This window comes from Corvus hawaiiensis, chromosome 31, assembly GCF_020740725.1.
Source record: "Corvus hawaiiensis isolate bCorHaw1 chromosome 31, bCorHaw1.pri.cur, whole genome shotgun sequence".
Classification (NCBI taxonomy): Eukaryota; Metazoa; Chordata; class Aves; order Passeriformes; family Corvidae; genus Corvus; species Corvus hawaiiensis.
In genome coordinates, this window is record NC_063243.1 from 970,628 (window position 1) to 1,249,128 (window position 278,501).

The 278,501-nt window shown below is 56.2% G+C and overlaps 6 protein-coding genes and 3 pseudogenes across 6 annotated transcripts in view; 4 read left to right on the top strand and 5 right to left on the bottom strand.

Annotated features, from left to right (window-relative positions):
* The first annotated feature begins 4,751 nt into the window (after positions 1 to 4,751).
* Positions 4,752 to 28,260, top strand: LOC125318710 (annotated as a pseudogene).
* A 13,232-nt stretch (positions 28,261 to 41,492) lies between these two features.
* LOC125318711 (zinc finger protein ZFP2-like) lies at positions 41,493 to 43,422 on the top strand. Its single transcript, XM_048289650.1, has 4 exons — positions 41,493 to 41,597; positions 42,333 to 42,419; positions 42,605 to 42,971; positions 43,056 to 43,422. Exons 2-4 carry the CDS (start codon positions 42,365 to 42,367, stop codon positions 43,420 to 43,422), a joined length of 789 nt encoding a protein of 262 aa, XP_048145607.1. The 5' UTR covers positions 41,493 to 41,597; positions 42,333 to 42,364.
* Positions 43,423 to 121,703: 78,281 nt separating this feature from the next.
* LOC125318712 (serine/threonine-protein kinase pim-1-like) lies at positions 121,704 to 130,169 on the bottom strand. Its single transcript, XM_048289651.1, has 9 exons — positions 130,049 to 130,169; positions 126,326 to 126,489; positions 124,743 to 124,903; positions 123,886 to 124,315; positions 123,718 to 123,768; positions 123,146 to 123,512; positions 122,306 to 122,482; positions 121,908 to 122,057; positions 121,704 to 121,725 (listed from the first exon to the last, which is right to left on the bottom strand). Exons 1-8 carry the CDS (start codon positions 130,167 to 130,169, stop codon positions 121,951 to 121,953), a joined length of 1,578 nt encoding a protein of 525 aa, XP_048145608.1. The 3' UTR covers positions 121,704 to 121,725; positions 121,908 to 121,950.
* Positions 130,170 to 134,154: 3,985 nt separating this feature from the next.
* On the bottom strand, positions 134,155 to 135,367 carry LOC125318714 (annotated as a pseudogene).
* Positions 135,368 to 143,315: 7,948 nt separating this feature from the next.
* Positions 143,316 to 242,741, top strand: LOC125318715 (zinc finger protein 91-like). Its single transcript, XM_048289652.1, is given in 11 exon segments — positions 143,316 to 143,433; positions 144,997 to 145,075; positions 145,514 to 146,257; positions 146,260 to 146,329; positions 176,290 to 176,801; positions 185,712 to 186,207; positions 218,359 to 218,371; positions 228,394 to 228,765; positions 237,683 to 237,690; positions 242,047 to 242,594; positions 242,597 to 242,741. Coding segments are annotated over 11 exon segments (2,925 nt in total). The 5' UTR covers positions 143,316 to 143,424; the 3' UTR covers positions 242,671 to 242,741.
* On the bottom strand, positions 187,995 to 189,762 carry LOC125318809 (zinc finger protein 239-like). Its single transcript, XM_048289742.1, has 3 exons — positions 189,660 to 189,762; positions 189,199 to 189,285; positions 187,995 to 189,013 (listed from the first exon to the last, which is right to left on the bottom strand). The coding sequence occupies exons 2-3, from the start codon at positions 189,251 to 189,253 to the stop codon at positions 188,280 to 188,282; spliced, it is 789 nt and encodes a 262-aa protein (XP_048145699.1). The 5' UTR covers positions 189,254 to 189,285; positions 189,660 to 189,762; the 3' UTR covers positions 187,995 to 188,279.
* Positions 218,377 to 226,508, bottom strand: LOC125318692 (serine/threonine-protein kinase pim-2-like). Its single transcript, XM_048289635.1, has 8 exons — positions 226,388 to 226,508; positions 222,706 to 222,869; positions 221,122 to 221,282; positions 220,265 to 220,694; positions 220,097 to 220,147; positions 219,525 to 219,891; positions 218,585 to 218,861; positions 218,377 to 218,434 (listed from the first exon to the last, which is right to left on the bottom strand). The coding sequence occupies exons 1-8, from the start codon at positions 226,506 to 226,508 to the stop codon at positions 218,377 to 218,379; spliced, it is 1,629 nt and encodes a 542-aa protein (XP_048145592.1).
* LOC125318693 lies at positions 230,497 to 233,723 on the bottom strand (annotated as a pseudogene).
* A 30,715-nt stretch (positions 242,742 to 273,456) lies between the features above and the next one.
* The window catches only part of LOC125318819 (zinc finger and SCAN domain-containing protein 2-like), a gene marked incomplete at its 5' end in the record, with an annotated part of 9,987 nt that continues 4,942 nt past the window's right edge, over positions 273,457 to 278,501 (top strand). Inside the window, 1 exon segment of the mRNA XM_048289752.1 lies at positions 273,457 to 273,996. Coding sequence (XP_048145709.1) covers positions 273,457 to 273,996 — 540 coding nt within the window.

Genomic DNA, 278,501 nt, shown 5'->3' on the forward strand with positions numbered 1-278,501 from the left:
TTTGAGATCAATGATTACAAGTGGCCAATCTCTCGGAATCATTGAGAGAGATGGAAGTCCAAATTGAAGTGGTCCCATTTCTTCAATGACCTCATTAATCTTTCTGAGGTCATGAAGCAATCTCCATGAACCGGAGATTTTCTTATGAATGACGAATACTGGAGAATTCCAGGGACTATTAGTTGGTTTTATGTGGCCTTTTTGCAATTGTTCTTTAACAAGACTCTTGAGAGCACTCAGTTTCTTCTCTTCCAGGGGCCACTGGTCCACCCATACCAGTTCATCTGTTTTCCAGGTTAATTTCAAGGTGGTGAGTGCTGCAGCCACCCCTATTAAAAATCCACTTCTATTTTTGTTCCCTCTTGTGATGTCTCTTCCCCATACTGTGATGGGCTTCTGCACAATGAAGGGACGAATGATTGCTGTTTTTCCTCCGGGTCCTGGAACAACAATTGCATGCTCACTCTGCAGGCATAGGATATTTCCTCCGATACCTGAAAGCAAGTTCAGAGGTGCTTTCAAGCGCCATTCTTTGGGCCAAAAGAGGTAAGAGATGACTGTAACATCCGCACCAGTGTCCAACATTCCCTTGATTGAGATTGTCTTATCTCCACATGTTAAATTGCAAACGAGCACAGGTCGATCACGGCCTATCTGCTTCATCCAACTGGCATGAATGTCCATGTCTTCAATGTCAACGGAAGCTTGTTGATCAGTCACTGGCATGATCTGCTCTGTTGCGTGAGATGGTAAAGCAATAGCTTTGGCTACTGGAGTATTTTCTGCAATAACTAGTGGAGGACGTAAAGGTTGAGCCTTGTTAGCTCTTCATTTTGATCTGCTGAAACAATTGATGGAAAAACAATGAGCCCTATGATACTAGATCTCTCCTTGCCTACTATTAAAAAGTCTTGTCTCTTCCAAGATGTGCCAGTGGCCCCTGTGGATATCACTGCATGATTTTCGTTCATAAAACATACTAATTTGGAAGCTGCCAATTTGCATTGTGCCCCTGGTGGCAGCAATTCTGGGTCACTGGGAAATCTACAGATGGTCTGGCTGACGGAGTTTGAGTGACCTTCTCCGATAACTGTGTTCCTTGTGGGATTGCGGATGGAGCCGTCGCCATCACTTGTGTCATAGCGCGTTGGCGTCCCGCGCTCCTTTTCAAGTTTCCCGGAAGTGGTAAAACATTCCCATCCACATCTGTTCTGGCGGGACATTGATTGGCATGATGCCTTCCTCTTCTACATCTTGGACAGAGGCCTGATATTTTCACCTTTTTTTCAGGTCCTGGACAATACTTTTTCATGTGTTCATATCTTCCGCATTTCAGACACGGTCTCCCAATGAATTCTGCTGCCATCACTTGTGTAGAGTTACTCCGTTGCAGATCTGAGCGAAGCGCTGATATTTGCTCTTTAAGAAGTCTTCCAAGCTCTTGTCCAAAAGCATTTGCTTGGGATGTTGCAACATGCTGAGGTGTGCCCACCTTACTGCAAGCTTCTATCATTTCAGTTATGGTTGCCTGACCAGGTATAGCACTGATTATACATTTGCACTCTGCATTAGCATTTGCAAAAGCAAGACTTTGTAGCAGATATGGTTTTGCCGCTTTGTCACTGATTTGTCTGTCCAAGGCTTGCTTTAGATGATCAATGAATGAGGTAAAACTCTCAGCAAAACCTTGCTTTACTTCTGTGTAGATGCCTTCTGGGGTTCCTGTAGGTGGAATTTGTAAGATTGCTGTTTGTGCCACTTCTTTGATATCTATAAGCACATTTTGAGGCAAAACCACTGCCTGATCTTCAGGTCTAGCATGAGGTCCATCACCAGCCAATTGCTCTAATGTGAGGGCTGCATGTGGTCCTCCTGCATATTTTTCTCTTAGCTCACCAAGTGCTTTTCTCCATCTTGCATCCCATAGCAGGATTTGTGCATCTGTAAGTATTGTCGAGGCAATACTTCTACAATCAAAAGGTACTAAATCATAATTGTTAAATGTGCCTCTCAAAAGCTGTTTGAAGTACGGACTTCCCAGTCCATGATTCTTCACTGCATCCATTAAATCTTTGATAACTTGATGATCCAAAGGTTGCCATGTAGGAGGATTTTGATTATGTCTGGTATACGCAACCGGCATTACAATACTATCTATTTCAGCCATAGTAAAATTTCTGTCTTGAAGACCTTTTTTTCTAATACGTGACCAATCTGTTGTAGCAGCCATATCTTTTGAAACATATTTATGAGGCGAAACCATATCCATACCAGCATCTCGTAAACTTGCAGCTTGATTGGACTGCAAGGATGCAGGTTCTTCTTCACCGAAGAATCCATGCATTCCATCTTCTTCTCCCCCTCCTGGATGAGGAATAGGGGGCGGTATTTGCGGCTGTGCACTGTAGGGTAATAAACGAGGAGTGGCAGAACCTGCCATTTCAGGTGGCTTTCATCTGGATGCTGAAGGAAAGGGTACAGTGGATCTGAATAGGGTAGTGCCACCATGGGGGATGGGTGAGGGGTGGGGACCCAGTGCAGCAGCCTCTTGAGGTAGATAATCTGCACATTCTCTCATTAGGAAGCAAAGATGACGAATAAATTCATCTGAAAGCCGAAAGCGACCTTGGAGAAATGAGGGATCTGATGTCTGTTGTTGTGAAATTCGAAGTTTTGAAGAAGGCAGATGGGAAGTTGGAGTTCCAGCACTCGTAAAAAAACAAGGTGAAGCTCGAGAAGATAGAGGAATGCCTTCTGAAGCTGTGATGGTTACCATATCCTCTCCACTTAGTCCTGAATAGGCACTTGAGAATGACAAAGTCCCTGAGAAGCTCAAGAAGAATGTGCATGAAGTGGAATGTCTCGATGTGAGACGTCACTTTGAATATGAATAACACGTGCTTGGTCCTGTTGTGATGGAGCAGGTGACAGTATAGAACTGAGAAAGGTCGCTGCCTCTTCTGGAGATAAAATCTTCTTCATTTCATCGAAATTGTATGGGAGATGTGATTCAACATCGTGCGATTGTAGTGCTAATTGTCCGAGTGGCGTTGCCAGGGGGATGAGAGGTGGTAAATGCAATGATGAGACGGTAGTTGCTGACATGCTTTTGCTGTAAATTCTCGGCTGTGGCTGCAGTGCTGTATTGGGTTGACCCTGAGTTGATGGACAGTCTTTAAGACCAATTACGCTTCTCACAATTTACATATTTAAACCGCACAGAAAGGCGGGACTTCCCCTTTTTTGTCGGCGCTCGCCTGCTAGAAGGTGGGGGGCTCCGAGCCTCCGGGCCCCACCGGGCCGGGCCGGGGCCACTGCCCCTTCCCCTCCTTTCCCAACGCCGCGGCACAGACCCTGTGTCACTGCTGGGGGGGAACTGTCCCAGAGCCGCAGGCAGCTAAAACCAGCCATGGACTGCTCACAGCTAAACCCATCCGGCGCGGCTTCTGGGGACAGGCGGGTCCCTCTCCTCTCCATGCGGAGCCGGCGGAGCCAACGGGAGCCGGCGGAGCCTCCTGTCTGCAGCCAGCACACTTCGTGCTGAACTGAAGAGGACACCACACAGCCAGCAGCACAAAGGGAGCGAGGCTTTCCCCACCGTAAAGCCCGAACAAGAACACCCTTCAACATGGTGGCTTTAGAGTCAGAGAGAAAGAGAAGTGAGTCACGTGGGACGGAGCTGAGCATGGCGACGGGAGAAAAGAGGGCGGTGCCACGATTCTGGCGCGCAGCTTAAAAAAAACCTTCTTGCGTGCCGTGGTAAGAAACTGTAATACCACAAACTGTTTGTCTCTTTAATCCATTTGAAGAACATGGGGGGATGGAGAATCGTCGTGTGGCCTATGAAGATTATGAAGAGTGCCTATGCCAGGCTATATAGAAGTAGTAAGAGGCTGTTAGAGACTTGTGGAGAAGAAAAGCCTTTGTGTGCAGGCCAAAATAACTTATCCTTAAAATGATTAATAACCCCATGTGATGGCCCATGTTTTGTAGTGTGAAGGAACTGTGAGATTTTTCATGGGAGACATGTTCTACACACAGCAGATTGATTGTTTCCAGGCGGGTCTGCTGTTAGTGGCAGTTTGGGAACCACGTGCAACTGAAGGAAAACCCTTTTTTCCTTAAGCATAAGAGAGAGACTTTTTTCAAGAACTGCAACACTGACTAACATCCCATGTTCTGTTATCCCTTGTGTGAGCTGGGTAAAAGGAGAGAAGTGCTGGAAAGGGGGGGGGGGGATTTGCTTTAATTTTGTTTTGTTATTTTCTCTTTACTTTTAATTCTATTAGTAATAAAACTCTTTCATTGTACTGCAACTGTTTAAGGTTTGTGCCTGCTTTGCTTTTCTCCTAATCCTTATCTCACAGAAGGAAAATAAGTAAGTAATGAATATTTTGAACCAAAACCACTACAAGTGCAGATGGGGGCTGTGTTGAGACAGAGCCCGTAGGAGGTGGAGGTGCTGCAAGCTTGTACGATGGAGCTGCTGTTGCCGATGGAATTGCAGTGCTGGCTGGAGGTGTCGTGCGTACCGACTGTGCCGGCGTACTAGCTGAGGCGTCCGTGCCTAGCTGCCATGGGGTGGGGCCGGGCTGGCCTGAGAAGCACTGGTGCCGGGGAGCGGTGGCGTGGCTTGGCTGGAACTGGGGGCGTGGCTAATGCCCCGGCCAGGGCTGGGGCCCGGGCTAGGAGCGGCTCAAGTTGCAAGTGGCGTTGCCGGGGTAACCGCGGTATCTGTAGATGGGTGGCTAATGCCATGCCACACAGGCGTGGAAGCGAGGTTTCCCAAAGGTGGAAGTAAATCAGGGTTCAGCAACAGCTCCAAGCTGATGGAACACCAGAGCACTCGCACTGGGGAATGGCCCCACAAGTGCTTGGAATGTGGGAAGGACTTCAGCTACAAATCCCAGCTGAAGGAACACCAGAGGATCCACACTGGGGAACGGCCCTACAAGTGTGGGGAATGTGGGAAGAGCTTCATGCAGAGGCCCCACCTGATTCAACACCAGGTGATCCACACCGGGGAGAGGCCCTACTAGTGTTATGAGTGTAGGAAGAGGTTTCAGACCAGCTCCACTCTCCTTGTGCACCAGCGGCTTCGTACAGAGGAGAGGCCCTTCCGCGGCCCCAACTGCGGGAAGGGCTTCAAACATAACTCGAACCTCATCAGGCACTGGCACATCCACACAAGGAAGAGGCCCTACGAGTGACCCGAGTGTGGGAAGAGCTTCTCCAGCAGCTCTCACTTGACCCAACACCAAAGGAGGCACCATAAAGGGAAGTTTTTTGTGCTGCTCCAGCTCCATTCCCTGTGGGAGGATCGGCATTGGATGATCCCCAGTGAGCCCTGTTTGGCAGAGCCCTGCTGATCCATGTTGGGAAGACACCTGGCTTGGGTCTCCACATCGTCCTGGCTCCCCATGGTGTTGGGGTTTTAGTTCTCCTCTAGTTTTTCTTTTTCTCTTAAAGGAATTTTCCCCATAGATGTTGCCAGGGGGACTAATTACTGGGTCCTTAAGGAAAACAAAGGACCTGGCCACAGAAGTTGGGTGCATCTCTTTCACCTAGGTTTGTGGGCAGTCAGTCCCCAGTGTTTTGGACAGAGAGAGAGGCTGCTTCTTCAGCTGCCTTCCTTCTACCAGAGAAACCCCAGGATCCCAAGCCCACCTTCCCTGCCCCACTGGGAGCCAGGCTGTGGCCGCCCTGCCCCCGCCGTTGCTTCGAGCTTTCGCTACTCTGTAGCCCTGCACACCCTGACTGCCCAGACCTCAGGGGGTTCCCGCCGCAGCTTCAGAGTTCGATACATCTCGTCTGCCACCTGGGATTTGTGCTCGTCCCTGCTGTTCCAGCCTGCTGCTCCCGATGGTCCGGCTGGGATCGGCTGCCCAGCGGTTTGTGAGGCCTTTGTTCCATCCCTTCCCAGGATCCCAAGCTGCCAGTGCCGCGTGCTCCCCGAGCTCGCTCCGGAGCGCCCCCTGCAGCCGCGGGGGAACCATCGCACCTGCCCTGCTCACCGGGAGCCGCCAGCGCCCCTGCCGGCTGCGAGCGGAACTGCACCCGAGGGGAAAGGGCCTGACAGCCGAGAAGGCTGGGACTGGGTTTGTGATTGTTTGCTGTTACTGCCAGAGTTATTGCCGTTTGTTTGCCTTGTTATACACATATAGATATGTAATAGTAAAGAACTGTTATTCCTATTTCCCATATCTTTGCCTGAAAGCCCCTTAATTTCAACATTATAGTAATTCGGAGGGAAGGGGTGTTGCATCTGCCATTCCGAGGGAGGTTCCTACCTTCCTTAGCAGACACCTGTCTTTCAAACCAAGGTCTTTCAACCAGATCTTGGTGCCCAACTGTGGGGCCTGAGGGCATTAAGAGAAAGGGGTGAAAAAGGAATAACAGTTCCTGGATAACTTAATTTTGTGTGCTGGATATAGGAACCTTGTTAGGCAGTAATATGTGGTCTACTTTACCCTGGTTCAGGTGGCATGTGGCCGTGGCTATATTCTTCCCCTTTGCAGCTCCTTACCTAAACATAGGTCCTCTGACTAAGGCTACCATTGCTGTTATCCACTTTGCACTATGGGTCGAGAAGGTGAGGAATTCATGGGTTTTTAACTTCCTCCGGAATGTGGGCACGTGGATAAATGGCTATCACACACTGAGCACATGTTTTTGGGGTTATGTTAACAATGGTACCTTCTGTGAGGAAATGACACCAGGGGAAGTTTTCCCTCAACCCCTCAACCAGTTCTTTGGGCCCACCTCACCAATTTTCGAAGGGTTTAGATTTCCTCTGGGTACTAACCAACTGGTGCTGGTAGGCCTACTCTATCTAGCCCTCAGGGATAAGCTGAGATTGGCCTGGATAACTACCCAGATACCAGCCCCAGACACTAGAGATGCTACCCCAGAGCCTGATCCAGCCCCAGAACCTGACACGGCCCCAGACACTAGAGATCCAGCCCCAGAGCCTGACACAGCCCCAGACACTAGAGATCCTGCCCCACAGCCTGACCCTTCCCCACAGCCTGATACCGCCCAACAGCCCACCCCAGAAATGGACTACCCAAACTGGGTGAGGGTACTGGTGAAGGAGATGTAGGAGATGTGCCAGGAGATATGCCAGATGCTAACGGAATACACCTCCTCAGCCAGTGAAAAACCCTCTCCCTGCCCCAAAGAGGGTGAGTCTGATGGTGCAGCAGTGGAACCCATGGATGTTACAACCGTCCAGGCTCCAGCTGAATCACAAGGACAATCACAGCCAGCAGCAGTCGCCCCTGTGCAGAGGAGGAAGTATAAGACCAAGTATAAGACCCAGTACGACCAGTTAATGATGATGGGGAACCAGGGCCCTCACAACCAGCAGGAGAGTCAAAGCCGGAAATAATCACTGAGTTCCTGTCATACGATAGTCTCTGTAATATGTGAAAAGACATTGTGCGAAGGGGGCGTGAGCCTTATACAACCTGGCTGCTTTGGGTTTGGGACCTTACGGGCACAGGTGTGCAACTGGATAGTGGTGAGGCAAGGTATCTGGGATCATTGACCCAGGACCCAGGCGTGGACCAGATATTTGTGAGGGAGCCAGGGCCCCTTTCTCTCTGGGAGTGGCTCTTAATGAGTGTGAGAAAAGGTTCATTCACAAAGAAAGAATGCAGGAGTACCATCATAGAATGCAGTGGAAGATACTCGAGGAAGGGATCCAGCAGCTAAGAGAGGTGGCAGTATTAGAGGTACTCTTTGGGAGGGATGGACAGCATGATAATGACCCCGATAAGGTCAGGTGCACAGGACAGATGATGTGGAACCTGACAAAGCTAGGGCGACCGCAATACACCACCTTCATTGCAACGACTGATGCTGACAATAATTGAGAAACAGTGGGCTCTGTTGCCAACAAGCTCAGGAATTATGACAGTATGGTCAATGGTCCGCTGAAAGCTCATGTCTCTGCTGTGGTTAAGGACCTCAAAGAGGAGATGAAGGAGATGAGGGAGGAGATGAGGAAGGTAAGTGTTGCACCTGTGCAAGTCACAGGCCCCCAAGTCAGAGCCTGTCGTCCCCCTGCTAGAGAGAGAGGGTACGCCCCACGAGCTGAGCTGTGGTTTTTCCTGTGTGAGCATGGGGAAGACATGAGAAGGTGGGATGGGAAACCCACCTCTGTCCTGGCAGCGCAGGTGCGTGAACTCAAGGAGGGCGGCACTAACTGAGGGGGTTCCGCTAAGGTGAAGGTAGCCTCAGCCTCCCGTGACCGAGCTGCCCGGTATTACAGAAGGGAGGATGATATGTCAGATCCCCTTGAAGGGACATCTGGCATGTATGCCCAGGGAAAGAATGATAACCAGGGCTAGAAGGGCCCTGCCTCTAGCCAGGAAGAGGCACGGGAGAACTGAGTATTCTGGACGGTGTGGATCCGATGGCCTGGCACATCAGAGCCACAACAATATGATGCATTGGTTGATACTGGGGCACAGTGTACTTTAATGCCATTGGGACATGTGGGGGCAGAACCTGTCTCCATCACTGGGGTGACCGGAGGATCACACAATTTGACGCTGTTGGAAGCTGAGGTGAGCCTGACTGGGAAGGAGTGGCAAAAGCATCCAATTGTGACTGGCCCAGAGGTCCTGTGTATTCTGGGCATAGACTTCCTCCGGAACGGCTGTTACAAAGACCCGAAAGGACTCAGGTGGACATTTGGGATTGCTGCTGTGGAGGCAGAGGGCATTAGGCAATTGAACACCCTGCCTGGACTATCAGAAGATCCTTCTGCAGTTGGGCTCCTGAAAGTGGAAGAGCAACGAGTGCCAATTGCCACCTCGACAGCGCACCGTCGGCAGTATCGGACAAATCGAGATGCTGTGATTCCCATCCACAAGATGATCCGCGAGCTGGAGAGCCAAGGGGTGGTCAGCAAGACCCACTCACCCTTCAACAGCCCCATCTGGCCTGTGTGCAAGTCTGACAGGGAATGCAGATTGACTGTGGACTATCGTGCCTTGAATGAAGTGACTCCACCATTGAGTGCTGCTGTGCTGGACATGTTGGAGCTCCAGTACGAGCTGGAGTCCAAAGCAGCAAAGTGGTACGCCACTATTGACATTGCTAATGCTTTTTTCTCCATTCCTCTGGCAGCAGAGTGCAGGCCTCAGTTTGCCTTCACCTGGAGGGGTGTGCAGTACACCTGGAACCGACTGCCCCAGGGGTGGAAGCACAGTCCCACCATCTGCCATGGACTGATCCAGGCTGCACTGGAAGAGGGTGAGGCCCCAGAACATCTGCAGTACATTGATGACATCATTGTGTGGGGGAAAACGGCATTGGAGGTATTTGAGAAAGGAGAGAGAATCATCCAGATTCTCCTGGAAGCTGGATTCACCATCAAGAAGAGCAAAGTCAAGGGACCTCCCCAAGACATTCAGTTCCTGGGAGTAAAGTGGCAAGATGGATGACATCAGATTCCTACCGAGGTCATCAATAAGATCACAGCAATGTCTCCACTGACCAACAAGAAGGAAACACAAGCTTTCCTAGGTGCCATAGGTTTTTGGAGAATGCACATTCCCGAGTACGGTCAGATCATGAGCCCTCTCTACCTGGTTACCTGAAAGAAGAACGATTTCAACTGGGGCCCTGAACAGCAGCAAGCCTTCACCCAGATCAAGCAGGAAATCGCTCACGCCGTAGCCCTTGGCCCAGTCAGGACAGGACCAGAGGTGAAAAACGTGCTCTATTCTGCAGCTGGGAACAATGGTCTGTCCTGGAGCCTCTGACAGAAGGTGCCTGGTGAAACTCAGGGCTGACCACTGGGATTCTGGAGCCGAAGCTATAGAGGGTCCAAAGCCAACTACACCCCAACAGAGAAGGAAATCCTGGCAGCTTATGAAGGATTCCAGGCTGCCTCAGAAGTAATCGGCACAGAGGCACAACTCCTCCTGGCACCCCGACTACCGGTGCTGGGGTGGATGTTCAAAGGAAAGGTTCCCTCCATGTATCAAGCCACCGACGCTACTTGGAGCAAATGGATTGCCCTCATCACGCAGCGCGCCCGAATTGGAAACCCAAGTCGCCCTGGGATCTTGGAAATAATTTCGAACTTGCCAGAAGGTGAGACTTTTGGGTTATCTTCTGAAGAAGAAGCGGAGCAGGTGACACGTGCCCAAGAAGCTGCACTATATAACAAGCTACCAGAGAGTGAAAGACAATACGCCCTCTTCACTGATGCTTCCTGACGAATTGTAGGTGCTGGCTGGAAATGGAAAGCTGCTGTATGTAGCCCCACACGACAAGTTGCACAAGCTACCAAAGGAGAAGGTGGATCAAGCCAATTTGCTGAATTCAAAGCTGTCCAATTAGGTCCTGACATTGCTGAAAGAGAGAAGTGGCCAAAGCTCTACCTCTACACTGATTCATGGATGGTAGCCAATGCTCTGTGGGGTTGGCTGGAAAGGTGGAATAAGGCAAACTGGCAGCTCAGAGGAAAACCAATCTGGGCTGCTGAGGAGTGGAAAGACATTGCCACTCAGGTAGAGAAGCTATCTGTGAAGGTCTGTCATGTAGATGCTCACATTCCCAAGAGCCGGGCTAATGAAGAACATCACAACAACAAACAGGTAGATCAAGCTGCGAAAATAGAGGTGTCCCAGATAGACTTGGATTGGCAACATAAAGGAGAGTTGTTCCTAGCTCGATGGGCCCATGATGCCTCAGGTCATCAGGGCAGAGATGCCACCTATAAGTGGGCACGAGGTCAATGGGTGGATCTAACCATGGACAGTATCTCCCAGGTGATCCATGATTGTGAGACATGCGCTGCAGTCACGCAGGCCAAGCGGGTGAAGCCCCTGTGGTATGGTGGGCGATGGTCCAAATACAAGTATGGGGAGGCCTGGCAGATTGATTACATCACACTGCCTCAAACCCGCCAAGGCAAGTGCTATGTGCTCACAATGGTAGAAGCCACCACAGGATGGCTGGAGACCTACCCTGTGCCTCACGCTACTGCCTGGAACACCATCCTGGGCCTTGAAAAGCAAGTCCTTTGGAGGCATGGCACCCCTGAGGGAATCGAGTCTGATAATGGGACTCATTTCAAGAGCAGCCTTATAAACACCTGGGCTAGAGAACATGGCATAGAGTGGGTGTACCACATCCCTTACCATGCACCAGCAGCTGGGAAGGTTGAGTGGTGTAATGGACTGCTTAAAACCACCTTGAAGGCACTGGGTGGGGGGACTTTCAAAAACTGGGAGGTGCATTTAGCAAGAGCCACCTGGTTAGTTAACACTCGAGGTTCCACCAGCCGAGCAGGCCCTGCCCAATCCGAACCCCTACAAACAACAGACAGGGATAAGGTTCCAGTGGTGCACATGAGAGGTATGGTTGGAAAAACTGTTTGGGTACAGTCTGCCTTAAGCAAAGACAAACCGATCCGTGGGGTTGTCTTCGCTCAGGGACCAGGCTGCTCCTGGTGGGTGATGCAAAGGGATGGAGACACCCGATGCATACCTCAAGGGGACCTTGTTTTAGGGTGAACTACCCATGGCTCTGTACTTGTATCAGTATCAGCGTGTATATATGTATATAATTCGGGTGATGCATGTATTTATATGGTTAAAAAGGTTCAGTTTCATGTAACATGTTAGTATGGGAAAAAATTCGGGGTGGATAATGTTGGGGTTTTAGTTTAGTCCTAGGTTTTTTTTCTGTTAAAGGAATTTTTTCCCATATGCATGTTGCTAGGGGACAAATGGCTGTACTTAAGAAAGACAAAAAGAGCTGCCACTTGTGGGTGGGGGGGGCCTGGCTACTCCTTTGTTTTCACCTGGGTGTGGGATCAGTTGGCTCTTAGAGTTCGGAGAGAGAAGCTGCAGAGAAAGGAGCTGCTGGTTCTTTTTCTTCAGCCGTTTTTTTTTTTTCTTTTCTGCTGGAAACAACGCCAGGATCCCAAAGCTGTTTTTCCCTGCCCCGCTGCTGCTTTGAGCTTTCACTACGCTGTAGCCATGCTTGCCTTGCCTGCCCGACCTCCGTGGGGGGGTTCCCTGTTTGGAGACATCTCATCTGTCCTCTGGGATCTGTGCTCGTCCCTGCCGCTCCAGCCCGCTGCTCCCGAGAGTCCGGCCGGACACCAAAGCCAGCCATCTGGGGTTTGTGAAGCCTTTGTTCCATCCCTTCCCGGGATCCCAGGCCGCCAGTGCTGCGTGCTCCCTGAGCTCGCTCCGGAGCGCCCCCTGCAGCCGCGGGGGAACCATCGCACCTGCCCTGCTCACCGGGAGCCGCCAGCGCCCCTGCCGGCTGCGAGTGGAACTGCACCCGAGGGGAAAGGGCCTGACAGCCGAGAAGGCTGGCACTGGGTTTGTGATTGTTTGCTGTTACTGCATAGTTATTGTTGTTTTGTTGGACTGGTTATATACATATATATATATATAAAGAACTGTTATTCCTATTTCCCACATCTTTGCCTAAAGGCCCTTAATTTCAGAATTATAACTCGGAGGAAAAGGGGCTATATCTGCCACTTCAAGGGAGGCTTCTGCCTTCCTTAGCAGACACCTGTCTTTCAAACCAAGACAAAAGGCTTCACAAACCCCCTGGGGAGCCGATCCCAGCCGGACCCTCGGGAACAGCAGGGACGAGCACAAATCCCAGGCGGCAGACGAGATGTATCGAACTCTGCAGCTGTGGTGTGAAACCCCGGAGGTCTCTACAGGCAGGGCGTGCAGGGCTACAGAGCAGCGAAGGCTCGAAGCAACGGCGGGGGCAGGATGGCCATGGCCCAGCTCCCAGCGGGGCAGGGAAGGTGGGCTTGGGAATCCCAGGGCTTCTCAGGTAGAAGGGAGGCAGCTGAAAAAGCAGAAGTCTCCAGTGCTGATGAATTCCTTCCAGCCTCTCTCTCTGTCAGAACACAGAGAACTAACAGCCCACAAGCCCAGGTGAAAGAGAGTAGCCAGATGGACCCCTCCTCCTGTGGCCGGGTCTTTTGTTTTTCTTAAGCACCCAGTAATTTTTCCCCCTGGCAACATGTATGGGGAAAATTCTTTAAGAGAAAAAGAAAACAGAAGAACTCCTAAAACCCCAACACCCAGTATGAGCCCAGTAACTTCCAGACACTCCCAATATGGGTCCAGTTTGATCACAGTCACCCCCAGTATGATCGCAGTCATTCCCAGTATTATTACAGTCCCTCTAAATTACTACGGATCTGGTCACTCCCAGTATTGTTCCAGTCAGTCCCAGGATGATCAAAACCACTCCCAGTCTCTCCCAGTACATCTCAGTTGTCCCAATCATGCCCCCAGTTGTCCCCAGCATGCTCCCAGTTGCTCCCAGTAGCCCTCAGTGTGGTCCCAGTATATCCCAGTATGATCCCTGGTGCCCCAGTTCTGCTCCCAGTGGATTCTGGTCCCAGTCCTAGTGTATCCCAGTGTCCCAGTCTGTCCCAGCCCATCCCAGCCTGTCCCTCTCTGTCGTGGTCCCTGCCCAGCAGCTGCCACCATTTCCCAGATCCTGCTCCCCCCTGCCCCATTCCTGGGCACTGGGACCCCCCTGCATCTCCTTCCCCAGCTCCGGGACCCCCCGGCACCCCCTGAACCCGCACCAACACCCCCCTGACCCCCCTTTCCGGGTATCCACCTTTCCCAGCCCCTGGATCCCCCTTTTCCCTGACCCTGGGGACCCCTGGACCCCCCATTCCCGGCTATCCCAGGGCACCTCAGCCCCAGGCCTCTCTTTGCTGGGAAACCCGAACTGGGCACGGGGCTCTGCAGCCACTCTGGGATTTGTGATCACCCAAAGGAAAGGGAGAGGAGAGGGAGAGGGAGAGGGAGAGGGAGATTCGGAATAAGGGATTGGAGTCACAGTGCCCAGTCCTGCTCCCTCGGGGGTGGGGCCCCACAGCCACAGGACAAAATGGATCTGCGGGTCCTGGAGCTTGCCCCGCTTTGGGCCGAACCCAGCAGGTTCCAGGCAGAGTTTGGCCGCAGGGCCCGGGAGTTCAGCCCAGCCCGGCACAGGGGTCCCACAGGGCGTGGGTGTGGAGGGTCCTCGGGGGGGGGGGGGTCAAGGAGGATCCAGGGGGGTTCCAGGAGGGGATCCAGGTGAATTCCCTGCTTCCAATGAGGGATCTGTATTTTAAGAGAGGTGGTTGATGGTGCTGTAAAGGAGCAAACTGCAGAAGAAGTCACAGAGAAGTCATTTAAGCAGGGACTACCCGTGGTTAATTCCTAAAACCAAAATAAGTCAGTATTTATCTTGAGGGAAAATGATTTCTAATGGCATTTTGAGGGAAATCAGGATCAATACACAGAAATAAATACAAAGAAATACAAAGAAAATACAAAGAGGTGAGACAGGAGTGGAGCTCACTGGACTGATCCTGGGCAGAGCCCGGCCAGACCCTGCATGAATTTGGCTGCCTGAATGCAGCTCTTGCCCGGGCCCCAGGGCTGGCCCCCTCTGGGTGTCTCTCCCAGCCCCACAGGGATGCTCCTGCCCCTTCCCTGGTGCCCCAGGGTCCTTCTGGGGCCACCCAGACACCTCCCTGGGCCTCTGGAGGCCCCGTGGCACGGTGCAGACAGGGGTCAAATCAAAGCTTCCTTGGAAGATGGAGGCAGGAGAATATTGCCCACGATCTTCTTTCCAGCTGCCCTCCACACTCCTGCAATTCCTGCTGGGACACTCAGGCTCTCCATTCCGGGGCTCTGCAGCTCCCGTGCAAACCCATCCATCACCGTGTCCCCTCTCGCATGGATATCAAGGAAATGACACAGCAGTATCTAGAAAATGTGAACTTGATTAACTTGACTGCTGGGGGATGACTGGAAGATTACGGGGTGAGAACCTTATGCCTCCAAAAAGGGTCAACAGTTTGGAACTGGAACAGTCATGGAAACTTCAGCTTCTGGGGGAAAAGGTGGCTGGGAGCTCTGTGGCTGAGGATGGGGGGCTTCACTGACCCCTAAGCTGGGGGATGTCACAGTGCCCGGGCTGAGCACTGGTCATGCATCCCCCGCGATGTCCTGCAAGCTGAGCGCCGAGCTGGAGCTGGAGAGTCAGCACTGAGGGGAGCCTCGGGGTCTCCTCCTCCTGCAGCTGCCCCCTTTTGCTGGTGTCTTGGCTCTGGGCCTCTGCAGAGAGCGGTGGCGCCGGCACAGCCGCATCCGGGCGCGGTTGTGCCTCAGCAGCCGCAGCAGCTCCTTGGGGCAGCCACGTCTCTGCAGCGCGTCCTGCACAGCCCCAGGGGCTCCGGCGCTTCTCCTGCACGGCCCGGCCCAGGGAGCCCGATGGAAGGGGCAGAGGGGCCGAGCGGGGCTGAGCCCTCTGGCGCTGCCCTTGGCCTCTCCGTGAGAGACTCGGGCCTGGCTGGGCTGCCCCGGGCAGAGGCTGCAGCAAGAAGAGCTCCGGCCGCCTCTGCCTGGTGTCCCTGGGGCTCAGGCTGGGCCCGATTCCCGCCCAGGGGCTCAGCCCCCACTGCTGAGGGGCCGTGGCCAAAGGGCTGCCCGGGAGGCCCAGCACCCTCTGATCCAACCCGGCTTTGCTCCGCCACGGGGGCTCTCAGGCCTCGCCCGACACTGGCTTGGCCCAAGGCTTTGGTGGCTGCCGGCCCGGGCACTGTCCCGCCTGCCTGACCCCCCTCCCTCACCTCTCCCCAGCGTCTCCAGAACCATCCCAGGACAAGGCCCATGATCAGCAGCTCCAGGGCCGAGCGTGTCCAAGAAACCAGCACCACGTCCACCAAGGGGGTCATCCCAGGCCCCACAGAGTCCTGCCGCTCCAGCTCCTCGCAAAGCAGAGCCGAGGTGCCCATGTCCCACTCAGGATGGCTGGAAGGGTCGAGAGGATGGGCCAGCATCAGCAGCACACAGAACTGCAGCAGCCAGGAGAAGCCCTGGCTGGCCATGGTGCTCTGTGGGATGAGCCGCCACCTCCACGCTGGCTCTGGCCGTGGCTCCGTGCCGAGTGCTGCCTGGGCTCTGGGCACGGCGACGGGCTGGGGACAGCTGACAGCCACCACGCTGTCCCCAGAGCCTGTGATGTCACAGAATCACCAAATGCATTGGCTTGGAAGAGCCCTGGGAGATCATCGAGTCCAACCTGTGCCCCATCCCCACCACGGCAACCAGGCCCTGAGTGCCACACCCAGGCTTTCCTTGAGCACCTCCCCAATGGTGGCTCCACCCCCACCTGGCCAGCCCATTCCAATATCTAATGCCCCTTTCTGGGAAAAAGTTCTTCCTAATGCCCAACCCAAACGTCCCTTGGTGCAGCACAAAGCCCCTGTTGGCATCTGCTCTCTCCTGTCCTTGCCCAGCTCTGACAAGGCTGGTGCTGCCTTGTCGGTCCCTTGCCTGAGGGCAGGAGAAGAGGCTGTGCCAGTGAGTGCTGCTCCACTTTGAGGCCATTCCAAGGGGCTGCTCTCCTTCTGCTTTGCAGATTTGCATTGAAGAAGAAATCATCGGTTCAGCAAAGAAGGACTTACTGGGACAGACAATTTGTACAAGAATAAAGGTCAGTAAATAGGCCAGGAAAAAGACAAAGAATGGAAAAGAGAATGTGGACACAAAAATGCTGCTAGCAAGAATTTTCTTGCTATTTTCTAAGTCCGTGAGAGACTTTTCTCTCGCACAGAAGATAGCAGCAGAGTTCTATAAACAATGAAACACAGGCAACCTTGAGAAGCCTTGTTTATAGTACAGTAGAAAAATATTTTGACAATGGATGTTCTAGGATTTTAGCCAATCACACCAAGGGGTGGCTGATCCTTTATCCAGTTAGACTATGAAGAAAAAAGGCTATAAAAGAGTTTGTAAAATAATTCAATCAATCAATCTTGCTGCATATTTATGCCTGCTGGCTCTTCTCTCCTCCTCCCTACGGCTGCAGGAAACGGTAATATTTTACGGCATTTAATAAGAGAAGAGGATTCCTAAGTGTCTGAAGTACAGGGTTCTGGAAGAGCTTTTCAGTCAGCAGCACCTCGAGTTTTAAGATGGAGTTGGAGCAGTGCCCGAAGCTCTTCCCACACTCGGGGCACTCGCAGGGATTCCCTTACTGGTGCCTCTGCTGGTGTTTCCTCAAGGACGAGCTCCAGGAGAAGCTCTTCCCACACTCGGGACACTCTAAGGCCTCTCCCTGGTGTGGATGCGCTGGTGGCTGGTGAGTTGGGAGCTCCACTTGAAGCTCTTCCCGCAGTCTGTGCAGCGGAAGGGCCTCTCCCCTGTGTGTGTTTGCTGATGTACAATGAGATAGGAGATCCACTGAAACATCTTCCCACACTCAGGACACTCAAAGGGCCCTCCCCTGGCGTGCATCTCCTGGTGGCAGGTGAGGCTGGAGCTCTGGCAGAAGCTCTTCCCACATTCCGAGCACTTGTAGGGCCGTTCCCCAGTGTGGATCCTCTAGTGGCGGATCAGGCTGGAGCTGTGGCTGAAGCTCTTCCCACATTCCAAGCACTTGTAGGGCCAACCCCCTGTGTGTATCTGGTGGTGGATGAAGAGGTGGGAAGTGTGGCTGAAGCTCTTCCCACATTCCAAGCACTTGTAGGGCTTCTCCCCAGTGTGAAGCTGCTCATGGACCACCAGGTTGGACCTCTGGATGAAGCAGAGGGGGGGCCGCTTCTCCTCAGAGCACCCTGGGCTGGCTTTGGAGCCCCTCCTTGTGGGGGATCCCTCTGGCTTTTCCTCTCCGTGTGATTCCTGTGCCATTGAGCCACTCAAAGCAGCCTCTTCCATGAGGTTCTGCCACAGGGATTTGTCCTCCCTGGTCTCCATCTGCAGCTCAGTGCCTGGGGGAGCAAGGACAAGGAGAGGAGGGGACAGGAAGAGGAAGGAATAAGGAAGGAGAAAGGAAAGAACAAGGAGAGGAAGAAGGGTAGAGAAGGAAGAAGGAGAGGAAGGGACAAGAAGAAAAAAGGGAGAATGAAGATGAAGGAACAAGGAAAAGGAAGGAAAAAGAAGAAAAAGAAACAAGAAGTAGAAGGAAAAGGTAGAGAGAGGGGAAGGAAGGAAGGAAGGAAGCAAGGAAAAGGAACGAGAAGAAAGACAAGGAGAGGATGGGATTTTCCTCCGTGCCACAGGGAAGGGGAAGGAGATCCCCCCAGTCCGTCCCCGGCAGGACGGCGTCGGCAGCGGGGTTGTCCTGCAGCCGGGGGCGATGCTGGGCTGGGAGATGGAGCAGGAGAGAAGGGAAAGGGGCACTGACTTCCTCCTCACCTGCCTGGGGCTCCTGGGGCATCTTCCTCACTGCCTCCGCCTCCTCCATTTGGCCAAGGCTTGGGAATGAGAAGTCCTGTTTTGGGGGGAAAACCAAGGGGTGAGCGCATTGGCTTGGGGGTTTCTCCTGCCCAAGTCCATCTCTAGGAGTCACCACATATCTTGTGTCCATGAAAACCTCCAAAACATCAAGACTCAGAGGAAAATATCCCTCACTGAGGTTCCCCCTCTCTGGTCTCTCCACTACGGGGTTCTGGGGGTCCCCCTTCTCCTGGATGCTGCGGGCCCTGCATATATTGGAGGTCCCTCCTCTGCAGGGTCTCTGCCCGCTCCAGACTTCCAGGGAATCCCAGGGGTGCCCCCTCTTTGGTCTCCCCACTCTGGGGTTCAGGGAGTCCCCCTTCTCTGGGGCTGCACTAAGGGATGCCGAGGGTTTTGGGGTCCCAGGGGTCCCTCCTCCCCTGGCTCTCTGCTTCGGGGTGCCGGGGATCCCCCCTCTCTGGGGTTCCCTCTTTGGTGTCCCACGGGTTCCCCCTCTCCAGGCTCATCCCTTCTCGGGGTTCCCCCTTCTCCAAGCTCACCCCACTCCCGGCTGCCGGGGTCCCCCCTCTCCAGGCCCCCATTTCAGGGTCCGGGACTCCCGGGGCTCCCCGCTTTTCTCTCTCCCCCCTCTCAAGGCTCCTCCCCTCCTCCCCCGCCGGTACCGGGCGATCGCCACGTGGCTCCCGGGACCCCGCACCCGCCACCCACCGCCGGCGCTCTGCCGGCAGCCGCCACCGCGACATCCCCAAAAAACACCTCCCGGGGACCCCGCAGTATCCACCCAAAGGGCATTTCGGGTCAGCTTTGGAGTCCTGCAAGATCCAAACCGCGCTCCACCCGAAGAAAAGAATCAGGGAGCCCCAAGGTACTTCGGCTGAACTCCAAATATCCCTCCCCCCTTCAAAAGAAACCCTCCCCGGACCACCCACGATACCCGGAGCGAGGTCCCCCCTCCCGGTCACCTGCGGCATGCGGGGGCAGCGATGCTCCCGGCGCGAAGGGGCTGCAGATCCAGAGAGCGCTGGACGCACGCGGCGCCTCCTCTCGCTGCTCCCCTTCCTGCTCCCGCTCCTCCTCTGCCCCTCCTCTTCCTCCCGCTCCTCCTCCTCCTCCGTCCCCCCGGCTGCTGGCGAGGAGCTCTCGGGTGAGCGGGGCGGGGACGGGACACGGTGGGAAAGGGGTGGGTCCCCCCCAAACCGAGCTGGGGGGAGCTGGGGTTCGGGGGACGGTGGGAAAGGGGCGGGAGAGGGCGGATGAGGGGAGGTGGGACAGCGGGAAGGGGGTTCCCAGTGAGGGTCTCCCAGTGAACCCCAGGACCCCCAAATGCCGTCCCTGTCCTCCCAGCCCCTCCCGGCGCTGTGGGGGCCGGGCCGTGCCCCAGTGCCGGCTCCAGGGAGCCCGAGCGAGCCGCCTGCCCGGCATCGAAGCTCTGGGCGCGGAGCCGAACGGGCGCCGTGCAGGGAGTGTCTCTGCGCTGCGGGCTCTGTGCCTGAGCGCTGCCCCGCGCCGAGCCCCAGAGGCGCGGCTGCTCCGCTTCCTGCGCCGCTGCTCCCTGCGCAGGGGAGGCCGCGGAGCGCCGCGAGAGGGAGCGGCTGATGGAAGGGCTGCAAAGGCTGAGAAGGCTTTGGAGCGACTGGGGAGGCTGTGGGGGTGCTGAGGCTCTGGCGGGGCTGAGGGCACGCTGGAAGCGACTCAGGGTTGCCTTTGCTTCCTAGATCTCCGTCTGCTCGACGTTTCCAGTGAATGATTAAAAAGCCGGTATTCACGGACAGAAACTCTCTAACTAATTAAAGTTAGAAAGTGGTGTGTTGATTACCCCGGCGGGCGGCACGGGAGTCGCCTCCTAGGGACGTGCCAGCCACTTACCCGATTATTTGCCCTCTATTGATTTCACAAAGTGTTAGATATTAATCCTATACATATCTCCAGCACCTCCCATTCCCCGCTTCCTATTAAAATGCGGTTATTAGTCCTTTGCGCGTGCGCAATTCTTTTCTTGATTTGGGTCGGTGGTCTTGATTTGAGTCAGTGGTCTTGAAAGATGAAGTCGGGGATCTCTTCATCACCATGAACTTTCTACCTTCTATTGTGGGCAAGCCTCGGGAAGCCTTCTGGAGACGGTCCGTACCTCCTGCCTGTATTTGATCATGCAATCTAGGTGCTGGCTATAATTCTGCTTCTTTTGTCCTTATGGCAGTTCATTTACTATAAGCAAAGTTGCAGACAGGTGCATAATGGTGAATAGCACTGAACTTCTTGGCTAAATTTCTAACTCTTCGTTGACTTGTCTTTTGGTTCAATCAGTACAAATTGCTTCTAACTCCCAGCTAAAGTTTAACTTCATAATCTTGACTCACTGATGGTCTTGCTTTTGTCTTCGTTATGATTTTATCTTTTGCATGAAATGCTTGTGAAGTGCCCCCGCTGTCCCTTGTGTCCCCTGGGCACCGACAGCCCCGGGCCTTGCCCTGCTCCCCCTCCCACGTTCCATCCCGGCTGGCGGAGCCTTGGAGCTGCCGTGGGGCCGTGGGGCTGCCCCGGGGGCTGCGCCCCGAGCCGGGGCCCCTTCCCAGTGCTCCCAGTCTGCCCATCCAGCCTGGAGCAGCCAGCGAGGGCTTCAGCTGGGGCGGCAGAGAGGCGCTGCTGGGGGGTCCCAGCTCCGCTTGGCTTGGGCTGTTCTTCCCAAGCTGGGCATAAACGACTTTGGGAGTTTTCTGCCACAAATCTCTCCCCCCGTGCACTCAGCCAAAGGGGTTTGGGGCGGTTTTCCCTTTTTCGGGGAAAACAAAGCGAGGCACTGATGCTCCCTCGGGCCGGGAGCAGCGGAGAGCTTTGTTTCTCTTCTCAGCTGAATGGCGGCTCGGGGGGATGCATGTCCCCCTTAATGTGCACCCCCACTTTGTATAATATCTGATATTCATGGCTCTGTGAAGTCTTTGTTCTTCTGGAAGTTCAGGAATTTAGCAGGACTTTGGCTGAGCAGCAGTTCGTGTCAATTAGTAACATTTTCTGAAATATGTGGTTTCTCCCATTACTTCCTTATCTCCAAGTCCCTGGCCCTATCTCCAATGGGATTCACAGCATCTGTTTGTAAAGACACGTTCATTTTTTTCATTTTAATCCTCCTCTTCTTCTTTTCTGAGTACTTCTCTTTGCAAACTTTAAAAATGCCTTAATCTGTACTTCCTGGGCCTTCTTTAGTTTTGGGATTATTCTCAGTGACCTCATTCTGTGTCTTTTTGCAGCCGTTTCTGGGTCAGGAGGCCTGGCTGCCACCTGCATGCCCTTGATCCCCTGCTGAATGAGCTGCACTGAGCAAGGTGTGGTGCATGGTAAAAAGATGAGAGTTGCTGCAGCACCTGAGAGGAGAAACAGCATTGGTTTAACCCATGGTCTGCCAGGGAACCACGAAAACGTGTCCCATTCCCATCCTTTCCACGTTTGGACTGGTACATGAGCTGCTTTCTTATTTTGTTTGTTCTCTGTTTCACCACTTTGCCATCTCTTTGCCAAGAGCAGTTTGAGTCATTTAATTTTCCACAACCTCCTGGTCCTTCTGCTGGAAGAGAATCTGATGCCATCCCAGGGTGAAATGTGGCGCTGCTCATGGGAGTGGATTGGTGGGTGAGAAGGTCAGGAGCTGGAGCTGTGTGCTTGGTTATGATTTGGAGGACAGCTTGTAATCTAATGATGCATTGAAATGATCAGTGGGTTCTCTGGCACCTGGTATGAATTTGTTTGGGTTCCCAGGGGCTGCTCCATGGTGTTGTAGGATTTGTTCTGGTGGCCGTTCATCTTTTCCCCATTTTTGGGCGCTGCCAAAAATGCCAGGGAAGCATCAATTGACCGCTCTTCTCTGATTAAATCATCACATCCTTGGATTCCCAAGTGATTTCACTGACCTTGTGGCAGCAAAAGCAGCCCAGTGGTCAAACCCACCCTGTATAACACAGAGAGTGCCAGCAGATGTTGGAGTGGGGAGAGGGATGATTCCCCCCCGCTTTTGTGAGTGAAGTTCTCCCAACATTCTCCGTTTGCTGTTTTCCTTTTCAGCTTCGGGGATTTCTGTGTCAAGAGTCAGAGATGCTCAGTGTGGGCTCTGCCTTTAGCGATGCAAATTCCGTCAGTGCAGGGAGGCAGAGCTTGGGGTGATGGGCAGAGGGAATCAGCCCAATTCCTGTGGCAGGCAAGGAGAGCCTGGGACATTGTGCACACTTCCCGCAGCAGAGTTAATTTGCATTTCTAAAGCTCCTCTGCTGGCTGCCTGGAAGGAAGCTTCTCTTGCAGGGCAGCCATCGGGTGACTCACAAGTGGCCCCCAACAAGCAGCTTTCTTTTTTTTTTTTAATGGTTTTTTTTAACAGTTTATGAGTTAAAGGGTCTCCTTTAAAGCTCTTCCAGTTTTGCAAAATGCAACCTACAGGTGAACATTGAATAACCCATTCCAAAATTCTGCCATCACTAACAGACACCCACATGCATACACAAAAAACCCCCAAAGCAATAAAGATTTTTGCTGCTTCTTGTCCTAAGACTAAAAATTGACTCTCACACCCTGGCCCAGACCCATCTGACAATATCAAAGTAGGATTATTAAGAAAAAGCCTTCTAATGTTGTAATCTTATCAAAACTGTGGGAAGGACAAAAACTCCCCAACAACCTTTTTAGTGTTAGAGGATTAAGGCTGAAGAAAAAGAATACAAAAGCTAAATTTTTAGCAATATAATATTGAACATTTATTAGTAGAACAAAGGCAAATCACAGCTCTGGGGCGCTTGGCAATATTGCCAGAGGCGCCCTCCATTCATTTTACTGTGGACTGAAGTACTCTCCTGAACTGTTACATATTCATTAACCCAGAAAGGAATTTACACTTCACTCCCCTTTCCCCCTCTCCGGTTTCTGCCCCTTCCCCCAGCAGGACACCGCCTCAGTCCTCTGGATCGCTTCAGAACTGCAGACGACAGGCCCCCTCTCTCCGGTGCCTCCGCAGTCTCCAGCCTCACTGGCAGCTGCCAGTTCCCTTGGGCGGTGTGAGTTCTGATGAGGTAACAATCTTCCTGGGAGGCATGCGGTTTATCTTCTTTATTTCTCTAAGATGTCTTGGTTCCTGGCTCTGTAGTTTCTCAGCTCAAAAGACATTTATTACCCTGTGTTTATTAATACATTTCTTAACATATTACAACTATTTTGAAGTTACAATTTACCTTAATCTCGTTTCCACTTAACTACATTTTACCTTAACACTATTTCTACACAATCCATCATCACTTCTAAATGTTTGAATCATATATGTGAAAGACAACATTTATCATTCACTCATTTATCACACCAGGGTAAGGAATTGCAGACATGGATTCCAGGGGAGATAATTGAATATCTGCCCTGGGTCTGGCTCTTCTTCTTGCCAAAGCCAATGGCAGCAGCCGTACCCGTGGCATCTTGGTTTCTCTCAGCAGCTTCAGAAGGTGTTTCTTTATTTCCCCATTCATTCTTTCTACCCGACCTGAGCTCTGGGGGTGCTGGGGCACTTGGAGGTGCCACTGTGTTCCTAAAGCAGCCAGAACGGCCTGAAGGATCTTTCCTGTAAAATGAGTTCCCCTGTCTGTGTCTGTTGCTTCCACAATCCATATCTTGGAATTGTTTGTTCCAAACATGCCTTAAGAACTGATGCAGGGATTGCTGAAGCAGTCGGAAATGCTTCTGCCCCGCTGTGAGCTGCCATGCTGTTAGCAGAAGATATTGAAGCCTTCCTGCTCAGGGCATTTCAGTGCCAGGCTCTTCCAAGCACCCCCAGCTCGGCCCTTTGAGCTGAGCATGCGGGCGCTGAGCTGCGCTTTGTCTCATTCCCTTTCCTTCAGAGCAGCGTGTCTTGCCACTCTTTTCCCTTCTGCTGCCCTTGCAGAGCCATCCCTAAACACCTTTTCTCCCTCAGGCCAGGGAATGTCTGGTAAATCTCTGCTAGCCCGGGTCTGGAGCTCTGTCACTTGGCTGCAGCCATGGGTTTCTTGCCAGCCCCGTGTCCAGGGCCGTTCAAACAGGAGGCTGGGTTCAACCCTTGCCCTGTGCTCAACTCTGAATCCTCCTGTTCCATCCAACAAGTTTCATTCTGTAAGAACCGAGCGCTGCTCATCCATTTAGAGGCTCCTTTGGTTAACAAAGCTTTACCTTGATGCCAGGCTGGAACAATCAGAGATTGTGCTGCTGTCAGTTTTCAGGCCTCAGTTCCCATTAAATCCCGGGCTGCACAATTCTGCAGACAATGAGGCCACTCTCTGGCCACTGGGTTAAACATTTGAGCCCAGGAATTCCTTTGGCATGGCCCTGATTAACATCCCCATGCAATTCAAATGGTTTTTCCCTGTCTGGGAGGGCCAGGGCAGGAGGCTCAGTTAATCTGCTTTTGAAGCCTTGAAAATTGTGCTTTCCTTCTGGTGTCCATGATGGGGTTTCTTGGCTGGCAGGAGAGGAGTGTTGTAGGGAGAGATGCCTGGCTCCAGAAGCGCTGCCTTTAGCAGGGCCTCAGTAAGAGGCTGTAACCCCTTCCTTGCCTCCCTTGGAACAGGGTATTGCTTTTAGACACCACTTGTCCTGGATGCTTCAGAGGAATTTGGAGAGGCTCCATATCTAGTTTTCCCTATTTCCCTGGGGCTGCCCACACTTCTGGGTTCCCTTCAGCAGAGGCCTTGGCAGACATTTGACACCAAGGTCCAGCAGCATTAGCCTCTGTATCTCCTTTGACAATATGAATTTGCATTCCCACTTCAGCCACCAAATCCCTTCCCAGTAAATCACAAAATAGGAACAAACAGAAATTGATGCATTTCAAACCCATCCCCCACAGCTACTGATAGTGGTTGAATAAAACACCCCTGCTCCTCTTTCCCACTTATTGCCTGAATGATGAAAGAACTTCTTGACAATTTCCCCCCTTAGATCTCAGATTCGGAGTGGATCGAGAGGCCCCTGTGTCCATCAGGAGCGGCCTCGTCTCGATGCAGAGGCGCCCTGAATGTTCTCAAGGGCTCTGGTGCGGTGGGTCCCTGGTGTGCTGGGAGCTCTGAGAGCCCTGACAATCCATGTCCATCAGGGGTGGACTTGCTGGTGCTGAGGGTGCTGCTGTCTGTGCTTGCAGTGTCCTTGTGGCCTGCAGCTGGAGCCCTGATTCCTTGGCAGGGGCTGTTTGGGTGGGCTCTGCCGTGCCGAGGAGGGCAATGCCTGTGCCAGGTGCTTGTGGCCGCCGCCGTCCCCTGGGTGCTGGGGCCCCCTTGGGCCCTGCGGTTCATCCCTGGGGGGCTGTAGAAACTCTGCCATGGCCTTTGCCTTCACCTTGGCCTTTTGCTCATCCCTTCTTGCATTCCCCTGCTGAGCCTTTCTGGCCAAGTGCTGCAGGGGCTTCTTGTGCCTCTCCTGCAGCCCCCTCAGTGCCTGTGGGTGCTCATCCTCTGACGGCTGCTGAGCTTTCTGCACAATCATTCGTTTCTCCAGTGACCCAAACAAGATCGATGAAAGAAAATCCTGATCCTTCCACATCCCGCAGCCTCCTGGGGGCCGGGGGCCAGTGCCGGCCCTGCCCGGGGGGTGTTGGGGTCAGGCAGTGCCCGGCGCTGAGCCCCGGCTGCCCCACAGCCCCGGCCCGGCCCCGCAGCTCCCCACAGGCCCCCAGCCCGTGCTGCCCTGTCCTGCTGCTCCCCACCACAGAGAAACACCCTGAAATCCTGAACTTCTTTGTTTTCCTGTCCTGGAGACCAGGGATACAAAAGATCTGGATCAGCTGGCAAATTCTGAGGATAAGATGGTGCTGAAAAGCATCCCAGTCCTCACTTTTTTCTCTTCCTCCTCTTTTCCATCTTCCTTTTCCTTTCTTCCCACATAGATTCCTCCTGCTGCTGTTTGCCTTAACCATATTGCTGCACCCTCCCTTCAACCAATCCCTTCCCAGCACACCAACACCATCCATCCCCTGTTGCTGAGACCCCTTCTCGACTTCCCTTTTTACCCCCGCTGGGTGTCCATGTCCTTAATTAGCTCTGGGAGAATGTGCAAACTGCCTCAACATTGTCCCCTTTTGTATAGGAAACGATGTCCATGGTTGTGTTGAGGCTTTGTTGTTGTTCTGGAAGTTGAGGAATTGAGCAGGAGCTTGGCTGAGCAGCAGTGTGTGTCAATCAGTACCATTTTGTGGAGCTGATGGTTTGTGCTGTCACTTGCTTGTGTCCAAGTCGGTGTGGCTGTGTCCGAGCAGATTGAGAGCATGTGTTTGTAGGGAGGCGTTGCTGTTGTTCCTTGGCTGGGGGTGCCCGGTTTTCGGGCCATCCCCCCTGGAGCAGGGTGTCCCCCCTTGGTGCAGGCGCGGCCCTCAGGCAGCGCTCAGCCAATCAGAAGGCGCGGCGCTGGTGAGTCAGCAGTTGCCAGGCAGAGCCGCAGCGCCCGGCGCTCCCCAGCTGGAGCCCCCGTGTGGCCCGGCCTTGGCGCCCCCCGCGAGGGGAATTTGGGGAGGTGGGAGGGGGGGAGCGCCAAGGCCGGGCCGGCCCGTGCTGTGCTGGCAGAAGTGGCTGCGGCGGGGGCCGAGTGCGGGCAGGAGCGGCCGAGAGCCCAGCGCTGCCGCAGCCCGAGCTGCCGCAGCTGCATCCCTGCTGGTGCTGTGGGATGCGAGAGCTCTGGGGGGCAGAGCGAGCCAGGGGTGGGTGCTGGGCCTGGGGGGAGGAGGAGAAAGGCTGGAGGAGCAGGGCTGGAGAGCAGAATGGTGAAAGGATGGACGTGGGAGCAGCAGGTGGGATTCAGCAGGAGAAGGAGTAGTGTGAGGAAGAGGAGTGTGGGGAAGAGTAGGGATACAGGAGGAGGAGGAGGAGGAGGAGCAGGAAGAGGAGGCACTGCAAGGTTCCAGCACTCGCTGTATCTGCAGCCTCCCCCCAGCCCCAGGAGCGTTGCCCCCCCCATCCAGCAGGTGATCAGGGAGGGGGATCCACGATTTTCCCGTGGGTGAATCTTGGTATTTCTGAGGTTTCTTGGTCTCCATGTTGGTGGTTTGGTTTTTTTGTAGGGGCTGAATGTTTATATTTTGGAGGGGGTTTTGTCTGAATCTTGATGTTTTGGAAGTTTTGGGTCTGTGTCTTGATGTTTGTGGTACTTTTGGGCTGAATCTTGGTGTTTTGGAGTTTTTAACAGACACAAGATGCCTGGTGATGGCCTTGGGCAGGAGAAACCACAAGCCGAAGGCGCTCACCCCTTGTTTCTCCCCCCAAACCAGGATTTGTCATTCCCAAGGCATGGCCGGATGGAGGAGGAGGAAAAGCCCCGGAGATGCCGCACGAGGAGGGGCTGCAAACACAGCCCAGAGAGATCCAAGGAGGAAAGAGCCCCCCTGTGCCGGGAAGGCGGCCGGAGATCCAGGGGGAGCTCGGAGCTGGGGGAGAAGCCTCAGGGTGGGGAGAAGCCCCACAAGTGCCTGGAATGTGGGAAGGGCTTCAGGTGGAACTCCAGCCTGATTAAACACCAGAGGATCCACCCTGGGGAGAGGCCCTATGAGTGTGGGGAATGTGGGAAGGGCTTCTCCAGCATCTCCCACCTGATCCGGCACCAGGTGGTCCACACCAGGGAACGGCCCTATGAGTGCTTGGATTGTTGGAAGAGCTTCGGCCAGAGCTCCGAACTGAAGGTACACCAGCGCACCCACACTGGGGAGAGGCCCTACGAGTGTTCTGAGTGTGGGAAGAGATTTCAGAGGAGCTCCCACCTCCTCGTACATCAGCGCATTCACACGGATGAGAGGCCCTTCCGCTGCCCCGACTGCGGGAAGGGCTTCAAATGCAACTCCAGCCTTACCAAGCACCAGCGCATCCACACCGGGGAGAGGCCCTACGAGTGTCCCCAGTGTGGGAAGAGCTTCTCCAGCAGCTCTCACTTGACCCGACACCAACGGAGGCACCACTAAGGGAAGCCCTGCGAGTGCCCCGAGTGCGGGAAGAGCTTCGTGCGCTGCTCCAGCTCCATCCCCCGTGGGAGGATCGGCATTGGATGATCCCCAGTGACCCCCGTTGGGCAGAGCCCTGGTGACCCCCGTTCCGGGTGATCCGTGCTGGGTGGGGGGAAGGTGTTGGAGAGATTTCTTTGCCTTCTCCTTGTGCTGCTGGGATTTGGTTGGGAATAAATTCCCTCCCAGTGCCAAGGCTGGCTCTGTTGTGCCGGTGCTCGGGGCGGGATCTCTCCCGCTCCTTCTCTCAGCTCCTGGGCCTTTCCTGTGCAGCTGCAGAGGGCAGGGACAGAGCGGTTTTGGTGTCTGCCGGCATCCAGGCAGGGCCAGCCCAGCCCCGGGGGTTGTGAGGGGCTTGTGGGGGTCCCCTGTTTTTGGGATATCCCCGCTGGAGGAGGGTGTCCCCCCTTGCTGCAGCCCCAGCCCTCAGGCAGCGCTCAGCCAAGCAGAGAGCACCCTCAGCTGGGGCCTCGTTTTTGGGCACAACTGAGGCCCTGGACATCTCCATCCCCATTTTGGGGTGCAGCTGAGCTCCTGGATACCTTCCAGGAGCTCAGTTTTGGGGCTGTATTTGGCTTGCACAGCCTGGTTTTGGTAGCGGGGTTGGTTCAGAGGTGGCTTCTGAGAGAAGGATCTGGAAGCTTCCTCCATGTCTGGCAGAGCCAATCCCTGGCGGCTCCAAAGATGGAGGTGCCGGATGCAGAGATGCCCCCACAGCCCCTGGGAAGGAGGGAGGGGTGGGGGGAGGGTGTTTTTAAGGGTCTTCTTTTCCTTCTCATTCTCCTGCTCTTATTTTTTCGGTGTCATCAATTTAATTAATATCTCTAATTAGAGCCTGATGTGCCTGTTCCGGTGTTTGCTGAGGGATCTCTCCCAGTCCTTATCCCCACCCGGGAAGCCTCGGTTCCATTTTCTCTCCCCTGTGCGGCTGCGGGGGGCAGGGACAGAGTGGCTTTGGTGGGTGCCTGGCACCGGGCCAGCGTCACCCCAGGCCATGGGCACCCTTGAGATCCCGCGTCCCTGGGGACACATTTCTGGGCACAACTGAGCTCCCACCTGCCCAGCACCCCGAGGTTCCCCCTCCAAAAATCCCCACTGCAGGGCCCTCAGCCAATCAAAATCATGGCCAGCGCTGGCCATGGGGCGAGTGGTGGCAGCTGGGGCCGTACTGGTAGCACTGGTGGTGGGAAAGGGGGGGAGAAGGGGAAGAAGGGGTGATGGGACCCCTAAAATGAGTGAGAGGTGGAGGGGACCCTCAGAGGAAGAGCAGGAGGGGGCTGAAGAGTGGGGGAGAAATGGGTGGGAAAGTGGGGAGAAGTGGAGGATGGGACCCTAAAAGTGAGTGGGAGTGGGCTGGGAATTGGGGGATTGTGGGGAAAAGGGTGGAAAGGGTGAAAAGGGGGCAATGGGACTCCAAAACTCCTCTGGGGAGCGGCTGGAAATGGCGGGGGAGGGGATGTGAAATAGGGAGAAGGGTGGAAAAGAGGAAGTGGGAGCACGGGCAGGAGGGTCCCATGGCGGCCGTGGGGCACAGGGGGTGCGGAGCGGGGATCCGGGGTGGCTCCCGGAGCTCTGGGCGTGCTGGGGGCTGCAGGGGGGCACCCCCTGAGCTGTGTCCCGCACACACAGGGGTGTTCCAGGGGATGATGAAGTCCGAGTGTCACTTCATGAAGGGCAGCGAGCGGGTGAGGTTGGTGCAGAGGAGCATCTGACACCGGGAGCAGCAACTGCACTCGCCAGCGATGTGGGGCTGTTGGTGGGGGACACCCCGTGTGGGGAGAAACAGGCGCAGTGCTGGAACAGCCATGCAGCAAGAGTGGGGTACAAAGGGGCTCTGGCGGACAGGCTCTGCCGGCACAACCGCGAGATCGTTGCCCCGTTGCTGGCGGAGCGCAGAGGTGCAGAACGTCGGGCAGAGCGAGTCCCCTCGGGCCCTGCCCTGGGGATGAGCCTGGAGCCCCTCAGCCCCCCTGGAGCCCATCCCCGGGGCCTCTTGTCCTCCCAGGTTCCCCTGAGCTCTCCCAGTCTCTCCCAGTCCATCCCAGTCCATCCCAGTGTCTCCCAGTGCCCCCGCGCGTGTCCATCCCAGCCGTGCGTGGCGCTGGCGCCCCTCAGCCAATCAGAGCGCGTCTCTCTGATGACTCATCAGTTGCCAGGCAGACCCGCAGCGCCGACTGCCCCGTGCTGGACTCGGCCTCCCAGTGCCGCGCGCTCCGTTCCCAGTCGCTCCCAGTGCCCTCCCAGTGCCTCCCCAGTGCCCTCAATCCACTCCCCTCTCACGAGGGCAGCTCGCTTCTCTCAGAACACTGCAACCCCAAGCTGTCTATGCTTCTAGGCCGATCTCTTGTCCTGTTTTTCGGTGTTGGTCATTCCATCAAGAGCCACCCTTCTTTTTAGCCTTGGCAAAGGGGCTGAGAGAGGGTTGGGGGCATCCTCGGAAGGCAGGGAGCAACTGGGATGGGGCTTGTGGAGTCCTGGAGGAGATGAGAGTGGGTTTGGCATGTGCTGAAAGGTTTAACGGTGTTCTGGACAGATTTGGGACAAAAAAAAGAGGGGTTTAGGGGGTCCTGATGGCTCTCTGGGGGGTTTTATTACGCGGTCCTGACCCCTGCGGACCCCCCAGAGATGCCAGCGGACACAGCCTGCAGCAAGATTCTGACGGGGATCGGGGACGTCGTGTTGGGCTTCATCTTCCTGGCGCTGGGGCTCGGCTTTCACTTGCTCGAGGAGGTGACCGGGGGTCCCGGGGATCGCATCCCCCCTCCCCCGGAGCTCTGTGCCCCCCCGGGCCCCCAGCCCGGTGTCACCCCCTTTGCTCTGCCCACAGAGCTCCTGAGCCGCCGGCGGCCGCAGCCCCTCCCCCGTGGCCTCGGGCCCGGCCGGGACCCCCGGTCCATCCCCGCGCTGATTTTGGGGGGGTCGTGTGTCCCCCCAGCCCCGCTGTCACTCTGCCCCCACCCGGCTGCTCCCAGCGTTCCCAGTAAGGCTTCCCAGTTCACCCCAGTCCCGTTTACTGGGGGCAGTGGGAGCGACTCTGGGGAACCCCGCGGGGGGGCGAGATTGGGGGGGCAAAACCGGCCCTGGGATGGATCAGGAATGGGGACCCCCGTGTGTCCCCCCCGTGTCACCCCGCTCTGGCTGCTGGGAGCCCCCGGCTGCGGGTGAGGAGCTCTTGGGTGAGTGGGGAGGGGCGCGGGGACGATGGGAAAGGTGTCTGAGAGGGGGATAAGGGCCGGGGGGACAGCGGGAAAGGATTTCTCATGGGAGTCCCTTCGTGTCCCCATCACTTGATCTCTTGAGCTGTTCCCTGGGGCTCTCGGGGGGGGCAGAACCTCACGGGGGGATCCCCAAACCCCTGTTCCTCCCTGGGGGTCTCATGGGGGGTTCCTCCCCACCCAGCAGCTGGTGCTGAGGTGGCTGTGGGGCAGAGAGGGGTGGGAAAGGGGTGTCCAGGGGGGTCCCTTGAGCTCCCAACCTGCTGTGGGGTGCTGGGGGCTGCTGGAGGGGGGCACCCCCTGACCTGTCTCCCACACAGGTGTGTTCCATTCCTGGGGAAAAGCCCACTGGCACTTCCTTGATGACAGCAACTGGGTGAAGTTCATGGACAGGAACATCTACAACTGGGAGCAGTTTGGGCACAGGGGATACCCCAAAATTCGGAGGTGGGATGGAGTTGTTTTGAGGTGGAATTGAGCCGTTTGCAGTGGGATGGAGTCGCTTTGAGGCGCCTTTGATCCCTCTCGGCTTTTGGGGTGCAGAGCTGTGAGGGACTGAAATGTTCCGGGTTAATGGCTCAAACCATTGGCCACCGGCAACAGCAGCGGGGCCTTTGCTGGCCGTGGGCACAGGGAGCGCCCGGGGGCACAGGGGGGAGCACCCAGCCCGGAGGGGACGAGCCGGGCCTGGAGCCAGGGAAGGGCAGAGGCCGATGGGAAGCAGATCCGGCCAGGTGGGACAGGGCTTTGGAGCAGGGCAGCGCCCTCCCTTACACAGCTGGCCCAGCTCTGGGAACCCGCCCGGGGCAGGCCCGGGACATGCACACAGAGGGCTGGAGGTTTCCATCCCTTCGCATGGGCCATGCCCGGCTCAGCTGCGCTGCCGGGAGGGGCAGGGCCATGTCTTAGAAGGGGCCATAAACCATCAGAGCCCCCAAAGTGCCCCGGCATCCACAGTGTGACATCGGACACTGCAAAACTCCCCCGGGGGAGGTGCCCGGGTGTTCACCCAAACCTGAACCTGTATTAACCCACGGAACTTGGAGTTTCCTGCGCTTCCCCAGCCCCCACGGGATCCAGCCTGGGACCATCACTTACACCAAGGACAGGGACATTGGAACAACCCAAACCAAAAGTTTTGTTGCTGATCCAGGGCTGCTGACTCTGTATCCTTCTACTCTCATACTTCCTTTGCCCTTATACATTTCCTAGGTGTTACTTTTATGCTTTTAAAATTACTGGAGATGGTAACCAAAAGGGCTCCAAACCCCCCCCCAAACACAGCAACCAAACTGTTCTGAAATAAACCCTACAGAGATATATTTATAAACACAGATCTTTCACTGTTGTTTCACTCTAATCTGCCCCACGGGAGCCATGAATCAGACCCTGGGTTACCCTCGCCTTCAGGGGCGGGGCGGAACAGGAGCTGGACACGGGGAAACTTCTGGAAGTTGCTGATGGAAGCCACCCCTGGAGGCCCCCTATTTCCAAAGCCTGGCCATGCAAACCCAGGACACTGGATCCAAACATGGATCACTCAGACGGGGGGCACCAGGGCTCTGCCTGTCGTGGTTTGACGCAGCTGAGCGTCAAGCACACGAAATCTGTTATTTTTCATAAGGGGAAAATAAGAAAATATTGAGGAAAACTAGAGAGCTGCGAGGCAAAACAGGTTCAAACTTAAACAGTTGCTTTACAAAGAAAAAGTTTATTACCAACAGAATTAAAAGTAAAAAGAAATAACAAGAAATTCAAGCAAACCTCCCCTCTCTTCCAGCACTTCCCTCCTTTTACCCAACTCGCACAAAGGAAGCAGAACATGGGATTTCGGTCAGTGTTGCAGTTCTTGAAAAGTCTCTTTGTTATGCTTAAGGAAAAAAGGGTTTTCTTCTGCATCACGTGGTTCCCAAAGTGCCACCAACAGCAGACCCGCCCAGAAAGAAACAATCTGCTGTGGTGTAAAACATCTCTCCCCTGAATATTCTCACAGTTCCTTCACACTGCCAGACAGGGGCCATCACATGGGGTTATTAATCTTTTTAAGGATGAGTTACTCTGGCCTGAACACAAAGGCTTTCTTCACCACAAGTCTCTAAAAGCCTCTCACTTCTGGCATGGCCCCTCTTCACGATTTTCACGGGCCACGCGTGAATTCTCCATCCCGCCATGTACTCCAAATGGATCAAAGAGACAAACAGTTTGTGATATTACAGTTTCTTACCACGGCCTGCAGGAAGGTTTTTAAGATATGCACGAGAATTGTGGCACCGCCCTCTTTTCTCCCATCTCCATTTCCAGCTCCGTCCCACAGGACTCGCTTTCTCTTCTCTCTGAGTCCGAAGCCGCCACGTTGAAGAGTGTTCTTGTTCGGGCTTTACGGTGGAGAAAGCCTCGCTCCCTTTGTGCTGCTGGCTGCGTGGTGTCCTCTTCAGTTCAGCGCGGAGTGTGCTGGCTGCAGACAGGAGGCTCCGCCGGCTCCCGCTGGCTCCGCCGGCTCCGCGTGGAGAGGAGAGGGACCCGCCGGTCCCAGGGAGCCGCGCCGGATGGGTTTAGCTGTGAGCAGTCCATGGCTGGCTTTAGCTGCCTGTGGCTCTGGGACAGTTCCCCCCAGCAGTGACACAGGCTCTGTGCCGCGGCGTTGGGAAAGGAGGGGGTGCAGGGGCCCTGGCCCGGCGGGGCCCGGAGGCTCCAAGGCCGCCCCACCTTCCGGCAGGAGAGCTGGAACGAAAGGAATTCCTGCCTTTCCGTGTGGTTTAAATGTGTAAACTGTGAGAAGCATCATTAGTCTAAAAGACTGTCCATCAACTCAGGGTCAACCCACTCCACCAGCTCTGCTGGAAGTGGGCAAGGGCACCAGAAACCCCAAGGCCCAGCCAGTGCTGCTTCTGGAGGTGCTGGGAGCGGCCAGGGAGGCAGCCCCAAACTGAGGGATAGGAAGGTCTCTTCCGGCCTGGATGAATCCGGGACTCGGGGATCACCCCGGGCCAGGTGCAGCACCTGGCACTTGGCCTTGTGAGGCCTCGTAAGGTTCTCGTTGTGCCACTTCTCAACCTTGCCCAGGTCCCTGTGCACAGCCAAATCCTGCCATGGTGCCCCTGCCACGCTCAGCTGCCCGTCCCCTGCAAACGTGCTGAGGGGGAGCTCGAGCCCCTGCCTGTGTCATTGGGGACGCCACTAAAGAGCCCCAGGGCCAAGGCAGAGCCCTGAGGGACACCCCTCGTCCCCGGCCTGCAGCTGCACATGGAGCCAATGCCCCCAAGTCCCTGGCTGCGGCCATCTGGCCAATGGCTTGTGCCCTGAGTAGCCCACCCGCCAAAGCCAGTGTGTGGAGATTGGGCTGTTGAGTGGGACTGTGGCCAAAGCCTCACAGAGGCCAAGGGCTACAAGTGCCCAAGTCCAGGGCCTGCTCAGTGCTACTTCCAGCAGGCTCGGCTGCTGAAGGGGCACCGGCTACGGCCCTTTGTGACACAGGCGCGTGGTGTCAGGGCCCTTGGCCATGTGGGACCTGGGGGTGCCCAGAGACCCTTGTGACATCAGAGAGCCCCACCCTGGCCGAGGGTATCTAAGGGGTGCAGGACCTTGGAGTGCCCAGTCCGCTGAGAGCCACTGTCGCAGAAGGAAGCAGCTCCCGCAATCCTTCTGTGCTACAGGACCTCAGAGATGGAAGAGGACAAGGCAAACCCCAGCTCCTCCCAGCCACCCACCCCTGTGCCCAGCGAGCTGCAAGACCAGACCCTCAGCTGGCACTTGGTGGGGGCAGAGAGTGCCTCAGTCAGGCCACAGACAGACACTGAAGAGGAGCAGGGGCCCTTTGTCATCAAGGAGGCAGAGAGGAAACCTGGCATGGATGAGGAGCCTTGCCAGGGGAGAGACACTCGGCCCCAAGAGATTCGCCTGTGGGAAGAGGCAACAGGCCGTGAGTTGTCCCAGTGGGTACCAGCAGTGCCAGTGCAGGAAGTGTCCCTGTGCGGAGTGTGGAGTCACCAAGGGCTGAACCCGTGGAAGATGGGTGTGAGTGTGCAGTGGGGAGATGGGGCACAGCAACAGCTCTACCAGAGGGAACAAAGAGTGAAAGTCCAGGAGCTGCCCCAAGGGGAAGAAGAGGGGAATGACCCAAAGCTGTCCCAGCAGGGCGAAGGAAGGGTGAGGGGCCAGGAGGCAGACAGGGGGTCACTCCTGGCAGAGAAAGGGAGCGAGGAGGGCACCTCAGCTGGAGACAATGAAGACTGCCAATACCACACCCAGCTTGAGCTGTCCCAAGAGTGCCAAGGTGCGGCAAAGCCAGAGCTGTCCCAAGGAGAGGTCAGCAGCTCCCAAGACCCCTCTGACGGGGATAACGGCATCGAGCCAGAGCCGTGCCACGCAGAGCTCAATGAGTGGGAAGAGTACATCTACCGAGAGGTTTGCATAGAGGAAGATGGCAGCGACAGAGACCTCACACAGAGCACCTGGCAATACACGTGCATCTTCAGCTTCGGGGTCCCGCCCTCGCTGCCGAAGGACGCCGCCTGGGACGGACTCAGCGTCCTCGAGCTGCGCGAAGAAGGCGGGCGCCGAAGCCTGGCAGCTCTTGCGGCAGACGGGCTCCCGGCGCCCGTCCCTCGGGAGGCCTGGGCCGAGCGCCCGGCACGGGAGCCGCTCTGGGCCTCGCTTCCCCCCGTGCGAGGCCGAGCCGCCACGGGACCCGCAGCTTCTCCTGTGCTGGCCTGGCAGGAGCCGGGGCCTGCCCCGCACAGCCCCCGCGGCCCCTCGGCTGCCCAGCCGGCTGCCCCCAGCAAGCGGCCCGGCCGCCTCAGGCGGGCGCTGCGGGCGCTGCGGGCGCTGTTCCGCTGCCGCTGCCTGGCGCCGCGGACGCGGGAGTAGCGCCCGCCCGGCCCGGGGCTGCCGATGGCGGCCGGGCCGGGGCCTGCGCGGGCCCCCGGGAGCCGCACGGGCGGCCTCGGCCTGGCCGGGCCCCGCAGCCTGAGCTGCCCCGGCTGCTTTGGGCCGTGCCGGGGGCGTCTCCCCGACGCCCAAAGTCACCGGCGTGGCCGGCCCCAAACAGCGCCCGTGGAGCGCGCTCGGTGCCGGCGCGCTCGGCGGGGAAGCCCAGAGAGTCACCGAGGTGCCCAGAGACCCTGCCGGGCACCCGGTGCCACTGGCACCCGGGCAGCGCCAGCGTCGCCCCGAAACCACGTCCCCAAGGGCCACATCTGCACAGCTCCTGAACGCTGCAGAGACAAGGACTCCACCACTGCCCTGGGCAACTTCTTCCAGTGCCTCACGCCTCTGCCAAGGAAAAACTGCTTCAGATCTTGAATCTGAACCTCCCCTGGTGGCATCAAAGGCCACGGACATGACTGCAGGACTTTGATTCAACAAGTGGAAGCTGACTTTAAGAAATAGTAATAGTTAAAAAAAAAAACCCCAGAAATTAAAACAACCTCCTCATACAGGAAAAAAGAATAGGAATAGGAGTAGGAATAGGAATATTGTGATGATGAAGAAATAGCAGTAGTAAATAGGAGGAAGAAGAAAAAGGAATAGAATATTAATAAAAATAGTAAGTTGAATAATAAGAGCATAGGAATAAGAAGAAGAAGAGGAAGAAGAAATAGTAGTAAGCAATAAGAATATGAAAAAGAAAAGAATAAGCATAACAAGTGAATAAGATTAATTAGAATAAGAAGAATATGATAAAGAAGAAAAAACAGTAGTAGTAAATAAGAAGAAAAATTAAAATAGGAATACGAAGAATAAGAGTAAGACGAAGAAGAAGAAGCAGGAGTAGTAGAAGTAATTAAAAAGAAGAAGGCAAAGAAGACTTAGATGAAGAAGAAGAAATAGGAAATAGTAATAATAAGAAGAATATCAAATTAAAATACACATCCACACATCCTCTAGAATCCCATCCCTCCCATTTGTTGTTACAATAAAATGCAATAAAATCCGTTTGTTGTCCTCATATGGTCTCACTTGCACCTTCCCTGGGGCACAGGCGTCTCTCCCTCTTGGCATCCTAACCCATGGGCAGGGTCCCTTCCCGCCACAAGCATGCCAGGATTCTGTCAGGGACTCCCTTCCCTTCTTCCCTCTGCTTCCAGCTGGAAAATGTGCAGCAAAGCAGCCTTTGCTGTCTGCTCTGAGAGCCCTCCCAGCTGCTGGACCTTGTCCCCTGGCCCTGCACAGCTCCCTTGGGAGGCACGGCAGGAGCAGCAGCGTGGGAGCCTCGGGAATGCCCCTCTGGGATCCATGGCACACACTGCAATGAGCTGGAATTCCAGTTCCCAGTGAGGAAAAGATGTTCCTGCCCTTCAAGGCAAAGCTCTGAAGGGGCTGAAACCCAAGTGGAGCAAGATCTTACAGTGACATTTCACTGCCAGCCTCCATAACTTCATCCAGGGCTGCTTTAGCTCCTGGATTGGGGAAAAAAAACCATCAGGGGAGGGTCTTTGGCTGGGAGCTGCCCTGGGCAAAGGGAGACACTGGGAGGGAAAAGAGCAGGCAAAGGAAGGCAGGAGAGAAAGGAGGACCCGGCCAAGAGCATCACTCCGTATCTCTGAGGGAAGGGGAAACTTTTTGTTGTATGGAAACCAACAAAAACTCAGAGTATCTCTGCCAGGCCACTGAAGGCCTCTCCTGCCCCACTCCCCTCAAGCAAAGTGCCCCTCCTTGCCCATCCTCGCAGCACTGTCCTCATGCCCTTCTGCTCGTTGTGGATGATGGGGCAGAGGGTTTGTTCCAGGGCATCCTGCAAGCACCAGGCAGGACAGTTCCACCAGGATGGGAACCCAGCTCAGGGCTGAGGGACTCAGAAAATCTAAACACCAACACAACACAAACAGGGCACATTTGTCACTTTTGCTACAAAAGGCAGCACTGAAAATGATGGGTAATGAGAGCCTCCTAATCACCCCAATTCCTTCTCCATTTTAAACTTTCTCTGAAATAACCAGAATAGCTCTTCAAATTCCTTCATCTTTGTCAGTCCCAGATCTTTGGAAAGCAGACTGGGGAAGAGAGCACAACATCAGCATGTTGGTAATCAGACATGGCTTGTTGTCCGTTTCTCCTTACTCAGTTACAGCAGTAGATATTGGGAATAACCAGCTGTCCTGAGGAATTTTTCCTGCAGCAAGTTATTTTCCTGTCATGGTCCATCTGTAATTTTATTACTTTATTACTTATTAAATGACTTATTACTTATTAAAACACCAACATACATACAGTACAGCACCTTGCAATTACTCCCCCTTATATTTATAAACCTCAAAGTCTTCCAGGTCTTAACAACATCTTTCTTCTATTCTTACTCTTTGGGTGCATCAAAAGACTCCTACTCACAGCAGTAGAGAAAACCTTCTCGTTAAAGAGTACCAGTGGTACAAGATCTACCCAGGTAGCCGTAGCCGTGGCTACCAGAGAAACATCTTGCTGGGATGATACCCAAAGCACCCCAGTTTAAGGTTTAATTTTCCTTTATTTTTTTAAACAAAAACGGGGGAGATGTTGCTGTGCACCTTCCCCCCCGTACTTGGTCTGTCCCAGTTCATTTAATTTTCAATCAGTTTGTAGTTTCCCCTCCCCTTGCTTCATTGTATACGCCTCGCCTTAGCTGCCAATCCTTGATGTACACCACCCCTTTCCCCTCCCCCTTCTAGAAAGTTCTTCCCCCCCTCGATACCCCCTTGATCCCTTTGAATTTCTCCCCTCCCCTTGTTTTCCCTCATTGGCTAATTGTATGTCACTCCACCTGTGAACCCTCCCCTTCTCCTTCCCGACTGGTCCTGAGATTGTTGCCGCCCTTTGTCCAACCCCCTTTAAAAAGCTGTGCAACCCCTTTTCTGGGGTCTTCGGTCCCTGCTCCCCCTGAGGACAATAAAGCCCTGGATACTCTACTGGAGTCCCCTCCTTCCTTCTTGCCTCTGCCTGCGAGTGCAAACCATTCAGCACCCTGAGAGCTTTGCCTCTTGCGGCGAGACCAGCTTCATCTTGGTCTTAAGAGCGCATCAGACCCGTCACTGCGAGTGACCGGGCAGCTCCAGCAGCGACAGTTATGTACTTGGAATCGCCGTGCTTATGCTCAGTGGCAAAAGCACAAACCCAGAAGCAAGGCAGAAAAGGGTACTTACTTTCAAGACATGCGAGATTTGTAAAGAATTACAAATGACCAAAGAAAAAGGGGGGATTGAGAAACGGGTGATCAATACTTAACTCATGTAAGCACAGTTAACTATTGGGAGACAGCAAATGTTAATCACAAAAGCGGAGAAGCAGGATTCGCCCTAATCTTGTCAAGATAAGAGGAACAAGAATCTGTTTGAAACCAGCACAGAAACTGCTGAGTCACCCCACAAAGGACTGCCCGTGCTCCAGAAACAAAGGTGAAAAGGGCATTGTGATGAAGAGTACAGATCTTCATTGGAAAGACCCGCGAGGAAGAAGAGGAGCCTTCCTCAGTGCGACCACCAGCACACACCACTCATGTGTGACACATATGCTAATGATATTAATGACGTCCAAGAACTGATTTGTATAACCACCCCTATCCCAAAGAATGTGATGAATATTCATGAATTTTACTCATAATATTGTGTTGTAGGAAGTGCCGTGTGTGTGTGTGTGTGTGTGTGTGTGTGTGTGTTTTTGGAGGAGAGACCCCCCACGTATGCGGCGCTGAATAAAGCAAATACCCACTTATCTGGCTGTCTCTGAAGTGCCTCTTGGTCCAGTTTGGGCGATTCAGGATCCCAAAAAGCTGCCAGGGGTCCCAAAATCTCCAAAATCCTGTCAGGGATCCCAAAAACCCCATCAGGAACACCCCCAAACCTGCTGGGACAGGTCCCGCATGGTGGCCAGGACTGCAGACCCCAAAATCCCGAAAGGGATCCTAAAAACCCCATCAGGGATCCCCTGGCACAGGTCCCGCATGCAACCGCAAAACCCCCCAAAAATTCATCAGGGGGTCCCATAAAGCCCTCAGGAACACCCCAGGAACCCCAAAACCTGGCTGCGACAGGTTCTGCGTGGTGGCCAGAACTGCGGACCCCAAAATCCCATCAGGGACACCCCAAAATCCTGTCGGGGACCCCCTCCCATGTTGGGGACAGTCCTGGGGTGTCCCCCCATCCCCTCCCGGTTTGTCCCTTGTCCCCCTCCCGTGTTGGGGACAATCCGGGGGTGTCCCCCCGATCCCCTCCCGGTGCATCCCGTGTCCCCTCCCGCCTTGGGGACATTTGGGGACACCCCCGTCACCCAGGTAGCCGCACGGCCACGTCCCGGCCGATGCCCGAGGAGCAGCGGTGACAGGGACAGTGCGCGCCGGGAGGCGGCCATGGCTGTCACCCCCCCACCCCGGCAAAGGCTCTTAACGGGATCAGCGCTCACGTGGCACCGGGACCAGGATCAGGATCGGGATCGGGGTCAGGATCAGGGTCAGCCACCCCCGGGATCGGGGTCAGCCACCCCCGGGATCGGGATTGGGGTCAGGATTGGGGTCCGAACCGTGGTCAGGATCGGGATCAGCCGCCCCCGGAATCGGGGTCAGCCACTCCCAGGATCGGAATCGGGATCGGGACCGGGATTAGGATGGGGGTCCGCGCCCCCGGGACAGGGGGAGATCTGGGGACATTCTTGGAGACAGCACAAAGTGTGGGGGGAGCTCGGGGGGCGGCCCCCTCTCCTGGGGACCCTAAATCCCCCCCTCCCCACCCCAGGGGACTCTGGGGACCCCAAAACTTCCCCTCCTCGAGTGGCCAGAGCGAGCTCTGCGCACCGGGACCGGACACCGGACACCCCCCGAACCGGGCTCCGCGCTCCGGGACCGGACACCGGACACCACGTCCAACACCTAAATGCGGACCGGCCTTCTTATTTGCATAACCCCGCCCACAAGGCCGACAAACCACTGGGCAATACCAGCGTAATTTGCATGGCCACGCCCACAAGCCCACACGCCACACCGAGCAGGGCCCACCTATTTTACATAACCACGCCCACCGCCTGCAAACGCACGGCGGGAAACGTTCCGCTATTTCCATAACCACGCCCACCCACGCCCACCAATCACACCGCGGTATTCCCCTTGCATTTTGCATAACCCCGCCCTCATCCTGGCCACGCCCAGCACCGGCTGCAGCCGCCGCCAGTCGCTGTTGCCTCCCAGTGCTCCCAGTAAGTGCCGTACTGGGAGGGATCGTGCTCCCAATTCCTTTCCGGTGCTCTCAGTATCGGTCCCAGTGCCGCGCGGGGCGGGGCCGCTTTGGGAACCCCCCCAGGGCACAGCGCGGCTGCTTTGGGGTGTCGGAACCTGCCCGGGCCGGGGCGGGAGCGGAGGAGCAGCGGGAGGAAGAGGAAGGAGAGAGGAGGAGGAGGAGGAGGAGGAGGAGCAGGAAAAGGAGGAGGAGGAAGAGGAGGAGCAGGAAAAGGAGGAGGAGGAAGAGGAGGAGCAGCAGCAGAAGCGCGCGGTTCCCCCGCCCGCCCGCTGAGGCCGCAGCTCCCCCGGCTCCGGCAGCATCGCTCCCCCGCATCCCGAGGTGAGCGGGGAGGGGGAGCTCGCCTCAAATCCATCGGGGGTCTCCGGGAGGGTTTTTTGCGGGGCAGGCGATGTTCGGAGCTTGCAGGAGCCCAAAGCTGAGCCGCAAATGGCCCTTGGGGGGCGGGTGTGGGGGCGATATCGGTTTTGGGGATCCCCGGGAGAGCCGGGGGGAACGCGGGAGCCCCGGAGTGGGGAGAGCGGAGGGGGGCGATTCCGGAGCCGGGGGACCCCCTGCAGCCTGGAGGGGTGGGGGAGGCTGGAGATGAGTGGGGTCCGGGCCCCTCGACACTGAAAGGAGCGGCGACTTCTCGAGCTGGGCTCGGGCAGCGGAACCACCAAACCCAAGGCGCTCAGGCCTTGTTTTCCCCCAGAGCAGGATTTCCCATTGCCAAGCCGTGGCCGGATGGAGGAGGAGGAGGCCGCGAAGAAGAGGAAGATGCCCCGGGAGCCCCAGGCAGGTGAGGAGGAAGTCAGTGCCCCTTTCCCTTCTCTCCTGCTCCATCTCCCAGCCCAGCATCGCCCCCGGCTGCAGGACAACCCTGCTGCCGACGCCGTCCTGCCGGGGACGGACTGGGGGGATCTCCTTCCCCTTCCCTGTGGCACGGAGGCAAATCCCATCCTCTCCTTGTCCTTCCTCCACCAGACAGGGAGCTGAGCACGGAGCGCAGAGAGAACAAATCCCCGTGGCAGAAGCTGGTGGGAGAGGCCGTTTTGAGTGGCTCCACGGGCCAGGAATCTAAGGGGGAGGAAAAGCCCCAGAGATGCTGCACAAGGAGGGGCTGCAAACACAGCCCAAGGAGGTCCAAGGAGGAAGGCGGCCGGAGATCCAGCCAGAGCTTGGAGCTGGGGGTCCATGAACAGCTTCACAATGGGGAGAAGCCCCACAAGTGCTCAAAATGTGGGAAGGGCTTCAGGTGGAAGTCCAGACTGATTGTCCACCAGAGAATCCACACCGGAGAGAGGCCCTACGAGTGTGGGGAGTGTGAGAAGAGCTTCAGAGACAGCTCCAGTCTGATCTGCCACTGGAAAATCCACACAGGGGAGAGGCCCTACAAGTGTGGAGAGTGTGGGCAGAGCTTCAGCCAGAGCTCCAACCTGATTGTCCACCAGAGAAGCCACACAGGGGAGAGGCCCTACGAGTGTGGGGAGTGTGGGAAGAGCTTTGGCCGGAGATCCAGCCTGTGGGCACACCAGCGGACGCACACAGGGGAGAGGACCTACGAGTGTGGGGAGTGTGGGAAGAGGTTTCCAAGGAGCTGCAGTCTCCTCAAACATGAGCAGAGTCACACGGATGAGAGGCCCTTCCGCTGCCCCGACTGCGGGAAGGGCTTCCAGTGCAACTACACCCTCATCATCCACCGGCGCATCCACACCGGGGAGAGGCCCTACGAGTGTCCCCAGTGTGGGAAGAGCTTCTCCAGCAGCTCTCACTTGACCCGACACCAACGGAGGCACCGCTAAGGGAAGCCCTGCGAGTGCCCCGAGTGCGGGAAGAGCTTCGTGCGCTGCTCCAGCTCCATCCCCCGTGGGAGGATCGGCGTTGGATGATCCCCAGTGACCCCCGTTGGGCAGAGCCCCAGAGCTCCGTGGTGCTGGTGATCTGTGTGGGAAGACACCAGGCTGGGAGGCTCCGCCTCTTCCTGGCTCCCAGTGGCCTTGATTTTCTTTTCATTTCTCTTTGTCCTTTCAAAACACCCAAACCCAGGGTAAAAATAAAGATGTTGAACTAAGACATGGATGGGGACGTGGGGGGGATCTTCCAGGGGATACGGGAGATGCTGGCTTCAAGGGAGTTGAGGGTTCCTGGTGATTCATTAAATCTCGATATCCATGGACAAAGACCCTCTAACTAATTAAAGTTAGAAAGTGGTATGTTTATTCAGGCACCAGTGGAGGGGCATGGGAGTAGCCTCCTAAAGACATGCCAGCCAAGTACAAGGTTTCTCGTTCTCTATTTATTACTCAAAGTTTTACATCTTCTGCATATGTATGACCCCAGCACCTCCCATCCTCCGCTTTGTATTAAAATGAGATCATTGGTCTTTCACGCATGCGCAGTTTCTCTCTTGAATTGGGTCAGTGGTCCTGAAAGAGGAAGTCAGGAATGTCTTCCTCACAGTGACCTTTTTACCTCCTTGCTGTAGCAGGCCTTCGTGACCTCTTGGCGCAGCCCAAGATCTCCTACTTTTGATTAATTATTACGAAACCCAGGTGCTGTTCTTGGTTCTATTAGTTTCAATTTCTTTTGATGACAGTTCATTCATTTTGGTTCCTTCTATAAACAAAACTTAAAAATATAATGGCAAATAATACATCACTTAGCTCTAGCTTAGGCATCTACTAAGCATTAACTTATCTTTTGTTTTTCTACTTTGTGTCTTAATACAAATTTCTTCTAACTCTTAGCTAAAATTTTAACTTTTCAGAACCTTGAATCACTTAAACACCTAAGAAAGCAGCATTTCTCTCAGGTTTGCTATAGCATATGCACAGGGGCATGCACACAGACAGAAACAATGAGGCAAGGAAGGTTCCTGTGAAAAATTGCCCTCAGAGGTCAGTGAAATCCTCACTTTGGAAGCTTTTTCCTCTCCTGCTGGGCACAGGATCAGGCCTCGAGCAGTGAGAATATTGGCCCAGGACACATCGTGGTTTGGTGATCTCCAGGTATAGCAAACCTGAAGGTTTGCTGGCTCTGAGAGGCCCCCTCAGAGGGAGATTGCTGGTCACAGCCCGCGGTGGCCCAGGAGAGCTCAAAGGGTCTCCTTTTGGGCCGCTGTTGAGAGGGTCACAAGAGAGTGGGCTTCAGTCATAATGATGTTTCATCCTGGCCACAGTTTGGGTCGGCACTTTCTCTGAAAGTGGGAGAGCAGGAATGCTATGCCATTCAGGCAAGAGGAACCTTTTCCAGGGCTGGTCATAAGGAAAGCAGGAGCTCCTCAGCAGTTCCTGGGAGCAGACAGTATTTCTGACAAGCTCGGAAAGAGCTGAGCCCAGGTGCTGTTTTCAAAGCCAAGGCCTAACAAGCATTTCTCAGATCACAGTGCAGCCTGGAAAGGAGGAGAGGGGAATGCCCCAGCACACTGGGATCCCAGGGATGTCCAAGGCCTGGGGTGATGCTGGAACAATGCCAGGCACCCACCAAAGCCACTCTGTCCCTGCCCCCCGGCAGCCGCACAGGGGAGAGAAAATGGAACCGAGTGTTCTTGGGATGGGATAAGACTGGGAGAGATCCCTCAGCAAACACCAGCACAGGCACAACAGACTCAGCCTGGGAACTTATTACCCGGGAGGGAATTTATTACCAACCAAATCCCAGCAGCACAAGGAGAAGGCAAAGAAATCTCTCCAACACCTTCCCCCCACCCAGCACGGATCACCCGGAACGGGGGTCACCAGGGCTCTGCCCAACGGGGGTCACTGGGGATCATCCAACGCCGATCCTCCCACGGGGGATGGAGCTGGAGCAGCGCACGAAGCTCTTCCCACACTCGGGGCACTCGCAGGGCTTCCCTTAGTGGTGCCTCTATCGGTGTTGGATCAAGTGAGAGCTGCTGGAGAAGCTCTTCCCACACTGGGGACACTCGTAGGGCCTCTCCCCGGTGTAGATGCACTGGTGGGTGATGAGGGTGCAATTTTGCTTGGAGCCCTTCCCGCAGTCGGGGCAGCAGAAGGGCCTCTCTTTTGTGTGAATCCACTGATGTACGAGGAGATTGAAGGTGGTCTGAAACCTCTTCCCACACTCCCCACACTCATAGGGCCTCTCCCCGGTGTGGGTTCACTGGTGCTTTCTCAGGGCAGAGCTCCAGCCGAAGCTCTTCCCACATTCCAAGCAGTCATAGGGCCGTTCCCTGGTGTGGATCACCTGGTGCCGGATCAGGTGGGAGCTCTGCCCAAAGCTCTTCCCACATTCCCCACACTCATAGGGCTTTTCCTCAGTGTGGATCCTCTGGTGTTCCCTCAGGCTGGAGTTCCATCTGAAGCCCTTCCCACATTCCAAGCACTTGTGGGGCTTCTCCTGTCTTGGTTTTGAAAGACAGGTGTCTGCTAAGGTAGGCGGAAGCCTCCCTTGAAATGGCAGATGTAACCCTTTTCCCTCCGAGTTATTATAATTTTGAAAATCAAGGGCCTTTAGGCAAAGGTGTGGGAAATAGGAATAACAGTTCTTTACTATTATGTATATAACCAGTCAAACAAAACAGCAATAACTCTGGCAGTAACAGCAAACAATCACAAACCCAGTGCCAGCCTTCTCGGCTGTCAGGCCCTTTCCCCTCGGGTGCAGTTCCGCTCGCAGCCGGCAGGGGCGCTGGCGGCTCCCGGTGAGCAGGGCAGGTGCGATGGTTCCCCCGCGGCTGCAGGGGGCGCTCCGGAGCGAGCTCGGGGAGCACGCGGCACTGGCGGCCTGGGATCCCGGGAAGGGATGGGACAAAGGCTTCACAAACCCCTGGGCAGCCGATCCCGGACTCTCAGGGACAGCAGGCTGGAACGACAGGCTGGAGCGGCAGGCTGGAGTAGCAGGCACGAGCACAAATCCCGGGTGGCAGACGAGATGTATCCAGATGGGGAACCCCCCGGAGGTGCAGGCAGGCAGGGCAAGCACGGCTACAACGCAGCGAAAGCTCGAAGCAGCAGTGGGGCAGGGCGGCCACAGCCCGGCCTCCAGCAGGGCAGGGAAAGAGGCTTTGGGATCCCGGCGTTGTTTCCAGCAGAAAAGAAAAACGGCCGAAAAGAGGAACCAGCACCTCCTTTCTCTGCAGCTTCTCTCTCCAGACACTGAGAGCAAACTGCCCCCACACCCAGGTGAAAACAAAAGAGTAGCCAGGTCTTTTGTCTTCTCTTAAGTATGGCCATTTGTCCCCTCGCAACATGCATATGGGAAAAAAATTCCTTTAACAGGAGAAAAAAAAAAGACTAAACTAAAACCCCAACAGCTTGGCATGAAGACAGGGCTTCCTGGACTTTGGTGATGGTATCTCAGGCTTCAGGTGTGAGGGCGCGTGGAGAGTCCAAGTCTCCGCTGCCACAGAGGAGGTTGAAGAGGGGGGTGAGATCTTCTGTTGTGACTCCCAGTAGGGGACGTATCCAATTTATGGATCCGCACAGGCTGTGTAAGTCCCTTAGGGTTTTGGGATCCTCTTTGATGGCGAGTTGCTGGGGTACGATGGTTTTCTCATGGATCTGGAGGCCGAGGTAAGTCCATGGGCTGGAGTGATGCAGTTTGTCCTCATGAATCTCGAACCCTGCTTCTTCTATGGCTTCAATTGTCTTTTTAAGAGTTCTGTCCAAATAAGTTTTTTCTGATGCACAGATTAGGATGTCATCCATATAGTGGTAAATGATTGCTTCTGGGAATAGGCTCCTGATGGGGGATAGAACGTGAGCGACTTACCACTGGCAGATGGTCGGGCTGTTCTTCATGCCTTGTGGGAGGACGAGCCAATGGTATCTTCTGAGTGGGGCTTCATCGTTAAGAGAGGGGACAGAGAAGGCAAACCATGGTGTGTCTTGAGGATGGAGCGGGATGTTAAAGAAACAGTCTTTAATGTCAATGATGGCAAGCATCCAGTCTCGGGGCAGCATTGATGGTGATGGCAGGCTGGGGTTGGAGGGGGCCCATATCTTCAATGACCTCATTGATCTTTCATAGGTCATGGAGTAGTCTCCATTTGTCTGTGCCGGGCTTTTTCAGCACAAAGACAGGGGAATTCCAAGGGCTTGTGGTCTCGGTGATATGACCTTTGGCAAGTTGCTCTTCCACCAGGGCTTCCAGCACGCTGAGTTTTTCTTCTTCAAGGGGCCACTGCCTTGTCCACTTTGGGTTGTCAGTCTTCCAGGTGAGCGGGGGAGTAGATGGCAGCGCACGTTTCTCAGTGGCCCCAGTCAGAAATCCTGGCTGGGAATGGTAAGGGTGGCACCCCACTGGGATAGAAGGTCTCTGCCCCATAGGGTGATGGGGGCTCTTACCAGGAATGGTCGGGTGGTCGCTATCTTGCCCTTGGGTCCTTCGATGACAACATTTTGTTTGCTCCTCATGGATACTGCAACTCTACCAATCCCGGAGATCGTACCTGCCACTGGCTCCAGTTCCCAATTCCCTGGCCACTCGGAGCGGGCGATGATGGTCACGTCTGCTCCGGTGTCCAGCATCCCTGGGCAGTAGATCCTCTCTCCTGTACAGAACAAGCTGCACTCGATGGTCGGTTTGTTTGAGCCCACAATCTCTATCCACATTGCTGTAGGATTGAGAGGAAGCTGTTCTGGGCAGTTCTGTGGAAGTAAAAAAGCTTGAGCAGTTGGTGTTCCCTGTGGGAGAAAGAAAGGTGTGTCTGTGCAGCAAAGCTGGACAAGAATCTCTTGTCCAGGGTGCACTGTTTGCATCTCAGGTAGTACAAAGAGTTGTTCTGGACCATGGATGGTGTCACTTAGGATAAGAATGTCCCATGGGCCGTCATGCGGTCCATACTTTCCTGTGGGAATACGATAAAAACGCTTGTCAACAAAGTTAAGTGGCAGTGATGTTACCAGTTGGCGTCTGGTTCCGATCAGTAGCGCTCTGTGTGTTGGATCCTTCTCACGTGTTCTGGGATCGCCTGGGATGATGGTGCCGGGTGAGGTCCAGTTGTCTGCTCTCGGTGGTCCGATGTGGAGTTCGCAGCCGGGGCGGGGTAGTATGGCCTTTGATTTGTTGTCTGAGCGCGGGGCCTTGACACCGCGCTCCGATAGAAGTTTTCTGGATGCTGCTGGTGCTGTTGCTGTCTCTGGTGCCTTTGGTAGGTGGCACGATGGTCCTGGGTGGGTGACCTTTGTGGGCAGTCCTTTATAAAGTGTCCAAGTTCGCCACAGTAGAAACAGCGGGCATTCTCCTTGGAGACTGCTGCAGCAAATGCACCGGAAACTCCCTCTGTGATGCCCTTTACAACTGCTTGGGTCATTGTGTTTTCTGCAGATGTGTGTCGTGTACAGCTATCATTTGTTCTATTGTGGGTTCTGTGTCCATGGGTAGGGCCCTCAAGATATTCTTACATTTTTCATTAGCATTTACCATGGCAAGTTTGCCCAAAAGTTCTTTTCGTCCATCTGGACTTTCTATCTGTTTCTCTAAGCTAGCTTTTAAACAATCAACAAACTGAATGAAGCTTTCATTTGCTGACTGTTTGATGTTAGAGAAATACTGTGTGGGAACAGAATCATCAGGAGTAAGGAGCAGCGATGTTTTAGCTGCAATGGCTATGTCTTGTAATGCTATTCAGGTAAGGTTGTAGCTTGATCTGAGGGTTTTTGGAGGTCACCTTCTCCAGCCAGTTGTCCTATTGTCCAATCTGTCTGATTTGCATCTTTAGCATAAGTGTCAGACAGTGTTTTTAAATGTCTTTTCCAATGCCTTTCCCATAACATATATTCGGCAGGGGAAAGGACGCAATTAATAATGTTTTTAATATCATGTGGTACTAACGTATAGGCAGAGAAAGTGGCTTCCAATAAGTTTCTAAAGAAATGTGACCCTCTCCCTGTCGCGATGGAGGGAGAGCCCGGACGCTCAATATGAGTGATCAACAAGCTTCCGTTTATTGATCAGTCGTGGATTACAGATGTAGTGTGACTAATGAGGCTTATGCATATTCCAAAAGGCGCAAGCTGAGTGGTTTACGGCACTGCCGCCGACCCCTCCCTCTAGTTCTACCTTTGTGGTCAGCAAGTTCCTCTTTCCCATGCCTAAGTCCCTCTTTTTCCCATGCCCCGACCATAAGCTGTCTATTGTTAACTGTACTGCTCACCAAGGCCAGCATGTCCCCGCTGTATCAGCATAAGGCCTTGGTCAGCTGCAGAGTCCATGCATCCTTTCTCACGTAGCTCAGCTATTATACAAGATGAGTGCGATATTCTGCTAAATCATGCTCTGTAAGCTGCAAAGGGTCTACGTGTCCTCGGTCACATAGCCAATTCTCTATAACTCCCCTGTTTCTATTAATTTGAGCGAGCAAAATGCCGTGTGTCACTTGCTCTATGCGCTTAACTAGGCAAGAGAATATTATGCGAGCAGCAAGTAAGAGCAGGAGTATAATGCATAGCCATCTAAACCCTTCTTTTATAAGTCCAAAGGCCCAGCCTCTTAAGTTCCCAAAAATTCCCTGTAACCAGCTGTCTCTTACACTATCTGTACGGTGAGCTTCTTAGTATGTTCATTAAGCCATTGCAACTGGGAATGTGTTGATGAGCTGTGATCTGACAAGTTAAAGCAACACATTCCTTCAAATTCTTGGCAGCCATGGCCCTGAGCTAAGAGCAAGAAGTCGATGGCTGCACGATCTTGCAGCAAAGCGTGACGCAGACTATCTACATCTGTAGCGAGTTCGCCTAATACAATAGAAGTGGCATTTGCTTGTTTGCCTACCCAGCATGCAAGCTTTTTAAGTTGGGCGAGGGCATGTGCTGGTGTGGTTCCTGGGGCTAGGAGGGAAGCAAAAAAGACAGCAGGGCGTTCCCATAATTTTACATTGTCTTTGCAATCAGGGCCTAACTGACGAATACTTCGTTGTGATCGTCTGTGATGTTTGTGCGTGATGTTTAGGAGCTGTTGGATGCTAGGGGCAAACAACGTTAGCTTCCCAAAATAGCAGGGCCCTCCCAGTGGTTTAGACGGTACCCCTGGCCATGCCCGGTCACCACAGATAAGAAAGATACCTACAGGGAGTGCTCTAGGTTTGATATGGCTTTCCTCAGGCCATATGGAATCATTACAGTAGGCTGTGCTGTTGGAATACCATGAAGTGCTCGGGCGTAGCCATGTGCTTTCGTTGATTGGCCGCCAGGGCCGCCAGGACATCCACGTATTGTTGCCTGGGTGTAGGTTATGGGGTTCTGGGTCCAGTCGGGACGGCCGGACGTAGACGGTGACGGATGGAGACGAGAGATCTCTATAGGCAGGTCTTGGGACACAGTCGGTTTATTGTAAAGGGCGTGGGTATTGGGGCACTGCTCAGAGCTGGTAGACTCAGCTCTGAGCAGGCCCAAGAGAGCAAGAGAGTGAACGGGTGAGAGAGAGAGTGTAAGAGCAAGAGTAAGAGCAAGAGTAGAAGTGGAAGTAAGGAATGTAAGAGAGAATGAATGAAGTCCTGGTTACAATACAATAAATCATCTTCTGCACTGAATATTCTAATTGTCACTAACCAATCTAATACAAGATACAAATCCTATAGCATTTACATACAGCCTATAAGAGTTCTTATATTACCATAGAGTGTTACATCTTAACTTCTAAAAACTACTCTTTGGACCCCTTCTGCTGAGCTAGTAGGGTCTGCTCTGACCCTTGGACCTGTTTGCAAGCAGAGGGTATTGTTCCATCAAGAGGGGATTACTTCAGTGGCCATACCATTGTTTTCTAGTTGTTCAGTAACTAAGACTTGGTATTTCAAAAGTGGCTTTCATTTCGATGTTGCCTGTAGTTTTCATATTCCCAAAATCTTTTGTCAGGCAATCATATTTACCAGGCTTTCCTGTTTCATCTTCCCCAACATCTCCCCCTTTCCGATGGACAATTAAGATATTAGACATAGTCTTATTCGTCATTTTTTGCACACACTGAAGTATACAAGGTACTGCTACTAAAACTATAATTATTACTACTAGAATAATCAAGCCTATTTTACAGAGTTCCCTTAGCCAAGGTGCAAAGCTCCAACCATCAAACAAACTGTCTAGCCAAGACGGGTTATCTGTTGTAATTTGGTTAGCTAGGTCCCTTAGGTTTTGTAACTGTTTGTGAATGGAAACAGAATGATCGGATAAGTTCATACAGCATAATCCTTCAAAATCTTCATAGCCATGCCCATGTGCTAATAAAAGATAATCAATATAAGTTTGGTGTCTATGGCTGGGAGTTGGAGAAATGTGATCATTATCATATGGCCAATATTTATCAAAAGTAACATTACCAAAACCTTCTGGAAAAGGCATTCCAACTAAACAGGTTGAAAAAGGTTTGTGTCAGATAGACAGATGGTATCGGAGCCTGCAGATTTGGCTAAAGCAACCCAGACATTTGTCTTTGGTTGATTTACAGGTAAAGCTTCGCTACAAAAACTAAAACATAAGAATAAAAGCAACATGCACGTGCGCAGATGAGAAAACTCCATTATTTTCTTGAGCTGTTTTTGGCAGATCGCTTTCTTCTGGTGATTCTGCGTACTTCAGGTTTGGGTGCTTGCTTCTTGGCTTCCACTTGCAGGGTCACTGGCTGAAGTGGAACCGACAGCGGGCTTTGATGCGTGGTACAGCTTCACGTTCTTTGCTGGAATCCACTTGGTTCCTTCACCTGTGGAGAGACATGCAAATCCCTTTCCCCACATTATAAGATCATAAGGTCTTTCTATTTTTCCTGATGCTAAATTCTTAATTAGAACTGGGGGGTGCTCTTTTAGTTTTGCTTTTTTGTTGTTTAAGAAATGTCTATAAATGGGGGAATCAGGCTCTTCTGCAGAGCTGTTCAAGAAATTAAAAACATACAAGGTTTTATTCAACCTTCTTTGAGGTGTATCCTGGGCTTCTCCCCTTTTCTGTTGATTTAAAATGCGTTTTAAAGTTTGATGTGTTCCTTTTAGGGTACTTTTTGGCAGTTGTTTAAGGTACGGTGAGCAAATACTACTGTATCTTACAGCACTTTTTAGTTCTTTAATTTTGAGAGTGTGGATGAGAGCCCACGTTTTATGACTGTCAGGCTGTTGGCTAGCTATCACAGGCTTAGTTAATAGACTAAGACTTTCATCTTTATAGATTTGGGGTCTTATTTCATGGCAATCTGTTAATTTAGAATAATCTGAGCACTTTGGAGGATTTTTTGATTCAGAAGGTAGCGCTGACAAACTCTCAGAACTCGTTTTCTCTTTCTGGGTTGCAAGATTCCCATCGCTCACTGGCGGGACTCTGGGGCTTATTGCAAACAAATCTGGCTGCTTTTCAGAGTTTACTTGTGTTAGATTTAAAGCATCAGCTCCGGCAGAGGGGCTCTCCGTCTCCCCTGCCACTGGAGCTGCATCATTCCCATCCGTTCCCCCCCTGCTCGCGGCTTCTGAGGCGAGGCTGCGCTGCGCGGAGGGATACGGCTGGGCGGAGGAGGGATACGGCTGTACGGTGTCGGGGGACCCCGGCGGGGGCGGCTGTGGCGCGGGGATGGGACCCGGCGGGGGTGATGATGGCACGGGAGAGCTCGGGAGTGGTGCAGCCGATCTCGGTGGCGGCGGGCGAGGAGGCAGGGCGGAGCTGCGCGGCGGAGTCGCGGGAAGATGCGCAGCTGGTCCCGGGAGCGGTGCTGAGGTTGGAGAAGTTCGAGCGGAGTGACACCGGTGATCTGGGAGTTGCAGCGATTGCGCATGCGCGTGCTGCAGCGATTGCGCATGCGCGTGTTGCATCATCAGGTCCGCGCGGTAGGCTGTAATGGCGGCAGTCTGTGTGGCAGATGGTTTGGGCAAAGCGGGAGATGGCAGGACTGCAGAACCAGGGGCTGGGGCTGCGGTCGCGGGAGGCAGGAGGGCTGGTGGCTGGATCGCGGCGTGCTGCTGCTGGGAGCTTGTAGGCTGGGCTGGGGTGGGTGGTGGCGGGGCGGCGGTGCCGGGAGGCGGGGCTGGAGCAGCGGCAGGAACGGAGGAGACTGCAGACATCCGTGCAGGCAGTGCGGTACCGGGACCAAGTGGCTCGCGGAGCTGGGGCGCTCCCAGCGCAAGCGATGGTGTGCCGGGATCGGGGAACCGCACAGAAACGGCAGCAGGGACAGGAGTAGACACAGGCGGCTGCTGTGCCGAGGGGCCGGGGGACCGCTTGGGGCGTGCTGTGGGCGCTTGAACGGCAAGGTGGGGGGGTAGGGTTCCTGCGGTAACGTGCACAGGGGGTGCCGGAGACAGCAGGACGGCCGTGGCCGGCGCTGTGGGCACCAGTGTTTCGGGAGCGGCAGGGGACTGTGAAGACGCAGCAGCGGCGGACGCGGATGGAACAATGGCTATCATCGGCGCCGTGTCGGGGGGGGGACCTGGGGGGCTGGAAGAAGGGTCGCGACTTGGCTTTTGGGGGGGCCGGCTATAATGGCAGCCATGGCCATAACAGGCACGGCTGGGGGAAGGGTAACACCCGTAGGTAGCAGGGGGGTAGGCGCTGGTTCCGCAGGGGTACCGCCGGGGGGTGGGGCCAGCATGATGTCAGCAGCGGGGGGTGGGGTAGCAATGACGGCAGCAGGGGGGGGTGGAGCCGCGGTGACGGAACCGGGGGGGGGGCACGGGGGGGCAGGGGCAAGGGGCGGGGCCGCGGAGACGCTGGCACTGAGGGCGGGGGCCGCGGGGGATGGGGCAGCGGGGACGCGCAGGATGGCGGGGATGGCGGGAGGGGCCGTAGGGTCCGGTGGGGTGGCTGGGGCCGGGGTAAGGGGTGCGGGGGCCGCGAGCGCGGGGGGCGGGGCGGTGCGAGTCAGGCGGACCGCGGGTATCGGAGCCGCGGGGTCCGGCGGAGGGGCGGGGGCCGTGCTCCGCTGCGGGCTCGCGACGGCAAGGGGCGGACTCGCGGCCGGAGCTGGGTTCGGCGGGGTGACTGCTGCGGGCGGCGCCACCGCAGCAAACAGCTCTACCAGCGCTCTGCAAGCTGGGAGCAGCTGCGCGGCTGCCATATCCCGGTAGGAGATATTATTAAAGAGCTTAACTCCAACTGTGTCCCAAAAGTCTCTTGTAAAGACGGCTGAACGGTCAGCATTTGGGAAATTAAGTCGGGTCCATTCTAAAAGATTTTTTAGCTCGTGTTTAGGCAACTGACTTGGACCAGAGCTTATAAGTAAATGCTTAAGTTGCTTATAGAGATCTCTGTCATGGGCAGAGTGGGTTTGTCCCATTTTTTAGACCAGTATGATACTCACTTAGGTGATGTCGCAGGAGCAGCGTCCTTACTCAGATGTCTGTCGTGCGGGGCTGGTCAGGCACTCCACTCGGCAGTCAGGACGCCGCTTTTCGGTCCTTTCCCAGAGCTCCGGTTTCAGTCGTCGCTTGGCAACGGCTTTCCGTGCTCAGGACCTCACGGGTGGGTCCGCACTGAGCTGCAGTGCAGGCGGTGCTCAGCACTACTCGCCTGTGCTCGGGGCGTGCGGCAGATTTCCCTCCGCAGAGCTCTAGTCAGCACTGCTTGGCAGCGTGTCCGTGCTCGAGGGGTGATACGGCAGACCTCCTCAAAGAGCTCCAGGGGGCCACTGCGCAGCAGTGGCAGCCCGTGCTCGAGGACTGCCTCAGCAGAATTACAGAGCTCCAGCTATTACGATGCGCAGCATCGGTATGCCATGCTCACGACAAGTTCTAGGTGGCTATAACTGGTCTTTTAGTTACCGTCCATGGAGAAAAGTCCTACAGATGGAGAAAGCTGAACCGGGCGTTCAATCACGTTGTGCGCCAGGCTGCAGGTGCTGGGTGTGGGCTCGGCAATCACGGTGGGCGCCAGACTGTAGGTTATGGGGTTCTGGGTCCAGTCGGGACGGCCGGACGTAGATGGTGACGGATGGAGACGAGAGATCTCTATAGGCAGGTCTTGGGACACAGTCGGTTTATTGTAAAGGGCGTGGGTATTGGGGCACTGCTCAGAGCTGGTAGACTCAGCTCTGAGCAGGCCCAAGAGAGCAAGAGAGTGAACGGGTGAGAGAGAGAGTGTAAGAGCAAGAGTAAGAGCAAGAGTAGAAGTGGAAGTAAGGAATGTAAGAGAGAATGAATGAAGTCCTGGTTACAATACAATAAATCATCTTCTGCACTGAATATTCTAATTGTCACTAACCAATCTAATACAAGATACAAATCCTATAGCATTTACATACAGCCTATAAGAGTTCTTATATTACCATAGAGTGTTACATCTTAACTTCTAAAAACTACTCTTTGGACCCCTTCTGCTGAGCTAGTAGGGTCTGCTCTGACCCTTGGACCTGTTTGCAAGCAGAGGGTATTGTTCCATCAAGAGGGGATTACTTCAGTGGCCATACCATTGTTTTCTAGTTGTTCAGTAACTAAGACTTGGTATTTCAAAAGTGGCTTTCATTTCGATGTTGCCTGTAGTTTTCATATTCCCAAAATCTTTTGTCAGGCAATCATATTTACCAGGCTTTCCTGTTTCATCTTCCCCAACACCTGGGAACCCACCGTGCCCAAACATAAGGCAATAGGGACCAGGCTGGGAGCCTAAGAGATCTAGCTCTTGCGGCTCGAGCACAGATGTATTAAGGCCTCAGGCGATCCTTTGCGCTTGGGCAGCTAAAGGATTCTGTTTGATTTGAAGGGTTTCGCAGATTTTAAGCACTACATGACCAGTTATCACAGTACAGAAAGCCGAGAGTGCAGCTTCTGGCTCCTGATATTCTGAGGTGTAGTTTTTAAGGCTACTGGCATCTGCTAATGGAACCCCAATAAGGCAGGTACGGAAAGGATCAGAAGGTGTAGCCAGCGACAAGCAAAAGGACTCTTGGCCTATCTGATTAGCCCACGTGACCCACATGTTCTTGCGATGATCTATTGTGATGTGAGCGTAAGCATCTACTGGCAATACTGCAAGCCCTAAAGCGATTACACATATATTCCCAATCAGAGGTTCGCACCATCCACTGTCGTGGTATTTTGATGCCATCTCGGCAGGCTTTTGGTTCCGCTCACTGCGGATTGGAACTGCAGGTGGATGCGGTGCACTTCGTGGCTAACCCGCCAACGAAACTCTGCTATAACCTGTTGCTCTGCTGACTCATATAAGGTTAAGCCTTGAAAGCCAGGCAGGCCTGTCTCTTCTTGCAATGCCCTTTGCAGAGTATGTCGATTCCACTCGGCATCACATGTGAGACATCATAGGCCTCCTGTTAACTGTGCTTGGTGAACCCACCAGCTCTTGCTACACCCAGCGCACCAAATCAGTACCCACGCCCTATGTCCCACCCTCCCGCACCAACAACAGCTCTGGTTTTGGAGTCCCCCCGGGTAGTACTGCCACAGTCCGTCTAGAAGGTGAGTAGCATCCTCAATAGACTGGAACTGAGCGAGTCTACTCGGCGGGATCCCTCTCAAAGGTGCGAGGAGGGGGTCAATGGCTAGATGCAGGCGTAGTAGAACCTGGTCGGATGGTCTGATTCGTTGAAGCTCCAGCTTTGCCTGGTACCGGTTTCACCCAACAGCTGGGTATCCACTGAGGACCTGTGGGGGCAAGCACACAGACATGACCAAAATACAGAATTTCAGCAGGGCCTTGCCACAAACCCGTGGCCGTATCCCTGTAAGTAACAAAACTCCCGGTTCCCCTTTTTTCTGCCGTGGCCCCCTCCCGATGTTTTATTGCAGGAGGCTCCTTTTCATCTCCAAATATACACAAGTGATTGAGCACAAAGAGGGCTTTTGCTACTCTTTCCTTTGGGTCAGCTATGTCTTTGAATTTGGCAAGGTATCTCTTAATAGTCCCGTTAGCTCTTTCAACGACAGCTTGGCCCGTAGGAGAATGTGGGATGCCCGTCGGGTGAGTGATGTTCCATGTCTGCAGAAATGTCTGGAGTGTCTTGCTGACATATGCGGGTCCATTATCTGTTTTGATCGTTTTGGGGACTCCCATGACGGCAAAACAGCTGGTTAGGTGTCTACGCACGTCTCTGGCCTTTTCTCCAGGTTGTGGTGTGGCCCAAATAAAGTGGCTATATGTGTCAATCGACACATGGAGGTATTTAAGCCTGCCGAGCTCTGGAACGTGAGTCACGTCCATTTGCCAGATCTCGTTGGCTTTCAAACCTCTGGGATTGATCCCGCACCCCACTCCCACTCCGTTGTTGTGGAAGCTGCATGTGGGGCAGGCCTTAACGATGGCCTGCACCTCTGCCACTGAAATTCCATAGCTTCGCGCGAGTCCTTTAGCATTTTGGTGGAACGTGGCATGAGCTTCTCTTGCTTGCTGGTGGAGCGATAGTGGGGGCTGAGCGATTCCTGCAACGAGTTGGTCAGCTCAATCATTTCCTTCTCCAAGGCCATCTGTTCCCATGTGGCTTCTGATGTGCAGCACTGCATATTTCTCAGTCCGTTTTGAGATTGCGATTTGCATGCTTATTAGCAGCGCCATCAGTCTTTTGTTACGAATATCACGCAGTGCTGCGTCTTCTATGTGATTCGCTATCCCTACGACGTAAAGAGAGTCTGAAACCACATTGAGCCGTGTATTCGGCCAATGGCCTAAGGCCCATGCAACGGCATACAGTTCCAAGGTTTGTAGCGAATCCTCAGGTGTTGCTTCTAAGAGTTGATGCTTCCAACTCTTGGCATCTCTCCAGGTAATTGCTGCTCTCCGTGATTTCTTTCCAGCATCGGTGAAGACCGTGAGGGCGTCTTCCAAGGGGTCTTGTACTCTCTTTGGCTGTATTAGCCACCCTTGGTTGGACATCCATGCTAATGCAGGCACTGGCAGTGGCTTTACCATCAGGGCGGGTGCTCCGGTAAGGAGGGCTTGTTGCAACTCAGGTGAGTTGAACAGGAACCATTCTAAGTCCATGGGTGGTATGGGTATCCAAATGATCCTCGGGACCGTCCCGTCAATCTGCAGGATCCTGATGCGTGCCTTGCGGATCAAATCTGCTAGTGTTGCCACCTTTTCTTGTATAGTTCTGCGGGGTTGTAATGGTGGAGCGATCCATTCTAATACCTTAAAGTCCTTGGGTGGCTCCCCCGTTTTTATTAATTTGCATTGGGTGATAGCAGCGAGTAAATGCTGTGGGCCACATAGGATGGTGACATCCAGCGGTAGGGCTGGGTTGCGGCGTGATGTGGCTCCTGTGGTGATGTTGTCTGCAATAGCTTGCAGGGTAGCCTTTTGTTTGGTAGACAGTGTGACAGATTGTGCAGCGTTGGTTCCCCGGAGAGGAGGCCGAAGTTCATTAAGCCATTCATTAGGGAAGCCGACCACGGGGCGAAGCCATTGTAGGTCTCCCATGAGCTTCTGTGCATTGTGCAGAGTACGGATGTCTGTGTGGATGGTCAGCTTCTGTGGGTGTATGGAGCTTTCTGTGATTCGCCACCCTGAATAGGTCCATGGGGCCGTGGACTGAATTTTTTCAGGTGCTATTTGCAGGCCCCGATCACTCAAGGCCTTATGCAGCATGTCTTTTTGTTGCATGGAGAATGGGGTGTCCTGGGCTAGCAGGATGTCGTCCATGTAGTGATAGATGACCATCTTGGGGAATGCCCTCCGGATAGGTTGTAGAGCAGAATCCACATAGAGTTGGCACAGCGTTGGTGAATTACGCATGCCCTGAGGAAGCACTGTCCATTCAAACCGCTGGGCAGGTGCCTCCCTGTTGATAGCTGGTAGCGTGAAGGCAAACCTTTGCTTATCGTTGTCATGCAGGGCAATAGTGAAGAAACAGTCTTTGAGGTCGACTATCAATAGCGACCATTCAACAGGTAGCATGGATGGGTTGGGCAGGCCTGGTTGCAGTGCCCCCGTGTCATGCATCTGCTGGTTCACTGCTCGGAGGTCATGCAATAATCGATATTTACCAGATTTCTTTTTGATAACAAAGATTAGGGTATTCCATGGGCTTGTTGAAAGCCTTAAATGTCCTTGGTTGAACTGTTCCTGCACCAGGGCATGTGCTTGTTCCAGACTTTCCCTTTTTAAGGGCCACTGCTCCACCTTTACCGGCTTGTCTGTCTTCCACCGGATCGGGATTGGGAAAGTCCAAGCAATGGCCACTCCTAAAAATGTGCATCGGTTGTGAGCACCATGCCCATCTGGGCTAGAATGTCCCGTCCCACCAGGGCTGCGACACCGATTGGCAGTGGGATGATAGATACACAGCAACTGATCACTTGCTCAGCTATAGTCCATTGCAGGAGAGGGGATTTGCGAGCAGTGGTGAGTCCCCCGACTCCTGTCACTGTAGCTCCGGAGTCAAAGGTGGGCCAGTGCTGAGGCCAGTGGTGGCTGCTGATGATGGAGACGTCAGCACCTGTATCCAGCAATGCTGTGATAGAAATGCTCTGTCCCTGGTATGATACTGCCACCGTGCAGCGTGGTCTGTGTTGCAGGCTGACTGTGAGCATTGCTGCAGGCCCTGTGGAACCGAAACCTCCCTCCCCCCTCGGGGTGGAGCTTTTTGGTTCTAGTTCTCTGGTAAGCGCAGGCAATGGGATTAATTGTGCAAATCGGGTGCCCTTTTCAATGAACATTGGTGGGAAAAGGGTCTGCACCATCATGTGTATTTCTCCGGTATAGTCCGCATCGGTAACTCCGGTAAGTATTTGTAATCCGTTCATAGTGGCAGATGAACATCCAATCAAGAGTGCTCCAACTGCCTTCCCCTTTATAGTCAAAGGTCCTTTAATTCCTGTGGGGAGGCGTTGTGGCCGATTGTCTATAAGGGTACAGTCTATTGTGGTTGCCAGGTCCAAGCCGAGGCTCCCTCGGGTTGCAGGCTGGAGAAGAAAGGGTTGTTCAGCGGAGCGGGTGGCGAGTGGGCGTGGCTCCCCTGTGCTGCTGGATATGCTGCCGCTTTTGGTGTCATCGCGGGGCGGGCTTTCCCGCTCGGTTTCCCGTTTCCCGACTTTGCAGCGCGGCAGGCAGCAGTGGCATGGGTATCAGAGCGGCAATTCTGGCACCAGACTTTGCCAGAGTTACAGTCTCTTCTCATGTGGCCAGAAACGCCACAACGAAAGCACCGTAGCCGGGTGGCTTGTCGCAGGAGCCGCTGGCTTTGCAAAGGGGCAAGAGCAGCTAGAACCTGATTCTGGGACGCTTCAGCCTGCTTCTGGGATGCCTCAGCCTGCTTTTGAATCCCTGTCCCTAGTTCTTTTATGGCATTGACAAGCATTGCTTGTGGGCCTGCAGGGACTTGTGACATTCTCTCTAGGGCTTCTTCGATAGTCCAAGTCCCAGGTAAAGTGACTAGTACGCTACGCGCGGAGGAGTTGCAGTTTTGGATGGCACATTGTTTTAGCAAGGCACCATGCAGAGCTTCTGGAACCCCAGCTGCGATAATAGCGCTTGCTACTCGATCGATAAAGGTACCAAATGGTTCTTCCCGCCCTTGTCTAATGCCCATATATGATGGTATTCCCCCTGGTGGCTTTATCTGGTCTAACGCTAGCCGAGCTAGTCGCATTGCTTCCCGTACCTTGTCGGGTCCCATGCAAGCTTGTGCCTTTGTACGAGTATACGCTCCCAGCCCCATTAGCTCATCTAAAGTAACTCCATGCAGTGGGTCTCCTGCTCCTCGCTGAACTGCTACCGATTGTTGGCAAGCAGCCTGCCAATATGTTCCAAACAACATACACTGATGTTGCGTTAGTATCAGCTTGGTGATACTGCGAATATCGTTTGGCAACAGCAGCGTGGAGCCCCACATAAAGTCTAGCATTTGGCGAGTTGGTTCCCCCTTTATTCCCGACTCATTAACAGTGGCACGAAGTTGCGTGAGCAGTTTCCAACCTAAGGGTTGAACTGTAACAGTAACTTGACCTTGGGCAATAGGGGCTGAGTATGTAACTGGGAAGGCTTGTGCAAGCTCTCTAGCGGTATCTGGGTCTCCCTCAGTGGCAATATTTTTTGCAACTTCTCGCCAGAAGTCATCTCGCTCTTTTGCAAATCTTTGACCCTTCTGCAAAAACGGATTAGTCTCTGCACGGAGCTCAGCATTAGAATGCTCCATTTGGGGTACAGGCAGCCAGCCTTCCTCCTGAGACGGTTGCTCTGATTGCTCTGGGGGGGCAGATGGCACTGGGTCAGGCTCTGGTGATGGAGGTCGCGCACGAACCACACTGGGGGAGGGGGGATGGTGTGCGGTTTCCAGTGGGGTAAAGCTTGATGTGGAGTTTCCTGTTTGCATTGTAAACGAGGTCACGGAAGGGGGCAGCGGGCAGCTGCTCTCTTCCCTGTCCCGTTCCCTATCCCGTGGCGCACCCAAACGCTATGAAGCTGCAACGGCAGCTTTTTGCTCTGCTTCATGCTGTGCTAAGGCATTTATGACCGCTCACCACGGTTTCATTAGCTTTTTGGCTGTTTTATCATCTTGGACAACTGCGTCAAAAAGCTTATCCCCAAATGCTCTCCACTTCTCCTTCTCAAAGACTTCATTAGCATCAATGAAGCAACTCTTAGCAACTGCATATGTTAATAGTCCAGGGAGATCCTTTTTGCAATCTATCCCTGGCGTGCTCCGCTTTTCTAAAAAGCATTTGAGCAAATCATACACCGCTTGTCTATTAGCCATGCCTAAACGTCAGCGCTGTTGCAGCCTTTGCAAGACCTCGGCGGTGCGTGACCAGCAGGACCCTCTGTAGGTGCTCCTGGGCTCGGAGGAACAGCCTCTTTCAGCCTCCCAAGCTGCTCTGGGACCAACGCGGGATCCGTCGCGCCGTGGCCGCAGGATTTCCCTCTTTAGGGTCCCTGTTGTTCAGGCGCCATTATGTCGCGACCGAGGGAAGGCCCGGACGCTCAATATGAGTGATCAACAAGCTTCCGTTTATTGATCAGTCGTGGATTACAGATGTAGTGTGACTAATGAGGCTTATGCATATTCCAAAAGGCGCAAGCTGAGTGGTTTACGGCACTGCCGCCGACCCCTCCCTCTAGTTCTACCTTTGTGGTCAGCAAGTTCCTCTTTCCCATGCCTAAGTCCCTCTTTTTCCCATGCCCCGACCATAAGCTGTCTATTGTTAACTGTACTGCTCACCAAGGCCAGCATGTCCTCGCTGTATCAGCATAAGGCCTTGGTCAGCTGCAGAGGGTCTATGCATCCTTTCTCACGTAGCTCAGCTATTATACAAGATGAGTGCGATATTCTGCTAAATCATGCTCTGTAAGCTGCAAAGGGTCTACGTGTCCTCGGTCACGTAGCCAATTCTCCACATCCTCTGTCCTCGTCCCACACTGGGAGATGTCTGTCCTCCTTGTCCCGTGCTGCTGGAGCCTCGCTGTCCTCGTCCCACACCGGGTGATGTCCACCATCCTCGCCCCACACCACAGGAGCTTCACTGTTGTATTCCCAAACCGTGGGATGTTTGCCCTCATCTCCCGGGACAGAGGGAAGTTCACCATCATCCCCCAGAAGAGCGGAATTTCACTGCTGTCTTCCTCCTCTTTGGCCTCCTCTTTGGAAGCAGAGGGAGCCAGAGGAGGAGCTGATGCTGCTTTTGTGCCCTGTGGACAGATGGTAGCGTGAGGGACGGGAAGTTCTCTCTCAGTTATTGCCTTATTTATCCTCAGCTACACATCCAGCTGCACTAAGCAGGAATGGGATTCGGAGCTGTTCAAACTAGGAATGGGCTAAAGTCGACATTGCCACTTATTGCTGGGCATTCCATAATCCACCATGGCTAAAGCCAGCAAGCAATCTTCTGCCTGCAAAACCAGACCTGCAGCTCTTCAAAAGCTCTTCAGCAGAGAAGGAGAAAAGTGCCAGGGATCCCTTTGCTGCTGCTGCTGCTGCAAAGACACTGGCAGGAACTTTCCTTCAGCCTCCCAGGCTGGCGCTCGACTGCCACACGCCAAGCTCACAACTCTCTGCACAATTCCGACCACCAAAGGTTCCTTTCCCACTCACTGAAGGAGGAGCTGCTCGGGATCCACGCGTGAGGTGCCCTGCAACGGGACAGGGAACACGAACCAGATGCTGTTAGGAAAAACCTGCCCGTGGTGGGAACTCCCACGGAGCAAGGCAACCCCGAGAGAGCATTTTGCTTCCACAACATCCCTCCAGGAGCCACAGTCCCTTCGCACAGCAAGCAAGAGAACAGCACAGAATCCTGGGCTGTGTCAGCTCTTGGCTGGAGCAGCCACCGGAGGGAGTTGCAGGCTCCGCTGGCACAGACTCTGCGCTTGAGGGAACAGAACCCCCCCGGCTCCATTGCAAATGCTGTGCACGCCCCGCTGGCTGCAGACACCCCCTTTTTCAGCTGCAGCTGCTGGCAGGAGCTCTCCCAAACCAACGGTGTCTTAATGGCAATTTGGTTACAAAGGCAGCTCAGTTCCAGTGGCAGAACAGAAAGCAGCCAGCAAGCCCGAAGGCACCGATGCTGCACCCAGGGAAAACCTCGACTTACGTGCCAAGTGGGCTAAAAAATAGCCCGAATAAGCCACAGAGTACAGAGTGCAAACTGCAGCAACCGCTTGCTGTATCATTTTGGCCGTGCTGCACATGTCGCAGACTGTACCCCTGCAAGCACAGAAGGACACCCGTCAGGGGCTGGGCTGGCTGCTGAGAATGCCTCGGGCAGGAGGATCCTCCGGCAACCAGCGGGCGCCCAGAGCCGCTCTGGACACTGAGGGCTCCGTGCCCCGCAGCAACGGGAACACGGCGAGGACGCGGCAGCGTTCCCGTGACATCACAGCAGCAGCTCACGCAAGAACCGCCTGGAAGGTTCTCCTCTGTCCCAAAGGAGCACAAAGGATCCTCCCGGGGCACAGCCTGTTGCTCAAAGGATGATCCAAGAGGAGCCCAGAAAATCCAGCACACAAGGACAGCCCATAGCCAAGCCTGAACACTGAGGAGGAACGAGGACAGGACCAAACCAAAGGAATCACGGCCTTTAGTCACTGATGCTGCTGACTAAAACCAGCAAGGATTGTTCCGTCTGGGATCTCTGTTCTAGTTCTAGAAACAAGCAAAGTTCTCCACTCTAAATATACAGAAAGCAGGAACTGGGGAGGAGGTGGGATGAGGAAGGAGGAGAACAGCAGGAGGTGGAGGAGAGAGGAAAAGGAGGAGCAGGAGGAGGAGGAGCAGGAACAGCAATAGAAGGAGAAGCAGGAGGTTCCAGTGCCCGCTGTGTCCGCAGCACTCCCGGCCCCGGGAGCGTCCCCCCACGGCATCCTGCAGGTGGCTGGGGAGGGGGAGCTCGTCCCGAATCTATCAGGGGGTCCCTGAGAGGGTTTTTTTACTGGGGAGTGTTTGGAGCTGGCAGATTCCAGAACCCAAATATCTTTTAGTGTCCTGGGAGAGTTTTTTTGTGTGTGTGTGTATGTTTGGATCTTTCAGGACCCCAAAGCTGAGCCCCTTGGGGGGATCATGTCCCCTTACATCAGCCAATACACACAGAGGAGAGGCCCTTCCACTGCCCTGAGTGTGGGAAGGGTTTCAACCACAGCTCAACACCACCGGAGGCACCGCTAAGGGAAGCCCTGCGAGTGCCCCGAGTGCGGGAAGAGCTTCGTGCGCTGCTCCAGCTCCATCCCCCGTGGGAGGATCGGCGTTGGATGATCCCCAGTGACCCCCGTGGGGCAGAGCCCTGGTGACCCCTGTTCCGGGTGATCCCCGCTGGGTGGGGGGAAGGTGTTGGAGAGATTTCTTTGCCTTCTCCTTGTGCTGCTGGGATTTGGTTGGTAATAAATTCCCTCCCTGTGCCCAGGCTGGGTCTGTTGTGCCCGTGCCGGTGCTCGGGGCGGGATCTCTCCCGGTCCTTCTCTCAGCTCCTGGGCCTTTCCTTGTATTTCCTGTCCCTGTGCAGTAGCAGAGGGCAGGGACAGAGCGGTTTTGGTGTCTCCCGGCATCCAGGCAGGGCCAGCCCAGCCCCGGGGGTTGGGAGGAGCTTGTGGTGGTCCCCCGTTTTTGGGACATTCCCGCTCGAGGAGGTAGAACTGGGAGGAGGGAGGCCTGGAGGGAAGTTGTTTTTAAGGGTCTTCTTTTACTTCCCATTTTTCTGCTCGGAGTTTGTTAGCAATAAATTCAATTCATACCTCCAGTTTCGAGCCTGTTTTGCCTGTAACTGTGTTTGATGAGGGATCTCTCCCGGTCCTCATCTCAGCTCATGAGCCCTTGGTTAAATTTTCTGTCCCCTGTCCGGCTGTGGAGGGCAGGGAGAGAGCGGCTGTGGTGGGTACCTGACATCGGGCCAGCATCACCCCACTCCAATGGGACATGTTCCTGTGTGGCCCTGGGCTATGGTGCCACTGTTGCTGTTGCTTTTGTCTTCCTTATGATTTTATCTTTTGCATGAAATGCTTGTGAAGTGCCCTCGCTGTCCCTTGTGTCCCCTGGGCACCGACAGCCCCGGCCCTTGCCCTGCTCCCCCTCCCACGTTCCATCCCGGCTGGCGGAGCCCTGGAGCTGCCGTGGGGCCGTGGGGCTGCCCCGGGGGCTGCGCCCCGAGCCGGGGCCCCTTCCCAGTGCTCCCAGTCTGCCCATCCAGCCTGGAGCAGCCAGCGAGGGCTTCAGCTGGGGCGGCAGAGAGGCGCTGCTGGGGGGTCCCAGCTCCGCTTGGCTTGGGCTGTTCTTCCCAAGCTGGGCATAAACGACTTTGGGAGTTTTCTGCCACAAATCTCTCCCCTCGTGCACTCAGCCAAAGGGGTTTGGGGCGGTTTTCCCTTTCTCGGGGAAATCAAAGCCATGCACTGACGCTCCGAATTAGGGGCGGGAGTAGCGAGGCTGCAGGGCTTCCCAAGGAGCCGGAGGCACCCGACACGCAGGGCTGGGCAGGTCGGGCCGGGAGCAGCGGAGAGCTTTGTTTCTCTTCTCAGCTGAATGGCGGCTCGGGCCGGGCCCGTTCCAGGGCTGCTCCTCAGCTGCGGCTTTCCCCTCACGCAGCCCGGGGGGCGCTGGGAGCGCGGGGCGGGGCTGGGCCGTGTGCAGAGCCCGCCCCTCTCTCCGATTGGGCGGCGCTGCCGTCAGTCGTGGTTCTGGCGCGCTGATTGGTCGGAGCGGGGAGCAGCCCGGGCCCGGAGCCGCCGGCAGGGCGGCCGTGGCGCAGCAGAGGCGCCATTGGCGGAGCGTCTGTGCGGGCCCGGGAGCGGCGGCGGCGGCCGGAGCCCGGTGAGGCGGCGGCGGAGCTCGGAGGCGGCCCCAGCGCAGGTGGGAGCCGCGCTCGGTTCTGGCGGGGCTCGGGGCTGGCTGCGGGCGGAGGGGGCGGCAGGGGGCTGTGGCGGGTTCGTTGTGCCGTGTGGGCGCCGTGTTCGCCCTGGCGTGAGGGCGCTGCGGGAGCGGCTGCCCGCGGTCTCCTTCCCGCTGCTGCCTCGGCAGGAGCCGGTGCCGGAGCAGCGCTGGCTCGTCCCGGCTGCTGTGGGTAGGACAGAGGTGGCTGCCCCGTGGCCGGCAGTGTGCGGGAAAGTTCCCGTGGCCAGAGGTTTGTGTCCCCAGAGGAGCCGGAGGAGTCGTGTAAAAGTAACTTTATTCGTGGACAAAGGGAGAGGCCACGGGGCATTTCCCGTGGGGTCTGTCCAAGTGTTGGAGGACGCAGCCTCCTTTTTATGCCGATTTGCCCGGCCGCATCTCCGTGTCCCTTTCCGCAGTGGCTGAGGTCCTTGGAAGGTACAGACTTCCCGATCCGCCTGCTGCATGTGCCCCTTAATGTGCACCCCCACTTTGTATAACATCCGATATTCATGGCTCTGTGAAGTCTTTGTTCTTCTTCGGGAAGTTCAGGAATTTAGCAGGAGCTTGGCTGTTGCAGTGGGGATCCTGCAACACGCATATATCAAACCAGGAGTCCCGTGGAAAGGAAATATATATATACAGACAGATTCTTGCTAGATGTTTCAGAGAGATGTTTATTTCTCCAGCCGCATGGCCGGAGCTCTGCCCAGGAACTGTTCCAGTCACGGGACCAAGGGTCCTTCTGCCCGCGCAGGGAACACAAACCAACCAATGGGAACGAGGCTGAGCAGGGACAGGGAAGCCCCGTGTCTGTGCCCTCAGGGCCCCTCTCCCAGGGCTACACGGCAGGGGAGGGACCCCAACACCTCACCCGTTTTATTTTAATAAAAGGAGAATGAAAACAACTGGATAAACATAACAAGAACAGTTTCAAGACAAAACAAGCCACCCTCCTGAGTCTTTAAATGTCCAAACAGATTCTGTGGAACATCTTAGGGCTGACAGAAGGGAGACAGAACTCTGAGCATGCTTTGTGGGGAAACTGAGGCAGGAGAGGGTTTAACTTCTTCCCTCCCCCTTTTCATCCCCCACTCGGCATTGGAAAGGGATTTTTGGGGAAACAATTGGCAAAAGCATGGTTTTGTGAGGGAAACCATGGGTGAAAAAACGGATTGGGAATACACTGGGGGTAATAGGACATAGGGTAAAAGGGAAAGGTGGGATTAGGAAAGGGAAACTGTAGGGGGGGCTGACAATGGAGATACTGTCTAACATGACTACGATTTTTTGCATATATACTGCCTTTTACAGGAACACCATCAGGCCCAGTGACCTGCGATGCTTGTAACCCTTTTCTCCCTAGTACAATATTAAATTCCACCACCTCTCCATCTCCCAAGCTTGGGATGCATTTTTCAGGGTTATTCTTTTTAATAGCAGTTCTATGCACGAATATGTCTTGCTGGTTGTCACACCTTGTTATAAAACCATAATTTTGCTTAACATTATACCATTTTACTATCCCTAAGGTCTTAGTTGCTATGATCTTTTCCTTTTTCCGAGTGGCTGCTGTTTTCTGTCTCGCTGCGTCTTTGCTCTCTCTTTCGGTCGCTCCCGCGTTGGAATTGTCGGGGCTGCTCGTGCCTGCGCGCTCTTCCCGGGGTCGCGTTCGGGGCTGCGCGGGCCGGGCCGGGCCGTGCCGCTCAGTTCTCCGTGCGTCGCCTCCTCTGGTCGCAGCTTCGCTGCCGATGCCGGGCGCTGCACCCACGTCTCGGCCGGGCCCCCGAGCGACGATCCCCCCGCGCCCCGCTCCAGCGCGCGTCTCGGCTGGGCGCGGCTCCGTTCCACCGCCACCGCCTCCAGCCGCCGCCCGCGTGCCGCCCCTCTCGGCCGGGCGTTCACGGGGCTCGCTCCACCACGCGCTGCACGGGGCCATTCGGGCACCGCCGGGTCCCGCTGCTCCCGCCGCGCCTCGCTCCGCCACCGACACTGCGGCTCGCCTGGCTCCGCCCGCGCGCGGGAACTGCCTCGCTGCTGCTCGCAGGGCGCTCGGTGCACGTGGCCTGGGCCGCACGGTCCCTGCGCCACGCTTCCCTTCACCAGGACACAGCTGACATTGCTCAACAGTCTCGGTAACTAAATAATATTCACGAAAATATTCTTCCATCGGCATATATTTTGACTCCAGTATTAACTGTGTCCAAACGGTTTTCCAAAAGCCCTTGGTAATAATTAAATCCCAAGAAACATAGAAAAAGTTCTTAAACAACCATGCCAGGAAGTGTTTCAGTTCTTTTTGAGCTTGAATCAAGCTAAAATTTACAAATCGTTGTTCAAGAATCATTTTAAGTTTAAGATAAATGTCCATATGCGGCTCTGAGAGCCAAGAGTCTTCCCACGGTTCCTCCATAGTTTAGATATGGAATAGCAAAGCAAAACCAAGAAGAGGAATCCAAAGTTTCCAGGGTTTACTCACACAAATCAGTCGCTTAGGGATCGGGGATCGTTCTGCTCACAAATCTCCACCATTTGTTGCAGTGGGGATACTGCAACACGCATATATCAAACCAGGAGTCCCGTGGAAAGGAAATATATATGGACAGACAGATTCTTGCTAGCTGTTTCAGAGATGTTTATTTCTCCAGCCGCATGGCCGGGGCTCTGCCCAGGAACTGCTCCAGTCACGGGACCAAGGGTCCTTCTGCCCGCGCAGGGAACACAAACCAACCAATGGGAACGAGGCTGAGCAGGGGCAGGGAAGCCCCGTGTCTGTGCCCTCAGGGCCCATCTCCCAGGGCTACACGGCAGGGGAGGGACCCCAACACTTGGCTGAGCAGCAGTTCGTGTTAATTAGTAACATTTTCTAAAACTGATGGTTTTCTGTTTTCTTTCGTTACTTCCTTATCTCCAAGTTCCTTTCCCTATCTCCAATGGGATTCACACCATCTGTTTGTAAAGACTCGTTCATTTTTTTCCTTTTAATCCCCCCTTTTCTTATTTTTTCAGTACTTCTCTTTAGAATCTTTAAAAATGCCTTCATCTATTCTTCCTGGGCCTTCTTTGGTTTTGGGGTTATTCTCAGTGACCTCATTCTGTGTCCTTTTGTAGCCGTTTCTGGGTCAGGAGGCCTGGCTGCCACCTGCATGCCCTTGATCCCCTGCTGAATGAGCTGCACTCAGCAAGGTGTGGTGCATGGTAAAAAGATGAGAGTTGCTGCAGCACCTGAGAGGAGAAACAGCATTGGTTTAACCCATGGTCTGCCAGGGAACCATGAAAACGTGTCCCATTCCCATCCTTTCCACATTTGGACCGGTACATGAGCTGCTTTCTTATTTCCTTTGTTCTCTGTTTCACCACTTTGCCATCTCTTTGCCAAGAGCAGTTTGAGTCATTTAATTTTCCACAACCTGCTGGTCCTTCTGCTGGAAGAGAATCTGATGCCATCCCAGGGTGAAATGTGGCGTTGCTCATGGGAGTGGATTGGTGGGTGAGAAGGTCAGGAGCTGGAGCTGTGTGCTTGGTTATGATTTGGAGGACAGCTTGTAATCTAATGATGCATTGAAATGATCAGTGGGTTCTCTGGCACCTGGTATGAATTTGTTTGGGTTCCCAGGGGCTGCTCCATGGTGTTGTAGGATTTGTTCTGGTGGCCGTTCATCTTGTCCCCATTTTTGGGCGCTCCCAAAAAGGCCAGGGATGCATCACTTGGCCGCTTTTCTCTGATTAAATCATCACATCCTTGCATTCCCAAGTGATTTCGCTGACCTTGTGTCAGCAAAAGCAGCCCAGTGGTCAAACCCACCCTGTATAACACAGAGAGTGCCAGCAGATGTTGGAGTGGGGAGAGGGATGATTCCCCCCCCGCTTTTGTGAGTGAAGTTCTCCCAACATTCTCCGTTTGCTGTTTTCCTTTGCAGCTTCAGGGATTTCTGTTGCAGAGTCAGAGATGCTCAGTGTGGGCTCTGCCTTTAGCGATGCAAATTCCGTCAGTGCAGGGAGGCAGAGCTTGGGGTGAGGGGCAGAGGGAATCAGCCCAATTCCTGTGGCAGGCAAGGAGAGCCTGGGACATTGTGCACACTTCCCCCAGCAGAGTTAATTTGCATTTCTAAAGCTCCTCTGCTGGCTGCCTGGAAGGAAGCTTCTCTTGCAGGGCAGCCATCCCAGGAGGTGCATGTGCCCCTCCCCCCTCCGCTCCCTTTTTTTTTCCCCCTTTTTTAAAATGGTGTTTCATTAACTCTTTGAGTTAAAGGGTCACCTTTAAAGCTCTTCCAGTTTTGCAAAACGCAACCTAAATGTGAACCTCGAAAAACCCATTCTAAAATTCTGCCATCATTAACAGCCACGCACACACACACACACAAAAATCCAAACCAATAAAGATTTTTCTACTTCTTCCCCTATGACAAAAAATATATTCTCACACCCCTGGCCCAAACCCAGCTGACAGTGTCACAGTAGGATTATGAAAAAAACATTTTAATTGTGTAGTCTTGTCACTGAAACTGTGGGAAGAACAAAAACTCTCCAGTGAGCTTTTTAGTGTTAAGGGTCAAGGCATTACTTTATTCTGGCCAGGATGTGCAACAGAAATCATTTCATGCACACAGAGCCCGGGTGTGCAGAGAAAATCATTCCATGGCACACGAGTTGTACCAGATTTTTCCTCAACTTTATACAGTCTAAACCCATAGAAATCCGTCGGTTTAATGTTCATTGGTTCCAAGTTGGGTAGTTCTTAGTATTTGGTTTCCTATTGGCCCCGGATTGTTTGGCCTCTGATGTTAATTAGGTGCACACTCCTTGATTTCCTTCTCAGCCTTTTCCAGAGCAGGGGTCTCCAGCTGTGCCAGGGGCAGTGTCTGGGGTAGCTGTTCCTTGGTGTTTGCTGATGGGCGTTGATGTTTTGTTGATGGGCGTTATCTTTTGGGTATCTTTTGGGCTGTTCCCAGTCTGTTGAGATGTTAAGCTCATCTCTGTTGAGTGGTGTAACATCCCTTAACAAACACTTTCAAATTCCTTTCCCCAAGGCAGAGGCAAACCAAGCCTGAGTAGAGAAATAAAATTTTAAAGCAATTCTGAACTTGGTATATTTTCCATCAATCAAATCCCGCCCAGCCCAGAGTGTGAGTGTAACTGAGAGCCAGAGTGGAATTCTCCCGCTGTCTCGCGCAGCAGCTGTGGCGAGTGCAGGCACAGAAAGCTCTGAAGGTCGCCCGGTGCCAGCGAGGATTGGCCCCCAGTGCCTGGAGATGCCAGAGGAGGTGCCCAGCCAGACTATTTCAGCAGAGGATCTGTGGGCAGCCCCCGGGGCTTCCCCCGCTGTGGAGCCCTGGCTGCTGCTGCGGCCCCTTCTGTGCAGGGTCAGTGGCGGCCTCGCATGGTCCTCCTGCAGCCGGGGAGTGCAAATCCGCGGGGCTTCAGAGAGCTTGAGGCGAGGGTGAGGGGTCCCCCCGTGTTCAGCTGTGCTGGCGGCTGTTTCTGTGCTCGGGGACACTTGGAATGGGCCACGCCCTTGGCCACCAGTGGTGCTTCTTTGCGCTCCTCAGGCAGGACCCGATGTCCTGGTTGGATGTTGTGGGCAGCAAAGTGCCAAGGCAGGGTCTGTGCCAGCCGAGCTTCCTGTGGAAGAGATTTCACAAGAGACAGGATTGTGGCCACAGACTGCTTGAAACAGACATCCCTGATCTCCACCCCCCACTAGGTCGGGAACTCCCAGTTTGAGGAATTGAAAACCTCAATTCCAGGGGAGGTAATTGAATATCTGCCCTGGGTCTGGCTCTTCTTCTTGCCAAAGCCAATGGCAGCAGCCGTAGCCGTGGCATCTTGGTTTCTCTCAGCAGCTTCAGAAGGTGTTTCTTTAATTCCCCATTCATTCTTTCTACCCGACCTGAGCTCTGGGGTTGCCAGGGTGTTTGGAGGTGCCACTGTGTTCCTAAAGCAGCCAGAACGGCCTGAAGGATCTTTCCTGTAAAATGAGTTCCCCTGTCTGAGTCTATTTTCTGAGAGGGCCAGGACAGGAGGCTCAGTTAATCTGCTTTTGAAGCCTTGAAAATTGTGCTTTCCTTCTGGTGTCCATGATGGGGTTTCTTGGCTGGCAGGAGAGGAGTGTTGTAGGGAGAGATGCCTGGCTCCAGAAGCGCTGCCTTTAGCAGGGCCTCAGTAAGAGGCTGTAACCCCTTCCTTGCCTCCCTTGGAACAGGGTATTGCTTTTAGACACCACTTGTCCTGGATGCTTCAAAGGAATTTGGAGAGGCTCCATATCTAATTTTGCCTATTTCCCTGGGGCTGCCCACACTTCTGGGTTCCCCTCAGCAGAGGCCTTGGCAGACATTTGACACCAAGGTACAGCAGCATTAGCCTGTGTATCTCCTTTTACAATATGAATTTGCATTCCCACTTCAGCCACCAAATCCCTTCCCAGTAAATTACAATCACAATTAGGAACAAACTGAAATTGATGGGTTTCAAACCGATCTCCCACAGCTACTGATAGTGGTTGAATAAAACACCCCTGCTCCTCTTTCCCACTTATTGCCTGAATAATGAAAGAACTTCTTGACAATTTCCCCCCTTAGGTCTCAGATTCGGAGTGGATCGAGAGGTCCCTGTGTCCATCAGGAGCGGCCTCGTCTCGATGCAGAGGCGCCCTGAATGTTCTCAAGGGCTCTGGTGCGGTGGGTCCCTGGTGTGCTGGGAGCTCTGAGAGCCCTGACAATCCATGTCCATCAGGGGTGGACTTGCTGGTGCTGAGGGTGCTGCTGTCTGTGCTTGCAGTGTCCTTGTGGCCTGCAGCTGGAGCCCTGATTCCTTGGCAGGGGCTGTTTGGGTGGGCTCTGCCGTGCCGAGGAGGGCAATGCCTGTGCCAGGTGCTTGTGGCCGCCGCCGTCCCCTGGGTGCTGGGGCCCCCTTGGGCCCTGCGGTTCATCCCTGGGGGGCTGTAGAAACTCTGCCATGGCCTTTGCCTTCACCTTGGCCTTTTGCTCATCCCTTCTTGCATTCCCCTGCTGAGCCCTTCTGGCCAAGTGCTGCAGGGGCTTCTTGTGCCTCTCCTGCAGCCCCCTCAGTGCCTGTGGGTGCTCATCCTCTGACAGCTGCTGAGCTTTCTGCACAATCATTCGTTTCTCCAGTGACCCAAACAAGATCGATGAAAGAAAATCCTGATCCTTCCACATCCCTCAGCCTCCTGGGGGCCGGGGGCCAGTGCCGGCCCTGCCCGGGGGGTGTTGAGGTCAGGCAGTGCCCGGCGCTGAGCCCCGGCTGCCCCACAGCCCCGGCCCGGCCCCGCAGCTCCCCACAGGCCCCCAGCCCGTGCTGCCCTGTCCTGCTGCTCCCCACCACAGAGAAACCCCCTGAAATCCTGACCTCCTTGTTTTCCTGTCCTGGAAAGCAGGGATACAAAGGAGGTGGAGCTGGCCGTAAGGATAAGAGGGTTTTGGCCCCTTTTGAGGATAAGATTGTGGAAGGTGCTGGGAAACATAGCAATTCTCACTATTTTTCTCTTCCTGCTCTTTTCCATCTTCCTTTTCCTTTCTTCCCACATAGATTCCTCCTGCTGCTGTTTGCCTTAACCATATTCCTGCACACTCCCTTCAACCAATCCTTTCCCAGCACACCAACACCATCCATCCCCTGTTGCTGAGACCCCTTCTCGACTTCCCTTTTTACCCCTGCTGGGTGTCCATGTCCTTAATTAGCTCTGGGAGAATGTGCAAACTGCCTCAAGATTGTCCCCTTTTGTATAGGACACGATGTCCATGGTTGTGTTGAGGCTTTGTTGTTGTTCTGGAAGTTGAGGAATTGAGCAGGAGCTTGGCTGAGCAGCAGTGTGTGTCAGTCAGTACCATTTTGTGGAGCTGATGGTTTGTGGTGTCACTTGCTTGTGTCCAAGTCGGTGTGGCTGTGTCCGAGCAGATTGAGAGCATGTGTTTGTAGGGAGGCGTTGCTGTTGTTCCTTGGCTGGGGGTGCCCGGTTTTCGGGCCATCCCCCCTGGAGCAGGGTGTCCCCCCTTGGTGCAGGCGCGGCCCTCAGGCAGCGCTCAGCCAATCAGAAGGCGCGGCGCTGGTGAGTCAGCAGTTGCCAGGCAGAGCCGCAGCGCCCGGCGCTCCCCAGCTGGAGCCCCCGTGTGGCCCGGCCTTGGCGCCCCCCGCGAGGGGAATTTGGGGAGGTGGGAGGGGGGGAGCGCCAAGGCCGGGCCGGCCCGTGCTGTGCTGGCAGAAGTGGCTGCGGCGGGGGCCGAGTGCGGGCAGGAGCGGCCGAGAGCCCAGCGCTGCCACAGCCCGAGCTGCCGCAGCTGCATCCCTGCTGGTGCTGTGGGATGCGAGAGCTCTGGGGGGCAGAGCGAGCCAGGGGTGGGTGCTGGGCCTGGGGGGAGGAGGAGAAAGGCTGGAGGAGCACGGCTGGAGAGCAGAATGGTGAAAGGATGGACGTGGGAGCAGCAGGTGGGATTCTGCAGGAGAAGGAGTAGTGTGAGGAAGAGGAGTGTGAGGAAGAGTAGGGATACAGGAGGAGGAGGAACAGGAAGAGGAGGCACCGCAAGGTTCCAGCACTCGCTGTATCTGCAGCCTCCCCCCAGCCCCAGGAGCGTTGCCCCCCACTCCAGCAGGTGATCAGGGAGGGGGATCCACGATTTTCCTGGGGGTGAATCTTGGTGTTTCTGAGGTTTCTTGGGCTCCATGTTGGTGCTTTGGGGTTTTTTTGTGGGGTTTTTGTGGTTTTTTTGTGGGGGCTGAATGTTTATATTTTGGAGCGGGTTTTTTTCTGAATCTTGGTGTTTTTGAGGTTTTTACAGACACAAGATGTCTGGTGATAGACTCGGTCAGGAGGAACCCCCAGCCCATGGTGCTCACCCCTTATTTCTCCCCCCAATCCAGGATTTGTCATTCCCAAGGCGTGGCCGGATGGAGGAGGAGGAAAAGCCCCGGAGATGCCGCACGAGGAGGGGCTGCAAACGCAGCCCAGAGAGATCCAAGGAGGAAAGAGCCCCCCTGTGCCGGGAAGGCGGCCGGAGATCCAGGGGGAGCTCGGAGCTGGGGGAGAAGCCTCAGGGTGGGGAGAAGCCCCACAAGTGCTTGGAATGTGGGATGGGCTTCAGGTGGAGCTCCAGCCTGATCCGGCACCAGAGGATCCACACTGGGGAGAGGCCCTATGAGTGTGGGGAATGTGGGAAGGGCTTCTCCAGCATCTCCCACCTGATCCGGCACCAGGTGGTCCACACCGGGGAACGGCCCTATGAGTGCTTGGATTGTTGGAAGAGCTTCAGGCACAGCTCCACCCTGAGAGTACACCAGCTCACCCACACTGGGGAGAGGCCCTACGAGTGTTCTGAGTGTGGGAAGAGGTTTCTGACCAGCTCCCAGCTCCTCGAACATCAGCGCATTCACACGGATGAGAGGCCCTTCCGCTGCCCCGACTGCGGGAAGGGCTTCAAACGCAACTCCAACCTCATCAGCCACCAGCGCATCCACACCGGGGAGAGGCCCTACAAGTGTCCTGAATGTGGGAAGAGCTTCTCACAGAGCTCTAACTTGACCAAACACCAACGGAAGCACCGCTAAGGGAAGCCCTGCGAGTGCCCCGAGTGCGGGAAGAGCTTCGTGCGCTGCTCCAGCTCCATCCCCCGTGGGAGGATCGGCGCTGGATGATCCCCAGTGACCCCCGTGGGGCAGAGCCCTGGTGACCCCCGTTCCGGGTGATCCGTGCTGGGTGGGGGGAAGGTGTTGGAGAGATTTCTTTGCCTTCTCCTTGTGCTGCTGGGATTTGGTTGGGAATAAATTCCCTCCGTGTGCCCAGGCTGGGTCTGGTGTGCCATTGTACCTGTGCAAATATAAGATACAGGGTAAAAGTTAGCAAATATTGGCCACAAGCTTAAGGCACAGAATGTAACTTGGCAAGAAATGGGGAACAAAAGTTGCAGAAATGAGAAACAAACTTGCTGAGACCTGAGTGAGAAACTGCTGAAGCAGCCAACAAGAGACTGCGCCTGCCTAGGAAAGAAAGGTGCAAAGTGCAAAGCGAGGAAGACTGTGGCACCTGGGGAGGTGATGGGGGTCAGGAGGAATTTTTATTGCCTCCCCGAGTAGGAACCCATTTCCACTCCCCTTCATCCCCCAGGTCTCCTCCCTCAGCCTGATGCTGAGAGGCCCGGGAGTGCTCTGACTGCTGGGGGGCTTCTCTCAGGGCTGGAAGCGTGAAACTCCACCAGTCTATTTCCCTTTCCCTTTCTCTAATGCTCCTTAGTCTTTCCACTTCCTCCTTAAGCTCGGCCACCAGGGAAAGGAGTTCGTTCACTGCTCACACCTCAGGCAGACTCTTTGACAGTGTCCCCCGGTGCTACTGCCAGGCTCAAACACTCCTCACAGGAAGGGGGCTGGACAGACGCGTCCTTCTGGGAGGGTTCTGTTTGCCTGGGTACACTTTTACTGGCTGGAGCTTTTGATCGTGTGAGGACCATTGCTGAAAAAACCCAACCAACCAAATCTCAACACAAAAACAAACTCAAAACTCCACGGGCAGGAGAACACCCGCAGCCGTGCCCTCGGAGACTGCCACAGCTCCTGTTCCCCGCGCTCCCCAGAGCCCTTTTTGAATCCGAGCGCCGCTGGCCGGAGGAAACCCCGCCCTACTCGGGGGTGTCACCCCCTTTTCTCTGCTCACAGAGCTCCTGAGCCGCCGGCGGCCGCAGCCCCTCCCCGTGGCCTCGGGCCCGGCCGGGACCCCCCGCTCCATCCCCGCGCTGATTTTGGGGGGGTCGTGTGTCCCCCCAGCCCCGCTGTCACTCTGCCCCCACCTGGCTGCTTCCAGTGTTCCCAGTAAAGCTTCCCAGTTCGCCCCGGTCCCGTTTATTGGGGAGCAGTGGGGAGGGACCTGGGGGGCTGAGATTGGTGGGGGCAGAACCTGGGGATGGATTGGGAATGGGGACCCCCGTGTGTCCCCCCCCGTGTGTCCCCCCCATATCACACCACTCTGGGGGGGCTTTGGGAGGCAACTGAACCCCACCACGGCACCCAGCAAACCCCAAAAGGCTGCTGGTGGAGAGCTGCAGAGGAAGGAAGGCTGAGCAGGGAGCAGGACCTGGCTCCCCCAGCACGCTGCCCACCGAGATAGATCCACCTGCACGCGGCCCCAGGGTGGATTCTGACATAAAGCGGGAGGTCAGACCCCTCCCCTCAGCCCTCCCCTCATCCCAGCTCACCCCAAGCTTTGGCCTGAGCAGCTCGTGAGGGGCGAGAACTGGCCTCGGGCTCCCAACCCAGAGCAGACCCCAGCCCGTCTCCTTCTGGGGGCCGGGCTCTGCACCCCTGAGCTGCCCCAGCGCCCGGAGCTGCCCCCCCGCCCTCCACTGCAGCTTCACGCTGCTGACAGGATGTGGCCCCTCCGAGGTGTCACCGTATCTCAGGTGACATCGCAGCGGGAGCCCAGAGAGCGCCGGAGCCTCTGCTCCCCCTCCGGCACCCCGAGCTGTGCCCCCCGAGCTGTGCGGCCCAGAGGGGCCCGGCCCCAGGCTGAGGGGCTGCTCAGCACCCCCTGCCCACCACGGGGACAGTCGCAGCAGTTTATTTGGGGGGATTTTCCCCCAGCTCTGCCCCTCTAAGGGGTCTCCCCAAGATCCAGCAGACATTGGAGTCTCCCTCCCGCCTGCCCGGGTGGTTTGGGGGTGCTGGGGGTGCCAGCACTGGGCACGGGGCTCGTTTTATCGGGGCTCTGGGTGGCCCCGAGCTCGGCCCGGGCCTCCCAAACCCTGTCCGTGCCACAGCTGGGAGATTGTTCCCCCGCACGAGTCCCCCCACAGCTGTCGGGGCTGTCCCTGTGTCCCCATGGCCGCACTCACACGAGCAGCCCCAGCGCCACCGCGGCCTCTCCGAGCAGGAGATTCCCGGTCCAGCCGGCCCCGAGCGCCACGCGGTGCCACCGAGGACAGCCCGGAGCTGCAGGGGACAGAGGTGACCGGAGATCGCCCAGCCCCGCACCCAGCGGGCCGGAACTCTGCAGATTTGGGCTGTTTGTCCCCAAAAGCAGCTCCGAGCCCGGCAGCCCCCAGGGTTCAAACGTTGGTGGATTTTCCCAGCCGCAGGAATCCAATATTTTAGTCAGTGGCTGGACTTTGTGATCTTCGAGGTCTTTTCCAACCTCAACAGTTCTGATTCTCCCACTGGATTTTCTCCATAAGGAAACCGAAACTGGAGCCAGCAGGAAGAAGCACGAGGCACAAGGAGCGGTGGAAGGAAACAAAGCAGGAACCCCCACAAGCGCAGGGAAGATGGACCAGGAGCATCGAGACTCGGATCAGGGTGTCTGAAGGCACCAACAGCCCTTCAGCATCCCAGCTCTCCTTCGAACAGCGGAATTGGGGCAGATTTGGGGCTTTTGCTCCGAGCACGGACCCTTTGGAAGAACCAGCCCCTGGAAATCACGTTTGGTGTGGAGCTCAGTTTTCCCAGTTCAGCCTCTCCACGCAGGGATGAGGCTCAAAGGGCCGCGCTGGGCGATGCCAGGGCTTAAAAGTCTTCCTGCAAAGCCGAGCTTTGATCCCGGCAGGGCTGGGCCGAAGCGGCCGCACGGGGAGGAGGAGGAGGGAGGTGGGAGAGTAGCCGGTGTTTAACCCCGCGGCAGCGAGTGCGAACGTGAGCACACCCGGTTCCCAGGGCGGGGAATCCCGGGGGAGAATTCCCGAGGGAGGAATCATGGGGGAGGAATGCCGGGGGAGGAATCCCGAGGGAAGGGATCCTGGGGGAGGAATCCCGGGGGAAGGAATGCCGGGGGAGGAATCCCGAGGGAAGTATCCCACGGGGAGGAATCCCGGGGGAGGAATCCCGAGGGAAGTATCCCACGGGGAGGAATCCTGCGCGGGGGAATGCTGGGGGGCATTAATTGAGGAATTCATCCCGTTCAATTGAGCCGCAGTGAAGCGGTGCCCGGCGCACCAAGGAAACTCAAACACAAAAGCCCCGCCGGGATCCCAGCCCCGCACCCACCCCCCGCCAGTTCCTGTCCCCCACCAATCGGGGGGGTCCAGCGGACACGACCCCCAGTGCCTGCACCCTGCAGGGGTGGGGGGCTCCCCGCAGCCCCCGCTCGCCCCTCGGGCTAAGACCGTGTAGCCCTCCTCGCCCTCCATGGCTCGGCGGAGCCGGGGGCACAGGCTGGGGACGCGGGGTGGGGACGCGGGGTGGGGACACACAGGAGGGGACACGAAGCCACAGCACCTCTGAGCGCTGGCCCGGGGTGGGGGGTGAGTGGCAGCGGGACCGGAGCTTCCTGCCCCCACCGCAGCCCTGACACCCCGGGGAGGGACACCGAGGGGCTGGGGGGTGGTGGGATTTTGTCTCCAGAGGAAGGAAAATCGGGATATGGGGCAGCTCCCCACAGGGGAAAGGAGAAGGAGCTGTGGCAGGAGCTACTGCAAGAGAAAAACCCCTCCTCACCCCGTAAAATGCTGAAAAGATCAGGAGGTTGGTCCTGATCTCTGAGAGGTGAGAATCAATAAAATGTCATTGAAGGAGAAATAAAACGTTGAGAGTTGATCAACGAAAAGCCAGAGGTATCCAAAAATAGACACAAATTGTTCTGTGGAGCTCCCAGCCCAGGCTTTCCCAGCCCTGGGTGTGGAGTGGCACCGGCTCAGCGGGAAGCCCTGGGACCTCATTTCTCCTACCCCCTAATTCAGAGCAATTTATTTGGCTAAGTAATTATTACTTAATCACTGTTTAATTATCCCTGAGCTGCTTTGCTCCTCTACTATGCACAGGCCAGCACAGGCTCAGGGGCTGCAGGGCTGCCCTGTCCTGCCAGGGCTCTGTGCATTGCTTTGATTTCCTCCAAAAAGGGAAAATGGCCCCAAACCCCTTGGGCAGAGTGCAGGAGGAGAGGAGATTTTTGGTAGAAAACTCCCAAAGTCGTTTTTCCCCAGCTTAGGAAGGACAACCCAAACCAAGCAGAGGTGGGACCCCCCAGCAGCGCCTCTCTGCCGCCCCAGCTGAAGCCCTCGCTGGCTGCTCCAGGCTGGATGGGCAGACTGGGAGCACTGGGAAGGGGCCCCGGCTCGGGCCGCAGCCCCCGGGGCAGCCCCACGGCCCCACGGCAGCTCCAAGGCTCCGCCAGCCGGGATGGAACGTGGGAGGGGGAGCAGGGCAAGGGCCGGGGCTGTCGGTGCCCAGGGGACACAAGGGACAGCGGGGGCACTGCACAAGCATTTCATGCAAAAGATAAAATCATAAGGAAGACAAAAGCAACAGCAACAGTGGCACCATAGCCCAGGGCCACACAGGAACATGTCCCATTGGAGTGGGGTGATGCTGGCCCGATGTCAGGTACCCACCACAGCCGCTCTCTCCCTGCCCTCCACAGCCGGACAGGGGACAGAAAATTTAACCAAGGGCTCATGAGCTGAGATGAGGACCGGGAGAGATCCCTCATCAAACACAGTTACAGGCAAAACAGGCTCGAAACTGGAGATATGAATTGAATTTATTGCTAACAAACTCCGAGCAGAAAAATGGGAAGTAAAAGAAGACCCTTAAAAACAACTTCCCTCCAGGCCTCCCTCCTCCCAGTTCTACCTCCTCGAGCGGGAATGTCCCAAAAACGGGGGACCCCCACAAGCTCCTCCCAACCCCCGGGGCTGGGCTGGCCCTGCCTGGATGCCGGGAGACACCAAAACCGCTCTGTCCCTGCCCTCTGCTACTGCACAGGGACAGGAAATACAAGGAAAGGCCCAGGAGCTGAGAGAAGGACCGAGAGAGATCCCGCCCCGAGCACCGGCACGGGCACAACAGACCCAGCCTGGGCACAGGGAGGGAATTTATTACCAACCAAATCCCAGCAGCACAAGGAGAAGGCAAAGAAATCTCTCCAACACCTTCCCTCCACCCAGCGGGGATCACCCGGAACGGGGGTCACCAGGGCTCTGCCCCACGGGGGTCACTGGGGATCATCCAACACCGATCCTCCCACGGGGGATGGAGCTGGAGCAGCGCACGAAGCTCTTCCCGCACTCGGGGCACTCGCAGGGCTTCCCTTAGCGGTGCCTCCGGTGGTGTTGAGCTGTGGTTGAAACCCTTCCCACACTCAGGGCAGCGGAAGGGCCTCTCCTCTGTGTGTATTGGCTGATGTAAGGGGACATGATCCCCCCAAGGGGCTCAGCTTTGGGGTCCTGAAAGATCCAAACATACACACACACACAAAAAAACTCTCCCAGGACACTAAAAGATATTTGGGTTCTGGAATCTGCCAGCTCCAAACACTCCCCAGTAAAAAAACCCTCTCAGGGACCCCCTGATAGATTCGGGACGAGCTCCCCCTCCCCAGCCACCTGCAGGATGCCGTGGGGGGACGCTCCCGGGGCCGGGAGTGCTGCGGACACAGCGGGCACTGGAACCTCCTGCTTCTCCTTCTATTGCTGTTCCTGCTCCTCCTCCTCCTGCTCCTCCTTTTCCTCTCTCCTCCACCTCCTGCTGTTCTCCTCCTTCCTCATCCCGCCTCCTCCCCAGTTCCTGCTTTCTGTATATTTAGAGTGGAGAACTTTGCTTGTTTCTAGAACTAGAACAGAGATCCCAGACGGAACAATCCTTGCTGGTTTTAGTCAGCAGCATCAGTGACTAAAGGCCGTGATTCCTTTGGTTTGGTCCTGTCCTCGTTCCTCCTCAGTGTTCAGGCTTGGCTATGGGCTGTCCTTGTGTGCTGGATTTTCTGGGCTCCTCTTGGATCATCCTTTGAGCAACAGGCTGTGCCCCGGGAGGATCCTTTGTGCTCCTTTGGGACAGAGGAGAACCTTCCAGGCGGTTCTTGCGCGAGCTGCTGCTGTGATGTCACGGGAACGCTGCCGCGTCCTCGCCGTGTTCCCGTTGCTGCGGGGCACGGAGCCCTCAGTGTCCAGAGCGGCTCTGGGCGCCCGCTGGTTGCCGGAGGATCTTCCTGCCCGAGGCATTCTCAGCAGCCAGCCCAGCCCCTGACGGGTGTCCTTCTGTGCTTGCAGGGGTACAGTCTGCGACGTGTGCAGCACGGCCAAAATGATCCAGCAAGCGGTTGCTGCAGTTTGCACTCTGTACTCTGTGGCTTATTCGGGCTATTTTTTAGCCCACTTGGCACGTAAGTCGAGGTTTTCCCTGGGTGCAGCATCGGTGCCTTCGGGCTTGCTGGGTGCTTTCCGTTCTCCCACTGGAACTGAGCTGCCTTTGTAACCAAATTGCCATTAAGACACCGTTGGTTTGGGAGAGCTCCTGCCAGCAGCTGCAGCTGAAAAAGGGGGTGTCTGCAGCCAGCGGGGCGTGCACAGCATTTGCAATGGAGCCGGGGGGGTTCTGTTCCCTCAAGCGCAGAGTCTGTGCCAGCGGAGCCTGCAACTCCCTCCGGTGGCTGCTCCAGCCAAGAGCTGACACAGCCCAGGATTCTGTGCTGTTCTCTTGCTTGCTGTGCAAAGGGACTGTGGCTCCTGGAGGGATGTTGTGGAAGCAAAATGCTCTCTCGGGGTTGCCTTGCTCCGTGGGAGTTCCCACCACGGGCAGGTTTTTCCTAACAGCATCTGGTTCGTGTTCCCTGTCCCGTTGCAGGGCACCTCACGCGTGGATCCCGAGCAGCTCCTCCTTCGGTGAGTGGGAAAGGAACCTTTGGTGGTCGGAATTGTGCAGAGAGTTGTGAGCTTGGCGTGTGGCAGTCGAGCGCCAGCCTGGGAGGCTGAAGGAAAGTTCCTGCCAGTGTCTTTGCAGCAGCAGCAGCAGCAGCAAAGGGATCCCTGGCACTTTTCTCCTTCTCTGCTGAAGAGCTTGTGAAGAGCTGCAGGTCTGGTTTTGCAGGCAGAAGATTGCTTGCTGGCTTTAGCCATGGTGGATTATGGAATGCCCAGCAATAAGTGGCAATGTCGACTTTAGCCCATTCCTAGTTTGAACAGCTCCGAATCCCATTCCTGCTTAGTGCAGCTGGATGTGTAGCTGAGGATAAATAAGGCAATAACTGAGAGAGAACTTCCCGTCTCTCACGTTACCATCTGTCCACAGGGCACAAAAGCAGCATCAGCTCCTCCTCTGGCTCCCTCTGCTTCCAAAGAGGAGGCCAAAGAGGAGGAAGACAGCAGTGAAATTCCGCTCTTCTGGGGGATGATGGTGAACTTCCCTCTGTCCCGGGAGATGAGGGCAATCATCCCACGGTTTGGGAATACAACAGTGAAGCTCCTGTGGTGTGGGGCGAGGATGGTGGACATCACCCGGTGTGGGACGAGGACAGCGAGGCTCCAGCAGCACAGGACAAGGAGGACAGACATCTCCCAGTGTGGGACGAGGACAGAGGATGTGGAGAATTGGCTACGTGACCGAGGACACGTAGACCCTTTGCAGCTTACAGAGCATGATTTAGCAGAATATCGCACTCATCTTGTATAATAGCTGAGCTACGTGAGAAAGGATGCATGGACTCTGCAGCTGACCAAGGCCTTATGCTGATACAGCGGGGACATGCTGGCCTTGGTGAGCAGTACAGTTAACAATAGACAGCTTATGGTCGGGGCATGGGAAAAAGAGGGACTTAGGCATGGGAAAGAGGAACTTGCTGACCACAAAGGTAGAACTAGAGGGAGGGGTCGGCGGCAGTGCCGTAAACCACTCAGCTTGCGCCTTTTGGAATATGCATAAGCCTCATTAGTCACACTACATCTGTAATCCACGACTGATCAATAAACGGAAGCTTGTTGATCACTCATATTGAGCGTCCGGGCTCTCCCTCCATCGCGACAGGGAGAGGGTCACATTTCTTTAGAAACTTATTGGAAGCCACTTTCTCTGCCTATACGTTAGTACCACATGATATTAAAAACATTATTAATTGCGTCCTTTCCCCTGCCGAATATATGTTATGGGAAAGGCATTGGAAAAGACATTTAAAAACACTGTCTGACACTTATGCTAAAGATGCAAATCAGACAGATTGGACAATAGGACAACTGGCTGGAGAAGGTGACCTCCAAAAACCCTCAGATCAAGCTACAACCTTACCTGAATAGCATTACAAGACATAGCCATTGCAGCTAAAACATCGCTGCTCCTTACTCCTGATGATTCTGTTCCCACACAGTATTTCTCTAACATCAAACAGTCAGCAAATGAAAGCTTCATTCAGTTTGTTGATTGTTTAAAAGCTAGCTTAGAGAAACAGATAGAAAGTCCAGATGGACGAAAAGAACTTTTGGGCAAACTTGCCATGGTAAATGCTAATGAAAAATGTAAGAATATCTTGAGGGCCCTACCCATGGACACAGAACCCACAATAGAACAAATGATAGCTGTACACGACACACATCTGCAGAAAACACAATGACCCAAGCAGTTGTAAAGGGCATCACAGAGGGAGTTTCCGGTGCATTTGCTGCAGCAGTCTCCAAGGAGAATGCCCGCTGTTTCTACTGTGGCGAACTTGGACACTTTATAAAGGACTGCCCACAAAGGTCACCCACCCAGGACCATCGTGCCACCTACCAAAGGCACCAGAGACAGCAACAGCACCAGCAGCATCCAGAAAACTTCTATCGGAGCGCGGTGTCAAGGCCCCGCGCTCAGACAACAAATCAAAGGCCATACTACCCCGCCCCGGCTGCGAACTCCACATCGGACCACCGAGAGCAGACAACTGGACCTCACCCGGCACCATCATCCCAGGCGATCCCAGAACACGTGAGAAGGATCCAACACACAGAGCGCTACTGATCGGAACCAGACGCCAACTGGTAACATCACTGCCACTTAACTTTGTTGACAAGCGTTTTTATCCTATTCCCACAGGAAAGTATGGACCGCATGACGGCCCATGGGACATTCTTATCCTAAGTGACACCATCCATGGTCCAGAACAACTCTTTGTACTACCTGAGATGCAAACAGTGCACCCTGGACAAGAGATTCTTGTCCAGCTTTGCTGCACGGACACACCTTTCTTTCTCCCACAGGGAACACCAACTGCTCAAGCTTTTTTACTTCCACAGAACTGCCCAGAACAGCTTCCTCTCAATCCTACAGCAATGTGGATAGAGATTGTGGGCTCAAACAAACCGACCATCGAGTGCAGCTTGTTCTGTACAGGAGAGAGGATCTACTGCCCAGGGATGCTGGACACCGGAGCAGACGTGACCATCATCGCCCGCTCCGAGTGGCCAGGGAATTGGGAACTGGAGCCAGTGGCAGGTACGATCTCCGGGATTGGTAGAGTTGCAGTATCCATGAGGAGCAAACAAAATGTTGTCATCGAAGGACCCAAGGGCAAGATAGCGACCACCCGACCATTCCTGGTAAGAGCCCCCATCACCCTATGGGGCAGAGACCTTCTATCCCAGTGGGGTGCCACCCTTACCATTCCCAGCCAGGATTTCTGACTGGGGCCACTGAGAAACGCGCGCTGCCATCTACTCCCCCGCTCACCTGGAAGACTGACAACCCAAAGTGGACAAGGCAGTGGCCCCTTGAAGAAGAAAAACTCAGTGTGCTGGAAGCCCTGGTGGAAGAGCAACTTGCCAAAGGTCATATCACCGAGACCACAAGCCCTTGGAATTCCCCTGTCTTTGTGCTGAAAAAGCCTGGCACAGACAAATGGAGACTACTCCATGACCTATGAAAGATCAATGAGGTCATTGAAGATATGGGCCCCCTCCAACCCCGGCCTGCCATCACCATCAATGCTGCCCCGAGACTGGATGCTTGCCATCATTGACATTAAAGACTGTTTCTTTAACATCCCGCTCCATCCTCAAGACACACCATGGTTTGCCTTCTCTGTCCCCTCTCTTAACGATGAAGCCCCACTCAGAAGATACCATTGGCTCATCCTCCCACAAGGCATGAAGAACAGCCCGACCATCTGCCAGTGGTAAGTCGCTCACCTTCTATCCCCCATCAGGAGCCTATTCCCAGAAGCAATCATTTACCACTATATGGATGACATCCTAATCTGTGCATCAGAAAAAACTTATTTGGACAGAACTCTTAAAAAGACAATTGAAGCCATAGAAGAAGCAGGGTTCGAGATTCATGAGGACAAACTGCATCACTCCAGCCCATGGACTTACCTCGGCCTCCAGATCCATGAGAAAACCATCGTACCCCAGCAACTCGCCATCAAAGAGGATCCCAAAACCCTAAGGGACTTACACAGCCTGTGCGGATCCATAAATTGGATACGTCCTCTACTGGGAGTCACAACAGAAGATCTCACCCCCCTCTTCAACCTCCTCCGCAGCAGCGGAGACTTGGACTCTCCACGCGCCCTCACACCTGAAGCCCGAGATACCATCACCAAAGTCCAGGAAGCCCTGTCTTCACGCCAAGCTGTTGGGGTTTTAGTTTAGTCTTTTTTTTTTTCTCCTGTTAAAGGAATTTTTTTCCCATATGCATGTTGCGAGGGGACAAATGGCCATACTTAAGAGAAGACAAAAGACCTGGCTACTCTTTTGTTTTCACCTGGGTGTGGGGGCAGTTTGCTCTCAGTGTCTGGAGAGAGAAGCTGCAGAGAAAGGAGGTGCTGGTTCCTCTTTTCGGCCGTTTTTCTTTTCTGCTGGAAACAACGCCGGGATCTCAAAGCCTCTTTCCCTGCCCTGCTGGAGGCCGGGCTGTGGCCGCCCTGCCCCACTGCTGCTTCGAGCTTTCGCTGCGTTGTAGCCGTGCTTGCCCTGCCTGCCTGCACCTCCGGGGGGTTCCCCATCTGGATACATCTCGTCTGCCATCCGGGATTTGTGCTCGTGCCTGCTGCTCCAGCCTGCCGCTCCAGCCTGTCGTTCCAGCCTGCTGTTCCTGAGAGTCCGGGATCGGCTGCCCAGGGGTTTGTGAAGCCTTTGTTCCATCCCTTCCCGGGATCCCAGGCCGCCAGTGCCGCGTGCTCCCCGAGCTCGCTCCGGAGCGCCCCCTGCAGCCGCGGGGGAACCATCGCACCTGCCCTGCTCACCGGGAGCCGCCAGCGCCCCTGCCGGCTGCGAGCGGAACTGCACCCGAGGGGAAAGGGCCTGACAGCCGAGAAGGCTGGCACTGGGTTTGTGATTGTTTGCTGTTACTGCCAGAGTTGTTGTTGTTTTGTTTGACTGGTTATATACATAATAGTAAAGAACTGTTATTCCTATTTCCCACACCTTTGCCTAAAGGCCCTTGATTTTCAAAATTATAATAACTCGGAGGGAAAAGGGTTACATCTGCCATTTCAAGGGAGGCTTCCGCCTACCTTAGCAGACACCTGTCTTTCAAAACCAAGACAGGAGAAGCCCCACAAGTGCTTGGAATGTGGGAAGGGCTTCAGATGGAACTCCAGCCTGAGGGAACACCAGAAGATCCACACTGAGGAAAAGCCCTATGAGTGTGGGGAATGTGGGAAGAGCTTTGGGCAGAGCTCCCACCTGATCCAGCACCAGGTGATCCACACCAGGGAACGGCCCTATGACTGCTTGGAATGTGGGAAGAGCTTCGGCTGGAGCTCTGCCCTGAGAAAGCACCAGCGAACCCACACCGGGGAGAGGCCCTATGAGTGTGGGGAGTGTGGGAAGAGGTTTCAGACCACCTTCAATCTCCTTGTACATCAGTGGATTCACACAAAAGAGAGGCCCTTTGTAGGTTTCGGGGGTTCTGGGGTCCAGTCGGGACGGCCGGACGTAGACGGTGACGGATGGAGACGAGAGATCTCTATAGGCAGGTCTTGGGACACAGCCGGTTTATTGTAAAGGGCGTGGGTATTGGGGCACTGCTCAGAGCTGGTAGACTCAGCTCTGAGCAGGCCCAAGAGAGCAAGAGAGTGAACGGGTGAGAGAGAGAGAGAGAGAGAGTAGGAGCAAGAGTAGAAGTGGAAGAGAGGAATGAATAGAAGAGAGAATGAATAGAAGTGAGAATGAGAATGAGAATGAGAATGAGAATGAGAATGTCTGAAGTCCTGGTTACAATACAATAAATCATCTTCTGCACTGAATATTCTAATTGTCACTAACCAATCTAATACAAGATACAAATCCTATAGCATTTACATACAGCCTATAAGAGTTCTTATATTACCATAGAGTGTTACATCTTAACTTCTAAAAACTACTCTTTGGACCCCTTCTGCTGAGCTAGTAGGGTCTGCTCTGACCCTTGGACCTGTTTGCAAGCAGAGGGTATTGGTCCATCAAGAGGGGATTACTTCAGTCGGCCATACCATTGTTTTCCAGTTGTTCAGTAACTAAGACCTGGTATTTCAAAAGTGGCTTTCATTTCGATGTTGCCTGTAGTTTTCATATTCCCAAAATCTTTTGTCAGGCAATCATATTTCCAAGGCTTTCCTGTTTCATCTTCCCCAACAGCCCTTCTGCTGCCCCGACTGCGGGAAGGGCTCCAAGCAAAATTGCACCCTCGTCACCCACCGGTGCATCCACACCGGGGAGAGGCCCTACGAGTGTCCCCAGTGTGGGAAGAGCTTCTCCAGCAGCTCTAACTTGACCCAACACCGATAGAGGCACCACTAAGGGAAGCCCTGCAAGTGCCCCGAGTGCTGCTCCAGCTCCATCCCCCGTGGGAGGATCGGCGTTGGATGATCCCCAGTGACCCCCGTGGGGCAGAGCCCTGGTGACCCCCGTTCCGGGTGATCCCCGCTGGGTGGGGGGAAGGTGTTGGAGAGATTTCTTTGCCTTCTCCTTGTGCTGCTGGGATTTGGTTGGGAATAAATTCCCAGGCTGAGTCTGTTGTGCCTGTGCTGGTGTTTGCTGAGGGATCTCTCCCAGTCTTATCCCATCCCAAGAACACTCGGTTCCATTTTCTCTCCCCTGTGCGGCTGCGGGGGGCAGGGACAGAGTGGCTTTGGTGGGTACCTGGCATTGTTCCAGCATCACCCCAGGCCATGGACATCCCTGGGATCCCAGTGTGCTGATGCATTCCCCTCTCCTCCTTTCCAGGCTGCACTGTGATCTGAGAAATGCTTGTTAGGCCTTGGCTTTGAAAACAGCACCTGGGCTCAGCTCTTTCCGAGCTTGTCAGAAATACTGTCTGCTCCCAGGAACTGCTGAGGAGCTCCTGCTTTCCTTATGACCAGCCCTGGAAAAGGTTCCTCTTGCCTGAATGGCATAGCATTCCTGTTCTCCCACTTTCAGAGAAAGTGCCGACCCAAACTGTGGCTGGGATGAAACATCATTATGACTGAAGCCCACTCTCTTGTGACCCTCTCAACAGTGGCCCAAAAGGAGACCCTTTGAGCTCTCCTGGGCCGCCGTGGGCTGTGACCAGCAATCTCCCTCTGAGGAGGCCTCTCAGAGCCAGCAAACCTTCAGGTTTGCTATACCTGGAGATCGCCAAACCACGATGTGTCCTGGGCCGATACCCTCACTCCTCGAGGCCTGATCCTGTGCCCAGCAGGAGAGGAAAAAGCTTCCAAAGTGAGGATTTCACTGACCTCTGAGGGGAATTTTTCACAGAAACCTTCCTTGCCTCATTGTTTCTGTCTGTGTGCGTGCCCCTGCGCATATGCTATAGCAAACCTGAGAGAAATACTGCTTTCTTAGGTGTTCAAGTGAGTCAAGGTTCTGAAAAGTTAAAATTTTAGCTAAGAGTTAGAAGAAATTTGTATTAAGACACAAAGTAGAAAAACAAAAGATAAGTTAATGCTTAGTAGATGCCTAAGCTAGAGCTAAGTGATGTATTATTTGCCATTATATTTTTAAGTTTTGTTTATAGAAGGAACCAAAATGAATGAACTGTCATCAAAAGAAATTGAAACTAATAGAACCAAGAACAGCACCTGGGTTTCGTAATAATTAATCAAAAGTAGGAGATCTTGGGCTGCGCCAAGAGGTCACGAAGGCCTGCCAACAGCAAGGAGGTAAAAAGGTCACTGTGAGGAAGACATTCCTGACTTCCTCTTTCAGGACCACTGACCCAATTCAAGAGAGAAACTGCGCATGCGTGAAAGACCAATGATCTCATTTTAATACAAAGCGGAGGATGGGAGGTGCTGGGGTCATACATATGCAGAAGATGTAAAACTTTGAGTAATAAATAGAGAACGAGAAACCTTGTACTTGGCTGGCATGTCTTTAGGAGGCTACTCCCATGCCCCCCCACTGGTGCCTGAATAAACATACCACTTTCTAACTTTAATTAGTTAGAGGGTCTTTGTCCATGGATATCGAGATTTAATGAATCACCAGGAACCCTCAACTCCCTTGAAGCCAGCATCCCCCATATCCCCTGGAAGATCCCCCCACGTCCCCATCCATGTCTTAGTTCAACATCTTTATTTTTACCGCGGGTTTGGGTGTTTTGAAATGACAAAGAGAAATAAAAAGAAAATCAAGGCCACGGGGAGCCAGGAAGAGGCGGAGCCGCCCAGCCTGGTGTCTTCCCACACAGATCACCAGCACCACAGAGCTCTGGGGCTCTGCCCAACGGGGGTCACTGGGGATCATCCAACGCCGATCCTCCCACGGGGGATGGAGCTGGAGCAGCGCACGAAGCTCTTCCCGCACTCGGGGCACTCGCAGGGCTTCCCTTAGCGGTGCTTCCGTTGGTGTTGGGTCAAGTTAGAGCTGCTGGAGAAGCTCTTCCCACACTCGGGACACTCGTAGGGCCTCTCCCCGGTATGGATGCGCCGGTGGGTGATGAGGGTGTAGTTATGCTGGAAGCCCTTCCCGCAGTCGGGGCAGCGGAAGGGCCTCTCATCCGTGTGACTCTGCTCATGTTTGAGGAGACTGCAGCTCCTTGGAAACCTCTTCCCACACTCCCCACACTCGTAGGGCCTCTTCCCTGTGTGCGTCCGCTGGTGTGCTCACAGGCTGGATCTCCGGCCAAAGCTCTTCCCACACTCCCCACACTCGTAGGGCCTCTCCCCTGTGTGGCTTCTCTGGTGGACAATCAGGTTGGAGCTCTGGCTGAAGCTCTGCCCACACTCTCCACACTCGTAGGGCCTCTCCCCTGTGTGGATTTTCCAGTGGCAGATCAGACTGGAGCTGTCTCTGAAGCCCTTCCCACACTCCCCACACTCGTAAGGCCTCTCTCCGGTGTGGATTCTCTGGTGGACAATCAGTCTGGACTTCCACCTGAAGCCCTTCCCACATTTTGAGCACTTGTGGGGCTTCTCCCCATTGTGAAGCTGTTCATGGACCCCCAGCTCCAAGCTCTGGCTGGATCTCTGGCCGCCTTCCTACTTGGACCTCCTTGGGCTGTGTTTGCAGCCCCTCCTTGTGCAGCATCTCTGGGGCTTTTCCTCCCCCTTAGATTCCTGGCCCGTGGAGCCACTCAAAACGGCCTCTCCCACCAGCTTCTGCCACGGGGATTTGTTCTCTCTGCGCTCCGTGCTCAGCTCCCTGTCTGGGGAGGAAGGACAAGGAGAGGATGGGATTTGCCTCTGTGCCACAGGGAAGGGGAAAGAGATCCCCCCAGTCCGTCCCCGGCAGGACGGCGTCGGCAGCGGGGTTGTCCTGCAGCCGGGGGCGATGCTGGGCTGGGAGATGGAGCAGGAGAGAAGGGAAAGGGGCACTGACTTCCTCCTCACCTGCCTGGGGCTCCCGGGGCATCTTCCTCTTCTTCGCGGCCTCCTCCTCCTCCATCCGGCCACGGCTTGGCAATGGGAAATCCTGCTCTGGGGGAAAACAAGGCCTGAGCGCCTTGGGTTTGGTGGTTCCGCTGCCCGAGCCCAGCTCGAGAAGTCGCCGCTCCTTTCAGTGTCGAGGGGCCCGGACCCCACTCATCTCCAGCCTCCCCCACCCCTCCAGGCTGCAGGGGGTCCCCCGGCTCCGGAATCGCCCCCCTCCGCTCTCCCTACTCCGGGGCTCCCGCGTTCCCCCCCGGCTCTCCCAGGGATCCCCAAAACCGATATCGCCCCCACACCCCCCCCAAGGGCCATTTGCGGCTCAGCTTTGGGCTCCTGCAAGCTCCGAACATCGCCTGCCCCGCAAAAAACCCTCCCGGAGACCCCCGATGGATTTGGGGCGAGCTCCCCCTCCCCGCTCACCTCGGGATGCGGGGGAGCGATGCTGCCGGAGCCGGGGGAGCTGCGGCCTCAGCGGGCGGGCGGCGGAACCGCGCGCTTCTGCGGCTGCTCCTCCTCTTCCTCCTCCTCCTTTTCCTGCTCCTCCTCTTCCTCCTCCTCTCTCCTTCCTCTTCCTCCCGCTGCTCCTCCGCTCCCGCCCCGGCCCGGGCAGGTTCCGACACCCCAAAGCAGCCGCGCTGTGCCCTGGGGGGGTTCCCAAAGCGGCCCCGCCCCGCGCGGCACTGGGACCGATACTGAGAGCACCGGGAAGGAATTGGGAGCACGATCCCTCCCAGTACGGCACTTACTGGGAGCACTGGGAGGCAACAGCGACTGGCGGCGGCTGCAGCCGGTGCTGGGCGTGGCCATGATGAGGGCGGGGTTATGCAAAATGCAAGGAGAATACCGCGGTGTGATTGGTGGGCGTGGGTGGGCGTGGTTATGGAAATCGCGGAACGTTTCCCGCCGTGCGTTTGCAGGCGGTGGGCGTGGTTATGTAAAATAGGTGGGCCCTGCTCGGTGTGGCGTGTGGGCTTGTGGGCGTGGCCATGCAAATTACGCTGGTATTGCCCAGTGGTTTGTCGTTCTGGTGGGCGGGGTTATGCAAATAAGAAGGCCGGTCCGCATTTAGGTGTTGGACGTGGTGTCCGGTGTCCGGTCCCGGAGCGCGGAGCCCGGTCCAGGGGGTGTCCGGTGTCCGGTCCCGGAGCGCAGAGCTCGCTCTGGCCACTCGAGGAGGGGAAGTTTTGGGGTCCCCAGCGTCCCCTGGGGTGGGGAGGGGGGGATTTAGGGTCCCCAGGAGAGGGGGCCGCCCCCCGAGCTCCCCCCACACTTTGTGCTGTCTCCAAGAATGTCCCCAAATCTCCCCCCATCCCGGGGGCGCGGACCCCCATCCTAATCCCGGTCCCGATTCCGATCCCGGGAGTGGCTGACCCCAATCCCGATTCCGGGGGCGGCTGATCCCGATCCCGATCCCGGGGGTGGCTGATCCCGATCTCGATCCCAGGGGCGGCTGATCCCGATCCTGACCCCGATCCTGACTAAGGTTCGGACCCCAATCCCGATCCCGGGGGGGGCTGACCCCGATCCCGGGGGTGGCTGACCCTGATCCTGACCCCGATCCCGATCCTGATCCCGGTCCCGGTGCCACGTGAGCGCTGATCCCGTTAAGAGCCTTTGCCCGGGGTGGGGGGGTGACAGCCATGGCCGCCCCCCGGCGCGCACTGTCCCTGTCACCGCTGCTCCTCGGGCATCGGCCGGGACGTGGCCGTGCGGCTACCTGGGTGACGGGGGTGTCCCCAAATGTCCCCAAGGCGGGAGGGGACACGAGATGCACCGGGAGGGGATGGGGGGGACACCCCAGGACTGTCCCCAACACGGGAGGGGGTCCCCGACAGGATTTTGGGGTGTCCCTGATGGGATTTTGGGGTCCGCAGTTCTGGCCACCACGCAGAACCTGTCGCAGCCAGGTTTTGGGGTTCCTGGGGTGTTCCTGAGGGCTTTTTGGGACCCCCTGATGAATTTTTGGGGGTTTTTGGGGTTGCATGCGGGACCTGTGCCGCAGGGGATCCCTGATGGGGTTTTTAGGATCCCTTTCAGGATTTTGGGGTCTGCAGTCCTGGCCGCCATGCGAGACATGTCCCAGCAGGTTTGGGGGTGTTCCTGATGGGGTTTTTGGGATCCCTGACAGGATTTTGGAAATTTTGGGATCCCTGACAGGATTTTGGAGATTTTGGGATCCCTGGCAGCTTTTTGGGATCCCGAATCGCCCAAACTGGGCCAAGAGGCACTTCAGAGACAGTCAGAGAAGTGGGTATTTGCTTTATTCAGTGCCGGATACGTGGGGGGTCTCTCTTCCAAAAACACACACACACACACACACACACACACGGCACTTCCTACAACACAATATTATGAGTAAAATTCATGAATATTCATCACATTCTTTGGGATAGGGGTGGTTATACAAATCAGTTCTTGGACGTCATTAATATCATTAGCATATGTGTCACACATGAGTGGTGTGTCCTGGTGGTCGCACTGAGGAAGGCTCCTCTTCTTCCTCGCGGGTCTTTCCAATGAAGATCCGTACTCTTCATCACAATGCACTTTTCACCTTTCTTTCTGGAGCACGGGCAGTCCTTTGTGGGGTGACTCAGCAGTTTCTGTGCTGGTTTCAAACAGATTCTTGTTCCTCTTATCTTGACAAGATTAGGGCGAATCCTGCTTCTCCGCTTTTGTGATTAACATTTGCTGTCTCCCAATAGTTAACTGTGCTTACACGAATTAAGTACTGATCACCCGTTTCTCAATCCCCCCTTTTTCTTTGGTCATTTGTAATTCTTTACAAATCTCGCATGTCTTGAAAGTAAGTACCCTTTTCTGCCTTGCTTCTGGGTTTGTGCTTTTGCCACTGAGCATAAGCACGGCGATTCCAAGTACATAACTGTCGCTGCTGGAGCTGCCCGGTCACTCGCAGTGACGGGTCTGATGCGCTCCGAAGACCAAGATGAAGCTGGTCTCGCCGCAAGAGGCAAAGCTCTCAGGGTGCTGAATGGTTTGCACTCGCAGGCAGAGGCAAGAAGGAAGGAGGGGACTCCAGTAGAGTATCCATGGCTTTGTTGTCCTCAGGGGGACCAGGGACCGAAGACCCCAGAAAAGGGGTTGCACAGCTTTTTAAAGGGGGGTTGGACAAAGGGCAGCAACAATCTCAGGACCAGTGGGGAAGGAGAAGGGGAGGGTTCACAGGTGGAGTGACATACAATTAGCCAATGAGGGAAAACAAGGGGAGGGGAGAAATTCAAAGGGACCAAGGGGGTATTGAGGGGAGAAGAACTTTCTAGCAGGGCGAGGGGAAAGGGGTGGTGTACATCAAGGATTGGCAGCTAAGGCAAGGTGTATACAATGCAGCAAGGGGAGGGGAAACTACAAACTGACTGACAATGAAATGAACAGGGACAGACCAAGTATGGGGGGAAAGGTTCACAGCAACATCTCCCCCGTTTTTGTTTAAAAAAATAAAGGAAAATTAAACCTTAAACTGGGGGGCTTTGGGTATGATCCCAGCAAGATGTTTCTCTGGTAGCCACGGCTACGGCTGCCTGGGTAGATCTTGTACCACTGGTACTCTTCAACGAGAAGGTTTTCTCTACTGCTGTGAGTAGGAGTCTTTTGATGCACCCAAAGAGTAAGAATAGAAGAAAGATGTTGTTAAGACCTTGAGGTTTATAAATATAAGGGGGAGTAATTGCAAGGCGCTGTACTGTATGTATGTTGGTGTTTTAATAAGTAATAACTCATTTAATAAGTAATAAAGTAATAAAATTACAGATGGACCATGACAGGAAAATAATTTGCTGCAGGAAAAATTCCTCAGGACAGCTGGTTATTCCCAATATCTACCGCTGTAACTGAGTAAGGAGAAATGGACAACAAGCCATGTCTGATTACCAACATGCTGATGTTGTGCTCTCTTCCCCAGTCTGCTCTCCAAAGATCTGGGACTGACAAAGATGAAGGAATTTGAAGAGCTATTCTGGTTATTTCAGAGAAAGTTTAAAATGGAGAAGGGATTGGGGTGATTAGGAGGCTCTCATTACCCATCATTTTCAGTGCTGCCTTTTGTAGCAAAAGTGACAAATGTGCCCTGTTGGTGTTGTGTTGGTGTTTAGATTTTCTGAGTCCCTCAGCCCTGAGCTGGGTTCCCATCCTGGTGGAACTGTCCTGCCTGGTGCTTGCAGGATGCCCTGGAACAAACCCTCTGCCCCATCATCCACAACGAGCAGAAGGGCATGAGGACAGTGCTGCGAGGATGGGCAAGGAGGGGCACTTTGCTTGGGGAGAGTGGGGCAGGAGAGGCCTTCAGTGGCCTGGCAGAGATACTCTGAGTTTTTGTTGGTTTCCATACAACAAAAGGTTTCCCCTTCCCTCAGAGATCCGGAGTGATGCTCTTTGCCGGGTCCTCCTTTCTCTCCTGCCTTCCTTTGCCTGCTCTTTTTCCCTCCCAGTGTCTCCCTTTGCCCAGGGCAGCTCCCAGCCAAAGACCCTCCCCTGATGGTTTTTTTTCCCCAATCCAGGAGCTAAAGCAGCCCTGGATGAAGTTATGGAGGCTGGCAGTGAAATGTCACTGTAAGATCTTGCTCCACTTGGGTTTCAGCCCCTTCAGAGCTTTGCCTTGAAGGGCAGGAACATCTTTTCCTCACTGGGAACTGGAATTCCAGCTCATTGCAGTGTGTGCCATGGATCCCAGAGGGGCATTCCCGAGGCTCCCACGCTGCTGCTCCTGCCGTGCCTCCCAAGGGAGCTGTGCAGGGCCAGGGGACAAGGTCCAGCAGCTGGGAGGGCTCTCAGAGCAGACAGCAAAGGCTGCTTTGCTGCACATTTTCCAGCTGGAAGCAGAGGGAAGAAGGGAAGGGAGTCCCTGACAGAATCCTGGCATGCTTGTGGCGGGAAGGGACCCTGCCCATGGGTTAGGATGCCAAGAGGGAGAGACGCCTGTGCCCCAGGGAAGGTGCAAGTGAGACCATATGAGGACAACAAACGGATTTTATTGCATTTTATTGTAACAACAAATGGGAGGGATGGGATTCTAGAGGATGTGTGGATGTGTATTTTAATTTGATATTCTTCTTATTATTACTATTTCCTATTTATTCTTCTTCATCTAAGTCTTCTTTGCCTTCTTCTTTTTAATTACTTCTACTACTCCTGCTTCTTCTTCTTTGTCTTACTCTTATTCTTCGTATTCCTATTTTAATTTTTCTTCTTATTTACTACTACTGTTTTTTCTTCTTTATCATATTCTTCTTATTCTAATTAATCTTATTCACTTGTTATGCTTATTCTTTTCTTTTTCATATTCTTATTGCTTACTACTATTTCTTCTTCCTCTTCTTCTTCTTATTCCTATGCTCTTATTATTCAACTTACTATTTTTATTAATATTCTATTCCTTTTTCTTCTTCCTCCTATTTACTACTGCTATTTCTTCATCATCACAATATTCCTATTCCTACTCCTATTCCTATTCTTTTTTCCTGTATGAGGAGGTTGTTTTAATTTCTGGGGGGTTTTTTTTAAACTATTACTATTTCTTAAAGTCAGCTTCCACTTGTTGAGTCAAAGTCCTGCAGTCATGTCCGTGGCCTTTGATGCCACCAGGGGAGGTTCAGATTCAAGATCTGAAGCAGTTTTTCCTTGGCAGAGGCATGAGGCACTGGAAGAAGCTGCCCAGGGCAGTGGTGGAGTCCTTGTCTCTGCAGCGTTCAGGAGCTGTGCAGATGTGGCCCTTGGGGACGTGGTTTCGGGGCGACGCTGGCGCTGCCCGGGTGCCAGTGGCACCGGGTGCCCGGCAGGGTCTCTGGGCACCTCGGTGACTCTCTGGGCTTCCCCGCCGAGCGCGCCGGCACCGAGCGCGCTCCACGGGCGCTGTTTGGGGCCGGCCACGCCGGTGACTTTGGGCGTCGGGGAGACGCCCCCGGCACGGCCCAAAGCAGCCGGGGCAGCTCAGGCTGCGGGGCCCGGCCAGGCCGAGGCCGCCCGTGCGGCTCCCGGGGGCCCGCGCAGGCCCCGGCCCGGCCGCCATCGGCAGCCCCGGGCCGGGCGGGCGCTACTCCCGCGTCCGCGGCGCCAGGCAGCGGCAGCGGAACAGCGCCCGCAGCGCCCGCAGCGCCCGCCTGAGGCGGCCGGGCCGCTTGCTGGGGGCAGCCGGCTGGGCAGCCGAGGGGCCGCGGGGGCTGTGCGGGGCAGGCCCCGGCTCCTGCCAGGCCAGCACAGGAGAAGCTGCGGGTCCCGTGGCGGCTCGGCCTCGCACGGGGGGAAGCGAGGCCCAGAGCGGCTCCCGTGCCGGGCGCTCGGCCCAGGCCTCCCGAGGGACGGGCGCCGGGAGCCCGTCTGCCGCAAGAGCTGCCAGGCTTCGGCGCCCGCCTTCTTCGCGCAGCTCGAGGACGCTGAGTCCGTCCCAGGCGGCGTCCTTCGGCAGCGAGGGCGGGACCCCGAAGCTGAAGATGCACGTGTATTGCCAGGTGCTCTGTGTGAGGTCTCTGTCGCTGCCATCTTCCTCTATGCAAACCTCTCGGTAGATGTACTCTTCCCACTCATTGAGCTCTGCGTGGCACGGCTCTGGCTCGATGCCGTTATCCCCGTCAGAGGGGTCTTGGGAGCTGCTGACCTCTCCTTGGGACAGCTCTGGCTTTGCCGCACCTTGGCACTCTTGGGACAGCTCAAGCTGGGTGTGGTATTGGCAGTCTTCATTGTCTCCAGCTGAGGTGCCCTCCTCGCTCCCTTTCTCTGCCAGGAGTGACCCCCTGTCTGCCTCCTGGCCCCTCACCCTTCCTTCGCCCTGCTGGGACAGCTTTGGGTCATTCCCCTCTTCTTCCCCTTGGGGCAGCTCCTGGACTTTCACTCTTTGTTCCCTCTGGTAGAGCTGTTGCTGTGCCCCATCTCCCCACTGCACACTCACACCCATCTTCCACGGGTTCAGCCCTTGGTGACTCCACACTCCGCACAGGGACACTTCCTGCACTGGCACTGCTGGTACCCACTGGGACAACTCACGGCCTGTTGCCTCTTCCCACAGGCGAATCTCTTGGGGCCGAGTGTCTCTCCCCTGGCAAGGCTCCTCATCCATGCCAGGTTTCCTCTCTGCCTCCTTGATGACAAAGGGCCCCTGCTCCTCTTCAGTGTCTGTCTGTGGCCTGACTGAGGCACTCTCTGCCCCCACCAAGTGCCAGCTGAGGGTCTGGTCTTGCAGCTCGCTGGGCACAGGGGTGGGTGGCTGGGAGGAGCTGGGGTTTGCCTTGTCCTCTTCCATCTCTGAGGTCCTGTAGCACAGAAGGATTGCGGGAGCTGCTTCCTTCTGCGACAGTGGCTCTCAGCGGACTGGGCACTCCAAGGTTCTGCGCCCCTTAGATACCCTCGGCCAGGGCGGGGCTCTCTGATGTCACAAGGGTCTCTGGGCACCCCCAGGTTCCGCATGGCCAAGGGCCCTGACACCACGCGCCTGTGTCACAAAGGGCCGTAGCCGGTGCCCCTTCAGCAGCCGAGCCTGCTGGAAGTAGCACTGAGCAGGCCCTGGACTTGGGCACTTGTAGCCCTTGGCCTCTGTGAGGCTTTGGCCACAGTCCCACTCAACAGCCCAATCTCCACACACTGGCTTTGGCGGGTGGGCTACTCAGGGCACGAGCCATTGGCCAGATGGCCGCAGCCAGGGACTTGGGGGCATTGGCTCCATGTGCAGCTGCAGGCCGGGGACGAGGGGTGTCCCTCAGGGCTCTGCCTTGGCCCTGGGGCTCTTTAGTGGCGTCCCCAATGACACAGGCAGGGGCTCGAGCTCCCCCTCAGCACGTTTGCAGGGGACGGGCAGCTGAGCGTGGCAGGGGCACCATGGCAGGATTTGGCTGTGCACAGGGACCTGGGCAAGCTTGAGAAGTGGCACAACAAGAACCTTACGAGGCCTCACAAGGCCAAGTGCCAGGTGCTGCACCTGGCCCGGGGTGATCCCCGACTCCTGGATTCATCCAGGCTGGAAGAGACCTTCCTATCCCTCAGTTTGGGGCTGCCTCCCTGGCCGCTCCCAGCACCTCCAGAAGCAGCACTGGCTGGGCCTTGGGGTTTCTGGTGCCCTTGCCCACTTCCAGCAGAGCTGGTGTAGTGGGTTGATCCTGAGTTGATGGACAGTCTTTTAGACTAATGATGCTTCTCACAGTTTACACATTTAAACCACTCGGAAACGCAGGAATTCCTTTCGTTCCAGCTCTCCTGCCGGAAGGTGGGGGGGCCTTGGAGCCTCCGGGCCCCGCCGGGCCAGGGCCCCTGCACCCCCTCCTTTCCCAACGCCGCGGCACAGAGCCTGTGTCACTGCTGGGGGGAACTGTCCCAGAGCCGCAGGCAGCTAAAGCCAGCCATGGACTGCTCACAGCTAAACCCATCCGGCGCGGCTCCCTGGGACCGGCGGGTCCCTCTCCTCTCCACGCGGAGCCGGCGGAGCCAGCGGGAGCCGGCGGAGCCTCCTGTCTGCAGCCAGCACACTCCGCGCTGAACTGAAGAGGACACCACGCAGCCAGCAGCACAAAGGGAGCGAGGCTTTCTCCACCGTAGAGCCCGAACAAGAACACTCTTCAACGTGGCGGCTTCGGAGTCAGAGAGAAGAGAAAGCGAGTCCTGTGGGACGGGGCTGGAAATGGAGATGGGAGAAAAGAGGGCGGTGCCGCGATTCTCGCGCGTAGCTGAAAAACCTTCCTGCAGGCCGTGGTAAGAAACTGTAATATCACAAACTGTTTGTCTCTTGGATCCATTTGGAGTACATGGCGGGATGAAAAGTTCACCCGTGGCCCAGGAAAATTATGAAAAGTGCCTATGCCAGGCTATATAGAAGTATTGAGAGGCTTTTAGAGACTTCCTTTCACAAAAAAAACCCCAAAACCCTTTGTGTTCAGGCCAAAGTAATTAATCCTTAAAAAGATTAATAACCCCATGTGATGGCCCCTGTCTGGCAGTGTGAAGGAACTGTGAGATTTTTCAGGGCAGAGATTATTACAGCTGGTGATGGGGTCAGTGGCTCTGACCCAGGAAGAGGTGCCCGGTCCGGGGAGATGGTCCCGAAAGGAATCGCCTTCCCGAGGCTCGATGTCTTACCTCAGCTGCTGGCAGGAGGGCCTGTGCAGAGACTGTCAGCTCTTTAGTGATTATCAGCTCGTGATTTCAGCTCAGCTCTGCAGGGCAGCCTCCAGGCCAAGCCAGACCAGAGAGAGAGACAAGACACTCGTGTGGCTGGTTCCGCACAGAGTAGCTTTATTGCTGGTCCGTACTCCAGCGAAGGGGAAAGCCAGGGACGGCAGCAGCTCTCTCTCCTCGCAGGGGCAGAGGGCTGGCTTTATAGGGATACAGGGGATCGGTAAAGGCCAATGGGTTACAAAGGATCTGGGATAGGTAAAGGCCAATGGGTTACAAAGGATCTGCATAGGGTCTCCTAAAGGACTGTGGGTCTGTCTTTTCTCGCCGTGACCAAAGAAGTGGTTGCCTTTCCAGCGAGTCCTGCTGGGCGATTACAAAATCTCTTCTCTCAGCAGAGATCCCTCCAAGGCAGGGGCTGGGCACGCCCAAGAGATGTTTTACACCACAGCAGATTGTTTCTTTCTGGGTGGGTCTGCTGTTGGTGGCACTTTGGGAACCACGTGATGCAGAAGAAAACCCTTTTTTCCTTAAGCATAACAAAGAGACTTTTCAAGAACTGCAGCACTGACTAAAATCCCATGTTCTGCTTCCTTTGTGCGAGTTGGGTAAAAGGAGGGAAGTGCTGGAAGAGAGGGGAGGTTTGCTTGAATTTCTTGTTATTTCCTTTTACTTTTAATTCTGTTGGTAATAAACTTTTTCTTTGTACAGCAACTGTTTAAGTTTGAACCTGTTTTGCCTCGCAGCTCTCTAGTTTTCCTCAATATTTTCTTGTTTTCCCTTTATGAAAAATAACAGATTTCGTGTGCTTGACGCTCAGCTGTGTCAAACCACGACAGGCAGAGCCCTGGTCCCCCCATCTGAGTGATCCATGTTTGGATCCAGTGTCCTGGGTTTGCATGGCCAGGCTTTGGAAATAGGGGGCCTCCAGGGGTGGCTTCCGTCAGCAGCTTCCAGAAGCTTCCCCCGTGTCCGGCTCCTGTTCCAACCTGCCCCTGAAGGCGAGGGTAACCCAGGGTCTGGTTCATGGCTCCCCTGGGGCAGATTAGAGTGAAACAACACTGAAAGATCTGTGTTTATAAATATATCTCTGTAGGGTTTATTTCAGAACAGTTTGGTTGCTGTGTGAAGGGGGTTTGGAGCCCTTTTGGTTACCATCTCCAGTAATTTTAAAAGCATAAAAGTAACACTTAGGAAATGTATAAGGGCAAAGAAAGTATGAGAGTAGAAGGATACAGAGTCAGCAGCCCTGGATCAGCAACAAAACTTTTGGTTTGGGTTGTTCCAATGTCCCTGTCCTTGGTGTAAGTGATGGTCCCAGGCTGGATCCCGTGGGGGCTGGGGAAGCCCCGGAAACTCCAAGTTCCGTGGGTTAATACAGGTTCAGGTTTGGGTGAACACCCAGGCACCTCCCCCGGGGGAGTTTTGCAGTGTCCGATGTCACACTGTGGATGCCGGGGCACTTTGGGGGCTCTGATGGTTTATGGCCCCTTCTAAGACATGGCCCTGCCCCTCCCGGCAGCGCAGCTGAGCCAGGCATGGCCCATGCGAGGGGATGGAAACCTCCAGCCCTCTGTGTGCATGTCCCGGGCCTGCCCCGGGCGGGTTCCCAGAGCTGGGCCAGCTGTGTAAGGGAGGGCGCTGCCCTGCTCCAAAGCCCTGTCCCACCTGGCCGGATCTGCTTCCCATCGGCCTCTGCCCTTCCCTGGCTCCAGGCCCGGCTCGTCCCCTCCGGGCTGGGTGTTCCCCCCTGTGCCCCCGGGCGCTCCCTGTGCCCACGGCCAGCAAAGGCCCCGCTGCTGTTGCCGGTGGCCAATGGTTTGAGCCATTAACCCGGAACATTTCAGTCCCTCACAGCTCTGCACCCCAAAAGCCAAGAGGGATCAAAGGCGCCTCAAAGCGACTCCATCCCACTGCAAACGGCTCAATTCCACCTCAGAACAACTCCATCCCACCTCCAAATTTTGGGGTATCCTCTGTGCCCAAACTGCTCCCAGTTGTAGATGTTCCTGTCCATGAACTTCACCCAGTTGTTGTCATCAAGGAAGTGCCAGTGGGCTTTTCCCCAGGAATGGAACACACCTGTGTGGGAGACAGGTCAGGGGGTGCCCCCCTCCAGCAGCCCCCAGCACCCCACAGCAGGTTGGGAGCTCAAGGGACCCCCCTGGACACCCCTTTCCCACCCCTCTCTGCCCCACGGCCGCCTCAGCACCAGCTGCTGGGTGGGGAGGAACCCCCCATGAGACCCCCAGGGAGGGACAGGGGTTTGGGGACCCCCCCGTGAGGTTCTGCCCCCCCGAGAGTCCCAGGGAACAGCTCAAGAGATCAAATGATGGGTGTAGGTGCTTTGGTGGGTCGGACGGTCGGGACGGACGGAGACGAGAGATCTCTGAAGTCAGATCTTGGAACATGCGGTTTATTGCAAAGGGCGTGGGTACAGGGGCACTGCTTAGAGCTGCCAGACAGCTCTGAGCAGGCCCAAGAGAGCAAGAGAGTGAGCGGGTAAGTAAAGAGAGAGAGAGAGCGAGAGGAATGAGAGTGAAGAAGAAGAAGTGAGTAGAGTAAGAGAGTGTGAGTAAGAGTGTCTGAAGTCCTGGTTACAATACAATAAATCATCTTCTGTACTGAATATTCTAATTGTCACTAACCAATCTAATACAAGATAAAAATCCTATAGCATTTACATACAGCCTACAAGAGTTCTTATATTACCATAGAGTGTTACATCTTAACTTCTAAAAACTACTCTTTGGACCCCTTCTGCTGAGCTAGTAGGGTCTGCTCTGACCCTTGGACCTGTTTGCAAGCAGAGGGTATTGTTCAATCAAGAGGGGATTACCTTCAGTCGGCCATACCATTGTTTTCCAGTTGTTCAGTAACTAAGACTTGGTATCTCAAAAAGTGGCTTTCATTTCGATGTCGCTTATAGTTTTCATATTCCCAAAATCTTTTGTCAGGCAACCATATTTATAAGGCTTTCCTGTTTCATCTTCCCTAACAATGGGGAAACAAAGGGACTCTCATGGGAAGCCCTTTCCCGCTGTCCCCCCGGCCCTTATCCCCCTCTCAGACACCTTTCCCATCGTCCCCGCACCCCTCCCCACTCACTCAAGAGCTCCTCACGTGCAGCCGGGGGCTCCCAGCAGCCAGAGCGGGGTGACACGGGGGGGACACACGGGGGTCGCCATTCCTGATCCATCCCAGGGCCGGTTTTGCCCCTCCAGTCTCGGCTCCCCCGCGGGGTTCCCCAGAGTCCCTCCCACTGCCCCCCAATAAACGGCACTGGGGTGAACTGGGAAGCCTTACTGGGAGTACTGGGAGCAGCCGGCTGGGGGCAGAGTGACAGCGGGGCTGGGGGGGACACACGACCCCCCCAAAATCAGCGCGGGGATGGACCGGGGGGTCCCGGCCGGGCCCGAGGCCACGGGGAGGGGCTGCGGCCGCCGGCGGCTCAGGAGCTCTGTGGGCAGAGCAAAGGGGGTGACACCGGGCTGGGGGCCCGGGGGGGCACACACGCTCTGGGGGAGGGGGGATACGATCCCCGGGACCCCCCGTCACCTCCTCGAGCAAGTGAAAGCCGAGCCCCAGCGCCAGGAAGATGAAGCCCAACACGAAGTCCCCGATCCCCGTCAGAATCTTGCTGCGGGCAGTGTCCGCTGGCATCTGTCGGGGGTCCACAGAGGTCAGGACCTCTCAAAAAACCCCCCAGAGAGCCATCAGGACCCCCTAAACCCCTCTTTTTTTCGTCCCCAATGTGTCCAGAACGCCATTAAACCTTCCAGCACATGCCAAACCCACTCATCTCCTCCAGGACTCCACAAGCCCCATCCCAGTGTCTCCCTGCCTTCCGAGGATCCCCCAAACCCTCTCCCAGCCCCTTTGCCGAGCCTAAAAAGAAGGGTGGCTCTTGATGGAATGCCCAACACCGAAAAACAGGACAAGAGATCGGCCTAGAAGCATAGACAGCTTTGGGTTGGGGTGTTCTGAGAGAAGTGAGCTGCCCTCGTGAGAGGGGAGTGGATTGAGGGCACTGGGGAGGCACTGGGAGGGCACTGGGAGCGACTGGGAATGGAGCGCGCGGCACTGGGAGGCCGAGTCCAGCACGGGGCAGTCGGCGCTGCGGGTCTGCCTGGCAACTGATGAGTCATCAGAGAGACGCGCTCTGATTGGCTGAGGGGCGTCAGCGCCACGCAGGGCTGGGATGGACACGCGCGGGGGCACTGGGAGACACTGGGAAGGACTGGGAGGGACTGGGAGAGCTCAGGGGAACCTGGAAGGACAAGAGGCCCCGGGGATGGGCTCCAGGGGGGCTGAGGGGCTCCAGGCTCATCCCCAGGGCAGGGCCCGAGGGGACTCGCTCTGCCCGACGTTCTGCACCTCTGCGCTCCGCCAGCAACGGGGCAACGATCTCGCGGTTGTGCCGGCAGAGCCTGTCCGCCAGAGCCCCTTTGTACCCCACTCTTGCTGCATGGCTGTTCCAGCACTGCGCCTGTTTCTCCCCACACGGGGTGTCCCCCACCAACAGCCCCACATCGCTGGCGAGTGCAGTTGCTGCTCCCGGTGTCAGATGCTCCTCTGCACCAACCTCACCCGCTCGCTGCCCTTCATGAAGTGACACTCGGACTTCATCATCCCCTGGAACACCCCTGTGTGTGCGGGACACAGCTCAGGGGGTGCCCCCCTGCAGCCCCCAGCACGCCCAGAGCTCCGGGAGCCACCCCGGATCCCCGCTCCGCACCCCCTGTGCCCCACGGCCGCCATGGGACCCTCCTGCCCGTGCTCCCACTTCCTCTTTTCCACCCTTCTCCCTATTTCACATCCCCTCCCCCGCCATTTCCAGCCGCTCCCCAGAGGAGTTTTGGAGTCCCATTCCCCCCTTTTCACCCTTTCCACCCTTTTCCCCCACAATCCCCCAATCCCCAGCCCACTCCCGCTCACTTTTAGGGTCCCATCCTCCACTTTTCCCCACCTTCCCACCCCCTCCCCACCCCCGTTTCTCCCCCACTCTTCAGCCCCCTCCTGCTCTTCCTCTGAGGGTCCCCTCCACCTCTCACTCATTTTAGGGGTCCCATCACCCCTTCTTCCCCTTCTCCCACCCTTTCCCATCATGTCACGCCCCCCCCCGCTCACCTGAGAGCTTCGTGCCCGCAGCTGGGGGGCTCCCAGCACCACCAGTGCCACCAGTACGGCCCCAGCTGCCACCACTCGCCCCGTGGCCAGAGCTGGCCATGATTTTGATTGGCTGAGGGCCCTGCAGTGGGGATTTTTGGAGGGGGAGCCTCGAGGTGCTGGGCAGGTGGGAGCTCAGCTGTGCCCAGAAATGTGTCCCCAGGGACGCGGGATCTCAGGGGTGCCCATGGCCTGGGGTGACGCTGGCCCGGTGCCAGGCACCCACCAAAGCCACTCTGTCCCTGCCCCCCGCAGCCGCACAGGGGAGAGAAAATGGAACAGAGGCTTCCCGGGTGGGGAAAAGGACTGGGAGAGATCCCTCAGCAAACACTGGCACGGGCACATCAGGCTCTAATTAGAGATATTAATTAAATTGATGACACCGAAAAAGTAAGAGCAGGAGAATGAGAAGGAAAAGAAGACCCTTAAAAACACCCTCCCCCCACCCCTCCCTCCTTCCCAGGGGCTGTGGGGGCATCTCTGCATCCGGCACCTCCATCTTTGGAGCTGCCAGGGATTGGCTCTGCCAGACATGGAGGAAGCTTCCAGATCCTTCTCTCAGAAGTCACCTCTGATCGAACAGCGCTACCAAATAGAGCCCCAAATAGAGCCCCAAAACTGGGGACCCAGGTATCCAGGAGCTCAGCTGCACCCCAAAATGGGGATGGAGATGTCCAGGGGCTCAGCTTTGCCCAAAAACGAGGCCCCAGCTGAGGGTGTTCCCTGCTTGGCTGAGCGCTGCCTGAGGGCTGGGGCTGCAGCAAGGGGGGACGCCCTCCTCCAGAGGGGATGTCCCGAAAACGGGGGACCCCCACAAGCCCCTCACAACCCCTGGGGCTGGGCTGGCCCTGCCTGGATGCCGGCAGACACCAAAACCGCTCTGTCCCTGCCCTCTGCTACTGCACAGGGACAGGAAATACAAGGAAAAGCCCAGGAGCTGAGAGAAGGACCGGGAGAGATCCCGCCCCAAGCACCGGCACAACAGAGCCAGCCTGGGCACAGGGAGGGAATTTATTCCCAAGCAAATCCCAGCAGCACAAGGAGAAGGCAAAGAAATCTCTCCAACACCTTCCCCCCACCCAGAGGGGATCACCCGGAACGGGGGTCACCAGGGCTCTGCCCAACGGGGGTCACTGGGGATCATCCAACGCCGATCCTCCCACGGGGGATGGAGCTGGAGCAGCGCACGAAGCTCTTCCCGCACTCGGGGCACTCGCAGGGCTTCCCTTAGCGGTGCTTCCGTTGGTGTTGGGTCAAGGTAGAGCTGCTGGAGAAGCTCTTCCCACACTGGGGACACTCGTAGGGCCTCTCCCCAGTGTGGATGCGCTGGTGCCTGATGAGGATGGAGTTGTATTTGAAGCCCTTCCCACAGTTGGGGCAGCGGAAGGGCCTCTCATCCGTGTGAATGCGCTGATGTTTGAGGAGGTGGGAGCTCCTCTGAAACCTCTTCCCACACTCAGGACACTCGTAGGGCCTCTCCCCGGTGTGGATGCGCTGGTGCTTGATGAGGGTGGAGTTGTATTTGAAACCCTTCCCGCAGTCGGGGCAGCGGAAGGGCCTCTCATCCGTGTGAATGCGCTGATGTCTGAGGAGATCGGAGCTGCTTGGAAATCTCTTCCCACACTCAGAGCACTCGTAGGGCCTCTCCCCAGTGTGGGTGCGCTGGTGTACCCTCAGTTCAGAGCTTCGGCTGAAGCTCTTCCAACAATCCAAGCACTCATAGGGCCGTTCCCTGGTGTGGACCACCTGGTGCTGGATCAGGTTGGAGCTCTGCCTGAAGCTCTTCCCACATTTCCCACACTCGTAGGGCCTCTCCCCAGTGTGGATCCTCTGGTGCCGGATCAGGCTGGAGCTCCACCTGAAGCCCATCCCACATTCCAAGCACTTGTGGGGCTTCTCCCCACCCTGAGCCTTCTCCCCCAGCTCCGAGCTCCCCCTGGATCTCCGGCCGCCTTCCCGGCACAGGGGGGCTCTTTCCTCCTTGGATCTCTCTGGGCTGTGTTTGCAGCCCCTCCTCGTGCGGCATCTCCGGGGCTTTTCCTCCTCCTCCATCCGTCCACACCTTGGGAATGACAAATCCTGGTTTGGGGGAGAAACAAGGGGTGAGCGCTTTGGGCTGGGGGTTCCTCCTGCCTGAGGCCATCACCGGGCATCTTGTGTCTGTTAAAACCTCAAATACACAGAGACTCAGCCCAAAAGTCCCTCAGACATCAAGACACAGACCCAAAAACTTCCAAAACATCAAGTTTCAGACAAAACACCCTCCAAAATATAAACATTCAGCCCCTACAAAAAAACCCAAAGTACCAACATGGAGCCCAAGAAACCTCAGAAACACCAAGATTCACCCACGGGAAAATCGTGGATCCCCCTCCCTGATCACCTGCTGCATGGGGGGGGGCAACGCTCCTGGGGCTGGGGGGAGGCTGCAGATACAGCGAGTGCTGGAACCTTGCGGTGCCTCCTCTTCCTGCTCCTCCTCCTCCTCCTCCTGTATCCCTACTCTTCCTCACACTCCTCTTCCTCACACTACTCCTTCTCCTGCTGAATCCCACCTGCTGCTCCCACGTCCATCCTTTCACCATTCTGGTCTCCAGCCCTGCTCCTCCAGCCTTTCTCCTCCTCCCCCCAGGCCCAGCACCCACCCCTGGCTCGCTCTGCCCCCCAGAGCTCTCGCATCCCACAGCACCAGCAGGGATGCAGCTGCGGCAGCTCGGGCTGCGGCAGCGCTGGGCTCTCGGCCGCTCCTGGCCGCACTCGGCCCCCGCCGCAGCCACTTCTGCCAGCACAGCACGGGCCGGCCCGGCCTTGGCGCTCCCCCCCTCCCACCTCCCCAAATTCCCCTCGCGGGGGGCGCCAAGGCCGGGCCACACGGGGGCTCCAGCTGGGGAGCGCCGGGCGCTGCGGCTCTGCCTGGCAACTGCTGACTCACCAGCGCCGCGCCTTCTGATTGGCTGAGCGCTGCCTGAGGGCCGCGCCTGCACCAAGGGGGGACACCCTGCTCCAGGGGGGATGGCCCGAAAACCGGGCACCCCCAGCCAAGGAACAACAGCAACGCCTCCCTACAAACACATGCTCTCAATCTGCTCGGACACAGCCACACCGACTTGGACACAAGCAAGTGACACCACAAACCATCAGCTCCACAAAATGGCACTGATTGACACACACTGCTGCTCAGCCAAGCTCCTGCTCAATTCCTCAACTTCCAGAACAACAACAAAGCCGGAACACAACCATGGACATCGTGTCCTATACAAAAGGGGACAATGTGGAGGCAGTTTGCACATTCTCCCAGAGCTAATTAAGGACATGGACACCCAGCATGGGTAAAAAGGGAAGTCGAGAAGGGGTCTCAGCAACAGGGGATGGATGGTGTTGGTGTGCTGGGAAAGGATTGGTTGAAGGGAGTGTGCAGGAATATGGTTAAGGCAAACAGCAGCAGGAGGAATCTATGTGGGAAGAAAGGAAAAGGAAGATGGAAAAGAGGAGGAAGAGAAGAAAGTGAGGACTGGGATGCTTTTCAGCACCATCTTATCCTCAAAATTTGCCAGCTGATCCAGATCTCTTCTCTTCCCGCGTTCCAGGACTGGGAAATAAAGAAGTTCAGGATTTCAGGGTGTTTCTCTGTGGTGGGGAGCAGCAGGACAGGGCAGCACGGGCTGGGGGCCTGTGGGGAGCTGCGGGGCCGGGCCGGGGCTGTGGGGCAGCCGGGGCTCAGCGCCGGGCACTGCCTGACCCCAACACCCCCCGGGCAGGGCCGGCACTGGCCCCCGGCCCCCAGGAGGCTGCGGGATGTGGAAGGATCAGGATTTTCTTTCATCGATCTTGTTTGGGTCACTGGAGAAACGAATGATTGTGCAGAAAGCTCAGCAGCTGTCAGAGGATGAGCACCCACAGGCACTGAGGGGGCTGCAGGAGAGGCACAAGAAGCCCCTGCAGCACTTGGCCAGAAAGGCTCAGCAGGGGAATGCAAGAAGGGATGAGCAGAAGGCCAAGGTGAAGGCAAAGGCCATGGCAGAGTTTCTACAGCCCCCCAGGGATGAACCGCAGGGCCCAAGGGGGCCCCAGCACCCAGGGGACGGCGGCGGCCACAAGCACCTGGCACAGGCATTGCCCTCCTCGGCACGGCAGAGCCCACCCAAACAGCCCCTGCCAAGGAATCAGGGCTCCAGCTGCAGGCCACAAGGACACTGCAAGCACAGACAGCAGCACCCTCAGCACCAGCAAGTCCACCCCTGATGGACATGGATTGTCAGGGCTCTCAGAGCTCCCAGCACACCAGGGACCCACCGCACCAGAGCCCTTGAGAACATTCAGGGCGCCTCTGCATCGAGACGAGGCCGCTCCTGATGGACACAGGGGCCTCTCGATCCACTCCAAATCTGAGACCTAAGGGGGGAAATTGTCAAGAAGTTCTTTCATTATTCAGGCAATAAGTGGGAAAGAGGAGCAGGGGTGTTTTATTCAACCACTATCAGTAGATGTGGGGGATGGGTTTGAAATGCATCAATTTCTGTTTGTTCCTAATTGTGATTGTAATTTACTGGGAAGGGATTTGATGGCTGAAGTGGGAATGCAAATTCATATTGTAAAAGGAGATACACAGGCTAATGCTGCTGTACCTTGGTGTCAAATGTCTGCCAAGGCCTCTGCTGAAGGGAACCCAGAAGTGTGGGCAGCCCCAGGGAAATAGGCAAAATTAGATATGGAGCCTCTCCAAATTCCTCTGAAGCATCCAGGACAAGTGGTGTCTGAAAGCAATACCCTGTTCCAAGGGAGGCAAGGAAGGGGTTACAGCCTCTTACTGAGGCCCTGCTAAAGGCAGCGCTTCTGGAGCCAGGCATCTCTCCCTACAACACTCCTCTCCTGCCAGCCAAGAAACCCCATCATGGACACCAGAAGGAAAGCACAATTTTCAAGGCTTCAAAAGCAGATTAACTGAGCCTCCTGCCCTGGCCCTCCCAGAAAATAGACTCAGACAGAGGAACTCGTTTTACAGGAAAGATCCTTCAGGCCGTTCTGGCTGCTTTAGGAACACAGTGGCACCTCCAAACACCCTGGCAACCCCAGAGCTCAGGTCGGGTAGAAAGAATGAATGGGGAAATAAAGAAACACCTTCTGAAGCTGCTGAGAGAAACCAAGATGCCACGGGTACGGCTGCTGCCATTGGCTTTGGCACGAAGAAGAGCCAGACCCAGGGCAGATATTCAATTATCTCCCCTGGAATTGATGTTTCCAATTCCTCACCCCGGTAATTCCCGACCTAGTTGGGGGTGGAGATCAGGGATGTCTGTTTCAAGCAGTCTGTGGCCACAATCCTGTCTCTTGTGAAATCTCTTCCACAGGAAGCTCGGCTGGCACAGACCCTGCCTTGGCACTTTGCTGCCCACAACATCCAACCAGGACATCGGGTCCTGCCTGAGGAGCGCAAAGAAGCACCACTGGTGGCCAAGGGCGTGGCCCATTCCAAGTGTCCCCGAGCACAGAAACAGCCGCCAGCACAGCTGAACACGGGGGGACCCCTCACCCTCGCCTCAAGCTCTCTGAAGCCCCGCGGATTTGCACTCCCCGGCTGCAGGAGGACCATGCGAGGCCGCCACTGACCCTGCACAGAAGGGGCCGCAGCAGCAGCCAGGGCTCCACAGCGGGGGAAGCCCCGGGGGCTGCCCACAGATCCTCTGCTGAAATAGTCTGGCTGGGCACCTCCTCTGGCATCTCCAGGCACTGGGGGCCAATCCTCGCTGGCACCGGGCGACCTTCAGAGCTTTCTGTGCCTGCACTCGCCACAGCTGCTGCGCGAGACAGCGCGAGAATTCCACTCTGGCTCTCAGTTACACTCACACTCTGGGCTGGGCGGGATTCGATTGATGGAAAATATACCAAGTTCAGAATTGCTTTAAAATTTTCTCTACTCAGGCTTGGTTTGCCTCTGCCTTGGCGAAAGGAATTTAAAGTGTTTCTTAAGGGATGTTACACCACTCAACAGAGATGAGCTTAACATCTCAACAGACTGGGAAGAGCCCAAAAGATACCCAAAAGATAACGACCATCAACAAAACATCAACGCCCATCAGCAAACATCAAGGAACAGCTACCCCAGACACTGCCCCCGGCACAGCTGGAGACCCCTGCTCTGGAAAAGGCTGAGAAGGAAATCAAGGACTGTGCACCTAATTAACATCAGAGGCCAAGCAATCCGGGGCCAATAGGAAACCAAATACTAAGAACTACCCAACTTGGAACCAATGAACATTAAACCTACGGATTTCTATGGGTTTAGACTGCATAAAGTTGAGGAAAAATTGAGTAAAACTCGTGTGCCATGGAATGATTTTCTCTGCACACCCGGGCTATGTGTGCATGAAATGATTTCTCTCGCACATCCTGGCCAGAATAAAGTAATGCCTTGATCCTCTAACACTAAAAAGGTCGTTGGAGAGTTTTTGTTCTTCCCACAGTTTCAGTGACAAGATTACACCATTAGAATGGTTTTTCTTAATAATTCTACTTTGATATTGTGAGTTGGGTCTGGGCCAAAGGTGTGAGAGTCAATTTTTAGTCCGAGGAGAAGAACCAAAAATCTTTATTGCTTTGGAGCATTTTGTGTACGTGTGTGCGTGGCTGTTAGTGATGGCAGAATTTTGGAATGGGTTTGTCAATGTTCACCTGTAGGCTACATTTTGCAAAACTGGAAGAGCTTTAAAACTGACCCTTTAACTCATAAACAGTCAAAAAATATTTAAAAAAAAAAAGGGGGTGCAAAAAGCCGCCTTTGGGGGGCCTCTTGTGAGTCACCTGATGGCTGCCCTGCAAGAGAAGCTTCCTTCCAGGCAGCCAGCAGAGGAGCTTTAGAAATGCAAATTAACTCTGCTGGGGGAAGTGTGCACAATGTCCCAGGCTCTCCTTGCCTGCCACAGGAATTGGGCTGATTCCCTCTGCCCCTCACCCCAAGCTCTGCCTCCTTGCACTGACGGAATTTGCATCGCTAAAGGCAGAGCCCACACTGAGCATCTCTGACTCTGCAACAGAAATCCCTGAAGCTGCAAAGGAAAACAGCAAACGGAGAATGTTGGGAGAACTTCACTCAAAAAAGCAGGGGGGAATCATCCCTCTCCCCACTCCAACATCTGCTGGCACTCTCTGTGTTATACAGGGTGGGTTTGACCACTGGGCTGCTTTTGCTGACACAAGTTCAGCGAAATCACTTGGGAAGCCAAGGATGTGATGATTAATCACAGAAAAGCAGTCAATTGATGCTTCCCTGGCCTTTCTGGGAGCGCCCAAAAATGGGGAAAAGATGAACGGCCACCAGAACAAATCCTACAACACCATGGAGCAGCCCCTGGGAACCCAAACAAATTCATACCAGGTGCCAGAGAACCCACTGATCATTTCAATGCATCATTAGATTACAAGCTGTCCTCCAAATCATAACCAAGCACACAGCTCCAGCTCCTGACCTTCTCACCCACCAATCCACTCCCATGAGCAACGCCACATTTCACCCTGGGATGCCATCAGATTCTCTTCCAGCAGAAGGACCAGGAGGTTGTGGAAAATTAAATGACTCAAAGTGCTCTTGGCAAAGAGATGGCCAAGAAAAAGTGGGGAAACAGAGAACAAAGGAAATAAAACTTCACAGAGCCATGAATATCGGATGTTATACAAAGTGGGGGTGCACATTAAGGGGCACATGCAGCAGGCGGATCGGGAAGTCTGTACCTTCCAAGGACCTCAGCCACTGCGGAAAGGGACACGGAGATGCGGCCGGGCAAATCGGCATAAAAAGGAGGCTGCGTCCTCCAACACTTGGACAGACCCCACGGGAAATGCCCCGTGGCCTCTCCCTTTGTCCACGAATAAAGTTACTTTTACACGACTCCTCCGGCTCCTCTGGGGACACAAACCTCTGGCCACGGGAACTTTCCCGCACACTGCCGGCCACGGGGCAGCCACCTCTGTCCTACCCACAGCAGCCGGGACGAGCCAGCGCTGCTCCGGCACCGGCTCCTGCCGAGGCAGCAGCGGGAAGGAGACCGCGGGCAGCCGCTCCCGCAGCGCCCTCACGCCAGGGCGAACACGGCGCCCACACGGCACAACGAACCCGCCACAGCCCCCTGCCGCCCCCTCCGCCCGCAGCCAGCCCCGAGCCCCGCCAGAACCGAGCGCGGCTCCCACCTGCGCTGGGGCCGCCTCCGAGCTCCGCCGCCGCCTCACCGGGCTCCGGCCGCCGCCGCCGCTCCCGGGCCCGCACAGACGCTCCGCCAATGGCGCCTCTGCTGCGCCACGGCCGCCCTGCCGGCGGCTCCGGGCCCGGGCTGCTCCCCGCTCCGACCAATCAGCGCGCCAGAACCACGACTGACGGCAGCGCCGCCCAATCGGAGAGAGGGGCGGGCTCTGCACACGGCCCAGCCCCGCCCCGCGCTCCCAGCGCCCCCCGGGCTGCGTGAGGGGAAAGCCGCAGCTGAGGAGCAGCCCTGGAACGGGCCCGGCCCGAGCCGCCATTCAGCTGAGAAGAGAAACAAAGCTCTCCGCTGCTCCCGGCCCGACCTGCCCAGCCCTGCGTGTGGGCTGCCTCCGGCTCCTTGGGAAGCCCTGCAGCCTCGCTACTGCCGCCCCTAATTCGGAGCATCAGTGCATGGCTTTGATTTCCCCGAGAAAGGGAAAACCGCCCCAAACCCCTTTGGCTGAGTGCACGAGGGGAGAGATTTGTGGCAGAAAACTCCCAAAGTCGTTTATGCCCAGCTTGGGAAGAACAACCAAACCAAGCGGATGTCCCGAAAACGGGGGACCCCCACAAGCTCCTCCCAACCCCCGGGGCTGGGCTGGCCCTGCCTGGATGCCGGGAGACACCAAAACCGCTCTGTCCCTGCCCTCTGCTACTGCACAGGGACAGGAAATACAAGGAAAGGCCCAGGAGCTGAGAGAAGGACCGGGAGAGATCCCGCCCCGAGCACTGGCACGGGCACAACAGAGCCAGCCTGGGCACAGGGAGGGAATTTATTCCCAACCAAATCCCAGCAGCACAAGGAGAAGGCAAAGAAATCTCTCCAACACCTTCCCCCCACCCAGCGCGGATCACCCGGAACGGGGGTCACCAGGGCTCTGCCCAACGGGGGTCACTGGGGATCATCCAACGCTGATCCTGCTCTTTTGGAGGATGCATATTCCTGAGTACAGCCAGATTATGAGTCCTCTCTACCTGGTTACCCACAAGAAGAACGATTTCCTTTGGGGCCCTGAACAACGACAAGCTTTTGCCCAAATCAAGCAGGAAATCGCTCACGCCGTAGCCCTTGGCCCAGTCAGGACAAGACCAGAGTGAAGAATGTGCTCTACTCTGCCGCCGGGAGCAATGGGCTGTCCTGGAGCCTCTGGCAGAAGGTGCCTGATGAGACTCGAGGTCGACCACTGGGATTCTGGAGTTGAAGCTACAGAGGGTCTGAAGCCAACTACACCCCAACAGAGAAGGAAATCTTGGCCGCCTATGAAGGAATCCAAGGTGCCTCAGAGGTAATCAGCACTGAAGCACAACTCCTCCTGGCACCCCGACTACCGGTGCTGGGGTGGATGTTCAAGGGAAAGGTTCTCTCTACCCACCATGCCACCAATGCCACATGGAGCAAATGGATTGCTCTCATCACACAGCGCGGCTGTATCGGAAAACTGAATCACCCTGGGATTTTGGAAATAATCACAAATTGGCCTGAAGGTGAAAACTTTGGTCCCACTGATGAAGAGGAACAAGTGACACGTGCTGAAAAAGCTCCACCGTACAGCCAGCTGCCATCAGAAGACACACGCTGCGCTCTTTTCACCGACGGCTCTTGTTGAATCGTAGGGATGAAACGAAAGTGGACAACAGCTGTATGGAGTCCCACATGACGGGTTGCAGAAGCTACTGAAGGAGAAGGTGGATCAAGCCAACTCGCTGAACTCAAAGCTGTTCAACTAGCCCTGGACATAGCTGAAAGAGAGAAGTGGCCAAAGCTCTACCTCTGCACTGATTCATGGATGGTAGCCAATGCTCTGTGGGGATGGCTGGAAAAGTGGGAAAAAGCGAATTGGCAGCGTAGGGGAAAACCAATCTGGGCTGCTGAGGAGTGGAAAGACATCGCTGCCTGAGTAAGAAGCTGGTTGTGAAAGTCCCCCATGTAGATGCTCATGTCCCCAAGAGTAGGGCTAATGAGGAACATCGCAACAACAAGCAGGTAGATCAGGCTGCAAAGATAGAAGTGTTACAGATAGACTTAGATTGGAAACATATTTTTTCCCAGAGCTGGTGGGAGAGGGCCAGTTGTAACCAAAGGAGAAATGCAGGAAATGACTTGGTCGGCCTTGCCTGGAGGAAGGGTAATTTTCTCTAAGAATTACTAATCCTTTCCCTTGGCTTTTGACTTTCTTCACAAGGCCATTTGCATCCCAGCTTCAGCACGATGTGAGAAGCCCGGGCTCACAGAACTGCGTGAAAGATTCCTCCGCAGCAACACTCGGGTGGAAAGGGGAGCGGGGCGCCCGAGCACCCTCTGGGGAAGCCTCCCGCCAGGTGGAATTTGTGCCGTGCCGGGAGAGGAGGAGGGGGGAAGGATGGGCGCTGTGTGGCAGCAGCAGGAAGTCTGGGCCGCAGGACATTCCACCTGCGCCGCTGCCCCGCAATCGGCGGCCGTGTCCCCGGGGCTGCGGCCCTGGCACCGCGTCCGCTGAGCTGCCGACGCTGCGGGAGCTCCCCGGGCTGGGCTCAGGCTCCCGCTGGCACCGGGCAGCAGGCTGTGCTCTCGCTGTGCTCAGCAGCAGCGGAAAATGCCTCTGGACGTGCACGTCTCCTGCTGCTGGGAAGAAGCAAGGAAGCGAGTCGAGAAGTTCTGGTTTCTCTTTGTCCTGCTGGATTTTTTAATTTCATTCCACGCTCCAGAGGCAATTGCTGTGCTGGCCTCTGTCAGCTGGTTCTATTTCAAGAGCAGCAGCAACAGGACTGTGTTTGAGCGCTGGCAATGGGGCCTGTATGGCTTTCATTCTCCTCGCCTTCGTGCTCGGGGGCTGGTGGGCATTCCAGTGTGTGCTGATCCTTACGCCTGTGACAAAAAGACTGACTTCAGTGCCATGAAAGCACGGTGAGTATCCCTGACTGAAAGAGGCAATTGCAGTTTGGCTGAAGAACTTCAGGCGGCAGCCAGAAGGGCACAACAGCAGCCGTGATCTCCAACTCACAAGGCAAAGGCAACAGCAGCATCCCGATGGCGCATCACGGTGAGTGAAAGGGTGCGGAAACGCGATCATTTCTTCCTCTGAAGTTTGGTGCAGGGCAGCCCAGGCAGGCTCTGAGGAATCAGGGGTGTTTGTGGGTGACTGCTGTTCTGCTGGAGAGATTCAATTAGAAAAAGAAGGTGTTCTGCCATTGGAGTCTTGACATCAGTGCTTCGTCAGCAAGACCCGGCTGCTCCGTTCTGCGCTGGGTCCAGTGCAGGCAAAGGGCTGAGTGTGTGAAGTGAGTCCTGTTTTTCAGCCGTACAGCTCTGTCCTGTGCCACTCTCTGCTGACATGAAACAGGAGGGAGCAGGCTGACCTCGGCTGGGTGCCAGGTGCCCACTAAGTGGCTCTATCAGTCCCTTTCCCAATGGCCCAGGGCAGAGAATAAGATGGAGAACAACCAGCAGGGTGAGATAAGGCAGTTTTATTACAGAGAAAGAAAAGAGGAAAAGAAAAAAGAAAAGAAAAGAAAAGAAAAGAAAAGAAAAGAAAAGAAAAGAAAAGAAAAGAAAAGAAAAGAAAAGAAAAGAAAAGAAAAGAAAAGAAAAGAAAAGAAAAAAGAAAAGAGGAAAAGAGAGAAAGAAAGAAGATTCTGCATGTGCGCAGGCTAAGGAAAAAAGCCAAGCTCTATTTGCCATTAGCAGCGATGTTTGGACACTTCCCAGCAAGCTGGGCTTCAGCACACGGAATGGTCTCTCCGGGAGGGAAACGTTGAGGAATCACGAAAGCTCCCCCTGCCCTTCCTCCTCTCTCCCTTTGCTTTATACATCTGATCTGGAGTCATATGGTTGGAACATCCCCTTGGCTGATTTGGGTCCGCTGGCCTGGCTGTGCCCCTGCCAGGATCCTGCCCACTCCCATCCCCTCTGCTGGGGGAAGGAATGGCAGAGGGACAGCGCTGCTGGGCAGTAGCCAGAACACCGCTCTGTTCTCAGCACCCGTCCAGCTACCAATGCAAAGCACAGCCCTGGAAGGCCCGTGAACTTTCCCTCAGGCAGACGCAACACACGGGACTTGAGCTGCCAGCAGCCCAGGTCACCCTCTGCCAGCCCCGCTCCTTGCACCTTGTGTCCCCACAAGCAGACACCAAGTGTTTCTGCTGCTCCCCCTCCTGCACAAATCCACAGAGAGCTGGGATTTTTCCAAGTCTCCTGTCTCCATTGTGCCGTATTCCCAAAGAAGCAGCAGCCCCTGCCGATGAACACGGCGAGTTACGCGGATGCTTGTCAGCTCCACTGCCTGCCTGGAAATCTGGGAACTGCTTCTAAATGCTGCTCCCTGCAGCTCTTGGGCACCGACTGACACAGAGCTGGGAAACAAATCCCCTGGCTGCTGGCTGCCAAGGTGAGTTCCGCCAGAGTCAGAGCTCTGTGGGAAATCTCTATCCACGCCTCTCCTTTGAATAGATCCGCAGCCGGGGTGCGCAGGGACGTGTCCTGTATGGAAAGGAAGGAGTGTGCCAGCACCGTGACTGACACTTTCCCTCTCCGTGTGCGTTGCAGAGCCACGGGTACACAGACGTGATGGAAACCCTCGCACAGCCAGAGCCTTCTGTCCCTGCAGAACGGAGTGCGGCGGGTGGGGGCGGTTGGTGGGCAGCGAGTCCCGGACAGCGGGCGAGATCCGGCTCCACAGCTGCCAGGCCCCGCTAAGGCTTAATGCCGCCTCCTCGGCAACAGGAAAGGCCTTCAGCCTCGTCCCTGCCCAGAGGGGCAGCGCTGGCCTGGCTGCACAGCTCGTTTTCCCCACAGGTCACAGGAGATGAGATCACAACGCTTGCAAACACCGACTGCGAGCCACAGCTCTGGGTGCTCACCATGAACCTCAGCTCTGCGAGCGCTGTCTGCCCCAGGCTCCAGGGGATGCAGTGGGAGCCCGGCTGGGCTCTGCCCTGGGACCATCCTCCAGGGACAGCTGCACACAGGGAGCATTTGGTTGCCACAAAGAGCCAGGCCATGGCTGCAGGGAGCTGCTCCAGGTGCGGCCTGCACTGCTGTGTGCTGCGCTCTGGGGCTGCTGCTCCCCACAGAGGGGACTGCACTGGGGTGCCAGAGGAGACAGAGAAGCTCCATCTTAAGCCTGACTGGGCTGGGTGGCTGGGCTGGGAAGAGTGGCGAGAGTCAAGGGCATTCACAGAGCTCATCCTGCTCTGTGAATAACGAGGAAAAGGGAGTGGGAACCCAGCAGTGAGCAGAGCTGAGGCCTGGAGAGCAGCTCGGAATGACACCCAAATCTCACCAGACCTCTGAGACATTGCTGTTCTTCAGCCAGCAATGAACACAAAGAGTGAACCTGGGGCTCACTCTTCCTCGTGGCCAGGGGCATCAAGGAAGGCTACAGCGCAATGGGGACTGCGGTGAGCTGGGAACTCACTGGGGGAAAGAGGGAGCACTTGTGGAGCAAAAGGCAGGTGGGGGAGAGAACTGTTCAGAGAAGGGCTGAGCTTCAGCTTGAGCAAGCTGAAAAATGTCATGGGGGTCTTCCCAGACTGATTTCATTTCAGAAGTTACTGAACAAGTTTGTTATTGGGGGGGGTGTCATATTTTCCCCTGCAGGTGCACGCTCTGCAAACTTGAGCTGCACTGCCGAGCTGCTCAAGCACGTCTCTGCTGCAGGTCACGGCGTTTCTTCTTTGGCTTCTCGTGGCCCCGGGGCTGAGCCGCAGCAGAGCCCTGGCGGAGCCCAGAGCAGCCTCAGCATCCACAGAGCCGGGCTGCAAGGAGAGAAAGCGCCCGTCAGCTGAAGGCTCCCGTCCCACTTGTCCCAGCCGCCCACGGTGCCCAGGCCGTGCTGGCCGTGCTCAGAGCGCTGCCCAAAGCTGCCCAGCATTGCTGCCTCTGGCAGGAGAGCAGGAGGGCAGGACACGTGCCCAGCCTGCAGCCGGCCGTGGCACAGCCACCTCCTCAGCAGCTGCCCAGAGCGGGATGCTGCTGCGCTCGCTGCCGTCTCCCAAAAGCCCTTATCCCAGCCGTGCCAAGAGGACGGGCACCCACCTCACGCCTCCCGCCGCCAGAAGAAAAGCTGCTCCCAAACGCTGTCCTCAGCCTTCTCCAAGGCCACGTCCCACCCACGCCGCAGCTGCTCCCAAGCACTTCCCCATCTGGACCAGACAGCACCTAGAACGCTTCCTTTGGAAAAACAAACCATAAATCAATGAAAAGAGATTAAAGGGGAAACAAGGAAAAAGGTTAAAAATCTTCTCTCTTCTGGGGCCTTGAGGAAGGCCCAAGCCCGCCATGTGAGGGAAAACCCACCCACGGGCCAGGGCAGCCCACGCTTTCTCCCTTCCCCCTGCACTGCCCCCAAAAGTCATGCTGAGCCCAAAGCGAACAAGGGCAGTGGAGCAGCCCAAGCCCTTCCTTGCCTACAGAGCAAAGCAGCCCATGCACAGCTTCTGGTGTCCAACCTCTGCTCCCACCATGGGGCTTTGTTTGTGTTGGGCTGGCTGCCCCAGCCCCAGCCCCAGCGCGGGGCACGGTGGGTGCTGGGGGCTGTTGGCAGGGCCAGGAGCAGACTCCCAGTTCAAAACCAGCCCAGCCTATCCCCCCAGCCCTGCCAAAAAGCAGCTTGGCAGCCGACTGAAGAATTGGTTGCATCCGCCCCAGCAAAGCGGGGAACCTTTGCTTCCCGGCCAGGCTGTGCAATGCCCAAATCTGGGAGCATCCCCCTGCGTGTGGACTCATCTGCAAATTCGCCGTGGAGCCTGGCTTTGGAGAAGGTGCCACAATTGAAGTCCATCATCTTCAGCTTGCCAGGTAGAGGAAGAGCTTGTCATCCTTGATGTCACCCTCCATGTCTCCAGCAGCAGCAGCCGCACCTGGCATAGCTTCTCCAGGGGCTCCTTCTTCCCTGGGGCTGGAGCAGGCTGTCAGTGCTCTGCCCAGGGCCCCGGCTGTTGCTGAAGCAGGACAAGCAAAAGCAGCTGGCATGGGGGCCACCAGTGCTGGGAAGAGCAGCTCAGCTCCAGCAGCAGGGCTGCGCGTGCCCAGCTGAGGAGCCCTGCGCAGCGATTCAGGCAGGACAAAAACTCTGCCTTTCTTTGCTGCTTCTTGCCAAGGCACGTGTGCAGCTGGAACTTACCGGCTCCCTGGGTCAAAGCGTGCGTGTGGCTCTCTCCCTTCTCCTATGGCACGTGAATACCCTGCATCCAAGGATCACAGGACAGGTCTTCTAATGAGGGCCTTTCCGAGGAGAGCACGGATAAACACTGTTGGATGAGATCCTGGCACTCTGCAGAGAGAAAGCAGAAAGCGCCAGTCAGTTGCAGAAGGCTCCTGTCCGCTTTGCCCCACTCTTGCCATGGCCAGGCCGTGCTGCGTGTGCTCAGGGCTGTGCCTAAACTTTGCCATCAATTCTTTCTTTTGGAGGAGAGCAGGACATTGCCACCTCCTCAGCAGCTGCCAGTGTGGGATGCTCCTGAGCCCGCTGCTGTCTCCCAGCACTGCTATTCCCCCCGTGCTGCAGAGATGAGGATCCACCTGGAGAGAGCCGTCGTGGGAGCGAGAGCCGGCCCCAGGTGCTGTTCCAGCCCCTCCTGAAAGGATGCTCCCCGCAGACCATCTGGTGCAGCACGATGCCCAGGGACCAGACGGTCGCTGCCTCGCCGTAGTACCAGCCGAACTGGATCCATTCTGGGGGCCTGTAGGACGGTGTTCCTATGGAATAGAGATGGAGTTCTTCAGGGGGACGCTGCCTGCTCCCAGAGCCTCGCCCCAGCATCCCTGGGCATGCGGGGGCCGCAGCAGCGGCACGCGGCGTGACCCGCTGCCCTCTCGCCAGCACCTGGGACTTGTGTACAAACTGGGGGTTGGAAAAGAAGCCGCTGGTGCCGCAAGAGGGCAGCGGAAGCCCTGGCAAGGCCCGAGCATTCCATGCAAAGGAAAAACCCACTTGGTGCTGGGGAAAAACCACGCTTTCATCCTCCCTGCCTACACTGCATTCCATTCTTAAGGCAAGGCAAGCACGGGCAGCAGAGCAGTCCGAGCCCTGTCTCGCCTGCACACCAAACGGGCTGGAGCACAGGTTCTGGCCCCCCCTCTCTGCTACCCCCAGCCACGGGTGTTTCTGTGGCGCTGGCTGCCCCAGCCCCAGCGCCAGTCCTGGGCAGAGTGGCTGGCAAAGGCTGCCAGCAGGGCTGGAAGATGGCCCCTCAGCCAGCGCCGCTCAAAAGCAGCTCAGCTGAAGACTCCGGCTGCCATGACTGGCAGCAAAAGGGAGAATCCCCCCTGCCACAGCCGGCTTGGGCTGTGAGATGTTGGGCCGTGAGATGTTGGGCTGTGAGATGCCTCTACCAGGAGCCTCCCCATGCGTGGGCTCACCTGCAAAGCTGGTGTAGGCTGCGGCTTGCAGGTAGGTGCCACAGCCAAAGTCGATGAGTTTGGCCTGCCCGGTGGCCAGGTCAAGCAGGATGTTCTCCGGTTTGATGTCCCGGTGCAGGACCCCGCAGCTGGTGCAGTGCCGCACGGCCTCCAGCACCTGGCGGAACAGGTGCCGCGCCACCTCCTCGCACAGGAAGCGCCGTGCCCGAATGAAGTGAAGGAGGTCCTGAGACCGCTCCGGGCGCTCCAGCACCATCACCACGTTGTTGGGGAGCTCCAGCCACTCGTGGAGCTGGACGATGCCGGGGAAGCCAGCGGACACCTTGTGCAGCAGCACGATCTCCAGTGGTGCTCGGGTGCCGTCGGGCTGTGGGAGGAGCACGATGCCGTCAGCGGGGCCGATGCCGTGCCGGGGCTCGGCAAGCCCTCAGCCAGCCGGGGACGCTCTGCGCGCTCCGCTGGCCCCACGGCCGCTCTCCCTCGAGGCGTTCTGGCGGCTTCCACCCTGCCGGGCCTCGGCTCATCCCCGCCCGTCGCGCCCCGGCTTCTCCCGCTGCCCCTCGCTCACTCACCAGCCGGCCCCAATGGTGGATGCGGTTCCGTGGCACCCGTTTGATGGCCACCTGCAAGGCAAGGGGAGCAGCGGGCTGAGCTCGCCGCCCGCCGTGCCGAGCCCCGTGCTCCTTCTCCTCCTCCTTTGCCCCCCGCCTCCTGCGCCCGCCGCCGGCCCCGCCACTCACCGGGGCGCCGTCCGAGAGCCGCGTCGCCGCCAAGACGCTGCCGAAGCCGCCGCGCCCCAGCAGCGAACCCAGCCGGTAGCGCTCCTTCAGGCCCTGCTGCGCCTTCCGTGCCGGCGAGACGCGGCCGTCAGCGCTCGGCCCGGGGCCAGGAACGGCCCCCGAGCGCCGCTCAACCGCCCCGGGCCGGCCATCCCCACATGTTGGCTCTTTTGAAGCGGACACCGGCGGCTCGGGGCCGGCGGCCGCGCTCAAGAGCGGCGGAGCTCGGAGCGGGGAAGACGCTGCGGAGGCGGCGGGAGCGGCCGCGCCGCCTGTGTCCCCGGCGGGCCCCGGGAGGAGCCGAGGCCGGGGCCGGGGTCGAGGTCGCGGTGGGGGTCGGGGTCGGGCCAGCCGGAGCCAGGGGCTGGCGATGGTGCCCAGGAGCCAGGCACTGATGCCCGCCCAGCAGCGCCACAGGCGGGACGGCGAGAGCCGGGCGGAGGCGGGACCGCGGCGGGACGCCCGGGGGCGGGGAGGGGGCAGCCCCGCCCGGGGCCGGGGGCGGGCCGGGGGCATGGCCCGGCCGGGCGTGGGGAGAGGGAGGCCGCGGGAGGCGGGGTTGGGGAACGAAAGGGAGAGCGGGAGAGGGTGCGAGACACTGGGAGAGGGAGAGGAGGAGCAGGAGAAGGGACGCAGAGGGTTCGTGGACTCGCTGCTCTTCTGCTGCTCTTGTGCTGCTGCTGCCGCTGCTGCCGCTGCTGCCGCTGCTGCCGCTGAAGCGCTGGGAGCGTTTGTCCGCGTGTCCGTGTGTCCGGTGCCCGTGTGTCCGTTCCCCCCGCGCGCCCCACGGCCGAGCCCCGCGCGCCCCGGGGCAGCACGGGCCGCTCCGCTCCGGGGCCGAGGCGGAGTCCCGGAGCATCTCTTCCTCCCGCAGCCACACCAAACCCGCTCGGCCATTGGGAGCATTTTTGCACCCGTTTCCCTTTGAAGGGCTCCTCTCTACCCCCATTTCCAAGGAGTCTCCCTGGGGTTTTGGCACCTGCAGCGACAGGGCAGCGATTGGCCTTCAAACTTCAAGAAAGACATGGAGGGGCTGGAGCACGTCCAGAGATGGGAATGGAGCTGGGGAAGGGTCTGGAGGACTTCTGAGGGGCAGCTGAGGGATGTGAGGGGGCTGAGCCTGGAGGAAAGGAGGCTCAGGGGGGAGCTGGCTCTCTCCAAGTCCCTGACAGGAGGGGGCAGCCAGGAGGGCTGGGGCTCTGCTCCCAAGGGAAAGGACGAGAGGAAATGGCCTCGGGGGAACCTTTGGGGTGGATGGTGGGGAAATTCTCATCCTCCGTGTCTCGACAAAGGGGGAGGAGAGGAGGGGTGGGGCACGACCTGGGGACACGGGGGTGGTGACGCTGGGCTGGGGACACGGGAAAGGGCACGGGAAGCCAAAGCCCCGCTGAGCGCTGGCGCTGGGCTGGCACGGGGTGAGCCGGCAGCAGGGCCCCACAGCCCTGAGGGACTCGCCCTGACGCCCGGGGAGTATTGATCCTGGTCTCTAAAAAATGAGACTCAATAAAATATCATTAAAAGATGCCTCCTTCTCCTCCTCCCCCACCCCTTCTCCTGCTCCCCCCGGGCCCAGCGCCCACCCTTGGCCCCCCGTTTTCCCAGCGCGGTCGCATCCCGCGGGAGGAGCCGGGATGGAGCCGGGGCAGGTCGGGCTGGGGCAGGGCTGGGCTGTGGGCCCGGCCTGGGAGCCCCCCACGCGCCCCCTCCCCAAATTCCCCTGGCGGGGGGCGCTGGGGGCGAGGGGGGGGCGCAGGTGGGGTCCGGGTGGGGAGCGCTGGGCGCTGCGGGTCTGCCTGGCAACTGGTGAGTCACCAGCGCCGCGCGCTCTGATTGGCTGAAGGTTGTTCAGCGCCTTCTCTGATTATCTGATACTCGCGGGCAATTTTGGTTGGTCCTTGGGGGCTGTGGGGCGGCTTAGGGGGGGGTCTCTGCGCCTTTGGGGTTCGCTGGGTGCCGATTTGGGGTTGAGGTGCCTCCCAAGGGCCCCCCGGGGGGGGCGACACAGGAGTGACACACGGGGGTCCCCATTCCCGATCCATCCTGGGGCCGGTTCTGCCCCCTCCACTCTCGGCCCCCGCGCGGGATCCCCCAAAGTCCCTTCCCACTGTTCCCCAATAAACGGGACCGGGGCGAACTGGGAAGCCTTCCTGGGAACACTGGGAGCAGCCCGGCAGGGGCAGAGTGACAGCGGGGCTGGGGGGGACACACGACCCCCCAAAATCAGCGCGGGGACGGAGCGGGGGGTCCCGGCCGGGCCCGAGGCCACGGGGAGGGGCTGCGGCCGCCGGCGGCTCAGGAGCTCTGTGGGCAGAGCAAAGGGGGTGACACCGGGCTGGGGGGCCCCGGGGGAGCACAGAGCTCCGGGGGAGGGGGGACACGACCCCCGGGCCCCTCTCGTCACCTGCTTGCACAGGTAGAAGCCGAGCCCCAGCGCCAGGAAGATGAAGCCCAACACGAAGTCCCCGATCCCCGTCAGCATCTTGGGGGCGGGGGGGCAGCTTTGGGGGGTGGGGGGCAGAAGGATCTGGGAAACGGCGTTGGCTGCCGGGAAGGGACTGGAATGGACTGGGACAGAATGGGACAGGAGGATACACTGGGACCAGGATCAGGACTGGGCAGGACCAGATTTGGAGCACCAGGGATTATACTGGGATATATTGGGACCACACTGAGGGCTACTGGGAACATGCTGAGGGCCAATGGGTGCTGCTGGGTTATACTGGGAGTGATTTGCATCATACTGGGAATGACTGGGATTGTACTGGGAGTGACTGGAACCACAGTGGTGGTGAAAGGGCGCAATTGGAAAAATGCAGGGGGCAACTGGGATCATCCTGGGAGCGGCTGGCCCATACTGGGGTCATACTGGGATCATACTGGGAGTGACAGGGTCATGTTGGAGTGACTGGCATAGTTCTGGGAGTATCTGGGAGTGACTGGGATCATACTGGGGCTGACAGGAATCAAACCAGACTCCTACTGGGAAGTTAATGGGAATCATACTGGGGGTGACTGGACTCATACTGGGATCATGCTTAGAGCAACTGGGACCATGATGGGACAAAAGGCATCATAGAGGGACCGACGGGGAGTGGCTGGGTTCATACTGGAAGTGATGGGGGCCCTACCTTACTCTACCGGGAGGGACTGAGAGTGAAAGGAACCATACAGGGCACGACTGGAAACAACTGGGACCATGTTGGGGGCAACTGGGATCTTACTGGGAATGACTGGGAGCATAAAAGCTTGAGTGGAATTTTTATCCCGTGGCATTCCCGGGGAGCAGTGGCAGCTCCGCGCCCCCAGCCCGGGGGGTGGGAGCAGGGGAACCGCTGGCAGCACCTTCGGGCCACAGCCGAGGGCTGGGGGGCTCCTCCCCCACTTCATTTTCTCTGCCCAGTTCAAATCATCCCCTCCCATTCAAATCCCCTCCGTTCACATCTTCTCCCCACCATTAAAGTTTCCTTGCCCCAATTCAACTTTTCTCCCCAGTTAAGCCCTGAGGGCCCTCCCTGCCCCCGGCTCCTCCCGGCAGGACCCGGCCGGGACCTTCTGGAAACAGCAGCAGAAAGAGTTCAAAAATTCCTCATTACTTCCATCGATTTCCTTGGTTTCCGGGGCATTTTCCTGCGGCTGCTCCAGGCCGTGGCTGAGGGGTTCCCTCGGGCTCCAGCCCCTTTCCAGCCCCTTTTTCCAGCTCTTTTCTTCAGCTGACCCAAAGCTGCGGATTTTGGGGGGTGGGAAGAGTCGCTCTGCTCGGGGGTCCCCGCGGTGCCCCAGGGAGGCCCCGAGGCCGCAGCGCGGTTCCCTCGGGCCCCTTGGAGCGTTTGGAATCTCCAACTCTCAGCAATCGCTGTCCGTGGCATTCAATCTCCCCTGCAGGGTTTTCCCCCAGACCGGCTTTCTTTCCAGAGGGTTTTGTGGTTTCGCTTCGAGCCGGGGCCTGAGGGCACCGGAGCGGCCGCGGGTGCCGGGGCAGGAAGGGCTGAGGGACAGCAGCGCCCCACAAACCTCCGGGAGGGGGACAAGGGCTGGAGGGGGCAAAGAGAGAATAAACACGAGATTTTAGAAAAAGAAAAAAAAAATAGATGATATGTAAAATATAATAAAAGAGAACTCTGAAAAAAGAAAGTAACAGCAGAGCTTCTTCTCCTGGGACTTTGGGTTTCTTGTCCAAGCTCCGAGCTGGGTGTGAGCCAGAAACCAGTGGCTGGGAGAGACATTGCTGCTGAAGGGCTTCCTATGGCCAGAACTAAAGTGTCGAGTATCAAGGAAGAGCTTGAGGTTACAGAAGCGCCAGCGCTCCCGTTGGATTCCCTCGTTGGAAGCTGAAAGCGGAGCTCCGTCTGGGACTCTGCTTTGTAAGGATTGAGTGTAAAACTCCAGCGCAATCCCCGTTTCCCTCCCTCCTGTGGCCAGCGGCGCACGGAGAAGGGATGGGAGTTTCGGTGAGTTCGTGCTTCCCCCTGAGGGACAGGAATCCTTGCCGTGTCCAGCGGGGGTCCCTCCCCAGCCGTGCGGTCACTCCCCGGCCCGGCCCTGAGGCGCGGGGCAGTCGCGGGGCAGCCGCGCTCCGGCCCCGTCAGCGGCACCGCCGCTTCGTGCCGGGCAGGAGCGGCAGAAGGAGCCGGGCGGCGGCGGGGGCTGAATCCCGGCAGGAGGAGGAGGAGGAAGAAGAAGAGGAAGAAGGGGCCGGGTCGGCCTGCGGTGTCCGATGGCCGGGGAGCAGCGGGGAGGCCTCGGGGAGCGGCGGCGGGCGGGGCTCTGCTGGAGCCGCCCCGAGGGGTTTGTGCCGCCCCGGGTCCCTGAAGGAGCCGCTCCGCGGGACGGGCGAGCTGGGAACGAAAGGAAATACAGAGAAGAGAATAAAATACAATCAAAGAGCCGCAGCGAGAGGCGTCTCCCCCGCCCGCGTCTGAAGGAGCTGCACCGAGGGACGGGCGGAGGGTGAGTAGAATAAAATCCAGAGAACGGAGTAAAATAGAATAAAAAACTGCACGAGGATGTCCGCGGCGCCCGGTGTCACTGAAGAGCCGCACGGCGGGACGGGCGTTGTCGGGTGTGGCCAGAAGGGCAGCGCCGAGGAGGGAGAGAGATGTGAATAGAAAAACAAAAAAATAGAGAGAATGAAATAAAATACAAGAAAAAAGCCTCACCCGGGAATCTCCGCAGCCCCGCGTCACTGAAGGAGCCGCAGCGAGGGCCGGGCGGGGCGCGGCCCGGATCGAGCCCCTCCAGCTGCGCCTCGAGCGGCGACCCCGCGGGACCGCGCCGGGGCCGGGCGGCGGCGGCAGCCGGAGCCGGGAAAGCGGCTTGGAGCGGCGGAGACGAGCGGGGTGTTCCCGAGCAGCTCCGCTCAGCCCTCGGGCACCGGGGCGTTCCGGGGGTTGTTCCCGACCAGCTCCGCTCAGCCCTCGGGCACCGCGCTGGGGTCGCCGCGCACTTTTCACCCCCGGCCGCCCCCACGGGCCGGGCCCCGCGGCTCCCGCTGCCGCCGCCTCGGCCTTATGAACTCCCCTCCCCTCAGACCCTCCCGGGCACCGCCGGGCATTAGCGCAGCTCCCGGGGCCGTGTCCCGGCCACACTTGGGTATTAAATCCGACAGATTTGGGGAGCAGGCACAGCCCTAGAAACCAGGGCTTTGCCCTCGGGACCTTGGAGCTGCACGAGGGGGATAAAGGATCCCCTGCACTCACTTATGCCCCCAGAAGCAGCTCTGGCCCCCTAAGAATGGGGCTGTATTTGGGAGAGGGAGGATGGCTGGGATGGGGTCTGGAAGGAAACAGACACATGTTGGGATGAAGAGGTTTGGATGATCTGGTTCCTGAGGAGGTTTTGGGGCACCCTCCAATCCTGAGGGATGTGTTACTGGGAGGGGGGACACACCTGGCTCTTGCACTTGGAGTGCGGCCCACAGGGAAGGACATGGGGAGCCCATTTTAGGGTAGGTCCTGCTGCTTTCCACCAGTTTTGGGGGAGTTATAAACGGATTTGGGAGAATCCCCAGTCATTTTCAGAGGCGGAGGTGAGGCCTTTTTTGGGAGGATCCTGATGCTTTCCACCAGTTTGGGGGTTCTAAATGGCTTGTGGTGGAACCACTTTCGTGGGTTCTGACGCTGCCCACCCGTGCTCCGCACTGGTCCGGACTGGTGCTCCCAGTGCCGCGTGGGGCAGGGCCATGGGGACCCCTCCACGGCACAGCGCAGCTGCTTTGGGGCTGGCGGCACTTGCCCGGCGCTGGCCATGGGGCGTCTGCTGGCAGCTGGGGCTGTACTGGTGGTACTGGTGGTGCTGGGAGCTCCCGTGTCTGGGGGCAGTGGGACTCAGGTGAATGTGGGCATCTCAGGGGTGTGGTGGGGACGATGGGAAAATATTGAGAGAGGTGGGAAAAAGGGAGGAAGAGAGCAGAAAATGGGAGCTGGAATGCCCAGACCAGGAGTCCAGACCAGGGGTCTCTGGCCTGACTGCCCCCCAGGAAGCGGCTCCCACAACCCCTCACCCTGTCCCCAAAATCCCTTGGCATCCCCCACCCATCTCTGTATTCCCCCTCCAAAATCTCCAGGCTCCTGCGGTGAGAACAAAGGGGTCCAAGTCCCCATCCAGTGTGACCACAAGCACCAAACTTTTTTCTCCACACAACAATCTTCCCTCTTTTCCCCTTCCTAGCTTCCCCCACAGCAGCTGGGAGCAGCCAAGAGCCCAGCGCTGCCCCAGCCCAACCGGCCCCAGCTCCATCCCTGCTCCTCCCATGGGATGCGGTGGGTTTGGGGGGAGAGGGCCAAGGGTGGGCGCTGGGCCTGGGGGGAGGAGGAGCAGGGGTGGAGGAGGAGGGATGAAGGAGACGGGGGAGAACGGACAGGAGGAGGAGCAGAAGGAGGAAGTGCAGGAGGAGTGGGAGGAAGAGGAGGGGTAGAGGAGGAGGAGGAGCAGGAACAGGAGGAAGAGGAAGAGGAGGCAGCACGTGCGTCCAGCGCTCCCCGTATCTGCAGCCCCCCGCCCCGGGAGCATCGCCCCCCCGCATTCCGCAGGGGATCAGGGAGGGGAAGCTCACCCCAAATATCTTGTGTGGACCCTGGGAGGGTTTTTTGGGCGGTTTCCACTGGCAGCTCACAGCAGAGCCCCGGCTGTGGGTGGGGGGATGTGGGGTCTCCCCCCATGTGTGGGTTGGTCTCCCTGGGTCAGGCTCTGGTACCACGTGGCAATCGCCCGGTGCTGGTGCGGCGTGAGGGGGACACCAGTTTCAGGGACACTGGTTTTGGGGACACCGGTTTCAGGGACTGCCTGGGAGATCCAGGTTTGGGGGAAGCCCGAGAGCCACGGAGTGGGAAGAGCGGAGAGGGGCGATCCCGGAGCTGGGGGACCCCTGGCAGCCTGAAGGGAGGGGGAAGATGGAGAGCAGGGGAAACGGGGACCCCCTGGACACCGAAGTGGGGAGCCCGGAAAGGGGGGACCCCTGGGATTCCCCGGACCCCTGATAGCCCAGAGAAGGCAGGAACCCCGGATAGGGGGGAACCTCAAAATACACAGGACCCCAGAAGCCAGGAGAGGGAAAATGACCCAGAGCCCAAAGTGGCGAAAACAGAGAGGGAACTCTGGGGAGGGTATTTTTTGCTGAATCTCGGAGTTTTTGGTTTGAATCTGCATTATTTGGGCTGAACCTTGAGTTTTGGAGGGGAGGAGTGAACCTTGATGTTTCTGAGGTTAGTTGAGCTAAATGTTGGTGGTTTGGTTATTGTGGGGGGTAGAATCTTCATATTTTGGAAGGGCTTTTTCCTGGATATTGAGATTTTTGGTGTTTTGTGGCCTTGTCTTCGTGTTTGGGGGGTTTTTTTGCTGGATTTTAGTATCTTGGAGATTTTCATTGACACAAGATGCCCAGAGACTTCTGGAGATGGATTTGGGCAGAAGGAACCCCCAAGCCACTGCACTCACCCCTTGTTTCTCCCCCCAAACCAGGATTTGTCATTCCCAAGGTGTGGCCAGATGGAGGAGGAGGAAAAGCCCCAGAGATGCTGCACAAGGAGGGGCTGCAAACACAGCCCAGAGAGATCCAAGGAGGAAAGAGCCCCCCTGTGCCGGGAAAGATCCAGGCAGAGCTCGGAGCTGGGGGAGAAGCCTCAGGGCGGGGAGGAGCCTCACAAGTGCTTGGAATGTGGGAAGAGCTTCGGCTGGAGCTCTGCCCTGAGAAAGCACCAGTGCACCCACACTGGGGAGAGGCCCTATGAGTGTGGGGAGTGTGGGAAGAGGCTTCAGACCACCTTCAATCTCCTCGTACATCAGTGGATTCACACAAAAGAGAGGCCCTTCCGCTGCCCCGACTGCGGGAAGGGCTCCAAGCAAAATTGCACCCTCGTCACCCACCGGCACATCCACACCGGGGAGAGGCCCTACGAGTGTCCCCAGTGTGGGAAGAGCTTCTCCAGCAGCTCTGCCTTGACCCAACACCACCGGAGGCACCGCTAAGGGAAGCCCTGCGAGTGCCCCGAGTGCGGGAAGAGCTTCGTGCGCTGCTCCAGCTCCATCCCCCGTGGGAGGATCGGCGTTGGATGATCCCCAGTGACCCCCGTGGGGCAGAGCCCTGGTGACCCCCGTTCCGGGTGATCCGCGCTGGGTGGGGGGAAGGTGTTGGAGAGATTTCTTTGCCTTCTCCTTGTGCTGCTGGGATTTGGTTGGGAATAAATTCCTTCCCCGTGCCCAGGCTGAGTCTGTTGTGCCTGTGCTGGTGTTTTCTGAGGGATTTCTCCCAGTCTTATCCCATCCCAAGAACCCTTGGTTAAATTTTCTCTCCTCTGTGCGGCTGCAGGGGGCAGGGACAGAGTGGCTTTGGTGGGTACCTGGCATTGTTCCAGCATCACCCCAGGCCATGGACATCCCTGGGATCCCAGTGTGCTGGTGCATTCCCCTCTCCTCCTTTCCAGGCTGCACTGTGATCTAAGAAATGCTTGTTAGGCCTTGGCTTTGAAAACAGCACCTGGGCTCAGCTCTTTCCGAGCTTGTCAGAAATACTGTCTGCTCCCAGGAATTGCTGAGGAGCTCCTGCTTTCCTTATGACCAGCCCTGGAAAAGGTTCCTCTTGCCCGAATGGCATAGCATTCCTGCTCTCCCACTTTCAGAGAAAGTGCCGACCCAAACTGTGGCCGGGATGAAACATCATTATGACTGAAGCCCACTCTCTTGGGACCCTCTCAACAGCGGCCCAAAAGGAGACCCTTTGAGCTCTCCTGGGCCGCCGTGGGCTGTGACCAGCAATCTCCCTCTGAGGGGGCCTCTCAGAGCCAGCAAACCTTCAGGTTTGCTATACCTGGAGATCGCCAAACCACGATGTGTCCTGGGCCGATACCCTCACTCTTCGAGGCCTGATCCTGTGCCCAGCAGGAGAGGAAAAAGCTTCCGAAGTGAGGATTTCACTGACCTCTGAGGGGAATTTTTCACAGGAACCTTCCTTGCCTGATTGTTTCTGTCTGTGTGCGTGCCCCTGCGCATATGCTATAGCAAACCTGAGAGAAATACTGCTTTCTTAGGTGTTCAAGTGATTCAAGGTTCTGAAAAGTTAAAATTTTAGCTAAGAGTTAGAAGAAATTTGTATTAAGACACAAAGTAGAAAAACAAAAGATAAGTTAATGCTTAGTAGATGCCTAAGCTAGAGCTAAGTGATGTATTATTTGCCATTATATTAAGTTTTGTTTATAGAAGGAAACAAAATGAATGTCATCAAAAGAAATTGAAACTAATAGAACTAAGAATAGCACCTGGGTTTCGTAATAATTAATCAAAAGTAGGAGATCTTGGGCTGCACCAAGAGGTCACGAAGGCCTGCCAACAGCAAGGAGGTAAAAAGGTCACTGTGAGGAAGACATTCCTGACTTCCTCTTTCAGGACCACTGACCCAATTCAAGAGAGAAACTGCGCATGCGTGAAAGACCAATGATCTCATTTTAATACAAAGCGGAGGATGGGAGGTGCTGGGGTCTTACATATGCAGAAGATGTAAAACTTTGAGTAATAAATAGAGAACGAGAAACCTTGTACTTGGCTGGCATGTCTTTAGGAGGCTACTCCCATGCCCCGCCACTGGTGCCTGAATAAACATACCACTTTCTAACTTTAATTAGTTAGAGGGTCTTTGTCCATGGATATCGAGATTTAATGAATCACCAGGAACCCTCAACTCCCTTGAAGCCAGCATCCCCCGTATCCCCTGGAAGATCCCCCCACGTCCCCATCCATGACTTAGTTCAACATCTTTATTTTTACCCCGGGTTTGGGTGTTTTGAAAGGACAAAGAGAAATGAAAAGAAAATCAAGGCCACTGGGAGCCAGGAAGAGGCGGAGCCCCCCAGCCTGGTGTCTTCCCACACAGATCACCAGCACCACGGAGCTCTGGGGCTCTGCCCATCGGGGGTCACTGGGGATCATCCAACGCCGATCCTCCCACGGGGGATGGAGCTGGAGCAGCGCACGAAGCTCTTCCCGCACTCGGGGCACTCGCAGGGCTTCCCTTAGCGGTGCCTCCGTTGGTGTTTGGTCAAGGAAGAGCTCTGTGAGAAGCTCTTCCCACACTGGGGACACTCGTAGGGCCTCTCCCCAGTGTGGATGCGCTGGTGCCTGATGAGGATGGAGTTGTATTTGAAGCCCTTCCCACAGTTGGGGCAGCGGAAGGGCCTCTCATCCGTGTGAATGCGCTGATGTTCGAGGAGGTGGGAGCTCCTCTGAAACCTCTTCCCACACTCAGAACACTCGTAGGGCCTCTCCCCAGTGTGGGTGAGCTGGTGTACTCTCAGGGTGGAGCTCTGGCCGAAGCTCTTCCAACAATCCAAGCACTGATAGGGCCGTTCCCCAGTGTGGACCACCTGGTGCCGGATCAGGTTGAAGCTGCTGGTGAAGCCCTTCCCACATTCCCCACACTCGTAGGGCCTCTCCCCAGTGTGGATCCTCTGGTGCTCAATCAGGTTGGAGCTCCTGCTGAAGCTCTTCCCACACTTGGGACATGCATAGGGTCTCTCCCCAGTGTGGATCCTCTGGTGTTCCCTAAGCTTGTAACTCCACCTGAAGCCTTTCCCACATTCCAAGCACTTGTGGGGCTTCTCCCCACCCTGAGCCTTCTCCCCCAGCTCCGAGCTCCCCCTGGATCTCCGGCTGCCTTCACGGCACAGGGGGGCTCTTTCCTCCTCGGATCTCTCTGGGCTGCGTTTGCAGCCCCTCCTCGTGCGGCATCTCCGGGGCTTTTCCTCCTCCTCCTCCATCCGGCCACGCCTTGGGAATGACAAATCCTGGTTTGGGGGAAAAAACAAGGGATAAGTGCCGTGCGCTGGGGGCTCCTCCTGCCCGAATCTATCACCAGGCATCATGTGTCTGTAAAAACCTCCAAAACACCAAGATTCAGACAAAACCTGCTACAATATATAAACATTCAGCCCCCACAAACAAACCAAAGCACCAACATGGAGCCCAAGAAACCTCAGAAACACCAAGATTCACCCACGGGAAAATCGTGGATCCCCCTCCCTGATCACCTGCTGCATGGGGGGGGCAACGCTCCTGGGGCTGGGGGGAGGCTGCAGATACAGCGAGTGCTGGAACCTTGCGGTGCCTCCTCTTCTGCTCCTCCTCCTCCTCCTCCTGTGTCCCTACTCTTCCTCACACTCCTCTTCCTCACACTACTCCTTCTCCTGCTGAATCCCACCTGCTGCTCCCACGTCCATCCTTTCACCATTCTGGTCTCCAGCCCTGCTCCTCCAGCCTTTCTCCTCCTCCCCCCAGGCCCAGCACCCACCCCTGGCTCGCTCTGCCCCCCAGAGCTCTCGCATCCCACAGCACCAGCAGGGATGCAGCTGCGGCAGCTCGGGCTGCGGCAGCGCTGGGCTCTCGGCCGCTCCTGCCCGCACTCGGCCCCCGCCGCAGCCACTTCTGCCAGCACAGCACGGGCCGGCCCGGCCTTGGCGCTCCCCCCCTCCCACCTCCCCAAATTCCCCTCGCGGGGGGCGCCAAGGCCGGGCCACACGGGGGCTCCAGCTGGGGAGCGCCGGGCGCTGCGGCTCTGCCTGGCAACTGCTGACTCACCAGCGCCGCGCCTTCTGATTGGCTGAGCGCTGCCTGAGGGCCGCGCCTGCACCAAGGGGGGACACCCTGCTCCAGGGGGGATGGCCCGAAAACCGGGCACCCCCAGCCAAGGAACAACAGCAACGCCTCCCTACAAACACATGCTCTCAATCTGCTCGGACACAGCCACACCGACTTGGACACAAGCAAGTGACACCACAAACCATCAGCTCCACAAAATGGCACTGATTGACACACACTGCTGCTCAGCCAAGCTCCTGCTCAATTCCTCAACTTCCAGAACAACAACAAAGCCTCAACACAACCATGGACATCGTGTCCTATATAAAAGGGGACAATCTTGAGGCAGTTTGCACATTCTCCCAGAGCTAATTAAGGACATGGACACCCAGCAGGGGTAAAAAGGGAAGTCGAGAAGGGGTCTCAGCAACAGGGGACGGATGGTGTTGGTGTGCTGGGAAAGGATTGGTTGAAGGGAGTGTGCAGGAATATGGTTAAGGCAAACAGCAGCAGGAGGAATCTATGTGGTAAGAAAGGAAAAGGAAGATGGAAAAGAGGAGGAAGAGAAAAAAGTGAGGACTGGGATGTTTTTCAGCACCATCTTATCCTCAGAATTTGCCAGCTGATCCAGATCTTTTGTATCCCCGCGTTCCAGGACTGGGAAACAAAGAAGTTCAGGATTTCAGGGTGTTTCTCTGTGGGGGGGAGCAGCAGGACAGGGCAGCACGGGCTGGGGGCCTGTGGGGAGCTGCGGGGCCGGGCCGGGGCTGTGGGGCAGCCGGGGCTCAGCGCCGGGCACTGCCTGACCCCAACACCCCCTGGGCAGGGCCGGCACTGGCCCCCGGCCCCCAGGAGGCTGCGGGATGTGGAAGGATCAGGATTTTCTTTCATCGATCTTGTTTGGGTCACTGGAGAAACGAATGATTGTGCAGAAAGCTCAGCAGCTGTCAGAGGATGAGCACCCACAGGCACTGAGGGGGCTGCAGGAGAGGCACAAGAAGCCCCTGCAGCACTTGGCCAGAAAGGCTCAGCAGGGGAATGCAAGAAGGGATGAGCAAAAGGCCAAGGTGAAGGCAAAGGCCATGGCAGAGTTTCTACAGCCCCCCAGGGATGAACCGCAGGGCCCAAGGGGGCCCCAGCACCCAGGGGACGGCGGCGGCCACAAGCACCTGGCACAGGCATTGCCCTCCTCGGCACGGCAGAGCCCACCCAAACAGCCCCTGCCAAGGAATCAGGGCTCCAGCTGCAGGCCACAAGGACACTGCAAGCACAGACAGCAGCACCCTCAGCACCAGCAAGTCCACCCCTGATGGACATGGATTGTCAGGGCTCTCAGAGCTCCCAGCACACCAGGGACCCACCGCACCAGAGCCCTTGAGAACATTCAGGATGCCTCTGGATCGAGACGAGGCCGCTCCTGATGGACACAGGGGCCTCTCGATCCACTCCGAATCTGAGACCTAAGGGGGGAAATTGTCAAGAAGTTCCTTGATTATTCAGGCAATAAGTGGGAAAGATGAGCAGGGGTATTTTATTCAACCACTATCAGTAGATGTGGGAGATGGGTTTGAAACCCATCAATTTCTGTTTGTTCCTAATTGTGATTGTAATTTACTGGGAAGGGATTTGGTGGCTAAAGTGGGAATGCAAATTCATATTGTCAAAGGAGATACACAGGCTAATGCTGCTGTACCTTGGTGTCAAATGTCTGCCAAGGCCTCTGCTGAAGGGAACCCAGAAGTGTGGGCAGCCCCAGGGAAATAGGCAAAATTAGATATGGAGCCTCTCCAAATTCCTCTGAAGCATCCAGGACAAGTGGTGTCTAAAAGCAATACCCTGTTCCAAGGGAGGCAAGGAAGGGGTTACAGCCTCTTACTGAGGCCCTGCTAAAGGCAGCGCTTCTGGAGCCAGGCATCTCTCCCTACAACACTCCTCTCCTGCCAGCCAAGAAACCCCATCATGGACACCAGAAGGAAAGCACAATTTTCAAGGCTTCAAAAGCAGATTAACTGAGCCTCCTGCCCTGGCCCTCCCAGACAGGGAAAAACCATTTGAATTGCATGGGGATGTTAATCAGGGCCATGCCAAAGGAATTCCTGGGCTCAAATGTTTAACCCAGTGGCCAGAGAGTGACCTCATTGTCTGCAGAATTGTGCAGCCCCGGCGTTAATGGGAACTGAGGCCTGAAAACTGACAGCAGCAGAATCTCTGATTGTTCAAGCCTGGCATCAAGTTAAAGCTTTGTTAACCAAAGGAGCCTCTAAATGGATGAGCAGCGCTCGGTTCTTACAGAATGAAACTTGTTGGATGGAACAGGAGGATTCAGAGTTGAGCACAGGGCAAGGGTTGAACCCAGCCTCCTGTTTGAACGGCCCTGGACACGGGGCTGGCAAGAAACCCATGGCTGCAGCCAAGTGACAGAGCTCCAGACCCGGGCTAGCAGAGATTTACCAGACATTCCCTGGCCTGAGGGAGAAAAGGTGTTTAGGGATGGCTCTGCAAGGGCAGCAGAAGGGAAAAGAGTGGCAAGACACGCTGCTCTGAAGGAAAGGGAGTGAGACAAAGCGCAGCTCAGCGCCCGCATGCTCAGCTCAAAGGGCCGAGCTGGGGGTGCTTGGAAGAGCCTGGCACTGAAATGCCCTGAGCAGGAAGGCTTCAATATCTTCTGCTAACAGCATGGCAGCTCACAGCGGGGCAGAAGCATTTCCGACTGCTTCAGCAATCCCTGCATCAGTTCTTAAGGCATGTTTGGCACAAACAATTCCAAGATATGGGATTGTGGAAGCAACAGACACAGACAGGGGAACTCATTTTACAGGAAAGATCCTTCAGGCCGTTCTGGCTGCTTTAGGAACACAGTGGCACCTCCAATCGCCCCGGCACCCCCAGAGTTCAGGTCGGGTGGAAAGAATGAATGGGGAAATAAAGAAACACCTTCTGAAGCTGCTGAGAGAAACCAAGATGCCACGGCTACGGCTGCTGCCATTGGCTTTGGCAAGAAGAAGAGCCAGACCCAGGGCAGATATTCAATTATCTCCCCTGGAATCCATGTCTGCAATTCCTTACCCTGGTGTGATAAATGAGTGAATGATAAATGTTGTCTTTCACATATATGATTCAAACATTTAGAAGTGATGATGGATTGTGTAGAAATAGTGTTAAGGTAAAATGTAGTTAAGTAGAAACGAGATTAAGGTAAATTGTAACTTCAAAATAGTTGTAATATGTTAAGAAATGTATTAATAAACACAGGGTAATAAATGTCTTTTGAGCTGAGAAACTACAGAGCCAGGAACCAAGACATCTTAGAGAAACAAAGAAGATAAACCGCATGCCTCCCAGGAAGATTGTTACCTCATCAGAACTCACACCGCCCAAGGGAACTGGCAGCTGCCAGTGAGGCTGGAGACTGCGGAGGCACCGGAGAGAGGGGGCCTGTCTGCAGTTCTGAAGCGATCCAGAGGACTGAGGCGGTGTCCTGCTGGGGGAAGGGGCAGAAACGGGAGAGGGGGAAAGGGGAGTGAAGTGTAAATTCCTTTCTGGGTTAATGAATATGTAACAGTTCAGGAGAGTACTTCAGTCCACAGTAAAATGAATGGAGGGCGCCTCTGGCAATATTGCCAAGCGCCCCAGGCTGTGATTTGCCTTTGTTCTACTAATAAATGTTCAATATTACATTGCTAAAAATTTAGCTTTTGTATTCCTTTTCTTCAGCCTTAATCCTCATACACTAAAAAGGTTGTTGGAGAGTTTTTGTTCTTCCCACAGTTTTGATAAGATTACAACATTAGAAGGCTTTTTCTTAATAATCCTACTTTGATATTGTCAGTTTGGTCTGGGCCAGGGTGTGAGAGTCAATTTTTAGTCTTAGGACAAAAAGAAGCAAAAATCTTTATTGCTTTGGGGTGTTTTTTGTGTATGTGTGCGTGGCTGTTAGTGATGGCAGAATTTTGGAATGGGTTTTTCAATGTTCACCTGTAGGCTACATTTTGCAAAACTGGAAGAGCTTTAAAGGAGACCCTTTAACTCTTAAACAGTTAAAAAAAACATTAAAAAAAAAAAAGAAAGCTGCTTGTTGGGGGCCACTTGTGAGTCACCTGATGGCTGCCCTGGAGGAGAAGCTTCCTTCCAGGCAGCCAGCAGAGGAGCTTTAGAAATGCAAATTAACTCTGCTGCGGGAAGTGTGCACAATGTCCCAGGCTCTCCTTGCCTGCCACAGGAATTGGGCTGATTCCCTCTGCCCCTCACCCCAAGCTCTGCCTCCCTGCACTGACGGAATTTGCATCGCTAAAGGCAGAGCCCACACTGAGCATCTCTGACTCTGCAACAGAAATCCCTGAAGCTGCAAAGGAAAACAGCAAACGGAGAATGTTGGGAGAACTTCACTCACAAAAGCGGGGGGGAATCATCCCTCTCCCCACTCCAACATCTGCTGGCACTCTCTGCGTTATACAGGGTGGGTTTGACCACTGGGCTGCTTTTGCTGACACAAGTTCAGCGAAATCACTTGGGAATCCAAGGATGTGATGATTTAATCAGAGAAAAGCGGTCAATTGATGCATCCCTGGCATTTTTGGGAGCGCCCAAAAATGGGGAAAAGATGAACGGCCACCAGAACAAATCCTACAACACCATGGAGCAGCCCCTGGGAACCCAAACAAATTCATACCAGGTGCCAGAGAACCCACTGATCATTTCAATGCATCATTAGATTACAAGCTGTCCTCCAAATCATAACCAAGCACACAGCTCCAGCTCCTGACCTTCTCACCCACCAATCCACTCCCATGAGCAACGCCACATTTCACCCTGGGATGGCATCAGATTCTCTTCCAGCAGAAGGACCAGGAAGTTGTGGAAAATTAAATGACTCAAAGTGCTCTTGGCAAAGAGATGGCAAAGGAAAAGTGGTGAAACAGAGAACAAACAAAATAAGAAAGCAGCTCATGTACCACTCCAAATATGGAAAGGATGGGAATAGGACACGTTTTCGTGGTTCCCTGGCAGACCATGGGTTAAACCAATGCTGTTTCTCCTCTTAGGTGCTGCAGCAACTCTCATCTTTTTACCATGCACCACACCTTGCTCAGTGCAGCTCATTCAGCAGGGGATCAAGGGCATGCAGGTGGCAGCCAGGCCTCCTGACCCAGAAACGGCTGCAAAAAGACACAGAATGAGGTCACTGAGAATAATCCCAAAACCAAAGAAGGCTCAGGAAGTACAGATTAAGGCATTTTTAAAGTTTGCAAAGAGAAGTACTCAGAAGAGAAGAAGAGGAGGATTAAAAGGAAAAAAATGAACATGTCTTTACAAACAGATGCTGTGAATCCCATTGGAGATAGGGCCAGGGACTTGGAGATAAGTAAGTAATGGAAGAAACCATATATTTCAGAAAATGTTACTAATTGACACGAACTGCTGCTCAGCCAAGCTCCTGCTAAATTCCTGAACTTCCAGAAGAACAAAGACTTCACAGAGCCATGAATATCGGATATTATACAAAGTGGGGGTGCACATTAAGGGGCACATGCATCCCCCCGAGCCGCCATTCAGCTGAGAAGAGAAACAAAGCTCTCCGCTGCTCCCGGCCCGATGGAGCATCAGTGCCTCGCTTTGTTTTCCCCCAAAAAGGGAAAACCGCCCCAAACCCCTTTGGCTGAGTGCACGGGGGGAGAGATTTGTGGCAGAAAACTCCCAAAGTCGTTTATGCCCAGCTTGGGAAGAACAACCCAAGCCAAGCAGAGCTGGGACCCCCCAGCAGCGCCTCTCTGCCGCCCCAGCTGAAGCCCTCGCTGGCTGCTCCAGGCTGGATGGGCAGACTGGGAGCACTGGGAAGGGGCCCCGGCTCGGGGCGCAGTTCCCGGGGCAGCCCCACGGCCCCACGGCAGCTCCAAGGCTCCGCCAGCCGGGATGGAACGTGGGAGGGGGAGCAGGGCAAGGCCCGGGGCTGTCGGTGCCCAGGGGACACAAGGGACAGCGGGGGCACTTCACAAGCATTTCATGCAAAAGATAAAATCATATGGAAGACAAAAGCAAGACCAGCAGTGAGTCACGATTATGAAGTTAAACTTTAGCTGGGAGTTAGAAGCAATTTGTACTGATTGAACCAAAAGACAAGTCAACGAAGAGTTAGAAATTTAGCCAAGAAGTTCAGTGCTATTCGCCATTATGCACCTGTCTGCAACTTTGCTTATAGTAAATGAACTGCCATAAGGACAAAAGAAGCAGATAGAATTATAGCCAGCACTTAGATTGCATGATCAAATACAGGCAGGAGGTATGGACCGTCTCCAGAAGGCTTCCCGAGGCTTGCCCACAATAGAAGGTAGAAAGTTCATGGTGACGAAGAGATCCCTGACTTCATCTTTCAAGACCACTGACTCAAATCAAGACCACCGACCCAAATCAAGAAAAGAATTGCGCACGCGCAAAGGACTAATAACCGCATTTTAATAGGAAGCGGGGAATGGGAGGTGCTGGAGATATGTATAGGATTAATATCTAACACTTTGTGAAATCAATAGAGGGCAAATAACCGGGTAAGTGGCTGGCACGTCCCTAGGAGGCGACTCCCGTGCCGCCCGCCGGGGTAATCAACACACCACTTTCTAACTTTAATTAGTTAGAGAGTTTCTGTCCGTGAATACCGGCTTTTTAATCATTCACTGGAAACGTCGAGCAGACGGAGATCTAGGAAGCAAAGGCAACCCTGAGTCGCTTCCAGCGTGCCCTCAGCCCCGCCAGAGCCTCAGCACCCCCACAGCCTCCCCAGTCGCTCCAAAGCCTTCTCAGCCTTTGCAGCCCTTCCATCAGCCGCTCCCTCTCGCGGCGCTCCGCGACCTCCCCTGCGCAGGGAGCAGCGGCGCAGGAAGCGGAGCAGCCGCGCCTCTGGGGCTCGGCGCGGGGCAGCGCTCAGGCACAGAGCCCGCAGCGCAGAGACACTCCCTGCACGGCGCCCGTTCGGCTCCGCGCCCAGAGCTTCGATGCCGGGCAGGCGGCTCGCTCGGGCTCCCTGGAGCCGGCACTGGGGCACGGCCCGGCCCCCACAGCGCCGGGAGGGGCTGGGAGGACAGGGACGGCATTTGGGGGTCCTGGGGTTCACTGGGAGACCCTCACTGGGAACCCCCTTCCCGCTGTCCCACCTCCCCTCATCCGCCCTCTCCCGCCCCTTTCCCACCGTCCCCCGAACCCCAGCTCCCCCCAGCTCGGTTTGGGGGGGACCCACCCCTTTCCCACCGTGTCCCGTCCCCGCCCCGCTCACCCGAGAGCTCCTCGCCAGCAGCCGGGGGGACGGAGGAGGAGGAGGAGGAGGAGCGGGAGGAAGAGGAGGGGCAGAGGAGGAGCGGGAGCAGGAAGGGGAGCAGCGAGAGGAGGCGCCGCGTGCGTCCAGCGCTCTCTGGATCTGCAGCCCCTTCGCGCCGGGAGCATCGCTGCCCCCGCATGCCGCAGGTGACCGGGAAGGGGGACCTCGCTCCGGGTATCGTGGGCGGTCCTGGGAGGGTTTCTTTTGAAGGGGGGAGGGATATTTGGAGTTCAGCCGAAGTACCTTGGTGCTCCCTGATTCTTTTCTTCGGGACGGGGCGGGTGGAGCGATGTTTGGATCTTGCAGGACTCCAAAGCTGACCCGAAATGCCCTTTGGGTGGATACTGCGGGGTCCCCGGGAGGTGTTTTTTGGGGATGTCGCGGTGGCGGCTGCCGGCAGAGCCCCGGCGGTGGGTGGCGGGTGCGGGGTCCCGGGAGCCACGTGGCGATCGCCCGGTACCGGCGGGGGAGGAGGGGAGGAGCCTTGAGAGGGGGGAGAGAGAAAAGCGGGGAGCCCCGGGATTCCCGGACCCTGAAATGGGGGCCTGGAGAGGGGGGACCCCGGCAGCCGGGAGTGGGGTGAGCTTGGAGAAGGGGCAGCCCCGAGAAGGGATGAGCCTGGAGAGGGGGAACCCCTGGGACACCAAAGAGGGGACCCCAGAGAGGGGGGACCCCCGGCACCCCGAAGCAGAGAGCCAGGGGAGGAGGGACCCCTGGGACCCCAAAACCCTCGGCATCCCTTAGTGCAGCCCCAGAGAAGGGGGACTCCCTGAACCCCAGAGTGGGGAGACCAAAGAGGGGGCACCCCTGGGATTCCCTGGAAGTCTGGAGCGGGCAGAGACCCTGCAGAGGAGGGACCTTCAATATATGCAGGGCCCGCAGCATCCAGGACAAGGGGGACCCCCAGAACCCCATAGTGGAGAGACCAGAGAGGGGGAACCTCAGTGAGGGATATTTTCCTCTGAGTCTTGATGTTTTGGAGGTTTTCATGGACACAAGTGTTATAAACATATAATATAATATTGGCTTCTCGCAAAGTATAAAAGTAGATATTATATAATGTTAGAAATGCTTTTTTGCTGTGTAGATGTAGTTTTCTCTCTTTTTAGCAAGAATGTTAGCAAGTGTGAGCAAGTAAGAGAACCTCCAAGTGAACACAGGATGAGGCCCAAGGAGCTGCTAAGCAACACTTTGTCCAGAGAACAAAAGGGCCCAAAGGCTGCTCTGCCAGGAGAGTCCGAGAGCCGCTATCACCGCTCTGGCTGGGGGGCAAAGAGGCCCAAAGCTGCAATCAGCCCTGACTGTCTGGAGAATTAAGAGATCCACCCTACCATCGACTCTTACCTAGCGGGCCCAACCCCAAGAATCAAAAGAAATAAAACCGCAAGGCAGAAGACTACGCATGCTCTAAAAAGGCGGAACCAAGGAGTGGCCATGCAGAACAGCTCTGAGAAAAGTTTTAATATTAATAGAGAACGGACAATAAAAATGATATAAAAGGGACTCACCTCGAGCATCAGGTGTGCTCTTGGCAGAGCACCAAGGCACCCGGCCGTTATCCCTTTGCTTTATTTTATGTGTCTCTTATTGTCTTTATATTAAACTCTTTAAATTCTCACACAAGGTATCTGGTGACTTCTAGAGATGGACTTGGGTGGGAGAAACCCCCAAGCCAATGCACTCACCCCTTGGTTTTCCCCTCAAAACAGGACTTCTCATTCCCAAGCCTTGGCCGAATGGAGGAGGAGGAGGAGGCAGTGAGGAAGATGCCCCGGGAGCCCCAGGCAGGTGAGGAGGAAGTCAGTGCCCCTTTCCCTTCTCTCCTGCTCCATCTCCCAGCCCAGCATCGCCCCTGGCTGCAGGACAACCCCGCTGCCGACGCCGTCCTGCCGGGGACGGACTGGGGGGATCTCCTTCCCCTTCCCTGTGGCACGGAGGCAAATCCCATCCTCTCCTTGTCTTTCTTCTCTTTGTTCCTTTTCCTTCCTTGCTTCCTTCCTTGCTTCCTTCCTTCCCCTCTTTCTACTTGTTCCTTCTACTTCTTGTTTCTTTTTCTTCTTTTTCCTTCCTTTTCCTTGTTCCTTCATCTTCATTCTCCCTTTTTTCTTCTTGTCCCTTCCTCTCCTTCTTCCTTCTCTACCCTTCTTCCTCTCCTTGTTCTTTCCTTCCTCCTTCCTTGTTCCTTCCTCTTCTTGTCCCTTCCTCTCCTTGTGCTTGCTCCCCCAGGCACTGAGCTGCAGATGGAGACCAGGGAGGACAAATCCCTGTGGCAGAACCTCATGGAAGAGGCTGCTTTGAGTGGCTCAATGGCACAGGAATCACACGGAGAGGAAAAGCCAGAGGGATCCCCCACAAGGAGGGGCTCCAAAGCCAGCCCAGGGTGCTCTGAGGAGAAGCGGCCCCCCCTCTGCTTCATCCAGAGGCCCAACCTGGTGGTCCATGAGCAGCTGCACACTGGGGAGAAGCCCTACAAGTGCTTGGAATGTGGGAAGAGCTTCAGCCACACTTCCCACCTCTTCATCCACCACCAGATACACACAGGGGGATGGCCCTACAAGTGCTTGGAATGTGGGAAGAGCTTCAGCCACAGCTCCAGCCTGATCTGCCACTATAGGATCCACACTGGGGAACGGCCCTACAAGTGCTCGGAATGTGGGAAGAGCTTCAGCCACAGCTCCAGCCTGACCTGCCACCAGAGGATCCACACTGGGGAACGGCCCTACAAGTGCTTGCAGTGTGGGAAGAGCTTCTGCCAGAGCTCCAGCCTCACCTGCCACCAGGAGATGCACGCCAGGGGAGGGCCCTTTGAGTGTCCTGAGTGTGGGAAGATGTTTCAGTGGATCTCCTATCTCATTGTACATCAGCAAACACACACAGGGGAGAGGCCCTTCCGCTGCACAGACTGCGGGAAGAGCTTCAAGTGGAGCTCCCAACTCACCAGCCACCAGCGCATCCACACCAGGGAGAGGCCTTAGAGTGTCCCGAGTGCGGGAAGAGCTTCTCCTGGAGCTCGTCCTTGAGGAAACACCAGCAGAGGCACCAGTAAGGGAATCCCTGCGAGTGCCCCGAGTGTGGGAAGAGCTTCGGGCACTGCTCCAACTCCATCTTAAAACTCGAGGTGCTACTGACTGAAAAGCTCTTCCAGAACCCTGTACTTCAGACACTTAGGAATCCTCTTCTCTTATTAAATGCCGTAAAATATTACCGTGTCCTGCAGCCGTAGGGAGGAGGAGAGACGAGCCAGCAGGCATAAATATGCAGCAAGATTGATTGATTGAATTATTTTACAAACTCTGTTATAGCCTTTTTTCTTCATAGTCTAATTGAATAAAGGATCAGCCACCCCTTGGTGTGATTGGCTAAAATCCTAAAACATCCATTGTCAAGATATTTTTCTACTGTACTATAGACAAGGCTTCTCAAGGTTGCCTGTGTTTCATTGTTTATAGAACTCTGCTGCTATCTTCTGTGCGAGAGAAAAGTCTCTCACGGACTTAGAAAATAGCAAGAAAATTCTTGCTAGCAGCATTTTTGTATCCACATTCTCTTTTCCATTCTTTGTCTTTTTCCTGGCCTATTTACTGACCTTTATTCTTGTACAAATTGTCTGTCCCAATAAGTCCTTCTTTGCTGAACTGATGATTTCTTCTTCAATGCAAATCTGCAAAGCAGAAGGAAAGCAGCCCCTTGGAATGGCCTCAGAGTGGAGCAGCACTCACTGGCACAGCCTCTTCTCCTGCCCACCTCCCCTCATCTCGGCAAGGGACCGACAAGGCAGGGCCAGCCTTGTCAGAGCTGGGCAAGGACAAGAGAGAGCAGATGCCAACAGGGGCTTTGAGCTGCACCAAGGGACGTTTGGGTTGGGCATTAGGAAGAACTTTTGCCCAGAAAGGGGCATTAGATATTGGAATGGGCTGGCCAGGTGGGGGTGGAGCCACCATTGGGGAGGTGCTCAAGGAAAGCCTGGGTGTGGCACTCAGGGCTCTCCTGGTTGCCGTGGTGGGGATGGGGCACAGGTTGGACTCCGATGATCTCCCAGGGCTCTTCCAAGCCAATGCATTTGGTGATTCTGTGACATCACAGGCTCTGGGGACAGCGTGGTGGCTGTCAGCTGTCCCCAGCCCGTCGCCGTGCCCAGAGCCCAGGCTGCACTCGGCGCGGAGCCACGGCCAGAGCCAGCGTGGAGGTGGCGGCTCATCCCACAGAGCACCATGGCCAGCCAGGGCTTCTCCTGGCTGCTGCAGTTCTGTGTGCTGCTGATGCTGGCCCATCCTCTCGACCCTTCCAGCCATCCTGAGTGGGACATGGGCACCTCGGCTCTGCTTCGCGAGGAGCTGGAGCCACAGGACTCCGTGGGGCCTGGGATGACCCCCTTGGTGGACGTGGTGCTGGTTTCTTGGACACGCTCGGCCCTGGAGCTGCTGATCATGGGCCTTGTCCTGGGATGGTTCTGGAGACGCTGGGGAGAGGTGAGGGAGGGGGGTCAGGCAGGCGGGACAGTGCCAGGGCCGGCAGCCACCAAAGCCTTGGGCCAAGCCAGTGTTGGGCGAGGCCTGAGAGCCCCCGTGGCGGAGCAAAGCCGGGTTGGATCAGAGGGTGCTGGGCCTCCCGGGCAGCCCTTTGGCCACGGCCCCTCAGCAGTGGGGGCTGAGCCCCTGGGCGGGAATCGGGCCCAGCCTGAGCCCCAGGGACACCAGGCAGAGGCGGCCGGAGCTCTTCTTGCTGCAGCCTCTGCCCGGGGCAGCCCAGCCAGGCCCGAGTCTCTCCCGGAGAGGCCAAGGGCAGCGCCAGAGGGCTCAGCCCCGCTCGGCCCCTCTGCCCCTTCCATGGGGCTCCCTGGGCTGGGCCGTGCAGGAGAAGCGCCGGAGCCCCTGGGGCTGTGCAGGACGCGCTGCGGGGACGTGGCTGCCCCAAGGAGCTGCTGCGGCTGCTGAGGCACAACCGCGCCCGGATGCGGCTGTGCCGGCGCCACCGCTCTCTGCAGAGGCCCAGAGCCAAGACACCAGCAAAAGGGGGCAGCTGCAGGAGGAGGAGACCCCGAGGCTCCCCTCAGCGCTGACTCTCCAGCTCCAGCTCGGCGCTCAGCTTGCAGGACATCGCGGGGGATGCGTGACCAGTGCTCAGCCCGGGCACTGTGACATCCCCCAGCTTAGGGGTCAGTGAAGCCCCCCATCCTCAGCCGCAGAGCTCCCAGCCACCTTTTCCCCCAGAAGCTGAAGTTTCCATGACTGTTCCAGTTCCAAACTGTTGACCCTTTTTGGAGGCATAAGGTCCTCACCCCGTAATCTTCCAGTCACCCCCCAGCAGTCAAGTTAATCAAGTTCAGGTTTTGTGGACATTGCTGTGTCATTTCCTTGATATCCATGCGAGAGGGGACACGGTGATGGATGGGTTTGCACGGGAGCTGCAGAGCCCCGGAATGGAGAGCCTGAGTGTCCCAGCAGGAATTGCAGGAGTGTGGAGGGCAGCTGGAAAGAAGATCGTGGGCAATATTCTCCTGCCTCCATCTTCCAAGGAAGCTTTGATTTGACCCCTGTCTGCACCGTGCCACGGGGCCCCCAGAGGCCCAGGGAGGTGTCTGGGTGGCCCCAGAAGGACCCTGGCGCACCAGGGAAGGGGCAGGAGCATCCCTGTGGGGCTGGGAGAGACACCCAGAGGGGGCCAGCCCTGGGGCCCGGGCAAGAGCTGCATTCAGGCAGCCAAATTCATGCAGGGTCTGGCCGGGCTCTGCCCAGGATCAGTCCAGCGAGCTCCACTCCTGTCTCACCTCTTTGTATTTTCTTTGTATTTCTTTGTATTTATTTCTGTGTATTGATCCTGATGTCCCTCAAAATGCCATTAGAAATCGTTTTCCCTCAAAATAAATACTGACTTATTTTGGTTTTAGGAATTAACCACGGGTAGTCCCTGCTTAAATGACTTCTCTGTGACTTCTTCTGCAGTTTGTTCCTTTACAGCACCATCAACCACCTCTCTTAAAATACAGATCCCTCATTGGAAGCAGGGAATTCACCTGGATCCTCTCCTGGGACCCCCCTGGATCCTCCTTGACCACCTCCCCGAGGACCCTCCACACCCACGCCCTGTGGGACCCCTGTGCCAGGCTGGGCTGAACTCCCGGGCCCTGCGGCCAAACTCTGCCTGGAACCTGCTGGGTTCGGCCCAAAGCGGGGAAAGCTCCGGGACCCGCAGATCCATTTTTTCCTGTGGCTGTGGGGCCCCACCCCCGAGGGAGCAGGACTGGGCACTGTGACTTCAATCCCTTATTCTGAATCTCCCTCTCCCTCTCCCTCTCCCTCTCCCTCTCCCTCTCGTCTCCCTTTCCTTTGGGTGATCACAAATCCCAGAGCGGCTGCAGAGCCCCATGCCCAGTTCGGGTTTCCCAGCAAAGAGAGGCCTGGGGCTGAGGTGCCCTGGGATAGCCGGGAATGGGGGGTCCAGGGGTCCCCAGGGTCAGGGAAAAGGGGGATCCAGGGGCTGGGAAAGGTGGATACCCGGAAAGGGGGGTCAGGGGGGTGTTGGTGCGGGTTCAGGGGGTGCAGGGGGGTCCCGGAGCTGGGGAAGGAGATGCAGGGGGGTCCCAGTGCCCAGGAATGGGGCAGGGGGGAGCAGGATCTGGGAAATGGTGGCAGCTGCTGGGCAGGGACCACGACAGAGAGGGACAGGCTGGGATGGGCTGGGACAGACTGGGACACTGGGATACACTAGGACTGGGACCAGAATCCACTGGGAGCAGAACTGGGGCACCAGGGATCATACTGGGACATACTGGGACCACACTGAGGGCTACTGGGAGCAACTGGGAGCATGCTGAGGACAACTGGGGGCATGACTGGGACAACTGAGATGTACTGGGAGAGACTGGGAGTGGTTTTGATCATCCTGGGACTGACTGGAACAATACTGGGAGTGACCAGACCCGTAGTAGGGGTGAATAGGAGAAAGTGGAACAATGCAGGGAGTAACTGGGATCATAACGGGCCTGACAAGGCCAAACTTAGAGGGACTGTAATAATACTGGGAATGACTGCGATCATACTGGGGGTGACTGTGATCAAACTGGACCCATATTGGGAGAGTCTGGAAGTTACTGGGCTCATACTGGGTGTTGGGGTTTTAGGAGTTCTTCTGTTTTCTTTTTCTCTTAAAGAATTTTCCCCATACATGTTGCCAGGGGGAAAAATTACTGGGTGCTTAAGAAAAACAAAAGACCCGGCCACAGGAGGAGGGGTCCATCTGGCTACTCTCTTTCACCTGGGCTTGTGGGCTGTTAGTTCTCTGTGTTCTGACAGAGAGAGAGGCTGGAAGGAATTCATCAGCACTGGAGACTTCTGCTTTTTCAGCTGCCTCCCTTCTACCTGAGAAGCCCTGGGATTCCCAAGCCCACCTTCCCTGCCCCGCTGGGAGCTGGGCCATGGCCATCCTGCCCCCGCCGTTGCTTCGAGCCTTCGCTGCTCTGTAGCCCTGCACGCCCTGCCTGTAGAGACCTCCGGGGGTTCACACCGCAGCTCCGGAGTTCAATACATCTCGTCTGCCGCCTGGGATTTGTGCTCGTCCCTGCTGTTCCAGCGTGCTGTTCCCGAGGGTCCGGCCGGACACCGGGATCGGCTGCCCAGGGGGTTTTTGAAACCTTTGTCCCATCCCTTCCCGGGATCCCAGGCCGCCAGTGCCGCGTGCTCCCCGAGCTCGCTCCGGAGCGCCCCCTGCAGCCGCGGGGGAACCATCGCACCTGCCCTGCTCACCGGGAGCCGCCAGCGCCCCTGCCGGCTGCGAGCGGAACTGCACCCGAGGGGAAAGGGCCTGACAGCCGAGAAGGCTGGCACTGGGTTTGTGATTGTTTGCTGTTACTGCCAGAGTTATTGCTGTTTGTTTGCCTTGTTATACACATATAGATATATAATAGTAAAGAACTGTTATTCCTATTTTCCCATTTCTTTGCCTGAAAGCTCCTTGATTTCAAAATTGTAATAATTCGGAGGGAAGGGGTGTTGCATCTGCCATTCCGAGGGAGGTTCCTGCCTTCCTTGGCAGACACCTGTCTTTCAAACCAAGACAGATCTTGGTGCCCAACCGTGGGGCCTGAGGGCATTAAGAGAAAGGGGTGAAAAAGGAATAAAAGTTTGTGGATTACTTAATTTTGTGTGCTGGATATAGGGACCTTGTTAGGCAGCACTATGTGGTCTAGTTTACCCTGGTTCGGGTGGCATGTGGCCGTGGCTATATTCTTCCCCTTTGCAGCTCCTTACCTAAACATGGGTCCTCTGACTAAGGCTACCATTGCTGTTGTCCACTTTGCACTATGGGTCGAGAAGGTGAGGAATTTGTGGGCTTTTAACTTCCTCCAGAATGTGGGCACGTGGATAAAGGGCTATCACACACTAAGTGTATGTTTTTGGGGTTATGTTAAAAATGGTATCTTCTGTGAGGAAATGACACCAGGGGAAGTTTTCTCCCAACCCCTCAACCAGTTCTTTGGGCCCACCTCACCAATTTTCGAAGGGTTTAGATTTCCTCTGGGTACTAACCAACTGGTGCTGGTAGGCCTACTCTATCTAGCCCTCAGGGATAAGCTGAGATTGGCCTGGATAACTACCCAGATACCAGCCCCAGACACTAGAGATGCTACCCCAGAGCCTGATCCAGCCCCAGAACCTGACATGGCCCCAGACACTAGAGATCTAGCCCCAGAGCCTGACACAGCCCCACAGCCTGATACCACCCAACAGCTCGCCTCAGAAATGGACTACTCAAACTGGGTGAGGGTACTGGTGAAGGGGATGTAGGAGATGTGCCAGGAGATATGCCAGATGCTAACGGAATACACCTCCTCAGCTAGTGAAAAACCCTCTCCCTGCCCCAAAGAGGGTGAGTCTGATGGTGCAGCAGTGGAACCCACGGATGTTTCAACCGTTCAGGCTCCAGCTGAATCACAAGGACATTCACAGCCAGCAGCAGTCGCCCCTGTGCAAAGGAGGAAGTGTAAGACCAAATCAGTACGACCAGTTAATGATGATGGGGAACCAGGGCCCTCACAACCAGCAGGAGAGTCAGAGCCGGAAATCATCAATGAGTCCCTGTCGCACGACAGTCTCCGTGGTATGCGAAAAGACATTGTGCGAAGGGGGCGTGAGCCTTATACCACCTGGCTGCTTTGGGTTTGGGACCTTATGGGCACAGGTGTGCAACTGGATAGTGGTGAGGCAAGGTATCTGGGATCGTTGACCCAGGACCCAGGCGTGGACCAGATATTTGTGAGGGAGCCAGGGCCCCTTTCTCTCTGGGAGTGGCTCTTAATGAGTGTGAGAAAAGGTTCATTCACAAAGACAGAATGCAGGAGTACCATCATAGAATGCAGTGGAAGATACTCGAGGAAGGGATCCAACAGCTAAGAGAGGTGGCAGTATTAGAGGTACTCTTTGGGAGGGATGGACAGCCTGATAATGACCCCGATAAGGTCAGGTGCACAGCACAGATGATGTGGAACCTGACAAAGCTAGGGCGACCGCAATACACCACCTTCATTGCAACGACTGATGCTGACAATAATTGAGAAACAGTGGGCTCTGTTGCCAACAAGCTCAGGAATTATGACAGTATGGTCAATGGTCCGCTGAAAGCTCATGTCTCTGCTGTGGTTAAAGACCTCAAAGAGGAGATGAAGGAGATGAGGGAAGAGATGAGGAAGGTAAGGCACCAGTGCAAGTCACAGGCCCCCAAGTCAGAGCCCGTCGTCCCCCAGCTAGAGAGAGAGAGGGTACACCCCACGAGCTGAGCTGTGGTTTTTTCTGTGCGAGCATGGGGAAGACATGAGAAGGTGGGATGGGAAACCCACCTCTGTCCTGGCAGCGCGGGTGCGTGAACTCAAGGAGGGAGGCACTAACCGAGGGGGTTCCACTAAGGTGAAAGTAGCCTCAGCCTCCCGTGACCGAGCTGCCAGGTATTACAGAAGGGAGGATGATATGTCGGATCCCCTTGAAGGGACATCTGGCATGTATGCCCAGGGAAAGAATGATAACCAGGGCTAGAGGGGCCCTGCCCCTAGCCAGGAAGAGGCACGGGAGAACCGGGTTTTCTGGACGGTGTGGATTCGATGGCCTGGCACATCAGAGCCACAACAATATGATGCATTGGTTGATACTGGGGCACAGTGTACTTTAATGCCATTGGGACATGTGGGGGCAGAACCTGTCTCCATCGCTGGGGTGACCGGGGGATCACACGATTTGATGCTATTGGAAGCTGAGGTGAGCCTGACTTGGAAGGAGTGGCAAAAGTATCCGATTGTGACCGGCTCAGAGGCCCTGTGTATTCTGGGCAGACTTCCTCTGGAATGGCTATTACAAAGACCCAAAAGGACTCAGGTGGGCATTTGGGATTGCTGCTGTGGAGGCAGAGGGCATTAGGCAATTGAACACCCTGCCTGGACTATCAGAAAATCCTTCTGCAATTGGGCTCCTGAAAGTGGAAGAGCAACGAGTGCCAATTGCTACCTCAACAGTGCACCGTCAGCAGTATCGGACAAATTGAGATGCTGTGATTCCCATCCACAAGATGATCCATGAGTTGGAGAGCCAAGGGGTGGTCAGCAAGACCCACTCACCCTTCAACAGCCCCATCTGGCCTGTGCGCAAGTCTGACAGGGAATGCAGATTGACTGTGGACTATCGTGCCTTGAATGAAGTGACTCCACCATTGAGCGCTGCTGTGCCGGACATGTTGGAGCTCCAGTACAAGCTGGAGTCCAAAGCAGCGAAGTGGTACGCCACTATTGACATTGCTAATGCATTTTTCTCCATTCCTCTGGCAGCAGAGTGCAGGCCTCAATTTGCCTTCACCTGGAGGGGTGTGCAGTACACCTGGAACCGACTGCCCCAGGGGTGGAAGCACAGTCCCACCATCTGCCATGGACTGATCCAGGCTGCACTGGAAAAGGGTGAGGCCCCAGAACATCTGCAGTACATTGATGACATCATTGTGTGGGGGAACATGGGATCGGAGGTATTTGAGAAGGGAGAGAGAATCATCCAGATTCTCCTGGAAGCTGGATTTGCCATCAAGAAGAGCAAAGTCAAGGGACCTGCCCGAGACATTCAGTTCCTGGGAGTAAAGTGGCAAGATGGATGACTGTCGCAGCGGGGATTACTGCAACAAGTATATTTCAAACCAGGAGTCTCGTAGAAATGAAGTATATATGGACAGATTCGTGGTAGATGTTTCAGAGATGTTTATTTCTCCAGCCGCATGGCCGGGGCTCAGCTCAGGAACTCCGCAGTCACGGGACCCGAGGGTCCTTGGCGTTATCAGGGAACCCAAACCAACCAATGGGGAATGAAGCTGAGCAGGGGCAGGGAAACCCCATGCCTCCCCCCCAGGACCCCTCTGCCAGGGCCCATGGCAGGGGGAAGGGACCTCAATATCTCACCCGTTTTATTTTAATAAAAGGAGAATGAAAACAACTGGATAAACATAACAAGAACAGTTTCAAGACAAAACAAGCCACCCTCCTGAGTCTTTAAATGTCCAAACAGATTCTGTGGAACATCTTAGGGCTGACAGAAGGGAGACAGAACTCTCCGGGCATGCTTTGTGGGGAAACTGAGGCAGGAGAGGGTTTAATTTCCTCCCTCCCCCTTTTCATCCCCCACTCGGCATCGGAGAGGAATTGTAGGGAAATGGAATTGTATAGGGAAGCCATGGGGTGAAAAACGGATTAGGAATAAACTGGGGATAGGGTAAACTTAGGAAGGGGTTCATATTGGGTATAGGGTAAAAGGGGGAAGTAGGCTGTGGATAGGGAAATTGCTGGGATGGATATTGTTTATAATTTTGTGCATAACGGCTGCCTTTGACTGGAATACCCCCAGGCCCAGTAACATTTGCTGCTTGTAAACCCTTCTTTCCTTGCACTATATCAAATTGTACAACTTCTCCATCTCCTACACTTTGCAGGTAATTTTTAGGGTTATTCCTTTTAATGGCAGTTCTATGGATGAATAGATCTTCCCCTGTATCATCTCGTGTTATAAATCCATAGTTGTTTTTTACATTGTACCATTTCACAGTTCCTGTAACTTTCGTGGCTATAACTCCTCCTATCACGTGCTTGCGTGTTCGTCGTGACTGCTGGTCCCGCGTGGCCGCCGCCTCGCTGACTCCGACGTCTTGGCCGGGCCCCTGCGTTGCGGCTGCTCCGCGCTCTCCGAGCGGCGCTGCTCCGGCGCGTGTCTGGGCTCTGCACGGCCCCGCGTTGCCATCGCTGCTGGCCCCGTGCCCTGTGAGCGGTTCTGCTCGGCCAACTCCACGCTGCTTTGAGTGCGGCCCTGTTTCGGCTCGGTGCTGCGCTGCGTGGCCTCTCGTGTCGCTGTGGAAACCGCCGCTTCTCCCTCCGCAGGGCTCTCCAAGCCGTGTGCTCAGAGCGGCCTGCCACGCCGATGCCCGGTTCCTGGCTGCTCGTGGCCCACGGCACCCGCGGTGCCTGCGGCATCGCTCTCTCACTCATGGTCGCGTGGCCAGGGACCCCAAGACAGGGATGGGGTCCGCCATAAGGTGCACGCTCCCGAGGGGGCCGGGCGCATCCAGCGCAGGCACCTCCGCTGGCGTGTGCCACAGGGATGGCAGCCGCGCGGCCTCGGCCGCGGGACTATGGCCATCCTTTGCTTTAGGGGTAATAAGACCATATAAATGCTCTTGAATAGCTCCACTGACCACCATGGATCCACACAAGGGTTCAATCACTAATACATGTTCTGTTTGATCTTTCATCTCCCACAAGATCTCGTCCCAAAAACACCCCTGACAAGATCCAGGAGGTTCAATATCAAAAAGCAACTCTCGAGAAATATAGGAGAAATTTTTGAAAAGCCAGTTGAAAAAAAGTTCTAGATCTCCCGGTTCCATCACTTTTTTGTTTTGTTGTTCAAGGATTCCTTTAACTTCTAGGTACATTTTTTTCTGTGGCTCAGAGAGCCCCATTTCCCACGATTCTTCCATAGTCCAGAGAGAATATCCAAACCAAGATGAGAAGAGAGAGGTCTGGAGTGGTTATTTTACTCACGAATTTTCCTCAGGGATCTGTATCTTGCTCGCATTCCTCCACCAGTTTGTCGCAGTGGGGATTACGGCAACAAGTATATTTCAAACCAGGAGTCTTGTAGAAACGAAGTAGATGACATCAGATTCCCACCAAGGTCATCAATAAGATCACAGCAATGTCTCCACCGACCAACAAGAAGGAAACACAAGCTTTCCTAAACACCATAGGTTTTTGGAAAATGCACATTCTCGAGTACAGTCAGATCGTGAGCCCTCTCTACCTGGTTACCCGCAAGAAGAATGATTTCCACTGGGGCCCTGAACAGCAGAAAGCCTTCGCCCAGATCAAACAGGAAATCGCTCACGCCGTAGCCCTTGGCCCAGTCAGGACAGGAGCGGAGGTGAAAAACATGCTCTATTCTGCAGCTGGGAACAATGGTCTGTCCTGGAGCTTCTGGCAGAAGGTGCCTGGTGAGACTCGAGGTCGACCACTGGGATTCTGGAGCCGAAGTTATAGAGGGACCAAAGCCAACTACACTCCCACAGAGAAAGAGATCTTGGCAGCTTATGAAGGAGTCCAAGCTGCATCAGAAGTAATCGGCACAGAGGCACAACTCCTCCTGGCACCCCGACTGCTGGTGCTGGGGTGGAAGTTCAAAGGAAAGGTTCCTTCCACGCATCACGCCACTGACGCTACTTGGAGCAAATGGATCGCCCTCATCATGCAGTGCACCTGCATTGGAAACCCAAGTCGCCCTGGGATCTTGGAAATCATTACAAACTGGCCAGAAGGTGAGATTTTTGGGTTATCTTCTGAAGAAGAAGAGGAGCAAGTGACACATGCCCAAGAAGCCCCACCATATAACAAGCTACCAGAGAGTGAAAGACAATACGCCCTCTTCACTGATGCTTCCTGACGAATTGTAGGCGCTGGCTGGAAATGGAAAGCTGCTGTATGGAGCCCCACACGACAAGTTGCACAAGCTACTGAAGGAGAAGGGGGATTGAGCCAATTTGCCGCATTCAAAGCTGTCCAATTAGGTCCTGACATTACTGAAAGAGAGAAGTGGCCAAAGCTCTACCTCTACACTGATTCATGGATGGTAGCCAATGCTCTGTGGGGTTGGCTGGAAAGGTGGAATAAGGCAAACTGGCAGCACAGTGGAAAACCAATCTGGGCTGCTGAGGAGTGGAAAGGCATTGCCACTCGGGTAGAGAAGCTATCCTTGAAAGTCCGCTATGTAGATGCTCACATTCCCAAGAGCCGGGCTAACGAAGAACATCGTAACAACAAACAGGTAGATCAGGCTGCAAAAATAGAGGTGTCCCAGATAGACTTGGATTGGCAACATAAAGGAGAGTTGTTCCTAGCTCGATGGGCCCATGATGCCTCAGGTCATCAGGGCAGAGATGCCACCTATAGGTGGGCACGAGATCGAGGGGTGGATCTGACCATGGACAGTATCTCCCAGGTGATCCATGATTGTGAGACATGCGCTGCGATCAAGCAGGCCAAGCGAGTGAAGCCCCTGTGGTATGGTGGGTGATGGTCCAAATACAAGTATGGGGAGGCCTGGCAGATTGATTACATCACACTGCCTCAAACCCGCCAAGGCAAGTGCTATGTGCTCACAATGGTAGAAGCCACCACTGGATGGCTGGAGACCTACCCTGTGCCTCACGCTACTGCCTGGAACACCATCCTGGGCCTTGGAAAGCAAGTCCTTTGGAGGCATGGCACCCCTGAGAGAATCGAGTCTGATAATGGGACTCATTTCAAGAGCAGCCTTATAAACACCTGGGCTAGAGAACATGGCATTGAGTGGGTGTACCACATCCCTTACCATGCACCAGCAGCTGGGAAGGTTGAGCGGTGTAGTGGATTGCTTAAAACCACCTTGAAGGCACTGGGTGGGGGGACTTTCAAAAACTGGAAGGTGCGTTTAGCAAGAGCCACCTGGTTAGTTAACACCCGAGGCTCCACCGGTTGAGCAGGCCCTGCCCAATCCGAGCCCCTACAAACAACATACGGGGATAAGGTTCCAGTGGTGCACATGAGAGGTATGCTTGGAAAAACTGTTTGGGTTAGTTCTGCCTTAAGCAATGACAAACCCATCTGTGGGGTTGTTTTTGCTCAGGGACCAGGTTGCACCTGGTGGGTGATGCAAAAGGATGGAGAGACCCGATGCATACCTCAAGGGGACCTCTTTTTAAGGTGAACTACCCATGGCTCTGTTCTTGTATCAGTATCAGCATGTATATATGTATATAATTTGGGTGATGCAGGAATTTATATGGTTAAAAGGGTTCAGTTTCATGTAACATGCTAGTATGGGAAAAATTTGGGGTGGATAATACTGGGGTTTTAGGAGTTCTCCTTGGTTTTTTTTTCTGTTAAAGGAATTTTCCCCATACATGTTGCTAGGGGGACAAATTACTGGGGGCTTAAGGAAAACAAAGACCTACCCATTGAGGGTGGGGTGCATCGAGGTACTCTTTTTGTTTCACCTGGGTGTGGGGACAGTTAGTCTCTGGTCTTTGGACAAAGAGTGAGGCTGCTTACTTTGGCTGCTTTTCCTTCTGCTGGAAAAGCCCCAGGATCCCAAGCCCGCTTTCCCTGCCCTGCTGGAGCTGGGCTGTGGCCGCCCTGCCCCACCGTTGCTTTGAGCCTTCGCTATGTTGTAGCCCTGCTCTCCCTGCCTGCCCAGACCTCCGGAGGGTTCTCCGTTTGGATACCTCTCATCTGCCACCCGGGATTTGTGCTCGTCCCTGCCGTTCCAGCCTGCCGTTCCAGCCTGCTGTTCCCGAGGGTCTGGCTGGACACCGGGATCGGTTGCCCAGCAGTTTGTGAAGCCTTTGTTCCATCCCTGCCCGGGTTCGGCGGGCCATCGGAGCTGCGCGCTCCCCGAGCTCGCTCCGGAGCGCCCCCTGCAGCCGCGGGGGAACCATCGCACCTGCCCTGCTCACCGGGAGCCGCCAGCGCCCCTGCCGGCTGCGAGCGGAACTGCACCCGAGGGGAAAGGGCCTGACAGCCGAGAAGGCTGGCACTGGGTTTGTGATTGTTTGCTGTTACTGCCAGAGTTATTGCTGTTTGTTTGCCTTGTTATACACATATAGATATATAATAGTAAAGAACTGTTATTCCTGTTCCTCATATCTTTGCCTGAAAGCCCCTTGATTTCAAAATTGTAATAATTCGGAGGGAAAGGGGGAGTTGCAATTTTTTTCTTCCATTTCAGGAGAGGCTCCTGCCTTCCTTGGCAGACACCTGTCTTTCAAACCAAGACAGATTCTAAATTTACCCTGTGGGGAAGGGATGTCATGTCTCAATGGGGAGCGAAAGTCGACATCCCCCAAATTCCCCGGGATTTTTGATAGCGGCCACTGTAGAGCACCCAACCCAAGCACTGAATTGGAGAACAGATTCACTAGTGTGAGTAGATCAGTGGCCACTAAATGAAGAAAAATTAGAGGCACTCAACGCACTCATTGATGAGCAGTTGGCAAAAGGCAACATTGTACCAACCAACAGCCCCTGAAATTCCCCTGTGTTTGTCATCCCAAAGCCAGGGAAGAACAGGTGGCAGCTCCTCGACGATTTGCGAAAAATAAACAAAGTTATAGAAGATATGAGACCCATTCAACCAGGGATGCCCTCCCCTTCTATGCTCCCATGGAATTGGAAATTGGCTGTAGTTGACATAAAAGACGGCTTTTCTCAAATTCCCCTACACCCTGACGACGTCCCGCGGTTTGCCTTGTTGGTTCCCACCATCAAGTGAGAAGCTCCCATGCGGCGCTGCCATTGGTGTGTGTTGCCTCAGGGCATGGAGAACAGCCCTACCATATGCCAATGATATGTTGCCCATATTCTGGCCCCAATCCATGCCAAAGCAAGAGAAGCCATCATCTTCCACTACATGAATGATGTGCTGGTGTGTACTCCCAACGACAGCCTGTTAGAAAAAGTACTGGATGTGACAGTTAAAGCATTAGCCAGTGAAAGCTTTGAGCTACAGGAAGAAAAGGTGTCTTGGTTTGAAAGACAGATACCTGCTAAGGAAGGCAGGAGCCCCCCTTAGAATGCCAGATGCAACCCTCGTGCCTCCGAGTTATAATTTTGAAATCACGGGGCTTTTAGGCAAAGAAATGGGAAAATAGGAATAACAGTTCTTTACTATTATATATGTGTATAACCAGTCAAACAAACAGCAATAACTCTGGCAGTAACAGCAAACAATCACAAACCCAGTGCCAGCCTTCTCGGCTGTCAGGCCCTTTCCCCTCGGGTGCAGTTCCGCTCGCAGCCGGCAGGGGCGCTGGCGGCTCCCGGTGAGCAGGGCAGGTGCGATGGTTCCCCCGCGGCTGCAGGGGGCGCTCCGGAGCGAGCTCGGGGAGCACGCGGCACTGGCGGCCTGGGATCCCGGGAAGGGATGGGACAAAGGTTTCAAAAACCCCCTGGGCAGCCGATCCCGGTGTCCGGCCGGACCCTCGGGAACAGCACGCTGGAACAGCAGGGACGAGCACAAATCCCAGGTGGCAGACGAGATGTATCGAACTCCGGAGCTGTGGTGTGAACCCCCGGAGGTCTCTACAGGCAGGGCGTGCAGGGCTACAGAGCAGCGAAGGCTCGAAGCAACGGCGGGGGCAGGATGGCCATGGCCCAGCTCCCAGCGGGGCAGGGAAGGTGGGCTTGGGAATCCCAGGGCTTCTCAGGTAGAAGGGAGGCAGCTGAAAAAGCAGAAGTCTCCAGTGCTGATGAATTCCTTCCAGCCTCTCTCTCTGTCAGAACACAGAGAACTAACAGCCCACAAGCCCAGGTGAAAGAGAGTAGCCAGATGGACCCCTCCTCCTGTGGCCGGGTCTTTTGTTTTTCTTAAGCACCCAGTAATTTTTCCCCCTGGCAACATGTATGGGGAAAATTCTTTAAGAGAAAAAGAAAACAGAAGAACTCCTAAAACCCCAACACCCAGTATGAGCCCAGTAACTTCCAGACTCTCCCAATATGGGTCCAGTTTGATCACAGTCACCCCCAGTATGATCACAGTCATTCCCAGTATTATTACAGTCCCTCTAAGTTTGGCCTTGTCAGGCCCGTTATGATCCCAGTTACTCCCTGCATTGTTCCACTTTCTCCTATTCACCCCTACTATGGGTCTAGTCACTCCCAGTATTGTTCCAGTCAATCCCAGGATGATCAAAACCACTCCCAGTCTCTCCCAGTACATCTCAGTTGTCCCAGTCATGCCCCCAGTTGTCCTCAGCATGCTCCCAGTTGCTCCCAGTAGCCCTCAGTGTGGTCCCAGTATGTCCCAGTATGATCCCTGGTGCCCCAGTTCTGCTCCCAGTGGATTCTGGTCCCAGTCCTAGTGTATCCCAGTGTCCCAGTCTGTCCCAGCCCATCCCAGCCTGTCCCTCTCTGTCGTGGTCCCTGCCCAGCAGCTGCCACCATTTCCCAGATCCTGCTCCCCCCTGCCCCATTCCTGGGCACTGGGACCCCCCTGCATCTCCTTCCCCAGCTCCGGGACGCCCCTGCACCCCCTGAACCCGCACCAACACCCCCCTGACCCCCCTTTCCGGGTATCCACCTTTCCCAGCCCCTGGATCCCCCTTTTCCCTGACCCTGGGGACCCCTGGACCCCCCATTCCCGGCTATCCCAGGGCACCTCAGCCCCAGGCCTCTCTTTGCTGGGAAACCCGAACTGGGCACGGGGCTCTGCAGCTGCTCTGGGATTTGTGATCACCCAAAGGAAAGGGAGACGAGAGGGAGAGGGAGAGGGAGATTCGGAATAAGGGATTAGAGTCACAGTGCCCAGTCCTGCTCCCTCGGGGGTGGGGCCCCACAGCCACAGGAAAAAATGGATCCACGGGTCCCGGAGCTTTCCCCGCTTTGGGCCGAACCCAGCAGGTTCCAGGCAGAGTTTGGCCGCAGGGCCCGGGAGTTCAGCCCAGCCTGGCACAGGGGTCCCACAGGGCGTGGGTGTGGAAGGTCCTCGGGGAGGTGGTCAAGGAGGATCCAGGGGGGTCCCAGGAGAGGATCCAGGTGAATTCCCTGCTTCCAATGAGAGATCTGTATTTTAAGAGAGGTGGTTGATGGTGCTGTAAAGGAACAAACTGCAGAAGAAGTCACAGAGAAGTCATTTAAGCAGGGACTACCCGTGGTTAATTCCTAAAACCAAAATAAGTCAGTATTTATTTTGAGGGAAAACGATTTCTAATGGCATTTTGAGGGACATCAGGATCAATACACAGAAATAAATACAAAGAAATACAAAGAAAATACAAAGAGGTGAGACAGGAGTGGAGCTCGCTGGACTGATCCTGGGCAGAGCCCGGCCAGACCCTGCATGAATTTGGCTGCCTGAATGCAGCTCTTGCCCGGGCCCCAGGGCTGGCCCCCTCTGGGTGTCTCTCCCAGCCCCACAGGGATGCTCCTGCCCCTTCCCTGGTGCGCCAGGGTCCTTCTGGGGCCACCCAGACACCTCCCTGGGCCTCTGGGGGCCCCGTGGCACGGTGCAGACAGGGGTCAAATCAAAGCTTCCTTGGAAGATGGAGGCAGGAGAATATTGCCCACGATCTTCTTTCCAGCTGCCCTCCACACTCCTGCAATTCCTGCTGGGACACTCAGGCTCTCCATTCCGGGGCTCTGCAGCTCCCGTGCAAACCCATCCATCACCGTGTCCCCTCTCGCATGGATATCAAGGAAATGACACAGCAATGTCCACAAAACCTGAACTTGATTAACTTGACTGCTGGGGGGTGACTGGAAGATTACGGGGTGAGGACCTTATGCCTCCAAAAAGGGTCAACAGTTTGGAACTGGAACAGTCATGGAAACTTCAGCTTCTGGGGGAAAAGGTGGCTGGGAGCTCTGCGGCTGAGGATGGGGGGCTTCACTGACCCCTAAGCTGGGGGATGTCACAGTGCCCGGGCTGAGCACTGGTCACGCATCCCCCGCGATGTCCTGCAAGCTGAGCGCCGAGCTGGAGCTGGAGAGTCAGCGCTGAGGGGAGCCTCGGGGTCTCCTCCTCCTGCAGCTGCCCCCTTTTGCTGGTGTCTTGGCTCTGGGCCTCTGCAGAGAGCGGTGGCGCCGGCACAGCCGCATCCGGGCGCGGTTGTGCCTCAGCAGCCGCAGCAGCTCCTTGGGGCAGCCACGTCCCCGCAGCGCGTCCTGCACAGCCCCAGGGGCTCCGGCGCTTCTCCTGCACGGCCCGGCCCAGGGAGCCCCATGGAAGGGGCAGAGGGGCCGAGCGGGGCTGAGCCCTCTGGCGCTGCCCTTGGCCTCTCCGGGAGAGACTCGGGCCTGGCTGGGCTGCCCCGGGCAGAGGCTGCAGCAAGAAGAGCTCCGGCCGCCTCTGCCTGGTGTCCCTGGGGCTCAGGCTGGGCCCGATTCCCGCCCAGGGGCTCAGCCCCCACTGCTGAGGGGCCGTGGCCAAAGGGCTGCCCGGGAGGCCCAGCACCCTCTGATCCAACCCGGCTTTGCTCCGCCACGGGGGCTCTCAGGCCTCGCCCAACACTGGCTTGGCCCAAGGCTTTGGTGGCTGCCGGCCCTGGCACTGTCCCGCCTGCCTGACCCCCCTCCCTCACCTCTCCCCAGCGTCTCCAGAACCATCCCAGGACAAGGCCCATGATCAGCAGCTCCAGGGCCGAGCGTGTCCAAGAAACCAGCACCACGTCCACCAAGGGGGTCATCCCAGGCCCCACGGAGTCCTGTGGCTCCAGCTCCTCGCGAAGCAGAGCCGAGGTGCCCATGTCCCACTCAGGATGGCTGGAAGGGTCGAGAGGATGGGCCAGCATCAGCAGCACACAGAACTGCAGCAGCCAGGAGAAGCCCTGGCTGGCCATGGTGCTCTGTGGGATGAGCCGCCACCTCCACGCTGGCTCTGGCCGTGGCTCCGCGCCGAGTGCAGCCTGGGCTCTGGGCACGGCGACGGGCTGGGGACAGCTGACAGCCACCACGCTGTCCCCAGAGCCTGTGATGTCACAGAATCACCAAATGCATTGGCTTGGAAGAGCCCTGGGAGATCATCGGAGTCCAACCTGTGCCCCATCCCCACCACGGCAACCAGGAGAGCCCTGAGTGCCACACCCAGGCTTTCCTTGAGCACCTCCCCAATGGTGGCTCCACCCCCACCTGGCCAGCCCATTCCAATATCTAATGCCCCTTTCTGGGCAAAAGTTCTTCCTAATGCCCAACCCAAACGTCCCTTGGTGCAGCTCAAAGCCCCTGTTGGCATCTGCTCTCTCCTGTCCTTGCCCAGCTCTGACAAGGCTGGCCCTGCCTTGTCAGTCCCTTGCCTGAGAGCAGGAGAAGAGGCTGTGCCAGTGAGTGCTGCTCCACTCTGAGGCCATTCCAAGGGGCTGCTTTCCTTCTGCTTTGCAGATTTGCATTGAAGAAGAAATCATCGGTTCAGCAAAGAAGGACTTACTGGGACAGACAATTTGTACAAGAATAAAGGTCAGTAAATAGGCCAGGAAAAAGACAAAGAATGGAAAAGAGAATGTGGATACAAAAATGCTGCTAGCAAGAATTTTCTTGCTATTTTCTAAGTCCGTGAGAGACTTTTCTCTCGCACAGAAGATAGCAGCAGAGTTCTATAAACAATGAAACACAGGCAACCTTGAGAAGCCTTGTCTATAGTACAGTAGAAAAATATCTTGACAATGGATGTTTTAGGATTTTAGCCAATCACACCAAGGGGTGGCTGATCCTTTATCCAGTTAGACTATGAAGAAAAAAGGCTATAACAGAGTTTGTAAAATAATTCAATCAATCAATCTTGCTGCATATTTATGCCTGCTGGCTCTTCTCTCCTCCTCTCTACGGCTGCAGGACTCGGTAATATTTTACGGCATTTAATAAGAGAAGAGGATTCCTAAGTGTCTGAAGTACAGGGTTCTGGAAGAGCTTTTCAGTCAGTAGCACCTCGAGTTTTAAGATGGAGTTGGAGCAGTGCCCGAAGCTCTTCCCACACTCGGGGCACTCGCAGGGATTCCCTTACTGGTGCCTCTGCTGGTGTTTCCTCAAGGACGAGCTCCAGAAGAAGCTCTTCCCACACTCGGGACACTCTAAGGCCTCTCCCTGGTGTGGATGCGCTGGTGGCTGGTGAGTTGGGAGCTCCACTTGAAGCTCTTCCCGCAGTCTGTGCAGCGGAAGGGCCTCTCCCCTGTGTGTGTTTGCTGATGTACAATGAGATAGGAGATCCACTGAAACATCTTCCCACACTCAGGACACTCAAAGGGCCCTCCCCTGGCGTGCATCTCCTGGTGGCAGGTCAGGCTGGAGCTCTGGCAGAAGCTCTTCCCACACTGCAAGCACTTGTAGGGCCGTTCCCCAGTGTGGATCCTCTGGTGGCAGGTCAGGCTGGAGCTGTGGCTGAAGCTCTTCCCACATTCCAAGCACTTGTAGGGCCATCCCCCTGTGTGTATCTGGTGGTGGATGAAGAGGTGGGAAGTGTGGCTGAAGCTCTTCCCACATTCCAAGCACTTGTAGGGCTTCTCCCCAGTGTGAAGCTGCTCATGGACCACCAGGTTGGGCCTCTGGATGAAGCAGAGGGGGGGCCGCTTCTCCTCAGAGCACCCTGGGCTGGCTTTGGAGCCCCTCCTTGTGGGGGATCCCTCTGGCTTTTCCTCTCCGTGTGATTCCTGTGCCATTGAGCCACTCAAAGCAGCCTCTTCCATGAGGTTCTGCCACAGGGATTTGTCCTCCCTGGTCTCCATCTGCAGCTCAGTGCCTGGGGGAGCAAGGACAAGGAGAGGAAGGGACAGGAAGAGGAAGGAACAAGGAAGGAGGAAGGAAAGAACAAGGAGAGGAAGAAGGGTAGAGAAGGAAGAAGGAGAGGAAGAGACAAGAAGAAAAAAGGGAGAATGAAGATGAAGGAACAAGGAAAAGGAAGGAAAAAGAAGAAAAAGAAACAAGAAGTAGAAGGAACAAGTAGAAAGAGGGGAATTCGGAAGGAAGGAAGGAAGGAAGGAAGGAAGGAAGGAAGGAAGGAAGGAAGGAAGGAAGGAAGGAAGGAAGGAAGGAAGGAAGGAAAGAATGGAAGGAAAGAAAGGAAGGAAAGAAAGGAAGAAAAGAAAGGAAGAAAAGAAAGACAAGGAGAGGATGGGATTTGCCTCCATGCCACAGGGAAGGGGAAGGAGATCACCCCAGTCCGTCCCCGGCAGGACGGCGTCGGCAGCGGGGTTGTCCTGCAGCCAGGGGCGATGCTGGGCTGGGAGATGGAGCAGGAGAGAAGGGAAAGGGGCACTGACTTCCTCCTCACCTGCCTGGGGCTCCCGGGGCATCTTCCTCACTGCCTCCTCCTCCTCCTCCATTCGGCCAAGGCTTGGGAATGAGAAGTCCTGTTTTGAGGGGAAAACCAAGGGGTGAGTGCATTGGCTTGGGGGTTTCTCCCACCCAAGTCCATCTCTAGAAGTCACCAGATACCTTGTGTGAGAATTTAAAGAGTTTAATATAAAGACAATAAGAGACACATAAAATAAAGCAAAGGGATAACGGCCGGGTGCCTTGGCGCTCTGCCAAGAGCACACCTGATGCTCGAGGTGAGTCCCTTTTATATCATTTTTATTGTCCGTTCTCTATTAATATTAAAACTTTTCTCAGAGCTGTTCTGCATGGCCACTCCTTGGTTCCGCCTTTTTAGAGCATGCGTAGTCTTCTGCCTTGCGGTTTTATTTCTTTTGATTCTTGGGGTTGGGCCCGCTAGGTAAGAGTCGATGGTAGGGTGGATCTCTTAATTCTCCAGACAGTCAGGGCTGATTGCAGCTTTGGGCCTCTTTGCCCCCCAGCCAGAGCGGTGATAGCGGCTCTCGGACTCTCCTGGCAGAGCAGCCTTTGGGCCCTTTTGTTCTCTGGACAAAGTGTTGCTTAGCAGCTCCTTGGGCCTCATCCTGTGTTCACTTGGAGGTTATCTTACTTGCTCACACTTGCTAACATTCTTGCTAAAAAGAGAGAAAATTACATCTACACAGCAAAAAAGCATTTCTAACATTATATAATATCTACTTTTATACTTTGCAAGAAGCCAATATTATATTATATGTTTATAACACTTGTGTCCATGAAAACCTCCAAAACATCAAGACTCAGAGGAAAATATCCCTCACTGAGGTTCCCCCTCTCTGGTCTCTCCACTATGGGGTTCTGGGGGTCCCCCTTGTCCTGGATGCTGCGGGCCCTGCATATATTGGAGATCCCTCCTCTGCAGGGTCTCTGCCCGCTCCAGACTTCCAGGGAATCCCAGGGGTGCCCCCTCTTTGGTCTCCCCACTCTGGGGTTCAGGGAGTCCCCCTTCTCTGGGGCTGCACTAAGGGATGCCGAGGGTTTTGGGGTCCCAGGGGTCCCTCCTCCCCTGGCTCTCTGCTTCGGGGTGCCGGGGGTCCCCCCTCTCTGGGGTCCCCTCTTTGGTGTCCCAGGGGTTCCCCCTCTCCAGGCTCATCCCTTCTCGGGGCTGCCCCTTCTCCAAGCTCACCCCACTCCCGGCTGCCGGGGTCCCCCCTCTCCAGGCCCCCATTTCAGGGTCCGGGAATCCCGGGGCTCCCCGCTTTTCTCTCTCCCCCCTCTCAAGGCTCCTCCCCTCCTCCCCCGCCGGTACCGGGCGATCGCCACGTGGCTCCCGGGACCCCGCACCCGCCACCCACCGCCGGGGCTCTGCCGGCAGCCGCCACCGCGACATCCCCAAAAAACACCTCCCGGGGACCCCGCAGTATCCACCCAAAGGGCATTTCGGGTCAGCTTTGGAGTCCTGCAAGATCCAAACATCGCTCCACCCGCCCCGTCCCGAAGAAAAGAATCAGGGAGCACCAAGGTACTTCGGCTGAACTCCAAATATCCCTCCCCCCTTCAAAAGAAACCCTCCCAGGACCGCCCACGATACCCGGAGCGAGGTCCCCCTTCCCGGTCACCTGCGGCATGCGGGGGCAGCGATGCTCCCGGCGCGAAGGGGCTGCAGATCCAGAGAGCGCTGGACGCACGCGGCGCCTCCTCTCGCTGCTCCCCTTCCTGCTCCCGCTCCTCCTCTGCCCCTCCTCTTCCTCCCGCTCCTCCTCCTCCTCCGTCCCCCCGGCTGCTGGCGAGGAGCTCTCGGGTGAGCGGGGCGGGGACGGGACACGGTGGGAAAGGGGTGGGTCCCCCCCAAACCGAGCTGGGGGGAGCTGGGGTTCGGGGGACGGTGGGAAAGGGGCGGGAGAGGGCGGATGAGGGGAGGTGGGACAGCGGGAAGGGGGTTCCCAGTGAGGGTCTCCCAGTGAACCCCAGGACCCCCAAATGCCGTCCCTGTCCTCCCAGCCCCTCCCGGCGCTGTGGGGGCCGGGCCGTGCCCCAGTGCCGGCTCCAGGGAGCCCGAGCGAGCCGCCTGCCCGGCATCGAAGCTCTGGGCGCGGAGCCGAACGGGCGCCGTGCAGGGAGTGTCTCTGCGCTGCGGGTTCTGTGCCTGAGCGCTGCCCCGCGCCGAGCCCCAGAGGCGCGGCTGCTCCGCTTCCTGCGCCGCTGCTCCCTGCGCAGGGGAGGCCGCGGAGCGCCGCGAGAGGGAGCGGCTGATGGAAGGGCTGCAAAGGCTGAGAAGGCTATGGAGCGACTGGGGAGGCTGTGGGGGTGCTGAGGCTCTGGCGGGGCTGAGGGCACGCTGGAAGCGACTCAGGGTTGCCTTTGCTTCCTAGATCTCCGTCTGCTCGACGTTTCCAGTGAATGATTAAAAAGCCGGTATTCACGGACAGAAACTCTCTAACTAATTAAAGTTAGAAAGTGGTGTGTTGATTACCCCGGCGGGCGGCACGGGAGTCGCCTCCTAGGGACGTGCCAGCCACTTACCCGGTTATTTGCCCTCTATTGATTTCACAAAGTGTTAGATATTAATCCTATACATATCTCCAGCACCTCCCATTCCCCGCTTCCTATTAAAATGCGGTTATTAGTCCTTTGCGCGTGCGCAATTCTTTTCTTGATTTGGGTCGGTGGTCTTGATTTGAGTCAGTGGTCTTGAAAGATGAAGTCAGGGATCTCTTCGTCACCATGAACTTTCTACCTTCTATTGTGGGCAAGCCTCGGGAAGCCTTCTGGAGACGGTCCGTACCTCCTGCCTGTATTTGATCATGCAATCTAAGTGCTGGCTATAATTCTATCTGCTTCTTTTGTCCTTATGGCAGTTCATTTACTATAAGCAAAGTTGCAGACAGGTGCATAATGGCGAATAGCACTGAACTTCTTGGCTAAATTTCTAACTCTTCGTTGACTTGTCTTTTGGTTCAATCAGTACAAATTGCTTCTAACTCCCAGCTAAAGTTTAACTTCATAATCGTGACTCACTGCTGGTCTTGCTTTTGTCTTCCATATGATTTTATCTTTTGCATGAAATGCTTGTGAAGTGCCCCCGCTGTCCCTTGTGTCCCCTGGGCACCGACAGCCCCGGGCCTTGCCCTGCTCCCCCTCCCACGTTCCATCCCGGCTGGCGGAGCCTTGGAGCTGCCGTGGGGCCGTGGGGCTGCCCCGGGAACTGCGCCCCGAGCCGGGGCCCCTTCCCAGTGCTCCCAGTCTGCCCATCCAGCCTGGAGCAGCCAGCGAGGGCTTCAGCTGGGGCGGCAGAGAGGCGCTGCTGGGGGGTCCCAGCTCTGCTTGGCTTGGGTTGTTCTTCCCAAGCTGGGCATAAACGACTTTGGGAGTTTTCTGCCACAAATCTCTCCCCCCGTGCACTCAGCCAAAGGGGTTTGGGGCGGTTTTCCCTTTTTGGGGGAAAACAAAGCGAGGCACTGATGCTCCATCGGGCCAGGAGCAGCGGAGAGCTTTGTTTCTCTTCTCAGCTGAATGGCGGCTCGGGGGGATGCATGTGCCCCTTAATGTGCACCCCCACTTTGTATAATATCTGATATTCATGGTTCTGTGAAGTCTTTGTTCTTCTGGAAGTTCAGGATTTTAGCAGGAGCTTGGCTGAGAAGTAGTTCGTGTCAATTAGTAACATTTTCTGAAATATATGGTTTCTTCCATTACTTACTTATCTCCAAGTCCCTGGCCCTATCTCCAGTGGGATTCACACCATCTATTTGTAAAGACACGTTCATTTTTTTCATTTTAATCCTCCTCTTCTTCTTTTCTGAGTACTTCTCTTTGCAAACTTTAAAAATGCCTTAATCTGTTCTTCCTGAGCCTTCTTTGGTTTTGGGATTATTCTCAGTGACCTCATTCTGTGTCCTTTTGTAGCCGTTTCTGGGTCAGGAGGCCTGGCTGCCACCTGCATGCCCTTGATCCCCTGCTGAATGAGCTGCACTGAGCAAGGTGTGGTGCATGGTAAAAAGATGAGAGTTGCTGTAGCACCTGAGAGGAGAAACAGCATTGGTTTAACCCATGGTCTGCCAGGGAACCACGGAAACGTGTCCTATTCCCATCCTTTCCACATTTGGACTGGTACATGAGCTGCTTTCTTATTTCCTTTGTTCTCTGTTCCACCACTTTTCCTTGGCCATCTCTTTGCCAAGAGCTGTTTGAGTCATTTAATTTTCTACAACCTCCTGGTCCTTCTGCTGAAAGAGAATCTGATGGCATCCCAGGGTGAAATGTGGCGTTGCTCATGGGAGTGGATTGGTGGGTGAGAAGGTCAGGAGCTGGAGCTGTGTGCTTGGTTATGATTTGGAGGACAGCTTGTAATCTAATGATGCATTGAAATGATCAGTGGGTTCTCTGGCACCTGGTATGAATTTGTTTGGGTTCCCAGGGGCTGCTCCATGGTGTTGTAGGATTTGTTCTGGTGGCCGTTCATCTTTTCCCCATTTTTGGGCGTTCTCTCCAGCCAGGGATGCATCAACTGACCGCTCTTCTCTGATTAAATCATCACATCCTTGCATTCCCAAGTGATTTCGCTGACCTTGTGTCAGCAAAAGCAGCCCAGTGGTCAAACCCACCCTGTATAACACAGAGAGTGCCAGCAGATGTTGGAGTGGGGAGAGGGATGATTCCCCCCCGCTTTTGTGAGTGAAGTTCTCCCAACATTCTCTGTTTGCTGTTTTCCTTTTCAGCTTCAGGGATTTCTGTTGCAGAGTCAGAGATGCTCAGTGTGGGCTCTGCCTTTAGCGATGCAAATTCCGTCAGTGCAGGGAGGCAGAGCTTGGGGTGAGGGGCAGAGGGAATCAGCCCAATTCCTGTGGCAGGCAAGGAGAGCCTGGGACATTATGCCCACTTCCCGCAGCAGAGTTAATTTGCATTTCTAAATCTCATCTGCTGGCTGCCTGGAAGGAAGCTTCTCCTCCAGGGCAGCCATCGGGTGACTCACAAGTGGCCCCCAACAAGCAGCTTTCTTTTTTTTTTAATGTTTTTTTTAACAGTTTATGAGTTAAAGAGTCTCCTTTAAAGCTCTTCCAGTTTTGCAAAATGCAACCTACAGGTGAACATTGAAAAACCCATTCCAAAATTCTGCCATCACTAACAGACACCCACATGCATACACAAAAAACACCCCAAAGCAATAAAGATTTTTGCTGCTTCTTGTCCTAAGACTAAAAATTGACTCTCACACCCTGGCCCAGACCCATCTGACAATATCAAAGTAGGATTATTAAAAAAAAGCCTTCTAATGATGTAATCTTGTTACCAAAAGTGTGAGAAGAACAAAAACTCCCCAACAACCGTTTTAGTGTCAGAGGATTAAGGCTGAAGAAAAAGAATACAAAAGCTAAATTTTTAGCAATATAATATTGAACATTTATTAGTAGAACAAAGGCAAATCACAGCCTGGGGCGCTTGGCAATATTGCCAGAGGCGCCCTCCATTCATTTTACTGTGGACTGAAGTACTCTCCTGAACTGTTACATATTCATTAACCCAGAAAGGAATTTACACTTCACTCCCCTTTCCCCCTCTCCCGTTTCTGCCCCTTCCCCCAGCAGGACACCGCCTCAGTCCTCTGGATCGCTTCAGAACTGCAGACAGGCCCCCTCTCTCCGGTGCCTCCGCAGTCTCCAGCCTCATTGGCAGCTGCCAGTTCCCTTGGGCGGTGTGAGTTCTGATGAGGTAACAATCTTCCTGGGATGCTTGCGGTTTATCTTCTTTGTTTCTCTAAGATGTCTTGGTTCCTGGCTCTGTAGTTTCTCAGCTCAAAAGACATTTATTACCATGTGTTTATTAATACATTTCTTAACATATTACAACTATTTTGAAGTTACAATTTACCTTAATCTCGTTTCTACTTAACTACATTTTACCTTAACACTATTTCTACACAATCCATCATCACTTCTAAATGTTTGAATCATATATGTGAAAGACAACATTTATCATTCACTCATTTATCACACCAGGGTAAGGAAATGCAGACATGGATTCCAGGGGAGATAATTGAATATCTGCCCTGGGTCTGGCTCTTCTTCTTGCCAAAGCCAATGGCAGCAGCCGTACCCGTGGCATCTTGGTTTCTCTCAGCAGCTTCAGAAGGTGTTTCTTTATTTCCCATTCATTCTTTCCACCCGACCCGAGCTCTGGGGTTGCCAGGGGGTTTGGAGGTGCCACTGTGTTCCTAAAGCAGCCAGAACGGCCTGAAGGATCTTTCCTGTAAAATGAGTTCCCCTGTCTGTGTCTGTTGCTTCCACAGTCCATATCTTGGAATTGTTTGTTCCAAACATGCCTTAAGAACTGATGCAGGGATTGCTGAAGCAGTTGGAAATGCTTCTGCCCCGCTGTGAGCTGCCATGCTGTTAGCAGAAGATATTGAAGCCTTCCTGCTCAGGGCATTTCAGTGCCAGGCTCTTCCAAGCACCCCCAGCTCGGCCCTTTGAGCTGAGCATGCGGGCGCTGAGCTGCGCTTTGTCTCATTCCCTTTCCTTCAGAGCAGCGTGTCTTGTCACTCTTTTCCCTTCTGCTGCCCTTGCAGAGCCATCCCTAAACACCTTTTCTCCCTCAGGCCAGGGAATGTCTGGTAAATCTCTGCTAGCCCGGGTCTGGAGCTCTGTCACTTGGCTGCAGCCATGGGTTTCTTGCCAGCCCCGTGTCCAGGGCCGTTCAAACAGGAGGCTGGGTTCAACCCTTGCCCTGTGCTCAACTCTGAATCCTCCTGTTCCATCCAACAAGTTTCATTCTGTAAGAACCGAGCGCTGCTCATCCATTTAGAGGTTCCTTTGGTTAACAAAGCTTTACCTTGATGCCAGGCTGGAACAATCAGAGATTGTGCTGCTGTCAGTTTTCAGGCCTCAGTTCCCATTAAAGCCGGGGCTGCACAATTCTGCAGACAATGAGGCCACTCTCTGGCCACTGGGTTAAACATTTGAGCCCAGGAATTCCTTTGGCATGGCCCTGATGAACATCCCCATGCAATTCAAATTGTTTTTCCCTGTCTGGGAGGGCCGGGGCAGGAGGCTCAGTTAATCTGCTTTTGAAGCCTTGAAAATTGTGCTTTCCTTCTGGTGTCCATGGTGGGGTTTCTTGGCTGGCAGGAGAGGAGTGTTGTAGGGAGAGATGCCTGGCTCCAGAAGCGCTGCCTTTAGCAGGGCCTCAGTAAGAGGCTGTAACCCCTTCCTTGCCTCCCTTGGAACAGGGTATTGCTTTTAGACACCACTTGTCCTGGATGCTTCAGAGGAATTTGGAGAGGCTCCATATCTAATTTTGCCTATTTCCCTGGGGCTGCCCACACTTCTGGGTTCCCTTCAGCAGAGGCCTTGGCAGACATTTGACACCAAGGTACAGCAGCATTAGCCTCTGTATCTCCTTTGACAATATGAATTTGCATTCCCACTTCAGCCCCCAAATCCCTTCCCAGTAAATTACAATCACAATTAGGAACAAACAGAAATTGATGTGTTTCAAACCCATCTCCCACATCTACTGATAGTGGTTGAATAAAACAGACCTGCTCATCTTTCCCACTTATTGCCTGAATAATGAAAGAACTTCTTGACAATTTCCCCCCTTAGGTCTCAGATTCGGAGTGGATCGAGAGGTCCCTGTGTCCATCAGGAGCGGCCTCGTCTCGATCCAGAGGCGCCCTGAATGTTCTCAAGGGCTCTGGTGCGGTGGGTCCCTGGTGTGCTGGGAGCTCTGAGAGCCCTGACAATCCATGTCCATCAGGGGTGGACTTGCTGGTGCTGAGGGTGCTGCTGTCTGTGCTTGCAGTGTCCTTGTGGCCTGCAGCTGGAGCCCTGATTCCTTGGCAGGGGCTGTTTGGGTGGGCTCTGCCGTGCCGAGGAGGGCAATGCCTGTGCCAGGTGCTTGTGGCCGCCGCCGTCCCCTGGGTGCTGGGGCCCCCTTGGGCCCTGCGGTTCATCCCTGGGGGGCTGTAGAAACTCTGCCATGGCCTTTGCCTTCACCTTGGCCTTTTGCTCATCCCTTCTTGCATTCCCCTGCTGAGCCTTTCTGGCCAAGTGCTGCAGGGGCTTCTTGTGCCTCTCCTGCAGCCCCCTCAGTGCCTGTGGGTGCTCATCCTCTGACAGCTGCTGAGCTTTCTGCACAATCATTCGTTTCTCCAGTGACCCAAACAAGATCGATGAAAGAAAATCCTGATCCTTCCACATCCCGCAGCCTCCTGGGGGCCGGGGGCCAGTGCCGGCCCTGCCCGGGGGGTGTTGGGGTCAGGCAGTGCCCGGCGCTGAGCCCCGGCTGCCCCACAGCCCCGGCCCGGCCCCGCAGCTCCCCACAGGCCCCCAGCCCGTGCTGCCCTGTCCTGCTGCTCCCCACCACAGAGAAACACCCTGAAATCCTGAACTTCTTTATTTCTCAGTCCTGGAACGCGGGAAGAGAAGAGATCTGGATCAGCTGGCAAATTTTGAGGATAAGATGGTGCTGAAAAGCATCCCAGTCCTCACTTTTTTCTCTTCCTCCTCTTTTCCATCTTCCTTTTCCTTTCTTCCCACATAGATTCCTCCTGCTGCTGTTTGCCTTAACCATATTCCTGCACACTCCCTTCAACCAATCCTTGCCCAGCACACCAACACCATCCCTCCCCTGTTGCTGAGACCCCTTCTCGACTTCACTTTTTACCCATGCTGGGTGTCCATGTCCTTAATTAGCTCTGGGAGAATGTGCAAACTGCCTCCACATTGTCCCCTTTTGTATAGGACACGATGTCCATGGTTGTGGGGGAATTTGGGGAGGTGGGAGGGGGGGAGCGCCAAGGCCGGGCCGGCCCGTGCTGTGCTGGCAGAAGTGGCTGCGGCGGGGGCCGAGTGCGGGCAGGAGCGGCCGAGAGCCCAGCGCTGCCGCAGCCCGAGCTGCCGCAGCTGCATCCCTGCTGGTGCTGTGGGATGCGAGAGCTCTGGGGGGCAGAGCGAGCCAGGGGTGGGTGCTGGGCCTGGGGGGAGGAGGAGAAAGGCTGGAGGAGCAGGGCTGGAGAGCAGAATGGTGAAAGGATGGACGTGGGAGCAGCAGATGGGATTCAGCAGGAGAAGGAGTAGTGTGAGGAAGAGGAGTGTGAGGAAGAGTAGGGACACAGGAGGAGGAGGAGGAGGAGGAGGAGCAGGAAGAGGAGGCACCGCAAGGTTCCAGCACTCGCTGTATCTGCAGCCTCCCCCCAGCCCCAGGAGCGTTGCCCCCCACTCCAGCAGGTGATCAGGGAGGGGGATCCACGGTTTTCCTGGGGGTGAATCTTGGTGTTTCTGAGGTTTCTTGGGCTCCATGTTGGTGCTTTGGGGTTTTTTTGTGGGGGCTGAATGTGTTTATATTTTGGAGGGTGTTTTATCTGAATCTTGATGTTTTGGGAGTTTTGGGTCTGTGTCTTGATGTCTGGGGGCATTTTGGGCTGAATCTTGGTGTTTTGGAGTTTTTAACAGACACAAGATGCCTGTTGATGGACCTAGGCAGGAGGAACCCCCAGCCCAAGGCGCTCACCCCTTGTTTTTTCCCCAATCCAGGATTTGTCATTCCCAAGGTGTGGCCGGATGGAGGAGGAGGAAAAGCCCCGGAGATGCCGCAAGAGGAGGGGCTGCAAACGCAGCCCAGAGAGATCCAAGGAGGAAAGGGTCCCCCTGTGCCGGGAAGGCGGCTGGAGATCCAGGGGGAGCTTGGAGCTGGGGGAGAGGCCTCACAAGTGCTTGGAATGTGGGAAGGGCTTCAGGTGGAACTGCAAGCTGAGGGAACACCAGAGGATCCACACTGGGGAGAGGCCATACGAGTGTGGGGAATGTGGGAAGGGCTTCACCAGCAGCTCCCACCTGATCCAGCACCAGGTGGTCCACACCGGAGAACGGCCCTACGAGTGCTTGGATTGTTGGAAGAGCTTCGGCCGGATCTCCGAACTGAGGGTACACCAGCGCACCCACACTGGGGAGAGGCCCTACGAGTGTTCTGAGTGTGGGAAGAGATTTCCAAGCAGCTCCGATCTCCTCAGACATCAGCGCATTCACATGGATGAGAGGCCCTTCCGCTGCTCCGACTGCGGGAAGGGCTTCAAATACAACTCCCACCTCATCAGGCACCGGCGCATCCACACCGGGGAGAGGCCCTACGAGTGTCCTGAGTGTGGGAAGAGCTTCTCCAGGAGCTTTACCTTGACCAAACACCAACAGAGGCACCACTAAGGGAAGCCCTGCGAGTGCCCCGAGTGCGGGAAGAGCTTCGTGCGCTGCTCCAGCTCCATCCCCCGTGGGAGGATCGGCGTTGGATGATCCCCAGTGACCCCCGTGGGGCAGAGCCCTGGTGACCCCCGTTCCGGATGATCCCCGCTGGGTGGGGGGAAGGTGTTGGAGAGATTTCTTTGCCTTCTCCTTGTGCTGCTGGGATTTGGTTGGGAATAAATTCCCTCCCTGTGCCCAGGCTGGCTCTGTTGTGCCCGTGCCGGTGCTCGGGGCGGGATCTCTCCCGCTCCTTCTCTCAGCTCCTGGGCTTTTCCTTGTATTTCCTGTCCCTGTGCAGTAGCAGAGGGCAGGGACAGAGCGGTTTTGGTGTCTCCCGGCATCCAGGCAGGGCCAGCCCAGCCCCAGGGGTTGTGAGGGGCTTGTGGGGGGTCTCTCGTTTTTAGGACATCCCTGCTGGAGGAGGGTGTCCCCCCTTGCTGCAGCCCCAGCCCTCAGGCAGCGCTCAGCCAAGCAGAGAACACTCTCAGCTGGGGCCTCGTTTCTGAGCACAGCTGAGCCCCTGGACATCTCCATCCCCATTTTGGGGTGCAGCTGAGCTCCTGGATACCTGGGTCCCCAGTTTTGGGGCTCTATTTGGGGCTCTATTTGGTAGCGCTGTTCGATCAGAGGTGACTTCTGAGAGAAGGATCTGGAAGCTTCCTCCATGTCTGGCAGAGCCAATCCCTGGCGGCTCCAAAGATGGAGGTGCCGGATGCAGAGATGCCCCCACAGCCCCTGGGAAGGAGGGAGGGGTGGGGGGAGGGTGTTTTTAAGGGTCTTCTTTTCCTTCTCATTCTCTTGCTCTTATTTTTTCGGTGTCATCAATTTAATTAATATCTCTAATTAGAGCCTGATGTGCCCGTGCTGGTGTTTGCTGAGGGATCTCTCCCAGTCCTTATCCCCACCCAGGAAGCCTCTGTTCCATTTTCTCTCCCCTGTGCGGCTGCGGGGGGCAGGGACAGAGTGGCTTTGGTGGGTGCCTGGCACCGGGCCAGCGTCACCCCAGGCCATGGGCACCCCTGAGATCCCGCGTCCCTGGGGACACATTTCTGGGCACAGCTGAGCTCCCACCTGCCCAGCACCTCGAGGTTCCCCCTCCAAAAATCCCCACTGCCGGGCCCTCAGCCAATCAAAATCATGGCCAGCACTGGCCATGGGGTGAGTGGTGGCAGCTGGGGCCGTACTGGTGGCACTGGTGGTGCTGGGAGCCCCCCGGCTGCGGGCGCGGAGCTCTCGGGTGAGCGGGGGGGTGGGATGCGATGGGAAAGGGGAAGAGAAGGGGAAGAAGGGGTGATGGGACCCCTAAAATGAGTGAGAGGTGGAGGGGACCCTCAGAGGAAGAGCAGGAGGGGGCTGAAGAGTGGGGGAGAAACGGGTGGGAGGGGGTGGGAAAGTGGGGAAAAGTGGAGGATGGGACCCTAAAACTGAGCGGGAGTGGGCTGGGGATTGGGGGATTGTGGGGGAAAGGGTGGAAAGGGTGAAAAGGGGGGAATGGGACTCCAAAACTCCTCTGGGGAGCGGCTGGAAATGGCGGGGGAGGGGATGTGAAATAGGGAGAAGGGTGGAAAAGAGGAAGTGGGAGCACGGGCAGGAGGGTCCCATGGCGGCCGTGGGGCACAGGGGGTGCGGAGCGGGGATCCGGGGTGGCTCCCGGAGCTCTGGGCGTGCTGGGGGCTGCAGGGGGGCACCCCCTGAGCTGTGTCCCGCACACACAGGGGTGTTCCAGGGGATGATGAAGTCCGAGTGTCACTTCATGAAGGGCAGCGAGCGGGTGAGGTTGGTGCAGAGGAGCATCTGACACCGGGAGCAGCAACTGCACTCGCCAGCGATGTGGGGCTGTTGGTGGGGGACACCCCGTGTGGGGAGAAACAGGCGCAGTGCTGGAACAGCCATGCAGCAAGAGTGGGGTACAAAGGGGCTCTGGCGGACAGGCTCTGCCGGCACAACCGCGAGATCGTTGCCCCGTTGCTGGCGGAGCGCAGAGGTGCAGAACGTCGGGCAGAGCGAGTCCCCTCGGGCCCTGCCCTGGGGATGAGCCTGGAGCCCCTCAGCCCCTCTGGAGCCCATCCCCGGGGCCTCTTGTCCTTCCAGGTTCCCCTGAGCTCTCCCAGTCCCTCCCAGTCCCTCCCAGTCCCTCCCAGTCCATCGCAGTGTCTCCCAGTGCCCCCGCGCGTGTCCATCGCAGCCCTGCGTGGCGCTGACGCCCCTCAGCCAATCAGAGCGCGTCTCTCTGATGACTCATCAGTTGCCAGGCAGACCAGCAGCGCCGACTGCCCCGTGCTGGACTCGGCCTCCCAGTGCCGCGCGCTCCATTCCCAGTCGCTCCCAGTGCCCTCCCAGTGCCTCCCCAGTGCCCTCAATCCACTCCCCTCTCACGAGGGCAGCTCACTTCTCTCAGAACACTCCAACCCAAAGCTGTCTATGCTTCTAGGCCGATCTCTTGTCCTGTTTTTCGGTGTTGGGCATTCCGTCAAGAGCCACCCTTCTTTTTAGCCTTGGCAAAGGGGCTGGGAGAGGGTTTGGGGGATCCTCGGAAGGCAGGGAGACACTGGGATGGGGTTTGTGGAGTCCGGGAGGAGATGAGAGTGGGTTTGGCATGTGCTGGAAGGTTTAACGGCGTTCTGGACAGATCTGGGAGGAAAAAAAGAGGGGTTTGGGGGGTCTTGATGACTCTCTAGGGGGTTTTATTAGGAGGTCCTGACCTCTGCAGAACCCCCAGAGATGCCAGCGGACACTGCCCGCAGCCAGATTCTGACGGGGATCAGGGACTTCGTGTTGGGCTTCATCTTCCTGGCGCTGGGGCTCGGCTTTCACTTGCTCGAGGAGGTGACGGGGGGTCCCGGGGATCGCATCCCCCCTCCCCCAGAGCGTGTGTGCCCCCCCGGGCCCCCAGCCCGGTGTCACCCCCTTTGCTCTGCCCACAGAGCTCCTGAGCCGCCGGCGGCCGCAGCCCCTCCCCGTGGCCTCGGGCCCGGCCGGGACCCCCCGCTCCATCCCCGCGCTGATTTTGCGGGGGTCGTGTGTCCCCCCCAGCCCCGCTGTCACTCTGCCCCCGCCCGGCTGCTCCTAGTGTTCCCAGTAAAGCTTCCCAGTTCACCCCAGTGCCGTTTATTGGAGGACACTGGAGAGGGACTCTGGGGAACCCCGCGGGGGAGCTGAGATTGTGGGGGCAAAACCGGCCCTGGGATGGATCAGGAATGGGGACCCCCGTGTGTCCCCCCCGTGTCACCCCGCTCTGGGTGCTGGGAGCCCCCGGCTGCGGGTGAGGAGCTCTTGGGTGAGTGGGGAGGGGCGCGGGGACGAAGGGAAAGGTGTCTGAGAGGGGGATAAGGGCCGGGGGGACAGCGGGAAAGGATTTCTCATGGGAGTCCCTTCGTTTCCCCATCACTTGATCTCTTGAGCTGTTCCCTGGGGCTCTCGGGGGGGGCAGAACCTCACGGGGGGCTCCCCAAACCCCTGTCCCTCCCTGGGGGTCTCATGGGGGGTTCCTCCCCACCCAGCAGCTGGTGCTGAGGCGGCCGTGGGGCAGAGAGGGGTGGGAAAGGGGTGTCCAGGGGGGTCCCTTGAGCTCCCAACCTGCTGTGGGGTGCTGGGGGCTGCTGGAGGGGGGCACCCCCTGACCTGTCTCCCACACAGGTGTGTTCCATTCCTGGGGAAAAGCCCACTGGCACTTCCTTGATGACAACAACTGGGTGAAGTTCATAGACAGGAACATCTACAGCTGGGAGCAATTTGGGCACAGGGGATACCCCGAAATTTGGAGGTGGGATGGAGTTGTCTTGAGGTGGAATTGAGCTGTTTGCAGTGGGATGGAGACAAGGCTTGTCTGCCTGGGAATGACTGGGTTCATACTGCAAGTGACTGGGGCCGTACCTGACTCTACTGGGAGGGACTGAGAGTGAAAGGAACCATACAGGGCATGACTGGGAACAACTGGGACCATGTTGGGGGCAACTGGGATCTTACTGGGAATGACTGGGAGCATAAAAGCTTGAGTGGAATTTTTATCCCGTGGCATTCCTGGGGAGCAGCGGCAGCTCCGCGCCCCCAGCCCGGGGGGTGGGAGCAGGGGAACCGCTGGCAGCACCTTCGGGGCACAGCCGAGGGCTGGGGGGCTCCTCCCCCACTTCATTTTCTCTGCCCAGTTCAAATCATCCCCTCCCATTCAAATCCCCTCCGTTCACATCTTCTCCCCACCATTAAAGTTTCCTTGCCCCAATTCAACTTTTCTCCCCAGTTAAGCCCTGAGGCCCCTCCCCGCCCCCGGCTCCTCCCGGCAGGACCCGGCTGGGACCTTCTGGAAACAGCAGCAGAAAGAGTTCAAAAATTCCTCATTACTTCCATCGATTTCCTTGGTTTCCGGGGCATTTTCCTGCGGCTGCTCCGGGCCATGGCTGAGGGGTCCCCTCGGGCTCCAGCCCCTTTCCAGCCCCTTTTTCCAGCTCTTTTCCTCAGCTGATCCAAAGCTGCGGATTTTGGGGGGTGGGAAGAGTCGCTCTGCTCGGGGGTCCCCGCGGTGCCCCAGGGAGGCCCCGAGGCCGCAGCGCGGTTCCCTCGGGCCCCTTGGAGCGTTTGGAATCTCCAACTCTCAGCAATCGCTGTCCCTGGGATTCAATCCCCCCTGCAGGGTTTTCCCTCAGACCGGCTTTCTTTCCAGAGGGTTTTGTGGTTTCGCTTCGAGCCAGGGCCTGAGGGCACTGGAGCGGCCGCGGGTGCCGGGGCAGGAAGGGCTGAGGGACAGCAGCGCCCCACAAACCTCCGGGAGGGGGACAAGGGCTGGAGGGGGCAAAGAGAGAATAAACACGAGATTTTAGAAAAAGAAAAAAAAAATAGATGATATGTAAAATATAATAAAAGAGAACTCTGAAAAAAGAAAGTAACAGCAGAGCTTCTTCTCCTGGGACTTTGGGTTTCTTGTCCAAGCTCCGAGCTGGGTGTGAGCCAGAAACCAGTGGCTGGGAGAGACATTGCTGCTGAAGGGCTTCCTATGGCCAGAACTAAAGTGTCGAGTATCAAGGAAGAGCTTGAGGTTACAGAAGCGCCAGCGCTCCCGTTGGATTCCCTCGTTGGAAGCTGAAAGCGGAGCTCCGTCTGGGACTCTGCTTTGTAAGGATTGAGTGTAAAACTCCAGCGCAATCCCCGTTTCCCTCCCTCCTGTGGCCAGCGGCGCACGGAGAAGGGATGGGAGTTTCGGTGAGTTCGTGCTTCCCCCTGAGGGACAGGAATCCTTGCCGTGTCCAGCGGGGGTCCCTCCCCAGCCGTGCGGTCACTCCCCGGCCCGGCCCTGAGGCGCGGGGCAGTCGCGGGGCAGCCGCGCTCCGGCCCCGTCAGCGGCACCGCCGCTTCGTGCCGGGCAGGAGCGGCAGAAGGAGCCGGGCGGCGGCGGGGGCTGAATCCCGGCAGGAGGAGGAGGAGGAAGAAGAGGAAGAAGGGGCCGGGGCCGCCTGCGGTGTCCGATGGCCGGGGAGCAGCGGGGAGGCCTCGGGGAGCGGCGGCGGGCGGGGCTCTGCTGGAGCCGCCCCGAGGGGTTTGTGCCGCCCCGGGTCCCTGAAGGAGCCGCTCCGCGGGACGGGCGAGCTGGGAACGAAAGGAAATACAGAGAAGAGAATAAAATATAATCAAAGAGCCGCACCGAGACGCGTCTCCCCCGCCCGCGTCTGAAGGAGCTGCACCGAGGGACGGGCGGAGGGTGAGTAGAATAAAATCCAGAGAATGGAGTAAAATAGAATAAAAAACTGCACGGGGATGTTCGCGGCGCCCGGTGTCACTGAAGAGCCGCACGGCGGGACGGGCGCTGTCGGGTGCGGCCAGAAGGGCAGCGCCGAGGAGGGAGAGAGGTGTGAATAGAAAAACAAAAAAATAGAGAGAATAGAATAAAATGCAATAAAAGAGCCTCACCTGGGGATCTCCGCAGCCCCGCGTCACTGAAGGAGCCGCAGCGAGGGACGGGCGGGGCGCGGCCCGGATCGAGCCCCTCCAGCTGCGCCTCGAGCGGCGACCCCGCGGGACCGCGCCGGGGCCGGGCGGCGGCGGCAGCCGGAGCCGGGAAAGCGGCTTGGAGCGGCGGAGACGAGCGGGGTGTTCCCGAGCAGCTCCGCTCAGCCCTCGGGCACCGGGGCGTTCCGGGGGTTGTTCCCGACCAGCTCCGCTCAGCCCTCGGGCACCGCGCTGGGGTCGCCGCGCACTTTTCACCCCCGGCCGCCCCCACGGGCCGGGCCCCGCGGCTCCCGCTGCCGCCGCCTCGGCCTTATGAACTCCCCTCCCCTCAGACCCTCCCGGGCACCGCCGGGCATTAGCGCAGCTCCCGGGGCCGTGTCCCGGCCACACTTGGGCATTAAATCCGACGGATTTGAGGAGCGGGGACAGCCCTAGAAACCAGGGCTTTGCCCTCGGGACCTTGGAGCTGCACGAGGGGGATAAAGGATCCCCTGCACTCACTTATGCCCCCAGAAGCAGCTCTGGCCCCCTAAGAATGGGGCTGTATTTGGGAGAGGGAGGATGGCTGGGATGGGGTCTGGAAGGAAACAGACACATGTTGGGATGAAGAGGTTTGGATGATCTGGTTCCTGAGGAGGTTTTGGGGCACCCTCCAATCCTGAGGGATGTGTTACTGGGAGGGGGGACACACCTGGCTCTTGCACTTGGAGTGCGGCTCACAGGGAAGGACATGGGGAGCCCATTTTAGGGTAGATCCTGCTGCTTTCCACCAGTTTTGGGGGAGTTATAAACGGCTTTGGGAGAATCCCCAGTCATTTTCAGAGGCGGAGGTGAGGCCTTTTTTGGGAGGATCCTGATGCTTTCCACCAGTTTGGGGGGTTCTAAATGGCTTGTGGTGGAACCACTTTCGTGGGTTCTGACGCTGCCCACCCATGCTCTGCACTGGTCCGGACTGGTGCTCCCAGTGCCGCGTGGGGCAGGGCCATGGGGACCCCTCCACGGCACAGCGCAGCTGCTTTGGGGCTGGCGGCACTTGCCCGGCACTGGCCATGGGGCGTGTGCTGGCAGCTGGGGCTGTACTGGTGGTACTGGTGGTGCTGGGAGCTCCCGTGTCGGGGGGCAGTGGGACTCAGGTGAATGTGGGCATCTCAGGGGTGTGGTGGGACGATGGGAAAATATTGAGAGAGGTGGGAAAAAGGGAGGAAGAGAGCAGAAAATGGGAGCTGGAATGCCCAGACCAGGAGTCCAGACCAGGGGTCTCCGGCCTGACTCCCCCCCAGGAAGCGGCTCCCACAACCCCTCACCCTGTCCCCAAAATCCCTTGGCATCCCACACCCATCTCTGTATTCCCCCTCCAAAATCCCCAGGCTCTTGCAGTGAGACAAAAGGGGTCCAAATCCCCAGCTAGTGTGACCACAAGCACCAAACTTTTTTCTCCACACAACAATCTTCCCTCTTTTCCCCTTCCTAGCTTCCCCCACAGCAGCTGGGAGCAGCCAAGAGCCCAGCGCTGCCCCAGCCCGACCGGCCCCAGCTCCATCCCTGCTCCTCCCATGGGATGCGGTGGGTTTGGGGGGAGGGGGCCAAGGGTGGGCGCTGGGCCTGGGGGGAGGAGGAGCAGGGGTGGAGGAGGAGGGATGAAGGAGAAGGGGAGAACGGACAGGAGGAGGAGCAGAAGGAGGAAGTGCAGGAGGAGTGGGAGGAAGAGGAGGGATAGAGGAGGAGTGGGAGCAGGAACAGGAGGAGGAAGAGGAGGCAGCACGTGCGTCCAGCGCTCCCCGTACCTGCAGCCCCCCGCCCCGGGAACATCGCCCCCCCGCATTCCGCAGGGGATCAGGGAGGGGAAGCTCACCCCAAATACCTTGTGTGGACCCTGGGAGGGTTTTTTGGGCGGTTTCCACTGGCAGCTCACAGCAGAGCCCCAGCAGTGGGTGGGGGGATGCGGGGTCTCCCCCCATGTGTGGGTTGGTCTCCCTGGGTCAGGCTCTGGTACCACGTGGCAATCGCCCGGTGCCGGTGCGGCGTGAGGGGGACACCAGTTTCAGGGACACCGGTTTTGGGGGCACCGGTTTCAGGGACTGCCTAGGAGATCCAGGTTTGGGGGAAGCCTGAGAGCCACGGAGTGGGAAGAGCGGAGAGGGGCGATCCCGGAGCTGGGGGACCCCTGGCAGCCTGAAGGGAGGGGGAAGATGGAGAGCAGAGGAACCAGGGACCCCCTGGACACCGAAGTGGGGAGCCCGGAAAGGGGGGACCCCTGGGATTCCCCGGACCCCTGATAGCCCAGAGAAGGCAGGAACCCCGGATAGGGGGGAACCTCAAAATACACAGGACCCCAGAAGCCAGGAGAGGGAAAATGACCCAGAGCCCAAAGTGGCGAAAACAGAGAGGGAACTCTGGGGAGGGTATTTTTTGCTGAATCTCGGAGTTTTTGGTTTGAATCTGCATTATTTGGGCTGAACCTTGAGTTTTGGAGGGGAGGCGTGAACCTTGGTGTTTCTGAGGTTAGTTGAGCTAAATATTGGTGGTTTGGTTATTGTGGGGGGTAGAATCTTCATATTTTGGAAGGGCTTTTTCCTGGATATTGAGATTTTTGGTGTTTTGTGGCCTTGTCTTCGTGTTTGGGGGGTTTTTTTGCTGGATTTTAGTATCTTGGAGATTTTCATTGACACAAGATGCCCAGAGACTTCTGGAGATGGATTTGGGCAGAAGGAACCCCCAAGCCACTGCACTCACCCCTTGTTTCTCCCCCCAAACCAGGATTTGTCATTCCCAAGGCGTGGCCGGATGGAGGAGGAGGAAAAGCTCCGGAGATGCTGCACAAGGAGGGGCTGCAAACACAGCCCACAGAGATCCAAGGAGGAAAGAGCCCCCCTGTGCCGGGAAAGCGACTGGAGATCCAGGCAGAGCTCAGAGCTGGGGGAGAAGCCTCAGGGTGGGGAGAAGCCCCACAAGTGCTTGGAATGTGGGAAGGGCTTCAGGTGGAGCTCCAGCCTGAGGGAACACCAGAGGATCCACCCTGGGGAAAAGCCCTATGAGTGTGGGGAATGTGGGAAGAGCTTTGGACAGAGCTCCCACCTGATCCGGCACCAGATGATCCACACCAGGGAACGGCCCTATGAGTGCTTGGAATGTGGGAAGAGCTTCGGCTGGAGCTCTGCCCTGAGAAAGCAGCGAACCCACACTGGGGAGAGGCCCTATGAGTGTGGGGAGTGTGGGAACAGGCTTCAGACCACCTTCAATCTCCTCGTACATCAGTGGATTCACACAAAAGAGAGGCCCTTCTGCTGCCCCGACTGCGGGAAGGGCTTCAAGCAAAATTGCACCCTCATCACCCACCAGTGCATCTACACTGGGGAGAGGCCCTACGAGTGTCCCCAGTGTAGGAAGAGCTTCTCCAGCAGCTCTGCCTTGACCCAACACCACCGGAGGCACCGCTAGGGGAAGCCCTGCGAGTGCCCCGAGTGCGGGAAGAGCTTCGTGCGCTGCTCCAGCTCCATCCCCCGTGGGAGGATCGGCGTTGGATGATCCCCAGTGACCCCCGTTGGGCAGAGCCCTGGTGACCCCCGTTCCGGGTGATCCCCTCTGGGTGGGGGGAAGGTGTTGGAGAGATTTCTTTGCCTTCTCCTTGTGCTGCTGGGATTTGGTTGGTAATAAATTCCTTCCCCGTGCCCAGGCTGAGTCTGTTGTGCCCGTGCTGGTGTTTTCTGAGGGATCTCTCCCAGTCTTATCCCATCCCAAGAACCCTTGGTTAAATTTTCTCTCCTCTGTGCGGCTGCAGGGGGCAGGGACAGAGTGGCTTTGGTGGGTACCTGGCATTGTTCCAGCATCACCCCAGGCCATGGACATCCCTGGGATCCCAGTGTGCTGGTGCATTCCCCTCTCCTCCTTTCCAGGCTGCACTGTGATCTGAGAAATGCTTGTTAGGCCTTGGCTTTGAAAACAGCACCTGGGCTCAGCTCTTTCCGAGCTTGTCAGAAATACTGTCTGCTCCCAGGAACTGCTGAGGAGCTCCTGCTTTCCTTATGACCAGCCCTGGAAAAGGTTCCTCTTGCCTGAATGGCATAGCATTCCTGCTCTCCCACTTTCAGAGAAAGTGCCAACCCAAACTGTGGCCGGGATGAAACATCATTATGACTGAAGCCCACTCTCTTGGGACCCTCTCAACAGCGGCCCAAAAGGAGACCCTTTGAGCTCTCCTGGGCCGCCGTGGGCTGTGACCAGCAATCTCCCTCTGAGGGGGCCTCTCAGAGCCAGCAAACCTTCAGGTTTGCTATACCTGGAGATCGCCAAACCACGATGTGTCCTGGGCCGATACCCTCACTCCTCGAGGCCTGATCGTGTGCCCAGCAGGAGAGGAAAAAGCTTCCAAAGTGAGGATTTCACTGACCTCTGAGGGCAATTTTTCACAGGAACCTTGCTTGCACTGACTGTTTCTGTCTGCGTGTGTGCCCCTGCGCATATGCTATAGCAAACCTGAGAGAAATACTGCTTTCTTAGGTGTTTAAGTGAGTCAAGGTTCTGAAAAGTTAAAATTTTAGCTTAGAAGAAATTTGTATTGATTAAGACACAAAGTAGAAAAACAAAAGATAAGTTAATGCTTAGTAGATGCCTAAGCTAGAGCTAAGTGATGTATTATTTGCCATTATATTTTTAAGTTTTGTTTATAGAAGGAACCAAAATGAATGAACTGTCATCAAAAGATATTTAAACTAATAGAACCAAGAACAGCACCTCGGTTTCGTAATAATTAATCAAAAGTAGGAGATCTTGGGCTGCGCCAAGAGGTCATGAAGGCCTGCTACACCAAGGAGGTAAAAAGGTCACTGTGAGGAAGACATTCCTGACTTCCTCTTTCAGGACCACTGACCCAATTCAAGACCACCGACCCAATTCAAGAGAGAAACTGCGCATGCGTGAAAGACCAATGATCTCATTTTAATACAAAGCGGAGGATGGGAGGTGCTGGGGTCTTACATATGCAGAAGATGTAAAACTTTGAGTAATAAATAGAGAACGAGAAACCTTGTACTTGGCTGGCATGTCTTTAGGAGGCTACTCCCATGCCCCCCCGCTGGTGCCTGAATAAACATACCACTTTCTAACTTTAATTAGTTAGAGGGTCTTTGTCCATGGATATCGAGATTTAATGAATCACCAGGAACCCTCAACTCCCTTGAAGCCAGCATCTCCCATATCCCCTGGAAGATCCCCCCCACGTCCCCATCCATGTCTTAGTTCAACATCTTTATTTTTACCCCGGGTTTGGGTGTTTTGAAATGACAAAGAGAAATGAAAAGAAAATCAAGGCCACTGGGAGCCAGGAAGAGGCGGAGCCCCCCAGCCTGGTGTCTTCCCACACAGATCACCAGCACCACGGAGCTCTGGGGCTCTGCCCAACGGGGGTCACTGGGGATCATCCAACGCCGATCCTCCCACGGGGGATGGAGCTGGAGCAGCGCACGAAGCTCTTCCCGCACTCGGGGCACTCGCAGGGCTTCCCTTAGCGGTGGCTCCATTGGTGTTGGGTCAAAGAAGAGCTCTGTGAGAAGCTCTTCCTACACTGGGGACACTCATAGGGCCTCTCCCCGGTGTGGATGCGCCGGTGGATGATGAGGGTGTAGTTGCGCTGGAAGCCCTTCCCGCAGTCGGGGCAGCGGAAGGGCCTCTCATCCGTGTGACTCTGCTCATGTTTGAGGAGACTGCAGCTCCTTGGAAACCTCTTCCCACACTCCCCACACTCGTAGGGCCTCTCCCCTGTGTGGCTTCTCTGGTGGACAATCAGGTTGGAGCTCTGGCTGAAGCTCTGCCCACACTCTCCACACTCGTAGGGCCTCTCCCCTGTGTGGATTTTCCAGTGGCGGATCAGACTAGAGCTGTCTCTGAAGCTCTTCCCACACTCCCCACACTCGTAGGGCCTCTCTCCGGTGTGGATTCTCTGGTGGACAATCAGTCTGGACTTCCACCTGAAGCCCTTCCCACATTTTGAGCACTTGTGGGGCTTCTCCCCATTGTGAAGCTGTTCATGGACCCCCAGCTCCAAGCTCTGGCTGGATCTCCGGCCGCCTTCCTCTTTGGACCTCCTTGGGCTGTGTTTGCAGCCCCTCCTTGTGCAGCATCTCTGGGGCTCTTCCTCCCCCTTAGATTCCTGCCCCGTGGAGCCACTCAAAACGGCCTCTCCCACCAGCTTCTGCCACGGGGATTTGTTCTCTCTGCGCTCCGTGCTCAGCTCCCTGTCTGGTGGAGGAAGGACAAGCAGAGGATGGGATTTGCCTCCGTGCCCCAGGGAAGGGGAAGGAGATCCCCCCAGTCCGTCCCCGGCAGGACGGCGTCGGCAGCAGGGTTGTCCTGCAGCCGGGGGCGATGCTGGGCTGGGAGATGGAGCAGGAGAGAAGGGAAAGGGGCACTGACTTCCTCCTCACCTGCCTGGGGCTCCCGGGGCATCTTCCTCTTCTTCGCGGCCTCCTCCTCCTCCATCCGGCCACGGCTTGGCAATGGGAAATCCTGCTCTGGGGGAAAACAAGGCCTGAGCGCCTTGGGTTTGGTGGTTCCGCTGCCCGAGCCCAGCTCGAGAAGTCGCCGCTCCTTTCAGTGTCGAGGGGCCCGGACCCCACTCATCTCCAGCCTCCCCCACCCCTCCAGGCTGCAGGGGGTCCCCCGGCTCCGGAATCGCCCCCCTCCGCTCTCCCTACTCCGGGGCTCCCGCGCTCCCCCCCGGCTCTCCCGGGGATCCCCAAAACCGATATCGCCCCCACACCCCCCCACCAAGGGCCATTTGCGGCTCAGCTTTGGGCTCCTGCAAGCTCCGAACATCGCCTGCCCCGCAAAAAACCCTCCCGGAGACCCCCGATGGATTTGGGGCGAGCTCCCCCTCTCCGCTCACCTCGGGATGCGGGGGGGCGATGCTGCCGGAGCCGGGGGAGCTGCGGCCTCAGCGGGCGGGCGGCGGAACCGCGCGCTTCTGCTGCTGCTCCTCCTCTTCCTCCTCCTCCTTTTCCTGCTCCTCCTGCTCCTCCTCCTCCTCCTCTCTCCTTCCTCTTCCTCCTGCTCCTCCTGCTCCTCTTCCTCCTCCTCCTCCTCCTCCTCCTCCTCCTCCTCCTCCTCCTCCTCCCGGCCCGGGCAGGTTCCGACACCCCAAAGCAGCCGCGCTGTGCCCTGGGGGGGTTCCCAAAGCGGCTCCGCCCCGCGCGGCACTGGCACCGATACTGAGAGCACCGGGAAGGAATTGGGAGCACGATCCCTCCCAGTACGGCACTTACTGGGAGCACTGGGAGGCAACAGCGACTGGCGGCGGCTGCAGCCGGTGCTGGGCGTGGCCAGGATGAGGGCGGGGTTATGCAAAATGCAAGGAGAATACCGCGGTGTGATTGGTGGGCGTGGGTGGGCGTGGTTATGGAAATAGCGGAACGTTTCCCGCCGTGCGTTTGCAGGCGGTGGGCGTGGTTATGTAAAATAGGTGGGCCCTGCTCGGTGTGGCGTGTGGGCTTGTGGGCGTGGCCATGCAAATTACGCTGGTATTGCCCAGTGGTTTGTCGTTCTGGTGGGCGGGGTTATGCAAATAAGAAGGCCGGTCCGCATTTAGGTGTTGGACGTGGTGTCCGGTGTCCGGTCCCGGAGCGCGGAGCCCGGTCCAGGGGGTGTCCGGTGTCCGGTCCCGGAGCGCAGAGCTCGCTCTGGCCACTCGAGGAGGGGAAGTTTTGGGGTCCCCAGCGTCCCCTGGGGTGGGGAGGGGGGGATTTAGGGTCCCCAGGAGAGGGGGCCGCCCCCCGAGCTCCCCCCACACTTTGTGCTGTCTCCAAGAATGTCCCCAGATCTCCCCCCGTCCCGGGGGCGCGGACCCCCATCCTAATCCCGGTCCCGATCCCGATTCCGATCCCGGGAGTGGCTGACCCCGATTCCGGGGGCGGCTGATCCCGATCCTGACCACGGTTCGGACCCCAATCCTGACCCCAATCCCGATCCCGGGGGTGGCTGACCCCGATCCCGGGGGTGGCTGACCCTGATCCTGACCCCGATCCCGATCCTGATCCTGGTCCCGGTGCCACGTGAGCGCTGATCCCGTTAAGAGCCTTTGCCGGGGTGGGGGGGTGACAGCCATGGCCGCCCCCCGGCGCGCACTGTCCCTGTCACCGCTGCTCCTCGGGCATCGGCCGGGACGTGGCCGTGCGGCTACCTGGGTGACGGGGGTGTCCCCAAATGTCCCCAAGGCGGGAGGGGACACGGGATGCACCGGGAGGGGATGGGGGGGACACCCCCGGATTGTCCCCAACACGGGAGGGGGACAAGGGACAAACCGGGAGGGGATGGGGGAACACCCCAGGACTGTCTCCAACATGGGAGGGGGTCCCCGACAGGATTTTGGGGTGTCCCTGATGGGATTTTGGGGTCCGCAGTTCTGGCCACCACGCAGAACCTGTCGCAGCCAGGTTTTGGGGTTCCTGGGGTGTTCCTGAGGGCTTTATGGGACCCCCTGATGAATTTTTGGGGGGTTTTGCGGTTGCATGCGGGACCTGTGCCAGGGGATCCCTGATGGGGTTTTTAGGATCCCTTTCGGGATTTTGGGGTCTGCAGTCCTGGCCACCATGCGGGACCTGTCCCAGCAGGTTTGGGGGTGTTCCTGATGGGGTTTTGGGGATCCCTGACAGGATTTTGGAGATTTTGGGATCCCTGGCAGCTTTTTGGGATCCTGAATCGCCCAAACTGGACCAAGAGGCACTTCAGAGACAGTCAGATAAGTGGGTATTTGCTTTATTCAGCGCCGCATACGTGGGGGATCTCTCCTCCAAAAACACACACACACACACACACACACACACACACGGCACTTCCTACAACACAATATTATGGGTAAAATTCATGAATATTCATCACATTCTTTGGGATAGGGGTGGTTATACAAATCAGTTCTTGGACGTCATTAATATCATTAGCATATGTGTCACACATGAGTGCTGTGTCCTGGTGGTCGCACTGAGGAAGGCTCCTCTTCTTCCTCGCGGGTCTTTCCAATGAAGATCCGTACTCTTCATCACAATGCACTTTTCACCTTTCTTTCTGAAGCACGGGCAGTCCTTTGTGGGTTGACTCAGCAGTTTCTGTGCTGGTTTCAAACAGATTCTTGTTCCTCTTATCTTGACAAGATTAGGGCGAATCCTGCTTCTCCGCTTTTGTGATTAACATTTGCTGTCTCCCAATAGTTAACTGTGCTTACACGAATTAAGTACTGATCACCTGTTTCTCAATCCCCCCTTTTTCTTTGGTCATTTGTAATTTAAAAATCTCGCATGTCTTGAAAGTAAGTACCCTTTTCTGCCTTGCTTCTGAGTTTGTGCTTTTGCCACTGAGCATAAGCACGGCGATTCCAAGTACATAACTGTCGCTGCTGGAGCTGCCCGGTCACTCGCAGTGACGGGTCTGATGCGCTCCGAAGACCAAGATGAAGCTGGTCTCGCTGCAAGAGGCGAAGCTCTCAGGGTGCTGAATGGTTTGCACTCGCAGGCAGAGGCAAGAAGGAAGGAGGGGACTCCAGTAGAGTATCCAGGGCTTTATTGTCCTCAGGGGGAGCAGGGACCGAAGACCCCAGAAAAGGGGTTGCACAGCTTTTTAAAGGGGGGTTGGACAAAGGGCGGCAACAATCTCAGGACCAGTGGGGAAGGAGAAGGGGAGGGTTCACAGGTGGAGTGACATACAATTAGCCAATGAGGGAAAAAAAGGGGAGGGGAGAAATTCAAAGGGACCAAGGGGGTATCGAGGGGGGAAGAACTTTCTAGCAGGGCGAGGGGAAAGGGGTGGTGTACATCAAGGATTGGCAGCTAAGGCGAGGCGTATACAATGCAGCAAGGGGAGGGGAAACTACAAACTGATTGACAGTGAAATGAACAGGGACAGACCAAGTATGGGGGGGAAGGTGCACGGCAACATCTCTCCCGTTTTTGTTTAAAAAAATAAAGGAAAATTAAACCTTAAACTGGGGTGCTTTGGGTATGATCCCAGCAAGATGTTTCTCTGGTAGCCACGGCTACGGCTGCCTGGGTAGATCTTGTACCACTGGTACTCTTCAACGAGAAGGTTTTCTCTACTGCTGTGAGTAGGAGTCTTTTGATGCACCCAAAGAGTAAGAATAGAAGAAAGATGTTGTTAAGACCGGGAAGACTTTGAGGTTTATAAATATAAGGGGGAGTAATTGCAAGGCGCTGTACTGTATGTATGTTGGTGTTTTAATAAGTAATAAGTCATTTAATAAGTAATAAAGTAATAAAATTACAGATGGACCATGACAGGAAAATAACTTGCTGCAGGAAAAATTCCTCAGGACAGCTGGTTATTCCCAATATCTACCGCTGTAACTGAGTAAGGAGAAATGGACAACAAGCCATGTCTGATTACCAACATGCTGATGTTGTGCTCTCTTCCCCAGTCTGCTCTCCAAAGATCTGGGACTGACAAAGATGAAGGAATTTGAAGAGCTATTCTGGTTATTTCAGAGAAAGTTTAAAATGGAGAAGGGATTGGGGTGATTAGGAGGCTCTCATTACCCATCATTTTCAGTGCTGCCTTTTGTAGCAAAAGTGACAAATGTGCCCTGTTGGTGTTGTGTTGGTGTTTAGATTTTCTGAGTCCCTCAGCCCTGAGCTGGGTTCCCATCCTGGTGGAACTGTCCTGCCTGGTGCTTGCAGGATGCCCTGGAACAAACCCTCTGCCCCATCATCCACAACGAGCAGAAGGGCATGAGGACAGTGCTGCGAGGATGGGCAAGGAGGGGCACTTTGCTTGGGGAGAGTGGGGCAGGAGAGGCCTTCAGTGGCCTGGCAGAGATACTCCGAGTTTTTGTTGGTTTCCATACAACAAAAGGTTTCCCCTTCCCTCAGAGATCCGGAGTGATGCTCTTTGCCGGGTCCTCCTTTCTCTCCTGCCTTCCTTTGCCTGCTCTTTTTCCCTCCCAGTGTCTCCCTTTGCCCAGGGCAGCTCCCAGCCAAAGACCCTCCCCTGATGGTTTTTTTTCCCCAATCCAGGAGCTAAAGCAGCCCTGGATGAAGTTATGGAGGCTGGCAGTGAAATGTCACTGTAAGATCTTGCTCCACTTGGGTTTCAGCCCCTTCAGAGCTTTGCCTTGAAGGGCAGGAACATCTTTTCCTCACTGGGAACTGGAATTCCAGCTCATTGCAGTGTGTGCCTTGGATCCCAGAGGGGCATTCCCGAGGCTCCCACGCTGCTGGTCCTGCCGTGCCTCCCAAGGGAGCTGTGCAGGGCCAGGGGACAAGGTCCAGCAGCTGGGAGGGCTCCCAGAGCAGACAGCAAAGGCTGCTTTGCTGCACATTTTCCAGCTGGAAGCAGAGGGAAGAAGGGAAGGGAGTCCCTGACAGAATCCTGGCATGCTTGTGGCTGGAAGGGACCCTGCCCATGGGTTAGGATGCCAAGAGGGAGAGACGCCTGTGCCTCAGGGAAGGTGCAAGTGAGACCATATGAGGACAACAAACGGATTTTATTGGACATGCATTTTATTGTAACAACAAATGGGAGGGATGGGATTCTAGAGGATGTGTGGATGTGTATTTTAATTTGATATTCTTCTTATTATTATTACTATTTCCTATTTCTTCTTCTTCATCTAAGTCTTCTTTGCCTTCTTCTTTTTAATTACTTATACTACTCCTGCTTCTTCTTCTTTTTTGTCTTACTCTTATTCTTCTTATTCCTATTTTAATTTTTCTTCTTATTTACTACTACTGTTTTTTCTTTATCATATTCTTCTTATTCTAATTAATCTTATTCACTTGTTATGCTTATTCTTTTCTTTTTCATATTCTTATTGCTTACTACTATTTCTTCTTTCTCTTCTTCTTTTTATTCCTATGTTCTTCTTATTCTTATTCAACTTACTATTTTTATTAATATTCTATTCCTTTTTCTTCTTCCTCCTATTTACTACTGCTATTTCTTCATCATCACAATATTCCTATTCCTATTCCTACTCCTATTCCTATTCTTTTTTCCTATATGAGGAGGTTTTTTTAATTTCTGGGTTTTTTTTTTTTAAACTATTACTATTTCTTAAAGTCAGCTTCCACTTGTTGAGTCAAAGTCCTGCAGTCATGTCCGTGGCCTTTGATGCCACCAGGGGAGGTTCAGATTCAAGATCTGAAGCAGTTTTTCCTTGGCAGAGGCGTGAGGCACTGGAAGAAGTTGCCCAGGGCAGTGGTGGAGTCCTTGTCTCTGCAGCGTTCAGGAGCTGTGCAGATGTGGCCCTTGGGGACGTGGTTTCGGGGCGACGCTGGCGCTGCCCGGGTGCCAGTGGCACCGGGTGCCCGGCAGGGTCTCTGGGCACCTCGGTGACTCTCTGGGCTTCCCCGCCGAGCGCGCCGGCACCGAGCGCGCTCCACGGGCGCTGTTTGGGGCCGGCCACGCCGGTGACTTTGGGCGTCGGGGAGACGCCCCCGGCACGGCCCAAAGCAGCCGGGGCAGCTCAGGCTGCGGGGCCCGGCCAGGCCGAGGCCGCCCGTGCGGCTCCCGGGGGCCCGCGCAGGCCCCGGCCCGGCCGCCATCGGCAGCCCCGGGCCGGGCGGGCGCTACTCCCGCGTCCGCGGCGCCAGGCAGCGGCAGCGGAACAGCGCCCGCAGCGCCCGCAGCGCCCGCCTGAGGCGGCCGGGCCGCTTGCTGGGGGCAGCCGGCTGGGCAGCCGAGGGGCCGCGGGGGCTGTGCGGGGCAGGCCCCGGCTCCTGCCAGGCCAGCACAGGAGAAGCTGCGGGTCCCGTGGCGGCTCGGCCTCGCACGGGGGGAAGCGAGGCCCAGAGCGGCTCCCGTGCCGGGCGCTCGGCCCAGGCCTCCCGAGGGACGGGCGCCGGGAGCCCGTCTGCCGCAAGAGCTGCCAGGCTTCGGCGCCCGCCTTCTTCGCGCAGCTCGAGGACGCTGAGTCCGTCCCAGGCGGCGTCCTTCGGCAGCGAGGGCGGGACCCCGAAGCTGAAGATGCACGTGTATTGCCAGGTGCTCTGTGTGAGGTCTCTGTCGCTGCCATCTTCCTCTATGCAAACCTCTCGGTAGATGTACTCTTCCCCCTCATTGAGCTCTGCGTGGCACGGCTCTGGCTCGATGCCGTTATCCCCGTCAGAGGGGTCTTGGGAGCTGCTGACCTCTCCTTGGGACAGCTCTGGCTTTGCCGCACCTTGGCACTCTTGGGACAGCTCAAGCTGGGTGTGGTATTGGCAGTCTTCATTGTCTCCAGCTGAGGTGCCCTCCTCGCTCCCTTTCTCTGCCAGGAGTGACCCCCTGTCTGCCTCCTGGCCCCTCACCCTTCCTTCGCCCTGCTGGGACAGCTTTGGGTCATTCCCCTCTTCTTCCCCTTGGGGCAGCTCCTGGACTTTCACTCTTTGTTCCCTCTGGTAGAGCTGTTGCTGTGCCCCATCTCCCCACTGCACACTCACACCCATCTTCCACGGGTTCAGCCCTTGGTGACTCCACACTCCGCACAGGGACACTTCCTGCACTGGCACTGCTGGTACCCACTGGGACAACTCACGGCCTGTTGCCTCTTCCCACAGGCGAATCTCTTGGGGCCAAGTGTCTCTCCCCTGGCAAGGCTCCTCATCCATGCCAGGTTTCCTCTCTGCCTCCTTGATGACAAAGGGCCCCTGCTCCTCTTCAGTGTCTGTCTGTGGCCTGACCGAGGCACTCTCTGCCCCCACCAAGTGCCAGCTGAGGGTCTGGTCTTGCAGCTCGCTGGGCACAGGGGTGGGTGGCTGGGAGGAGCTGGGGTTTGCCTTGTCCTCTTCCATCTCTGAGGTCCTGTAGCACAGAAGGATTGCGGGAGCTGCTTCCTTCTGCGACAGTGGCTCTCAGCGGACTGGGCACTCCAAGGTTCTGCGCCCCTTAGATACCCTCGGCCAGGGCGGGGCTCTCTGATGTCACAAGGGTCTCTGGGCACCCCCAGGTTCCGCACGGCCAAGGGCCCTGACACCACGCGCCTGTGTCACAAAGGGCCGTAGCCAGTGCCCCTTCAGCAGCCGAGCCTGCTGGAAGTAGCACTGAGCAGGCCCTGGACTTGGGCACTTGTAGCCCTTGGCCTCTGTGAGGCTTTGGCCACAGTCCCACTCAACAGCCCAATCTCCACACACTGGCTTTGGCGGGTGGGCTACTCAGGGCACGAGCCATTGGCCAGATGGCCGCAGCCAGGGACTTGGGGGCATTGGCTCCATGTGCAGCTGCAGGCCGGGGACGAGGGGTGTCCCTCAGGGCTCTGCCTTGGCCCTGGGGCTCTTTAGTGGCGTCCCCAATGACACAGGCAGGGGCTCGAGCTCCCCCTCAGCACGTTTGCAGGGGACGGGCAGCTGAGCGTGGCAGGGGCACCATGGCAGGATTTGGCTGTGCACAGGGGCCTGGGCAAGCTTGAGAAGTGGCACAACGAGAACCTTACGAGGCCTCACAAGGCCAAGTGCCAGGTGCTGCACCTGGCCTGGGGCGATCCCCGAGTCCCGGATTCATCCAGGCCGGAAGAGACCTTCCTATCCCTCAGTTTGGGGCTGCCTCCCTGGCCGCTCCCAGCACCTCCAGAAGCAGCACTGGCTGGGCCTTGGGGTTTCTGGTGCCCTTGCCCACTTCCAGCAGAGCTGGTGGAGTGGGTTGATCCTGAGTTGATGGACAGTCTTTTAGACTAATGATGCTTCTCACAGTTTACATATTTAAACCACATGGAAAGGCAGGAATTCCTTTCGTTCCAGCTCTCCTGCTGGAAGGTGGGGCAGCCTTGGAGCCTCCAGGCCCCGCCGGGTCAGGGCCCCTGCACCCCCTCCTTTCCCAACGCCGCGGCACAGAGCCTGTGTCACTGCTGGGGGGGAACTGTCCCAGAGCCGCAGGCAGCTAAAGCCAGCCATGGACTGCTCACAGCTAAACCCATCCGGCGCGGCTCCCTGGGACCGGCGGGTCCCTCTCCTCTCCACGCGGAGCCGGCGGAGCCAGCGGGAGCCGGCGGAGCCTCCTGTCTGCAGCCAGCACACTCCGCGCTGAACTGAAGAGGACACCACGCAGCCAGCAGCACAAAGGGAGCGAGGCTTTCTCCACCGTAAAGCCCGAACAAGAACACTCTTCAACGTGGCGGCTTCGGAGTCAGAGAGAAGAGAAAGCGAGTCCTGTGGGACGGGGCTGGAAATGGCGACGGGAGAAAAGAGGGCGGTGCCACGATTCTCGTGCGTATCTTAAAAAACTTCTGCAGGCCGTGGTAAGAAACTGTAATATCACAAACTGTTTGTCTCTTGGATCCATTTGGAGTACATGGCGGGATGAAAAGTTCACCCGTGGCCCAGGAAAATTATGAAAAGTGCCTATGCCAGGCTATATAGAAGTATTGAGAGGCTTTTAGAGACTTCCTTTCACAAAAAAAACCCCAAAACCCTTTGTGTTCAGGCCAAAGTAATTAATCCTTAAAAAGATTAATAACCCCATGTGATGGCCCCTGTCTGGCAGTGTGAAGGAACTGTGAGATTTTTCAGGGCAGAGATTATTACAGCTGGTGATGGGGTCAGTGGCTCTGACCCAGGAAGAGGTGCCCGGTCCCGGGAGATGGTCCCGAAAGGAATCGCCTTCCCGAGGCTCGATGTCTTACCTCAGCTGCTGGCAGGAGGGCCTGTGCAGAGACTGTCAGCTCTTTAGTGATTATCAGCTCGTGATTCCAGCTCAGCTCTGCAGGGCAGCCTCCAGGCCAAGCCAGACCAGAGAGAGAGACAAGACACTCGTGTGGCTGGTTCCGCACAGAGTAGCTTTATTGTTGGTCCATACTCCAGCGAAGGGGAAAGCCAGGGACGGCAGCAGCTCTCTCTCCTCGCAGGGGCAGAGGGCTGGCTTTATAGGGATACAGGGGATCGGTAAAGGCCAATGGGTTACAAAGGATCTGGGATGGGTAAAGGCCAATGGGTTACAAAGGATCTGCATAGGGTCTCCTAAAGGATTGTGGGTCTGTCTTTTCTCGCTGTGACCAAAGAAGTGGTTGCCTTTCCAGCGAGTCCTGCTGGGCGATTACAAAATCTCTTCTCTCAGCAGAGATCCCTCCAGGGCAGGGGCTGGGCACGCCCAAGAGATGTTTTACACCACAGCAGATTGTTTCTTTCTGGGTGGGTCTGCTGTTGGTGGCACTTTGGGAACCACGTGATGCAGAAGAAAACCCTTTTTTCCTTAAGCATAACAAAGAGGCTTTTCAAGAACTGCAGCACTGACTAAAATCCCATGTTCTGCTTCCTTTGTGCGAGTTGGGTAAAAGGAGGGAAGTGCTGGAAGAGAGGGGAGGTTTGCTTGAATTTCTTGTTATTTCCTTTTACTTTTAATTCTGTTGGTAATAAACTTTTTCTTTGTACAGCAACTGTTTAAGTTTGAACCTGTTTTGCCTCGCAGCTCTCTAGTTTTCCTCAATATTTTCTTATTTTCCCCTTATGAAAAATAACAGATTTCGTGTGCTTGACGCTCAGCTGCGTCAAACCACGACAGGCAGAGCCCTGGTCCCCCCGTCTGAGTGATCCATGTTTGGATCCAGTGTCCTGGGTTTGCATGGCCAGGCTTTGGAAACAGGGGGCCTCCAGGGGTGGCTTCCGTCAGCAGCTTCCAGAAGCTTCCCCCATGTCCGGCTCCTGTTCCACCCCGCCCCTGAAGGCGAGGGTAACCCAGGGTCTGGTTCATGGCTCCCCTGGGGCAGATTAGAGTGAAACAAGAGTGAAAGATCTGTGTTTATAAATATATCTCTGTAGGGTTTATTTCAGAACAGTTTGGTTGCTGTGTGAAGGGGGTTTGGAGCCCTTTTGGTTACCATCTCCAGTAATTTTAAAAGTATAAAAGTAACACTTAGGAAATGTATAAGGGCAAAGGAAGTAGGAGAGTAGAAGGATACAGAGTCAGCAGCCCTGGATCAGCAACAAAACTTTGGGTTTGGGTTGTTCCAATGTCCCTGTCCTTGGTGTAAGTGATGGTCCCAGGCTGGATCCCGTGGGGGCTGGGGAAGCCCCGGAAACTCCAAGTTCCGTGGGTTAATACAGGTTCAGGTTTGGGTGAACACCCAGGTACCTCCCCCGGGGGAGTTTTGCAGTGTCCGATGTCACACTGTGGATCCCGGGGCACTCTGGGGGCTCTGATGGTTTATGGCCCCTTCTAAGACATGGCCCTGCCCCTCCCGGCAGCGCAGCTGAGCCGGGCATGGCCCATGCGAAGGGATGGAAACCTCCAGCCCTCTGTGTGCATGTCCCGGGCCTGCCCCGGGCGGGTTCCCAGAGCTGGGCCAGCTGTGTAAGGGAGGGCGCTGCCCTGCTCCAAAGCCCTGTCCCACCTGGCCGGATCTGCTTCCCATCGGCCTCTGCCCTTCCCTGGCTCCAGGCCCGGCTCGTCCCCTCCGGGCTGGGTGTTCCCCCCTGTGCCCCCGGGCGCTCCCTGTGCCCACGGCCAGCAAAGGCCCCGCTGCTGTTGCCGGTGGCCAATGGTTTGAGCCATTAACCCGGAACATTTTAGTCCCTCACAGCTCTGCACCCCAAAAGCCAAGAGGGATCAAAGGCGCCTCAAAGCGACTCCATCCCACTGCAAACGGCTCAATTCCACCTCAAAACAACTCCATCCCACCTCCAAATTTTGGGGTATCCCCTGTGCCCAAACTGCTCCCAGTTGTAGATGTTCCTGTCCATGAACTTCACCCAGTTGTTGTCATCAAGGAAGTGCCAGTGGGCTTTTCCCCAGGAATGGAACACACCTGTGTGGGAGACAGGTCAGGGGGTGCCCCCCTCCAGCAGCCCCCAGCACCCCACAGCAGGTTGGGAGCTCAAGGGACCCCCCTGGACACCCCTTTCCCACCCCTCTCTGCCCCACGGCCGCCTCAGCACCAGCTGCTGGGTGGGGAAGAACCCCCCATGAGACCCCCAGGGAGGGACAGGGGTTTGGGGACGCCCCCGTGAGGTTCTGCTCCCCCGAGAGTCCCAGGGAACAGCTCAAGAGATCAAATGATGGGTGTAGGTGCTTTGGTGGGTCGGACGGTCGGGACGGACGGAGACGAGAGATCTCTGAAGTCAGATCTTGGAACATGCGGTTTATTGCAAAGGGCGTGGGTACAGGGGCACTGCTTAGAGCTGCCAGACAGCTCTGAGCAGGCCCAAGAGAGCAAGAGAGTGAGCGGGTAAGTAAAGAGAGAGAGAGAGTGAGAGGAATGAGAGTGAAGAAGAAGAAGTGAGTAGAGTAAGAGAGTGTGAGTAAGAGTGTGTGAAGTCCTGGTTACAATACAATAAATCATCTTCTGTACTGAATATTCTAATTGTCACTAACCAATCTAATACAAGATAAAAATCCTATAGCATTTACATACAGCCTACAAGAGTTCTTATATTACCATAGAGTGTTACATCTTAACTTCTAAAAACTACTCTTTGGACCCCTTCTGCTGAGCTAGTAGGGTCTGCTCTGACCCTTGGACCTGCCTGCAAGCAGAGGGTATTGTTCAATCAAGAGGGGATTACCTTCAGTCGGCCATACCATTGTTTTCCAGTTGTTCAGTAACTAAGACCTGGTATCTCAAAAAGTGGCTTTCATTTCGATGTCGCTTATAGTTTTCATATTCCCAAAATCTTTAGTCAGGCAATCATATTTATAAGGCTTTCCTGTTTCATCTTCCCTAACAATGGGGAAACAAAGGGACTCTCATGGGAAGCCCTTTCCCGCTGTCCCCCCGGCCCTTATCCCCCTCTCAGACACCTTTCCCATCGTCCCCGCACCCCTCCCCACTCACTCAAGAGCTCCTCACCCGCAGCCGGGGGCTCCCAGCAGCCAGAGCGGGGTGACACGGGGGGGACACACGGGGGTCCCCATTCCAAATCCATCCCAGGGCTGGTTTTGCCCCTCCAGTCTTGGCTCCCCCGCGGGGTTCCCCAGAGTCCCTCCCACTGCCCCCCAATAAACGGCACTGGGGTGAACTGGGAAGCCTTACTGGGAGTACTGGGAGCAGCCGGCTGGGGGCAGAGTGACAGCGGGGCTGGAGGGACACACGACCCCCCCAAAATCAGCGCGGGGATGGAGCGGGGGGTCCCGGCCGGGCCCGAGGCCACGGGGAGGGGCTGCGGCTGCCGGAGGCTCAGGAGCTCTGTGAGCAGAGCAAAGGGGGTGACACCGGGCTGGGGGGCCCGGGGGGGCACACACGCTCTGGGGGAGGGGGGATGCGATCCCCAGGACCCCCCCGTCACCTCCTCGAGCAAGTGAAAGCCGAGCCCCAGCGCCAGGAAGATGAAGCCCAACACGAAGTCCCCGATCCCCGTCAGAATCTTGCTGCGGGCAGTGTCCGCTGGCATCTGTCGGGGGTCCACAGAGGTCAGGACCTCTCAAAAAACCCCCCAGAGAGCCATCAGGACCCCCTAAACCCCTCTTTTTTTTGTCCCCAATCTGTCCAGAACGCCATTAAACCTTCCAGCACATGCCAAACCCACTCATCTCCTCCAGGACTCCACAAGCCCCATCCCAGTTGCTCCCTGCCTTCCGAAGATCCCCCAAACCCTCTCCCAGCCCCTTTGCCGAGCCTAAAAAGAAGGGTGGCTCTTGATGGAATGCCCAACACCGAAAAACAGGACAAGAGATCGGCCTAGAAGCATAGACAGCTTTGGGTTGGAGTGTTCTGAGAGAACTGAGCTGCCCTCGTGAGAGGGGAGTGGATTGAGGGCACTGGGGAGGCACTGGGAGGGCACTGGGAGCGACTGGGAACGGAGCGCGCGGCACTGGGAGGCCGAGTCCAGCACGGGGCAGTCGGCGCTGCGGGTCTGCCTGGCAACTGATGAGTCATCAGAGAGACGCGCTCTGATTGGCTGAGGGGCGCCAGCGCCACGCAGGGCTGGGATGGACACGCGCGGGGGCACTGGGAGACACTGGGAAGGACTGGGAGGGACTGGGAGAGACTGGGAGAGCTCAGGGGAACCTGGAAGGACAAGAGGCCCCGGGGATGGGCTCCAGAGGGGCTGAGGGGCTCCAGGCTCATCCCCAGGGCAGGGCCCGAGGGGACTCGCTCTGCCCGACGTTCTGCACCTCTGCGCTCCGCCAGCAACGGGGCAACGATCTCGCGGTTGTGCCGGCAGAGCCTGTCCGCCAGAGCCCCTTTGTACCCCACTCTTGCTGCATGGCTGTTCCAGCACTGCGCCTGTTTCTCCCCACACGGGGTGTCCCCCACCAACAGCCCCACATCGCTGGCGAGTGCAGTTGCTGCTCCCGGTGTCAGATGCTCCTCTGCACCAACCTCACCCGCTCGCTGCCCTTCATGAAGTGACACTCGGACTTCATCATCCCCTGGAACACCCCTGTGTGTGCGGGACACAGCTCAGGGGGTGCCCCCCTGCAGCCCCCAGCACGCCCAGAGCTCCGGGAGCCACCCCGGATCCCCGCTCCGCACCCCCTGTGCCCCACGGCCGCCATGGGACCCTCCTGCCTGTGCTCCCACTTCCTCTTTTCCACCCTTCTCCCTATTTCACATCCCCTCCCCCGCCATTTCCAGCCGCTCCCCAGAGGAGTTTTGGAGTCCCATTCCCCCCTTTTCACCCTTGCCACCCTTTTCCCCACAATCCCCCAATCCCCAGCCCACTCCCGCTCACTTTTAGGGTCCCATCCTGCACTTTTCCCCACTTTCCCACCCCCTCCCACCCGTTTCTCCCCCACTCTTCAGCCCCCTCCTGCTCTTCCTCTGAGGGTCCCCTCCACCTCTCACTCATTTTAGGGGTCCCATCACCCCTTCTTCCCCTTCTCCCCCCCTTTCCCATCATGTCACGCCCCCCCCGCTCACCTGAGAGCTTCGTGCCCGCAGCCGGGAGGCTCCCAGCACCACCAGTGCCACCAGTACGGCCCCAGCTGCCACCACTCACCCCATGGCCAGCGCTGGCCATGATTTTGATTGGCTGAGGGCCCTGCAGTGGGGTTTTTTGGAGGGGGAACCTCGAGGTGCTGGGCAGGTGGGAGCTCAGCTGTGCCCAGAAATGTGTCCCCAGGGACGCGGGATCTCAGGGGTGCCCATGGCCTGGGGTGACGCTGGCCCGGTGCCAGGCACCCACCAAAGCCACTCTGTCCCTGCCCCCCGCAGCTGCACAGGGGAGAGAAAATGGAACCGAGGCTTCCCGGGTGGGGATAAGGACCGGGAGAGATCCCTCAGCAAACACCAGCACGGGCACAACAGGCTCTAATTAGAGATATTAATTAAATTGATGACACCGAAAAAATAAGAGCAAGAGAATGAGAAGGAAAAGAAGACCCTTAAAAACACCCTCCCCCCACCCCTCCCTCCTTCCCAGGGGCTGTGGGGGCATCTCTGCATCCGGCACCTCCATCTTTGGAGCCGCCAGGGATTGGCTCTGCCAGACAGGAAGCTTCCAGATCCTTCTCTCAGAAGCCACCTCTAAACCAACCCCGCTACCAAAACCAGGCTGTGCAAGCCCAATAGAGCCCCAAAACTGGGAACCCAGGTATCCAGGAGCTCAGCTGCACCCCAAAATGGGGATGGAGATGTCCAGGGGCTCAGCTGTGCCCAAAAACGAGGCCCCAGCTGAGGGTGTTCCCTGCTTGGCTGAGCGCTGCCTGAGGGCTGGGGCTGCAGCAAGGGGGGACACCCTCCTCCAGTGGGGATGTCCCGCAAACGGGGGACCACCACAAGCCCCTCACAACCCCCGGGGCTGGGCTGGCCCTGCCTGGATGCCGGGAGACACCAAAACCGCTCTGTCCCTGCCCTCTGCAGCTGCACAGGGACAGGAAACACAAGGAAAGGCACAGGAGCTGAGAGAAGGACTGGGAGAGATCCCGCCCCGAGCACGGGCACAACAGAGCCAGCCTGGGCACAGGGAGGGAATTTATTCCCAACCAAATCCCAGCAGCACAAGGAGAAGGCAAAGAAATCTCTCCAACACCTTCCCCCCACCCAGCGGGGATCACCCGGAACGGGGGTCACCAGGGCTCTGCCCCACGGGGGTCACTGGGGATCATCCAACGCCGATCCTCCCACGGGGGATGGAGCTGGAGCAGCGCACGAAGCTCTTCCCGCACTCGGGGCACTCGCAGGGCTTCCCTTAGCGGTGCCTCCGGTGGTGTTGGGTCAAGGTAAAGCTCCTGGAGAAGCTCTTCCCACACTCAGGACACTCGTAGGGCCTCTCCCCGGTGTGGATGCGCCGGTGGGTGATGAGGGTGGAGTTGTGTTTGAAGCCCTTCCCGCAGTCGGGGCAGCGGAAGGGCCTCTCATCCGTGTGAATGCGCTCATGTACGAGGAGACTGGAGCTCCTCTGAAACCCCTTCCCACATTCAGAACACTCGTAGGGCCTCTCCCCAGTGTGGGTGCGCTGGTGTGCCCTTAGGCTGGAGCTCTGTCCAAAGCTCTTCCAACAATCCAAGCACTCATAGGGCCGTTCCCTGCTGTGGACCACCTGGTGCCGGATCAGGTGGGAGATGCTGGAGAAGCCCTTCCCACATTCCCCACACTCATAGGGCCTCTCCCCAGTGTGGATCCTCTGGTGCCGGATCAGGCTGGAGCTCCTGCTGAAGCCCTTCCCACATTCCAAGCACTTGTGGGGCTTCTCCCCACCCTGAGGCTTCTCCCCCAGCTCCGAGCTCCCCCTGGATCTCCAGCCGCCTTCCCGGCACAGGGGGGCTCTTTCCTCCTTGGATTTCTCTGGGCTGCGTTTGCAGCCCCTCCTCGTGCGGCATCTCCGGGGCTTTTCCTCCTCCTCCATCCGGCCACGCCTTGGGAATGACAAATCCTGGATTGGGGGGAGAAACAAGGGGTGAGCGCCTTCGGCTTGTGATTCCTCCTGCCCAAGGCCATCACCAGGCATCTTGTGTCTGTTAAAACCTCCAAAACACCAAGATTCAGCCCAAAAGTACCACAAACATCAAGACACAGACCCAAAACTCCCAAAACATCAAGATTCAGACAAAACTCTCTCCAAAATATAAACACATTCAGCCCCCACAAAAAAAACCAAAGTACCAACATGGAGCCCAAGAAACCTCAGAAACACCAAGATTCACCCACGGGAAAATCGTGGATCCCCTTCCCTGATCACCGGCTGGATGGGGGGGCAACGCTCCTGGGGCTGGGGGGAGGCTGCAGATACAGCGAGTGCTGGAACCTTGCGGTGCCTCCTCTTCCTGCTCCTCCTCCTCCTCCTCTATCCCTACTCTTCCTCACACTCCTCTTCCTCACACTACTCCTTCTCCTGCTGAATCCCACCTGCTGCTCCCACGTCCATCCTTTCACCATTCTGGTCTCCAGCCCTGCTCCTCCAGCCTTTCTCCTCATCCCCCCAGGCCCAGCACCCACCCCTGGCTCGCTCTGCCCCCCAGAGCTCTCGCATCCCACAGCACCAGCAGGGATGCAGCTGCGGCAGCTCGGGCTGCGGCAGCGCTGGGCTCTCGGCCGCTCCTGCCCGCACTCGGCCCCCGCCGCAGCCACTTCTGCCAGCACAGCACGGGCCGGCCCGGCCTTGGCGCTCCCCCCCTCCCACCTCCCCAAATTCCCCTCGCGGGGGGCGCCAAGGCCGGGCCACACGGGGGCTCCAGCTGGGGAGCGCCGGGCGCTGCGGCTCTGCCTGGCAACTGCTGACTCACCAGCGCCGCGCCTTCTGATTGGCTGAGCGCTGCCTGAGGGCCGCGCCTGCACCAAGGGGGGACACCCTGCTCCAGGGGGGATGGCCCGAAAACCGGGCACCCCCAGCCAAGGAACAACAGCAACGCCTCCCTACAAACACATGCTCTCAATCTGCTCGGACACAGCCACACCGACTTGGACACAAGCAAGTGACACCACAAACCATCAGCTCCACAAAATGGCACTGAATGACACACACTGCTGCTCAGCCAAGCTCCTGCTCAATTCCTCAACTTCCAGAACAACAACAAAGCCTCAACACAACCATGGACATCGTGTCCTATACAAAAGGGGACAATGTGGAGGCAGTTTGCACATTCTCCCAGAGCTAATTAAGGACATGGACACCCAGCATGGGTAAAAAGGGAAGTCGAGAAGGGGTCTCAGCAACAGGGGATGGATGGTGTTGGTGTGCTGGGAAAGGATTGGTTGAAGGGAGTGTGCAGGAATATGGTTAAGGCAAACAGCAGCAGGAGGAATCTATGTGGGAAGAAAGGAAAAGGAAGATGGAAAAGAGCAGGAAGAGAAAAAAGTGAAGAATGGGATGCTTTTCAGCACCATCTTATCCTCAGAATTTGCCAGCTGATCCAGATCTTTTGTATCCCCGCGTTCCAGGACTGGGAAACAAAAAGGTTCAGGATTTCAGGGTGTTTCTCTGTGGTGGGGAGCAGCAGGACAGGGCAGCACGGGCTGGGGGCCTGTGGGGAGCTGCGGGGCCGGGCCGGGGCTGTGGGGCAGCCGGGGCTCAGCGCCGGGCACTGCCTGACCCCAACACCCCCCGGGCAGGGCCGGCACTGGCCCCCGGCCCCCAGGAGGCTGCGGGATGTGGAAGGATCAGGATTTTCTTTCATCGATCTTGTTTGGGTCACTGGAGAAACGAATGATTGTGCAGAAAGCTCAGCAGCTGTCAGAGGATGAGCACCCACAGGCACTGAGGGGGCTGCAGGAGAGGCACAAGAAGCCCCTGCAGCACTTGGCCAGAAAGGCTCAGCAGGGGAATGCAAGAAGGGATGAGCAAAAGGCCAAGGTGAAGGCAAAGGCCATGGCAGAGTTTCTACAGCCCCCCAGGGATGAACTGCAGGGCCCAAGGGGGCCCCAGCACCCAGGGGACGGCGGCGGCCACAAGCACCTGGCACAGGCATTGCCCTCCTCGGCACGGCAGAGCCCACCCAAACAGCCCCTGCCAAGGAATCAGGGCTCCAGCTGCAGGCCACAAGGACACTGCAAGCACAGACAGCAGCACCCTCAGCACCAGCAAGTCCACCCCTGATGGACATGGATTGTCAGGGCTCTCAGAGCTCCCAGCACACCAGGGACCCACCGCACCAGAGCCCTTGAGAACATTCAGGGCGCCTCTGCATCGAGACGAGGCCGCTCCTGATGGACACAGGGGCCTCTCGATCCACTCCGAATCTGAGACCTAAGGGGGGAAATTGTCAAGAAGTTCCTTGATTATTCAGGCAATAAGTGGGAAAGATGAGCAGGGGTGTTTTATTCAACCACTATCAGTAGATGTGGGAGATGGGTTTGAAACACATCAATTTCTGTTTGTTCCTAATTGTGATTGTAATTTACTGGGAAGGGATTTGGGGGCTGAAGTGGGAATGCAAATTCATATTGTCAAAGGAGATACACAGGCTAATGCTGCTGTACCTTGGTGTCAAATGTCTGCCAAGGCCTCTGCTGAAGGGAACCCAGAAGTGTGGGCAGCCCCAGGGAAATAGGCAAAATTAGATATGGAGCCTCTCCAAATTCCTCTGAAGCATCCAGGACAAGTGGTGTCTAAAAGCAATACCCTGTTCCAAGGGAGGCAAGGAAGGGGTTACAGCCTCTTACTGAGGCCCTGCTAAAGGCAGCGCTTCTGGAGCCAGGCATCTCTCCCTACAACACTCCTCTCCTGCCAGCCAAGAAACCCCATCATGGACACCAGAAGGAAAGCACAAGTTTCAAGGCTTCAAAAGCAGATTAACTGAGCCTCCTGCCCTGGCCCTCCCAGAAAATAGACTCAGACACGGGAACTCATTTTACAGGAAAGATCCTTCAGGCCGTTCTGGCTGCTTTAGGAACACAGTGGCACCTCCAAACGCCCTGGCAACCCCAGAGCTCAGGTCGGGTGGAAAGAATGAATGGGGAAATAAAGAAACACCTTCTGATGCTGCTGAGAGAAACCAAGATGCCACGGCTACGGCTGCTGCCATTGGCTTTGGCACGAAGAAGAGCCAGACCCAGGGCAGATATTCAATTATCTCCCCTGGAACTGATGTTTGCAATTCCTCACCCCAGTAATTCCCGACCTAGTGGGGGATGGAGACCAGGGATGTCTGTTTCAAGCAGTCTGTGGCCACAATCCTGTCTCTTGTGAAATCTCTTCCACAGGAAGCTCGGCTGGCACAGACCCTGCCTTGGGACTTTAAGGGATGTTACACCACTCAAAGGAGATGAGCTTAACATCTCAACAGACTGGGAATAGCCCAAAAGATACCCAAAAGATAACGCCCATCAACAAAACATCAACGCCCATCAGCAAACATCAAGGAACAGCTACCCCAGACACTGCCCCCGGCACAGCTGGAGACCCCTGCTCTGGAAAAGGCTGAGAAGGAAATCAAGGACTGTGCACCTAATTAACATCAGAGGCCAAGCAATCCGGGGCCAATAGGAAACCAAATACTAAGAACTACCCAACTTGGAACCAATGAACATTAAACCTATGCATTTCTATGGGTTTAGATTGTATAAAGTTGAGGAAAAATTGAGTAAAACTCGTGTGCCATGGAATGATTTTCTCTGCACACCGGGGCTCTGTGTGCATGAAATGATTTCTGTGGCACATCCTGGCCAGAATAAAGTAATGCCTTGACCCTTAACACTAAAAAGGTCTTTGGAGAGTTTTTGTTCTTCCCACAGTTTCGGTGACAAAGTTACAGCATTAGAATGATTTTTCTTAATAATCCTACCTTGATATTGTCAGTTTGGTCTGGGCCAGGGGTATGAGAGTCAATTTTTAGTCTTAGGGGAAGAAGCAGCAAAAATCTTTATTGCTTTGGAGGTTTTTTTGTGTATGTGTGTGCGTGGCTGTTAGTGATGGCAGAAGTTTGGAATGGGTTTTTCAATATCCACCTATAGGTTGAATTTTGCAAAACTGGAAGAGCTTTAAAACTGACCCTTTAACTCCTGAAAAGATCATAGAATATTGGTTGAAAAAAATAAGGAAAGAAACAAAAAAGCCGCTTTTTGGGGAGGGGGGAGAGACACTTGTGAGTCACCTGATGGCTGCCCTGCAAGAGAAGCTTCCTTCCAGGCAGCCAGCAGAGGAGCTTTAGAAATGCAAATTAACTCTGCTGCGGGAAGTGTGCACAATGTCCCAGGCTCTCCTTGCCTGCCACAGGAATTGGGCTGATTCCCTCTGCCCCTCACCCCAAGCTCTGCCTCCCTGCACTGACGGAATTTGCATCGCTAAAGGCAGAGCCCACACTGAGCATCTCTGACTCTGCAACAGAAATCCCTGAAGCTGAAAAGGAAAACAGCAAACGGAGAATGTTGGGAGAACTTCACTCACAAAAGCGGGGGGGAATCATCCCTCTCCCCACTCCAACATCTGCTGGCACTCTCTGTGTTATACAGGGTGGGTTTGACCACTGGGCTGCTTTTGCTGACACAAGGTCAGCGAAATCACTTGGGAATGCAAGGATGTGATGATTTAATCGGAGAAAAGCGGTCAATTGATGCATCCCTGGCATTTTTGGGAGCGCCCAAAAATGGGGAAAAGATGAACGGCCACCAGAACAAATCCTACAACACCATGGAGCAGCCCCTGGGAACCCAAACAAATTCATACCAGGTGCCAGAGAACCCACTGATCATTTCAATGCATCATTAGATTACAAGCTGTCCTCCAAATCATAACCAAGCACACAGCTTCAGCTCCTGACCTTCTCACCCACCAATCCACTCCCATGAGCAACGCCACATTTCACCCTGGGATGGCATCAGATTCTCTTCCAGCAGAAGGACCAGCAGGTTGTGGAAATTAAATGACTCAAACAGGTCTTGGCAAAGAGATGGCCAAGGAAAAGTGGTGAAAAAGAGAACAAAGGAAATAAAACTTAACAGAGCCATGAATATCGGATGTTATACAAAGTGGGGGTGCACATTAAGGGGCACATGCAGCAGGCGGATCGGGAAGTCTGTACCTTCCAAGGACCTCAGCCACTGCGGAAAGGGACACGGAGATGCGGCCGGGCAAATCGGCATAAAAAGGAGGCTGCGTCCTCCAACACTTGGACAGACCCCACGGGAAATGCCCCGTGGCCTCTCCCTTTGTCCACGAATAAAGTTACTTTTACACGACTCCTCCGGCTCCTCTGGGGACACAAACCTCTGGCCACGGGAACTTTCCCGCACACTGCCGGCCACGGGGCAGCCACCTCTGTCCTACCCACAGCAGCCGGGACGAGCCAGCGCTGCTCCGGCACCGGCTCCTGCCGAGGCAGCAGCGGGAAGGAGACCGCGGGCAGCCGCTCCCGCAGCGCCCTCACGCCAGGGCGAACACGGCGCCCACACGGCACAACGAACCCGCCACAGCCCCCTGCCGCCCCCTCCGCCCGCAGCCAGCCCCGAGCCCCGCCAGAACCGAGCGCGGCTCCCACCTGCGCTGGGGCCGCCTCCGAGCTCCGCCGCCGCCTCACCGGGCTCCGGCCGCCGCCGCCGCTCCCGGGCCCGCACAGACGCTCCGCCAATGGCGCCTCTGCTGCGCCACGGCCGCCCTGCCGGCGGCTCCGGGCCCGGGCTGCTCCCCGCTCCGACCAATCAGCGCGCCAGAACCACGACTGACGGCAGCGCCGCCCAATCGGAGCGAGGGGCGGGCTCTGCACACGGCCCAGCCCCGCCCCGCGCTCCCAGCGCCCCCCGGGCTGCGTGAGGGGAAAGCCGCAGCTGAGGAGCAGCCCTGGAACGGGCCCGGCCCGAGCCGCCATTCAGCTGAGAAGAGAAACAAAGCTCTCCGCTGCTCCCGGCCCGACCTGCCCAGCCCTGCGTGTCGGGTGCCTCCGGCTCCTTGGGAAGCCCTGCAGCCTCGCTACTGCCGCCCCTAATTCGGAGCATCAGTGCATGGCTTTGATTTCCCCGAGAAAGGGAAAACCGCCCCAAACCCCTTTGGCTGAGTGCACGAGGGGAGAGATTTGTGGCAGAAAACTCCCAAAGTCGTTTATGCCCAGCTTGGGAAGAACAGCCCAAACCATGCGGATGTCCCGCAAACGGGGGACCCCCACAAGCCCCTCCCAACCCCCGGGGCTGGGCTGGCCCTGCCTGGATGCCGGGAGACACCAAAACCGCTCTGTCCCTGCCCTCTGCTACTGCACAGGGACAGGAAATACAAGGAAAAGCCCAGGAGCTGAGAGAAGGAGCGGGAGAGATCCCGCCCTGAGCACCGACACAGGCACAACAGAGCCAGCCTGGGCACAGGGAGGGAATTTATTCCCAACCAAATCCCAGCAGCACAAGGAGAAGGCAAAGAAATCTCTCCAACACCTTCCCCCCACCCAGCGGGGATCACCCAGAACGGGGGTCACCAGGGCTCTGCCCCACGGGGGTCACTGGGGATCATCCAACGCCGATCCTGCTCTTTTGGAGGATGCATATTCCTGAGTACAGCCAGATTGTGAGTCCTCTCTACCTGGTTACCCACATGAAGAACGATTTCTTTTGGGGCCCTGAACAGCAACAAGCTTTTGCCCAAATCAAGCAGGAAATCGCTCACGCCGTAGCCCTTGGCCCAGTCAGGACAAGACCAGAGTGAAGAACGTGCTCTACTCTGCCGCCGGGAGCAATGGTCTGTCCTGGAGCCTCTGGCAGAAGGTGCCTGATGAGACTCGAGGTCGACCACTGGGATTCTGGAGTTGAAGCTACAGAGGGTCTGAAGCCAACTACACTCCAACAGAGAAGGAAATCTTGGCAGCCTATGAAGGAATCCAAGCTGCCTCTGAGGTAATTGGCACTGAAGCACAACTCCTCCTGGCACCCCGACTACCGGTGCTGGGGTGGATGTTCAAGGGAAAGGTTCTCTCTACCCACCATGCCACCAATGCCACATGGAGCAAATGGATTGCTCTCATCACACAGCGCGGCTGTATCGGAAAACTGAATCGCCCTGGGATTTTGGAAATAATCACAAATTGGCCTGAAGGTGAAAACTTTGGTCTCGCTGATGAAGAGGAACAAGTGACACGTGCTGAAAAAGCTCCACCGTACAGCCAGCTGCCATCAGAAGACACACGCTGCGCTCTTTTCACCGACGGCTCTTGTTGAATCGTAGGGATGAAACGAAAGTGGACAACAGCTGTTTGGAGTCCCACATGACGGGTTGCAGAAGCTACTGAAGGAGAAGGTGGATCAAGCCAACTCGCTGAACTCAAAGCTGTTCAACTAGCCCTGGACATTGCTGAAAGAGAGAAGTGGCCAAAGCTCTACCTCTGCACTGATTCATGGATGGTAGCCAATGCTCTGTGGGGATGGCTGGAAAAGTGGGAAAAAGCGAATTGGCAGCGTAGGGGAAAACCAATCTGGGCTGCTGAGGAGTGGAAAGACATCACTGCCCGAGTAAGAAAGCTGGTTGTGAAAGTCCCCCATGTAGATGCTCATGTCCCCAAGAGTAGGGCTAATGAGGAACATCGCAACAACAAGCAGGTAGATCAGGCTGCAAAGATAGAAGTGTTACAGATAGACTTAGATTGGAAACATATTTTTTCCCAGAGCTGGTGGGAGAGGGCCAGTTGTAACCAAAGGAGAAATGCAGGAAATGACTTGGTCGGCCTTGCCTGGAGGAAGGGTAATTTTCTCTAAGAATTACTAATCCTTTCCCTTGGCTTTTGACTTTCTTCACAAAGCCATTTGCATCCCAGCTTCAGCATGAGGTGAGAAGCCCGGGCTCACAGAACTGCGTGAAAGATTCCTCCGCGGTAACACTCGGGTGGAAAGGGGAGCAGGGCGCCCGAGCACCCTCTGGGGAAGCCTCCCGCCAGGTGGAATTTGTGCCGTGCTGGGAGAGGAGGAGGGGGGAAGGATGGGCGCTGTGTGGCAGCAGCAGGAAGTCTGGGCCGCAGGACATTCCACCTGCGCCGCTGCCCCGCAATCGGCGGCCGTGTCCCCGGGGCTGCGGCCCTGGCACCGCGTCCGCTGAGCTGCCGACGCTGCGGGAGCTCCCCGGGCTGGGCTCAGGCTCCCGCTGGCACCGGGCAGCAGGCTGTGCTCTCGCTGTGCTCAGCAGCAGCGGAAAATGCCTCTGGACGTGCACGTCTCCTGCTGCTGGGAAGAAGCAAGGAAGCGAGTCGAGAAGTTCTGGTTTCTCTTTGTCCTGCTGGATTTTTTAATTTCATTCCACGCTCCAGAGGCAATTGCTGTGCTGGCCTCTGTCAGCTGGTTCTATTTCAAGAGCAGCAGCAACAGGACTGTGTTTGAGCGCTGGCAGTGGGGCCTGTATGGCTTTCATTCTCCTCGCCTTCGTGCTCGGGGGCTGGTGGGCATTCCAGTGTGTGCTGATCCTTACGCCTGTGACAAAAAGACTGACTTCAGTGCCATGAAAGCACGGTGGGTAGCCCTGACTGAAAGAGGCAATTGCAGTTTGGCTGAAGAACTTCAGGCGGCAGCCAGAAGGGCACAACAGCAGCCGTGATCTCCAACTCACAAGGCAAAGGCAACAGCAGCATCCCGATGGCGCATCACGGTGAGTGAAAGGGTGCGGAAACGCGATCATTTCTTCCTCTGAAGTTTGGTGCAGGGCAGCCCAGGCAGGCTCTGAGGAATCAGGGGTGTTTGTGGGTGATTGCTGTTCTGCTGGAGAAATTCAATTAGAAAAAGAAGGTGTTCTGCCATTGGAGTCTTGACATCAGTGCTTCGTCAGCAAGACCCGGCTGCTCCGTTCTGCGCTGGGTCCAGTGCAGGCAAAGGGCTGAGTGTGTGAAGTGAGTCCTGTTTTTCAGCCGTACAGCTCTGTCCTGTGCCACTCTCTGCTGACATGAAACAGGAGGGAGCAGGCTGACCTCGGCTGGGTGCCAGGTGCCCACTAAGTGGCTCTATCAGTCCCTTTCCCAATGGCCCAGGGCAGAGAATAAGATGGAGAACAACCAGCAGGGTGAGATCAGGCAGTTTTATTACAGAGAAAGAAAAGAGGAAAAGAAAAGGAAAGAAAAGGAAAGAAAAGGAAAGAAAAGGAAAGAAAAGAAAAGAAAAGAAAAGAAAAGAAAAGAAAAGAAAAGAAAAGAAAAGAAAAGAAAAGAAAAGAAAAGAAAAGAAAAGAAAAGGAAAGAAAAGGAAAGAAAAGAAAAGAAAAGAAAAGAAAAGAAAAGAAAAGAAAAGAGAAAAGAGAAAAAAGAAAAGAGAAAAAGAGAAAGAAAGAAGACTCTGCATGTGCGCAGGCTAAGGAAAAAAGCCAAGCTCTATTTGCCATTAGCAGCGATGTTCGGACACTTCTCAGCAAGCTGGGCTTTAGCACACGGAATGGTCTCTCCGGGAGGGAAACGTTGAGGAATCACGAAAGCTCCCCCTGCCCTTCCTCCTCTCTCCCTTTGCTTTATACATCTGATCTGGAGTCATATGGTTGGAACATCCCCTTGGCTGATTTGGGTCCGCTGGCCTGGCTGTGCCCCTGCCAGGATCCTGCCCACTCCCATCCCCTCTGCTGGGGGAAGGAATGGCAGAGGGACAGCGCTGCTGGGCAGTAGCCAGAACACCGCTCTGTTCTCAGCACCCGTCCAGCTACCAATGCAAAGCACAGCCCTGGAAGGCCCGTGAACTTTCCCTCAGGCAGACGCAACACACGGGACTTGAGCTGCCAGCAGCCCAGGTCACCCTCTGCCAGCCCCGCTCCTTGCACCTTGTGTCCCCACAAGCAGACACCAAGTGTTTCTGCTGCTCCCCCTCCTGCACAAATCCACAGAGAGCTGGGATTTTTCCAAGTCTCGTGTCTCCGTTGTGCCGTATTCCCAAAGAAGCAGCAGCCCCTCCCGATGAACACGGCGAGTTATGCGGATGCTTGTCAGCTCCACTGCCTGCCTAGAAATCTGGGAACTGCTTCTAAATGCTGCTCCCTGCAGCTCTTGGGCACCGACTGACACAGAGCTGGGAAACAAATCCCCTGGCTGCTGGCTGCCAAGGTGAGTTCCGCCAGAGTCAGAGCTCTGTGGGAAATCTCTATCCACGCCTCTCCTTTGAATAGATCCGCACCCGGGGTGTGCAGGGACGTGTCCTGTATGGAAAGGAAGGAGTGTGCCAGCACCGTGACTGACACTTTCCCTCCCCGTGTGCGTTGCAGAGCCACGGGTACACAGACGTGATGGAAACCCTCGCACAGCCAGAGCCTTCTGTCCCTGCAGAACGGAGCGCGGCGGGTGGGGGCGGTTGGTGGGCAGCGAGTCCCGGACAGCGGGCGAGATCCGGCTCCACAGCTGCCAGGCCCCGCTAAGGCTTAATGCCGCCTCCTCGGCGACAGGAAAGGCCTTCAGCCTCGTCCCTGCCCACAGGGACAGCGCTGGCCTGGCTGCACAGCTCGTTTTCCCCACAGGTCACAGGAGATGAGATCACAACGCTTGCAAACACCGACTGCGAGCCACAGCTCTGGGTGCTCACCATGAACCTCAGCTCTGCGAGCGCTGTCTGCCCCAGGCTCCAGGGGATGCAGTGGGAGCCCGGCTGGGCTCTGCCCTGGGACCATCCTCCAGGGACAGCTGCACACAGGGAGCATTTGGTTGCCACAAAGAGCCAGGCCATGGCTGCAGGGAGCTGCTCCAGGTGCGGCCTGCACTGCTGTGTGCTGCGCTCTGGGGCTGCTGCTCCCCACAGAGGGGACTGCACTGGGGTGCCAGAGGAGACAGAGAAGCTCCATCTTAAGCCTGACTGGGCTGGGTGGCTGGGCTGGGAAGAGTGGCGAGAGTCAAGGGCATTCACAGAGCCCATCTTGCTCTGTGAATAACGAGGAAAAGGGAGTGGGAACCCAGCAGTGAGCAGAGCTGAGGCCTGGAGAGCAGCTCTGAATGACACCCAAATCTCACCAGACCTCTGAGATATTGCTGTTCTTCAGCCAGCAATGAACACAAAGAGTGAACCTGGGGCTCACTCTTCCTCGTGGCCAGGGGCATCAAGGAAGGCTACAGCGCAATGGGGACTGCGGTGAGCTGGGAACTCACTGGGGGAAAGAGGGAGCACTTGTGGAGCAAAAGGCAGGTGGGGGAGAGAACTGTTCAGAGAAGGGCTGAGCTTCAGCTTGAGCAAGCTGAAAAATGTCATTGGGGGTCTTCCCAGACTGATTTCATTTCAGAAGTTACTGAACAAGTTTGTTATTGGGGGGGGTGTCATATTTTCCCCTGCAGGTGCACGCTCTGCAAACTTGAGCTGCACTGCCGAGCTGCTCAAGCACGTCTCTGCTGCAGGTCACGGCGTTTCTTCTTTGGCTTCTCGTGGCCCCGGGGCTGAGCCGCAGCAGAGCCCTGGCGGAGCCCAGAGCAGCCTCAGCATCCACAGAGCTGGGCTGCAAGGAGAGAAAGCAGAAAGCGCCCGTCAGCTGAAGGCTCCCGTCCCCCTTGTCCCAGCCGCCCGCGGTGCCCAGGCCGTGCTGGCCGTGCTCAGAGCGCTGCCCAAAGCTGCCCAGCATTGCTGCCTCTGGCAGGAGAGCAGGAGGGCAGGACACGTGCCCAGCCTGCAGCCGGCCGTGGCACAGCCACCTCCTCAGCAGCTGCCCAGAGCGGGATGCTGCTGCGCTCGCTGCCGTCTCCCAAAAGCCCTTATCCCAGCCGTGCCAAGAGGACGGGCACCCACCTCACGCCTCCCGCCGCCAGAAGAAAAGCTGCTCCCAAACGCTGTCCTCAGCCTTCTCCAAGGGCACGTCCCACCCACGCCACAGCTACTCCCAAGCACTTCCCCATCCGGACCAGACAGCACCTAGAACGCTTCCTTTGGAAAGACAAACCATAAATCAATGAAAAGAGATTACAGACAAAAAGGGGAAACAAGGAAAAAGGTAAAAAATCTTCTCTCTTCTGGGGCCTTGAGGAAGGCCCAAGCCCGCCATGCGAGGGAAAAACCCACCCACGGGCCAGGGCAGCCCACGCTTTCTGCCTTCCCCCTGCACTGCCCCCAAAAGTCATGCTGAGCCCAAAGCAAACAAGGGCAGTGGAGCAGCCCAAGCCCTTCCTTGCCTGCAGAGCAAAGCAGCCCATGCACAGCTTCTGGTGTCCAACCTCTGCTCCCACCATGGGGCTTTGTTTGTGTCGGGCTGGCTGCCCCAGCCCCAGCCCCAGCACGGGGCACGGTGGGTGCTGGGGGCTGTTGGCAGGGCCAGGAGCAGACTCCCAGTTCAAAACCAGCCCAGCCCATCCCCCCAGCCCTGCCAAAAAGCAGCTTGGCAGCCGACTGAAGAATTGGTTGCATCCACCCCAGCAAAGGGGGGAACCTTTGCTTCCCGGCCAGGCTGTGCAATGCCCAAATCTGGGAGCATCCCCCTGCATGTGGACTCATCTGCAAATTCGCCGTGGAGCCTGGCTTTGGAGAAGGTGCCACAATTGAAGTCCATCATCTTCAGCTTGCCAGGTGGAGGAAGAGCTTGTCATCCTTGATGTCACCCTCCATGTCTCCAGCAGCAGCAGCCGCACCTGGCACAGCTTCTCCAGGGGCTCCTTCTTGCCTGGGGCTGGAGCAGGCTGTCAGTGCTCTGCCCAGGGCCCCGGCTGTCGCTGAAGCAGGACAAGCAAAAGCAGCTGGCATGGGGGCCACCAGTGCTGGGAAGAGCAGCTCAGCTACAGCAGCAGGGCTGCGCGTGCCCAGCTGAGGAGCCCTGCGCAGCGATTCAGGCAGGACAAAAACTCTGCCTTTCTTTGCTGCTTCTTGCCAAGGCACGTGTGCAGCTGGAACTTACCGGCTCCCTGGGTCAAAGCGTGCGTGTGGCTCTCTCCCTTCTCCTATGGCACGTGAATACCCTGCATCCAAGGATCACAGGACAGGTCTTCTAATGAGGGCCTTTCCGAGGAGAGCACGGATAAACACTGTTGGATGAGATCCTGGCACTCTGCAGAGAGAAAGCAGAAAGCGCCAGTCAGTTGCAGAAGGCTCCTGTCCGCTTTGCCCCACTCTTGCCATGGCCAGGCCGTGCTGCGTGTGCTCAGGGCTGTGCCTAAACTTTGCCATCAATTCTTTCTTTTGGAGGAGAGCAGGACATTGCCACCTCCTCAGCAGCTGCCAGTGTGGGATGCTCCTGAGCCCGCTGCTGTCTCCCAGCACTGCTATTCCCCCCGTGCTGCAGAGACGAGGATCCACCTGGAGAGAGCCGTCGTGGGAGCGAGAGCCAGCCCCAGGTGCTGTTCCAGCCCCTCCTGAAAGGATGCTCCCCGCAGACCATCTGGTGCAGCACGATGCCCAGGGACCAGACGGTCGCTGCCTTGCCGTAGTACCAGCCGAACTGGATCCATTCTGGGGGCCTGTAGGACGGTGTTCCTATGGAATAGAGATGGAGTTCTTCAGGGGGACGCTGCCTGCTCCCAGAGCCTCGCCCCAGCATCCCTGGGCATGCGGGGGCCGCAGCAGCGGCACGCGGCGTGACCCGCTGCCCTCTCGCCAGCACCTGGGACTTGTGTACAAACTGGGGGTTGGAAAAGAAGCCGCTGGTGCCGCAAGAGGGCAGCGGAAGCCCTGGCAAGGCCCGAGCATTCCATGCAAAGGAAAAACCCACTTGGTGCTGGGGAAAAACCACGCTTTCATCCTCCCTGCCTACACTGCATTCCATTCTTAAGGCAAGGCAAGCACGGGCAGCAGAGCAGTCCGAGCCCTGTCTCGCCTGCACACCAAACGGGCTGGAGCACAGGTTCTGGCCCCCCCTCTCTGCTACCCCCAGCCACGGGTGTTTCTGTGGCGCTGGCTGCCCCAGCCCCAGCGCCAGTCCTGGGCAGAGTGGCTGGCAAAGGCTGCCAGCAGGGCTGGAAGATGGCCCCTCAGCCAGCGCCGCTCAAAAGCAGCAAGGCTGAAGACTCCGGCTGCCATGACTGGCAGCAAAAGGGAGAATCCCCCCTGCCACAGCCGGCTTGGGCTGTGAGATGTTGGGCTGTGAGATGTTGGGCTGTGAGATGCCTCTACCAGGAGCCTCCCCATGCGTGGGCTCACCTGCAAAGCTGGTGTAGGCTGCGGCTTGCAGGTAGGTGCCACAGCCAAAGTCGATGAGTTTGGCCTGCCCGGTGGCCAGGTCAAGCAGGATGTTCTCCGGTTTGATGTCCCGGTGCAGGACCCCGCAGCTGGTGCAGTGCCGCACGGCCTCCAGCACCTGGCGGAACAGGTGCCGCGCCACCTCCTCGCACAGGAAGCGCCGTGCCCGAATGAAGTGAAGGAGGTCCTGAGACCGCTCCGGGCGCTCCAGCACCATCACCACGTTGTTGGGGAGCTCCAGCCACTCGTGGAGCTGGACGATGCCGGGGAAGCCAGCGGACACCTTGTGCAGCAGCACGATCTCCAGTGGTGCTCGGGTGCCGTCGGGCTGTGGGAGGAGCACGATGCCGTCAGCGGGGCCGATGCCGTGCCGGGGCTCGGCAAGCCCTCAGCCAGCCGGGGACGCTCTGCGCGCTCCGCTGGCCCCACGGCCGCTCTCCCTCGAGGCGTTCTGGCGGCTTCCACCCTGCCGGGCCTCGGCTCATCCCCGCCCGTCGCGCCCCGGCTTCTCCCGCTGCCCCTCGCTCACTCACCAGCCGGCCCCAATGGTGGATGCGGTTCCGTGGCACCCGTTTGATGGCCACCTGCAAGGCAAGGGGAGCAGCGGGCTGAGCTCGCCGCCCGCCGTGCCGAGCCCCGTGCTCCTTCTCCTCCTCCTTTGCCCCCCGCCTCCTGCGCCCGCCGCCGGCCCCGCCACTCACCGGGGCGCCGTCCGAGAGCCGCGTCGCCGCCAAGACGCTGCCGAAGCCGCCGCGCCCCAGCAGCGAACCTAGCCGGTAGCGCTCCTTCAGGCCCTGCTGCGCCTTCCGTGCCGGCGAGACGCGGCCGTCAGCGCTCGGCCCGGGGCCAGGAACGGCCCCCGAGCGCCGCTCAACCGCCCCGGGCCGGCCATCCCCACATGTTGGCTCTTTTGAAGCGGACACCGGCGGCTCGGGGCCGGCGGCCGCGCTCAAGAGCGGCGGAGCTCGGAGCGGGGAAGACGCTGCGGAGGCGGCGGGAGCGGCCGCGCCGCCTGTGTCCCCGGCGGGCCCCGGGAGGAGCCGAGGCCGGGGCCGGGGTCGAGGTCGGGGTGGGGGTCGGGGTCGGGCCAGCCGGAGCCAGGGGCTGGCGATGGTGCCCAGGAGCCAGGCACTGATGCCCGCCCAGCAGTGCCACAGGCGGGACGGCGAGAGCCGGGCGGAGGCGGGACCGCGGCGGGACGCCCGGGGGCGGGGAGGGGGCAGCCCCGCCCGGGGCCGGGGGCGGGCCGGGGGCATGGCCCGGCCGGGCGTGGGGAGAGGGAGGCCGCGGGAGGCGGGGTTGGGGAACGAAAGGGAGAGCGGGAGAGGGTGCGAGACACTGGGAGAGGGAGAGGAGGAGCAGGAGAAGGGACGCAGAGGGTTCGTGGACTCGCTGCTCTTCTGCTGCTCTTGTGCTGCTGCTGCCGCTGCTGCCGCTGCTGCCGCTGCTGCCGCTGAAGCGCTGGGAGCGTTTGTCCGCGTGTCCGTGTGTCCGGTGCCCGTGTGTCCGTTCCCCCCGCGCGCCCCACGGCCGAGCCCCGCGCGCCCCGGGGCAGCACGGGCCGCTCCGCTCCGGGGCCGAGGCGGAGTCCCGGAGCATCTCTTCCTCCCGCAGCCACACCAAACCCGCTCGGCCATTGGGAGCATTTTTGCACCCGTTTCCCTTTGAAGGGCTCCTCTCTACCCCCATTTCCAAGGAGTCTCCCTGGGGTTTTGGCACCTGCAGCGACAGGGCAGCGATTGGCCTTCAAACTTCAAGAAAGACATGGAGGGGCTGGAGCACGTCCAGAGATGGGAATGGAGCTGGGGAAGGGTCTGGAGGACTTCTGAGGGGCAGCTGAGGGATGTGAGGGGGCTGAGCCTGGAGGAAAGGAGGCTCAGGGGGGAGCTGGCTCTCTCCAAGTCCCTGACAGGAGGGGGCAGCCAGGAGGGCTGGGGCTCTGCTCCCAAGGGAAAGGACGAGAGGAAATGGCCTCGGGGGAACCTTTGGGGTGGATGGTGGGGAAATTCTCATCCTCCGTGTCTCGACAAAGGGGGAGGAGAGGAGGGGTGGGGCACGACCTGGGGACACGGGGGTGGTGACGCTGGGCTGGGGACACGGGAAAGGGCACGGGAAGCCAAAGCCCCGCTGAGCGCTGGCGCTGGGCTGGCACGGGGTGAGCCGGCAGCAGGGCCCCACAGCCCTGAGGGACTCGCCCTGACGCCCGGGGAGTATTGATCCTGGTCTCTAAAAAATGAGACTCAATAAAATATCATTAAAAGATGCCTCCTTCTCCTCCTCCCCCACCCCTTCTCCTGCTCCCCCCGGGCCCAGCGCCCACCCTTGGCCCCCCGTTTTCCCAGCGCGGTCGCATCCCGCGGGAGGAGCCGGGATGGAGCCGGGGCAGGTCGGGCTGGGGCAGGGCTGGGCTGTGGGCCCGGCCTGGGAGCCCCCCACGCGCCCCCTCCCCAAATTCCCCTGGCGGGGGGCGCTGGGGGCGAGGGGGGGGCGCAGGTGGGGTCCGGGTGGGGAGCGCTGGGCGCTGCGGGTCTGCCTGGCAACTGGTGAGTCACCAGCGCCGCGCGCTCTGATTGGCTGAAGGTTGTTCAGCGCCTTCTCTGATTATCTGATACTCGCGGGCAATTTTGGTTGGTCCTTGGGGGCTGTGGGGCGGCTTAGGGGGGGGTCTCTGCGCCTTTGGGGTTCGCTGGGTGCCGATTTGGGGTTGAGGTGCCTCCCAAGGGCCCCCCGGGGGGGGGCGACACAGGAGTGACACACGGGGGTCCCCATTCCCGATCCATCCTGGGGCCGGTTCTGCCCCCTCCACTCTCGGCCCCCGCGCGGGATCCCCCAAAGTCCCTTCCCACTGTTCCCCAATAAACGGGACCGGGGCGAACTGGGAAGCCTTCCTGGGAACACTGGGAGCAGCCCGGCAGGGGCAGAGTGACAGCGGGGCTGGGGGGGACACACGACCCCCCAAAATCAGCGCGGGGACGGAGCGGGGGGTCCCGGCCGGGCCCGAGGCCACGGGGAGGGGCTGCGGCCGCCGGCGGCTCAGGAGCTCTGTGGGCAGAGCAAAGGGGGTGACACCGGGCTGGGGGGCCCTGGGGGAGCACAGAGCTCCGGGGGAGGGGGGACACGACCCCCAGGCCCCTCCCATCACCTGCTTGCGCAGGTAGAAGCCGAGCCCCAGCGCCAGGAAGATGAAGCCCAACACGAAGTCCCCGATCCCCGTCAGCATCTTGGGGGCGGGGGGGCAGCTTTGGGGGGTGGGGGGCAGAAGGATCTGGGAAACGGCGGTGGCTGCCGGGAAGGGACTGGAATGGACTGGGACAGAATGGGACAGGAGGATACACTGGGACCAGGATCAGGACTGGGCAGGACCAGATTTGGAGCACCAGGGATTATACTGGGATATATTGGGACCATACTGAGGGCTACTGGGAACATGCTGAGGGCCAATGGGTGCTGCTGGGTTATACTGGGAGTGATTTGCATCATACTGGGAATGACTGGGATTGTACTGGGAGTGACTGGAACCACAGTGGTGGTGAAAGGGCGCAACTGGAAAAATGCAGGGGGCAACTGGGATCATCCTGGGAGCGGCTGGCCCATACTGGGGTCATACTGGGATCATACTGGGAGTGACAGGGTCATGTTGGAGTGACTGGCATAGTTCTGGGAGGATCTGGGAGTGACTGGGATCATACTGGGGCTGACAGGAATCAAACCAGACTCCTACTGGGAAGTTAATGGGAATCATACTGGGGGTGACTGGACTCATACTGGGATCATGCTTAGAGCAACTGGGACCATGATGGGACAAAAGGCATCATAGAGGGACCGACGGGGAGTGGCTGGGTTCATACTGGAAGTGATGGGGGCCCTACCTTACTCTACCGGGAGGGACTGAGAGTGAAAGGAACCATACAGGGCACGACTGGAAACAACTGGGACCATGTTGGGGGCAACTGGGATCTTACTGGGAATGACTGGGAGCATAAAAGCTTGAGTGGAATTTTTATCCCGTGGCATTCCTGGGGAGCAGCGGCAGCTCCGCGCCCCCAGCCCGGGGGGTGGGAGCAGGGGAACCGCTGGCAGCACCTTCGGGCCACAGCCGAGGGCTGGGGGGCTCCTCCCCCACTTCATTTTCTCTGCCCAGTTCAAATCATCCCCTCCCATTCAAATCCCCTCCGTTCACATTTTCTCCCCACCATTAAAGTTTCCTTGCCCCAATTCAACTTTTCTCCCCAGTTAAGCCCTGAGGGCCCTCCCTGCCCCCGGCTCCTCCCGGCAGGACCCGGCCGGGACCTTCTGGAAACAGCAGCAGAAAGAGTTCAAAAATTCCTCATTACTTCCATCGATTTCCTTGGTTTCCGGGGCATTTTCCTGCGGCTGCTCCAGGCCGTGGCTGAGGGGTTCCCTCGGGCTCCAGCCCCTTTCCAGCCCCTTTTTCCAGCTCTTTTCTTCAGCTGACCCAAAGCTGCGGATTTTGGGGGGTGGGAAGAGTCGCTCTGCTCGGGGGTCCCCGCGGTGCCCCAGGGAGGCCCCGAGGCCGCAGCGCGGTTCCCTCGGGCCCCTTGGAGCGTTTGGAATCTCCAACTCTCAGCAATCGCTGTCCGTGGCATTCAATCTCCCCTGCAGGGTTTTCCCCCAGACCGGCTTTCTTTCCAGAGGGTTTTGTGGTTTCGCTTCGAGCCGGGGCCTGAGGGCACCGGAGCGGCCGCGGGTGCCGGGGCAGGAAGGGCTGAGGGACAGCAGCGCCCCACAAACCTCCGGGAGGGGAACAAGGGCTGGAGGGGGCAAAGAGAGAATAAACACGAGATTTTAGAAAAAGAAAAAAACCCAGTAAAATATAGATTATAGGTAAAATATAATAAAAGAGAACTCTGAAAAAAGAAAGTAACAACAGAGCTGCTTCTCCTGGGACTTTGGGTTTTTTGTCCAAGCTCCGAGCTGGGTGTGAGCCAGAAGCCAGTGGCTGGGAGAGACATTGCTGCTGAAGGGCTTCCTATGGCCAGGACTAAAGTGTCGAGTATCAAGGAAGAGCTTGAGGTTACAGAAGCGCCAGCGCTCCCGTTGGATTCCCTCGTTGGAAGCTGAAAGCGGAGCTCCGTCTGGGACTCTGCTTTGTAAGGATTGAGTGTAAAACTCCAGCGCAATCCCCGTTTCCCTCCCTCCTGTGGCCAGCGGCGCACGGAGAAGGGATGGGAGTTTCGGTGAGTTCGTGCTTCCCCCTGAGGGACAGGAATCCTTGCCGTGTCCAGCGGGGGTCCCTCCCCAGCCGTGCGGTCACTCCCCGGCCCGGCCCTGAGGCGCGGGGCAGTCGCGGGGCAGCCGCGCTCCGGCCCCGTCAGCGGCACCGCCGCTTCGTGCCGGGCAGGAGCGGCAGAAGGAGCCGGGCGGCGGCGGGGGCTGAATCCCGGCAGGAGGAGGAGGAGGAAGAAGAAGAGGAAGAAGGGGCCGGGGCCGCCTGCGGTGTCCGATGGCCGGGGAGCAGCGGGGAGGCCTCGGGGAGCGGCGGCGGGCGGGGCTCTGCTGGAGCCGCCCCGAGGGGTTTGTGCCGCCCCGGGTCCCTGAAGGAGCCGCTCCGCGGGACGGGCGAGCTGGGAACGAAAGGAAATACAGAGAAGAGAATAAAATATAATCAAAGAGCCGCACCGAGACGCGTCTGCCCCGCCCGCGTCTGAAGGAGCTGCACCGAGGGACGGGCGGAGGGTGAGTAGAATAAAATCCAGAGAATGGAGTAAAATAGAATAAAAAACTGCACGGGGATGTCCGCGGCGCCCGGTGTCACTGAAGAGCCGCACGGCGGGACGGGCGCTGTCGGGTGCGGCCAGAAGGGCAGCGCCGAGGAGGGAGAGAGGTGTGAATAGAAAAACAAAAAAATAGAGAGAATGGAATAAAATACAAGAAAAAAGCCTCACCCGGGAATCTCCGCAGCCCCGCGTCACTGAAGGAGCCGCAGCGAGGGACGGGCGGGGCGCGGCCCGGATCGAGCCCCTCCAGCTGCGCCTCGAGCGGCGACCCCGCGGGACCGCGCCGGGGCCGGGCGGCGGCGGCAGCCGGAGCCGGGAAAGCGGCTTGGAGCGGCGGAGACGAGCGGGGTGTTCCCGACCTGCTCCGCTCAGCCCTCGGGCACCGCGCTGGGGTCGCCGCGCACTTTTCACCCCCGGCCGCCCCCACGGGCCGGGCCCCGCGGCTCCCGCTGCCGCCGCCTCGGCCTTATGAACTCCCCTCCCCTCAGACCCTCCCGGGCACCGCCGGGCATTAGCGCAGCTCCCGGGGCCGTGTCCCGGCCACACTTGGGTATTAAATCCGACAGATTTGGGGAGCAGGCACAGCCCTAGAAACCAGGGCTTTGCCCTCGGCAGCTTGGAGCTGCACGAGGGGGATAAAGGATCCCCTGCACTCACCGATGCCCCCAGAAGCAGCTCTGGCTCCCTAAGAATGGGGCTGTATTTGGGAGAGGGAGGATGGCTGGGATGGGGTCTGGAAGGAAACAGACACATGTTGGGATGAAGAGGTTTGGATGATCTGGTTCCTGAGGAGGTTTTGGGGCACCCTCCAATCCTGAGGGATGTGTTACTGGGAGGGGGGACACACCTGGCTCTTGCACTTGGAGTGCGGCCCCACAGGGAAGGACATGGGGAGCCCATTTTAGGGTAGGTCCTGCTGCTTTCCACCAGTTTTGGGGGAGTTATAAACGGATTTGGGAGAATCCCCAGTCATTTTCAGAGGCGGAGGTGAGGCCTTTTTTGGGAGGATCCTGATGCTTTCCACCAGTTTGGGGGTTCTAAATGGCTTGTGGTGGAACCACTTTCGTGGGTTCTGACGCTGCCCACCCGTGCTCCGCACTGGTCCGGACTGGTGCTCCCAGTGCCGCGTGGGGCAGGGCCATGGGGACCCCTCCACGGCACAGCGCAGCTGCTTTGGGGCTGGCGGCACTTGCCCGGCGCTGGCCATGGGGCGTGTGCTGGCAGCTGGGGCCGTTCTGGTGGTACTGGTGGTGCTGGGAGCTCCCGTGTCTGGGGGCAGTGGGACTCAGGTGAATGTGGGCATCTCAGGGGTGTGGTGGGGACGATGGGAAAATATTGAGAGAGGTGGGAAAAAGGGAGGAAGAGAGCAGAAAATGGGAGCTGGAATGCCCAGACCAGGAGTCCAGACCAGGGGTCTCCGGCCTGACTCCCCCCCAGGAAGCGGCTCCCACAACCCCTCACCCTGTCCCCAAAATCCCTTGGCATCCCCCACCCATCTCTGTATTCCCCCTCCAAAATCTCCAGGCTCCTGCGGTGAGAACAAAGGGGTCCAAGTCCCCATCCAGTGTGACCACAAGCACCAAACTTTTTTCTCCACACAACAATCTTCCCTCTTTTCCCCTTCCTAGCTTCCCCCACAGCAGCTGGGAGCAGCCAAGAGCCCAGCGCTGCCCCAGCCCAACCGGCCCCAGCTCCATCCCTGCTCCTCCCGTGGAATGCGGTGGGTTTGGGGGGAGGGGGCCAAGGGTGGGCGCTGGGCCTGGGGGGAGGAGGAGCAGGGGTGGAGGAGGAGGGATGAAGGAGACGGGGGAGAACGGACAGGAGGAGGAGCAGAAGGAGGAAGTGCAGGAGGAGTGGGAGGAAGAGGAGGGGTAGAGGAGGAGGAGGAGCAGGAACAGGAGGAAGAGGAAGAGGAGGCAGCACGTGCGTCCAGCGCTCCCCGTATCTGCAGCCCTCCGCCCCGGGAGCATCGCCCCCCCGCATTCCGCAGGGGATCAGGGAGGGGAAGCTCACCCCAAATATCTTGTGTGGACCCTGGGAGGGTTTTTTGGGCGGTTTCCACTGGCAGCTCACAGCAGAGCCCCGGCTGTGGGTGGGGGGATGTGGGGTCTCCCCCCATGTGTGGGTTGGTCTCCCTGGGTCAGGCTCTGGTACCACGTGGCAATCGCCCGGTGCTGGTGCGGCGTGAGGGGGACACCAGTTTCAGGGACACTGGTTTTGGGGACACCGGTTTCAGGGACTGCCTGGGAGATCCAGGTTTGGGGGAAGCCCGAGAGCCACGGAGTGGGAAGAGCGGAGAGGGGCGATCCCGGAGCTGGGGGACCCCTGGCAGCCTGAAGGGAGGGGGAAGATGGAGAGCAGGGGAAACGGGGACCCCCTGGACACCGAAGTGGGGAGCCCGGAAAGGGGGGACCCCTGGGATTCCCCGGACCCCTGATAGCCCAGAGAAGGCAGGAACCCCGGATAGGGGGGAACCTCAAAATACACAGGACCCCAGAAGCCAGGAGAGGGAAAATGACCCAGAGCCCAAAGTGGCGAAAACAGAGAGGGAACTCTGGGGAGGGTATTTTTTGCTGAATCTCGGAGTTTTTGGTTTGAATCTGCATTATTTGGGCTGAACCTTGAGTTTTGGAGGGGAGGAGTGAACCTTGATGTTTCTGAGGTTAGTTGAGCTAAATGTTGGTGGTTTGGTTATTGTGGGGGGTAGAATCTTCATATTTTGGAAGGGCTTTTTCCTGGATATTGAGATTTTTGGAGTTTTGTGGCCTTGTCTTCGTGTTTGGGGGTTTTTTTTGCTGGATTTTAGTATCTTGGAGATTTTCATTGACACAAGATGCCCAGAGACTTCTGGAGATGGATTTGGGCAGAAGGAACCCCCAAGCCACTGCACTCACCCCTTGTTTCTCCCCCCAAACCAGGATTTGTCATTCCCAAGGTGTGGCCAGATGGAGGAGGAGGAAAAGCCCCAGAGATGCTGCACAAGGAGGGGCTGCAAACACAGCCCAGAGAGATCCAAGGAGGAAAGAGCCCCCCTGTGCCGGGAAAGATCCAGGCAGAGCTCGGAGCTGGGGGAGAAGCCTCAGGGCGGGGAGGAGCCTCACAAGTGCTTGGAATGTGGGAAGAGCTTCGGCTGGAGCTCTGCCCTGAGAAAGCACCAGTGCACCCACACTGGGGAGAGGCCCTATGAGTGTGGGGAGTGTGGGAAGAGGCTTCAGACCACCTTCAATCTCCTCGTACATCAGTGGATTCACACAAAAGAGAGGCCCTTCTGCTGCCCCGACTGCGGGAAGGGCTCCAAGCAAAATTGCACCCTCGTCACCCACCAGTGCATCCACACCGGGGAGAGGCCCTACGAGTGTCCCCAGTGTGGGAAGAGCTTCTCCAGCAGCTCTGCCTTGACCCAACACCAACGGAGGCACCGCTAAGGGAAGCCCTGCGAGTGCCCCGAGTGCGGGAAGAGCTTCGTGCGCTGCTCCAGCTCCATCCCCCGTGGGAGGATCGGCGTTGGATGATCCCCAGTGACCCCCGTTGGGCAGAGCCCTGGTGACCCCCGTTCCGGGTGATCCGCGCTGGGTGGGGGGAAGATGTTGGAGAGATTTCTTTGCCTTCTCCTTGTGCTGCTGGGATTTGGTTGGGAATAAATTCCTTCCCCGTGCCCAGGCTGAGTCTGTTGTGCCTGTGCTGGTGTTTTCTGAGGGATTTCTCCCAGTCTTATCCCATCCCAAGAACCCTTGGTTAAATTTTCTCTCCTCTGTGCGGCTGCAGGGGGCAGGGACAGAGTGGCTTTGGTGGGTACCTGGCATTGTTCCAGCATCACCCCAGGCCATGGACATCCCTGGGATCCCAGTGTGCTGGGGCATTCCCCTCTCCTCCTTTCCAGGCTGCACTGTGATCTAAGAAATGCTTGTTAGGCCTTGGCTTTGAAAACAGCACCTGGGCTCAGCTCTTTCCGAGCTTGTCAGAAATACTGTCTGCTCCCAGGAATTGCTGAGGAGCTCCTGCTTTCCTTATGACCAGCCCTGGAAAAGGTTCCTCTTGCCCGAATGGCATAGCATTCCTGCTCTCCCACTTTCAGAGAAAGTGCCGACCCAAACTGTGGCCGGGATGAAACATCATTATGACTGAAGCCCACTCTCTTGGGACCCTCTCAACAGCGGCCCAAAAGGAGACCCTTTGAGCTCTCCTGGGCCGCCGTGGGCTGTGACCAGCAATCTCCCTCTGAGGGGGCCTCTCAGAGCCAGCAAACCTTCAGGTTTGCTATACCTGGAGATCGCCAAACCACGATGTGTCCTGGGCCGATACCCTCACTCCTCGAGGCCTGATCCTGTGCCCAGCAGGAGAGGAAAAAGCTTCCGAAGTGAGGATTTCACTGACCTCTGAGGGCAATTTTTCACAGGAACCTTCCTTGCCTGATTGTTTCTGTCTGTGTGCGTGCCCCTGCGCATATGCTATAGCAAACCTGAGAGAAATACTGCTTTCTTAGGTGTTCAAGTGATTCAAGGTTCTGAAAAGTTAAAATTTTAGCTAAGAGTTAGAAGAAATTTGTATTAAGACACAAAGTAGAAAAACAAAAGATAAGTTAATGCTTAGTAGATGCCTAAGCTAGAGCTAAGTGATGTATTATTTGCCATTATATTTTTAAGTTTTGTTTATAGAAGGAAACAAAATGAATGTCATCAAAAGAAATTGAAACTAATAGAACCAAGAACAGCACCTGGGTTTCGTAATAATTAATCAAAAGCAGGAGATCTTGGGCTGCACCAAGAGGTCACGAAGGCCTGCCAACAGCAAGGAGGTAAAAAGGTCACTGTGAGGAAGACATTCCTGACTTCCTCTTTCAGGACCACTGACCCAATTCAAGAGAGAAACTGCGCATGCGTGAAAGACCAATGATCTCATTTTAATACAAAGCGGAGGATGGGAGGTGCTGGGGTCTTACATATGCAGAAGATGTAAAACTTTGAGTAATAAATAGAGAACGAGAAACCTTGTACTTGGCTGGCATGTCTTTAGGAGGCTACTCCCATGCCCCGCCACTGGTGCCTGAATAAACATACCACTTTCTAACTTTAATTAGTTAGAGGGTCTTTGTCCATGGATATCGAGATTTAATGAATCACCAGGAACCCTCAACTCCCTTGAAGCCAGCATCCCCCGTATCCCCTGGAAGATCCCCCCACGTCCCCATCCATGACTTAGTTCAACATCTTTATTTTTACCCCGGGTTTGGGTGTTTTGAAAGGACAAAGAGAAATGAAAAGAAAATCAAGGCCACTGGGAGCCAGGAAGAGGCGGAGCCCCCCAGCCTGGTGTCTTCCCACACAGATCACCAGCACCACGGAGCTCTGGGGCTCTGCCCATCGGGGGTCACTGGGGATCATCCAACGCCGATCCTCCCACGGGGGATGGAGCTGGAGCAGCGCACGAAGCTCTTCCCGCAGTCGGGGCACTCGCAGGGCTTCCCTTAGCGGTGCCTCCGTTGGTGTTTGGTCAAGGAAGAGCTCTGTGAGAAACTCTTCCCACACTGGGGACACTCGTAGGGCCTCTCCCCAGTGTGGATGCGCTGGTGCCTGATGAGGATGGAGTTGTATTTGAAGCCCTTCCCACAGTTGGGGCAGCGGAAGGGCCTCTCATCCGTGTGAATGCGCTGATGTTCGAGGAGGTGGGAGCTCCTCTGAAACCTCTTCCCACACTCAGAACACTCGTAGGGCCTCTCCCCAGTGTGGGTGAGCTGGTGTACTCTCAGGGTGGAGCTCTGGCCGAAGCTCTTCCAACAATCCAAGCACTGATAGGGCCGTTCCCCAGTGTGGACCACCTGGTGCCGGATCAGGTTGAAGCTGCTGGTGAAGCCCTTCCCACATTCCCCACACTCGTAGGGCCTCTCCCCAGTGTGGATCCTCTGGTGCTCAATCAGGTTGGAGCTCCTGCTGAAGCTCTTCCCACACTTGGGACATGCATAGGGTCTCTCCCCAGTGTGGATCCTCTGGTGTTCCCTAAGCTTGTAACTCCACCTGAAGCCCTTCCCACATTCCAAGCACTTGTGGGGCTTCTCCCCACCCTGAGCCTTCTCCCCCAGCTCCGAGCTCCCCCTGGATCTCCGGCTGCCTTCACGGCACAGGGGGGCTCTTTCCTCCTCGGATCTCTCTGGGCTGCGTTTGCAGCCCCTCCTCGTGCGGCATCTCCGGGGCTTTTCCTCCTCCTCCATCCGGCCACGCCTTGGGAATGACAAATCCTGGTTTGGGGGGAAAAACAAGGGATAAGTGCCTTGCGCTGGGGGCTCCTCCTGCCCGAATCTATCACCAGGCATCATGTGTCTGTAAAAACCTCCAAAACACCAAGATTCAGACAAAACCTGCTACAATATATAAACATTCAGCCCCCACAAACAAACCAAAGCACCAACACGGAGCCCAAGAAACCTCAGAAACACCAAGATTCACCCACGGGAAAATCGTGGATCCCCCTCCCTGATCACCTGCTGGAGTGGGGGGCAACGCTCCTGGGGCTGGGGGGAGGCTGCAGATACAGCGAGTGCTGGAACCTTGCGGTGCCTCCTCTTCCTGCTCCTCCTCCTCCTCCTCCTGTGTCCCTACTCTTCCTCACACTCCTCTTCCTCACACTACTCCTTCTCCTGCTGAATCCCACCTGCTGCTCCCACGTCCATCCTTTCACCATTCTGGTCTCCAGCCCTGCTCCTCCAGCCTTTCTCCTCCTCCCCCAGGCCCAGCACCCACCCCTGGCTCGCTCTGCCCCCCAGAGCTCTCGCATCCCACAGCACCAGCAGGGATGCAGCTGCGGCAGCTCGGGCTGCGGCAGCGCTGGGCTCTCGGCCGCTCCTGCCCGCACTCGGCCCCCGCCGCAGCCACTTCTGCCAGCACAGCACGGGCCGGCCCGGCCTTGGCGCTCCCCCCCTCCCACCTCCCCAAATTCCCCTCGCGGGGGGCGCCAAGGCCGGGCCACACGGGGGCTCCAGCTGGGGAGCGCCGGGCGCTGCGGCTCTGCCTGGCAACTGCTGACTCACCAGCGCCGCGCCTTCTGATTGGCTGAGCGCTGCCTGAGGGCCGCGCCTGCACCAAGGGGGGACACCCTGCTCCAGGGGGGATGGCCCGAAAACCGGGCACCCCCAGCCAAGGAACAACAGCAACGCCTCCCTACAAACACATGCTCTCAATCTGCTCGGACACAGCCACACCGACTTGGACACAAGCAAGTGACACCACAAACCATCAGCTCCACAAAATGGCACTGATTGACACACACTGCTGCTCAGCCAAGCTCCTGCTCAATTCCTCAACTTCCAGAACAACAACAAAGCCTGAACACAACCATGGACATCGTGTCCTATACAAAAGGGGACAATGTTGAGGCAGTTTGCACATTCTCCCAGAGGTAATTAAGGACATGGACACCCAGCAGGGGTAAAAAGGGAAGTCGAGAAGGGGTCTCAGCAACAGGGGATGGATGGTGTTGGTGTGCTGGGAAAGGATTGGTTGAAGGGAGTGTGCAGGAATATGGTTAAGGCAAACAGCAGCAGGAGGAATCTATGTGGTAAGAAAGGAAAAGGAAGATGGAAAAGAGGAGGAAGAGAAAAAAGTGAGGACTGGGATGTTTTTCAGCACCATCTTAACCTCAGAATTTGCCAGCTGATCCAGATCTTTTGTATCCCCGCGTTCCAGGACTGGGAAACAAAGAAGTTCAGGATTTCAGGGTGTTTCTCTGTGGGGGGGAGCAGCAGGACAGGGCAGCACGGGCTGGGGGCCTGTGGGGAGCTGCGGGGCCGGGCCGGGGCTGTGGGGCAGCCGGGGCTCAGCGCCGGGCACTGCCTGACCCCAACACCCCCTGGGCAGGGCCGGCACTGGCCCCCGGCCCCCAGGAGGCTGCGGGATGTGGAAGGATCAGGATTTTCTTTTATCGATCTTGTTTGGGTCACTGGAGAAACGAATGATTGTGCAGAAAGCTCAGCAGCTGTCAGAGGATGAGCACCCACAGGCACTGAGGGGGCTGCAGGAGAGGCACAAGAAGCCCCTGCAGCACTTGGCCAGAAAGGCTCAGCAGGGGAATGCAAGAAGGGATGAGCAAAAGGCCAAGGTGAAGGCAAAGGCCATGGCAGAGTTTCTACAGCCCCCCAGGGATGAACCGCAGGGCCCAAGGGGGCCCCAGCACCCAGGGGACGGCAGCGGCCACAAGCACCTGGCACAGGCATTGCCCTCCTCGGCACGGCAGAGCCCACCCAAACAGCCCCTGCCAAGGAATCAGGGCTCCAGCTGCAGGCCACAAGGACACTGCAAGCACAGACAGCAGCACCCTCAGCACCAGCAAGTCCACCCCTGATGGACATGGATTGTCAGGGCTCTCAGAGCTCCCAGCACACCAGGGACCCACCGCACCAGAGCCCTTGAGAACATTCAGGGCGCCTCTGCATCGAGACGAGGCCGCTCCTGATGGACACAGGGACCTCTCGATCCACTCCGAATCTGAGACCTAAGGGGTGAAATTGTCAAGAAGTTCCTTGATTATTCAGGCAATAAGTGGGAAAGATGAGCAGGTCTGTTTTATTCAACCACTATCAGTAGATGTGGGAGATGGGTTTGAAACACATCAATTTCTGTTTGTTCCTAATTGTGATTGTAATTTACTGGGAAGGGATTTGGTGGCTAAAGTGGGAATGCAAATTCATATTGTCAAAGGAGATACACAGGCTAATGCTGCTGTACCTTGGTGTCAAATGTCTGCCAAGGCCTCTGCTGAAGGGAACCCAGAAGTGTGGGCAGCCCCAGGGAAATAGGGAAAATCAGATATGGAGCCTCTCCAAATTCCTCTGAAGCATCCAGGACAAGTGGTGTCTAAAAGCAATACCCTGTTCCAAGGGAGGCAAGGAAGGGGTTACAGCCTCTTACTGAGGCCCTGCTAAAGGCAGCGCTTCTGGAGCCAGGCATCTCTCCCTACAACACTCCTCTCCTGCCAGCCAAGAAACCCCACCATGGACACCAGAAGGAAAGCACAAGTTTCAAGGCTTCAAAAGCAGATTAACTGAGCCTCCTGCCCTGGCCCTCCCAGACAGGGAAAAACCATTTGAATTGCATGGGGATGTTAATCAGGGCCATGCCAAAGGAATTTCCTGGGCTCAAATGTTTAACCCAGTGGCCAGAGAGTGGCCTCATTGTCTGCAGAATTGTGCAGCCCCGGCGTTAATGGGAACTGAGGCCTGAAAACTGACAGCAGCACAATCTCTGATTGTTCAAGCCTGGCATCAAGGTAAAGCTTTGTTAACCAAAGGAGCCTCTAAATGGATGAGCAGCGCTCGGTTCTTACAGAATGAAACTTGTTGGATGGAACAGGAGGATTCAGAGTTGAGCACAGGGCAAGGGTTGAACCCAGCCTCCTGTTTGAACGGCCCTGGACACGGGGCTGGCAAGAAACCCATGGCTGCAGCCAAGTGACAGAGCTCCAGACCCGGGCTAGCAGAGATTTACCAGACATTCCCTGGCCTGAGGGAGAAAAGGTGTTTAGGGATGGCTCTGCAAGGGCAGCAGAAGGGAAAAGAGTGGCAAGACACGCTGCTCTGAAGGAAAGGGAATGAGACAAAGCGCAGCTCAGCGCCCGCATGCTCAGCTCAAAGGGCCGAGCTGAGGGTGCTTGGAAGAGCCTGGCACTGAAATGCCCTGAGCAGGAAGGCTTCAATATCTTCTGCTAACAGCATGGCAGCTCACAGCGGGGCAGAAGCATTTCCAACTGCTTCAGCAATCCCTGCATCAGTTCTTAAGGCATGTTTGGCACAAACAATTCCAAGATATGGGATTGTGGAAGCAACAGACACAGACAGGGGAACTCATTTTACAGGAAAGATCCTTCAGGCCGTTCTGGCTGCTTTAGGAACACAGTGGCACCTCCAATCGCCCCAGCACCCCCAGAGTTCAGGTCGGGTGGAAAGAATGAATGGGGAAATAAAGAAACACCTTCTGAAGCTGCTGAGAGAAACCAAGATGCCACGGCTACGGCTGCTGCCATTGGCTTTGGCAAGAAGAAGAGCCAGACCCAGGGCAGATATTCAATTATCTCCCCTGGAATCCATGTCTGCAATTCCTTACCCTGGTGTGATAAATGAGTGAATGATAAATGTTGTCTTTCACATATATGATTCAAACATTTAGAAGTGATGATGGATTGTGTAGAAATAGTGTTAAGGTAAAATGTAGTTAAGTAGAAACGAGATTAAGGTAAATTGTAACTTCAAAATAGTTGTAATATGTTAAGAAATGTATTAATAAACACAGGGTAATAAATGTCTTTTGAGCTGAGAAACTACAGAGCCAGGAACCAAGACATCTTAGAGAAACAAAGAAGATAAACCGCAAGCATCCCAGGAAGATTGTTACCTCATCAGAACTCACACCGCCCAAGGGAACTGGCAGCTGCCAGTGAGGCTGGAGACTGCGGAGGCACCGGAGAGAGGGGGCCTGTCTGCAGTTCTGAAGCGATCCAGAGGACTGAGGCGGTGTCCTGCTGGGGCAAGGGGCAGAAACCGGAGAGGGGGAAAGGGGAGTGAAGTGTAAATTCCTTTCTGGGTTAATGAATATGTAACAGTTCAGGAGAGTACTTCAGTCCACAGTAAAATGAATGGAGGGCGCCTCTGGCAATATTGCCAAGCGCCCCAGAGCTGTGATTTGCCTTTGTTCTACTAATAAATGTTCAATATTACATTGCTAAAAATTTAGCTTTTGTATTCCTTTTCTTCAGCCTTAATCCTCTAACACTAAAAAGGTTGTTGGAGAGTTTTTGTTCTTCCCACAGTTTTGATAAGATTACAACATTAGAAGGCTTTTTCTTAATAATCTTACTTTGATATTGTCAGTTGGGTCTGGGCCAGGGTGTGAGAGTCAATTTTTAGTCTTAGGACAAAAAGAAGCAAAAATCTTTATTGCTTTGGGGTGTTTTTTGTGTATGTGTGCGTGGCTGTTAGTGATGGCAGAATTTTGGAATGGGTTTTTCAATGTTCACCTGTAGGCTACATTTTGCAAAACTGGAAGAGCTTTAAAGGAGACCCTTTAACTCTTAAACAGTTAAAAAAAACATTAAAAAAAAAAAAGAAAGCTGCTTGTTGGGGGCCACTTGTGAGTCACCTGATGGCTGCCCTGGAGGAGAAGCTTCCTTCCAGGCAGCCAGCAGAGGAGCTTTAGAAATGCAAATTAACTCTGCTGCGGGAAGTGTGCACAATGTCCCAGGCTCTCCTTGCCTGCCACAGGAATTGGGCTGATTCCCTCTGCCCCTCACCCCAAGCTCTGCCTCCCTGCACTGACGGAATTTGCATCGCTAAAGGCAGAGCCCACACTGAGCATCTCTGACTCTGCAACAGAAATCCCTGAAGCTGCAAAGGAAAACAGCAAACGGAGAATGTTGGGAGAACTTCACTCACAAAAGCGGGGGGGAATCATCCCTCTCCCCACTCCAACATCTGCTGGCACTCTCTGCGTTATACAGGGTGGGTTTGACCACTGGGCTGCTTTTGCTGACACAAGGTCAGCGAAATCACTTGGGAATCCAAGGATGTGATGATTTAACCAGAGAAAAGCGGTCAATTGATGCATCCCTGGCATTTTTGGGAGCGCCCAAAAATGGGGAAAAGATGAACGGCCACCAGAACAAATCCTACAACACCATGGAGCAGCCCCTGGGAACCCAAACAAATTCATACCAGGTGCCAGAGAACCCACTGATCATTTCAATGCATCATTAGATTACAAGCTGTCCTCCAAATCATAACCAAGCACACAGCTCCAGCTCCTGACCTTCTCACCCACCAATCCACTCCCATGAGCAACGCCACATTTCACCCTGGGATGGCATCAGATTCTCTTCCAGCAGAAGGACCAGGAAGTTGTGGAAAATTAAATGACTCAAAGTGCTCTTGGCAAAGAGATGACAAAGGAAAAGTGGTGAAACAGAGAACAAACAAAATAAGAAAGCAGCTCATGTACCACTCCAAATATGGAAAGGATGGGAATAGGACACGTTTTCGTGGTTCCCTGGCAGACCATGGGTTAAACCAATGCTGTTTCTCCTCTTAGGTGCTGCAGCAACTCTCATCTTTTTACCATGCACCACACCTTGCTCAGTGCAGCTCATTCAGCAGGGGATCAAGGGCATGCAGGTGGCAGCCAGGCCTCCTGACCCAGAAACGGCTGCAAAAAGACACAGAATGAGGTCACTGAGAATAATCCCAAAACCAAAGAAGGCTCAGGAAGTACAGATTAAGGCATTTTTAAAGTTTGCAAAGAGAAGTACTCAGAAGAGAAGAAGAGGAGGATTAAAAGGAAAAAAATGAACGTGTCTTTACAAACAGATGCTGTGAATCCCATTGGAGATAGGGCCAGGGACTTGGAGATAAGGAAGTAATGGGAGAAACCACATATTTCAGAAAATGTTACTAATTGACACGAACTGCTGCTCAGCCAAGCTCCTGCTAAATTCCTGAACTTCCAGAAGAACAAAGACTTCACAGAGCCATGAATATCGGATATTATACAAAGTGGGGGTGCACATTAAGGGGCACATGCATCCCCCCGAGCCGCCATTCAGCTGAGAAGAGAAACAAAGCTCTCCGCTGCTCCCGGCCCGATGGAGCATCAGTGCCTCGCTTTGTTTTCCCCCAAAAGGGAAAACCGCCCCAAACCCCTTTGGCTGAGTGCACGGGGGGAGAGATTTGTGGCAGAAAACTCCCAAAGTCGTTTTTGCCCAGTTTGGGAAGAACAACCCAAACCAAGCGGAGCTGGGACCCCCCAGCAGCGCCTCTCTGCCGCCCCAGCTGAAGCCCTCGCTGGCTGCTCCAGGCTGGATGGGCAGACTGGGAGCACTGGGAAGGGGCCCCGGCTCGGGCCGCAGCCCCCGGGGCAGCCCCACGGCAGCTCCAAGGCTCCACCAGCCGGGATGGAACGTGGGAGGGGGAGCAGGGCAAGGCCCGGGGCTGTCGGTGCCCAGGGGACACAAGGGACAGCGGGGGCACTTCACAAGCATTTCATGCAAAAGATAAAATCATATGGAAGACAAAAGCAACAGCACCAGTGAGTCACGATTATGAAGTTAAACTTTAGCTGGGAGTTAGAAGCAATTTGTACTGATTGAACCAAAAGACAAGTCAACGAAGAGTTAGAAATTTAGCCAAGAAGTTCAGTGCTATTCGCCATTATGCACCTGTCTGCAACTTTGCTTATAGTAAATGAACTGCCATAAGGACAAAAGAAGCAGATAGAATTATAGCCAGCACTTAGATTGCATGATCAAATACAGGCAGGAGGTATGGACCGTCTCCAGAAGGCTTCCCGAGGCTTGCCCACAATAGAAGGTAGAAAGTTCATGGTGACGAAGAGATCCCTGACTTCATCTTTCAAGACCACTGACTCAAATCAAGACCACCGACCCAAATCAAGAAAAGAATTGCGCACGCGCAAAGGACTAATAACCGCATTTTAATAGGAAGCGGGGAATGGGAGGTGCTGGAGATATGTATAGGATTAATATCTAACACTTTGTGAAATCAATAGAGGGCAAATAACCGGGTAAGTGGCTGGCACGTCCCTAGGAGGCGACTCCCGTGCCGCCCGCCGGGGTAATCAACACACCACTTTCTAACTTTAATTAGTTAGAGAGTTTCTGTCCGTGAATACCGGCTTTTTAATCATTCACTGGAAACGTCGAGCAGACGGAGATCTAGGAAGCAAAGGCAACCCTGAGTCGCTTCCAGCGTGCCCTCAGCCCCGCCAGAGCCTCAGCACCCCCACAGCCTCCCCAGTCGCTCCAAAGCCTTCTCAGCCTTTGCAGCCCTTCCATCAGCCGCTCCCTCTCGCGGCGCTCCGCGACCTCCCCTGCGCAGGGAGCAGCGGCGCAGGAAGCGGAGCAGCCGCGCCTCTGGGGCTCGGCGCGGGGCAGCGCTCAGGCACAGAGCCCGCAGCGCAGAGACACTCCCTGCACGGCGCCCGTTCGGCTCCGCGCCCAGAGCTTCGATGCCGGGCAGGCGGCTCGCTCGGGCTCCCTGGAGCCGGCACTGGGGCACGGCCCGGCCCCCACAGCGCCGGGAGGGGCTGGGAGGACAGGGACGGCATTTGGGGGTCCTGGGGTTCACTGGGAGACCCTCACTGGGAACCCCCTTCCCGCTGTCCCACCTCCCCTCATCCGCCCTCTCCCGCCCCTTTCCCACCGTCCCCCGAACCCCAGCTCCCCCCAGCTCGGTTTGGGGGGGACCCACCCCTTTCCCACCGTGTCCCGTCCCCGCCCCGCTCACCCGAGAGCTCCTCGCCAGCAGCCGGGGGGACGGAGGAGGAGGAGGAGGAGGAGCGGGAGGAAGAGGAGGGGCAGAGGAGGAGCGGGAGCAGGAAGGGGAGCAGCGAGAGGAGGCGCCGCGTGCGTCCAGCGCTCTCTGGATCTGCAGCCCCTTCGCGCCGGGAGCATCGCTGCCCCCGCATGCCGCAGGTGACCGGGAAGGGGGACCTCGCTCCGGATATCGTGGGCGGTCCTGGGAGGGTTTCTTTTGAAGGGGGGAGGGATATTTGGAGTTCAGCCGAAGTACCTTGGTGCTCCCTGATTCTTTTCTTCGGGACGGGGCGGGTGGAGCGATGTTTGGATCTTGCAGGACTCCAAAGCTGACCCGAAATGCCCTTTGGGTGGATACTGCGGGGTCCCCGGGAGGTGTTTTTTGGGGATGTCGCGGTGGCGGCTGCCGGCAGAGCCCCGGCGGTGGGTGGCGGGTGCGGGGTCCCGGGAGCCACGTGGCGATCGCCCGGTACCGGCGGGGGAGGAGGGGAGGAGCCTTGAGAGGGGGGAGAGAGAAAAGCGGGGAGCCCCGGGATTCCCGGACCCTGAAATGGGGGCCTGGAGAGGGGGGACCCCGGCAGCCGGGAGTGGGGTGAGCTTGGAGAAGGGGCAGCCCCGAGAAGGGATGAGCCTGGAGAGGGGGAACCCCTGGGACACCAAAGAGGGGACCCCAGAGAGGGGGGACCCCCGGCACCCCGAAGCAGAGAGCCAGGGGAGGAGGGACCCCTGGGACCCCAAAACCCTCGGCATCCCTTAGTGCAGCCCCAGAGAAGGGGGACTCCCTGAACTCCAGAGTGGGGAGACCAAAGAGGGGGCACCCCTGGGATTCCCTGGAAGTCTGGAGCGGGCAGAGACCCTGCAGAGGAGGGACCTTCAATATATGCAGGGCCCGCAGCATCCAGGACAAGGGGGACCCCCAGAACCCCATAGTGGAGAGACCAGAGAGGGGGAACCTCAGTGAGGGATATTTTCCTCTGAGTCTTGATGTTTTGGAGGTTTTCATGGACACAAGTGTTATAAACATATAATATAATATTGGCTTCTTGCAAAGTATAAAAGTAGATATTATATAATGTTAGAAATGCTTTTTTGCTGTGTAGATGTAGTTTTCTCTCTTTTTAGCAAGAATGTTAGCAAGTGTGAGCAAGTAAGAGAACCTCCAAGCGAACACAGGATGAGGCCCAAGGAGCTGCTAAGCAACACTTTGTCCAGAGAACAAAAGGGCCCAAAGGCTGCTCTGCCAGGAGAGTCCGAGAGCCGCTATCACCGCTCTGGCCGGGGGGCAAAGAGGCCCAAAGCTGCAATCAGCCCTGACTGTCTGGAGAATTAAGAGATCCACCCTACCATCGACTCTTACCTAGCGGGCCCAACCCCAAGAATCAAAAGAAATAAAACCGCAAGGCAGAAGACTACGCATGCTCTAAAAAGGCGGAACCAAGGAGTGGCCATGCAGAACAGCTCTGAGAAAAGTTTTAATATTAATAGAGAACGGAAAATAAAAATGATATAAAAGGGACTCACCTCGAGCATCAGGTGTGCTCTTGGCAGAGCACCAAGGCACCCGGCCGTTATCCCTTTGCTTTATTTTATGTGTCTCTTATTGTCTTTATATTAAACTCTTTAAATTCTCACACAAGGTATCTGGTGACTTCTAGAGATGGACTTGGGTGGGAGAAACCCCCAAGCCAATGCACTCACCCCTTGGTTTTCCCCTCAAAACAGGACTTCTCATTCCCAAGCCTTGGCCGAATGGAGGAGGAGGAGGAGGCAGTGAGGAAGAGGAAGATGCCCCGGGAGCCCCAGGCAGGTGAGGAGGAAGTCAGTGCCCCTTTCCCTTCTCTCCTGCTCCATCTCCCAGCCCAGCATCGCCCCTGGCTGCAGGACAACCCCGCTGCCGACGCCGTCCTGCCGGGGATGGACTGGGGTGATCTCCTTCCCCTTCCCTGTGGCACGGAGGCAAATCCCATCCTCTCCTTGTCTTTCTTCTCTTTGTTCCTTTTCCTTCCTTGCTTCCTTCCTTGCTTCCTTCCTTCCCCTCTTTCTACTTGTTCCTTCTACTTCTTGTTTCTTTTTCTTCTTTTTCCTTCCTTTTCCTTGTTCCTTCATCTTCATTCTCCCTTTTTTCTTCTTGTCCCTTCCTCTCCTTCTTCCTTCTCTACCCTTCTTCCTCTCCTTGTTCTTTCCTTCCTCCTTCCTTGTTCCTTCCTCTTCTTGTCCCTTCCTCTCCTTGTGCTTGCTCCCCCAGGCACTGAGCTGCAGATGGAGACCAGGGAGGACAAATCCCTGTGGCAGAACCTCATGGAAGAGGCTGCTTTGAGTGGCTCAATGGCGCAGGAATCACACGGAGAGGAAAAGCCAGAGGGATCCCCCACAAGGAGGGGCTCCAAAGCCAGCCCAGGGTGCTCTGAGGAGAAGCGGCCCCCCCTCTGCTTCATCCAGAGGCCCAACCTGGTGGTCCATGAGCAGCTGCACACTGGGGAGAAGCCCTACAAGTGCTTGGAATGTGGGAAGAGCTTCAGCCACACTTCCCACCTCTTCATCCACCACCAGATACACACAGGGGGATGGCCCTACAAGTGCTTGGAATGTGGGAAGAGCTTCAGCCACAGCTCCAGCCTGATCTGCCACTATAGGATCCACACTGGGGAACGGCCCTACAAGTGCTCGGAATGTGGGAAGAGCTTCAGCCACAGCTCCAGCCTGACCTGCCACCAGAGGATCCACACTGGGGAACGGCCCTACAAGTGCTTGCAGTGTGGGAAGAGCTTCTGCCAGAGCTCCAGCCTCACCTGCCACCAGGAGATGCACGCCAGGGGAGGGCCCTTTGAGTGTCCTGAGTGTGGGAAGATGTTTCAGTGGATCTCCTATCTCATTGTACATCAGCAAACACACACAGGGGAGAGGCCCTTCCGCTGCACAGACTGCGGGAAGAGCTTCAAGTGGAGCTCCCAACTCACCAGCCACCAGCGCATCCACACCAGGGAGAGGCCTTAGAGTGTCCCGAGTGCGGGAAGAGCTTCTCCTGGAGCTCGTCCTTGAGGAAACACCAGCAGAGGCACCAGTAAGGGAATCCCTGCGAGTGCCCCGAGTGTGGGAAGAGCTTCGGGCACTGCTCCAACTCCATCTTAAAACTCGAGGTGCTACTGACTGAAAAGCTCTTCCAGAACCCTGTACTTCAGACACTTAGGAATCCTCTTCTCTTATTAAATGCCGTAAAATATTACCGTGTCCTGCAGCCGTAGGGAGGAGGAGAGAAGAGCCAGCAGGCATAAATATGCAGCAAGATTGATTGATTGAATTATTTTACAAACTCTGTTATAGCCTTTTTTCTTCATAGTCTAATTGAATAAAGGATCAGCCACCCCTTGGTGTGATTGGCTAAAATCCTAAAACATCCATTGTCAAGATATTTTTCTACTGTACTATAGACAAGGCTTCTCAAGGTTGCCTGTGTTTCATTGTTTATAGAACTCTGCTGCTATCTTCTGTGCGAGAGAAAAGTCTCTCACGGACTTAGAAAATAGCAAGAAAATTCTTGCTAGCAGCATTTTTGTATCCACATTCTCTTTTCCATTCTTTGTCTTTTTCCTGGCCTATTTACTGACCTTTATTCTTGTACAAATTGTCTGTCCCAATAAGTCCTTCTTTGCTGAACTGATGATTTCTTCTTCAATGCAAATCTGCAAAGCAGAAGGAAAGCAGCCCCTTGGAATGGCCTCAGAGTGGAGCAGCACTCACTGGCACAGCCTCTTCTCCTGCCCACCTCCCCTCATCTCGGCAAGAGACCGACAAGGCAGGGCCAGCCTTGTCAGAGCTGGGCAAGGACAAGAGAGAGCAGATGCCAACAGGGGCTTTGAGCTGCACCAAGGGACGTTTGGGTTGGGCATTAGGAAGAACTTTTGCCCAGAAAAGGGCATTAGATATTGGAATGGGCTGGCCAGGTGGGGGTGGAGCCACCATTGGGGAGGTGCTCAAGGAAAGCCTGGGTGTGGCACTCAGGGCTCTCCTGGTTGCTGTGGTGGGGATGGGGCACAGGTTGGACTCCGATGATCTCCCAGGGCTCTTCCAAGCCAATGCATTTGGTGATTCTGTGACATCACAGGCTCTGGGGACAGCGTGGTGGCTGTCAGCTGTCCCCAGCCCGTCGCCGTGCCCAGAGCCCAGGCTGCACTCGGCGCGGAGCCACGGCCAGAGCCAGCGTGGAGGTGGCGGCTCATCCCACAGAGCACCATGGCCAGCCAGGGCTTCTCCTGGCTGCTGCAGTTCTGTGTGCTGCTGATGCTGGCCCATCCTCTCGACCCTTCCAGCCATCCTGAGTGGGACATGGGCACCTCGGCTCTGCTTCGCGAGGAGCTGGGGCGGCAGGACTCTGTGGGGCCTGGGATGACCCCCTTGGTGGACGTGGTGCTGGTTTCTTGGACACGCTCGGCCCTGGAGCTGCTGATCATGGGCCTTGTCCTGGGATGGTTCTGGAGACGCTGGGGAGAGGTGAGGGAGGGGGGTCAGGCAGGCGGGACAGTGCCAGGGCCGGCAGCCACCAAAGCCTTGGGCCAAGCCAGTGTTGGGCGAGGCCTGAGAGCCCCCGTGGCGGAGCAAAGCCGGGTTGGATCAGAGGGTGCTGGGCCTCCCGGGCAGCCCTTTGGCCACGGCCCCTCAGCAGTGGGGGCTGAGCCCCTGGGCGGGAATCGGGCCCAGCCTGAGCCCCAGGGACACCAGGCAGAGGCGGCCGGAGCTCTTCTTGCTGCAGCCTCTGCCCGGGGCAGCCCAGCCAGGCCCGAGTCTCTTGCGGAGAGGCCAAGGGCAGCGCCAGAGGGCTCAGCCCCGCTCGGCCCCTCTGCCCCTTCCATGGGGCTCCCTGGGCTGGGCCGTGCAGGAGAAGCGCCGGAGCCCCTGGGGCTGTGCAGGACGCGCTGCGGGGACGTGGCTGCCCCAAGGAGCTGCTGCGGCTGCTGAGGCACAACCGCGCCCGGATGCGGCTGTGCCGGCGCCACCGCTCTCTGCAGAGGCCCAGAGCCAAGACACCAGCAAAAGGGGGCAGCTGCAGGAGGAGGAGACCCCGAGGCTCCCCTCAGCGCTGACTCTCCAGCTCCAGCTCGGCGCTCAGCTTGCAGGACATCGCGGGGGATGCGTGACCAGTGCTCAGCCCGGGCACTGTGACATCCCCCAGCTTAGGGGTCAGTGAAGCCCCCCATCCTCAGCCGCAGAGCTCCCAGCCACCTTTTCCCCCAGAAGCTGAAGTTTCCATGACTGTTCCAGTTCCAAACTGTTGACCCTTTTTGGAGGCATAAGGTCCTCACCCCGTAATCTTCCAGTCACCCCCCAGCAGTCAAGTTAATCAAGTTCAGGTTTTGTGGACATTGCTGTGTCATTTCCTTGATATCCATGCGAGAGGGGACACGGTGATGGATGGGTTTGCACGGGAGCTGCAGAGCCCCGGAATGGAGAGCCTGAGTGTCCCAGCAGGAATTGCAGGAGTGTGGAGGGCAGCTGGAAAGAAGATCGTGGGCAATATTCTCCTGCCTCCATCTTCCAAGGAAGCTTTGATTTGACCCCTGTCTGCACCGTGCCACGGGGCCCCCAGAGGCCCAGGGAGGTGTCTGGGTGGCCCCAGAAGGACCCTGGCGCACCAGGGAAGGGGCAGGAGCATCCCTGTGGGGCTGGGAGAGACACCCAGAGGGGGCCAGCCCTGGGGCCCGGGCAAGAGCTGCATTCAGGCAGCCAAATTCATGCAGGGTCTGGCCGGGCTCTGCCCAGGATCAGTCCAGCGAGCTCCACTCCTGTCTCACCTCTTTGTATTTTCTTTGTATTTCTTTGTATTTATTTCTGTGTATTGATCCTGATGTCCCTCAAAATGCCATTAGAAATCGTTTTCCCTCAAAATAAATACTGACTTATTTTGGTTTTAGGAATTAACCACGGGTAGTCCCTGCTTAAATGACTTCTCTGTGACTTCTTCTGCAGTTTGTTCCTTTACAGCACCATCAACCACCTCTCTTAAAATACAGATCCCTCATTGGAAGCAGGGAATTCACCTGGATCCTCTCCTGGGACCCCCCTGGATCCTCCTTGACCACCTCCCCGAGGACCCTCCACACCCACGCCCTGTGGGACCCCTGTGCCAGGCTGGGCTGAACTCCCGGGCCCTGCGGCCAAACTCTGCCTGGAACCTGCTGGGTTCGGCCCAAAGCGGGGAAAGCTCCGGGACCCGCAGATCCATTTTTTCCTGTGGCTGTGGGGCCCCACCCCCGAGGGAGCAGGACTGGGCACTGTGACTTCAATCCCTTATTCTGAATCTCCCTCTCCCTCTCCCTCTCCCTCTCCCTCTCGTCTCCCTTTCCTTTGGGTGATCACAAATCCCAGAGCGGCTGCAGAGCCCCATGCCCAGTTCGGGTTTCCCAGCAAAGAGAGGCCTGGGGCTGAGGTGCCCTGGGATAGCCGGGAATGGGGGGTCCAGGGGTCCCCGGGGTCAGGGAAAAGGGGGATCCAGGGGCTGGGAAAGGTGGATACCCGGAAAGGGGGGTCAGGGGGGTGTTGGTGCGGGTTCAGGGGGTGCAGGGGGGTCCCGGAGCTGGGGAAGGAGATGCAGGGGGGTCCCAGTGCCCAGGAATGGGGCAGGGGGTAGCAGGATCTGGGAAATGGTGGCAGCTGCTGGGCAGGGACCACGACAGAGAGGGACAGGCTGGGATGGGCTGGGACAGACTGGGACACTGGGATACACTAGGACTGGGACCAGAATCCACTGGGAGCAGAACTGGGGCACCAGGGATCATACTGGGACATACTGGGACCACACTGAGGGCTACTGGGAGCAACTGGGAGCATGCTGAGGACAACTGGGGGCATGACTGGGACAACTGAGATGTACTGGGAGAGACTGGGAGTGGTTTTGATCATCCTGGGACTGACTGGAACAATACTGGGAGTGACCAGACCCGTAGTAGGGGTGAATAGGAGAAAGTGGAACAATGCAGGGAGTAACTGGGATCATAACGGGCCTGACAAGGCCAAACTTAGAGGGACTGTAATAATACTGGGAATGACTGCGATCATACTGGGGGTGACTGTGATCAAACTGGACCCATATTGGGAGAGTCTGGAAGTTACTGGGCTCATACTGGGTGTTGGGGTTTTAGGAGTTCTTCTGTTTTCTTTTTCTCTTAAAGAATTTTCCCCATACATGTTGCCAGGGGGAAAAATTACTGGGTGCTTAAGAAAAACAAAAGACCCGGCCACAGGAGGAGGGGTCCATCTGGCTACTCTCTTTCACCTGGGCTTGTGGGCTGTTAGTTCTCTGTGTTCTGACAGAGAGAGAGGCTGGAAGGAATTCATCAGCACTGGAGACTTCTGCTTTTTCAGCTGCCTCCCTTCTACCTGAGAAGCCCTGGGATTCCCAAGCCCACCTTCCCTGCCCCGCTGGGAGCTGGGCCATGGCCATCCTGCCCCCGCCGTTGCTTCGAGCCTTCGCTGCTCTGTAGCCCTGCACGCCCTGCCTGTAGAGACCTCCGGGGGTTCACACCGCAGCTCCGGAGTTCAATACATCTCGTCTGCCACCTGGGATTTGTGCTCGTCCCTGCTGTTCCAGCGTGCTGTTCCCGAGGGTCCGGCCGGACACCGGGATCGGCTGCCCAGGGGGTTTTTGAAACCTTTGTTCCATCCCTTCCCGGGATCCCAGGCCGCCAGTGCCGCGTGCTCCCCGAGCTCGCTCCGGAGCGCCCCCTGCAGCCGCGGGGGAACCATCGCACCTGCCCTGCTCACCGGGAGCCGCCAGCGCCCCTGCCGGCTGCGAGCGGAACTGCACCCGAGGGGAAAGGGCCTGACAGCCGAGAAGGCTGGCACTGGGTTTGTGATTGTTTGCTGTTACTGCCAGAGTTATTGCTGTTTGTTTGCCTTGTTATACACATATAGATATATAATAGTAAAGAACTGTTATTCCTATTTTCCCATTTCTTTGCCTGAAAGCTCCTTGATTTCAAAATTGTAATAATTCGGAGGGAAGGGGTGTTGCATCTGCCATTCCGAGGGAGGTTCCTGCCTTCCTTGGCAGACACCTGTCTTTCAAACCAAGACAGATCTTGGTGCCCAACCGTGGGGCCTGAGGGCATTAAGAGAAAGGGGTGAAAAAGGAATAAAAGTTTGTGGATTACTTAATTTTGTGTGCTGGATATAGGGACCTTGTTAGGCAGCACTATGTGGTCTAGTTTACCCTGGTTTGGGTGGCATGTGGCCGTGGCTATATTCTTCCCCTTTGCAGCTCCTTACCTAAACATGGGTCCTCTGACTAAGGCTACCATTGCTGTTGTCCACTTTGCACTATGGGTCGAGAAGGTGAGGAATTTGTGGGCTTTTAACTTCCTCCAGAATGTGGGCACGTGGATAAAGGGCTATCACACACTAAGTGTATGTTTTTGGGGTTATGTTAAAAATGGTATCTTCTGTGAGGAAATGACACCAGGGGAAGTTTTCTCCCAACCCCTCAACCAGTTCTTTGGGCCCACCTCACCAATTTTCGAAGGGTTTAGATTTCCTCTGGGTACTAACCAACTGGTGCTGGTAGGCCTACTCTATCTAGCCCTCAGGGATAAGCTGAGATTGGCCTGGATAACTACCCAGATACCAGCCCCAGACACTAGAGATGCTACCCCAGAGCCTGATCCAGCCCCAGAACCTGACATGGCCCCAGACACTAGAGATCTAGCCCCAGAGCCTGACACAGCCCCACAGCCTGATACCACCCAACAGCTCGCCTCAGAAATGGACTACTCAAACTGGGTGAGGGTACTGGTGAAGGGGATGTAGGAGATGTGCCAGGAGATATGCCAGATGCTAACGGAATACACCTCCTCAGCTAGTGAAAAACCCTCTCCCTGCCCCAAAGAGGGTGAGTCTGATGGTGCAGCAGTGGAACCCACGGATGTTTCAACCGTTCAGGCTCCAGCTGAATCACAAGGACATTCACAGCCAGCAGCAGTCGCCCCTGTGCAAAGGAGGAAGTGTAAGACCAAATCAGTACGACCAGTTAATGATGATGGGGAACCAGGGCCCTCACAACCAGCAGGAGAGTCAGAGCCGGAAATCATCAATGAGTCCCTGTCGCACGACAGTCTCCGTGGTATGCGAAAAGACATTGTGCGAAGGGGGCGTGAGCCTTATACCACCTGGCTGCTTTGGGTTTGGGACCTTATGGGCACAGGTGTGCAACTGGATAGTGGTGAGGCAAGGTATCTGGGATCGTTGACCCAGGACCCAGGCGTGGACCAGATATTTGTGAGGGAGCCAGGGCCCCTTTCTCTCTGGGAGTGGCTCTTAATGAGTGTGAGAAAAGGTTCATTCACAAAGACAGAATGCAGGAGTACCATCATAGAATGCAGTGGAAGATACTCGAGGAAGGGATCCAACAGCTAAGAGAGGTGGCAGTATTAGAGGTACTCTTTGGGAGGGATGGACAGCCTGATAATGACCCCGATAAGGTCAGGTGCACAGCACAGATGATGTGGAACCTGACAAAGCTAGGGCGACCGCAATACACCACCTTCATTGCAACGACTGATGCTGACAATAATTGAGAAACAGTGGGCTCTGTTGCCAACAAGCTCAGGAATTATGACAGTATGGTCAATGGTCCGCTGAAAGCTCATGTCTCTGCTGTGGTTAAAGACCTCAAAGAGGAGATGAAGGAGATGAGGGAAGAGATGAGGAAGGTAAGGCACCAGTGCAAGTCACAGGCCCCCAAGTCAGAGCCCGTCGTCCCCCAGCTAGAGAGAGAGAGGGTACACCCCACGAGCTGAGCTGTGGTTTTTTCTGTGCGAGCATGGGGAAGACATGAGAAGGTGGGATGGGAAACCCACCTCTGTCCTGGCAGCGCGGGTGCGTGAACTCAAGGAGGGAGGCACTAACCGAGGGGGTTCCACTAAGGTGAAAGTAGCCTCAGCCTCCCGTGACCGAGCTGCCAGGTATTACAGAAGGGAGGATGATATGTCGGATCCCCTTGAAGGGACATCTGGCATGTATGCCCAGGGAAAGAATGATAACCAGGGCTAGAGGGGCCCTGCCCCTAGCCAGGAGGAGGCATGGGAGAACCGGGTTTTCTGGACGGTGTGGATTCGATGGCCTGGCACATCAGAGCCACAACAATATGATGCATTGGTTGATACTGGGGCACAGTGTACTTTAATGCCATTGGGACATGTGGGGGCAGAACCTGTCTCCATCGCTGGGGTGACCGGGGGATCACACGATTTGATGCTATTGGAAGCTGAGGTGAGCCTGACTTGGAAGGAGTGGCAAAAGTATCCGATTGTGACCGGCTCAGAGGCCCTGTGTATTCTGGGCAGACTTCCTCTGGAATGGCTATTACAAAGACCCAAAAGGACTCAGGTGGGCATTTGGGATTGCTGCTGTGGAGGCAGAGGGCATTAGGCAATTGAACACCCTGCCTGGACTATCAGAAAATCCTTCTGCAATTGGGCTCCTGAAAGTGGAAGAGCAACGAGTGCCAATTGCTACCTCAACAGTGCACCGTCAGCAGTATCGGACAAATTGAGATGCTGTGATTCCCATCCACAAGATGATCCATGAGTTGGAGAGCCAAGGGGTGGTCAGCAAGACCCACTCACCCTTCAACAGCCCCATCTGGCCTGTGCGCAAGTCTGACAGGGAATGCAGATTGACTGTGGACTATCGTGCCTTGAATGAAGTGACTCCACCATTGAGCGCTGCTGTGCCGGACATGTTGGAGCTCCAGTACAAGCTGGAGTCCAAAGCAGCGAAGTGGTACGCCACTATTGACATTGCTAATGCATTTTTCTCCATTCCTCTGGCAGCAGAGTGCAGGCCTCAATTTGCCTTCACCTGGAGGGGTGTGCAGTACACCTGGAACCGACTGCCCCAGGGGTGGAAGCACAGTCCCACCATCTGCCATGGACTGATCCAGGCTGCACTGGAAAAGGGTGAGGCCCCAGAACATCTGCAGTACATTGATGACATCATTGTGTGGGGGAACATGGGATCGGAGGTATTTGAGAAGGGAGAGAGAATCATCCAGATTCTCCTGGAAGCTGGATTTGCCATCAAGAAGAGCAAAGTCAAGGGACCTGCCCGAGACATTCAGTTCCTGGGAGTAAAGTGGCAAGATGGATGACTGTCGCAGCGGGGATTACTGCAACAAGTATATTTCAAACCAGGAGTCTCGTAGAAATGAAGTATATATGGACAGATTCGTGGTAGATGTTTCAGAGATGTTTATTTCTCCAGCCGCATGGCCGGGGCTCAGCTCAGGAACTCCGCAGTCACGGGACCCGAGGGTCCTTGGCGTTATCAGGGAACCCAAACCAACCAATGGGGAATGAAGCTGAGCAGGGGCAGGGAAACCCCATGCCTCCCCCCCAGGACCCCTCTGCCAGGGCCCATGGCAGGGGGAAGGGACCTCAATATCTCACCCGTTTTATTTTAATAAAAGGAGAATGAAAACAACTGGATAAACATAACAAGAACAGTTTCAAGACAAAACAAGCCACCCTCCTGAGTCTTTAAATGTCCAAACAGATTCTGTGGAACATCTTAGGGCTGACAGAAGGGAGACAGAACTCTCCGGGCATGCTTTGTGGGGAAACTGAGGCAGGAGAGGGTTTAATTTCCTCCCTCCCCCTTTTCATCCCCCACTCGGCATCGGAGAGGAATTGTAGGGAAATGGAATTGTATAGGGAAGCCATGGGGTGAAAAACGGATTAGGAATAAACTGGGGATAGGGTAAACTTAGGAAGGGGTTCATATTGGGTATAGGGTAAAAGGGGGAAGTAGGCTGTGGATAGGGAAATTGCTGGGATGGATATTGTTTATAATTTTGTGCATAACGGCTGCCTTTGACTGGAATACCCCCAGGCCCAGTAACATTTGCTGCTTGTAAACCCTTCTTTCCTTGCACTATATCAAATTGTACAACTTCTCCATCTCCTACACTTTGCAGGTAATTTTTAGGGTTATTCCTTTTAATGGCAGTTCTATGGATGAATAGATCTTCCCCTGTATCATCTCGTGTTATAAATCCATAGTTGTTTTTTACATTGTACCATTTCACAGTTCCTGTAACTTTCGTGGCTATAACTCCTCCTATCACGTGCTTGCGTGTTCGTCGTGACTGCTGGTCCCGCGTGGCCGCCGCCTCGCTGACTCCGACGTCTTGGCCGGGCCCCTGCGTTGCGGCTGCTCCGCGCTCTCCGAGCGGCGCTGCTCCGGCGCGTGTCTGGGCTCTGCACGGCCCCGCGTTGCCATCGCTGCTGGCCCCGTGCCCTGTGAGCGGTTCTGCTCGGCCAACTCCACGCTGCTTTGAGTGCGGCCCTGTTTCGGCTCGGTGCTGCGCTGCGTGGCCTCTCGTGTCGCTGTGGAAACCGCCGCTTCTCCCTCCGCAGGGCTCTCCAAGCCGTGTGCTCAGAGCGGCCTGCCACGCCGATGCCCGGTTCCTGGCTGCTCGTGGCCCACGGCACCCGCGGTGCCTGCGGCATCGCTCCCTCACTCATGGTCGCGTGGCCAGGGACCCCAAGACAGGGATGGGGTCCGCCATAAGGCGCACGCTCCCGAGGGGGCCGGGCGCATCCAGCGCAGGCACCTCCGCTGGCGTGTGCCACAGGGATGGCAGCCGCGCGGCCTCGGCCGCGGGACTATGGCCATCCTTTGCTTTAGGGGTAATAAGACCATATAAATGCTCTTGAATAGCTCCACTGACCACCATGGATCCACACAAGGGTTCAATCACTAATACATGTTCTGTTTGATCTTTCATCTCCCACAAGATCTCGTCCCAAAAACACCCCTGACAAGATCCAGGAGGTTCAATATCAAAAAGCAACTCTCGAGAAATATAGGAGAAATTTTTGAAAAGCCAGTTGAAAAAAAGTTCTAGATCTCCCGGTTCCATCACTTTTTTGTTTTGTTGTTCAAGGATTCCTTTAACTTCTAGGTACATTTTTTTCTGTGGCTCAGAGAGCCCCATTTCCCACGATTCTTCCATAGTCCAGAGAGAATATCCAAACCAAGATGAGAAGAGAGAGGTCTGGAGTGGTTATTTTACTCACGAATTTTCCTCAGGGATCTGTATCTTGCTCGCATTCCTCCACCAGTTTGTCGCAGTGGGGATTACGGCAACAAGTATATTTCAAACCAGGAGTCTTGTAGAAACGAAGTAGATGACATCAGATTCCCACCAAGGTCATCAATAAGATCACAGCAATGTCTCCACCGACCAACAAGAAGGAAACACAAGCTTTCCTAAACACCATAGGTTTTTGGAAAATGCACATTCTCGAGTACAGTCAGATCGTGAGCCCTCTCTACCTGGTTACCCGCAAGAAGAATGATTTCCACTGGGGCCCTGAACAGCAGAAAGCCTTCGCCCAGATCAAACAGGAAATCGCTCACGCCGTAGCCCTTGGCCCAGTCAGGACAGGAGCGGAGGTGAAAAACATGCTCTATTCTGCAGCTGGGAACAATGGTCTGTCCTGGAGCTTCTGGCAGAAGGTGCCTGGTGAGACTCGAGGTCGACCACTGGGATTCTGGAGCCGAAGTTATAGAGGGACCAAAGCCAACTACACTCCCACAGAGAAAGAGATCTTGGCAGCTTATGAAGGAGTCCAAGCTGCATCAGAAGTAATCGGCACAGAGGCACAACTCCTCCTGGCACCCCGACTGCTGGTGCTGGGGTGGAAGTTCAAAGGAAAGGTTCCTTCCACGCATCACGCCACTGACGCTACTTGGAGCAAATGGATCGCCCTCATCATGCAGTGCACCTGCATTGGAAACCCAAGTCGCCCTGGGATCTTGGAAATCATTACAAACTGGCCAGAAGGTGAGATTTTTGGGTTATCTTCTGAAGAAGAAGAGGAGCAAGTGACACATGCCCAAGAAGCCCCACCATATAACAAGCTACCAGAGAGTGAAAGACAATACGCCCTCTTCACTGATGCTTCCTGACGAATTGTAGGCGCTGGCTGGAAATGGAAAGCTGCTGTATGGAGCCCCACACGACAAGTTGCACAAGCTACTGAAGGAGAAGGGGGATTGAGCCAATTTGCCGCATTCAAAGCTGTCCAATTAGGTCCTGACATTACTGAAAGAGAGAAGTGGCCAAAGCTCTACCTCTACACTGATTCATGGATGGTAGCCAATGCTCTGTGGGGTTGGCTGGAAAGGTGGAATAAGGCAAACTGGCAGCACAGTGGAAAACCAATCTGGGCTGCTGAGGAGTGGAAAGGCATTGCCACTCGGGTAGAGAAGCTATCCTTGAAAGTCCGCTATGTAGATGCTCACATTCCCAAGAGCCGGGCTAACGAAGAACATCGTAACAACAAACAGGTAGATCAGGCTGCAAAAATAGAGGTGTCCCAGATAGACTTGGATTGGCAACATAAAGGAGAGTTGTTCCTAGCTCGATGGGCCCATGATGCCTCAGGTCATCAGGGCAGAGATGCCACCTATAGGTGGGCACGAGATCGAGGGGTGGATCTGACCATGGACAGTATCTCCCAGGTGATCCATGATTGTGAGACATGCGCTGCGATCAAGCAGGCCAAGCGAGTGAAGCCCCTGTGGTATGGTGGGTGATGGTCCAAATACAAGTATGGGGAGGCCTGGCAGATTGATTACATCACACTGCCTCAAACCCGCCAAGGCAAGTGCTATGTGCTCACAATGGTAGAAGCCACCACTGGATGGCTGGAGACCTACCCTGTGCCTCACGCTACTGCCTGGAACACCATCCTGGGCCTTGGAAAGCAAGTCCTTTGGAGGCATGGCACCCCTGAGAGAATCGAGTCTGATAATGGGACTCATTTCAAGAGCAGCCTTATAAACACCTGGGCTAGAGAACATGGCATTGAGTGGGTGTACCACATCCCTTACCATGCACCAGCAGCTGGGAAGGTTGAGCGGTGTAGTGGATTGCTTAAAACCACCTTGAAGGCACTGGGTGGGGGGACTTTCAAAAACTGGAAGGTGCGTTTAGCAAGAGCCACCTGGTTAGTTAACACCCGAGGCTCCACCGGTTGAGCAGGCCCTGCCCAATCCGAGCCCCTACAAACAACATACGGGGATAAGGTTCCAGTGGTGCACATGAGAGGTATGCTTGGAAAAACTGTTTGGGTTAGTTCTGCCTTAAGCAATGACAAACCCATCTGTGGGGTTGTTTTTGCTCAGGGACCAGGTTGCACCTGGTGGGTGATGCAAAAGGATGGAGAGACCCGATGCATACCTCAAGGGGACCTCTTTTTAAGGTGAACTACCCATGGCTCTGTTCTTGTATCAGTATCAGCATGTATATATGTATATAATTTGGGTGATGCAGGAATTTATATGGTTAAAAGGGTTCAGTTTCATGTAACATGCTAGTATGGGAAAAATTTGGGGTGGATAATACTGGGGTTTTAGGAGTTCTCCTTGGTTTTTTTTTCTGTTAAAGGAATTTTCCCCATACATGTTGCTAGGGGGACAAATTACTGGGGGCTTAAGGAAAACAAAGACCTACCCATTGAGGGTGGGGTGCATCGAGGTACTCTTTTTGTTTCACCTGGGTGTGGGGACAGTTGGTCTCTGGTCTTTGGACAAAGAGTGAGGCTGCTTACTTTGGCTGCTTTTCCTTCTGCTGGAAAAGCCCCAGGATCCCAAGCCCGCTTTCCCTGCCCTGCTGGAGCTGGGCTGTGGCCGCCCTGCCCCACCGTTGCTTTGAGCCTTCGCTATGTTGTAGCCCTGCTCTCCCTGCCTGCCCAGACCTCCGGAGGGTTCTCCGTTTGGATACCTCTCATCTGCCACCCGGGATTTGTGCTCGTCCCTGCCGTTCCAGCCTGCCGTTCCAGCCTGCTGTTCCCGAGGGTCTGGCTGGACACCGGGATCGGTTGCCCAGCAGTTTGTGAAGCCTTTGTTCCATCCCTGCCCGGGTTCGGCGGGCCATCGGAGCTGCGCGCTCCCCGAGCTCGCTCCGGAGCGCCCCCTGCAGCCGCGGGGGAACCATCGCACCTGCCCTGCTCACCGGGAGCCGCCAGCGCCCCTGCCGGCTGCGAGCGGAACTGCACCCGAGGGGAAAGGGCCTGACAGCCGAGAAGGCTGGCACTGGGTTTGTGATTGTTTGCTGTTACTGCCAGAGTTATTGCTGTTTGTTTGCCTTGTTATACACATATAGATATATAATAGTAAAGAACTGTTATTCCTGTTCCTCATATCTTTGCCTGAAAGCCCCTTGATTTCAAAATTGTAATAATTCGGAGGGAAAGGGGGAGTTGCAATTTTTTTCTTCCATTTCAGGAGAGGCTCCTGCCTTCCTTGGCAGACACCTGTCTTTCAAACCAAGACAGATTCTAAATTTACCCTGTGGGGAAGGGATGTCATGTCTCAATGGGGAGCGAAAGTCGACATCCCCCAAATTCCCCGGGATTTTTGATAGCGGCCACTGTAGAGCACCCAACCCAAGCACTGAATTGGAGAACAGATTCACTAGTGTGAGTAGATCAGTGGCCACTAAATGAAGAAAAATTAGAGGCACTCAACGCACTCATTGATGAGCAGTTGGCAAAAGGCAACATTGTACCAACCAACAGCCCCTGAAATTCCCCTGTGTTTGTCATCCCAAAGCCAGGGAAGAACAGGTGGCAGCTCCTCGACGATTTGCGAAAAATAAACAAAGTTATAGAAGATATGGGACCCATTCAACCAGGGATGCCCTCCCCTTCTATGCTCCCATGGAATTGGAAATTGGCTGTAGTTGACATAAAAGACGGCTTTTCTCAAATTCCCCTACACCCTGACGACGTCCCGCGGTTTGCCTTGTTGGTTCCCACCATCAAGTGAGAAGCTCCCATGCGGCGCTGCCATTGGTGTGTGTTGCCTCAGGGCATGGAGAACAGCCCTACCATATGCCAATGATATGTTGCCCATATTCTGGCCCCAATCCATGCCAAAGCAAGAGAAGCCATCATCTTCCACTACATGAATGATGTGCTGGTGTGTACTCCCAACGACAGCCTGTTAGAAAAAGTACTGGATGTGACAGTTAAAGCATTAGCCAGTGAAAGCTTTGAGCTACAGGAAGAAAAGGTGTCTTGGTTTGAAAGACAGATACCTGCTAAGGAAGGCAGGAGCCCCCCTTAGAATGCCAGATGCAACCCTCGTGCCTCCGAGTTATAATTTTGAAATCACGGGGCTTTTAGGCAAAGAAATGGGAAAATAGGAATAACAGTTCTTTACTATTATATATGTGTATAACCAGTCAAACAAACAGCAATAACTCTGGCAGTAACAGCAAACAATCACAAACCCAGTGCCAGCCTTCTCGGCTGTCAGGCCCTTTCCCCTCGGGTGCAGTTCCGCTCGCAGCCGGCAGGGGCGCTGGCGGCTCCCGGTGAGCAGGGCAGGTGCGATGGTTCCCCCGCGGCTGCAGGGGGCGCTCCGGAGCGAGCTCGGGGAGCACGCGGCACTGGCGGCCTGGGATCCCGGGAAGGGATGGGACAAAGGTTTCAAAAACCCCCTGGGCAGCCGATCCCGGTGTCCGGCCGGACCCTCGGGAACAGCACGCTGGAACAGCAGGGACGAGCACAAATCCCAGGTGGCAGACGAGATGTATCGAACTCCGGAGCTGTGGTGTGAACCCCCGGAGGTCTCTACAGGCAGGGCGTGCAGGGCTACAGAGCAGCGAAGGCTCGAAGCAACGGCAGGGGCAGGATGGCCATGGCCCAGCTCCCAGCGGGGCAGGGAAGGTGGGCTTGGGAATCCCAGGGCTTCTCAGGTAGAAGGGAGGCAGCTGAAAAAGCAGAAGTCTCCAGTGCTGATGAATTCCTTCCAGCCTCTCTCTCTGTCAGAACACAGAGAACTAACAGCCCACAAGCCCAGGTGAAAGAGAGTAGCCAGATGGACCCCTCCTCCTGTGGCCGGGTCTTTTGTTTTTCTTAAGCACCCAGTAATTTTTCCCCCTGGCAACATGTATGGGGAAAATTCTTTAAGAGAAAAAGAAAACAGAAGAACTCCTAAAACCCCAACACCCAGTATGAGCCCAGTAACTTCCAGACTCTCCCAATATGGGTCCAGTTTGATCACAGTCACCCCCAGTATGATCGCAGTCATTCCCAGTATTATTACAGTCCCTCTAAGTTTGGCCTTGTCAGGCCCGTTATGATCCCAGTTACTCCCTGCATTGTTCCACTTTCTCCTATTCACCCCTACTATGGGTCTGGTCACTCCCAGTATTGTTCCAGTCAATCCCAGGATGATCAAAACCACTCCCAGTCTCTCCCAGTACATCTCAGTTGTCCCAGTCATGCCCCCAGTTGTCTTCAGCATGCTCCCAGTTGCTCCCAGTAGCCCTCAGTGTGGTCCCAGTATGTCCCAGTATGATCCCTGGTGCCCCAGTTCTGCTCCCAGTGGATTCTGGTCCCAGTCCTAGTGTATCCCAGTGTCCCAGTCTGTCCCAGCCCATCCCAGCCTGTCCCTCTCTGTCGTGGTCCCTGCCCAGCAGCTGCCACCATTTCCCAGATCCTGCTACCCCCTGCCCCATTCCTGGGCACTGGGACCCCCCTGCATCTCCTTCCCCAGCTCCGGGACCCCCCTGCACCCCCTGAACCCGCACCAACACCCCCCTGACCCCCCTTTCCGGGTATCCACCTTTCCCAGCCCCTGGATCCCCCTTTTCCCTGACCCCGGGGACCCCTGGACCCCCCATTCCCGGCTATCCCAGGGCACCTCAGCCCCAGGCCTCTCTTTGCTGGGAAACCCGAACTGGGCACGGGGCTCTGCAGCTGTTCTGGGATTTGTGATCACCCAAAGGAAAGGGAGACGAGAGGGAGAGGGAGAGGGAGAGGGAGAGGGAGATTCGGAATAAGGGATTGGAGTCACAGTGCCCAGTCCTGCTCCCTCGGGGGTGGGGCCCCACAGCCACAGGAAAAAATGGATCCACGGGTCCCGGAGCTTTCCCCGCTTTGGGCCGAACCCAGCAGGTTCCAGGCAGAGTTTGGCCGCAGGGCCCGGGAGTTCAGCCCAGCCTGGCACAGGGGTCCCACAGGGCGTGGGTGTGGAGGGTCCTCGGGGAGGTGGTCAAGGAGGATCCAGGGGGGTCCCAGGAGAGGATCCAGGTGAATTCCCTGCTTCCAATGAGAGATCTGTATTTTAAGAGAGGTGGTTGATGGTGCTGTAAAGGAACAAACTGCAGAAGAAGTCACAGAGAAGTCATTTAAGCAGGGACTACCCGTGGTTAATTCCTAAAACCAAAATAAGTCAGTATTTATTTTGAGGGAAAACGATTTCTAATGGCATTTTGAGGGACATCAGGATCAATACACAGAAATAAATACAAAGAAATACAAAGAAAATACAAAGAGGTGTGGACTGATCCTTGGCAGAGCCCGGCCAGACCCTGCATGAATTTGGCTGCCTGAATGCAGCTCTTGCCCGGGCCCCAGGGCTGGCCCCCTCTGGGTGTCTCTCCCAGCCCCACAGGGATGCTCCTGCCCCTTCCCTGGTGCGCCAGGGTCCTTCTGGGGCCACCCAGATACCTCCCTGGGCCTCTGGAGGCCCCGTGGCACAGTGCAGACAGGGGTCAAATCAAAGCTTCCTTGGAAGATGGGGGCAGGAGAATATTGCCCACGATCTTCTTTCCAGCTGCCCTCCACACTCCTGCAATTCCTGCTGGGACACTCAGGCTCTCCATTCCGGGGCTCTGCAGCTCCCGTGCAAACCCATCCATCACCGTGTCCCCTCTCGCATGGATATCAAGGAAATGACACAGCAATGTCCACAAAACCTGAACTTGATTAACTTGACTGCTGGGGGGTGACTGGAAGATTACAGGGTGAGAACCTTATGCCTCCAAAAAGGGTCAACAGTTTGGAACTGGAACAGTCATGGAAACTTCAGCTTCTGGGGGAAAAGGTGGCTGGGAGCTCTGTGGCTGAGGATGGGAGGCTTCACTGACCCCTAAGCTGGGGGATGTCACAGTGCCCGGGCTGAGCACTGGTCACGCATCCCCCGCGATGCCCTGCAAGCTGAGCGCCGAGCTGGAGCTGGAGAGTCAGCGCTGAGGGGAGCCTCGGGGTCTCCTCCTCCTGCAGCTGCCCCCTTTTGCTGGTGTCTTGGCTCTGGGCCTCTGCAGAGAGCGGTGGCGCTGGCACAGCCGCATCCGGGCGCGGTTGTGCCTCAGCAGCCGCAGCAGCTCTTTGGGGCAGCCACGTCCCTGCAGCGCGTCCTGCACAGCCCCAGGGGCTCCGGCGCTTCTCCTGCACGGCCCGGCCCAGGGAGCCCCATGGAAGGGGCAGAGGGGCCGAGCGGGGCTGAGCCCTCTGGCGCTGCCCTTGGCCTCTCCGGGAGAGACTCGGGCCTGGCTGGGCTGCCCCGGGCAGAGGCTGCAGCAAGAAGAGCTCCGGCCGCCTCTGCCTGGTGTCCCTGGGGCTCAGGCTGGGCCCGATTCCCGCCCAGGGGCTCAGCCCCCACTGCTGAGGGGCCGTGGCCAAAGGGCTGCCCGGGAGGCCCAGCACCCTCTGATCCAACCCGGCTTTGCTCCGCCACGGGGGCTCTCAGGCCTCGCCCGACACTGGCTTGGCCCAAGGTTTTGGTGGCTGCCGGCCCTGGCACTGTCCCGCCTGCCTGACCCCCCTCCCTCACCTCTCCCCAGCGTCTCCAGAACCATCCCAGGACAAGGCCCATGATCAGCAGCTCCAGGGCCGAGCGTGTCCAAGAAACCAGCACCACGTCCACCAAGGGGGGTCATCCCAGGCCTCACGGAGTCCTGTGGCTCCAGCTCCTCGCGAAGCAGAGCCGAGGTGCCCATGTCCCCCTCAGGATGGCTGGAAGGGTCGAGAGGATGGGCCAGCATCAGCAGCACACAGAACTGCAGCAGCCAGGAGAAGCCCTGGCTGGCCATGGTGCTCTGTGGGATGAGCCGCCACCTCCACGCTGGCTCTGGCCGTGGCTCCGTGCCGAGTGCTGCCTGGGCTCTGGGCACGGCGACGGGCTGGGGACAGCTGACAGCCACCACGCTGTCCCCAGAGCCTGTGATGTCACAGAATCACCAAATGCATTGGCTTGGAAGAGCCCTGGGAGATCATCGAGTCCAACCTGTGCCCCATCCCCACCACGGCAACCAGGAGAGCCTTGAGTGCCACACCCAGGCTTTCCTTGAGCACCTCCCCAATGGTGGCTCCACCCCCACCTGGCCAGCCCATTCCAATATCTAATGCCCCTTTCTGGGCAAAAGTTCTTCCTAACGCCCAACCCAAACGTCCCTTGGTGCAGCTCAAAGCCCCTGTTGGCATCTGCTCTCTCCTGTCCTTGCCCAGCTCTGACAAGGCTGGCCCTGCCTTGTCAGTCCCTTGCCTGAGGGCAGGAGAAGAGGCTGTGCCAGTGAGTGCTGCTCCACTCTGAGGCCATTCCAAGGGGCTGCTTTCCTTCTGCTTTGCAGATTTGCATTGAAGAAGAAATCATCGGTTCAGCAAAGAAGGACTTACTGGGACAGACAATTTGTACAAGAATAAAGGTCAGTAAATAGGCCAGGAAAAAGACAAAGAATGGAAAAGAGAATGTGGATACAAAAATGCTGCTAGCAAGAATTTTCTTGCTATTTTCTAAGTCCGTGAGAGACTTTTCTCTCGCACAGAAGATAGCAGCAGAGTTCTATAAACAATGAAACACAGGCAACCTTGAGAAGCCTTGTCTATAGTACAGTAGAAAAATATCTTGACAATGGATGTTTTAGGATTTTAGCCAATCACACCAAGGGGTGGCTGATCCTTTATCCAGTTAGACTATGAAGAAAAAAGGCTATAACAGAGTTTGTAAAATAATTCAATCAATCAATCTTGCTGCATATTTATGCCTGCTGGCTCTTCTCTCCTCCTCCCTACGGCTGCAGGACACGGTAATATTTTACAGCATTTAATAAGAGAAGAGGATTCCTAAGTGTCTGAAGTACAGGGTTCTGGAAGAGCTTTTCAGTCAGTAGCACCTCGAGTTTTAAGATGGAGTTGGAGCAGTGCCCGAAGCTCTTCCCACACTCGGGGCACTCGCAGGGATTCCCTTACTGGTGCCTCTGCTGGTGTTTCCTCAAGGACGAGCTCCAGGAGAAGCTCTTCCCGCACTCGGGACACTCTAAGGCCTCTCCCTGGTGTGGATGCGCTGGTGGCTGGTGAGTTGGGAGCTCCACTTGAAGCTCTTCCCGCAGTCTGTGCAGCGGAAGGGCCTCTCCCCTGTGTGTGTTTGCTGATGTACAATGAGATAGGAGATCCACTGAAACATCTTCCCACACTCAGGACACTCAAAGGGCCCTCCCCTGGCGTGCATCTCCTGGTGGCAGGTGAGGCTGGAGCTCTGGCAGAAGCTCTTCCCACATTCCGAGCACTTGTAGGGCCGTTCCCCAGTGTGGATCCTCTGGTGGCAGGTCAGGCTGGAGCTGTGGCTGAAGCTCTTCCCACATTCCAAGCACTTGTAGGGCCATCCCCCTGTGTGTATCTGGTGGTGGATGAAGAGGTGGGAAGTGTGGCTGAAGCTCTTCCCACATTCCAAGCACTTGTAGGGCTTCTCCCCAGTGTGCAGCTGCTCATGGACCACCAGGTTGGGCCTCTGGATGAAGCAGAGGGGGGGCCGCTTCTCCTCAGAGCACCTTGGGCTGGCTTTGGAGCCCCTCCTTGTGGGGGATCCCTCTGGCTTTTCCTCTCCGTGTGATTCCTGTGCCATTGAGCCACTCAAAGCAGCCTCTTCCATGAGGTTCTGCCACGGGGATTTGTCCTCCCTGGTCTCCATCTGCAGCTCAGTGCCTGGGGGAGCAAGGACAAGGAGAGGAAGGGACAGGAAGAGGAAGGAACAAGGAAGGAGGAAGGAAAGAACAAGGAGAGGAAGAAGGGTAGAGAAGGAAGAAGGAGAGGAAGAGACAAGAAGAAAAAAGGGAGAATGAAGATGAAGGAACAAGGAAAAGAAAGGAAAAAGAAGAAAAAGAAACAAGAAGTAGAAGGAACAAGTAGAAAGAGGGGAATTCGGAAGGAAGGAAGGAAGGAAGGAAGGAAGGAAGGAAGGAAGGAAGGAAGGAAGGAAGGAAGGAAGGAATTCGGAAGGAAGGAAGGAAGGGAGGAAGGAATTCGGAAGGAAGGAAGGAAGGGAGGAAGGAAGGAAGGAAGGAATTCGGAAGGAAGGAATTCGGAAGGAAGGAATTCGGAAGGAAGGAAGGAATTCGGAAGGAATTCGGAAGGAAGGAAGGAATTCGGAAGGAATTCGGAAGGAATTCGGAAGGAAGGAAGGAAGGAAGGAATTCAGAAGGAAGGAATTCGGAAGGAAGGAAGGAATTCGGAAGGAAGGAAGGAAGGAAGGAATTCGGAAGGAAGGAATTCGGAAGGAAGGAAGGAAGGAAGGAAGGAAGGAAGGAAGGAAGGAAGGAAGGAAGGAAGGAAGGAAGGAAAGAAGGAAGGAAAGAAGGAAGGAAGGAAGGAATTCGGAAGGAATTTGGAAGGAAGGAAGGAAGGAATTCGGAAGGAAGGAAGGAATTCGGAATTCGGAATTCGGAATTCGGAAGGAAGGAAGGAAGGAAGGAAGGAAGGAATTTGGAAGGAATTAGGAAGGAAGGAAGGAAGGAAGGAAGGAAGGAATTCGGAAGGAAGGAAGGAATTCGGAAGGAATTCGGAAGGAAGGAAGGAAGGAAGGAAGGAAGGAAGGAAGGAAGGAAGGAAGGAAGGAAGGAATTCGGAAGGAATTCGGAAGGAATTCGGAAGGAATTCGGAAGGAAGGAAGGAAGGAAGGAAGGAAGGAAGGAAGGAAGGAAGGAAGGAAGGAAGGAATTCGGAAGGAATTCGGAAGGAAGGAAGGAAGGAAGGAAGGAAGGAAGGAAGGAAGGAAGGAAGGAAGGAAGGAAGGAAGGAAGGAAGGAAGGAAGGAAGGAAGGAAAGAAAGGAAGGAAAGAATGGAAGGAAAGAAAGGAAGAAAAGAAAGGAAGAAAAGAAAGGAAGAAAAGAAAGACAAGGAGAGGATGGGATTTGCCTCCATGCCACAGGGAAGGGGAAGGAGATCACCCCAGTCCGTCCCCGGCAGGACGGCGTCGGCAGCGGGGTTGTCCTGCAGCCAGGGGCGATGCTGGGCTGGGAGATGGAGCAGGAGAGAGGGGAAAGGGGCACTGACTTCCTCCTCACCTGCCTGGGGCTCCCGGGGCATCTTCCTCACTGCCTCCTCCTCCTCCTCCATTCGGCCAAGGCTTGGGAATGAGAAGTCCTGTTTTGAGGGGAAAACCAAGGGGTGAGTGCATTGGCTTGGGGGTTTCTCCCACCCAAGTCCATCTCTAGAAGTCACCAGATACCTTGTGTGAGAATTTAAAGAGTTTAATATAAAGACAATAAGAGACACATAAAATAAAGCAAAGGGATAACGGCCGGGTGCCTTGGCGCTCTGCCAAGAGCACACCTGATGCTCGAGGTGAGTCCCTTTTATATCATTTTTATTGTCCGTTCTCTATTAATATTAAAACTTTTCTCGGGGCTGTTCTGCATGGCCACTCCTTGGTTCCGCCTTTTTAGAGCATGCGTAGTCTTCTGCCTTGCGGTTTTATTTCTTTTGATTCTTGGGGTTGGGCCCGCTAGGTAAGAGTCGATGGTAGGGTGGATCTCTTAATTCTCCAGACAGTCAGGGCTGATTGCAGCTTTGGGCCTCTTTGCCCCCCGGCCAGAGCGGTGATAGCGGCTCTCGGACTCTCCTGGCAGAGCAGCCTTTGGGCCCTTTTGTTCTCTGGACAAAGTGTTGCTTAGCAGCTCCTTGGGCCTCATCCTGTGTTCACTTGGAGGTTCTCTTACTTGCTCACACTTGCTAACATTCTTGCTAAAAAGAGAGAAAACTACATCTACACAGCAAAAAAGCATTTCTAATATTATATAATATCTACTTTTATACTTTGCAAGAAGCCAATATTATATTATATGTTTATAACACTTGTGTCCATGAAAACCTCCAAAACATCAAGACTCAGAGGAAAATATCCCTCACTGAGGTTCCCCCTCTCTGGTCTCTCCACTATGGGGTTCTGGGGGTCCCCCTTGTCCTGGATGCTGCGGGCCCTGCATATATTGAAGGTCCCTCCTCTGCAGGGTCTCTGCCCGCTCCAGACTTCCAGGGAATCCCAGGGGTGCCCCCTCTTTGGTCTCCCCACTCTGGGGTTCAGGGAGTCCCCCTTCTCTGGGGCTGCACTAAGGGATGCCGAGGGTTTTGGGGTCCCAGGGGTCCCTCCTCCCCTGGCTCTCTGCTTCGGGGTGCCGGGGGTCCCCCCTCTCTGGGGTCCCCTCTTTGGTGTCCCAGGGGTTCCCCCTCTCCAGGCTCATCCCTTCTCGGGGCTGCCCCTTCTCCAAGCTCACCCCACTCCCGGCTGCCGGGGTCCCCCCTCTCCAGGCCCCCATTTCAGGGTCCGGGAATCCCGGGGCTCCCCGCTTTTCTCTCTCCCCCCTCTCAAGGCTCCTCCCCTCCTCCCCCGCCGGTACCGGGCGATCGCCACGTGGCTCCCGGGACCCCGCACCCGCCACCCACCGCCGGGGCTCTGCCGGCAGCCGCCACCGCGACATCCCCAAAAAACACCTCCCGGGGACCCCGCAGTATCCACCCAAAGGGCATTTCGGGTCAGCTTTGGAGTCCTGCAAGATCCAAACATCGCTCCACCCGCCCCGTCCCGAAGAAAAGAATCAGGGAGCACCAAGGTACTTCGGCTGAACTCCAAATATCCCTCCCCCCTTCAAAAGAAACCCTCCCAGGACCGCCCACGATACCCGGAGCGAGGTCCCCCTTCCCGGTCACCTGCGGCATGCGGGGGCAGCGATGCTCCCGGCGCGAAGGGGCTGCAGATCCAGAGAGCGCTGGACGCACGCGGCGCCTCCTCTCGCTGCTCCCCTTCCTGCTCCCGCTCCTCCTCTGCCCCTCCTCTTCCTCCCGCTCCTCCTCCTCCTCCGTCCCCCCGGCTGCTGGCGAGGAGCTCTCGGGTGAGCGGGGCGGGGACGGGACACGGTGGGAAAGGGGTGGGTCCCCCCCAAACCGAGCTGGGGGGAGCTGGGGTTCGGGGGACGGTGGGAAAGGGGCGGGAGAGGGCGGATGAGGGGAGGTGGGACAGCGGGAAGGGGGTTCCCAGTGAGGGTCTCCCAGTGAACCCCAGGACCCCCAAATGCCGTCCCTGTCCTCCCAGCCCCTCCCGGCGCTGTGGGGGCCGGGCCGTGCCCCAGTGCCGGCTCCAGGGAGCCCGAGCGAGCCGCCTGCCCGGCATCGAAGCTCTGGGCGCGGAGCCGAACGGGCGCCGTGCAGGGAGTGTCTCTGCGCTGCGGGCTCTGTGCCTGAGCGCTGCCCCGCGCCGAGCCCCAGAGGCGCGGCTGCTCCGCTTCCTGCGCCGCTGCTCCCTGCGCAGGGGAGGCCGCGGAGCGCCGCGAGAGGGAGCGGCTGATGGAAGGGCTGCAAAGGCTGAGAAGGCTTTGGAGCGACTGGGGAGGCTGTGGGGGTGCTGAGGCTCTGGCGGGGCTGAGGGCACGCTGGAAGCGACTCAGGGTTGCCTTTGCTTCCTAGATCTCCGTCTGCTCGACGTTTCCAGTGAATGATTAAAAAGCCGGTATTCACGGACAGAAACTCTCTAACTAATTAAAGTTAGAAAGTGGTGTGTTGATTACCCCGGCGGGCGGCACGGGAGTCGCCTCCTAGGGACGTGCCAGCCACTTACCCGGTTATTTGCCCTCTATTGATTTCACAAAGTGTTAGATATTAATCCTATACATATCTCCAGCACCTCCCATTCCCCGCTTCCTATTAAAATGCGGTTATTAGTCCTTTGCGCGTGCGCAATTCTTTTCTTGATTTGGGTCGGTGGTCTTGATTTGAGTCAGTGGTCTTGAAAGATGAAGTCAGGGATCTCTTCGTCACCATGAACTTTCTACCTTCTATTGTGGGCAAGCCTCGGGAAGCCTTCTGGAGACGGTCCGTACCTCCTGCCTGTATTTGATCATGCAATCTAGGTGCTGGCTATAATTCTATCTGCTTCTTTTGTCCTTATGGCAGTTCATTTACTATAAGCAAAGTTGCAGACAGGTGCATAATGGTGAATAGCACTGAACTTCTTGGCTAAATTTCTAACTCTTCGTTGACTTGTCTTTTGGTTCAATCAGTACAAATTGCTTCTAACTCCCAGCTAAAGTTTAACTTCATAATCGTGACTCACTGCTGGTCTTGCTTTTGTCTTCCATATGATTTTATCTTTTGCATGAAATGCTTGTGAAGTGCCCCCGCTGTCCCTTGTGTCCCCTGGGCACCGACAGCCCCGGGCCTTGCCCTGCTCCCCCTCCCACGTTCCATCCCGGCTGGCGGAGCCTTGGAGCTGCTGTGGGGCCGTGGGGCTGCCCCGGGAACTGCGCCCCGAGCCGGGGCCCCTTCCCAGTGCTCCCAGTCTGCCCATCCAGCCTGGAGCAGCCAGCGAGGGCTTCAGCTGGGGCGGCAGAGAGGCGCTGCTGGGGGGTCCCAGCTCCGCTTGGCTTGGGTTGTTCTTCCCAAGCTGGGCATAAACGACTTTGGGAGTTTTCTGCCACAAATCTCTCCCCCCGTGCACTCAGCCAAAGGGGTTTGGGGCGGTTTTCCCTTTTTGGGGGAAAACAAAGCGAGGCACTGATGCTCCATCGGGCCGGGAGCAGCGGAGAGCTTTGTTTCTCTTCTCAGCTGAATGGCGGCTCGGGGGGATGCATGTGCCCCTTAATGTGCACCCCCACTTTGTATAATATCTGATATTCATGGTTCTGTGAAGTCTTTGTTCTTCTGGAAGTTCAGGATTTTAGCAGGAGCTTGGCTGAGAAGTAGTTCGTGTCAATTAGTAACATTTTCTGAAATATATGGTTTCTTCCATTACTTACTTATCTCCAAGTCCCTGGCCCTATCTCCAGTGGGATTCACAGCATCTGTTTGTAAAGACACGTTCATTTTTTTCATTTTAATCCTCCTCTTCTTCTTTTCTGAGTACTTCTCTTTGCAAACTTTAAAAATGCCTTAATCTGTTCTTCCTGAGCCTTCTTTGGTTTTGGGATTATTCTCAGTGACCTCATTCTGTGTCCTTTTGTAGCCGTTTCTGGGTCAGGAGGCCTGGCTGCCACCTGCATGCCCTTGATCCCCTGCTGAATGAGCTGCACTGAGCAAGGTGTGGTGCATGGTAAAAAGATGAGAGTTGCTGTAGCACCTGAGAGGAGAAACAGCATTGGTTTAACCCATGGTCTGCCAGGGAACCACGGAAACGTGTCCTATTCCCATCCTTTCCACATTTGGACTGGTACATGAGCTGCTTTCTTATTTCCTTTGTTCTCTGTTCCACCACTTTTCCTTGGCCATCTCTTTGCCAAGAGCTGTTTGAGTCATTTAATTTTCTACAACCTCCTGGTCCTTCTGCTGAAAGAGAATCTGATGGCATCCCAGGGTGAAATGTGGCGCTGCTCATGGGAGTGGATTGGTGGGTGAGAAGGTCAGGAGCTGGAGCTGTGTGCTTGGTTATGATTTGGAGGACAGCTTGTAATCTAATGATGCATTGAAATGATCAGTGGGTTCTCTGGCACCTGGTATGAATTTGTTTGGGTTCCCAGGGGCTGCTCCATGGTGTTGTAGGATTTGTTCTGGTGGCCGTTCATCTTTTCCCCATTTTTGGGCGTTCTCTCCAGCCAGGGATGCATCAACTGACCGCTCTTCTCTGATTAAATCATCACATCCTTGCATTCCCAAGTGATTTCGCTGACCTTGTGTCAGCAAAAGCAGCCCAGTGGTCAAACCCACCCTGTATAACACAGAGAGTGCCAGCAGATGTTGGAGTGGGGAGAGGGATGATTCCCCCCCCGCTTTTGTGAGTGAAGTTCTCCCAACATTCTCTGTTTGCTGTTTTCCTTTTCAGCTTCAGGGATTTCTGTTGCAGAGTCAGAGATGCTCAGTGTGGGCTCTGCCTTTAGCGATGCAAATTCCGTCAGTGCAGGGAGGCAGAGCTTGGGGTGAGGGGCAGAGGGAATCAGCCCAATTCCTGTGGCAGGCAAGGAGAGCCTGGGACATTATGCACACTTCCCGCAGCAGAGTTAATTTGCATTTCTAAATCTCCTCTGCTGGCTGCCTGGAAGGAAGCTTCTCCTCCAGGGCAGCCATCGGGTGACTCACAAGTGGCCCCCAACAAGCAGCTTTCTTTTTTTTTTTTAATGTTTTTTTTAACTGTTTATGAGTTAAAGAGTCTCCTTCAAAGCTCTTCCAGTTTTGCAAAATGCAACCTAAAGGTGAACATTGAATAACCCGTTCCAAAATTCTGCCATCACTAACAGACACCCACATGCATACACAAAAAACACCCCAAAGCAATAAAGATTTTTGCTGCTTCTTGTCCTAAGACTAAAAATTGACTCTCACACCCTGGCCCAGACCCATCTGACAATATCAAAGTAGGATTATTAAAAAAAAGCCTTCTAATGATGTAATCTTGTTACCAAAAGTGTGAGAAGAACAAAAACTCCCCAACAACCGTTTTAGTGTTAGAGGATTAAGGCTGAAGAAAAAGAATACAAAAGTTAAATTTTTAGCAATATAATATTGAACATTTATTAGTAGAACAAAGGCAAATCACAGCTCTGGGGCGCTTGGCAATATTGCCAGAGGCGCCCTCCATTCATTTTACTGTGGACTGAAGTACTCTCCTGAACTGTTACATATTCATTAACCCAGAAAGGAATTTACACTTCACTCCCCTTTCCCCCTCTCCGGTTTCTGCCCCTTCCCCCAGCAGGACACCGCCTCAGTCCTCTGGATCGCTTCAGAACTGCAGACAGGCCCCCTCTCTCCGGTGCCTCCGCAGTCTCCAGCCTCATTGGCAGCTGCCAGTTCCCTTGGGCGGTGTGAGTTCTGATGAGGTAACAATCTTCCTGGGATGCTTGCGGTTTATCTTCTTTGTTTCTCTAAGATGTCTTGGTTCCTGGCTCTGTAGTTTCTCAGCTCAAAAGACATTTATTACCATGTGTTTATTAATACATTTCTTAACATATTACAACTATTTTGAAGTTACAATTTACCTTAATCTCGTTTCTACTTAACTACATTTTACCTTAACACTATTTCTACACAATCCATCATCACTTCTAAATGTTTGAATCATATATGTGAAAGACAACATTTATCATTCACTCATTTATCACACCAGGGTAAGGAAATGCAGACATGGATTCCAGGGGAGATAATTGAATATCTGCCCTGGGTCTGGCTCTTCTTCTTGCCAAAGCCAATGGCAGCAGCCGTACCCGTGGCATCTTGGTTTCTCTCAGCAGCTTCAGAAGGTGTTTCTTTATTTCCCATTCATTCTTTCCACCAGACCCGAACTCTGGGGTTGCCAGGGGGTTTGGAGGTGCCACTGTGTTCCTAAAGCAGCCAGAACGGCCTGAAGGATCTTTCCTGTAAAATGAGTTCCCCTGTCTGTGTCTGTTGCTTCCACAGTCCATATCTTGGAATTGTTTGTTCCAAACATGCCTTAAGAACTGATGCAGGGATTGCTGAAGCAGTCGGAAATGCTTCTGCCCCGCTGTGAGCTGCCATGCTGTTAGCAGAAGATATTGAAGCCTTCCTGCTCAGGGCATTTCAGTGCCAGGCTCTTCCAAGCACCCCCAGCTCGGCCCTTTGAGCTGAGCATGCGGGCACTGAGCTGCGCTTTGTCTCATTCCCTTTCCTTCAGAGCAGCGTGTCTTGTCACTCTTTTCCCTTCTGCTGCCCTTGCAGAGCCATCCCTAAACACCTTTTCTCCCTCAGGCCAGGGAATGTCTGGTAAATCTCTGCTAGCCCGGGTCTGGAGCTCTGTCACTTGGCTGCAGCCATGGGTTTCTTGCCAGCCCCGTGTCCAGGGCCGTTCAAACAGGAGGCTGGGTTCAACCCTTGCCCTGTGCTCAACTCTGAATCCTCCTGTTCCATCCAACAAGTTTCATTCTGTAAGAACCGAGCGCTGCTCATCCATTTAGAGGTTCCTTTGGTTAACAAAGCTTTACCTTGATGCCAGGCTTGAACAATCAGAGATTGTGCTGCTGTCAGTTTTCAGGCCTCAGTTCCCATTAAAGCCGGGGCTGCACAATTCTGCAGACAATGAGGTCACTCTCTGGCCACTGGGTTAAACATTTGAGCCCAGGAATTCCTTTGGCATGGCCCTGATGAACATCCCCATGCAATTCAAATTGTTTTTCCCTGTCTGGGAGGGCCGGGGCAGGAGGCTCAGTTAATCTGCTTTTGAAGCCTTGAAAATTGTGCTTTCCTTCTGGTGTCCATGGTGGGGTTTCTTGGCTGGCAGGAGAGGAGTGTTGTAGGGAGAGATGCCTGGCTCCAGAAGCGCTGCCTTTAGCAGGGCCTCAGTAAGAGGCTGTAACCCCTTCCTTGCCTCCCTTGGAACAGGGTATTGCTTTTAGACACCACTTGTCCTGGATGCTTCAGAGGAATTTGGAGAGGTTCCATATCTAATTTTGCCTATTTCCCTGGGGCTGCCCACACTTCTGGGTTCCCTTCAGCAGAGGCCTTGGCAGACATTTGACACCAAGGTACAGCAGCATTAGCCTCTGTATCTCCTTTGACAATATGAATTTGCATTCCCACTTCAGCCCCCAAATCCCTTCCCAGTAAATTACAATCACAATTAGGAACAAACAGAAATTGATGTGTTTCAAACCCATCTCCCACATCTACTGATAGTGGTTGAATAAAACAGACCTGCTCATCTTTCCCACTTATTGCCTGAATAATGAAAGAACTTCTTGACAATTTCCCCCCTTAGGTCTCAGATTCGGAGTGGATCGAGAGGTCCCTGTGTCCATCAGGAGCGGCCTCGTCTCGATCCAGAGGCGCCCTGAATGTTCTCAAGGGCTCTGGTGCGGTGGGTCCCTGGTGTGCTGGGAGCTCTGAGAGCCCTGACAATCCATGTCCATCAGGGGTGGACTTGCTGGTGCTGAGGGTGCTGCTGTCTGTGCTTGCAGTGTCCTTGTGGCCTGCAGCTGGAGCCCTGATTCCTTGGCAGGGGCTGTTTGGGTGGGCTCTGCCGTGCCGAGGAGGGCAATGCCTGTGCCAGGTGCTTGTGGCCGCTGCCGTCCCCTGGGTGCTGGGGCCCCCTTGGGCCCTGCGGTTCATCCCTGGGGGGCTGTAGAAACTCTGCCATGGCCTTTGCCTTCACCTTGGCCTTTTGCTCATCCCTTCTTGCATTCCCCTGCTGAGCCTTTCTGGCCAAGTGCTGCAGGGGCTTCTTGTGCCTCTCCTGCAGCCCCCTCAGTGCCTGTGGGTGCTCATCCTCTGACAGCTGCTGAGCTTTCTGCACAATCATTCGTTTCTCCAGTGACCCAAACAAGATCGATGAAAGAAAATCCTGATCCTTCCACATCCCGCAGCCTCCTGGGGGCCGGGGGCCAGTGCCGGCCCTGCCCGGGGGGTGTTGGGGTCAGGCAGTGCCCGGCGCTGAGCCCCGGCTGCCCCACAGCCCCGGCCCGGCCCCGCAGCTCCCCACAGGCCCCCAGCCCGTGCTGCCCTGTCCTGCTGCTCCCCACCACAGAGAAACACCCTGAAATCCTGACCTCCTTGTTTTCCCAGTCCTGGAAAGCGGGAAGAGAAGAGATCTGGATCAGCTGGCAAATTTTGAGGATAAGATGGTGCTGAAAAGCATCCCAGTCCTCACTTTTTTCTCTTCCTCCTCTTTTCCATCTTCCTTTTCCTTTCTTCCCACATAGATTCCTCCTGCTGCTGTTTGCCTTAACCATATTCCTGCACACTCCCTTCAACCAATCCTTGCCCAGCACACCAACACCATCCATCCCCTGTTGCTGAGACCCCTTCTCGACTTCACTTTTTACCCATGCTGGGTGTCCATGTCCTTAATTAGCTCTGGGAGAATGTGCAAACTGCCTCCACATTGTCCCCTTTTGTATAGGACACGATGTCCACGGTTGTGGGGGAATTTGGGGAGGTGGGAGGGGGGGAGCGCCAAGGCCGGGCCGGCCCGTGCTGTGCTGGCAGAAGTGGCTGCGGCGGGGGCCGAGTGCGGGCAGGAGCGGCCGAGAGCCCAGCGCTGCCGCAGCCCGAGCTGCTGCAGCTGCATCCCTGCTGGTGCTGTGGGATGCGAGAGCTCTGGGGGGCAGAGCGAGCCAGGGGTGGGTGCTGGGCCTGGGGGGAGGAGGAGAAAGGCTGGAGGAGCAGGGCTGGAGACCAGAATGGTGAAAGGATGGACGTGGGAGCAGCAGATGGGATTCTGCAGGAGAAGGAGTAGTGTGAGGAAGAGGAGTGTGAGGAAGAGTAGGGACACAGGAGGAGGAGGAGGAGGAGCAGGAAGAGGAGGCACCGCAAGGTTCCAGCACTCGCTGTATCTGCAGCCTCCCCCCAGCCCCGGGAGCGTTGCCCCCCCCATGCAGCAGGTGATCAGGGAGGGGGATCCACGATTTTCCTGGGGGTGAATCTTGGTGTTTCTGAGGTTTCTTGGGCTCCATGTTGGTGCTTTGGGGTTTTTTTGTGGGGGCTGAATGTGTTTATATTTTGGAGGGTGTTTTATCTGAATCTTGATGTTTTGGGAGTTTTGGGTCTGTGTCTTGATGTCTGGGGGCATTTTGGGCTGAATCTTGGTGTTTTGGAGTTTTTAACAGACACAAGATGCCTGTTGATGGACCTAGGCAGGAGGAACCCCCAGCCCAAGGCGCTCACCCCTTGTTTTTTCCCCAATCCAGGATTTGTCATTCCCAAGGTGTGGCCGGATGGAGGAGGAGGAAAAGCCCCGGAGATGCCGCAAGAGGAGGGGCTGCAAACGCAGCCCAGAGAGATCCAAGGAGGAAAGGGTCCCCCTGTGCCGGGAAGGCAGCTGGAGATCCAGGGGGAGCTTGGAGCTGGGGGAGAGGCCTCACAAGTGCTTGGAATGTGGGAAGGGCTTCAGGTGGAACTGCAAGCTGAGGGAACACCAGAGGATCCACACTGGGGAGAGGCCATACGAGTGTGGGGAATGTGGGAAGGGCTTCACCAGCAGCTCCCACCTGATCCAGCACCAGGTGGTCCACACCGGAGAACGGCCCTATGAGTGCTTGGATTGTTGGAAGAGCTTCGGCCGGATCTCCGAACTGAGGGTACACCAGCGCACCCACACTGGGGAGAGGCCCTACAAGTGTTCTGAGTGTGGGAAGAGGTTTCCAAGCAGCTCCGATCTCCTCAGACATCAGCGCATTCACACGGATGAGAGGCCCTTCCGCTGCTCCGACTGCGGGAAGGGCTTCAAATACAACTCCACCCTCATCAGGCACCGGCGCATCCACACTGGGGAGAGGCCCTACGAGTGTCCTGAGTGTGGGAAGAGCTTCTCCAGGAGCTTTACCTTGACCAAACACCAACGGAGGCACCGCTAAGGGAAGCCCTGCGAGTGCCCCGAGTGCGGGAAGAGCTTCGTGCGCTGCTCCAGCTCCATCCCCCGTGGGAGGATCGGCGTTGGATGATCCCCAGTGACCCCCGTGGGGCAGAGCCCTGGTGACCCCCGTTCCGGATGATCCCCGCTGGGTGGGGGGAAGGTGTTGGAGAGATTTCTTTGCCTTCTCCTTGTGCTGCTGGGATTTGGTTGGTAATAAATTCCCTCCCTGTGCCCAGGCTGGCTCTGTTGTGCCCGTGCCGGTGCTCGGGGCGGGATCTCTCCCGCTCCTTCTCTCAGCTCCCGGGCTTTTCCTTGTATTTCCTGTCCCTGTGCAGTAGCAGAGGGCAGGGACAGAGCGGTTTTGGTGTCTCCCGGCATCCAGGCAGGGCCAGCCCAGCCCCAGGGGTTGTGAGGGGCTTGTGGGGGGTCTCTCGTTTTTAGGACATCCCTGCTGGAGGAGGGTGTCCCCCCTTGCTGCAGCCCCAGCCCTCAGGCAGCGCTCAGCCAAGCAGGGAACACCCTCAGCTGGGGCCTCGTTTTTGGGCACAGCTGAGCCCCTGGATATCTCCATCCCTATTTTGGGGTGCAGCTGAGCTCCTGGATACCTGGGTCCCCAGTTTTGGGGCTCTATTTGGGGCTCTATTTGGTAGCGCTGTTCGATCAGAGGTGACTTCTGAGAGAAGGATCTGGAAGCTTCCTCCATGTCTGGCAGAGCCAATCCCGGGCGGCTCCAAAGATGGAGGTGCCGGATGCAGAGATGCCCCCACAGCCCCTGGGAAGGAGGGAGGGGTGGGGGGAGGGTGTTTTTAAGGGTCTTCTTTTCCTTCTCATTCTCTTGCTCTTATTTTTTCGGTGTCATCAATTTAATTAATATCTCTAATTAGAGCCTGTTGTGCCCGTGCTGGTGTTTGCTGAGGGATCTCTCCCAGTCCTTATCCCCACCCAGGAAGCCTCTGTTCCATTTTCTCTCCCCTGTGCGGCTGCGGGGGGCAGGGACAGAGTGGCTTTGGTGGGTGCCTGGCACCGGGCCAGCGTCACCCCAGGCCATGGGCACCCCTGAGATCCCGCGTCCCTGGGGACACATTTCTGGGCACAGCTGAGCTCCCACCTGCCCAGCACCTCGAGGTTCCCCCTCCAAAAATCCCCACTGCCGGGCCCTCAGCCAATCAAAATCATGGCCAGCACTGGCCATGGGGTGAGTGGTGGCAGCTGGGGCCGTACTGGTGGCACTGGTGGTGCTGGGAGCCCCCCGGCTGCGGGCGCGGAGCTCTCGGGTGAGCGGGGGGGTGGGATGCGATGGGAAAGGGGAAGAGAAGGGGAAGAAGGGGTGATGGGACCCCTAAAATGAGTGAGAGGTGGAGGGGACCCTCAGAGGAAGAGCAGGAGGGGGCTGAAGAGTGGGGGAGAAACGGGTGGGAGGGGGTGGGAAAGTGGGGAAAAGTGGAGGATGGGACCCTAAAAGTGAGCGGGAGTGGGCTGGGGATTGGGGGATTGTGGGGAAAAGGGTGGAAAGGGTGAAAAGGGGGGAATGGGACTCCAAAACTCCTCTGGGGAGCGGCTGGAAATGGCGGGGGAGGGGATGTGAAATAGGGAGAAGGGTGGAAAAGAGGAAGTGGGAGCACGGGCAGGAGGGTCCCATGGCGGCCGTGGGGCACAGGGGGTGCGGAGCGGGGATCCGGGGTGGCTCCCGGAGCTCTGGGCGTGCTGGGGGCTGCAGGGGGGCACCCCCTGAGCTGTGTCCCGCACACACAGGGGTGTTCCAGGGGATGATGAAGTCCGAGTGTCACTTCATGAAGGGCAGCGAGCGGGTGAGGTTGGTGCAGAGGAGCATCTGACACCGGGAGCAGCAACTGCACTCGCCAGCGATGTGGGGCTGTTGGTGGGGGACACCCCGTGTGGGGAGAAACAGGCGCAGTGCTGGAACAGCCATGCAGCAAGAGTGGGGTACAAAGGGGCTCTGGCGGACAGGCTCTGCCGGCACAACCGCGAGATCGTTGCCCCGTTGCTGGCGGAGCGCAGAGGTGCAGAACGTCGGGCAGAGCGAGTCCCCTCGGGCCCTGCCCTGGGGATGAGCCTGGAGCCCCTCAGCCCCTCTGGAGCCCATCCCCGGGGCCTCTTGTCCTTCCAGGTTCCCCTGAGCTCTCCCAGTCCCTCCCAGTCCCTCCCAGTCCCTCCCAGTCCATCGCAGTGTCTCCCAGTGCCCCCGCGGGTGTCCATCCCAGCCCTGCGTGGCGCTGACGCCCCTCAGCCAATCAGAGCGCGTCTCTCTGATGACTCATCAGTTGCCAGGCAGACCCGCAGCGCCGACTGCCCCGTGCTGGACTCGGCCTCCCAGTGCCGCGCGCTCCATTCCCAGTCGCTCCCAGTGCCCTCCCAGTGCCTCCCCAGTGCCCTCAATCCACTCCCCTCTCACGAGGGCAGCTCACTTCTCTCAGAACACTCCAACCCAAAGCTGTCTATGCTTCTAGGCCGATCTCTTGTCCTGTTTTTCGATGTTGGGCATTCCGTCAAGAGCCACCCTTCTTTTTAGCCTTGGCAAAGGGGCTGGGAGAGGGTTTGGGGGATCCTCGGAAGGCAGGGAGACACTGGGATGGGGTTTGTGGAGTCCGGGAGGAGATGAGAGTGGGTTTGGCATGTGCTGGAAGGTTTAACGGCGTTCTGGACAGATCTGGGAGGAAAAAAAGAGGGGTTTGGGGGGTCCTGATGACTCTCTAGGGGGTTTTATTAGGAGGTCCTGACCTCTGCAGAACCCCCAGAGATGCCAGCGGACACTGCCCGCAGCCAGATTCTGACGGGGATCAGGGACTTCGTGTTGGGCTTCATCTTCCTGGCGCTGGGGCTCGGCTTTCACTTGCTCGAGGAGGTGACGGGGGGTCCCGGGGATCGCATCCCCCCTCCCCCAGAGCGTGTGTGCCCCCCCGGGCCCCCAGCCCGGTGTCACCCCCTTTGCTCTGCCCACAGAGCTCCTGAGCCGCCGGCGGCCGCAGCCCCTCCCCGTGGCCTCGGGCCCGGCCGGGACCCCCCGCTCCATCCCCGCGCTGATTTTGCGGGGGTCGTGTGTCCCCCCCAGCCCCGCTGTCACTCTGCCCCCGCCCGGCTGCTCCTAGTGTTCCCAGTAAAGCTTCCCAGTTCACCCCAGTGCCGTTTATTGGAGGACACTGGAGAGGGACTCTGGGGAACCCCGCGGGGGAGCTGAGATTGTGGGGGCAAAACCGGCCCTGGGATGGATCAGGAATGGGGACCCCCGTGTGTCCCCCCCGTGTCACCCCGCTCTGGGTGCTGGGAGCCCCCGGCTGCGGGTGAGGAGCTCTTGGGTGAGTGGGGAGGGGCGCGGGGACGAAGGGAAAGGTGTCTGAGAGGGGGATAAGGGCCGGGGGGACAGCGGGAAAGGATTTCTCATGGGAGTCCCTTCGTTTCCCCATCACTTGATCTCTTAAGCTGTTCCCTGGGGCTCTCGGGGGGGGCAGAACCTCACGGGGGGCTCCCCAAACCCCTGTCCCTCCCTGGGGGTCTCATGGGGGGTTCCTCCCCACCCAGCAGCTGGTGCTGAGGCGGCCGTGGGGCAGAGAGGGGTGGGAAAGGGGTGTCCAGGGGGGTCCCTTAAGCTCCCAACCTGCTGTGGGGTGCTGGGGGCTGCTGGAGGGGGGCACCCCCTGTCCTGTCTCCCACACAGGTGTGTTCCATTCCTGGGGAAAAGCCCACTGGCACTTCCTTGATGACAACAACTGGGTGAAGTTCATAGACAGGAACATCTACAGCTGGGAGCAATTTGGGCACAGGGGATACCCCGAAATTTGGAGGTGGGATGGAGTTGTCTTGAGGTGGAATTGAGCTGTTTGCAGTGGGATGGAGACAAGGCTTGTCTGCCTGGGAATGACTGGGTTCATACTGCAAGTGACTGGGGCCGTACCTGACTCTACTGGGAGGGACTGAGAGTGAAAGGAACCATACAGGGCATGACTGGGAACAACTGGGACCATGTTGGGGGCAACTGGGATCTTACTGGGAATGACTGGGAGCATAAAAGCTTGAGTGGAATTTTTATCCCATGGCATTCCTGGGGAGCAGCGGCAGCTCCGCGCCCCCAGCCCGGGGGGTGGGAGCAGGGGAACCGCTGGCAGCACCTTCGGGGCACAGCCGAGGGCTGGGGGGCTCCTCCCCCACTTCATTTTCTCTGCCCAGTTCAAATCATCCCCTCCCATTCAAATCCCCTCCGTTCACATTTTCTCCCCACCATTAAAGTTTCCTTGCCCCAATTCAACTTTTCTCCCCAATTAAGCCCTGAGGCCCCTCCCCGCCCCCGGCTCCTCCCGGCAGGACCCGGCTGGGACCTTCTGGAAACAGCAGCAGAAAGAGTTCAAAAATTCCTCATTACTTCCATCGATTTCCTTGCTTTCCGGGGCATTTTCCTGCGGCTGCTCCGGGCCATGGCTGAGGGGTCCCCTCGGGCTCCAGCCCCTTTCCAGCCCCTTTTTCCAGCTCTTTTCCTCAGCTGATCCAAAGCTGCGGATTTTGGGGGGTGGGAAGAGTCGCTCTGCTCGGGGG

What these genes read in the sequence shown, in the direction of transcription:
- LOC125318711 (XM_048289650.1), top strand. Translation starts at nt 42,365, where the DNA reads ATGGAGGAGGAGGAGGCCGCGAAGAAGAGGAAGATGCCCCGGGAGCCC. An exon ending in GCCCCGGGAGCCCCAGGCAG is followed by an intron (nt 42,420 to 42,604) that starts GTGAGGAGGAAG and finishes TTCCTCCACCAG; the next exon opens with ACAGGGAGCTGAGCACGGAG. An exon ending in AGCTTCAGAGACAGCTCCAG is followed by an intron (nt 42,972 to 43,055) that starts TCTGATCTGCCA and finishes CCAGAGCTCCAA; the next exon opens with CCTGATTGTCCACCAGAGAA.
- LOC125318712 (XM_048289651.1), bottom strand. Translation starts at nt 130,169, where the DNA reads ATGGCCAGCGCCGGGCAAGTGCCGCCAGCCCCAAAGCAGCTGCGCTGT. An exon ending in CGGACCAGTGCGGAGCACGG is followed by an intron (nt 126,490 to 130,048) that starts GTGGGCAGCGTC and finishes ATTCTGTCCCAG; the next exon opens with TCCATTCCAGTCCCTTCCCG. An exon ending in TCCACCATTGGGGCCGGCTG is followed by an intron (nt 123,513 to 123,717) that starts GTGAGTGAGCGA and finishes CTCCTCCCACAG; the next exon opens with CCCGACGGCACCCGAGCACC.
- LOC125318809 (XM_048289742.1), bottom strand. Translation starts at nt 189,253, where the DNA reads ATGGAGGAGGAGGAGGCCGCGAAGAAGAGGAAGATGCCCCGGGAGCCC. An exon ending in GCCCCGGGAGCCCCAGGCAG is followed by an intron (nt 189,014 to 189,198) that starts GTGAGGAGGAAG and finishes TTCCTCCACCAG; the next exon opens with ACAGGGAGCTGAGCACGGAG.
- LOC125318692 (XM_048289635.1), bottom strand. Translation starts at nt 226,508, where the DNA reads ATGGCCAGCGCCGGGCAAGTGCCGCCAGCCCCAAAGCAGCTGCGCTGT. An exon ending in CGGACCAGTGCGGAGCACGG is followed by an intron (nt 222,870 to 226,387) that starts GTGGGCAGCGTC and finishes ATTCTGTCCCAG; the next exon opens with TCCATTCCAGTCCCTTCCCG. An exon ending in TCCACCATTGGGGCCGGCTG is followed by an intron (nt 219,892 to 220,096) that starts GTGAGTGAGCGA and finishes CTCCTCCCACAG; the next exon opens with CCCGACGGCACCCGAGCACC.